The sequence below is a fragment of the Acomys minous genome (assembly GCF_964271855.1).
Source record: "Acomys minous genome assembly, chromosome: 13".
In the NCBI taxonomy this organism is placed as follows: Eukaryota; Metazoa; Chordata; class Mammalia; order Rodentia; family Muridae; genus Acomys; species Acomys minous.
The window spans coordinates 89,394,679-89,629,881 of NC_140495.1; the positions used below are offsets into that span (position 1 = coordinate 89,394,679).

At 47.1% G+C, this 235,203-nt stretch overlaps 6 protein-coding genes across 14 annotated transcripts; 5 read left to right on the plus strand and 1 right to left on the minus strand.

Moving 5' to 3' along the window:
* Nucleotides 1–9,289: 9,289 nt before the first annotated feature.
* On the plus strand, nucleotides 9,290–43,314 carry NPFFR1 (neuropeptide FF receptor 1). The gene is made up of 5 exons (XM_084754692.1): nucleotides 9,290–9,318; nucleotides 26,119–26,424; nucleotides 33,012–33,111; nucleotides 36,466–38,724; nucleotides 38,899–43,314. Exons 1-4 carry the CDS (start codon nucleotides 9,312–9,314, stop codon nucleotides 37,340–37,342), a joined length of 1,290 nt encoding a protein of 429 aa, XP_084610818.1. The 5' UTR covers nucleotides 9,290–9,311; the 3' UTR covers nucleotides 37,343–38,724; nucleotides 38,899–43,314.
* Nucleotides 43,315–57,697: 14,383 nt separating this feature from the next.
* On the plus strand, nucleotides 57,698–83,620 carry PPA1 (inorganic pyrophosphatase 1). The gene is made up of 11 exons (XM_084752307.1): nucleotides 57,698–57,896; nucleotides 60,816–60,874; nucleotides 69,088–69,141; nucleotides 70,948–71,067; nucleotides 75,116–75,202; nucleotides 76,483–76,609; nucleotides 78,143–78,270; nucleotides 78,651–78,736; nucleotides 79,910–79,979; nucleotides 81,739–81,781; nucleotides 83,273–83,620. Exons 1-11 carry the CDS (start codon nucleotides 57,833–57,835, stop codon nucleotides 83,302–83,304), a joined length of 870 nt encoding a protein of 289 aa, XP_084608433.1. The 5' UTR covers nucleotides 57,698–57,832; the 3' UTR covers nucleotides 83,305–83,620.
* Nucleotides 83,621–92,178: 8,558 nt separating this feature from the next.
* Nucleotides 92,179–111,023, plus strand: SAR1A (secretion associated Ras related GTPase 1A). Of its 2 annotated transcripts, XM_084752309.1 has the most exons (8): nucleotides 92,195–92,308; nucleotides 92,739–92,765; nucleotides 97,022–97,095; nucleotides 97,209–97,328; nucleotides 97,726–97,791; nucleotides 103,449–103,552; nucleotides 106,678–106,809; nucleotides 108,930–111,023. In XM_084752309.1, exons 3-8 carry the CDS (start codon nucleotides 97,038–97,040, stop codon nucleotides 109,044–109,046), a joined length of 597 nt encoding a protein of 198 aa, XP_084608435.1. In that variant the 5' UTR covers nucleotides 92,195–92,308; nucleotides 92,739–92,765; nucleotides 97,022–97,037; the 3' UTR covers nucleotides 109,047–111,023. The 2 variants fall into 2 exon arrangements, with proteins under 2 accessions (XP_084608434.1, XP_084608435.1); XM_084752308.1 differs by lacking the exon at nucleotides 92,739–92,765 and having other exon boundaries at nucleotides 92,179–92,308.
* Nucleotides 111,024–113,578: 2,555 nt separating this feature from the next.
* Nucleotides 113,579–120,966, plus strand: TYSND1 (trypsin like peroxisomal matrix peptidase 1). The gene is made up of 4 exons (XM_084753326.1): nucleotides 113,579–114,867; nucleotides 116,547–116,677; nucleotides 117,766–117,951; nucleotides 120,242–120,966. Exons 1-4 carry the CDS (start codon nucleotides 113,699–113,701, stop codon nucleotides 120,457–120,459), a joined length of 1,704 nt encoding a protein of 567 aa, XP_084609452.1. The 5' UTR covers nucleotides 113,579–113,698; the 3' UTR covers nucleotides 120,460–120,966.
* Nucleotides 120,967–125,686: 4,720 nt separating this feature from the next.
* AIFM2 (AIF family member 2) lies at nucleotides 125,687–151,438 on the plus strand. 8 transcript variants are annotated; one of them, XM_084752304.1, is made up of 10 exons: nucleotides 125,687–125,760; nucleotides 136,137–136,330; nucleotides 136,663–136,778; nucleotides 137,726–137,845; nucleotides 138,443–138,535; nucleotides 143,352–143,460; nucleotides 145,455–145,607; nucleotides 146,390–146,590; nucleotides 148,095–148,270; nucleotides 150,956–151,185. In XM_084752304.1, exons 2-9 carry the CDS (start codon nucleotides 136,153–136,155, stop codon nucleotides 148,244–148,246), a joined length of 1,122 nt encoding a protein of 373 aa, XP_084608430.1. In that variant the 5' UTR covers nucleotides 125,687–125,760; nucleotides 136,137–136,152; the 3' UTR covers nucleotides 148,247–148,270; nucleotides 150,956–151,185. The 8 variants fall into 8 exon arrangements, with proteins under 8 accessions (XP_084608430.1, XP_084608423.1, XP_084608429.1 ...); XM_084752301.1 differs by lacking the exons at nucleotides 125,687–125,760; nucleotides 148,095–148,270 and adding exons at nucleotides 125,904–126,576; nucleotides 130,512–130,665 and having other exon boundaries at nucleotides 150,956–151,438; XM_084752297.1 differs by lacking the exon at nucleotides 148,095–148,270 and having other exon boundaries at nucleotides 150,956–151,438.
* Nucleotides 151,161–191,549, minus strand: MACROH2A2 (macroH2A.2 histone). Its single transcript, XM_084752306.1, has 9 exons — nucleotides 190,805–191,549; nucleotides 173,143–173,373; nucleotides 169,743–169,849; nucleotides 168,299–168,496; nucleotides 166,688–166,798; nucleotides 164,934–165,033; nucleotides 160,106–160,195; nucleotides 154,182–154,356; nucleotides 151,161–151,390 (listed from the first exon to the last, which is right to left on the minus strand). Exons 2-9 carry the CDS (start codon nucleotides 173,312–173,314, stop codon nucleotides 151,225–151,227), a joined length of 1,119 nt encoding a protein of 372 aa, XP_084608432.1. The 5' UTR covers nucleotides 173,315–173,373; nucleotides 190,805–191,549; the 3' UTR covers nucleotides 151,161–151,224.
* Nucleotides 191,550–235,203: the final 43,654 nt, after the last annotated feature.

Sequence of the window (235,203 nt, forward strand, 5' to 3'; positions counted from 1 at the left end):
GTGGGCGTGAAGGAGGCTGTAGCGTGGGAAGGATGAACGGTTCACACCCCCAGGTGCCCCTACTAGTGCCAGACATCGCACCCTCTATCACTTGTTTTCCGGGTCCCTGGTGCTCTGAACAGAGCCATGGACTGGGAGGGCGGGATGCTGATTGAAAGCTCAACCACTCCTGCTCACCTGATGTGCATTATCAGGAGCTCAGCTCTAGCTGGTGCTGTCCAAACAAACCGTCCAATTGACTTTGATGTTCCAGTGAGATAACTGCTGTTCTGGGCTCTGGCTTTGATTTTTTGGTTTTGTTTTTTGTTTTGGTTTGTTTTTTGTTTGTTTGTTTGTTTTAAGTTGAATTGGCCTATCTGAATTTACACTGAACTGTAAAACCAGAAGCACCATGTTTTGTTGTGTTTTTTTGGTGGGGGAGGGGGGTTGTTTTTTATTGAGTAGACACAGAGAGTGCTCAGCAGGTACCAGGCACATTATGGCTGTTAACCTGTTTATCCCTTGGTGCAGTCTTAGCAGCTGTGTGATTTACAGAAATCCCTGCCCCTCTCCAAGCCTTGGTTCCCAGCCGCAAAGTGAGGGGGCTGTGCTAGGAGATCCCTGAGGAGCTCTCTAGAAGTCACACCATCCCTGTTTCTTGGACTCTTAAGGGTTCTGCTTTTAAATGTCCCCTGATAGTCTGGATCTCAGCCTGCAGCTGGACAGAAAAGCCTCAAATGTCCATCCTGTAGGGACTTTCCTGTGAGGGGGACTGAGATGTTGTGCCTGGTTTTTGTTGTTGCTGCTGCTGCTACTGCTGTTGATTTTTTGAGACTGGGTTTCTCTGTGTAGCCTTGGCTGTCCTGGACTCACTTTGTAGACCAGGCTGGCCTCGAACTCACAGCGATCCACAAGCCTCTGCCTCCCAAGTGCTGGGATTAAAGGCGTGCGCCACCATGCCCAGCTCGTGCCTGGTTTTTTTAGGCAGGCCTTTCCATGCAGACAGGAAGCCTTGGTCAAGACAGGATGATAACAGTGCAGTTTAAGATGGGTGGACTGTACATGCAATGGGCTGTGATGGCCCACATCTTTAATCCCAGCACTCAGGAGACAGAAGCAGGCAGATCTCTGTGAGTTCCAGGCCAGTGTGGTCTACAGAGTGAGTTCCAGGCCAGTCAGAGCTACACAGAGAAACCCTGTCTCAAAAAGCAAACAAAGAAGATGGCGGACATGGCGAAGGAGCATTTGGAGAGCAAAGGGTTTAGAGAGTTTTAGGATTTCTGCTGCTGTAAATACAGTTTGACACTTCCTCTAACTCGGAAGGCTCCTGAGCTGAATAAGAGGCTCCTTGCTTTTATTTCCCAGGCAAGAGGGTGTTGGAATGGAATGGCCGCAGTGAAGATAAAACAACAGTGGAGTAGACAAGAGTTATCGCAGTGTAGGCCCAGAGGGATGCATTGCTGGTTTTCCACAACGGAGAGTGTTGGGCTTCTAGAATCCTGCTTTGAAGCTACTCTTTGCCTGAGATGTGCTTGTTCCTTCTCAGAAAGCCAGTCAAGGGAGCCAGAGGGCTAGCGTTTACCTCAGTTAGAGTCCTGGGAGAGGGGCCAAGGCCAGAAAGGACAGACCTAGACTAAGAGGTAGGTTTGAGAAGGGAAACTCTCAAACAGCAAACCATGCTTTTATGTCCTAATTGGGCTCCTGATGCCAAGCAGGTCAGACCCACCCCTAAGAAAGGTGACACAGACCACCAGTGCTCAGGAAATTCTCAGCATCCACTTGTCCCAGGAAGGGACTTGCTTTAGATTTTTAAATTTCTTTTTTTGTTGTTGTTGTTTGTTTGTTTTTGGTTTTCTTGAGACAGGGTTTCTCTGTGTGGCCTTGACTGTCTTAGACTCACTTTGTAGACCAGGCTGGCCTCGAACTCACAGAAATCTGCCTGCTTCTGCCTCCCGAGTGGTAGGATTAAAGGTATGTGTCACCACGCCCAGCTGCAACAAGTGTTCTTTTTTTTTTTTTTAACAAGTGTTCTTAACCACTGAGCTCTCTCTCCAGCTTCCTGCCCCTAAGGAGGTTGTGTTTCTTCCTTAGCTGTAGCAGCACCCCTCTCCTACCAACAAACAGGGCTAGAGGGCCGAGCATGTGACCAGGAAGCATTGGAACCAGGCCTTTAGGATCTAGGCTCTTTGGCTGCTGCAGGTCCAGAGTGTTTGGTATGAGCCTGGGCCTCATAGGAGGCCTGCTTGCCCAATGGCTTTCCCCAGATAGCGCGATCCTGGGAAAAGACCTCTCTGAGCCTTTGCTTCCCCAGCTAATCATAGGACCAGTTCACACAACACGAGTGGGTACATCAGTGTTACACACCCGCCATGCCCTGAGACCTATCTATCACCATGAGCAAAGCCCTCGGGGTCCAGACAGGAGCACATAGCCTCTTGTTGCCATGAAGAGCTGTAGGACAAACATCCACAAGACACATCTGCAGGCTGATGGGAAACTTTCATAATTCAGAAGCCTACAAAGCTTTGAAACCGCAGCACCTGGGCAGCTGCAGCAGGGGCGGGGGGGGGGGGGCGGTTGTTGTGATGCAGATGGCCACAGCATCGGAACCATGCCTCAAAGAACAAAAAGCCGATTCATCTATGAACACCTGGGTCAGGCTTCTGAGGGCTGGGTAATGAGGCTGTGTGAGGAGGCCGTGGAGGCCGCTGCACAGTGAGCTGGCTGGAGGCTATGCTATTTCACGTGGGCAAAACTAGACTCCTACCAGGAGAGGCACCTTGTGCAGCCTATTTCCTGTCAGCGGAGACCATTAGGACAGGGTACCTTCCGGGGTGAGCTCCGAGGGCCTGGGTCACTGCACAGTTCAGGGGAGTGTTCACAGGGCCGGTGCGGTAACCAATACCTTTCACTGGGAACACAGTGAGATCAGGAGTTGTGCAAGGGGTGGTGTCAGCGCTCCAGAGTGATAATAAGACACGGGGGGCAGCCAGGCGTGGTGGCGCACGCCTTGAATCCCAGCACTCAGGAGGCAGAGGCAAAGCGGATCTCTGTGAGTTTGAGGCCAGCCTGGTCTACAGAGCGAGTTCCAGGACAGTCAGGGCTACACAGAGAAACCCTGTTTCAAAAAAACAAAACAAACAAACAAAAATCACATGTGGGCTTTGTACAAAGCAGGCTCCCAGGCCCATCTGAGCTGCCAAACAGAATCTGGAAGTTGGACCGATGCACCTTAAAGAGTACCTGCTAACCACCCACACAGTGCCCAGAGGATCCTTCTAGATCCTAGGTCACTCCTTGTCCAAATCCCAAATGACTCTCCATGTCCTTCAGAGTAAATTAAGGGCCCACAAGGGTGCTCTGGACCAAGCGTCATCTACTGCCTATCACTTCCCTAACCATTAGGATACACTCCCCCAGCCTCCATTTTTTTTTCTTTATCCATAGAGCTTATCACCTGCTACATAATGGTCATGTATTTATGCCCATTGTTTACAGTCAGTAGAATCTTGGTCTTGGTCTCCATGGCTTTCCATCCCTCCTGTCTCTTGAGCAATGCCTGGCGCATGGTAGCTATGCAGTGTCTATGTAGTGAGGGCTGAGCAGGTGGGTGGTCATGAATCTCAATGCTTAAGAATTGGGCTTTTGAGAAATTCGTCCTCAGAGAGGGCCATTGTGCACTCAAGGTCAGGTTCCACATTGTACTGGCCTTCCCAGACCCTCACAAGCCATAATATTGGAGCTGGGTTTTGTCCTCCGTAGAGTGGCCAAGAGTCCATATGCATAGCCCAAGAGAGGATGGGCGGCCCCACCCTCTGTGCTATCTGCCAACCAGACTTTTACTACTTAAAGTGTGGTCCTCAGCCAACAGCTTCAGTAGAAGGGTGTGTGTGTGTGTGTGTGTGTGTGTGTGTGTGTGTGTGTGTGTATGAGACAATTTGTGCTTAGCCTGGTCTACAACGTAAGTCAAGGAGCCAGGCGTGGTGGCGCACACCTGTAGTCCCAGCACTTGGGAGGCAGAGGCAGGCGGATCTCTATGAGTTCGAGGACAGCCTGGTCCACAAAGTGAGTCCAGGACAGCCAGGGCTGTTACACAGAGAAACTCTGTCTCGGAAAAACAAAACAAAACAAAACAAAATAAAACAAAGCGAGTCAAGGACAGCCAAGGCTACCCAGAGAAACCCTGTCTCAAAAAAGAAAAAATAATAATTTAAAAAGTCAGGTAATGGAAGCTGGAGAGGTGGCTCAGAGCTTAAGAGCACTGACTGCTCTTCCAGAGGTCCTGAGTTCAATTCCCAGCAACCACACGGTGGCTCACAACCATTTATAATATGATTTGATGCCCTCTTCTGGCCTGCAGGTGTACATGCAGACAGAGCATTGTATACATAATTGATAAATAAACAAAGTCAGGTAAAATAAAAACACTGTATATCTGTGACTAGTCAAGTTTCCAGTTACTGTCAAGTTTAGTTGCCATCACAACAGGGAAGAGAGATGGTTACAATTTGTGCTGCACTGTATAGAAGACACAAGCCAGTCACCGTAGTGCATCCCTCTGATGGTAGCACACAGGAGGCAGGAGGATAGCAATTAAGGTCAATCTGGCCTATAGAAATGAAGAGAGAGGCTTGGAGACAACAGGGCATGTGGACCAAGTCACATCATGGGGGTGCTCCCAGTGAAGAGGAGCTGGTTTTCTTTTTCTTTTTAAAGATTGATTTATTATTATGTATACAGTGTTCTGCCTGCATGCACACCCACAGGCCAGAAGAGGGAATCACATCACATTACAGATGGTCGTGAACCACCATGTGGCTGCTGAGAACTGAACTCAGGACCTTTGGAAGAACAGGTGGCGCTCTTAACCACTGAGCCATCTCTGCAGTCTGAGGAGCTGGTTTTCAAGCCCAGGTCTTTTAACCAGAGTGGTCGTTCTTAACCTGTGGGTCACGACCCTTTTGGCAAACCTCTATCCTCAAAATATTTAAATTATAATCCACGGGGCTGGAGAAATGGCTCAGATGTTAAGAGCACTCTTCCAAAGGTCCAAAGGCAGATATACTGTATACATAATAAATAGATCCGGGAGGCAGAGGCAGGCGGATCGCTGTGAGTTCGAGGCCAGCCTGGTCTACAAAGCGAGTCCAGGACAGCCAAGGCTAACACAAAGAGACCCTGTCTTGAAAAACCAAAAAAAAAAAAAGATCTTAAATTAGAATTCATTACTGTAGCAAAATTACAGTTACAAAATAGCAACAAAAATAATTTTATGGCTTGGGGTGTCAGCACCACATGAGGAATTGTATTAAAGGATGGCAGCATTAGCAAGGTTGAGAACCACTAGACTAGACAGAGTCTGTATTGTTTCAAATTAGTGTCCAGGTCCGCGGCTTATGGAAGACCCCAGCCTCCTAAAGCTCTAGGAGGCCCGTGGACTGTCCCTCCTCAGAGGGCTGTCCTGGTCCTCTAAAGCTTCTGACACCAGAACAATGTACCTGAGCCCTTCTTGGCCCAGTGCCCTCCCCAGAAGCCCTTATTGTCACAATCTAGAGTGAGCGCCCCAGCCTGAGAACAGGACTTCTCAGGGTGTCCCCAGTCTCTCAGAAGACTCCATGTTCCTAGGCTGGAGGATGAGGGCTGTGAGACACTCTCTGGATTTAGAGATGGGGAGCTGGAAAGAGGAGGAGGGTGAACACCCAGGTTTCTGGTTCCCTGTTCAGGCTCTGTGACGTCATGGACGTCTCCTTGATTCTGTCTCTGGATAGAGTCAGCCATCTGAGCCCTCTTTTGTCGTTTATAAATGCAGAGAGTGGCGCTAACCTGCCTCCTTGGGGAGAGCTCGCTAATAAGCATTTTAAGGCTTTTTAGAGTGAACTGCTCCTCTGAGACTGTTCCCAGGCTCTGGGAAGACATCCCACTCCTGCCTGGGTCTCAGCATCTCTGCAAAGGAAGCTTCCCTCTGCCATTAAACGTATCAGCTTCCCAGGGGCCACATCCTCACCCTCCAGGGAGATCCCCTTCCCCTACGCTAAGGATTCGGAGCCTTTTCAAAAAGGGCAGCTACCCCAGAGCCTCCTTTGTCCCAGAGGCCCCTGTGCATTTCCAGTCAAGGAAAGAGACTGAGTGTCCCACTGGAGATGCTTGGCATCCCCTCCACAGAAGAGCTGCCCCACAGGGCACTGTTTGGCTTCATGCCAACTTACTAACTCTGCTGGGCATCATCTCAGAACACATTGCCAACCCTGCCAGGAGTACACGTGCCAAGCCAGCCTAGAGCTTGTGTGGGCCATCAACACCAGTGAGGGGTCTTCCACTAGATGGATGTTGGGATAGCACACACTGTAGTAAGTGACAGGGGGTCCCCACCCTTAGAGGATGTGACATGCTGAATGAGGGTGGGCCTCTCCATCCTAACCCCAACTGGATATGTTTGGGGTTTTTTGTTTTTTTGTTTTTTTGTTTGTTTGTTTGGTTGTTTGGTTTTTCGAGACAGGGTCTCTCTGTGTTAGCCTTGGCTGTCCTGGACTCACTTTGTAGACCAGGCTGGCCTCGAACTCACAGCGATCTGCCTGCCTCTGCCTCCCGAGTGCTGGGATTAAAGGTGTGCACCACCATGCCCAGCTGGATATGTTTGAAGACAGCGCTCTGGAGTTTGATGAGGGATAGGGTCCTGATTCCCTAGGGATAAAAATCAGTATAGAAGACACTTTCTTTTCTTTTCTTTCTCTTTCTTTTTTGTTTTTTCTTTTTCCAAGACAGGGTTTCTTTTTGCAGGCTTCGCTGTTCTGGACTTGCTTTGTAGACCAGGCTGGCCTCGAACTCACAGTGATCCACTTGCCTCTGCCTCCCAAGTGCTAGGATTAAAGGCATGAGCCACCACCACCACTGCCTGGCCTTTCTTTCTTTCTTTCATTTGTTTTTAAGACAGAGTTTCTCTGTGTAGCCCTGGTTGTCTTGGAACTCCCTCTGTATGTAGACCAGGCTGGCCTTGAACTCACTCATAGAGATCCATCTGCTTCTGAAATCCTGGAACTAAAAGTGTGTGCCACAGCCGGCGGTGGTGGCACATGCCTTTAATCCCAGCACTCGGGAGGCAGAGGCAGGTGGATAGCTGTAAGTTCAAGGTCAGCCTGGTCTAAAAAAGTCCAGGACAGCCAAGGCTACTCAGAGAAACTCTGTCTCAAAAAAACCAAAAAATGAAAATAAAATAAAATAAAAGTGTGTGCTACCACTGCCTGGCCAGCTAAAAGACATATCTTTAATCCTAGTACTTGGAAGGCTGAGGCAAGAGGATCTTATATTTCAGGCTAGCCTGTGCTGCACAATGGTATTTTTGTCTCAAAAACAAAGAAGAAAAAGTTGGAAAAACAACCGCAGATGTGCTCAGTTGGGAGAGCACTGACCTTAACAGGACACCCTGGGTTCTGTCCCCGCAGAACATAAACCAGGTGTGGTAGCAAGTGCCTACAATCCCAGCACTGGGGAGATGGAGGAAGGATTGGAAACTCAACACTACATATTGAGGTCCAGGCCAACTGGGCTATGTGAGCCCTTGTCTCAAATTAATAAGTAAATAAATAAAATTAGAAACAAAGAAAACAGAGCTCGAGAGATGGCACAGTGGTTAAGAGCACTGACTGCTCTTCCAGAGGTCCTGAGTTCAATTCCCAGCAGCCACATGGTGGCAGGTGGAGAGCAGTGGATGGGGTAAGGGGTGGTGGATGGGCGCCGGAACACCAGGCAGATATTATAGGGTATTATATAGGTATTATATAGGGTCAGGCAGAGGAATGAAGAAAAACTGAGTGCTCAGCCAGAGGTGTGCTCAGTGGTGGGAGGGAGAAGCAGGATTAGAGTTGGAGAAGTGGACAGGATAGGGTCATAAAAAGGTTGTCAGGTTTATGTCAACTGGTACCCGGAAGCCTCAAGGAGATGTTAACAGGTATGGGGCACAGTGACAGTCACCATTTTGGAGAATCAAGGGTGTTCTTGTGGTGAGTGAAGTACAGGTCAGACCATCTTTTGTTTTCAGAGACAGGGTTTGCTTTGTAGCCCTGGATGGCCTAGAACTTGCTGTGTAGACCAGGCTGGCTTCGAACTTGGAGATCCTCCTGCCTCTGCCGATAAGTGCTGGGATTATATGTGCCACCACTGCAGGGCTGAGTGCTGGCATTTAAGAAGGTGTGTACCACTCAGGAGGCAGAGGCAGGCGGATCGCTGTGTGTTCGAGGCCAGCCTGGTCTACAAAGCCAGTCCAGGACAGCTAAGGCTACATAGAGAGACCCTGTCTCAAAAAACAAAAACAAAAACAAACAACAACAACAAAAGGTGTGTACCACCACTCCCAGTTTATTGCAGGTACTTCAAGTTCCCCCACGTGGTCCTAAGGTGAAAGTGCTGGTCTCTAGGTATTTCAGAAGTCACAAAAGAGAACAAAACCTGGACTGCTGATAAAGGAGGGAGTGGTCTGTCCACTGGCTCTCATTGGCTGAGAACGGGGAGGGGGGCACCAAGGGGAGGGATCTTCATTTGCACAGCAGATGTGAAGTGTTGTCTTCTGACTGTCTGATAGGGCCTGGGGATGGCCAGGGTGGCATTCTCCAGTCCAGCAAGGGGTACATTAATTAAGTATCTACTATATGCTGTGCAGAAATGTACAACCACTTCCCATAGGCACAAACTCAGGCTCATTGCAGATATGACACTTGCCAACACGCACATCTCTGGTGAGTGCCTGGTCTGCTTGATTCAGAAGCCTAGGTCATCCATCAGACATCTTGTCCTGTTCACTGTTTACAGGGGCGAGCTCATCGGCTTCTCTCTCTTGGGGAAGGGGGCGGGGGAAGTCCCTTGTATGTAGTGACAACGACCTCTTAGCCTCTTAATGAGGGACAGCCCTGGCTATCATGGTGTGTGAGTGCGGGCTAGGCTGGGTTAGAGCCACATGAAGAGTAGGGACGGAGGCTAGTGTGTGTCCTACAGGGCTGCAGCGGGCTCCGTCCGCACTTTGGAGGGTGCGAGGTCCTGGGGAGAGTTTGCGGGGGAGGTGTACGGGGCGCCCTCGCTCGGCCTCACAGGTGTGCCGGGTGCCATGGAGACGGCGCCGCGCCAGCCCCCTCCTTCCCTCCGGCCAGGGATGCGCGGGGCGGGCAGCCGAATCCGGCGGCGGACCACGGTGCTGCCAGGGCGCTGCACCCCAGACCCCAGGGACTGAGCGCCCCCTGCCCGAAGCGAGACGAGGATAGGCCACCCAGACCCGGTACTCCTCTCTGTCCCAGCCCACCCACCCTCAGCCTGCCTCCACTGAAGAGTGTCCCGGAGCAGACAGTATGGAAGGTGAGTACCATTAGGGTGGGAGGGAGGGGGTCAGGGTGAGGAGGGGGGTCAAGTTGAGGTGGGCTATAGAAGCGAGGGTGGGAGCAGGTAGGGAAAAGAAAGAGACACTGACCCTGTGTGTGTGTGAGAGAGAGACAGAGACAGAGAGACACACAAACACATACACACACAAAGATGCAAAGACCCTCAGAGAGGGACAGAGAGGGATCTGAGGGTGCTTCCATATTCATGGGCTTGGGATGGGGGAGTGACTTGTGTATGTGTGTGTGAGAGAGAGACACACAGAGAAAGAGACAGATAGAGAAACAGAGACACTGAGAGAGACACAGAAAGATAATGATAGAGGGGTGCCTCTGTGTTCAGGGACTGTGGGGTGTGTGAGTGATAGAGTGATGGGGGGGGCTGTGCCTCTGTGTCCAGGGGCTGTGGGTGTGTGTGTGTGTGAAGAGGTGTGGTGCACACCATCTCTAATCTGTACACGGAGGCTCTTTTGTGACCAGGTGAGGATACTTTAAGTGTTAGCAGCAAAGAACTGTTGCCAACTTAGCTGGCTTGCTGGGCCGGGAAGGACTGGAATCTGAGAGGGTGACTTCCATGATTCCTCTAAGAAGGGACCTACACTCAGACATGGAAGGAATGCTAGCCCAAGCGTTAGCCTTCAGCTTTCAGCAGTAACAGCTGAGGATCCAGACCCTTCTCCCATCCCTGTGAACAAAGGGGGCTAGATTTAGATTTAGAGGCTGGTGATCCACTGGCTTGCTGGGTGTCTCTGAGGTGATGTCTGAGCCTTTCTGTATCGATGGCTACCTAGCCGGGGAACAGAGGAACGTACGTGCAATAGGGCCTCGCAGGGGGGAAAATAAGACAAGTCGTATTGAACAGCTTCAGAGCAGTAAAGTGAGAGCTGTAGAAAGCCCTGGGATCCCAGCAAGTAATTGCAAGGGGCACCATCGGGAATACAAGAGGGGGGTTTAATAGGAACCCTTGTGAGGTGCATTGGCAACTTTCCAGTGAGCTAGGGTTTGAAAACCACACATGCACACACACACACACACACACACACACACACACACACACACACACAAGAGATGCGGGAGGAGTGTGCAGCATGGAATGAAACTGGGAGGTTGGTAGGGTCTGTATGAAGGATGCTTAGCAAAATGCTGAACCCCAGTGAGCAGAGACAGAGCGGAGAGCACTGGGAAGAGACTACCTCCTCAGGGTCAGGGGCTTCGGGGCAGGGGACAAATAATTTTACTTCTGAGTGAGCTGAACAGAAGACCTGAACCGCAGAGGGTACGGTGGACAGAAAGCCCTGGGCCACCTGCAGTGAGCTCCCCCTTCAAAACCTCCACATGGCATCTCAGGGACCTAGAGGCAGTTGCAGATCTGATCATTGCTGTAGAGGAAATTACAACGAACGAAAGAAAATAAAAGGGGAAGAAAAAAAAAAAAGTCCCAAAGATGGGCACATGTCCTGACTTTCAAAAACGACGAGAAGATAATTTCTGAAATCCACTAAACCGCTCAAATGAAATACTGGCCTCTTAGTATGCCAGAGAAAATCACCGAACGCGGAGTGAACGTTTGAGAGAACATGGCTCGGGTGCTTTGCAGAGGGAGCCATTCCACACCCCTCCAAAGACCCGAGTATGAGTGTGGTCACTTAGACACTGGAAAAACTAAATAAATTAAGTGAAAGATAAGGCACATCCGAAGTGACGTACATTAAAAAAGGCACTTAGGGGCTGGAAGTGGGGCTAGATGGAACAAGAGCAAGGCTGTGTGTGTGTGTGTGTGTGTGTGTGTGTGTGTGTGTGTGTGTGTGTGTGTGTGTTTTCAGTCCCTAGCACAGAGAGAGGGGAGCGGAAGGAAGACAGATCATGTTTAGGACTGTGTTTATTGACATGGAAATGTGCTCATCATCTCCAGCGGATTGATTACGTTCTGTGAGTCTATATTATGAACACGTTGAGTGAGTATTAAAAAGCAGATTGAATGCATGCAAAAGTGCATAGTTCTATTACCGACTATCTATCATCTAAAGGCATGTTCCATCAGTCACTAGCACTTCCTTTGGATTCTGTGGTTCCAGAGGCATCTCCTAAGACAAGGAGCTCATTTGGGAGTTGTCCCAGGGAAGCTGAGGTGAGGCATAGGGAGACAGCAAAAAGAAAAAGAGGGGTTGGGGGAGTCAGCAAGTTGATAGAGTGCATGTGCAGGAAGCCCTGGGTTCTGGCCTCAGCAGCTCACAGACTGGACTTACTATAATGAAGAGATGAAATCCCAGCACTGGCAAGGCAGAAGCTCCATAGCAAGTTGAAGGCCAGCCTGGGCTACAGGAGGAGGAGTTGTAGCTGCTGCTTGTCCCTCTCTACTGGCTGAAGGCTAGCTCATTCCATAAATCTTGGGTTGTTTCCGCTATGGCTTCAAAAAGCCAAGTGGAGAGACCTGGGTGCAGGCAGGATGGAACCCATTGCCCGTGCTGCTTCTCTGGCGTCAGGGGTCATGGCGTAGAGCAATCAAACACATCCCTGCACACAGGTGGATCCCAGGATGTTCCCATTGAGCGGCTTCCCCTCCATCTGTTGTGGTGCTCGGAGCTGTGCATGGTCTTTTAAGAACTAAAAACAGAATGACAAGAACAAGAAGAATGCGTTCAGAGCCGGGGCTGGAGCTCAGCAGGCAAGCAGCTGCCTGGCATGCCTCAGGCCCAGCAAAACACACACACATTTCTAGGAAAAAAAGAAAAAAGAAAAAAAGAAAAAGAAAAAGAAGGAGGAGGAAAGAAAAGAAAAGGAAAGGAAAAACTCTAGTATTCATCAGGAGCCTTTATAAGAGCAAAGCACACCAAATTTCCTGTCTCAGGCTGGGTTTCTGGGAGGTAAACAGATGAATTACAGCAGTTCTACATGAACTTTTCCAACAACACTTAGCATTGATAAAAGGACTAAAGGGCTGACAGCCAAGGTTGTCATTAAAGCTTGACAGCAATCTCCGGGTGCCCTGGTGCCCAAGGAGGGAAAAAATAGCTGCTTCTCACTTCTGTAGCTAGGAGCCCAAACAGCCATAAGGCAACAGACTCTGGATTTAAGGCTGGGGCCTGGAGAAATGGCTCAGTGGGTAAAGGCAAATGGCACAAGCCTGAGCTCCTGAGTTCAAACCCTCATCACCCACACAAAAGGGTTCTGTCTGTAAGCTCAGTGCCTGAAGGAAGGAAGGAGGCAGGGAGGGAGGGTGCAAGAGAGAGAGAGGGAAGGAGGGAGGATGACAGGGAGGGAAGGGAAGCCGTGGTGTGGTGATGCAAGCCTTTAATCATCACTCACGAAACAGAAGCAAGCAGATCTCTGAGTTCTATAAATTACGGTCCAGCCTGATCTACATACACAGCAAGTGTCAAACCAGCCAAGGCTACACAATGAGATTCTATCTCAAAAAGAAAAGAAAATTGGTAGATAGAGGAAGATACCCAAAACTGAACTCTGGCCTCCACATGTGTATGCACACGTGCACATACACACATACACACCACACACACAAAATAGGTAGGTCTGGCTCCTGCCTAGAGATTAGAGGGAACGTTTTTTTAAAAATGTGTTGTATGTGTATATACGTGTGTGCATGTCCCAGCTGTATGTGGAGGTCAGAGGACAGCGTTGTGGAGTCACTTCTCACTGTCCCCCTCCTTGTCCCCCCGCTCCCCTCTTCCTCTTCTTCCTCTTCCTCCTCTTCTTCCTCTTCCTCTTCCTGTTCTTCTTCTTCCTCTTTTTCTTCAACAGAGTCTCTCTACGTAGCCCTGGCTGTCCTAGAACTTGCTTTGTAGACCAGGCTGGCCTGGAACTCACAGAGATCTGCCTGCCTCTGTTCCCAAAGGGCTAGGATTAAAGGTGTGGCCTGTCACAGTCGGCTCTCACTGTCCACCTTTACCTGGGTTCTGGAGATGGACTCGGGTTGCCAGAGTTCTGTGCAAATGCCTTTACCTCCTGATCCCGCTTGCAAGCCCCAGGGGGGTGGACTTCTTGAGTAGGCAGATGAGAGCTATGACCCGGAAGGGGGTCTCTGGGGCCTCAGAACCCTGCTCCTAACCCGAGCACAGACACTCCGACCTGCAGCGTCCCTGCTTCCTCCCTGGTGGATGCGTGATGAGGCCTAATTTGGAAGAAAGATGCATCCCACCTTGACTCCACAGCAGTGGCTTTCTCCTAGGAGCCTCTGGCAGCCTTCACAGCGGGCCTGAGTGAGCTGAGGTACGGAGGGTAGGGCTGGGCATGCGGTTCAGTTGGTAGAGAACTCACATGGCATCCAGCAAGCTCTGGGTTCAGCCCCCAGCGCTGAATAAAACTGGGGTCCATGGCACACACCCACAATCCTAGATCAGAAGTTCCACGTCATTTCTTGGGTACGCATAAAGTTTGAAGCCAATCTGGGCAGCATCAGAGAGAGAGACAGAGACAGAGACAGAGACAGAGACAGAGACAGACAGACACTCCGAGAGACAGACAGACAGACAGACAGACAGACAGACAGACAGACAGACACACACACACACACACACACACACACACACACAGATACAGAGACACAGAGAATGAATATATTTCCACTCTGCCAGGTGTGTTGGCTCCAAAACAGACAACTCGGAGAGGTCTGGGCTCTAAGCGCCTAGGGGTCCTGGTCAGCAGCTGTTGTGTGCTGAGTGAGGAAACAGGAAACTGAGTGTGTGGTCAGTGGAACAGGGTTTGTCTCCATGGATCTTCTCTGACACAAATACGAAAGAGAAAAGTTCAGTCTCTGCTCCTCCAGAGTCCTTTGCTGCTCTCATTAGCAACAGAGATTGCGTCGGGAGTGCTGCACTTTCAGAGCGAAGGTCTGACATCTTTTGAAATGCAAATGGTTTAGAGACTCAGCCTTAAGAGCCATCCTGAGTCATTTCCTCAGCCAGGCAACAAGTTTATCGGTCTTCCCCTCCCCCCTCCTCTTCCTAAGACAGGGTTTCTCTGTGTAGCCCCTGGCTGTCCTGGAACTCATTTTGTAGACCAGGCTGGCCTCAAACTCAGGTGGAACCTCCTGCTTCTGCCTTCCCTGAGTGCTGGGACTAAAGGCGTGTGCCATCACAACCTGCTGTCTTTCTCTCTCTTTGTTAAGTGGGACTATGACACACTACAGTTTCTATGATAAGATGTCTTCTAGGCTTTGTTTTTTGTTTTTGATTGTTTGGTTTTTTATTGGGGATGATGGTAGCAAGGGCAAAGAGAGGATATGAAGGAACAGGGAGATGAGAGAGATGGGTGCATGATGTGAAACTCACAAAAAATCAATAAAAAGGTTTTTTTAAAAGATTTATTTATTTATGTATGTATATAGTGCTCTGCCTGCATGTACACCTGCAGGCCAGAAGAGGGCACCAGATCTCATTATAGATGGTTGTGCGCCACCATGTGGTTGCTGAGAATTGAACTCAGGACCTTTGGAAGAGCAGCCAATACTCTTAACCTCTGAGCCATCTCTCCAGCCCTAAAAAGTTTAAAAAAGATATTTACAGAGTTCCAGGGCAACCAAGGCTATACAGAAAAACCCCGTCTCAAACCCGTCCCTCCTAAACCTCAACTTAATTATGTGGGTCTGTGTGTGGGTATCTACGTATGAGGCGGATCCCCCCCACCCCCACCTGCCAGGCCAAAAGACAGAGTCTGACCCCTGCAACTGCAGTTCGAGACAGTTGTGAACCAGCCACTCCCGTCACCCCCCACCGCCACCCCCGAGACACACACACACACACTCACACACACACCACACCATGCAACCCCATGTTGGTGTTGGGAACCCTATGGGGATCCTCACGCTGCTGCCCTCTGCTGAGCCAGGGATGCCTTTTCTAAACAAGATCCTGCTGAGAAGTGAGAGGGAAGAAACCCACTTGAGATAGGGACACTGAAGCTCCGGGTCCTGACCTGTGCTTAGGAAGTATTACAGAAGAATATGGATCCCAAGAAACTAGGTTGTCTTCCTTAGTTCCTTAGCTGAGCCCAGGGTAGTTCTGGTCCAGCCTCTGACTTGTAGCCTCCTTCTTCAGGCAATGCTTTCTTTTGTTTGCTTTTTTTTTTTTAAAAGACAGGATTTCTCCTTTTGTTTGCTTTTCATGTGCAGCCTAGGCTAGCCTCAAACTCACTATGTAGCTGAGGATGACCTTGAACTCTGGATTCCCTTGCCTTCATCTCCTCAGTGAGATTACAGGTGTGCGCCATCACACCTGCCTTCCGGTGATATTTTAAATGATTCTTATGGTATTCTTGCTTTTCAGGCTGCTAATCTGGGTCTAACTGTAGCAGGTCTGGTTTAACAAGCACTTAGGAGATCAAAAGGCTTGTTTGGGGCTGAAGAGGAAGCCCAATGGTTAGGAGCACTGGCTGCCTGGCTTCCTACCGTCTGTAACAACAATTGTTGGGGGCGTGGCGCCCTCTTCTGGCCTCTGCAGGCACCAGGCACCCAAGTTATGTGCATGCAGATTCACAGGTAGGCAAAGTAGTTTATACGCATAAAATTAAGCAGGGGACCCGACACCCATTTGGAACTCCAGTCAGCTGCTCCGTGGATTCTGGATGGCTCACTTGCTGTCGCTTACCAAGATGGATGGTGAGGGGCCCAGATTGGAGTGGAGAGGGCTGGAGAAACGTGTGCTTTGCCTCTGTCCCTAGGAGAGCACGGGGGTTGTTGCACACCCACTCGCCACTCTCCTGAGCAGCCCTAGCCCTGGCTGACTTCCCTGGGAACAATTCCAAACAAACTGCCCATTACTGTGCCCTCTGTGCTTCCTGCTAGGCAGCGAATGCCATCAAGAAGTAAGCCATGGGGCTGGAGCGATGGTTAACAGCACTCACTGGCTGCTCTTCCAGACGACCCAGGTTCGATTCCAAGCACCCACAAGGCAGTTCACAACTATCTGTAACTCAAGTTCCAGTGGATCAGACTCCCTCACACAGACATACATGTAGGCCAAACACCAAGTGTATACACACACACACACACACACACACACACACACACACACACACACCATGATGTAGTAAGCCTTTGATTCCAGGACTCAAGAGGCAGACAGACCTCTGTGAGTTTGAGGCCTACCTGGTCTATACAGGTAGTTCCAGGCCAGCCAGAGCTACATAGTGAGGCCCTGTCTTCAACAACAAACAAACAATAATAACAACAAAATAAAGGAGAAAGCCTGGGGGCATAGTCAGGTTGGTAGAGAGCCTGTTTAGCATGCTTAGAGCCCTGGGTTTGGCATCAACCCCACCCCACTAAACTGGAGGCAGCAGGAAGGATTAGAAAGTTCAAGGTCATCCTTGACCACATTGGTGCACGCCTTGCCTGGCTACTTAAAAATGTCATAAAAGCAACTATGAGGGCCTGGAGAGATGGCTCAGAGGCTAAGAGTGCTTCTGCTGGCTCCTCTTCTGGAGGTCCTGAGTTCAATTCCCAACAACTACATGGTGGCTCATAACCATGTATAATGAGATCTGGGGCTCTCTTCTGGTGTGCAGGCAGAACACTGTATACATAATAAACAAACAAACAAACAAATCTTTTTTTAAAAAGCAACTATGAGCTGATGACTTAGGGTCTCTATTGCTTCGACAAAACAACATCACCAAAAAGCAGGTTGGGGAGGAGAGGGTTTACTTGGCTTATACTCCTGCACTGGAGGAAGTCAGAATAGGAACAGGGCAGGAACCTGGAGGCAGGAACTGATGCAGAGGCCATGGAGGGATGCTGCTTACTGGCTTGCTCCCTATGCTTGCTTGCTCAGCCTGCTTTCTTAGAATTGAGGACCACCAGGCCAGGGATGGCTTCCCACATCAATCACTAACTAAGAAAGTGCTTACCAGCTGGATCTTATAGAAGCATTTTCTCAGTTGAGGTTCCCTCCTTTCAGATAACTTTAGCTTGGACCAAGCTGACGTAAAACTATCTGGCACAGGTGGTGAAGGTCTTTGCTATGAGACCTAAGACTGTAGTCAACCTAAGCTGTAGTGGGTTTGATTCCCCCAAAACCTACATGGTGGGAAGAGAGAACTGACCCCTGCCAGTTGTTGTCTGACCTCCAGAATTACACAAGGCAAAGTAAATGTAGGAAGCTGTAAGTTGTAGTCCCAAGCCACCTTCAAACCAGATTACTCCTCTCCAGTCCTATTACAATGGATGAGTGACAGCTGCTGGCTACGGCTCTTGGGTCAAGTTCCCTGATCTCTAGTTAGTGTCCCTGCTTCTTTGGAATAGCACTGTCCCCGTGGAAGAGCAAATGACCTGTTAAGAGGCAGTGGGATGTGGGGACAGAAACCACAAAGGCCTACTGTGCTCTTCCTGCCTGCCCCTATCCTTGGGGTGCTGATCTTGGACTCTGCAGACCCCTCAAAGGCCCAGGCTGACCCACCTCAGTCCCCTTATATTAACCAAGATGCTGAGGTTACAAGCAACAGACACTGGTGTCAACTAAGGTGACCAACTGGAAACCTATAGGAAGGGGACTGGGCAGTCGGTCATCCAGTGGAACCCGGGAAAGCTGGGTCACTGGGACCCATAGTCAGATCCAAAAGCAGAAGAACTCTCATTGGCTGTCATTTTGCTAGAGATGGGTGCGCACTTATGATTGACAGTCCCTCAAATGCTGCATGACAGGAGAAGAAGGGTTGGTGCCTCCAGGGAGAACTCACTGTGTTCCAGGAAGTGTGTGGGTGGAGGCTGAAGGGGTTAATGAATACAGGCTGTGCTCGATGCTCCCCTGAACGTGTGTGCCCTGTTGAGAGAGCGTCCAACACATTCAAAGACCATAATTGCCTTCTGGACAGGAATCATTCCATTCCAGATCAAGAGAAAGCCCTAGAAAGCCTCTGTAAAAAAAAATGCATTAAAATACATCAAAGGCTGGAGTGAACCCCCGCCCCTTTCCAAGCGTCGAGCCTCACTAAAGTTTTGCACTGAAGGGCAAAGATGGCAGAAGTCAGTGGTTCAAGTCACAACAGACCCATCAGAGGAGCTTTTAAAAAGAGTATTCCAAAATGCCATCTCCATATCCTGACCCACCGCGGGTAGAGGGAAGGCGTCGGAGAGATTGTGTGTGAGTTGGAAAGCCACTGACATCGTCGGCACTTTGTCCCATGTTGCCACTTCCCTATGATCAGAAAAGTTCAAAATCAAAAGTTAGAATGAAAGAAACTAGGGGAAAAAAATCATCTGAGGAAATAATACTTCATATGGACAAATATTGTCATTAAAAAAGAAAGAAAGAGACACCATTAGCAATTGGCATAAACACATTGATTGACTGATCAATTAACTGATTGATTGTTTCTCCAGACAACATTTTTCTGTGTATCCTTGATTGTCCTGGACTTGCTTTGTAGACCAGGCTGGCCTCAAACTCACAGCAATCCACCTGCCTCTGTTTCCCTGAATTCTGGGATTATAAAGGTGTGTGCCATCACGCCTAGTTTCTTAACACGTTTTATATGAAATAGAGATAAATAGTGCATATTTATGCTGTTTTGTGACCACTAGAACCTGAGGACAGTATTTCCTCCATGCCACCAGACCTTCTAAACATCACAATAAAGCCCCCAAGTAGAGTAGCTGGTTCGGGGACCAGTCACTCATTGAGGCACAGGCCAGCTATGCAGCCTCCACCTGAAGGCTCCCTGAGCATGTTGCTCCTGCTGTGCGCAGCCCCACTCCAGCCTAACTGATGAAAGGTTACAGTGGGTTCTTTTTAAAGGGCATCTCTCACATCGCCAATGAGTTTGAACTTTTTGTTTGGTGCAGCTATTAACCATCTGTCTTGTGTTGTGTTCTGTGCCTTTGGCAGCCCCTAGTGTGGTGTTCTTCAGGGGTTCCAGGGTCGGGGTTCACCAATAGAATGGTGTCTGGGGCAGAGCTCCCATGTGTTTCCAGGACAAACCAGCAGGTGGCGCCAATGATCTCATAGGTGGTAAGAAAGCTGTAAACTCCCGAGCACACCTAGACTTGATCTGGGCGGGGCTCCTCCGTTTGGACTTTGCTTCTTGTTCACAGGTCTTTCAGGCTTTGGGGCGGGGCTCACTAAAAGTATTATTAAACACCACGGTTACAACTGATGTATGACCTAGTATTCTCCAAATTGCTGCTACTAGGCTCCCATCAGAATACCGTCTATTGTACTAAGAGGAGAATCTGGTTCCCAGAAGTGATGTGATCAACCCTAGGTCATAGCCAGGAAAAGCTTTTATTTTTATTTATTTATTTATTTTGTTTTATTTTCATTTTTTGCTTTGGCAGCACCAGGGATTGAACCCAGGGCCTCATGCATGATAGGCAAATATTCTACCACCAAGCCACACCCCAATCTGAGGCTTTACAGTTTAAAACAGATGGCTGTGAGCTGGGACTCCATAGAGCACTTGCCTAGCAAGCATGAGGCCCTGGGTTCAATGTCCCGCACTGCAAAAAAGTAAATAAAAATAGACACTGGGGAGATGGTTCAGCAGGTAAAGTGCTGGCTGCAAGCAGGAAGGAGACCTGAGTTTGGCCCCCCAAGAACCCACGTCAAAAAGTCAGGGGTTGTGACATGCGTCAGTAATTATCTCAGTGCTTGGAAGCCGAAGGCAGGAGGGTCCCCAGGGATTGCTGGCCAGCGGAGTCTAGCCAAATTGGCAAGTGCTGGGTGCAGTGCAGGCAGATAACAGTTGGTGAAGACACCTGGCCCTGCCCTCTGGCCTCCTGACTTATACATACATATGTGCACACCCACACACATGAACACCTAGATACAAAACATAACAAATGACAGAAGTGAAGACCAGACAGATGGCTCAGTGGTTAAGAGCACCTTAATATTCTTGCAGAGGACCCTGGTTCAGTTCCTAAACCCCACATGTTTAGGTGGGTCGCTACCACCTGGAAGTCCTGCTCCAGGGGATCTGGCACCCTCTTCTGGCCTCCTCAAGCATGCCACGGATTACAGAGGCATGCCACAGCCCCAGGCTTTTTGACATGAGTTCTGCGGGTGGGGGTCAGTCTCAGGCCCCCCCTCATGCGGGCAGCTTATCACTCTTACATATAAAAATAAAAACAAATCTATTCTTGAGTTATAAATAAAGAAATAAAACAGATTGTTGATCCCTCCCCCCCCCCCCTCCCCTCCACAGGGTTTCTGGTTCTGTGGATCAGAGATCAGGCTTGAGGCTGTCTGAGGAGTTCCATGCGAAGCCGGTGCCGGTAGCTAAGATCCACACTTTGAGAGACAGCCTGTCTGTGCCACAACCTCTCTAGCACCGCGTTTGCTGGTGCAAGTGTGCCCTCAGCTCATCACGGTACCCTGGAGGCAGCCGTGATTATACCTGAAGCCCCTGGGAAAGCCGTCCAGTTGGGGGGGATGTAATTGGGATGAGGTGTTCACAGGATGTAATAATCATAAGGGCAGCAGGCAGATGGCAGAAAGGCTGAGTGAAGGATGGTAATGAGGTTCCGGCTGCTGGCATGGGAGGCTGGTGGAGACGTGAGGGCGCCAGGTGAGGGGAAATTGATAGGAACAGGGACGTTTTCCTCTGGGGTTATGCGTGGCTGAGAGTTGGGCTAAATCTTGGGGTGGATGCTCAAGTGACGATTAGATGGTCAGAGATGGGAAAGGTCGCTCCAGACACCTTGCAGGGACAGACTTCGGATAATGAGCTTGCTTGAGATCTGAGTGAAGGGAGCAGGGCCGGTAGGCTAGGATCCAGGCTGAAAGATATCTGGCAATTTCCTCTACCTGTTTGTTTTACTCCATTATTACTGCCTGTTTATTGAAACATTTACTATGGCCAGGCACTGACCAGGGGAAAAACTGCCACAAATAAGATCGAAGTGTCCTACAATCCAGGAGATAACTCTTACTTTTTTTTTTTTGAGACAGGGTTTCTCTGTAGCCTTGGCTGTCCTGGACTCACTTTGTAGACCAGGCTGGTCTCGAACTCACAGAGATCCGCCTGCCTCTGCCTCCCGAGTGCTAGGATGAAGGGCGTGTGCCACCATGCCCAGTGCCAATGATTTGATTTGAAGTTTACTGTCTTTTCCACTTGAAAATACTTAAGAGTTATCTCCTGAAGCCGGGCGGTGGTGGCGCATGCCTTTGATCCCAGCACTCGGGAGGCAGAGGCAAGTGGATCTCTGAGAGTTCGAGGACAGCCTGGTTTACAAAGCCAGTCCAGGACAGCAAGGACTACAAGAGAAACCCTGTCTCCAAAAGCAAAAACAAAATTGGTGGATTCAAGAACACAAACAAGACCAAATGAGGTGTGGCTGGGACACCTACTTCAAATCCAGCCATCAGATTTGGCTTCTCCAGGAAGACTTTAGAGTTGAGAGGCACGGAGGGGAAGAGCAAAGGCCCTGGGGTTAGAAAAACACAAGAGGATGTATGAGCGGCCAGAGCTTAATGGGAAAAGGGGAAGTGGAAGCTGTTCAAGACCATGGAGAGGTCATCAGGGGTCAGAGGCCACTGTGTGTTGAAGGCTGGGTTAAGGAGACCTGAGTCTGGTGGTACAGGGACAGAAAGATCAAGAATTCAAGGCCAGGGGCTGGAGAGATGGCTCAGTGGTTAAGAGTACTGTCTGTCCTTGGGTTAGATTCCCAGCACCCACCCGCATGGCAGCTCCCAACCATCTGTGACTCCAGTTCCAGGTGGTTTGACACCCTCTTCTGGCTTTGTGGGGCACCGTATGCGCATGGCACACAGACATAAATGCAGTCAAAACACTCATATATGTAAAATAAAAATAACAAATCTTAGCCGGGCGTGGTGGCTCACGCCTTTAATCCCAGCACTCGGGAGGCAGAGGCAGGCAGATCTCTGTGAGTTCGAGGCCAGCCTGGTCTACAAAGGGAGTCCAGGATGGCCAAGGCTACACAGAGAAACCCTGCCTTGAAAAACCAAAACAAAAAAAAACAAAAAAACACAACAACAACAACAACAAAACCCCACAAATCTTAAAAAAAAAAAAAAAGAGAGAGTACAAGACCAGTCTCAGCTACATGGTGAGTTCATGTCATCATGGGTAATATGAGACACTTTTGGGGGTTGGGGGGGAGGGGGGTGCAGACAGAGGGCGATCCAACCAGGTGGTGGTGGCACACGGCTTTGGGAGGCAGAGGCAGGCAGACCTCTGAGTTTGAGGTTAGCCTGGTCTACATTGTGAGTTCCAGGACAGCCAAAGCTACACAGAGAAACCCTTGTCTCGAAAAACAAACAGAGCAGGGCTTGGTGGCACACGCCTCCTGCAATCCCAACACTTGAGGAAACAGAGGCAGGCAGATCTTTGTGAGTTAGAGGCCAGCCTGGTCTGCAAACTGAGTCTAGGAACAGTCAGGGCTACCCAGAGGAAAACCCTGTCAGAAAAAAAAAAAAGCTAAAACCAAAACCAAACCCACAAAAACCCAACCAAACAGCAGCAAAACAAAAAAAAGAAGAGATGAAGTCAGACCACCAAGCAATTCAGGCACAGCCTCTGATGACACCTTTAGCTTTAAGTGCAGATTGCAAGAACCTTTGGGACAGATGAGGTGCAGCCAGGGCTGTGAAGAGTGAAGTGGGTGGTGAAGAGACAGCAAAACCTGTGAGTTAAAAGACAGAAGAGGGACATCAAGTAAGTGTGGTCCCTTTAAAACAGCAGCAACAACAACAATACTTTTACTTGTTATGTGTATGTGTGACGTATGTGTGTGTGGAGCCATACATAATACAGCAGCATGTTTGTGGACAGCAGAGGACAGTGTGGGAGTTTCCCTTCTACCAGGTGGGATCCAGGCGTCAAACTCAGGTCATCAACGATGTTTGACGTCAGGCACCTTACCTGTTGAGCCGTCTCCGTGGCCTGGTTTTGTTTTGTGAAAAGGTCTCCACTCACGTAGCCCAGGTTGGCCTCAAACTGAGCATGGAGCCGAGGATGACCTTAAACCTCTCCTCCTGCTGCCTCTGGAGTTCTAGGTTGTGGGCGTACGCTACCACACATGGCTTGTGTGATGCTGGGGATGGAAAGTGGGGCTTTACAGATGCTAGTTAAGCTCTGTACAAACTAGGTAGCTCCTGGACCACACGTTTAAAAAAAAAATAAAGAAGTCTTTTATTTTAAACATATGAAATTAATTTCTCAGTGAAAGGTTATGTTGCTTCAGAGTAACTGAAAAGGAGAGTCAGTGGTTGTTAAAGGTGGACAGCATCCATGTGGAAGTCCTTTTTTACCGTTCAGTGACGGTTCATTGAACTTTATACTCTCGCGTATGTTTGCCATTATAGTTTCTTTTTTATGTGTCTGATTTAGATGAAAGGTGTTTGAGTGCTATTAGAGCTCTTGAAAGGCCCAAGTGTCGGGGAATGCACCCTCCTCAGTCCCTTCTCCATCAGCAGACCCTCACCCCTGCCTTACCCTCCTGTGGCCCCCACTAACCCCTGCAGCCCTGACGGTGGCAGTCCATGTCTCCAGCTGCCAGCTGCCTCCGTCCCTCCAGTGTGTCTCATAGCCAGTGGCTGAGCTCTGGGCGTCACAGGAAGGCTCCTCAGAGACACTCCATCCTCCAGAATGGGCCCCACTCTGTCCCAGAGGAAGACCTGAGGAGCATCTTTGAGACAACACCGTGACTCACCATGGCTAATGACTTCCCAGAAGAGCTATGGTTGGACACTGGGCTGCTCCCTCCAAAACAAGTCTAGGGAAACACATACTTAGCCTGATGCTAATGAGAGACACACAGAGCATCTCCGTGCATACCTATTGCAGGGTGGGCAAGCATAGAATGCTAATCCTGCTAGCAGGGCTGTCAGTGCAAAGAGAAAAAACAGATTGCTACCATTGCCTGGAAAGTGAGGACCAAGGAAAGGGGGTGTCTTAGTCCATATTTCTATTGGTATAAGAGAATATCCAAGATTGAGTCATTTATAAAGAATAGAATTTTTGTTTGTTTGTTTGTTTTTGTTTTTCAAGACAGAGTTTCTCTGTATATCCCTGCCTGTCCTGGACTCAGATCAGGCTGGCCTCAAACTCACAATGATCCACCTGCCTCTGCCTCCTAAGTGCTAGGATTAAAGGCATGCACCACCATGCCCAACTTCTTCTTCTTCTTCTTCTTCTTCTTCTTCTTCTTCTTCTTCTTCTTCTTCTTCTTCTTCTTCTTCTTCTTTTTCCGAGACAAGGTTTCTCTGAGTAGCCTTGGCTGTCCTGGTTACGTTGAAAGTGCAATAAGGAGTAGCCCTGCAGGACAAGAGCTGTGTCTGCTGACAGCATTGGGCCAGGCAGGCAGGAAGCCAGGAAGCAAATACTGGCTCCTCCCTTGCCTTCCCCTCTCCTTCAGGCCCTCCTGTTGGCTGAGTCGCCCCAGAAGCTGGTGGGCTGGGGTCCCTTGGAAGTGAGATTCATGGGGCTGGGAATGTAGCTCAGTCGGCAGCCTGCTTGCTTAACATGCATAAACCCCTGGGTTCTGCCACATAAACTGGGCATGAGGATCCACGTAGGAAGAGGCAGGAGGATGAGAGTATAGAGTCATCCGTGGCTACGTGATGAGTTCAAGGATAGCTCGATACATAAGACCTTGTCTCACACACACACACACACACACACACCACACACACACATACACACACACACAAAAAGAGGTCTTCTGATCCCAAAAAGATGATATGGGGGCAGGTGGAAGGTGTTGATGGAGAATAGCAGTTTGCATGTGAGTGCAGGGAAACCGAAAGTCCTTGATGAAGGATGGGAGGAAGGCTGAGTGATTGAGAGCACTCGCTGCTCTTGCAGAGGACCCCAGTACGGTTCCTAGCACCCACACTGTGACTCACAACCAACCTTAACTCTAGCTCTAGGGGATCCAATGCCATCTCTTCCTTCCTCTTCCTCTTCCCCCTCCTTCCCCTCTTCTTCTTCTGATTTTTCGAGACAGGATTTCTCTGTGTAACAGCCATGGCTGTCCTGGACCTCACTTAGTAGACCAGGCTGGCCTTGAACTCACAGAGATCCACCTGCCTCTGGCTCCAGGTTCAATTCCCAGCACCTGCATGGCAGTGCTGGGATTAAAGGTGTGCAACACTCCACCTGGCTCCAATGCCTTCTTCTGACTTCCACGGATACCAGGCATACACACGGCACATGTACATGTGTACAGGCAAAACCACTTATGAATCTAAAAATTAAAAAAAAAATCCTCAATCAGTGTGTCCAGTTGTCCTTGGAACAGTGGACAGTAATGAGTAACCTTAGGGTATGACACACCCAGGACACAAAGAAACACACACTTTCCCTTCATTTTCTTTGAAGGCTTCATTTGTCTGAAGGTGGTTTCAAACTCTCTTAAGTAGATGAGAATGGCTTTGAACTTCTGATCCTCTGGCCTCCATCTCCCAAATGCTGGGATTAAAGGCATGTACCCCTATACCCACTTCATGTGGTACGAGGGATCGGCCCACAGCTTCGCGCATGCCAGGCAAGCACTCTGAGCTACCTCCCCATCCAAGGGTCGAGTTTTCAGTGGTGAAAAGTCATTCACGGGACTGGCAAGATGGCTGAGAGGTTAAGAGCACTGTCTGCTCTTCCAGAGGTCTTGAGTTCAATTCCCAGCAACCACATGGTGGCTCACAACCATCCATAATGTGATATGATGCCCTCTTCTGGCCTGCAGGTGTACATGCAGGCAGAGCACTGTATACATTTACTGTAAGTAAATCTCAAAAAAAAGAAAAGAAAAGTCATTCACTTCTTCTTGGCTTAGGTCCTCAGTCTTCTGCTCCTTTCCTCCTAGGGGAGCCTCCCAATGGCAGCTGGCCCTTAAGTGAGAATGGGAGTGATACTGAGGCTACCCTGGCTGCCAGCCTCACCTTCTCCTCCTACTATCAGCACTCCTCACCCGTGGCAGCCATGTTCATTGTGGCCTATGTGCTCATCTTCCTCCTCTGCATGGTGGGCAACACCCTAGTCTGCTTCATTGTGCTCAAGAACCGGCACATGCGCACCGTCACCAACATGTTCATCCTCAACCTGGCTGTCAGCGACCTGCTGGTGGGCGTGTTCTGCATGCCCACCACCCTTGTGGACAACCTCATCACTGGTGAGTGCGGCCTAGGGGCAGCGGGAAGGCCCTCCCCTTCACTTCCACTTTCCGGCTGAAGGCCGAAGCAGAAGCTGGGAGGACGGAGATCACCGAGCAGGCTTTTTGGCTAAGGAGCCATTGCCTCAAACCCTGACGGAGTTGTGCATGAGACGCTGACCTGAGAATTTAACAAGTCTAAGGGGCTCATCATTTTCTTTCCGCCAGGCATGATGGGACATATGATTTGTATGTTATCGTAATTAATCCCAGAATTATCCAACCAGGCACGCTTTGTTATTATCCTCATTTTATGGGTGAGGAAACAAGCTCAGAGCAGTTAACGGACTGGTCTGTAATTACTTAGCTTGCCAGTGTCGAGGCCAGTGTTCTCACAGCCTCTGTCTAATCTTTAGTATTCCCCTGTGGCTGCACTCTTGGGCAGAGCTCTTGTGGGCAGAACTGGAGGGCGGGGAGGAGAGGGAGTCGGAAGGGTAGGAGGCAGGAGACGTTCTCCCGGAAGCTCACCCCTTTCGTCTCTTTCTTTCATCCCACAGAAGATGGTCTTGCCCTGTAGGTAATGAGCTCCCAGTGCCTGGGAGGATCAGGGTAGGGACTGGCTGGCCACTGAGTTGAGACTGGGTAGGTCTTTAAATCCCATTAGACCATCCGGCTTCTAAATTCCTGCAGCTATCAGATGTCGCACCAGCTCCTTTGATGATCAGCTTTTCTTTTTTTCTTTTTCTTTTCTTTTTTTTTTTTTTTTGAAACAGGGTCTCTCTGTGTAGTCTTTACTGTCTTGGACTCGCTTTGTAAACCAGGCTGGCCTCAAACTCACAGCGATCCACCTGCCTCTGCCTCCTGAGTGCTGGGATTAAAGGTGTGCGTCACCAAGCCCAGTTGAGCTTTTCTTGTCTTAATATCAGAGTTTTTGAGACCCCAGGCTGCGAGTGGCCAGTTTCCCTGAGCCATGGATTGCCCTAGAGGGCTGAGGGGTGAAGATTCCTCAGCTGTCAGGGGAGCGAGCCGTTCCAGGGGCTCCTCCTTGGTCTGCGTTCCCTCTTTATAGTGCCAGGACCAGGGAGGGGAAGCCCGAGGTTTTGCAGACTCATGAGCCATTGAGTGAAGGCGCACGGAGAGCCTGTTGTCTGGCTGTGTGCCTGTCAGAGCCCCCATTCACTGGTGAGTTCTGGTCCCTGCACAGATGCCACACCCGAACATCCTTCTTTTAGCTCCCACAGACAGCCTCGCCTACCCTACTCCATCCGTCTGAAAAGGGTATGAGTGGTTTAATGATTTATATGACATTTTCAAAGGCCAAACTGTATTTTCTGTCTCCAGAGAAAACAGCTTGACAGAATCAGGGAGTGGAGGGAGGGCCCAATAATGAAGGAACCAGTGGGAGCTTCCTGAGGTGACAGGATAGTTCTGTGTGACAGAAGATGCATGACTGCCCGCGCTTGTCACTGTGGACCTGCATGCTGGAGCCAGATGGTTTGTTTGTTTGTTTGTTTGTTTGTTTGTCTGTTTTTCAAGACAGGGTCTCTCTGTGTAGCTTTGGCTGTCCTGGATTCACTTTGTAGACCAGGCTGGCCTCGAACTCACAGCAATCCACCTGCCTCTGCCTCCTGAGTGCTGGGATTAAACACATGCACCACCACTGCCCGGCTAGGTACTTTTACATGTGAGTGTTTGCCTATTCTGGTAAACTTTTTGTTTGTTTGTTTGTTTTTTGAGACAGAGGTTTCCTGTGTAGCCCTGGCTGTTCTTGAACTCTGAGATCTTCCTGCCTCTGCCTCTGTAGTGCTGAGATTAAAGCGGTGAGCCACCACTGCGCAAAAATTTTTTAAAAATTATCTTACTTGATGTGTATGGGTATTTTGCTTGCATGTATATATGTGTACCACATGTGTCCCTTGGTGGCTGTAGAAGATAGAAGAGGCCATCAGGTCCCCCTTGAACTGGAGTCATAGATGCTTCTGAGCTATCATAAAGGAACTAGGAAGTGAATACAAATCCCCTGCAGGAAGTGCTCTTAGCCACAAGCCACCTCTCCAACCCCCTTGAAACTATATTAGACTTAAAGAAAAAGAGCAAAGCTTTTAATGTCCACCTTTGCTCTGAATAATGAGAAGGAGATTTATATTTATTTATTTCCTATAAGCCTTAGGTATAACAGCTGGGCAGATTATGATATATTCTAACCGGTCAGTACTGGCCTTGCTAGGTCCAGCCGCCTGCCTTATTAGTCTCACCGTGGTGCCTACTTCTTCATCTGTGTCCTGATGGCAACTCTGTCTGCCCTCACCTGAGACCCGCCCCACCCCCACCCCCACCTAGAAGCCACACCCTTTTCCTTTCCTGCCTGGCTATTGGCTGTTCAGCTCTTTACTCTACCAATCAGAAGGTGATGGAGAACAATGTTTACAAAGTTTTAAGACAGAGGATGCGCGGTCAGTACTCAGCTGTCTGGGGAACAGAAACCAGCATTTGAATATACAGTGCACAAAAACATCCTTCAGCAAAAGCTATGATTGGATCCTTGCACTTGCTCCAGTCACCTTCCCCAACAACCACAAAGAAAGGAGAAAGCTTCTCTATGCCATATGTTATCTGTGGCTTTTTTTTTTTTACTTTCACTAGTTTCTCATAAATATCATTTTCTAGGTGTTTGAACCCTAATTCCAAGAAACACAACCTGAATGCTCAAATCTCGAATCAGTGAACCAGGTGTGATGATCTCTATAACCCCAGAACTCAAGAGGCTGAATCACAATCAACAGTTTGAGGCCAGCCTGGGCTGCACAGTGAAATAGAAACCAACATCACAACAGAATCATTCTCAAGCAAACATTAAGCACAAGGTCATTGCAATAACAGCAACAACACGGACCACTCCAAAGGCCATTTCGGTGACAACACAGCAACAATAGCACACATTTTTGCAAGCATAGACACTCAGGTATACAAATGGCAGGATGACATCTGTGAGCCTATAACAGGTCTGAACGGTGGGTTCTATTCATAATGGGTCCAAAGTGAAGGCTGGTAATTGTATGCATCCCACTTTATAACTGTGGGCATCTGGAATACCATGGCTGTCTTAGTCACTGTTCTGTCGCTGTGAAGAGGCACTGGGAACAAGGCAACTCTTATGAGAGAAAGCATCTAACTGTGCCTGCCTACAGTGTCCATGGTACAGTGCATTATCATGGTGGCAGAGAGCATGGCGACAAACATGGTGCTAGAGAAGTAGCTAAGAGCCACGTCCTGACATAGGCAAAGAGAACTGAGCCTGACATGGCTTTTTTTTAAATCTTCAAAGCCGGGTGGCGGTGGTGGTGCACGCCTTTAATTTACCCAGCACTCCAGAGGCAGAGACAGGTGGATCGCTGTGAGTTCAAGGCTGGCCTGGTCTACAAAGTAAGTTCAGGACAGACAAGGCTACACGGAGAAACCCTGTCTCAGAAAAAAAGAAAAAGAAATGAAATCTTCAAAGCCCAGCTGGGCACAGTGGCACACCCCTTAAATCCCAGCATTCAGGAGGTAGAAGTAGGCATATCTCTGTGAGTTCGAGGCCAGCTTTGTCTGCAAAGAGAGTCCAGATCAAACCAAGGCTACACAGAGAGACCCTTTCTTGGAAACAAACAACAATAACAACAAAACTTCGAAGCCCAACCTGGGCGCAGTGACGCATGCATGTAATCCCAGCACTCAGGAGGCAGAGGCAGGTGGATCTCTGTGAGTTCAAGGCCAGCCTGGTCTACAAAGGGAGTCCAGGACAGACAAGGCTACACAGAGAAACCCTGTCTCAAAACAACAAAAAGAAAGAAAGAAAGAAAGAAAGAAAGAAAGAGAAAACTTCAAAGCCCGCCCCAGCAATGCACCCCCTCCAGTAAGGCCACACCTCCTAAACCTTCTAATCCTTCAAAGGGCTCCATGCCCTGATGACTAAACATTAAAAATATATATATAGAGAGAGCCTATATTGGGCTGTTCTTATTCAAACCACCAGATTGGGAGATAACCCTAGCCTTTTTTGGAGGGGGTTGCGGAGAAGGCTAGGGTGACTGTCAGATCTCACTCTGTAGTTCCAGCTAGTCTGGAACTGGCTATGCAGCCAGGCTGTGTGATTCTCTCAAATCTGAGCTCTGGGATGGCAGCTGTATGTTAAGACATCTGATGGACTCAGTCAAAACCTTTGACGGGCCACCTGTGAGAGAGTGATAGACAGTGGCTCTGAGAGGGCTGATCTTGAGAAATTTTATTTCTCACAAGTGCAGGCATAGTTAAAAAAAAAAAAGATATCTCGGGGCTAGAGAGATGGCTCAGAGGTTAAGAGCACTGTCTGCTCTTTCAGGGGTCCTGAGTTCAATTCTGAGCAACCACATGGTGGTTCACAACCATCTATAATGAGAGCTGGCGCCCTCTTCTGATGTGCAGGTGTATATGGAGGCAGAACACTGAATGTGTAACAAACAAATAAATACTTTAAAAAAAAAAAAGATATCTCTAGCTGGGCATGGTGGTGCATGCCTTTAATCCTAGGACTAGGGAGGGAGAGGCAGGCAGATCACTGTGAGTTCGAGGCCAGCCTGGTCTACAAAGTGAGTCCAGGACAGCCAAGGCTACATAGAGAAATCCTGTCTCAAAAAACAAAAAACAAAACAAAACAAAACAAAAAAAGATATCACTCTATTGATGGTATTTCAACATTTTTACAGGCACAGATAAAGTCAGTGTGGCAACAACGCACATTCTTGGAGCCAAATTTACAGAAGAAGATACATAAAATAATCAGAACTCTCTAAAAGTCTGTATAATGTGTGGTTCCAGTATCCAAGGTAGCGTGAAAGTGAAAATTGACGCATAGAAAATCTTAAAAAAGAAAAAAAGAAAGTCAGTCACCGTTGTCTCTCAGCTGTAAAGCAGCCACATCCCCCTTTTTAATTGAGAAGGACCCTAGGGTGCTCCTCCGAGACTATGCAAATGTCATGGCTCATTATATTTTTGCACTAACCACACAGTGCCTTGTCTGTTGCTGCCCACAGCACTGCCTCCCATCCTGTTTCCTCTCAATGACCGACCTTTACATCCTCTGTGCTTACTAATTGGATCTCGGCTTCTCGGCCTTTAATCCAACACTGTTGTTTATTTTGTTGCTTACACTACTCTAGGTCTGGCAATTGGAAGCTCACTGCAGCTGGCTTCCGTGTCCTTCCCATATGCTACCATGATGTTTGGAGTACTTCCCAGCCCCACAGAATGTTCTGGATCACCTCATGGTTTTTTTTTCTTTTTTTATTAAAGATTTATTTATTTATTATGTATACAGCATTTCACTTGCATGTGTGCCTGCACACCAGAAGAGGGCACCAGACTTCAGTATAGATAGTTGTGAGCCACCATGCGGTTGCTGGGAATTGAACTCAGGACCTGTGGAAGAGTAGCCAGGACTCTTAACCTCTGAGCCATCTCTCCAGCCCACCTCATGTTTTTCTTACGTCAGCCCTGGAATTAACTAGTGCTTTAAAAAGCCTTGTTTCCTTTTATTGGAGTGTAATTTTTATTTTATGCATATGAGTGTTTTGCTTGCATATATGCACATATAGGTGATGCCCACAGAGGTCAGAAGAGGGCATCAGATCTCCTGGAACTAGAGCATTATGGGGGGCCATGAGCTAACATATGGGTGCTGGGGACTGAACCAGAGTCCTCTGCAAGAGCAACAAGTGCCCTTAGCTGCTGAGCCGTAGCCACAGGCCAAGGAATATAATATTTACAAACAAAGGTCTAATTTCTAGGTATGCTTACCAATGTTGGGGTGTCCTGGCTCTAGACTCTCTGAAGGAACAGAGCTGGGAAGTGAATGCGTATTGTCTCAGAGTTCTTTGGCACATGTCTTTTTTGTTTGTTTTGAGACAGGGTCTCACTATGTAGCCCAGGCTGGCCTGGAACATAGAGATCTGTCTGCCTCTGTTTCCCAAGTGCTGAGATTAAAAGAGCGTGCCATCATACCCAGCTCTGTCTTTACTCCTATGTCTTAGCCATCTGCCTGCATTTCGGAAACTATGGTCCATACTAATATACGTCAGATTCCAATCCAAAAATCAGAAAATTTACGTTAACATGCCTCCTCCTTCCTTCTTTGTAGCTTTGTTCTCTTTTTTTTTTTTTGTAGCTTTGTTCTCAATGGGGAAGAAATATCTTTGTTTATCCATAGCCTATTGACTTTTTGTTGTTGTTGTTGTTCACTTCAGTATACACGTGTGTGATGATAATGTGTAGGCTGTGGGGATGTGATAAGAATAATAGAATAATGGTAGGGCTACTGTGAGGAAGGAACGGCCTCCCTCCTGGGCTGGACAATAGGATTCAGACACCAGCAGGGACAGAGGGACCTAAAGATAATCAGTTGTCAACTAAAGGCCATCTCCCTAAAAGGCAGAATGGTTGACTCCCCGGCCACAGACTCAGAGACCTAATGACCCCTCACAGCACAGGGAGAAATGAGCCATTTTTCGAGGGGACATCGGCTTACATGGCTGGTGCTCTCTACGTTTTGTTGGGTAGGCATCTTTCACCTGTGGGGACCTCTGTCATTACAGGTTGGCCTTTTGACAATGTCACATGCAAGATGAGCGGCTTGGTGCAGGGCATGTCAGTGTCTGCATCGGTTTTCACCCTGGTGGCCATCGCCGTGGAAAGGTGAGACACTTCCCTGGGTCACCGGGGGCTGGCACTGAGAGAGCTGATGCCTCTGACACTGGGCTAGCTGGAAGACATAAGGAAGGCCTATGAAGAATACCACTCTATCCACTTCCGGAAGGCAGAGGCCAGTCCTGAAAAGGTCTTGTAGCAATTTCTGGGGTCTGCTAGGGGCTCAAGGCAGTGTGCATCCTGGGCATCAGGAAGCCTACCTCTCCTCTGTTTGAGCCCTGGGAGCCAGAACTTGAGGAGACTGTCTGCAGATGATGGGTGGGCTTGGTAGAGCTGGAAAGAAAAGGTCCGTTTCTGTTCCCATCTCCTGCTTTCTGCTTCCTGGATGTCCTGGCCTTACTCAGTCCATCACTTCTGGTCATTCAGCCTCAGACTCCAGCAGAGTCTCAATTAAGCATGGTTCTGTATGTGTGGCCAAGGTGTAGCATGCAGCCTTGGCTGAGTGAGGCTTTGGCCCCAGTGCCTAAGCTTTCCATCCCAGAACAGGCAGTTGTGACCCCACCCCGGTTATGCATTAAGTATGGCCAGTGTGGTAAGGGCTCCTGGGTGGGCAGGGAGTCTTTCCCCCAAGGACTAGGAGGTAGGTAGACCAGATGGCTTTTGTCCTCATCACTGTCCCACTGTGTGATGATCTTGAGCCACTCATTCAGCTACTTTAGGAGGAATCGTATCTATAAATGCCAGAGGCTTCAAACAACTGTGTTTGAAAAGTTCACGGGCAATTCTTAGCCCACAGTCCAAGCCACCAACTGCTCACACAATTCCTTCCACATACCCATATCTTCTTCCCGGTCCCTCTCCCCAGCAGCAGCCCTTTTCAGCCCTGCCCTTTCTAGAATCTCAAATTTCCCTTTTCATTCCCCCTCTGCTGCCATCCAATTCCGGTTTTACTGGTTTTGTTAGGTTGGCCTTGAACTCATTGTGTACTTGAAGATGACGCTCAGCTTTTGATCCTCCTGACACTCCCTGCCTGATCCTAAGCTTACAGGCATCAGCCGCTGCGCCTCATTTTCCCTGGTGCTGAGGATTGAACTCGGGCCTTCGTGCATGCTAAGTAAGGGCCCTGCGTGCCCAGCCCAGACCCCACCTCTGTGAGGTAGGCAACTGGCACAATGGAGCTGGGTCCCCTCTCCACAAAACGTAGTTAGGTTATGTGACAAGTTCTTGATCCTCTAACTTTTTATTTTCCTTGTCTTTTTCAATTGTGAGTCTCGGGTTTTAATGGCTGAACCGTCTCTTCTGCCCTTAGCCTTTGTTTTCCTATCATTGTTGAGTGACATGAGAATGTAAAGCATCTATCTCCCTGTGGTACTTACAGTTTATCAAGCTCCGCCCCCTCAAGGAAGCCTTTCCAAAGGATCCCAGGAGTTTCCTCCACCTGGCACAGTACCAGGAGCTTCCGGGGGCCATCTGTTCTCTGGAGAGTTCCTTCTCCTGTGTCCAATGCTAGGAAGCCAGAAAGACAGGGTCATACAGGCTAAGGCAGTGAGGCTTAAATAGACCGTGGAAAAGGGGATAAGTGCTTTCAGGTTGTGGTGATAGAGTGGGCAGGAGGGCAGGACACAGGTGAGTGAAGAAGAAAGGGCCTTTGGCCAGCAGTCAGTGCCACACTTTGATTCCATTCAAACTAATGAGCCTGACTCCCACAGTTTTCAGGAGGAGTGTGTGTCTCTGTTTTCTGGCACAGGTGACAGGGAAGTCATTCTGAGAAGTAGGCAATCCTTTTTTTTTTTTTCCTTGCTGTATTTTTGTTTGTTTGAGATGAACTCCTGATCCTCCTGCCTCTGCTGCCCAAGTAGTTTCTGTTTTGTGTTTGTCTGTTTTCCTTCAGTCTTCAGCCTTCAGAATGCCTCCCAAGTGGGGTGACCTCAGTTGATCCACAATCACCCCACAGAGGAGGGTTGATAATGGGCCCCGTTTTGAAGACAAGGAAACCAAGAAAGGGCATTGAGCAGCTGGCTCTTCTAGATGGCCATGTATTGATCCAAACCCATTTAGGACATTCGTGTGACACCTGCCTTCAAGAGCGTGGCAGTTAAGCAATGATCTTTGACCCACTACAGGGGATAGGCTCCACCTCCTTCACCTCCACCAGCAGCTCCCAACCCTGGATGCTTAGAAGAGAAAGTGCTAAAAACAAAACAAAAAACAAAAAAAAAACCCCTTAATTCCTTCCCAGAATAATTACTGTGAAGAAGATTTTCTTTTTTTTTCTTTTACTGTTTCAGGAGCGCCTATACAAAGTGAGGCTTTGATAGCCTGGGTCTAAGTGGCCCAGGGGGATGGGCATCCCGGGTTTCCAAGGTGGTCCTTTCTACTTGATGGCTGTGTGTCTTGTACTAGTTGCTTCACACCTTGAGGAACCTTTCCTTCTGTGAATTAAGGGTGCAAGGCAGAAAGGTTAGCAGTTCAAGGTCATCCTCTGTATGCATAGGAAGTGTGAAGCCCGGTCCAGGCTAGAGACCCTATTTCAAAAATAATAACTAAATAAGGGTGAGAAGGAGTAAGTTCGGAAGTCACGCTGCACACTTGCTTTCCTACTGCGCGCGCGCGCATGTGTGTGTGTGTGTGTGTGTGTGTGTGTGTGTGTGTGTGTGTGTGTGTGTGTCTGTTCTCACCCAAGAGAAGGAAACCAGCATGAGCACTTAATGAATCCAAAGTTTTTAATTAAGCCACACAGGGCTCCAACTCTTGTGACTACAGCCTCCAGCTGAGTGAGCAGAGGGTTTATAGAGGTAAAAACCACAAGCTTGGTGCATCCTCTTAACAACGTAGCTGTAGCTGTGAGGGCTGTTAGGGAACACAGCAGGATATGAACTTTTAATAAGAATAGGGTACAGTTGTGTGACCCTGGTGTCTCTGTTTTTCGAGACAGGGTTTCTCTGTGTAACAGAGACCTGGCTGTCCTCCACTCTCTTTGTAGACCGGAATGGGCTCAAACTCACAGAGATCCTCTTGCCTCTGCCTCCCAAATGCTGGGATTAAAGGTGTGTGCCACTCGCTTTTTTTTGTTTTTATTTTTTGTTTGTTTGTTTCGAGACAGGGTTTCTCTGTGTCACCTTGGCTGTCCTGGACTCACTTTGTAGACCAGGCTAGCATCGCCTATCTTAAATCCAGGCTGGTCTCCAGTACAGTTTATCGGAGTGAGCTGCCTCCCTTGCAAATACCAAACCAATTTACTTGTAAATTACGCTGATTAGTGTCTGAGCTGTTCCGGGATGCTGCTTCAAGTGTAGTGATGAATGGCAGGCGTCTTCTTCTAGCAGACCCTAATCAGGTCAGCTCTGGCCCGCTGGGCCTCTCCCAGACCCCTCTGCCTCTCTTCCCGCCCCCGGGCTGCAGGTTCCGCTGCATCGTGCACCCTTTCCGGGAGAAGTTGACCCTCCGGAAGGCGCTATTCACCATCGCAGTGATCTGGGCGCTGGCGCTGCTCATCATGTGTCCCTCGGCTGTCACTCTGACCGTCACCCGAGAGGAGCATCACTTCATGTTGGACGCTCGCAACCGCTCTTATCCGCTCTACTCGTGCTGGGAGGCCTGGCCCGAAAAGAGCATGCGCAAGGTCTACACCGCCGTGCTCTTCGCGCACATCTACCTGGCGCCGCTGGCGCTCATCGTGGTGATGTACGCGCGCATCGCGCGCAAGCTGTGCCAAGCCCCTGGTCCAGCCCGCGAGGCGGAGGAGGCGGTGGCCGAGGGTGGCCGCGCGTCGCGCCGCAGGGCCCGCGTGGTGCACATGCTGGTCATGGTGGCGCTCTTCTTCACGTTGTCCTGGCTGCCGCTCTGGGCGTTGCTGTTGCTCATCGACTACGGACAGCTAAGCGAGCCGCAGCTGCACCTGCTGTCCGTCTATGCCTTCCCCTTGGCACACTGGCTGGCCTTCTTCCACAGCAGTGCCAATCCCATCATCTACGGCTACTTCAACGAGAACTTCCGCCGCGGCTTCCAGGCTGCCTTCCGTGCACAGCTCTGCCGGCCACCCTGGGCTGCCCACAAGCAAGCCTACTCCGAACGGCAGGGCCGTCTCCTGCGAAGGCGGATGGTGGTGGACGTGCAACCCAGCGACTCGGGCCTGCCGTCCGAGTCTGGCCCAAGCAGCGGGGGCCCAGGGCCTGGCCGTCTGCCGTTGCGCAATGGGCGAGTGGCCCACCGGGATGGGCCCCCGGAAGGGCCTGGCTGCAACCACGTGCCCCTCACCATCCCAGCTTGGAACATCTGAAGTAGTCCAGAGAAGGAAGGTGCAGTGGGTCTGTGGCCCTGGCCCTGAACTGTGATGTCCAGACGCAATAGCAGTATTAGAAGAGAGTGCCAAGATGCCCCCTTAAAAAACAAAACCCAAAAAATGAGACAGTGGGTAGCTCAGGTGACGGCCAATCGGGAAGCCTTCAACCTTACAAACCGCTCCTGCTCTGGAGCTGTATCTGGAGGGCCCTGTTTCCTCAAAATCTCTCAGAACCCTTCTCTACAGAGACACTGAGGCCCAGGGAGAGGGGACAAGGTCTCTCCGTTGGAAATCCCATTTGACCCTGACTCCAGCGAGTCTCTATGGCATCCACATTTCCAGTGGTTCTCTCCAAAGCCCTTTGGGATGGAGCTCGGGAAAATGTGTCACCCTAAGTAGCTGGGAAGAGGTGACCTCTGTGCTTATATACTGAGTCCCTGTGATGGAGTGCCCTGGGTTGTGTTGCTGGGACAGCTTCCCGTAGCCCTTTCCTGGGAAAAGTCCAAGATCTCCCGCTACCAGCTCTAGGGCGTTGGTTTGTTTGATTCCAAGAAGTGTCCCCGGGCCACACCCACTTCAGGATGTCTCAACTGAGCAGCAGCCAGAAGAGCCCTGGGGAGCCTGCTTAGATCGCAGGACAGGAGGCTGGCTCCCTTCCCCTACCTCCGGCAGGCAAGGGAGAAAGAAAGACAACACAGCGCCAACTCCTCTCTGGAAATCCTGGGCATGTGCGGACAACCTTCCTCGCTGCCTTTCTTCCTAGCCTCCTGGGAAGGAGAAGTTGGTCAGTCGGTGTGGGGGAAGTCCCTGAAGGACAAACACAAACCCTTCCACAGGGCGTGACTCATGAACCCTAAAAGCAAAGGAGAGCAGGAGACCCTGCATGCACCCCAACTCTCACTCAGAATATGGGCAAATTACCTTGACAGAGCGGAGCTTCTCCCCAGGAGGTGACAAAGTAGGCTGCCCCTGCTGATTTCTTCTATAGCATCAATAACCTGCACTTAAGTGGACATTTCCAACCCCACCCCCCACTCCGTTAATACAGTTGCTAGAAATTTAAGGAAATTTTAAAAAAGGAAACGTTTGCAGGATCCAGGACTCTGAGCTCTCCTGTTTCCTTAACACACACTGACCGCCTCTTTACTGTTCCCAGGGCCGTCATAAGCAGTGGCCACGGTGTCAGAAGAAACTGCCTCATAGCTGTACATGTCCAACCGCGTCTCAGAACACTCTCAGCCGATTCATAAAATGTTCTTGCTGTTTCACAAAGTGACTGAGGCCCAGTAGGGCCAGGGTCACAGGGCTACAGACAGCAGCATTCTGGGAGGTTTGTCTTTGGGCAGCTTGAACGGAATCCTGCGTTTCAAAGGAGATGGGTATGGCAGGGTGCGGGGGGCTGGAAACTCCCTGCCTAAAGATGAAAGGGACCGCCCACGGAATGAGTCGGAGTACCGACGTTGGGGCAGGAAAGCATGTTTTCATTGTGTTGGCCTTGAGACTTCCGGGCCAAGACATTCTAAACAAATATCTATAATTCTATGCTCAGGAAGCTACCAACCTCTGACCTGGCGCTGCCTGTCTGCTGCCTGGGTCCCAGCAGCCGGGAGTGATCCGTGTAGGCAAGCGAGCTGTTGCCTGAGATGGTGCTCTACAGAGTCCTCACTGCTGGTGTTGGATTAGTATGAGACCGTGGCCTGAGAATTGCTGGTTGTTTACTGGGAAGACTTATGACTCCAGGCTCTAAAAATAGACCACACCAAGAACCATGTCAACCCTGTCCCTGTGGCCCCTGGGAGCTGTGGGAGTTGCAGTCTGCTCTCTGCCCTGGCGTGTTAAAAATCACAGCTCTCTTCGGAAATCCCGAACACCAAGGCCACCAAGTTTCTCCAAACTCCCTGCTTTCAGAGTCCGTGACCGCCCAAGCACTGCACACTCAACACAGTGGCATTCCCTGTGTTTCCTTGTTCTTGTCGTTGCTTGAGGGCAAACCCTGTCTGCTCGAAGATTTGGTCTGAATGCCAACGGGCTATAGTAAAGCAGGCAGCGTGTGTTTGCAGGGAGCCTGTTTCTTTGTACACGTGTTAAAATACCCCCACTGTACAATTTGCCCCATTAGTCTTTTGGAAGTGTGCAATTTAGTGACACTGACCATCCATGCTGCCATGTAACTGTCCACTGACCCTTTCCAGCACTACATTATCCTAAACAGAAACTGTGGGCCCAACTCCCCATACCCCTGCCCCTCCCAGCTCCTAGTAGCTACCGTTCTTTCTCTCTGAACTTTGTGGCTCCTTACAAATGACACTACTCAGTATTTTTCCTTTTGCGACTTTTTAAAAAAGATTTATTTATTTATTTAGTATGCAGTGCTCTGCCTATATGTACATCTGCAGGCCAGAAAAGGGCATCATATCACATTATAGATGGTGGTGAGCCACCATGTGGTTGCTGGGAATTGAACTCAGGACCTCTGGAAGAACAGATGGTGAGCTTAACCTCTGAGCCACCTCTCCAGCCCCCTTTTGTGACTTTTATGTGACACTTTTCAAGGTTCACCCGTGTTGTTGCATGGGTCTGAATTCCCTTCCTCTTGTGGCTAAATACTATTCCATTGTATATCTATCTGACCCTTGCTCCTGCATTAGTGTGTTCTTGGTTCAGCTATAACAAGTCCTACGTATGCTTGGGGAGTGGGGTGTTCGTTAATGAACCTAAGTCTTGAAAATAGTGCTTGTGTAAACCCTGAGGTCAGAGACCCCCCACATGTCTGTCAATTTGGCATTTAGGGGTGACAGACGCTGTGCTCACCCCAATAGCTCTGAGCTTCCTTCCTCTGTGTTCCTTCTTGGCTAGAGAAAACAATTGTATGTTCTGCTCACAAGAGATTTGTATGATGCTGTTTTTCTTTTTATCATCGTAGCTTTATCAGCCCCATGAGATCTCTATCCTTACACTTGGGTCTGGGTGCACTGTGTGTGACTACAGCTCTCTGATACCATTAAGGAAGACCTCTCTGGAACAGCCATGTTCCATATCTGACCACTTAGGTCTCCTGAGGTGACTTGTCCTTTTGTGGATGGAAAGTTTGGAGATGAACCACGCCTGTGATGGGAAAGAGAGCCAGAGGCCTGTGGACACTGAGAACCCTACCCAGAGGGGTTCTCAGAGGGATGCTGTGTCCTTCCATGCCATGTGCCAAAAAGAGTGGTCATTCTCCAAATGGGTCCTTGCAGATGAATGGGCTCTTGACTTCCCCCAAGACTATGCGAACATGTCTGACCAATGTGAAGGAAGGTGGTACCCACCAGGGCCCACAAACCACAGACTGGCCAGCCTTGGACCGCCAACTTTCTCTAGGGGCCTGGAGGATTCATGGGTTGACTTGGGTTGGGATGGAAGGTGGAGCTGCCAAAGGGAGCTGGACCCCCCTATCATTAACCTACTGTGCATTCATCCCAAAGCCAAGTGCGAGCCAAGCCCAGGGCTGGGAGGACAAAGCATCGCTATTAGCCTCTGGACCTCTTTCTATCCTTTCCCTTAGCTCACCTCTCAGAAGTGCCACCAAGAAAAGATAGATGAGAAAGTCGTGACCAGCAGGCAACTTCATCACAAGCAAACAATGTTGAAGCAAAACAGAGTCCTTGGCGAATAACCCAGTTGTAGCTGGCTGCTTCTTTCTTCACGAGCGTGCCCCTGCAGGAACATGGTGGAAATGTCCCAAAATATAGATAAGCAGAGAAGAAAAGGCAAAAACACTTCAACTGTATGGGAGACACACGTTTGGTTTGTGAGCATAGATATGTATATATTTAATGTTTTGTAGCACCCTATGGAGAGATAGGGTATGCTAAGATTCACTGTCTACTGTGACCGTTCATGGGATCTTAGCAATTGGGTATTTGTTTCACCAAAGATATTTTCATCCTTTCAAAAATGTTTCCTCCCATCAGTGTATGCCCTTCTCCTCTGACCCCAGAAAACCACCCAGCTGGTTTCAGAATGTTGTAAATATGGACTCGGACCATGGGTAGCGTTTTGAGTCTGACTTCCTTCATTTGCTAGGCTAACTTGCAGGTTTGCTCGCATCATGGCATTTCTTAGTCTGTTCCTTTTTGTTGCTGAGTAGTACTCCATTGTGGTGTGGGCAATGACACAGTCTTGTCTGTTCTTCGGGTGGCCATCATTTGGGTTAACAATTTGATCATGACGAGTGATGCTGCTGTGGTCATTCCTACACAAGCCCTGCCATGTACCCATGTTTCAGTTCCCTAGGTGGTTAGGGTGCTGGGATGTGCAGTGGGTATATACTTCTGTCGTCTGGCAGTGACACGTTCTAGCAATATTTTTTGTTTTTACTAGCACTTGTAGGTGAGTTACAGTTCTGTGTTTTTGCCAACACTTAGGATGACTGTTCTTTTTTTTTTTTTTTTTTTTTTTAGATTTATTTATTTATTACATATACTGTGTTCTGCCTGCATGTGTGCCTGCATGACAGAAGAGGGCACCAGATCTTATTATAGATGGTTGTGAGCCACCATGTGGTTGCTGGGACTTGAACTCAGGACCTCTGGAAGAGCAGACAGTGCTCTTAACCTCTGACCCATCTCTCCAGCTCCGGATAATCCTTGTGTCTTTTTATTTTAACCAACTATGTATAAGTTACTTGTTGTGGTGGCAAAATATCTGACCAAGGCAACTGAAGGAGGGGAAAGGTTGCTCCGGCTCACGGTTTACAGGTGCAGTTCAGTGTGGTGGGAAGTTGCGGCGGCCAGATTGGCCCAGCTGTGGTGAACGGACTGTGAGGCTGATGGTCACATTCCATCTGCAGGCAGGAAGCAGAACAAGATGATTGCTATTGCTCCGTTCCCTCTCTCCTTTTTCTCTTTTTATTCAGTCGGAGATCCCAGGCTACTCACGGAGCTGCCTTCATTTGGGTTAGTTCCTCTCTCCTCAGCTAAGCCTCTGAGGAAGCACCCTGACAGATACTGTCTACCTGGTGATTCCAGACCCGATCAGGTTGACAAAGGATAACTCTCACAATTATTGTTTTTAATAATTTATTTAATTTATATTTTATGTGCATTGGTGTGAGGGTATCAGATCGCTTGGAACTGGAATTTACAGACAGTAGTGAGCTGCCATGTGGGTGCTGGGAATCGAACCAGGGTCCTTTGGAGGAACAGACAGTGCTCTTAACCACTGTGCCACCTCTCCAGCCCCACAATTATTGTTATCATGGTTTCTTTCTCTCTTTTTTTTTCTTTTCTTTTTTTCTTCGAGACAAGGTTTTTTCTGTGTAGCCCTGGCTGTGCTGGACTCACTTTTGTAGACAAAGGTGGCCTCGAACTCACAGCAATCCACCTGGTTATCTTGGTTTCTAGGATACCCATTTTACTAGGTAGCCCAGGCTGGCCTTGAACTCACCAAATTGCGCAGGCTGAGATTACAGGCCCACGATCAAGAATGGTTTATACAGCTTCAAATTCCAGTACTCAGGAGGCAGAGGCAGGTGGATCTCGACGAGTCTGAGGCCGGTCTGGTCTACATAGTGAGTTCTAGGCCAGCCAGGGCTACATGGTGAGACCATGGCTAAAATAAAATAAATGAGCTTCTGCAAAATAAAAGGCTGGTTTTGCAGAGGCAGGCGGATCTCTGTGAGTTCGAGGTCAGCCTGGTCTACAGAGCAAGTTCTAGGACAGCCAGAGCCGTTACACAGAGAAACCCTGTTTCAAAATAAAACAACCCCCAAACCGAAAAGGCTAGTTTTGGAGGGTTGAGAGGGGCCTCTCCAAAGAGGTAACATTTGATTTGGTTTGGTTTTTGAGACAGGGTTTCTCTGTGTAGCCTTGGCTGTCCTGGACTCACTTTGTAGACCAGGCTGGCCTCGAACTCACAGAGATTGGCCTGCCTCTGCCTCCCGAGTGCTGGGATTACAGATTTGTTCCACCTCGCCTTGCTTGAAAAGAGATCTTTTTTTTTTTTTTTTTTTTTTGGTTTTTCGAGACAGAGTCTCTCTGTGTAGCCTTGGCTGTCCTGGACTCACTTTGTCGACCAGGCTGGCCTCGAACTCACAGTGATCCGCCCGAGTGCTGGGATTAAAGGCGTGCGCCACCACGCCCGGCTGAAAAGAGATCTTAATAGAGAGATGCTACACGGCTAACTGGCCAGTGTGTGAAGACAGAGCCATGAGACAAGAGAGGGGGAGATGAATAAGGGGCTTACGTGTAGCAAAATGCTACAGATTTTTAGCAATTACATACAAAATATGTTATTCAGTGCCCATTAAATTGCAGGCGTGGGCCACTGTGAGGAGGCTTACTGGGTAAAAGTGCCTGTTACCAATGTCTAGTGACTTGAGTTCAAACCATGGAACCTGCCATAGAAGGAGATAAATGGTTCCACAGAGTTGGCCTCTGACCTCCACAAGTACATACATGCACCTAAACTCATAGACATACACACCAACACATGCATGCATGCACGGATGCAGGCACTCGTGCACACGCATGCATGCTTCCCAGGCGTGGTACCAAGAGCTTTCTGTCTGTTGCTAACCAGTGGAACACAAGCTGAGACTGAAGTCGTGGTCTCTGCACCCCCCCCCCTGCACCCCCCTTGCTGGCTGCAGTTATCTGCCTTTCCTACATTTGAGAAACTGAGGTTCAGAACTAAACCAAGAGGCTTGGTGGGGGCTTCCTCTGCTCCTAAAAATAAACCCAGCCAGCCACAGGCTCCATCCGGGCTGCTGCTTTGGTCTCAGGCCACCTTTCCATCACATTCAAAGGCTTCCAAAGATTTGAGATGGAAGAAACACCAGTGGCCCAAGGTACAAATACAGCCTGATCCAACACCACACCAAACCCTCTGGGAACCCCAGCTCCCTTGCCTTGTGGTCACAGAAGGAGAGAAGGCTCCTGGCCTGGTCGTCACACATCCTGCCCTGTTGTTTGTGTTCCCTTGCTAACTGCCATGGCTTGGTCTTCGAATCCGGCCACCAACAAATGTTGCTGTTGTCATGTACAAGCAACCAAATAAACATGGGTGGAAAAACCCAAGCTTAGTGATTGGGAGAAGCGAGTTTATCTGTGGCATGGCCAGTGGAGGTATTAAATCACCCTGTGTTTGAGGGATATTCACTCCCCCCCCCCCCAGTACCCTGCCACCTTTCCTTCTGTGCAGAGGTCAGAGTAACCAGACACTGGGAAGCCTTCATTGCTGTCCTGGCTCCCAGGGAAGGACCCCTTGTTTGTCCAGTGGTTCTCCAAGGCCCCCATCACTCGTCATAAACGCCTCCTTTATGTTCTCCTTTCCAGGACTTTGGAAATGATCCTGGTACGTCTGCCATAATTTGCAGAAAATAAACTTGTGAAAAAGCTTGAGTGTCTCGTTTTTAGTTCCGTTTTTCTCAGTAGTTTCTCTCCTTTTGTGTCTTCATCATGAAAAGAAAAGTTTTCAGGCCAAACAGCCAGCTCCTTCAGGAAGATGGGGAAATGGGTGATGAGGCCTCTAAGACAACGGTGGGAACACCATTTTGACGGAACCAAAGTAAGTGGTGCGGAGGTGAGGCTATTTCTGTGAAGCAGTGATCGGCCTGCCTCTGCCTCCCAAGTGCTGGGATTAAAGGCATGTGCCGCCGCACCTGGCTAGCCTCCAAGTTTTAAAGGTTAGGCTTCACCTTCCCTTGAAGTCCATCCTGTTTTTCATATATTGTACCATTTTCTGTCTAAGGCTTTCTCCCTCCCACCTCAAGGCCCAGTCGTAGCCTTGCCTTGGGTACTTTCCTCTCCATAAACTTCACTTCTGAAGGGAATTATTTGTCATCTTTCTTTTCCCAGAGTAACCTCTGCTGCTTTACTATTTGCTTGTCATCATATTGAACATCAGTAATGTCGGAGCAGCATACTTGCTTGTGCATGTGCATATGGAGAGAGGCAGACAGAGCAAATGAACAGAACTATGTCTCTCGTCATTGGCTCAATTGAGCTGGGTACCATTCTGGAGTGGACCTCTCACCATGGGAACGCCATGTTATATATGCCTGTTTAGAAGAGGCTCTTCCTCCTTTGCCTTTGCCTAGTAGTCAGTCAAGGATGGAAGAGGCTCATCCTGGGGTCCTGCATCACACTCAGCCTCTGGTCTAATCATCTGGGGAGGGGCGAATGCTGTGGGGAAAATGAACCCATGAGCATCATCAGGGTCAAGGTTCATCCCGCTGCTTCTTAGACGATATGACCCACGGGCCCCTCTTCTCCAGCAAGAAAGGTTGTGGTTAGTAAATTCCACAGCCATGCCCAAGTGAAGAAGGGAGGGAAGGCCTCTTCTGGCATGGCTCCACGGAAGCAACAGACCCTTTCCCAGAAGCCTTTCTCATAATTCCCCTTATACCGCTTTGAATCACCTAACCACAACCAAACCGGGCATTAGCAAGAGGAACAGAGACCCTGTGATTAGGTCAATCAGGACCCTCCCCTGGGTTTGGCACCGAGCTCCCTGAGCACAAAGATGTACAGGGGCGGGTGGATGCAGGTCTCAAGATCAAAAGCTCTGTTAGGAGTGGGGGGGACGACTAGTGAATGGATGCTGAATGGGACCACTAGGATGAACCCAAATAAAACCCAGGTCGGCTGCATGGGCAGGTACAGCCTTGCTGGGGCAGAAGATTTAAAGGAGAGATGGTGGGCATGCTCTTAGTCTTATTAACAATGAGATGCTCATGAGCCACCCGAGCAGAGAAGACAGCTGTGTGCAGGGGTGACTGTCCTCTTCTAAAGATGGCCGTGGCTTCTAAGATAGGAGCACTCCATGGACACCTCTTCTCGTAGATTTCCAGAATTCAGGGGCTCGTCGGGGTTCTGTCCCCTGCCTTTTGCCCTTCTCATCCACGTAGGGCCTCTAGGTCAGTGTTTCTCAACCTGTGGGTTGCAACCCCTTTGTGAGTTGAAAGACCCTTGTACAGGGGTCACCTAAGACCATCAGAAAACACAGATATTTACATTATGATTCATAAAAGGAGCAAAATAACAGTTATGGAGTAGCAATGAAAATAATTTTATGGTTGGCGGGGGGGGGGGGGGGGCGGGGATGTCAGTCCCCACAGTATGAAAAACTGTATTAAAGAGCTGAAAGGGCTAAGGAGTTAGGAAGGTTGAGAACCACTGCTCTAGGTGGCTTCACCTTCTTCAGCTCCCAGCTAGCCTTTCTCCTCTGAGTCCCAGGCCCATTTCTAACCGCCCAACTTGTGACCTCCGGCCCACCTCATGCCTTGCTCCCTATAAAATCCTGGTTATAGTCATTGGTAATTCTGGATAATTTTCTGTCTTATAATGACAGACTGTGAAAATGCAACTTCAAATTACCTTCTCCGACTCTATTGCTGTCCTAGGCCTGTTGTGTCTAGTTTATGTTTTCCTATATTTATATGAGTGTGTGTGTGTGTATGTGTGTGTGTGTGTGTGTGTGTGTGTGTGTGTGTGTGTGTGTATAAGAGAGAGAGACAGAAACAGAGACAGAGACAGAGACAGAGACAGGTTGGGAGAGCTACCCTGTAGAATAGCATTTTTTGGACCCAGTGTGGTATTAGGTGATCTTAAATTCCCTCAACTGAGAGGCAGAGGTGGGCAGATCTCTTAAGAGTTTGTGGCCAGCCCCATCTACATAGAGAATTTCAGGACAGCCTTGTCTTAACAACAACAACAACAACAACAACAACAACAACAACAACAACTAGCTTTCTCAATAGCCTGCCAAGAGTATTCAAGATTGTGTTGTTTCCCAGCATTCATGGTTGTTCCTGTAACAGCAGGGCGCACCCATCATTGTCCTACAGTGTCTCCTGCACATGAGTACACTTCCCTGCTGCCTTGACATTGGACTTGATTGCATGAATTCGCTTTGGTTAATGGAAAGTGGGCAGTTGTCAATATGGCTGGAAGCATTAAGAGCTCCCAGCCATATTGGTGGTGCATGCCTTTAATCCCAGCACTTGGAAGGCAGAGGCAGGTGGATCTCTATGAATTTGAGGCCAACTAAGGCTACATAGTGAGACCTGTTTAAAAAAAATATATATATATATATGTGCTCCACCACTTATCCACTCCTCATCCAAATATATATATATATTATATTTTTTTACTTGTTTCCTCTCCTCTTCCTACTATGAGACCAAGAAAGATAAAGTGCCCTCTTCTTTTTTTTTTTAGAGATTTATTATGTATACAATGTTCTGCCTGCATGTAAACCTTCACGCCAGAAGAGGGCATCAGATCACATTATAGATGGTTGTGAGCCACCATGTGGTTGCTGGGAATTGAACTCAGGAATAGCAGTCAGTGCTCTTAACTGCTGAGCCATCTCTCCAGCCTGTTAAACTGGGCATGGTGACTCATGCCTGCAATCCCATCACTCAGGAAGACAGAGACAGGTGAATTTCTGTGATTTCAAGGCTAGCCTGGTCTATAAAGCAAGTCTAGGACAGCCAAGGCTACATAGGGAAACCCTGTCTCGAGAAGCAAAACAAAACAAAAGAACAAAAATAAAAATAGACTACTTGAATAATAGTACCAAGAAGAAAACACTGTGTCATTCATTTTGGGACCTGCTGCCAGTTGGGACCTCCAGCCAGTTGGAAATCAGATTAATCACCTTACAGTCTGAGCCAAGGATATTTCACTTCTGTCTCTTGGCTGCTTTAGATACCTGTGACAGGATTGATTGATTATTTAATCTTGATGCAGTGTCTCTGTGTAGCCCTGGCTGGCCTGGAACTCACTTCATAGACCAAGTTGGCCTCTGACTACAGAGGTCCATGTGCCTCTCCCTCCCAAGGGCTGGGATGAGAGGCATGGGCCACGATGCCAGGAAGGATTCTTTCTTTAGGCAAGAAATGAGCTTGAATGGGAAGAAAGAGAATCCAAAAGTCTGTGGTCAAGAGACACAACTGTCGCTTGCCTATAATAAAGAAAGGCTGGAAATTGAGAAATGCATTGAGTAACAAGCATGATAAAAAGCCTTGCAACAGACCCATGGAAGAAGAAATTTAGATCTTCCCTTCATAATTATGCCTGGAGAGAACAGAATAACAGATCCAAGGGAGTGTGTGGGGCTGCCTTGGAACCACAGATGCTGTCCCTGCTCTCAAGAATGTTATGCAACCGACAAGCATCAGCCTGGGTGAAAGGGCACCATGGCTGTTGAAGAACAATCTTTGTTTTCTTAAGTCTTAAGTGGGCAGGAAAAGGGCTGACAACCACTCAGCTTCCAAGTGTGTTCCAGATATAGCCAGGGAGTGTGGGTGAAATAAAAGGACCATTCAGGATGAGAAAGCCAAGAGCCTTGAAAAATGATACTGGGTCGTCTGGTGTGGTGGCGCATGCCTTTAATCCCAGCACTCAGGAGATAGAGACAGGTGGATCACTGTGAGTTTGAGGCCAGCCTGGTCTACAAAGCAAGTCCAGGACAGCCATGGCTACACAGAGAAACTCTGTGTTGAAAAAAACAAACAAACAAACAAACAACAACAACGAAAGAAAGAAGACACCGGGGGCAGCTGAGAAAGATGGATTCAAGGGATGTTTTCTATACCCAGCCCAACTACTAGCCCAAGATTCAGGGGTGTTTGGGTGCCACCCACTCTTTAGTTTTTGCAGGTTAGTACTGTTTTGCTTTGTTTTATTTTTTAAATGCTTTGGTTTTTTGAGACAGGGTTTCTCTGTGTAGCCTTGGCTGTCCTGAACTCGCTTTGTAGACCAGGCTGGCCTCGAACTCATAGGGATCCACCTGTCTCTGCCTCCTGAGTGCAGGCTGGGTGTTGCCAGGAGTCAACCTGTCTCATTTTCAAAGAATCCTCAAAACAAACAAAATTTCATTAAATACCATATTCTGTAGGTCTCTGAGGTTTTTGAAGACTTTATCTAAATATTTTACCTTATCTATCTGTTAAACCTAGGATGTATAGTCTTGTGATAAAATTGAACAGTACAATGAATTACAAATAAACTTATTTTACATCAATATCAGGTATTGTATACCAATGAATTAAAAATAGCCTTGTGAGTAACCATTAAGGCCTTAAGTTGAAGAGTAGATTCAATAATCTACCTTTTGTCCTATCATTTCTATATATTTCTGTATTCACAGTGAAAAATCCCTGAGTCCAACCTTGTTCTCTTCTGAATAAAACCAATAATAACACAACCAATTCCCAACGAAGATAAACACCCATAGCCCAAAACCTTACCCAACCCCCCTTTAAGGGAAATTGGACAACACTCTCTTTTTAAGGCTTCTTCAGGCTGATTTGGGGTGAATAATACCTATACAGGGGCCCGCATAAAACTAGGAAAACGGTTTAACAAGCTGAGATAGCATTTGTGGTCCAGTCTCTAAATGTTGAGAAATTCAGGCTTAATAAAAGTCCTGTGTGGGACGGTCTGATATGCTGGACCAATTGGAATCAGGAGCTTTCTTCAAAGCTGTCCTGGGAGACGTTCTGTTCTGATGACAAACAGCAACCGAAGCACTTGTGGATGTAACATGAGGAATGCAGGATGTCAGCATATCAGCGTGCTGGAGGATGAATCCTGCCAGGTCTGATCCAGCATCAATGTCTGGTACTTTTGTTCTGAAAGTATATAATTTCTCACAAGCATTATACAATTCCAAAACTATAAATGCATAAGGTGTGCAGGATGCACAGAGTAATCCAGGCTAATTCTGTAGTTTGACTGACTTAAGTTAGTAGTCTCCTTTTCATCCAGGTCTGTTTTATTTTGACCTCTTTCAAAAAGGAAGTATAATATTACCATTACCAAAGAACATACAATCATTATTTAATTGAAATCAAAATAAGACCGTATAGTTCTAAATGTCCTTCTCTAGGCTCTGTGGTGCCTGGCCAGGTATGGCCAGGCCGCTACCTGCCTCCTGAGAAAATGTATCCCATTTTAGAGACAAGCTGGTTGCCCTGAACAAAAGAAGAGGCATTAAGCCTTAATTAAACTTATGCACACCCTAGGCATCTTGTACCTGGGTTTTTACATTTTTTGAAGGTGTTTTTGTCTCATTCCTTCTCTCCATTGAGGATGGACATCTTTACCTTTTAAACTTTATATAAACTCTCATTTTAGAGTTTATGCATACCCTTTTAAGTATATGAATTTTAGCCTTTGAGTTTTGGGGATCTAACTAGGCTGATGTGTACTTTGTCACTTGTAAGTCCCTGGTGTCTTTTTGCATCTGATATGACCACCACCTGTCCCCCGTGAAAGTAGCTCACGTTTAGAGGGATAAGCCGGCTGCCAGAGCAGTGACACTTTAACTCAGCATACAAAGGCTTTTCCAAGTGGGAGGCATGCAGTTTACATGTGTGCCACGGACCACTAGTTCAGTCAGGGATAGGTCCTTGGGATCGGAGGTTCTTGGAGCGTCAGTGAACAGAGATAAGGCGTTGACAAACAGGCGACTCAAGTTTGAGTTACCATCTGAGTGTAGTTCGCAGCACTAGCAGCCTAGCAGTCTATACATTTCTTCTTCTGAAATGGGGGTTTGTGGTGGTTACAGTTTCCACAGAGCAGTCTCACGGAAGTCAGTGAGCGATCAGGCATACACAGTACAGATACAGAATGCGAAGTTATTGTGTTGTCATTTTTTGAATTACAGCTTTGAATGAAATAATACAAAGTACATAGCAGAAAGACGTCATCACTCCTAAGTTACTGGCTTGATATCAATATGTATGTGCTTTCTTTGTCCAAGGCCAACGTCCTCTCCCTAACAAAACTTGTGCCCAGCACCTGTGTGCCAGGACGTTTCTCTACTCTTCTCGTTCCTTCTACCTGGGGTCTTTTGAAATACTCCATTTCTTTGTAGACCATAGTATGGCTTATTAACTAATGATTAATTTCGAGTCCTGTCTCTTTTAATAAGTGGAAGTGAAGCAGAACTACTTCCGCTATGGGCAGCCCCTGGCTGCAGTCCCGTGTTAGCAACGCTCCGTAGCAACGTGCATACCTGAAAAGGTTCCCGAACTGGGAATGAAGCTTGAGAAATGAAGTTTTTAGGAATAGAATAGAGGGAAATAGCTCCCAGCAATGAGAGTTTTGAAGCTGCAGTTTCTGCTGGCAGGAATATTGACCCCAGCCCAGGAGACTCTCCCCTCTTTGGGGGTCTTAGTTCTCAGGCTTGTGTCATACTTGTCACACAGACTCCACTGGAGCAGGGTGGGGATGGGGGTGAGTGGGGGTGGTGACACATGTCTGTTAAGGAAAAATTTGTCAATTTAAATCCTAGGCTGTTTTTGCAAGTAACTTATCAGCACAGGGGTCACACCCTGTGGAGACCAGGCTGGTCCAGAACTCACAGAGATGCACCTGTCTTTCTCTCCATTGTGTTAAGATTAAGGGTGTGTGCCATCACTGCCCTGCACAAATATTTTATCTCAATTCCAGTCAAAATCTACAAAATTTTCAAGTAATATTCAAGAATTAACCAAAAAATTCAAAGTCTTGGGTCAGTTGTGCCAATTTAGGCTTCAGTAAGAGAAGCCCTGCCCACCATTTTTTTGAACTTAGTTATTACTAATTCGCAAAAGTGGACCCTTTCCAGAGAGAGCTGACAAACACCTTGCAGCTAATAAGTTCTGAATTCCAGCTGCTATCAACTCTATGGAAAAGAGTTTGGTCCCTTCTTCTCTTCTCATTGTGGGTAACTTAGCCTGGCATCTCTCAGCTTTCCGCCTTTCTGTCTGAACAACAAAGCCAAAAAAGCCAAAAAAGCCAAAAAAAAAAATAAAATAAAATAAAAAGAAAGAGATGGCTCAGAGGTTAGGAGCGCTGACTGCTCTTCCAGAGGTCCTGAGTTCAATTCCCAGCAACCACATGATGGCTCACAACCATCTACTTAGTGATCTGATGCCCTCTTCTGGCCTGCAGGTGTACATACAAGCAGAGCATTGTATACATAATAAATAAACCTTAAAAAAAGAGAGAGAGCGAGCCAAAAAGGATCCAGGAGCCATCTACCATACAGACTTAGGTCTTAGGGAGCTATTCTCCCCACCCCCAAACCATAACAAAGTATCTCTTTAAAGGGTGCGGATACAATAAGTACATTGGGAGCAAATTTGTTACATTAAAAATGTATGAGTTTGGCCTAAGATTGCTAATAAAAGACAGAGTCTGAAGCTTACTTTAAAGTTGCCAACACTACCCTAGACAGAATCTAAACTAACACAAATCTCATCCTAAGCTATGGTAAACAAACTACTCTACACTGATACACAATACATATATCCCAAGCATTTGCCACTATGATGCTCGAGCTGTTCCTCTGCCCCGTCCAGTCCTCATCCACTGTCAACCCTCTCCCCTCTTCAACTGTCCATCCTCCCTCTGCCCTCTCTCCAGGAAGCCCCGCATTCCACTTCCTGTCCTTCTGCCCATCTTATTGGCTAAACAGGGCTTTATTGACAGTTGTTACATCCATTCAAGACATTCCTCCGCATGCTGTGGTGGTGCTGGTGGTAGCGGCGGCGGCGGGGGCGTTATTTCATAAATCTGATAAGCAACAGGCAGAACATAAACGTCTCCTTAGGGTGTCTTCATTCCTGCCAACACAGTTACATAACTACAAAGAAGAAATCATTGGCAACTATGACCCACTTAACTCATTTTCAACTCCTTTCTTGAAGGTGAAGTAGAGGCTGGCTGGGAGCAAAGACCTGCACAGAGACCATTCCCTCAGTGCAGGCTGTAGATGAGGCTTCTGGCATCCTCCATTTCTACCAGCCATCTAAGCTCTAAGCTACTTACAGCGTTTCTTCCTTTCTCGGTTGAGGCAGCATCTCACACTATAGCCCAGGCTGGTCTCAAACTTACTCTGTAGCGCAGGTTTGTCTTGAACTCCAGGAAATTATCCTGTCTTGGCTTCCTGAATGCTGGGACAGAATTTCTTTTGAAAGTAATTCAAGCCAGGTGTGGTGGTGCATGCCTTTAATCCCAGCACTCGGGAGGTAGAGGCAGGCAGATCACCGTGAGTTCAAGCTAGCCTGGTCTAGGGTCCAGGACAGCCAAGGCTACACAGAGAAACCTTGTCGCAAAAAACCAAAATAAATAAATAAATAAATAAAAAAAATAAAAAAAGAAAGAAAAGAAAGAGAGAAAGTAATTCAGAGCCAGGTTTGATGGAGCAGGCCAGCTATTCTGGAGCCTGAGGCCAGATGGTGGAAAGTTCAAGACCTACCTTGGCTACAGAATGAGTGGACCGTCAGCCTGGGTAACTCAGTAAGACCCCTGCCTCGAAATAAAAAGTAAGAAGAGGGCTAGGGATAAAACAGTCCTTAAAATCTTGCCTAGCACAAATGAAGACCTAAATTTGTCTGCCATAACTACTGAAAACAAACCAACTAACTAAACAACCCCAGTTTGGATCAGGTCACTTTCCCACTAAAAACCTTTCACAGACAACGATTCTTCCTTCTCTTGAGTGTGTGTGTGTGTGTGTGTGTGTGTGTGTGTGTGTGTGTGTGTGTGTGTTTGGAGGTCAGAGTTTGATGTCAAGTGCTTTCCTTAGTCGCTTTTCCATCTTATTTTTCGAGACAGGGTCTCTCGCGAAACCTGGATATCACAGATTGGCTGGCTGGGCTGACTGCCAAGCCTCAGGGAGCCCCTTGTCCCTCCCTCTGAGCTCCTGTGTTGCCGGTATACACCACCACACCTGACTTTTTCTGTGGCTCTGGGGACTGAGCCTTAGGCTTTGTTGTATTCTAGGCAAGCACCCTACTAATTGAATTCTATATACAGCATACATTTCTAAATTTTTTTTGGTCTTGGTTTTGTTTTTGTATTCTGAGACAGAGTTTCTTTATGTAGCCCTGGTTGTCAAAAGTTTTCTCCGTAGACCAGGCTGGCTTTGAACTTAGAGATCTGCCTGCCCCTGCCCCCTCAGTGCTTGAGATAAATGTGTTTGTCACCATGGCCAGCATTAAATTGTTTTTTAAAAAATCATTTAATGTGTATGGATGTTTTGTCTGCATGTATGTCTGTGAACCACATGTGTGCTCGATGTTTACAGAGGCTTTAAGAGTGAATTTGAGTGACAAATGTTATGAGCCATGAAGATGGAGGTGCTGGGAATTGAACCTGTGTCCTGTGGAAGAACTTAAGCTCTTAACCACTGAGCCATCCCCAGCCCTTAGCCCAGCTTCGTAAAAAAGTATATTTATATATTCACTCAGGAGGCAGAGGTAGGCAAATCTCTGAGTTACAGGCTAGCCTAATCTACAGAGCAAATTTTAGGATAGCCAGGGACACACAGGGAAACCCTGTTTGGAAAAAGCAAAAAACAAACAACAACAAAATCCCAAACCAAAAAAATTAGGTATATGAGTGATTTACCTGTATATATGTATGTATACATATATGTATATGGGTTCTGAGTGAATGAAAAAAATAAAATAAAAAGTAAAGTACATGACTGTTCTTAGGTATAGTGGAGGAGAAAGTGCATCGTAGATAAAAGTGAGAGCACAACCAGAGGCAGACACATCTGGAAGAGTTCAGAGTGGTCATGACCCTAAGTGACCCTAAGCCATGTGAGGAGACAGGGGTGGGGGTGGGGCCGGGAAAGGGAGAGAGGGGAACCATGTGCAGCAGCCAGGAGGCCCAAAGAGGCCCCCAAATACTTGCATTATATAGGCAAAGGCAGCCCAGCCCCTGGGCTTGCAGTTTAGGGTAGAGGGCGGGGCATGACAGCCAGCCCAGTAAATAGATAGGCCTGAGAAATACAGAGAGAACCTGGCCAGCATCAGCTTTGATATGTTAAATTGGCACCTCAGCCCCTTGTCCCAGAGTTTGTGGTTTAACACTGGTGACCCTAGAGGCCGAACAGGGCACTAGATTCCCTGGAACTGGAGTTACAGAGGGTTGTAAGCTGCCTTGGGAATGCTGGGAAGTGAACCCTGAGTCCTCTGGGAGAGCACAAAATGCTTTTAACTGCTGGGACATCTCCCAGGCCCCTCCAGCACAGTGTTTTCAGACAGGGGCTTAGTAAAATGGGGGAAGCTGGCCCAGAACTTGTGATCCTCCTGTCCCAGCCTCCTAAGCGCTAGGATTCTCTGAGCGTGCCACTAAGCCTGGCAGAACAAGGGCCTCAAGGCGTGTGAGGCTCATTACTGTTGACAGCTAGGGAAAAAGTTAGAGTGTACAGGGTGGGTGGTTTCTGTAGCGTGTACTGATTGGCTCTCTGAACGCACTCAGCGGATTAGAGACAGATTGTAAGTCCAAAGTTCAGGGAGACTTTATCACCTTACCTGGTTCTGAGGGAAAGTGCGCCGAGGCTGTTGTGTCATTTCTGTCCATTCAGACAAAGATGAGACTTGGGTTTTCCCCAAGGACTAAAAAAACTGGCTTTGTCTGCTCAAAGACCAAAAAAAACAAGAAAGGGCCTCCATCAGCGTTCCTAACATAGTCCCAGATCCCGCCCGAAGTGCTTCTGTGGCTACACTGTGTTACCCACCAGGCTATTACTCTACTATTTCTTTTTTTTTTTTTTCTGTCTTCATGTTCTGAAACAGTGCGGTGTTGTATTCAAAAGTTACTGAGTCACAGCCTTCAGAAAATTAATGGGTGTTGGCAGGGTGAGCAGTAGGGAGGAGGCACAGGGAGGAATACAAACTAATGAGAAATTTATCTTTACCCTTTTTTGTTTGTTTGTTTGTTTGTTTTTCAAGACAGGGTTTCTTTTGTAGTTCTGGCTATCCTGGGTTTGCTTTGTAAACCAGGCTGGCCTGAACTCACAGAGATCTGCCTCTCTCTGCCTCCCAAGTGCAGGGATTGAAGGCCTGTGCCACCACCCAGCTTAAACAATATTTTTAAAAAGACATTTTGCTTTCTTTTTTGTTTTGTTTTGTGTTTGAGACAGGGTTTCTCTGTCCTGGGCTCACAGTAATCCATCTGCCTCTGTCTCCCTGAGTGCTGGGATTAAAAAGGTGTGTACCACCATGCCTGTTGTAACTATGACTTTTTAAAAGTAAAATTAGCTATTTTTTTTTTTAAACAAATGTGGGGGGCTGGAGAGATGGCTCAGTGGTTAAGAGCACTGACTGTTCTTCCAGAGATCATGAGTTCAGTTCCCAGCAACCACATGGTGGCTCATAACTATCTTTAATGTGATCTGACTCCCTCCTCTGGCTTGCAGATGTACATGTAGGCAGAACACTGTATATATAATAATAAGTCTTTTAAAAAATAAATAAAATAAAAATAAAACAACAAATGTGGATAATTTCCTGGGTTATAGTTAGGTTTGTGTCATTTTGAGATAGTCTCGTACTATAGCATTGGGTGGCCTGGAACTCACTATATAGCTCAGGCTGGACTCAGAACTCAAGTCTCCGGTGCTCTGGGCTTACAGTTGTGAGCTACTATACCTGGCTTATAATTGAAAGTTGTGATAAATGTATGTATCTAATCGTGTGGGACTGGGAAAGTTAGCGATGTCCACGGCCTCACTCTTGGAGGGATGAAGTCTGAAGTAGTAAAACAAAAGTAGGAAAACAAGCTCCAAGAAGCTGCTCCTGAGAGGGATGTCCTTAAGGGGTTCTGAGCACACTCCTGGGCCTTCTCAGTGAGCGATTCAGTCTCAAGTCCCAGCGGATCCGGGGTGGGTTGGTAAGGAAATGGTTGGGGAGAGAAACCGGGGAAGGCTTGAGTAATCAGCTGCAGACCTGCTCCAATCCAACAACCTAGATGAGAAACTGAGTCAGAGAGATTATTAGTAAAAGCAAATTTGCCCACGTCAACCGCTGGAGAACTGAAGAGCAGGTTCTAAAGGCGTGCCAAGACACAGTCTGGTCAGGCAAACTCGAAGTTTTTAATAAGGACTGCCTAGGGCAGGCGGTGATAGCTGACACCTTTAATCCCAGCACTCCGGAGGCAGAGGCGGAGATCTATGAGTTCGAGGCCAGCCTAGTCTACAGAGTGAGTTCTAGGACAGCCAAAGCTATGCAGAGAAACCCTGTCTCAAAATACCAAAAAAGAAAAGAAAACAAAAAAAGACTATCTAGGAAGCAGGTAGTTTATCTAGACCTTCAGAGTTCAGACACAAGAAAATGCTCTGCAGGAAGTGAGTGGAGTCAAAGGTGCGCGCCCCGTGTGCATTTGGAGAATAATGACTTGTGCTCTGGCCCTGCAGTGACAGCCAACTCACTGACGGCTTCCAGAGGGCAGTTGGCACCGGCCACGTGGCCTAGGCTGTGAGCTAAGGGTGGCCCTGAGGGCGGGGCGTAAGGAGGCGCGACGGACAGACTGCGCCTGCGCGGTGGGCGGGGCGGGGGCAGGGAGCAAGGCGAGCCCTGCGCGTTAAAGGCACGGCGCTAGGCGACCAGCGAGTGAGCTCGCGGTGCGCAGGCGCAGGCTTTCTCCTCTTGTCCTGCCGCTCGGCATCTGGGCTGTGTGGTTGTGTAGCTGTGCGGCACCGGCGGCGGTCACCATGAGCAGCTTCAGCAGCGAGGAGCGCGCCGCGCCCTTCACCCTCGAGTACCGCGTCTTCCTCAGTGAGTAGTGGTGGCGTGCAGCCGGGCTGCCCATTCATTCCAGACTTCTTGGGACGAGTGGTCGGGCGTGTCCCCTTCCCTTGGGCGAGCGGGTAGGTGGGCCTGCGGGGCTAGCGAGGGCCGCCATCCCAGTGCCCACCGGGAGTGCTCTCCCTACACGTCCGAACTTGGGCCACGTGGAAAGGAAACCACTGAGTCACCCTCAGAAGGTTCCCGGAGGTGATACAGTCCCCGTAAGAGGATTGTCCTCAGAGCATCGCTGGCGGGAGGGCGGCGATTTCCTCAAGACCTTAATTCGGCGCCCGAGGGCTCCGAGGATCGAGCCCTCCCCGGTGTCTTAGAGATGGGAGACTGAGACCCAGGTCGTGCCGGATTTAGCATTGTGCACCTCGAGCCTTCTCGAAGCACTCAAGGCTGGGAGTGCTCCCTTGGCCATTGAAAGCTTTGCCTCCCCTGGCAGACAGGAGAAGCTGAGAAGCTGAAGGGAGAACAGCCAGGTTCTTAGCCCAGCGCAGGGAGCAGAGTCCCAAAGCACTGTTTACAACCCCCCACCCTCACCCCCGCCCTGCACTCCCGAAAGGTGGAGTCGCTCTGCCTTACACTTTCTTCCTTGTAGGTACTGACTAAACTACCTGGGGCTTTCCCTAGCCCAGCCCCCAGCTTCTTGGTATACGTTTATGCTGCTAACGGAGGCTTTCCATCCTGTCCCCTAAGGCCCTTCCAATTTGTAACCAACCTCTTTATGATTATTCGGAAGGGATGGACTGGGGTATCGAACGAAAGGGCCATAGACTATATTCCTGGAAGAATGAACAAAGTGCCTAGCAAATCTAAGCCTGGTTTGGAGCGAAAAGGACAGTGGACTGCTAAGCTTTTATACCTAATGAAGATAAAGCTACGAGTGGAAATCCTGGGAGAGTGGGCATCTTTTTAATTAATTGCAGGATTAAACACTGAGGGCAGTATGTTGGAACTTTGGCCTGGAAATTGTGTCGGCTCCAGAGCGTACCAGTGTCCTTTAGAGTGGACCTGGGTCACTGGGAATTATCTTCACGCTATATGTGCAAATTGCTTTTTAACTTAGTGTACTGGCGGTGTACATGGTGGTTGTTAGCGGAGAGCTAGGCTAAAGTTTATCAAGTGGACTGTCTGAACTTAAGAAATACTACCAGTGCGAGCCGGGCGAGGTGGCCCCACGCCTTTAATTCCAGCACTCGGGAGGCAGAGGCAGGCAGAGCTCTGAGTTCGAGGCCAGCCTGGTCTACAAAGCAAGTCCAGGACAGCCACGGCTGTTACACAGAGAAACCTTGTCTCAAAAAACCAAAAAAGAAAAAAAGGAAAATACTACCAGTGTGTAACTTAACTAGTCTTCATTCTTTCAGCTTTTTAAAAATGGTGAGTTTGTTAGTATATTTTCTATGTCCCCCCCTTTTTTTTGAGCGCCACAGGGTTTAGCTCAGCATGGTTTCACACGCCATCCTCCTGCTCCAACCTCCCAAGCACTAGGATATACGCCCAGGCGCCACAGCCGAGAGCATCCATTCATAATAGAATTTTTTTTTTCTTAATAATGTTACAGCCGGGAGTGGTGGCCTAGGCCTTTGATCCCAGCACTCGAGAGGCAGAGGCAGGTGGGTTGCTGTGAAACAAATAAACAGACAAACAAAAAAACAATGTTATATTTCACAGTCTCTTATTTCGAGATGGTGTTTCTCTATGTTATCTTGGCTGTCCTGGACTCACCTTGTAGACCAGGCTGGCCTCGAACTCAACAGCGATCCTCCTGCCTCTGCATCCCAAGTGCTGGGATTAAAGACGTGTGCCACCACTGCCCAGCTTCACAGTCTCTTTAAAACAGATAAAAGTCCCGTTTGAGATGAGGACAGCAGCCTCAGTCAGGGTCTGATGTAGCCCAAGCTGGCCTCAAACTCATAGCCAAAGGATGACCTTGAATTCCTGATTCCTCTACCTCTCTAAAGCTTAGATCAGGGTCACGTGCCACCAACTTGTGCTAAAATTACTTTTCAGGTGTGGTGTGATTGTTCTAGAATATAAAAATGGCTTGTGAAGATGCCACCGTGATTCTTAAGGAAAGTCATACTCTTTGAAGCAGCTCTGAAGTATCCCTTAAACCAGCATGGATTTCTAAGATAATAAGTTGGTTGGTCTCTTTCCTTTCCTGCAGGTATTTCTTACTCTCAGCCCCACCCACCCATCTGCAGGTCTATTCTCACCAAAGTTCCATAAGCAGCTAACTGTAATAAGATCAGTCAAAAGCAGTTTGACCACCTTTTATGTAGGAAACCCTGCAAGGCTGGAGGTGGGAGGAATACAGTTAAGTCCTTGCTCTCACAATAGGAAGTAGCACCTCGTGTAAGCAGAAGGAGCATGGAGGATGAGAACCTGGTTCTGGAGAGGGGTTGGGGAATGCAAAGTGTGCTCAAGCTGTTTGTTTTTTAAAGGGTCCCTCTCTGTAGCCCTGGCTGGTGTAGAACAGCTTGCTGTGTAGACCGAGCTGGCGTCAAAACCTCAGCTCCTTCTGCGTCTGCCTCTGCGGTGCTGTTTTTTGTTTGGTTGGTTTATTTATTTTGGAATTTTTGAGACAGAGTGGTACTGTGACAAGCGTGACCTTGAACTCCCAATTGTCCCAGTTGCTGGGTTTACAGGCACGCAGCTATCAGGCTCAGCTAAAAAGTGCTTTTCTGTTCTGTTTTTTTTTTCCCCTCCAGTATGAGGAGGATTAAACCTAGGGCTTTGCTAATGTTGGCAATGTTTTACCACTGACTGAGGTCCTCAGCCCCTTGTTTTTTGTTTTGTTCTGGTTTTATGCTATAGGAATAAAATTTTCTGTGAAGAAGTGGTATTTCATGCATTTGGGAATGTAACCTGTCCTAACAGCTTTTCTTACTTCTTTTGCAGAAAATGAGAAAGGACAGTATATTTCTCCATTTCATGATATTCCGATTTATGCAGATAAGGTAAGAATCCCTGAAGCCCTGTCATTCAAATACAGTCTTTCTCTAGCTGTTACTCTGTCTCTCTCTTTTTGGAGACAGAGTCTCTTTACATATTCCTGGCTGCCCTGTTACTCTCTAGACCAGGCAGGCCTTGAACTCAGAGATCTGTCTGCCTCTGCCTCTTGAGTGCTGGGATTAAAGGGGTCTCTTTAATTAGGTCCCTAGTTGCACATAATGAATTTTCTTACATCTCAATAAACTTGAAATGCCTCATGTGCTGCCAGCTAAAGGTTTATTGGGGAGGGAGTAGAAGCAGAAGTTTTAAGCTGCCTCTTTGTGTGTGTGTGTGTGTGTGTGTGTGTGTGTGTGTGTGTGTGTGTGTAAGAGAGAGAGACACACTGGTATATGTGATTTGGACTGATGCCTTCCTACTTTATTTTTTATTTTATTTTTCCTACTTTATTAATAGTTTAAAACAAACCAGGTAGCACAGAATTTTGATTGTGGGATGTTTATCAAACAGTAAAAGTAAACTCAGCAAGTACAAGAAAACTCAGTACTTTTAGTAGGTTACTGAGTTTGCAAAACAGTATTAAAAAAGGTAAGTACAGAGAGCTCTGAAAAGAAATCCCTGTTCTTTATGCACCAATGAGCTGTAGAAATCTAATTTAGCACTGATTCCTGTGGGTTTACCACAAATTAGAAATTCCTTACTTTCCTAGGAAGAAAGTACAGCTTTATATAAATATTTATTGCCCTTGTTAGTACATTACCAATTTTTTTCAGTGCTAAACACCACACTTGGGTATGAAGCTTAATACCTATGGGGCAAATTCTTTATTGCTCGACTTTATTCCCAGTCCATATTTCCAGTTTTTGCTGGGCATAATGGTTCATGCCTAGACTCTCAGCCTGACACAGGAGGATTGCCTCTAGTTCTAGACCAGCCAGGGTCCATTAGAAACAACCCATAGGGTTTAATGTTTATATGGCAGTGAGAGAAGTTTTTACTGTATAGGATCTTGACACATGAGAGAGCTCTGGTTGCTTTTATACCTTGTAGCTTTTCCTTTAGGAAGTTTGATTCACATTAAAAGTGGAGCTTTGTGAGTTGTAAAAGTTGCACGTACTGGTCTGGAGAGATGGCTCAGAGGTTAAGAGCACAGGCTGTTCTAAAAGTCCTGAGTTCATTTCCCAGCAACCACATAGTGAGATTTGGGACCCTCTTCTGGCAAGCGGGGCACGCACACATGCAGGCAGAACACTCTATAAATAATAAATAAATAAATCTTTTTTAAAAATATGCACATAGGCCAGGCATGGTGGCGCACGCCTTTAATCTCACCTCTCGGGAAGCAGAGGCAGGAGGATTGCTGTGAGTTCGAGGCCAGCCTCGTCTACAAAGCGAGTGCAGGACAGCGAAGATAACAGAGAAACCTGAGGCCAGCCTGGTCTACCGAGCGAGTCCAGGACAGCCAAGGCCAACACAGAGAGACCTGTCTAAAAAAAAAAAAAAAAAAAAAAGCATATACAGTTGAACTTCATTTTATTTGTTTGTTTGTTTATTTATTGGGAGCAGTCGTGTGTGTGTGTCAATCAGAAGACAGCATGCAGGAGCTGGTTCTTCTCCCGTGTATGTTTCAGGAGTCAAACCGAGATGGTGAGACTTGGCGACAAGTGCCTTTGCCCTCTGGTTCTCCTCACTGTTTCTGCATAATCCATGTGGGCTCTCTAGAAACCCATAATAACGTGTGGGATAATATTGTCAGGTTGAAATCTTTACCTCATGCTCATAGCGTTACTGTTCTCTAGCTAGAAACAGGCCCATAGGGCTGATAAGTTGGGTCAAAAAAAAAAACACCAAAAAACAAAAACACTTTCCCTGGAAGAAGAGTACTGACCTCCGACCTCTAAACATATGTTTACACATTACGTGCGTGCATGCGTGTGCTTGAGCACACACACATCATATATGCACAATAACTTATACAATAACTTTTTTTCAGAGTTAAAGAAAAATAGAAATATACATTAAATCACATTTCCTGTAGGAAGTGTGCTATAGTTCTCCTGATACCTGGACTCCAGCAGGAAATCCAGTTTGTAGGTAGCTTCAGAGGGTCCCGTCTGACCCAGCCCCCACTTTGGAGGCAGGGGAGCAAACAAAGTCAACCATGTACTGCACTCACAGGAAGGACCTCTGACTGGACGTGTCCTCCGATGGGACCCTCACAGTCGTTACCCGGTTCTCTGATTTGTTGCTGATGACTTCCTGCAAGTTGGCATGAATTGCTGAGTCCTCCCCCACTGAGCTGACTTGTTTGTGTGTCTTGAATTAGCCATGCACATCATCGTGTAGTGCACTTCACAGTAATACCTCAGGGCATCCTAAGTGTTGAAGACGTAGGAAACAGGGAGCCTGGGTTTACTGATGGTTTGTACAGTTTCACATGGGTGTGCTGAGGGGAAAGTATCCTGGTTTACACATTCACAAGTGGCTGGACAGTGCACTCACCCAGGCTTACCATACTTGTGGCCCCTGCCCTTAGAGCAGTTTCAAGGCACTCCTGAATAGGAAATGGAGATGACATTTTGGTGTCCTGTAAAGCGTCATTTCTCAGGTTTCTCTGAGACAGTGAAGTCTTGTGTACCTGTTGTGTCTGTAATGTAATCCCCCCAGCCCCCAGGGTTTCTCTGTGTAGCCCTGCCTGTCCTGGAGCTCACTCTGTAGACCAGGCTGGCCTTGAACTCAGAAATCCATCTGACTCTGCCTCCTGAGTGCTGGGATTAAAGGCATGAGCCCCACCATGCCTGGCTGTATTTCTTAAGATTCTTTTTCATAAGAGTACAGACTCTTGTGACCACTGGATTTCACCAGTGTTCAGACTATAAGCAGTCCAGTTTCGGATTATTGCCTAAGAAACCGGAAAAGCTTCTTTTGTTTTATAAGGAAGTTATTTCATTGAAATACAATTAAGGGTGTGGATGTCAGATCTTATTTTCGATTACAACAGAAAAGCAATCTGACCTATTACAGAAGAGAGTAATGTTTTTTGGTTTAAAAGTGTGTGTGTGTGTGTGTGTGTGTGTGTGTGTGTGTGTGTGTGTGTGTGTGTGTGTGTGACAGTGCACAGGTGGCAGTCGGAGAACACTTTGTGGTGACAGTTCTCATCTTCCACCTCTGCATGGGTTCCAGGGATCAGGGTGCCCGCTGGTGCAGCGAGTGCCCTTAGCTGATGCGGTGGCATCTCATTGCCTCTCCATGACCCCCAGACTCTTAAGTGTGGGTGAGTCCAGTTAACAAGTGCTGTTAACAAGTAAGAGGTGACTTTTAATGACTCAGAGACCCAGCTCCTCAACAGGAAAGTGCCCGAGGACTTAGAGATTTTATTCCACTTCAGAACCTTTCAGTCCGGACAATATTGAGTTCGCTTTTTGCATTAGCTAATCAGGCCAGCTAGATCAGGAAATTCCTGTGAATCAGATATCCTACTTGGATTCTTTTCAAATCTATTGGAGTAAAGGGGAGGGCGGGGACTTACTGGGTTTGCTGCTGTTGTTGCTGTTGTGAATTGCAGAAATGTTTTTGTAGTGTCAAGTGTAGTTTGGGGTCAAATATAAAAACAGTTGTCACAAGAATATCTTCCAAGACAGAACATCAGAGATAACAGAAAACAAACTCTGAACAGTGTAAAACTTAGCCGAGTAGAAACAGTGCAGAACACTGGCTAGATAAAGATTGCTTGGATGCTGGTTTTGGTTTTGAAATTTATTTCCCTTCATTACTGAGAGTCGAGCCTGGAGTGTCACACTGTGCTGGACACATGCTCTACCACTAAGTGATTTCCACAGCCCTCTTTTCATTTCTGAGACAGGATCATAGTAGCGTTAACTCATTCTGTATATGCCGCCAGGCAGGCTCACCGTCTTCCTGCAGCAGCCTTCCTGATAGCTAGGTGTAGGGGCAATTCGATAAGGCCCATTCTATACAGTGAAAGTTGACCTCAAACTGCTGACACCCCTGGCTCAGGTCCCCTGAGTTTCCATTTGCCCCCACCAGGAATGTAGGTACACCCCGCCAGGATGTAACCCTTAAACTGCTCAGCTCTCATGACTTGGTGTTTCTCTGGGCTTTGTCTTCAGTGCTCACGTTAAGTACTAGCACTGGCCATGTACTTCTCTGTTTTCCAGCTCCTGGTGGGGCATGCATCAATATGGAGCTGCCTCTTTTCTTCTGCTGTCAAAAAAAAAAAAGTTAAGTTTTTAATCAGATAGACCGATGCTTAAATGTTTAGGCGTTACAGATCACAGGCACATTTGACAACTGAAAACACAAAATCTTCCTAGATGTGTAAAAAAGAGAGACCATAAAAGGTATGGTTAGAGGTTTCCAATCATTCTGAAGATGAAATAGGAGCTTGTTAGGGCTGGAGAGATGGCTCAGAGTTTAAGAACACTGACTGCTCTTCTAAAGGTCCTGAGTTCAATTCCCAGCAGCCACGTGGTGGCTCACAACCATCTATAATGTGATCTGAAGCCCTCTCCTGGCCTTCAGGTGTACATACAGGCAGAGCACTGTATATATAATAATAAATAAATAAATCTTAAAAAAAAAAAAGAAACAGGAGCTTGTTCTTCATCAATGCTGCAGCTGAGGTCGCTTCTTCGCACAGGTGGCTGTGCTTGTTTCTGACTATAGGCGTGAGCCTGACTGGCCTAAGTGAAAACTTGAATCACAAGACAAAGGCACTCCATCGGGCATCCCTATACTGAATACTCCAAAGAGTCTCCGATTTCAGAGCATTATGAATTACTGGGTTAGATGTGCTCACCCGCTAAAGCCTTTGTGGATATATACAAGTCTAAGAACTTCTGAAATCTGAAACACTTACAGTCCTGACCATTTCTACAGTTATTTAAGTCGGTTTCTATGTGTAGGGAATGTTGTGTGGGTCAGAAGACAGTGTGTAGGAGTCAGTTCTCCTTTACCACATGGGTTCCACGGATGGAACTCAAGTTGTCATGTTTGCTGGAAAGCACTTCTACCCGATGAGCCATCTCGCTAGTCCTGCCACAAACATTTTGATAAGGGGACACTCAACTTACATTACTAGAAGTTTGGTTTGTGTGTTTAATTGTGTGTGTGTATGTGTTGTTGTTGTTGTTGTTAATTCTCTGACTCCTAATACAGTTTGTTGAGCAGCAGTCTTCCGGTTGGGATATATCACGTTTTCTTTGGTTGAATTAAGAAATTTGTTATTGAAGAAGACAAATCCATTTAGTATTCTACAAAACTAGCAGCAGGGAGGCAGTCACAGAAGAGTCACCTGCTGTAAGTTACAGTTGCAGATGAGAAAGCTGCACGACAGTGTCAACTTTGGGCATCATTTTTTTCTCAAGTCACTTGTCAGCAAAATAATTCAGAAGTGAATTATTTTATAATGTCTATGAGTATTTGCTTACATGTGTATCTGTGTGCCTGGTGTCTGAAAGTCTCCCGAGACTGGAGTTACAGAGGGTTGTGAGCCATCACGTGGGTACTGGGATTCTAGCCTGGATTCTTTGGAAGAGTGGCCAGTGCTCTTATGGAGCTCTCTCTCCAGTCTTCTTTCTTTTTTGAGACAGGGTTTCTCTGTGTAGCCTTGGCTGTCCTGGACTCGCTTTGTAGACCAGGCTGGCCTCAAACTCACAGATCTGCCTGCCCCTGCCTCTCTGAGTGCTGGGATCACAGGCATGTGCCACCGTGCCTGGCTTCTATTTACTTTTAACTGTTTAAAGCATATCCTTCTATACATAGTATCAGAGTCTGAAGAGAAAGGTTAAAGTCCCTTGTCACTCAGTGAACAGTCAGTAGTGCCATTAGCATGCCATTAGGTGGCTCGTTCCTGTATTTACACTTGGGAGGTTGAGGTTGAACATAAAGCTGGGACTACATAGCGAAACCCTTCCCCAAATCAAGACAAGTACCTTCATTGGGCGGGGCCATTTCCTTATCTGATAATTTTCAAGCCTTGGAAGTGAGGAGAGGCAGTGCTTATTTACTTTTGGAGCAGGGTCTCATGTAGTCCACTCTGCCCTTGAGTTTGCTGTGTCGCTGAGGATGACCTCAGCTGCTGGAGTTAAGGGGTGTGCCACCACAGCTGGTTTATGAGCTTCTCCGAGTCCCACCCAGGCCTTCAGCATTGCTAGGCAAGCACACTGCCAAGTCCCATGTGTCAGTTATCCTCATTTTTGCTTCTGAGACAAGGTCTCATGTAGCTCAGGCTGCCTTCAACCTATATAACCTAGGATGACTGTTAATTCCTGGTCCTCCTACCTCTATCTCCAAAGTTCAGGGATTATAGACATGTGTGCCGTGAGCCTGGTTTGTCCTGGGCTGGACTGGCTCCCAAGTTTCCATGTGCGTTGGCCCTCTAGCAGCTGGGATGCATTCAGCTTTTTAAAAATCTGTTGCAGCCGGGCGTGCACACCTTTAATCCCAGCACTCAGGAGGCAGAGGCAGGTGGCTAGCTGTGAGTTCGAGGCCAGCCTGGTCTACAAAGTGACTCCAGGACAGCCAAGGCTACACAGAGAAACCTTGTCTCAAAAAACCAAAAAATAAAAAAAATTTAAAAATAAAAATCTGTTGCGCACCAGACATGGTGGTACATGCCTTTAATCTCAGCACTCCCAGTGAATCCCAGAACAAATTCATTCCGTGGTTTTGCTCTTTGTTTTTTGTTTTTGAGTGTCTCATGCAGTCCAGACTAACCTTGAACTTGATAGGTAACAGAGACTGGTCTTCTGAACCTCCTATGTGCTGAGATTACAGGCGTTTGTGCTATTCAGGCATTAGGTGCCATTTCTTGGGGAGTGGGGGGAGAGGGAAAAAAAGCTTAACAAGATCCTTGATTTTGCTCATTTACTCTTTCGTGTTGCAACAGCGCCACCTTGTGAGCCTGTGGGATATTGCTGCTGGAAATTTAAATCCTTGGCTTTGACTTTCTTTCCTCTTTTGCTTTCTTTTTTCATTTTTCTTTTCTTTTCTTTTCTTTTCTTTTTTTTTTTTGAGACAAGGTTTCTCTGTGTAGCCTTGGCTGTCCTGGACTCGCTTTGTAGACCAGGCTGGCCTCGAACTCACAGCGATCCACCTGCCTCTGCCTCCCGAGTGCTGGGATTGCTTTCTTTTTTCAAACTGTCTTTTTTTGTGCTCAAATAGCTTCAGACTCACGATTATCCTGTTCCTGCCTCCCTCGTGCTGGAGTTGCACATGTGTACCCCACCTGGCTGAAAGATAAGCTTTTTATTAAAAAGCAATTGCAGATTGGTTTGTGCCCTTGTAAAGGCTGTAAACTGAAACACGTCGTGAAGTCTTACTTTCTCATAGAAATCACAGTTTTGACAACTTGACACTCAGTTTCAGTTAAAGAGCCGTCAAATCCATATTTGACTTTAAAATGTGCATGTGTAAGCTTTTGACATCTAGGGATTTTTGCTTGTGAATGTAAGAATGGGTTTAAAATATAATTACAGTAGAACCCCAACCAGTCAAAATATCAGAGTCCAATCCTATCATTAATGTCAAGCGTCTAGTTCTTTGGGGAAGGACTTTGGAAAACAGCCAAATGTGAAGAATCATATCAGTAATCCTGCTGGTTAGACTTGACACTGAGACTGGTTGGGGTTTGTCTTACACAGCACCTCTGAAAGCTCCTGAGGAATTAATTACAGGACACTGTTGGGGGGGGGGCCAGTAGGCTGGGGCGGGAGCTGACAGCAGCCTTTGGAGGGGACTTTCCTGAAGACAGCCTTTTCCAGAAAGAAATTCACTTACATTTGTTTAAAAAGTATCTCCTCCTTTATGGAAAGGTTCTTCTTTTTATTGGGGGGCGGGGGGTTTGAGACAGGGTTTCTTTGTGTAGCCCTGGCTGTCCTGGACCAGGCTGGCCTCGAACTCATATTGATTCACCTGCCTCTGCCTCTGCCTCTGCCTCCCTGAGTGCTGAGATTAAAGGTGTGTGCCACCAGACTGGGCTAGGCAAAGGTTCTTTTGAGAAATCCCAAATATTTTATCAAAACAGGAAAGTTCGGAGAAGTGCATGTAGTAAGTAACTGCGCTGTCTTCACCCACTTCTCTCTCTGTGTCTTGTTGACATGTTATGAACTTCAATCGGCTGGTAGACTTGACAGTTTAACTTTGGAAGACACAGTACAGACGCACTGCTCCGCTTGCCTCACCTTCTTTGTTTTTCCAGGATGTATTCCACATGGTGGTTGAGGTTCCGCGCTGGTCCAATGCAAAAATGGAGGTAAGAGAGATCATCAGACTTGGCACATTAGTCATCTTTATAAGATTTATGTTTATTTAATTTGTGTGTGTCTGTGAGTGTGTCATATATGTTGAGGTAACTGCAGGGGGCCTGTAGGATGTGGAATCTGCTGCAACCCAAGCCACAGGCAGTTGTGAGCATGCCTGTTGGAACTAACCTGAGTTCCTCTCCAAGAGCAGCAAGCTCTCTTACTGCAGAGCCGTCTGTCCAGCCCCCAACACATTAGTTTTTAATCTAGCCAAACTGATTTGCTAACAAAGAGAGGTATTCAGACTTCCGGTTTCCTTTGTCTAGTCTCCTGCCAGCCAGTCTTTTCTGTGCTCCAGCTAAACTTACCCATGTGCTGGCAGCAAATAAGCCCCAAGCTGCTTCCCAGGCCCCTTCTTCTGGTGGCCCCAAAGCAGCCTATTGCTGTTCACTCCTCTTTTTCTTTTCTCTTTCTATCTTCTTGAGATGAGATGTTGCTGTGTAGCCCAGGCTGGCTTTGAACTCCTTCTTTGTCATCCTCTTGCCTCAGCCTCCCAGGAGCTGGGACCTCAGGTGTGGGGCCACGCCATGCGGCCATGCCCTGCTGTCTTCTCCTCAGCATCTCAGCAGGAAGAGCTCACTGGGCTTTTGTTGAGTTTTGTTTCTTTCTGATAGCAAGTGGCCTGGCTGCCTTTCCTTGTTGATACTCATTTTATATCACTTGGATTTCTGTTGTTACTGTTTTTTGGGACAGGGCCTCTCTATGTAGTCCTGTTTTAGAACTCACTGTCTAAACCATGCTGGTCTCTACCTTACACGATCTTCCTGCCTCTGCCTCCTGATTGCTAGGATTAATTAAAAGTATCCACCATCATGCCTAGCTCCCTTATATTTATTTTAAAAAAGATTTTATTTATTTATTCTATATACGAGTGCTTCATTTGAATGTATATCTGCATGACACCATGTGTGTGCTGGGAATTGAACTCAGGACCTCTGGAAGAGCAGCCAGTGCTCTTAACTTCTGAGCCATCTCTCCAGCCCTAGATTTATTTTTGAAACAGTAACCATACACACATATAATAGACTCTCAGATGTTTGAATAATTTTATTTTATTTATTATTATTATTATTTTATTTATTTATTTATTTGGTTTTTCGAGACAGGGTTTCTCTGTGTTGCCTTGGCTGTCCTGGACTCGCTTTGTAGACCAGGCTGGCCTCGAACTCACAGCGACCCACCTGCCTCTGCCTCCCAAGTGCTGGGATTAAAGGCATGTGCCACCACGCCCGGCTTGAATAATTTTAAATAGAAAGGAAAACTGAAGTTGGATAATATTTATTTTGTTCTTTTCCTAAGACCCTTGTGTTTTTAAATGACAATGATTTATTTTTAATAATGTATAAAGTTTACCTTGTATACATGTGTGGTGTTCATATGCCACTGCACACATGTGGAGGGCAGAGGACAACTTGTAGTAGTGGTCCTGGGGAATCAAACTCAAGAGTCGGGCTTGGTGACAGTGTCTTTACCTGCTGAGCCATCTTGCCAGCACAATACTTTTTCACTATGATGCTGGCATTTATTTCAGCTCATATTACTTTTTGCTTTCTAGCATTATTAAATGTTTTTTCTCTTCTTGATTGTTGTAATACATAAGGAAGCTTCCTATACTAGCTGATGGTGGAGCCCTTAGTTCATATATAAACGTCCGGGATAAACAAATCTTCTGTGGTATGAGGGGCCATATATACAGAATTTGTTTCCTCAAGTCCTTCTTTCAGTAATATTTACAACCATTTAACATTTTATTTCAGATCGCTACAAAGGACCCTTTAAATCCAATTAAGCAAGATGTGAAAAAAGGAAAGCTCCGCTATGTTGCAAATTTGTTCCCTTATAAAGGATATATCTGGAACTATGGTGCCATCCCTCAGGTATGTCTCCAGGAGGTCACTGAAAATGTACATTTTTAGCTTAATAAAAATTAACTTACTTTTGAGCAAAAGTTTAAATGCAGAGAATGTTGGCTATCATAGAGCTGAAAAAGCGTTGGTCAGAATAACTTTATTTTAAATGTTTTTGTTATAGGATCTACTTAAATCTAACATAACTTAAACACCAGGTCAGTGCAGATGATACAGATTTATTGTAATCAAGCTACTGATGGATCACGGCTGCAGAACAGACTTTGGAGCTGAACTTTGGCAGGAGAGTTTTCACCAATCATGATAGGAAAGGGTCCCTGGGCCTGGGAACATGAACTTAGTTTGACCCTGCCAGCAAGATGGAGAAGTTGTCCTTGTTGGCTGGACTCAGACAACTATTTCCTTACAGCAGAAGCTGTTTAGTGGCTCGTGCCTTTAATCCCAGCACTTGGGAGGCAGAGGATCTCAGTGAGTTTGAGGCCATCCTGGTCTACAAAGAGAGTCCAGGACAGCCAAGGCTACACAGAGAAACCCTGTCTCCAAAACAAAACAAAACAGAAACTATTGAGCTATTGGGAAGTCCCCAGCTCCCAGGGGCCTAGGACCTTGAGCTTAGTTTTCCCCTGTGGTTAAATGGAATCTGAAAATGAAACAGTAGCACTTAGAATAAGTTTCTTTCATTTGTTCCCCAAAGTTTTAACGTCTCATTGAATAACTTATTTTCAAGATTAACTAAAAAGAATTTTTTTATGTTTAAACTCAGATTTAATGTTTCTTTTTCTGTGGACTCACTGTAAACTCCCTACTGTACACTTTTCTTAGATGTAGTAGCAAGTCTAGTGAGAGAGGATGCATTAGTGGTTAAAGCCTTGGTTTCTAGCCAGCCTTGGTGGCACACTCCTGTAATCCTAGTCTGCAGGAAGAGTGCCATAAATTTGAGGAAACCTTGGTCTATATAGCCAGTTCTAAGATAGCCACAGCAGGGGGGCTGGAGAGATGACTCAGGGGTTAAGAGGTCCTGAGTTCAATTCCCAGTAATCACGTGGTGGCTCACAACCATCCATAATGAGATCTGGTGCCCTCTTCTGGCTTCCTGGCACACATTGCAGGCAAATACTGCATACATAATAAATAAATAAATAAATAAATAAATAAATAAATAAATAAATAAGTAAATCTTTTTAAAAAAGAAAGAAAGAAAAAATAGCCACAGCTACATAGTGAGAGCTTATCTGAACAGCATAACTACAGCCAGAGAGATGACTCAGTGGTTGAGGCGCTTGAAAGAGCTTGTCAACCTGAGTTTGAAGCCCAGGTCCCATGGGAGAAGGAGAGAACACATTCTGGGTTGTCCTCTGACCTTCACACGTGTGCTGTGGCACATAGGCGCATACATGCCAACACACACACAAACACAATTTTAAAATGGAGTTAAACGACAAAAGCCTTGATTTCTAGCCAGGTATCACATACACCTGCAACCTCAGCATTCCAGAGGTGGAAGCAAGGCCAAGAGGTTAAGGCCAGCCTGAGCTTTAGAAAGATTCTTGTCACCAAAAATCCCCGCACCAAACTGTGGTGCCAGGTGCACTGCTCTCCCTTTGCTGCCCCGAGATGTAGATCAGACTCACCCTGGACAGCTGTACTGAGGAACGGAGCTTTTAGATCTGCCCATGCGCATCCCCGCTGCCACTTACCCGTAAGGTATTGACTCTTGTTGAGGTCAGACTGTGGCAAAATCAGTGATGAGCTCCTTTTTTCTTAAACAGCTACCGTTGTTTAGTAGGATCTTTCTTACTGTTCGGATGTCAATTAGACTCCAGGCACTGATGGTACAGGTAGGCGGATATCTGAGTTCAAGGACAGCCTGGGGTTACACACAGTAAAGGACAAACATTTGATCCTGTGACACTTAACGCTTGTCCAATTTAGTTTTTCCTGTGGGTAGTGGTTTGTTCCTCATTCATCATTAGGTGAAATTATTAAGTCATTGCGAAACTCTCTAAGATATTAAAATATAGGTCAAGCTCATGTAGTTTGTTGGGTAATCAACCACATCGTCATTTGTCTGGCCCAATTACAGCACTTAAGTTTGCACTTGCATTGATTTGGTGTTTAGCTTTGAAGTGTGGTCCCTGTGGGGAAACAGTGCTGAGCCTTCCTTCTTCAAGGAGCTGACTTTCACCTTCCAAGGAGTCGGAAGCAGTCTGCCTTTATCCCTTTTCACTTTGATCTTTCCTCTCCAGCTGAATAGGGGAGCAAATCCACATCATAAGTGTATTCTGATGAGGAATAAAAGAACCTAACAACAGCTGCAGCTTAAGCCCCACACCTGGCAGCGCACATCAGTTCTTTGTGAGCCGCTCTGCTGTGCCTCTAGCATGCAATTTAGCAAAGAGAGAAAGCCAGTAATTTAAGCTTTTTCAGCCTTGGCTCCCAGCCAGCAATCATGCTTTCAACATCAGAGGGAATCATTTCCATTCGAGGCTGACTGCCTCCTCGTCTGTGCTGTAGAAATATGTTATGAAGAGACTCCAGGAGATAGAGAGAGTGCCCACAGCAGTTAATTACCATGCTTCTCTTTCTGCGGTGCTGGAGCTCAGATCCACTTGTTCTTGCTAGGCAAGTGCTTTCCTATTGAATGGGATGCCCCGGCCCTTAGTGTTTCTGACATAAGGCCTTGCTGTGTAGCTCGGCAAGACCTCTGTGGCCTGGAACTTGAGATCCTCCTGCCTCAGTTTCCAAGTGCTGCGACTGCAGCCATGAGCCATCATACCTTCACCTATTTGTTCTAAGTCGGATCGTTTCCTGGTTTTGCTTTTTGTTTTGTTTTGTTTTTGTTTTTGGGTTTCTGAGACGGGATCTCACTGTGTAGCCTTGGCTAGCCTAGAACTCAGAGATCCACCTGCCTCTGTCTCCTGGGATCAAAGACATACATTGACACACCCAGCTTCATTCATTTTGAAGCTTAGATTTAGCTTACCATTATATGCATAATAGAAGTCCCAACATTTAGTTAAAATTCTTCTGTTTAGGCTGGGCATGGTAGCGCAGGCCTTTAATCCCAGCACTCAGGAGGCAGAGGCAGACGGATTGATGTGAGTGCAAAGACAGTCTGATGTACAAAGGGAGTCCAGGACAGCCAAGGCTACACAGAGAAACCCTGTCTCGAAAAAACAAACAAACAAACAAACAAAATTCTTCTCTATAATTAAAAGTTTCTTTGTCTTTTTTTTTTTTTTAAGATTTATTTATTTAGTATATAGTGTTCTGCCTGCATGCCAGAAGAGGGCACCAGATCTCACTATAGTGGTTGCTGGAAATTAAACTCAGGACCTTTGGAAGAACAGGCAGTGGCTCTTAACCTCTGAGACATCTCTCCAGCCCCCAAGTTAAAACTTCTTTTGTTGTTGTTTTTCAAGACAGGGTTTCTCTGTGTTAGCCTTGGCTGTCCTGGACTCGATTTGTAGATCAGGCTGGCCTCGAACTCAGTGCTCTGCCTGCCTCTGCCTCCCGAGTGCTGAATTAGAGGTGTGCGCTGCCATGCCCGGATAAGTTAAAAGTTCTTAAAAGGAAATTGTAATCCATCTTTCCTTCCTTCCTTTCTTTTTGGAGACAGAGTCTCTCTGTGTAGCTGTGGCTGTCCTGGAACTCATTCTGTAGACCAACTGACCTTGTACTCAGAGATCCAACTGCCACTGCCTCCCTGTGCTGGGATTAAAGGCATGGCTAGCACACCCACTTTTTATTTTTCTTATTTTTCTGAATGTTAATTTAATCATACAAATACTCATTTACATGATAAGGAACCCCTCATCTTCACCTCCTAGGCACCACGAGGCCCACCAGACACCCACCACTGTCCAGGTGTGAGGGGCAGCAGACTGCCCCCACATTCACCCAAGGAAACAAGGGGTAACAGCACACCCACTTTTTAAAACAGTTGGTTTATAAATTTGCAGCAAGACTTGAGGGTGTTGCTGGTCAGTGTCAGTCAACTCTGCTTGGTTAGCAGAGTGTATCAGGATGCTGAGCTCTAACTTTCACTTTGTTTTAGACATGGGAAGACCCAGGACACAGTGACAAACATACTGGCTGTTGTGGTGACAATGACCCAATTGATGTTTGTGAAATTGGAAGCAAGGTAATGAAATCAGTTTTTTTTTTTCCTGTGATTTTAAAATGAAATTAATGAATCATATCAAAGCTTATACTTTGAAATTTGTTATAGGGCTGAAGAGATGGCTCAGAGATTAAGAGCACTGGCTGCTCTTCCAGAGGTTCTGAGTTCAATTCCCAGCAACCACATGGTGGCTCACAACCATTTATCATGTGATCTGGTGCCCTTTTCTGGCCTGCTGGTGTTACATGTAGGCACATGTACACAGAATTCTGTGTACATAATAATAAATAAATCTTAAAAAGAAATTTGTTGTGAATAAAATATGGGCATTAGTGAAATGGTCAGGCCAGGTGATGCTGATCATCACTGGGATGATCAGTGAATGACTCCATCTGAACATCCCCTGAAGCTGGAGGTGTGGGTAGGGAGTCTGTCTCTAGTGGGATGCTGTTCTACAGTTCAAGGTCTCAAGCTCAGCATAGCAGTAAGCAACCCAAGCCAATGTTGTTGCTACATTTTTAAGTCATCATTTCTGTCTCTTTTTTTGTGGTTCTGGGGTTAAACTCAGAGCCTCAGAATGCTAGGAAAGTGACAGATTTAAAGATGCATGACTAGCATAATTCAGTGGCTTCTCTAAAGGTAAAGCATATTAAAGATTGTGTCTAAAACAAAGTATATAGGCCTTTTTTAGCACAAGCAAAGATGGTATAAAATTGGTTGGGTGCCCTGAACTGTGTTGCTGTTTTCTTACAGCTCATAAAGGATAATGGTCTGGAGCTAGAGAAATGGTTCAGCAGTTAAGAGCACTTGCAGAGGACCTGAGTTCAGTTCCTATAGCCCATGTGGCAGTTGACAGCTCTGTAATTTCAGTTCTAGTGGATCTGACTCCCTCTTTTAGCCTCTGCAGGCATGAGGTACACATATACACGCAGGTAAAACATGTAAAAATAAATAAATCTTTAAGTTTTTTATTTTTCAAAGAATACAGAGCAGAGTGTAATGGCACATGCCTTTAATCCCAACACTTGGGAAACAGAGGCAGCAGATCTCTGTGAATTCGAGGCCAGACTGACCTACAGAGTTAGTCTAGGACAGCCAGGATTATTTAGAGAGAAGTTGTCTCAAACAAACAAGCAAAAAATAATACAGCTCCTACATATCCTGTTTTCAACCTCATTAGGACTATTAGTATTTTTTTGTGTAGCTCTTGAAAATTTGACATTTTTCTTATTATCACCAAAATAAGACCTCCAGATTTCATTCTGTAGTGTTGTTTTGTTCTGACACTAGTTGTTTCTCAGGTGTGTGCAAGAGGTGAAATAATCAGGGTGAAGGTTCTGGGCATACTGGCTATGATTGATGAAGGAGAGACCGACTGGAAGGTCATTGCCATCAATGTGGACGATCCAGATGCCGCCAATTACAATGGTAAGGAAACTGTAAATGTAAGGTCATCTAGTCTTGCTGCTGTTGTCTCTGCAGCCCTCGCGGTCGTGGAGCTCCTTAGTAGACCAGGCTGGCTTGAATTTATAGAGACTGGATTGCCTCTGCCCTCCAATTACTGGGTAACGGTAGTACCAGTTATGATTCCTTAAAAAGGCAATGAGTGCAGGTCGGTGGTGGCACACTCTGGAGGCAGAGGCAGGCAGATCTCTATGAGTTCTAGGCCAGCTTGGTCTACAGCGTGAGTTCCAGGATAGCCAGGGCTACACAGAGAAGCCCTGTCTCGAAAAACCGACAAACCAATCAAGCAAAACACAGGCAATGAATGATGAGCATCCATCAAAGAGGCATGCTGAAATTTTAGATTGTAACCCAGAACAGATTAAAAACCTATGGAGCTACAGAAATAAATGAACAAATAAGCAACTGGGGAAGATAAAAAAAAAAAAACTCTCATGCAAACTTCCAAGTAACTTATGTGACTGTGCTATTCTCAAAGGGCAAAGCATAAGTCCCTTTCGTTGTAGGTTTTGTATTGCTTTGTTTTCTTTGTGTTGGGGGCTACATAGAGCCTTACTACGTAGCCTGGGCTAGCCTTGAACTCTACATCTGACTGCTTTAGCACCCTTTTATGCTGGAGTGACAGCTGCATGCCACCGTGCCCATCTTGACTCTTCAGTATTTCTCTTGCTTGTGTGGAGCAGGAAATTCGTGACTTAGAATGCCTGTAGTATTAAGTCATCCATTTGAATTCAAAATATAACTTCTTGATTAGGCAACTTGCTCTGTGGTGGAGTGCTTGCCTGGCTTGTACACTGTCCTAGGTTTGACCTCAGTACTGCAAAATAAGCTGTTTAATTAATTAATCATTGGTACTATTATGTTGTATTTTCGAGGCAGGATTTCTTTGTGTAGTCCAGGCTGGCTTTAAACTTACAGAGATTCACCTGCCTCTGCCTCCCAACTGCACCACCACTCGTGGCTTGTTTGTTTGCTGCTTTTGTTTTTGAGACAGGGTTTCTCTGTGCAGCCCTGGCTGTGATTATTCAGAATGTAGTAGTCCGTAAGTGGGTATCAGTTGAGGCTGCTTTCCTTGTCCTTTGATATACAATTGGAGTGCGAGCCTCTGACATACAGCCTTAGCCTGCCTTTTTTAGTATCTCATACCCTTCATATAGAAATTACACTACCTGCCAGACCGGTTTGATTGTATAGCCTCACTCATTTCTCTTCCTGGTTCTAATAGCAGTTAGTCATGCTAGGTCCACTCTCTGTTGGCTTTTGGTGTCGTGCGGGGGCGTGGGGGTGGAGTTGGATTGGGTTCTCAATGTCAAAGCTATTCAAAGGTTCTGGATGGTTTTCTTTTAATTTTTAAATGTTCTCTCCCCAGCTCTAATATCATCTTGGGCTTCTTTATAACTTTTCCATATCTATCTCAATATAAACACTTGATATTTTTGTTGAACACCTAAATAAGTACTTGTGCGTCATGTGATGCATTTATTTTTCTCTCCTTAGATGTTTCTGATGTTGAACGCCTGAAACCTGGCTACTTAGAAGCTACTGTTGACTGGTTTAAAAGGTATAAGGTTCCTGATGGAAAACCAGAAAATGAGTTTGCATTCAATGCAGAATTTAAAGACAAGGTAATGTATCTTTCAAAACTGTAGTTTTAGAGCATTTGTACTAAGGCTTATAATTTAACTGTTGCTCCCATCTAAAGATTCATGAAAGAAGGGGCCAGGGATTTCCTGCTGTGGTAGAGTGTTTGCCTAGTGTGCATAAGTCCCTGGGTTCAATCCCTAGTGGCACCCCAAAATATTACCCATGAAAACAATTTTAAAGCTGCAAGATAGTCTTGGTCTATTACTTATACAAAATAAATATATCTTTCCCTTTTAACAAAACTTCCTTTGGCTAAGTCACTTCCTGATTCAAAAAAGATAGTATCAAGTTTTGGGGAAATGTAAGTGATGAGAAAAGCCCTCCCTTTTTTACCATCCTAACTCCTGTCTTCAAATTACAGGACTTTGCAGTCGACATAATTAAAAGCACCCATGACTACTGGAAAGCGTTAGTGACGAAGAAGACAGATGGGAAAGGCATCAGTTGGTAAGTGTTAACTTTGCTCTGTGCCTTTAGCACACAGTGGACAGGTACCTATCTCTGAGTTTGAGATAGTTGTTCTACATAGCAAGTTCCAGACCAACCAAGGCTGCATAGCGAGGCTCTGTCTCAACAAATAAGTAAATAACATTGATTTTGCTAGTTTCTATTTAAGACAATACATCAGCAACTTAAAACTGCCCATAAGATCTCTTTAAGGGGGCTGGAGAGGGAGGGGTCAGTGTTTCTTGGTGCTCTTCCCAATTGGACCCAGGATTTTAGGCAGCTCACAACTGTCTGGCTCCAGTTTTGGGGTATCTTACACTTCTGGCCTCCTTAGGCACCTGCCCTCACATGCATATACCCACATGCAGTCACACATACCTGCACAAAGTTAAAAATAATGAAAATAAATCTTTCTAAAATCCTCTTTAAGCAAGTATGAACTCAATTCATAAAGGTGCGGGTGAGGTCAGAGGGTGTGAGCTTATAGCATCAGGTGCATTAGATCAAGGTGAGTGCGTGCATTGGTGTTGTCAGGTATGAGTATGTGATGTGTGAGCCGGGATGATGTAGAGTCTGGTAGCGTCTCTTCAGATTGCCTGGGGGACCATCAGCACTGCTTCATGCAGACTGTTTGAAAGCAAAGTTCCAGAGAAACAAAAGCTGTCTCAGGAGAACAGTGGAACCCTTGTGTCTGAAGAGTGGGTGGCTAGTGTCCTCTCCATCGTGGTCTTTACAATAGGTGGCGGTGGCTTTATTTCCCAGGAAGCAGGGTTGGCTTAACTCCAGTTTTGTTTTGTTCATCTCTCTGTGGACCAGTAAGCTGATGAGTTCCTGGGCTCTTTGGGGATCAATAGTTATTAAGTTGTATTAACCACCAGGAATAAAGCAGTCATTGCTACACCAGTATATCATACCCACTGAAGTTACTCCCACTCATAATGATAGCTCACGTTAACTGAGCAATTAATATTTGCCAAGCAGAGAAACCCTGCCTCAAAAAACCAAAACCATAAATAAATGAATGAATGCACGCACACATGCTATCTGGTCTAGGCATGGTGACGCACACCTTTAATGAAGACCATCTGGTCTACCTTATCCACTTAGTTTTTTTTTTGTTTATGAGATTTTCTTGTTCTTTTGTGTTTTGACTATGTTCATTTCATTCAACAGTGTTAACACCACAGTGTCGGAGAGCCCTTTCAAGTGTGACCCTGATGCTGCCAAAGCCATTGTGGATGCTGTACGTAATGCTTGCTTTGAAAAATCACTGGCTGAAAGATAGGGTGATCCATGGGAAGAAATACTTGTTGCAACAAGTATTTATTTGAGTGTCTTTGCTGTGCATATTATTGTGTGACATCTTAAGGTCAGAACTCTGAACACAGAAAACAGACATTTGCTGGGAAAGTTGGAGAGTGGTCCTGGTCAGCCCTAAGTTGGACAGACAACAAAGTAAGATAGTTTATGAAAGCCGGGCGTGGTGGTGCACGCCTTTAATCCCAGCACTCAGGGAGGCAGAGGCAGGCAGATCGCTGTGAGTTTGAGGCTAGCCTGGTCTACAAAGCAAGTCCAGGACAGTCAGGGCTACACAAAGAAACCCTGTCTCAAAAAACTTAATTTAAAAAAAAATGTAATTAATTAATTAATTTTGGACCGGAAGGATGGCTCAGAGGTTAAAAGCATCTTCCAAAGGTCCTGAGTTTAATTTCCAGCAACCACATGATGGCTCACAACCATCTATGATTTGATCTGGTGCCCTTTTCTAGTGGGCAGAACACTCACTGTATACATAATAAATAAATCTTTAAAGATAAAATAATATAAAAATTATTTTCATTTATGGGGCTGGATGAGATGGCTTAGTGGTTAAGACAACTTGCTTTTGCAGAGAACCCAGGTCCTGTTCCCAGCACCCAAATAGTGTTTACAACCACCTGTAACTCCAGCTCCAAAGGAATCCAGCCTGGGCACTTGCATGCTAGTGGTACACAGATATACATGCAGGCAAAGCATTTATAGACATAAAATAAAATAGATCCTTTCTTTCTTTCTTTTAACAAAAAATATTTCATTTATGCTGTTAAAACTGGCAAAAAATATAGCTGGGCGTAGTGGCATATACCTTTAGTCCCAGCACTCAAAGTCAGGGACAAGTGCATCACTGTGAGTTCAAGGGCAGCCTGGTCTACAAAGGGAGTCCAGGACAGCCAGGGCTACACACAGAGAAACCCTGTCTTGAAAAAAAAAAAAAAAAAAAACAACCTCGCAAACAAAAGCAAATGACCTGACTTTCCATGGCCTCATCAGTGGGGCACGACAAGGGAACATGACTTGATGAGCCCAGGGTGTTTAAGATCCTTCCTTGTTTACACGTGAATTCTGACAAAATGAGATCAACAGGAAAAACAAAACTGGGCATGGTGGCTCAGGAGTCTCAGTTGGATTGCTAAGAGTCTGTCCTAGCCTGGGCTACACTATAAAACCCTGTTTCAAAAAAGGTGGGAGGGCAGATGGGAAAATGGGATCATATATGCATGCTAGGTTTTATTTACTTCAGAAACATTCCTTCATGTGTGTCATTAAGAGACTTGTATATGGGGTCTGAAGAAATAGCTAATCGGTTAAGAGCACCTCTCGGTCTTCTAGGGGTGCAGAGTTCAGTTCCCAGCATCCTTATGGTGGCTTACAAGCGTTCATAACCCTAGTTCCAGGGCATCTGACTCCCTCTTCCAGCCTCCATGAGCACGGGGAATGCCTGTGGTGCATAGACATATGCAGGCAAATACCCATACACATGCAATTAACTTTTTAATTAAGCTTTTTTAAAAAATGAGACTTGTGTATATTGACCTCTTAGCAGGTCACATCTGCCTTGTTCCTGTAGAGCCTAAAAAATGGGATTGTCTCTTGTTTACATTATTTTCCAATTTTGACATTATGTATTTAGCTTTCCTTCTTGGAGTAGAGCTACATTTTAATATTTTAATGTTTCATTTTAGCTGCCACCACCATGTGAATCTGCCTGCTCACTACCGACAGATGGTAAGGCCTGAATATAATATGGTTATATTAGAATTATGTGTCTGTATGAAATTTTATTTATTTATTTATTTATTTATTTATTTATTTATTTATTTATTTGAAAAATAGTTATATGGGCTGGAGAGATGGCTCAGAGGTTAAGAGCACTGATTGTTCTTCCAGAGGTCCTGAGTTCAATTCCCAGCAACCACATGGTGGCTCACAATCATCTATAATGTGATCTGATGCCCTCTTCTGGCCTGCAGGTGTACATGCAGCCAGAGCCCTGTATACATAATAACAAATAAAATCTTAAAAAAAAAAAAAAAAGAAGAAAAGAAAAGAAAGAAAAGAAAAACAGTTATATACAGTTATAGGTATAGTAAGTTATTTTGATATATTTATAATATGGAAATCAAGTTAGGAAATCTGTCACCTCACATGCTTATTTGTGGGCAAACATTTAAAACCCATAGTTATAGCCATATTGGAATATATAATGGAACTGGGAGACTGAATCAGAGTGTGCTTATTGTGCTAGAAAACCCGCATTCACTCCCCAGTAGCAGGAAGAAGAGATTAATAGGCAGTGCACTTACCAGTCCCTTAAATAAGTGCATAAAGCTCATTGCTCTTGCCTGACAGTCGCTTGGTCAGCATGTTTCCCTTCCCATACAGCTGCCCTGCCTGCAGCCCCTGGCAACTCTCCACACACGGGCCTAGCCATGCTGCTTGTCTTCCCCTGCCTGCCTTTATTTCACTTGGCAGACTATGCTAAAGTTCACACTGCATATGTGAAGGATGGGACGCGGATACCTCCTTTTCTTTTTCTTCCTTTTCTTTCTTAGGGTACTTTCTATCACTCTATAGCCCCTGAATTCCCTGTGGACACGGTGGGGGGACTCAACATGGGATGTGTTCTACCTCCTCATCTCGACATCGCCTGTTGCATTCAGAAAAATAGCTCTGTGCCCTCTTTAAATCCTAGGAATTTTTAGCTGGGCGTAGTAATGCATACCTGTAATCCCAGCACTCTGGAGGATCACAGGCTGAAGGCCAGTCTGGGTTACATAGAAAGAACCTGTCTGAAAAAAACAAAGGGAAGAAAAAGGAATCTCTAAATTTCTTCTGGTGAGAAAAGGGCTCTGTCACTTAAAAATTCAAGTTGGGATGGTGGTATACACCTTTAATCTCTAGTGCCCAAGAGTTTGGAGATCACTGGGGCTCTATAATGAGTTTCAGATCAGCTGAGAACTCATCTCAAAACAGGAAGAGAAGGAGAGAAAGAAGGGGACAGGAAAGAGTGAGAAAGCCCCGTTGTAAGCCCCGTGCTAAGCACGTCTTTGCATGCCTGTTAAAGACGTCATCTATGGGGAAGCGTGCAGAGCCATCTAGTATTCCTTGGTAGGTGAGCATTCTCCTGCTGACTTACATCTTACTCTTTGTTATATGTTGATAATCTCAGTCTTTAACCAAGATTCTCATTTGTTTTTCTTTTTTTTCTGGATACAGTGGACAAATGGTTCCATCACCAGAAAAACTGATGTGATTCCTCTGGAGTACAAGCTGATACTGCTGCATCCTGTTCACCTGGAAACATTAGATGCAAAAGTATAGTAGCTCTTCAAAGCTTTACATTTCTGTAACTTACCTAATGAAGCAGATTCTGCTGTGACTGGTCTAGTATGTTCAGAGGGCCATCCATCCAGATGCTTCGCATCTCAGCCAAGATGGCTTTTACCATGTGTTAGCGCTCAAAGCCGTGGTGGCGTGGAAGTCATTTGTGCATAGATGTGCAAGGTGAACACCTGTTGGATGTATATGTTTACTGTGCTAGGAAATAAAATTATTTTACTGAAACTTGGCTTAGGATAATTTTTTATTCTGAAGTCAACATCCCCAAGCTGGTATGGGTACCTTAAGTGTTGGTTTCCTAGCAGTAGTCTTAGAATTCAGTTTTATATTATTAGATAGAAACTGCATAGTGATGCACTCCTTTAATCCTTGTACAGAGGCAGAGGTAGGCAGAACTCTTGAGTTCAGGGCCAGCCTGCTCTACATTACAAGTTCCAGGCTAACCTGAACCACATTTTGAGTACCTGTTTAAAACAAAACAAAACAAGCCAGATCTGGTGGCACACGCCTTTATCTCAGTACTCTGGAGGCAGAGGCAAGCAGAGCATTGTGAGTTCCACCCCTAGTCTACAAAGCAAGTCTAGGACAGCCAAGGCTACACAGAGAAACCTTGTCTTGAAAAACAAAACAAAACAAAAAATTAAAAAATAAATAAACAAGTTGGGCGTGGTGGTGCACGCCTTTAATCCCAGCACTCAGGAGGCAGAGGCAGATGGATAGCTGTGAATTTGGGGCCAGCCTGGTCTACAAAGTGGGTCCAGGACAGCCAAGGCTACACAGAGAAACCCTGTCTCAAAAAACAAAAACAAACAAACAAACAAACAAACCAAACCAAAAACAACAAAAAAACCCCCAACTGTTTTAAAGAATGGAATCTTGGGGTCTGGAGAGATGGCTCAGAGGTTAAGAGCACTGACTGCTCTTCCAGATGGCCTGAGTTCAATTCCCAGCAACCATGTGGTGGCTCACAGCCAGATCTGGTGCCCTCTTCTGGTGTGCAGACACGCATGCGAGCAGAGCACTCTATATATAATAAATAAATAAATCTTAAAAAAAAAAAAGAGTGGAATCTTTTGTTCATATGCAAGTCATGTTCTAAGTCTAGTTCCTAGAGCCCATTCTACTTTTTTGTTTGTTTTTTGGTTTTGAGACAGGGTCTCTCTGTGTAGCCTTGGCTGTCTTTGGACTTGCTTTGTAGACCAGGCTGGCCTCGAACTCAAATCCACCTGCCTCTACCTCCCAAGTGCTGGGATTAAAGGCGTGCGCCACCACTGCTTGGCTTTTTTTTCCATTCTATTTTTTAAGAAAATATTTATTATGTATACAATGTTCGGCCTGCATGTATACCTACAGACCAGAAAAGGAAACCAGATCCCATGTGGTTGCTGGGAATTGAACTCAGGACCTTCGGAAGATCTGCCAGTGCTCTTAACTTCTGAGCCATCTCTCCAACCACCAAATCCTTTTCTAAAGCACAAACTTTAAAATTAGGATGTTATCGAAAAGCCAAACCTTTATTGAAGGTTGAAGTAAACATGATATTTACGCCTTTAATAGATGAACTGAACCCTTAAGTCATTTGCATTGCACTGAAGCCCAAACAATTCTAGGTAAGTTCATGGCCTTTGAAGCTAGAAAGTCCTGAGTTTGAATTTAAGCCAATCTTACCAGTTCTTACTCAGAAAAGATACCACTAAACCACTATGAAAATGTCAGGTAATGGCTTATGGTAAACATACATATTTATTTAATCTAAACTTTAGTGTGTATGTGTGTTGGTGTGTGTAGGTGCTACTGAAGGCCAGAGGCTTAGCAACACCTAGAGTTGGAGTTACAGGCTGGTGGGAGCTGCCTGACGTGGATTCTGCAAACTGAACTCCAGCCCTTTGCAAGAGTAGTCAGAACACACGCCTACCTGCTGAGCCCAGCTGTCTCCGGTCTACCGTAATTTTTTGAGCAAGCCCTAGGAATTTTCTTGTCTCCATTAGGTGCACAATGATGTCACCTTGTTATTTTAATCTGCCTTTTTGTCGTGGCCAATGATGTTAAGCATCTTTCACATGCTTATTTCTCATCTGTGTCTCCTCTTTGATAAAATGTCTCTGTTAGTTTTATGCTATTGTGGCCAAATACCGGAGAGAAAGCCTATAGGAAGGGAAGGTTTAATTTGGCTCACAGATGTCAGGCCAAGCTTAGCTGGAGCCATTGCTTTGGGCCTGAGATAGGAAATGGTAAAATATAACGCCATATCAGTGCAACCCTATGGCAGTTAGGAAACAGAGGCAAGATGGGGCTGGGTACAAGGTATATTTTCCAAGGTAATACCTCGTGATCTACTCTCTCCCACCTCTTACATTACCATCTCCCAATAGGGCCCTCACAGGAATCCGTCCAGTGTGGAACCTGCTGGATAAGGTTGAAGTCTGACTTTTGGATACCCATTTGTGCTCAGTCTATGATGGGGGACTTCCTTCTCTCTCTCTCCTTTTTTTTTTCTTTCTTTCAGTTTTTTGAGACAGGGTTCTCTGTGTTATCTCTGCTGTCCTGAACTCAAATTTATAGACCAGGCTAGCCTCGAGTCAGCCTGCCTCTGCCTCCCAAGTGGACTCCTTTTTCTCAGGTTCTCTCTCCACCTGATCTGGTAACCCCAGGTCTTCTAAGGAGCATCACATAGCCCTCAGGGAAGGTCACAGGTCTGACCTTTTCTTGATAAGAAAACGAAGTTTAGCAAACCCCTGGGCATTCCCTATGCGAAGAAGTTCCTGGCCTCTGGCAAATGACCTTTAATTGTACCTAAAAGTTCTTCCCCCACCCATAAGATAATTCAGAACTGTTTTCTCCTTTGGGTAGGACTCCGTGTGCTACTGCATGTGAATGAGGTACTGTGTCACTGCATACAGTATCCCGGCCCCCCTTAGCCCTAGCAAATCAGACGCATTCATCCACAAACTCCTCCCCACGGCTTAAGGTTTGTAAATAAAGGCTGGCATGCTCTCTGCCATGCTCAAGCCATTCCTCCACCGTGACCTGCTTGCTAAGCGGAGGAGATCCACTACTGGACACCTGGTGGTCAGGCAGCAGGGCCGAACTGCTTTGGCAGCCACTGGAGCCTGCTCCATCTCTGCTGCTAACTCAGTACAGACCACTGGTGAAGCACCTGCCGGGCCTCAGGCCTCACCCTGAGCAAGATTGTGGATGCCTCTGGTCCTAGCAGTTTAAAAGGCTGTGAGACCAAGGCCTATATGGACTAAGAATGAGTTCAAGGACAGCTTGAGTAAGATAGTCCAATCCTGTCTCAGAAGTGATTTCTAAGCCTGAAGAAATGGCCCAGTGGATAAAAATGCTTACTCCTCTCCCAGAGGACCTGAGTCCTGTGTCCAGCACCCACATCAGATGGATTACAGTCACCTGTAACTCTACCTCTAGAGGATTAATGACACCCTCTTCCGGCCTCTGACAGCACCGAATTCAAGTGCACAAACATAAAACTAGAAAATAAAATCTTTACAAAAACAGATTCTAGTTGGGCATAGTGGCATACAGCTTTAATCTTAGCCCTTGGGAGACAGAGGCAAATGGATCTCTGAGTTCAAAGCCAGCCTGGTCTATATACCAAGTTCTAGACCAGCCAGGACTGCATCCTAAGACCTTACTTAAAAAAATATATACACACATATATACATACATACACACGCACTATATTTAACGATTCTTTAATTTCTAGCATTGTTTTTTGTTTTGTTTTGTTTTTAGCTCTATTGGGTTTTTCTTTTTGTTTTTCTTTTTTTTTTTTTTTTTCAGGCTGGCCTCAAACTCACAGTGATCCACCTGCCTGTGCCTCCCAAGTGCTAGGATTAAAAGCAGACGCCACCACGTCCGGCAAAGCAGTGGTTCTTAATCTGTAGGTCCTGACCCTGCTAAGGGTCAAACAACACTTCCATAGGGGTCACTAAGACCATCAGAAATATCAGATATTTGCATTGTGACTCAACAATAACAAAATTACAGTTATGAAGTAGCAACAAAATAACTTTATGTCAAAGTCCAACTTTGACAGGTCCAGGGGGGAAACTGAGGCAGGTAGATGCAACGTTGATGATTTTGGGTCAGTCAGACTGTTGGTGACTGATGTCTCTTTCTCTCTTTGGGGTCAGTCAGTGACTGTTTCTTTCTTATGTTCTATACCTAAATTCAAAACCCTTTTAAATTTGGAGACTGCAAGAGGCAGCCAGTAAGGACAGGGAAGAGGGGAAGAGACAGTTTTCTCTCTGAGGCTCAGGACAGGCTGTTCTGCCACTGAGGAGGAAAAGTTAGACTGACCACTTTTTTTCCTGTAGTCAGAGCTGTGGAAAGTGGCTTCTAGCCAAAACTGCCAGGAATTAGTAAAGGACACTCTTTGATCTGTACGTAGGCCTCTTTACAGAGATCTAGGGTAGGCTTAAGTATGGCTGCTGATGGCGGAGCCCTGAGTCTGTTAACTTATTTGTGAATTTACAGGGAATGAAAGTAAGAGAGAGGGGACTGGAGAGATGGCTCAGTGATTGAGAGCACTGACTGCTCTTCCAGAGGTCCTGAGTTCAATCCCAGCACCCACAGGGTGGCTCACAACCCTCTGATGCCCTCTTCTGGTGTGCATGGAAGACAGAGCACTCATGTACAGAAAATATATAAATAAATAAAATTTTAAAAAAAGAAATAAGAGGGATATAGAAACAAGACCACTCACACACACAAATAACCCAGAGAGAAAATGGATGAAGCAAATGCCTCCAGCAAACCTTATTATTCTGGTTACACCTCTTATACCCTAAGCAAAAAGCTTCTACATTTAGAGAAAGGCTTACATCATAGTCACAAGGATTTGTCAGAGGCAGACAAAACCATTAACATGGGAAGCTTTTAGTAATTACATGTTTCTGTACTAAGTAAACATTTCTTTACCTAGTCTCACATTCCAAGATACAAAGTATATTTAGGACCACAGTGTTTTATGCCATAAACCCACAAGGTATAAGGGATTACAATGAGACAATTTGTAATTTTTGACACTAAGGTTTGTATTTCATTTAGACATTTCTTGGTAGTTCAAGACCCAACTTGCCTATATGTATGGGGTATACCAGGATTCCTGGTGCCCTCTCTAGAGTGAAAGCTTATCTGAAGCCACAAACCTGTCTCAAGCCTGTCTCCTAATGGGGCATCTGGAGGTCCACAAAAGTATTTGTTGTAGCTGTAAACTTTCTTTTTTTTTCTTTTGTTTTTTTTTTGTTTTTTTTGTTTTTTGAGACAGGGTTTCTCTGTGTAGCCTTGGCTGTCCTGGACTTGCTTTGTAGACCAGGCTGGCCTTGAACTCACAGTGATCCGCCTGCTTCTGCCTCCCGAGTGCTGGGATTAAAGGCGTGCGCCACCATGCCCGGCTGTAGCTGTAAACTTTCTATTGACTAATGTTTTAACTTCTAAAATTGTTTGAATCAAACCAGGAATTCCACTGTCAGGAATTAATTCATCTGAACAGCAGTGCATCTTCATAAAGATCCTGTAGGTTTGTCCAATCAGAGTGGGTAAATACCCAGAAAGCGAGGGTTCACACTGTGCCAGATTTTTTTTGAGAGATGCATCAGCACAGAAAGGAAGGGGTATCAGGCTGGAAGCAATTCTGGGGGGTGCATCATGATACAGGCATTGCAAAATACCCGACTACTGTCCAGAAAGCCCACATGCCTTCTGGACGTCCTCAATTCAATGGCTCTTGGCAACTTTATGGTTGGGGGTCACCATGACATAAGGAACTGTATTAAAGGGCCAAAGCATTAGGAAGGTTGAGGCCCCTTCTTCTACAGCATGAACTGTTAGCGCTCTGCTTCAGTCCGCCTACCTATGATGTCATTGCTTACCTGACATGGGGGCGTGGCCCTGCCCAGGACAGTATAAAACAACAAACCATCCATGTGCCCCCCCCTTCTTCTCACTCTTCCTGTATCTGTATCTTTTTGGGGTACCCCTCCTCCCTTCCCTTCTCCCAACCCCCATGCTCATTTAATAAACTCCTCTACAACATAATATCTGTTGTCTGGCACTTTATTATCATCTTATTTTATTAATCATAACATTGGTGCTGAAACTCAGGTCTGTTTTATAAACTGGCTGACTTTGCTTCATTCTGATTCTTCTGAAATTCTTTTCTGCATTGTAGTCAAGTATCTGGCTTTAATCCAGTGTAATAGGGGAAAGGAACACCTCGGGCTACTCCTGCATGCTGCATCTCTCACCACACTAACAAGCCAGGCTGGCACCGTAGTTCAGAGCGTCTCTTGCCTCTGCCTCCTGAGTGCTAGCATGTAGCTCCATTCTGATACACCTTGCTGTACTGTTTTTAATTTTTACTTTTTCTGTTTGGGTTTTCCAGGACAGGGTTTCTCTGTGTAGCCCTGGCAGTCCTGGAACTCATTCTGTAGACCAGGCGGGCCTCGAACTCACAGAGATCACCTGCCTAAGAACAGAGATCACCTGCCTCTGCCTCCCGAGTGCCGGGATTAAAGGTGTGTGCCACTATCACCCAGCTTTATTTTTAATTTTTAAAATTACCTTAGTTATTTTGTGTCTGTGGGTGTTTTGCTTACATGTATTTGCATCACATGTTAAAAGTGGCTTTGGAGGTCAGAAAAGGATGCTGGATCTCTTGGGACTGGAGTTACAGACAGTTGTGAGCTGCTATGTGGATGCTGGGGATTGAACCCATCCTTAGGGGCGATGTCACGTGTACTTTATAGCTTGGTGACCTCTATGCTATCTGTATGACTGAGCCCACACCAGATCCTCTCCTAGGCCCTTTGCTTTGTAAGAGTCGTGCCTTAAGCTGGGTGTGGTGGCGCACGCCTTTAATCCCAGCACTCGGGAGGCAGAGGCGGGCGGATCACTGTGAGTTCGAGGCCAGCCTGGTCGACAAAGTGAGTCCAGGACAGCCAAGGCTACAGAGAGACCCTGTCTCGAAAAACCAAAAAAAAAAAAAAAAAAAAAAAAAGAGTCGTGCCTTAAGCTTTACTGTGCACATGGGATTGAGATAATTATTACCAGGGAACTTTCCCAAAATTGTAACTGTTCTTAAATATGCCTAAAAAAATAAACTGCCCCGGGTCAGGCTCTAGCAATTTGACTAAATCGTGTTAAACTGATCTCCTCCTTACCTCACATGGATCATTACTTTGCCAGCCCTGGTGTTTGCAGAACCTCTCCCCCTACATAACCCTTTATGTAGGTTCTAGAAGTTGAACTCAGATCATCAGTTTTGAATCTTTGGGCAGTGTGATGGCTAATCTCGGTTGTTAACTTGACTACGTCTGGAATTAACTACGACCCAAGCAGCTGGACCCACTTGTGAGGGATTTTTCTTGGTTGGATCATGTGAGGTAGGAAGACTTAACTCTGGCCTACACTTTGTAGTGGCAGCCCACTAGAAAACACGGAAGAAGCTTTTGTTTTTTGTGTGTTTACCCTCACTCTCACTCTCTCACTGGCAAGTTCATCTGTTCTGTTGCTGAGGCTTTTTTTTTTTTTTCCTGAGACAGGCTTTCTCTGTGTAGCCCTGGCTGTCCTGGAACTCACCCTGTAAACCAGGATGGCCTCTAACTCAACTCATAAAGATCTGCCTGCCTCTGCCTCCCTGAGTGCTGGGATTAAAGGTTTGCTCCACCATGCCCACCTTAGAGCCTACTTTGGGACTCCAACTTGGACTGAAAACTATTGGCTCTCTCACAGTTGACTGCTGAGGCACTCAGTCTGGTGGACTGAACAATTACCCAATTCTTGGTCTTTCCACTGGGAGACAGCCACTGTTGGGCTACTCAGAACAAAGCCTGTAAGCCTCTCCACTAAATCCTTTTAGTTACATAAGTATATCGGTGCCGGAGAGATGGCTCAGCGGTTAAGAGCATTGGATGATCTTCCAGAAGACCGGGGTTCAATTCCCAGCACCCCTAGGGTCACTCACCATGGTCTGTCACTCCTGTTCTAGGGGATCTGACACCCTTTTCTGGCCGCATGCACGTGGTACACAGTTATCCATGCAAACAAAACATCCATACGCATAAATAAAAAAGTTAAATTACATTATGTATATTAATTCTATCAGCTGTTTCTTTGAGACAGGGTATCACCGTGTAACTCTGGCTGGCCTGGAACTCAGAGATCCATATGCTAAGGGCTGGGACTAAAGGTGTGCACCACAATGCTAGCCCAGCTGTGTTCCTTTGAGAGCCCTGGCTAATATAGGTAACAAAACAGCGCCTTTACCCGCTGAGCCATTTGGCAGGCCCTCCTTAAACTGTTTTGTTCAGCGGGGCTATCAGTAAGTAATAAGGGTTAAATTCGACGAAGCATGCCAAGTACTCAGTGTAAAGTAAATAAAGAAAGCGCCTCTATTCCAAGGCAGGGGAAACAACTTAAACAGTGACTTGGTCCCATCCTCTTAGGCTGAAGTCACCAAGTCCTGTTGTCCTAGACTCCACCTATATCTGGCAGCCTGCGCTTCTGACGTCGCTGGTGCGTGTGAAAACGTAATGAGATTGGAAGCTGCGCGCTGATGTAGTTGCTTAACTTGGGGACAGAAACCCAGGCCACCTGACAGGCACTGCCACGTCTTTTGCGGCTTGAGAGCCTTGAGGGAGAGGGCGGAGCTATGCCCGGAGTGTACGTCACGCTTTGGGCCCGCCCCTCCGTGGCCTGAGTGGCTGTTAGGGCGGGACCCACAGGCCGAACGGCATGACGCTAGAAGGGCGGGACAAGTGCGTGCCCGGAAGTCTCGGGGAGGGGCGTGACGTACATCCGGCGCGTAGCTGGCGGTCCTGGGTACTGCTGGTCTGTGTGTTCTGAGGGAGGGTCGCGCCGCCAGCCACCGCCGGAGGAGCCCCTCGGGCCGTGAGTCGGGGCCGGAGCGGAGGAGGCGGCGGTCGGGCAGCGGGCCTGGGGCGGGCGGCAGCAAAGGTCGGGGCGGGGGCGGCCGCGGAGGGGCTGGGTGGGGGAGAAGTGACACGCAGGCGGTTCCGCGGGCCGGCTCTGGGCGGGGACGGGCCGCAGCTGTGGGGTGGCGTGGCGGCGTTCGGGTGTCTGGGACGCCTTCGTGGCAGAGGAGTCCCGTTCTTAGATGTGGGTAGCTGGAGCCCTGGGCGCCCATCCTTGGGTTCTGCAGTCCCGGGGGGCACGCTGGTAGCGAGTGGGCGCTCGAGCCTCACGTTCAGCCTCTGGGCATACAACACCCTGTCTGGAACCCAGTGTTCGCTCTTTTCACCAACACCCCCTCTCTTTTTTCCTGTGCATGGAAAAATTCCCTCCTGGGCGTTTATCGTAGATGAGTATTTTCTACATTTTTGCCCAGGTGAGGATGGTAACAAATACCCTTTCTCAGTATTCTCCCTTGTTCGGGTGTTTTCCCAGTACTCGGGCTCCATCTGCTCAGGTTCAAAAAAGAGGAGGTGTTCAGGGAGATTGGCAAGAAAGGTGATCGTTGACATTTACCCCTCAGCTACGTAGAACTTCTTAGCTAATTGTCAGCTGCTCTCTACCTCAGGTTCAGCTGGAGTGAAGATGTATAAGTAATGAGTACGTTTTTATTGGCTAATAGTAATTTTGGGACTTCTCTCTTGTTTGTTTCCATCAGTCTTGATATTTGATGGTTGCACGTTTTTGCTTTCGGTTCAGGAATAGTGGTGTTGGTTTTAATGTTTTTAACATTCCATAGATGATAGTGTAGATGAAGAAAAGAAAAAAAAGAGTGATCTTCAGTAAAAATACCATCTGAAAAGTGTGTTTTTAGGAAAACTGTCATTTGTGTAAGTGGTTGGTTAGGGAAGTTCCCTTTATCGGAAGTTGAATAGTTGGCATTTTAGATGAGCAGGAAAGGCTTTTGGTTTTGGGTGAGAGTTTTAAGTCCTTGGGACTGAGGCTTTCAGCTGCACAGTATAGAACAAGACAGGTAGCCTAAGAGTGACCACCACATCTTCATCTTGTTCAGAGATGTCTGCCTGTTGGTTAGTGAGAGGATAAAATGAGGTATATGTACAGGTGCTGTATAAATTCTAAGGTTGCTGGTGGGTGAATTGGTTCAGATCCTGAGATCTCAGGGACAGAGGAGCCAGCAAGGCCGCCTCCTCAACTTTGGGCAGCAGTCCTACCCAATTCCTGGCGTCTGGTAGGAGTTAGTCCTTTTTAACATCACTGAGTAATTAATTCTAATACTTTCCCTATCTCATTTTGGTGGGAAGAATACATAGGGCTTTAAAAACAAGGACTGACAAGGAAAAATAAGTCAGAAAATCAAAGTAATTCAGTTACCACTTTTTAAAAAAATCCCCTAAAGTGTCACTTGCTTTCCTTTTTTGTTTCCCTTTGCCTGTTAGTCAGGAGTGTTTGAGACAGAGTCTCTCAGTGTATTCCCTGGCTGTCCTGGAACTCACTCTGTAGACCACACTGGCCCGAACTTACAGAGATCTGCCTGCCTCTGCCTCCAGAATGCTGGGATTATAGGCATGCGCCACAACTGCCTGGCCTTTTTCTTTCTCTCTCTTGTCTCCCCCCCCCCCTTTGGCATGTGCCTGGCTCTTTATTTATTTTTATTTTTTATTTTTAAATAGACTCTCACTTATATAGCCCAGGCTGTCCTCAAACTTAATATATAGGTCAAGCTGCCAAAAACTAAAGCTCATCTTCCAAGTGCCATGGTTAAAGGTTGTACTCCCAAGCTCATTTTGGGAGTATGTCTAAAAAGTTGTGCTAATTTTTTTTTTTAAGTACCTATTGGCAGCAAATCAGTACACATGTATTTTGAAGTGTTGGGTTGAAAAGAATGGGCACAGTGGGAGTAACAGCCTATTAAAGATGAACTATGCTTGTCTAAGATAAAGGGGGGAAAAGGAGGCTGTCTGGTTTGGGGAACTGTAGAAGAAAGATACATTCTTTTATTGCAGAAAATTTATTATTGGCTTCTTAAAGTGCTAAGTTTCTAGATAAAGCTGTGTGTGTGTGTGTGTGTGTGTTAGTGCCAAGAATCAAACCAGGCCCATGCATGTTAGCTAAGGGTGCCTCCCTAGCACTGAGCTACATTCCCAGCCTCCTTTCTTTTAAATTTTTTTATTTTTTGGAGATAGAATCTCTCATGGTTCAGGCTTTCTTAAACTCACTGTATAGCTCAGGCTGCTCTTGAACTCCTAACACTCTGCTTTTGTTCCAAAGGGCAGGAATAACAGGCATGTGCCACCATGTCTGGCTCCAGCCTTCTTTCTTTTTTTTTGGAGAGAGGGTCTTGATGTGTAGCTTAAGCTGGCCTCTGACTCTCTGTGTAGCCTAGCTTGGCCTTGAATATGTCATCTTTCTTCTTGAGACTCTGAGTGCTGAGATTACAGGTGTGTACTACCCTCCCTGGCTATTACTTAACATGCTGAATGTGTTCTGTGTGCTGCAGTTTTCTGTCTTGTCTTTCCCCCCACTCAGACTTTGTTCTTCTTTTATAAAAGCTGAATGGAGTAAGCATGAGGTAGGCTCTAAGGTTTACAGGACAGACCATAGGCCTGAGAAACCCTCAGTAAATAGATAGTGCACTTCTCACCTAGTGTCTTTGAAGAGTGTAGGTGAGGCTGTGCATGGTAGTTCCTCGGGGTGCTGAAGCAGGAGGACAGCTCCAGCCCTGGAATTTGAAGGCAGCCTGGGCAACACAGCAGGATCTTAGCTCTTGAAGGTACAGAATACACACATGTATACCAATGTATATACATATATATACTTTCCTCCAGCTACTGTACCTGAAAGTTTTGTCTTATTGCTCTTGCTGTATCTTGTATACATTTTGTCTTGTTGAGAAAGTGGTGAGGTCTTTGTTTTTCTGTGCTAGACTGAGGTACTGATGCAGAAATTCAGTGTGACTGGGAAATAGGACTCTGAGTCTTTACCATTTCTCAGCATCTCTAGTTCTACCCTCTTAACTATGCTTAGAGCTGATGTGTATAGACCTGTCAGTGGCTTTGAGTCATACATTTTTTCCTAAGCCTATAGGAAATAGGAAAAGTGGTGGTGTCTGTGCTAATTAAGACAGACTTGTGCCAGCAGTCCAGTGCTACATAGTTGACCCTGTCTCAAAAGAACAAATAAGATATTTACTTGCTTTGAAGCCTCTTGCTATATTATAAATGAGTATTCTTAAGAAATTAAGAATTTGGCTAGACAATGATGGCATATGACTTTAATCCTAGCACTCAAGAGGCAGAAGCCTGTGAGTTTGAGGCCAGTCTGATCTACAAAGTGAGTCCTGTACAAGACTGTTACACAGAGAAACCTTGTTTCAAAAAACAAACAAACAAAAAGAAATTAAGAATTTGTAAAATGGATATGTACTTGATTGTATTACAGAAATTTTTTTTTATTCCTTCATGGTTCTATAAAATAGTATATCTTTTCGGAAGTTGAAACATATTAGCAAAAAAGTTAAGGGTAAATGGAGCCCAAAGAACTGGGCCAGTTTATAGATTTGGACTTTCTGGGACTGTGTAGAATAGCTTAATGAACCTTTAATTAGGCTGATGAACTTTTCCTTCTTGGCTTTGTTTTGATTCCTTTGTTGTTGTTTTGAGACAGAATTCCAGTGGCCTGGGGCTCACTGTGTGGACTAGGCTGACCAAATTGTTCTTGCCTCTGTCTCCCATGTGCTGGAGTTACGTGGACACGTCACCACATCTAGTTCTCATCATGTTTTCTACCTGGTGTTTGGCCTTTTGATTCAACTTTTTTTTTTTGTTTTGTTTTTGTTTTTTTTATTTTTTTGAGACAGGGTTTCTCTGTGTAGCCTTGGCTGTCCTGGACTCACTTTGTAGACCAGGCTGGCCTCGAATTCACAGCGATCTGCCTGCCTCTACCTCTTGAGTGCTGGGATTAAAGGCGTGCGCCACCATGCCCGGCTTGATTCAACTTTTTTGTTTTTTGGTTTTTTTCCCAAAGTTTCTCTGTGTGGCCCTGGCTGTCCTGGAACTCCCTCTGTAGACCAGGCTGGCCTCTGACTAAGAGATCCACCTGCCTCTGCCTCCCCAGTGTTAAGATTAAAGGCGTGTGCCACCACTGCCCAACTGGATTCTGATTATTAAGGACACTGAACTCCAAGGAATGTTGCCAACTAGTAGGCAGCAGCGGTTATCTAAGGATGTGAATGGGCAGCTGCCGGGAGGAGTGAATCTCCCAGTAAAAGAGGATAGTGTATCTCAGTATCTGAATATGCAGATGTGAGATTCCTAGAGGCTTCCTTTCAGACTGCAAAATCCTTGTCTCAAGAGAGATTAGTTGGTCTATGCAAGATTGACTTGAATTTTAAGTGTATGAGTGTGTTTCTTGCATGCATTTGTGTTAGCATGAGGGTAGAGGAGAGTGGTGGAACCCGTGGAACTAGTTAGCAGGCAGGTATGAACCACCATGTGGGTGCTGGGAATCAAAGCCGGGTCCTTTAGAAGAGCAGCAAATGTTCTGAACTTCTGAGTCACGTTTCCAGCCCCAGACTTTGCTTTCCTATTCTTGAGAACTCAGGTCTGTAAACATGTGTCATGGCTAGAGAACAAGACATGCAGAAAGTTAATGTTACTTTTGTATTTTACATAGGTTGTAAGCATCAACAATGTCTTTCATCTTTGAGTGGATCTACAATGGCTTCAGCAGTGTGCTCCAGTTCCTAGGTAAAGCCATTTTCATAAAACACATTACAGGTTGCAATTATCATTTCCTCAAGCAGTTTGTATCTAAGCTGCCTTTGGTGGGAAGAGCACTAAGAAGTTGTTTTCTCTTGTAGGACTCTACAAGAAATCGGGAAAGCTTGTATTCTTAGGTTTGGACAATGCAGGCAAAACCACTCTTCTTCACATGCTGAAAGATGACAGACTAGGCCAGCACGTACCGACACTACATCCCAGTAAGTTCCAGAGTGTCAGGTGACCTTTTGATAGTCAGTGCCACACATGGAGAGTGACTCCTCAGCTAATGTCGTTGTTTTACTAACTGACTTCCTGGAAGCCAGTTTATTTTGAAGTTACTACAGACAAATTCAGGTCACCTCACTCACTCTGCATCCCTGGGACCTTGTCACCTGACCTTTCTGACCAGTTCTGTAATGAAGCATAGCTCCCATATGTGATCTTAAGAAGAAAACTTGGAGGAAATTTTTTTTAGGTTAAGAATATTTTCATTCCCGTCCTCTTTGCTTTACACAGTGAAAGCTTGATTTGGTTTGCATTAGTATTGGTTTTCAGTACTAGCACTTGGGCCTTTGGTCAGAAGTTTATTTCTTTTCCCCTTTTTGACACTTTCAGCTTCAGAAGAACTGACAATTGCTGGAATGACTTTTACCACTTTTGATCTTGGTGGACATGAGCAAGGTAAGAGACTGAGTTAAGGTACTTTGTGAGCCACCTCTGCAATGCAGTGTGCCATTTTACCTTTTTAAAATTAAAAAATTGTGTGTGCACATGAATGATGTATGGGTGTGCATGCCATGTGGTGTGGAAGTTAGGTGACAACTCTGTGGCATTGGTTCCTCCTTCACATGGTTACTGGAGATCAGAGGTCAAGAGGCCTGTGAGACAAGAACCTTTATCCACTGAGCCGTCTCTCCAGTGCCCCACCTCCACTTTACCTTGTAAGGTACTTGTATTTAGGATTAGAGTTTATTACTTCGTGAAGTTATTTCACTATCACCTTTTTTTTTTAAGATTTATTTATTTATTTAATATGTGTACAGTGCTCTGGCTGCACATATACCTGCAGGCCAGAAGAGGGCACCAGATCACATTATAGATGGTTATGAGCCACCATGTGGTTGCTGGGAATTGAACTCAGGACCTCTGGAATAGCAGTCAGTGCTCTTAACCTCTGAGCTATCTCTCCAGCCCCCTCTATCGCCCCATTCCCTTTCCCCTTTTTCTTCTGTTTTCAGGACAGGGTTTCACTGTGTAGCATTAGCTGTCCTGGACTTGCGCTATAGACTAGCTAGCCCTGAATTTATAAGAGATCCTCGTGCCTTTGCCACAGTAGTACTGGGAATAAAGGTCTGTTGCCACCCACTGTCAGGGTTTTTTTTTAAGTATATGAGCACTCTGTCAGCATGTATATTCTGCATGCCAGAAAAGAGCAGTCGGTGGTGAACACCATGTGTTGCTGGGATTTGAACTCAGGACCTCTGGAAGAGTAGCTAGTACTTTTATGTGCTGAGCCATCTCTCCAGGCCACATCCACTTTTCTTTTAGAGACAGGTTTCATGTAGCCCAGGCTAGCCATGATCTCCTTCGTGCTTTACTTTCAACTCCCAGGAACTAGGATTACAGGCATGTACACTATGGCTGAGTTTTTCTAATTTCAGTAATTAAAAAAAACTAAAAAAGAAAAAGAAAAAAACAAAACAAAACCAGGCGAGACAGTGCATGCTTTTAATCCCAGCACTTGGGAGGCAGAGGCAGGTGGATCGCTGCGGGTTCAAGGCCAGCCTGGTCTACAAAGTGAGTCCAGGATAGCCAAGGCTACATAAAGAAACCCTGTCTTGAAAACCCAAACCAAACCAAACCAAAAAAATCCAAAAAAGTAAATAATATAGGGAATTCTCTGTTCTTATAGATCTTGTCCAGATTTGTTGGTCTCTTTAATACTACCAATAATTTATTTATGAATTATTTATGAGTACACCATGCCCCTAATTCCCTAATACTTGAGTATCTATTTCCCAAGAAAAAGAAAATTCTTTATAGCTCGCCATGGTGGTGCACACCTTTAATCCCAGCACTCAGAGGCAGAGGCAGAGGCAGGTGGATTCTGTGAGTTCGAGGCTGGCCTGGTCTACAAAGAGAGTCCAGGACAGCTAAGGCTACATAGAGAGATCATGTCTCGAAGAACCAAAAACAAACAAACAAAACAAAACAACAACAAAAGAATATTCTTTATGAGCTGTGTGTGGTGTGCATGCTTTTAATCCCAATACTTGGAAGCCAGATGCATGCAGATCTCTTGAGTTTGAGGCCAGCCTGGTCTACAGAGTGTTTTCTAGGACAGTTATAAAAAGAAACCCTGTCTCAAAAACAAAAACAAAACAAAAACACCTATTCCCTTATATAATCAAATTCGCTATTTAAGTTTTATCAATGGCATGTTTGTTTGTTTTTCAGTGGTCCACTTGCCTCTGCCTCCAGAGTGCTGGGATTAAAGGCATGCATCACCACACTCTGCAATGCATGTTTTTTATTGCTCAATAATGTCATTTTGCTGTAGCCTTGGCTGGCCTCAAAGTGTCATATTTCTATCTTTAGTTACTGAGTCTGTTTTGCATGCTTTATTCAGTGGGATATGAGTATTACAAGTAATTTTAAATTTCTCAAAAATTCCTAGAAGAACCCAATGGATATTTGTAACCGCATTGAACTGTGTTTTTATGTGTTCTGTTTATTTGGGGCTGTTGGGGCATTTTTAATAGCCTTTTTGTTCTGCTTCAGGTTCTTTTTGCCCTATTCAGCCTGTGTCTCTGGCTCTTAGGGACCCATAAGGTGCTTTCTATGGATACTTCTTTATTTGCTTTTAGTTTACACCTGATGTCTTTTGTTTGTTTTTGTTCTTCAGACAGGATTTCTCTGTTTAGCCTTGTCTGTCCTGGAACTTGCTCTGTAGTCCAGGCTGGCCTGAAACTCAGATTTCTGCCTGTTTCTGCCTCCAGAGTTCTAAGATTAAACTGCCTGGCCCACCTGTAAAATATTTTTTTAAAGATTTATTTATTATGCATACAATATTGTGTCTGCATGTACAACTGTACACCAGTAGAGGGCACCAGATATCATTATAGATGGTTGTGAGCCACCATGTGGTTACTGGGAATTGAACTCAGGACCTCTGGAAGAGCAGCCAGCGCTCTTGACCTTTGAGCCATTAACCAGCACTTTTTTTTTTAATAGACAGGATTTCTCTGTGTAGCCTTGGCTGTCCTAGACTCACTTGTAGACCAGGCTGGCCTCGAACTCACAAAAATCCACCTGCCTCTGCCTCCCAAGTGCTGGGATTAAAGGCGTGTGCCACTATGTCTGGCTCTAACCAGCGCTCTTAACCTCCAACCCCACCTGTAAATTTTTAAAATTCTTTTCTTTGTTTGATTGTTTTTCCTACATGTATGTCTGTATACCATTTATGTGCCTGGTGCCTACAGAGCCTAGAAGAGGGTATTGGATTCCCTAGAACTGGGGTTATAGACAGTCTTAATCTATCAAGTGGGTGCTGTGAACACAACCTGAGTTCTCTGGAAGATCATCTAGTGTTCTTAATTGATGAGCCATCTCTCCAGCCTTGTAAAAAAAATTTTTTTAAAGATTAATTTTATTTATAATTAATTGTGCAGGGGTGGGGCGTTATGCATGTGCATGTGAGTGTAGGTACAGGCAGAAGCCGAAGGCATTGAATTCTCTTGGAGCTGGAGTTATAGGTAGTTCTGAGCTACCAGACCTAGGTGCTGGGAACTGAACTTGAGTTGAGTAGTATATACTCTTAACCACTGAGTCATCTCTCTAGCCCCTATTGGCTTGGTGTTTTTTGTTTTGCTTTGTTTTTTTCTGTGCTGGGGATCAGACTCAGGTCCTAGTGCAGGTTAAGCAAGGGGTTTACCTTAGAGCCACATCCCCAGTCTCCCTTCTGTGTGTTTTAGAAATCTACAGAATGGATATTTTTGTCTGTGTATCCTCAGTTTATATTTGGCAAAACTCTAGTCACAGCAGTGAACTATTTAAGACCTGAAAATATTCTGGGAAGGCTAGAAAAAGAAACCATTACAATCTTATGAGACAGACTTGGGAGGCAGATCTCTGCCTAGTCTATAGAGCAAATTCCAGAACAGCAGAGCTATACAGAGACCCTGTCTAGACAAAAGCAAAAACAAAATGAAAGAAACCTTGTGAGAGTTTCTCATCTTTTACTGAGTTGACAAGTCACTCTTTAGAAACGTTTTGTTAGTTTAAATGGAATCGAGTTTTGAAGTATATTAAAACAGGATATTGACAATGTTTGTTTTGTTTATTAATTTTATAGTCTGATTATATTAGGATATTTTATTCATTTGATATTAAAAGCTGGGAAAATCATGTATAATATTATTAGAACCATAGAAAATACCCAGGAGTGAAAAGATTAGAGCACATGGCACCAGAAGTCTGTGACTAGGGAGTCTGTTTTGATGGATAGAATCTAGTCTAGTACGTTGCTTACTTTCTGTAATGGTTTGTGTTCTCTGCATTTGGATAGAGATGGGTGGATATTTGGTGCCTTTTCTGCTTCTTTCAGAAAGGCTTTGTAACTGCGAACAGCTTTAAATTCAGAGCAAGGGCATATGGAGAATGCTTGAAAGAACTGATAGCAAATGGGAATTGGAGTTTAGTCAGAGAGGAAATGTTGAGGAACAGATTTGTTTTGTTGACTGAGGAAAGTGTACTTAACAAGAACACATACCTAATAATCATGCATTAAACCTTTTTGTTGTTTTTATTTTGAGATACGGTCTTAGTATGCCCAGTCTGGTTTTGAACTCTATTTTCTTTTTTAAAACATCTATGTAGACAAGGCTGTCCTTGAACTCACAGAGATCCATTTGCATCTGCATCTCAAGTGCTGAGATTAAAAGGCTGTGCTTCCACATCCAGATAAAGATTTTTTTTATGTTTATGTGTGTGTATGTGTATGAGTGCCATATAAGTTTAGATGCCGTCAGAGGCCAGAGAGTATGTCAGATCCCTGAGCTGCAGTTGCAGGTGGTAGTGAGCTGCCAGTGGTGCTGGGAGCCAAACACGGGTCCTCTAGAAGAGCAGAAAATGGTCTTAACCACTGAACTTGTTCCCAAGCCCTGAACTGTTATTGTTTTACAAATAAAACAAACAAATTTAGAAAGCAGCACAGGCTTGTATTGAGAGGTTAGTATGGAAGTAAAAGTGAATGCTCCAGGTTCTCCCACTGTCAGAGGTGACCAGGTGACCATGCAAACATCTTTAGCCTCCTGAACCATCCTATCTGAGCACTGGAAATCACAATACGATCTGAGTGTGGGTACACAAGCATGCAATCTCAGCACTAGGGGGGTGAGTGTCAGCCTGGGTCCTTTCTCAAAAAGCAAATCCCTTAGGTCAGGCGTGGTTATGAATGCCTGTAATCCCAGCACTTGGGAGGCAGAGGTAGGTGGATCTCTGTGACTTCAAGGCCAGCCTGGTCTACAATGCAAGTCCAGGACAGCCAAGGCTACACAGAGAAACCCTGTCTCAAAGACCAAAGGGGAGGCGGGAGGAAATAAGCAAATCCCTTAAGTGTTGAGAATGTAGTTTACTATATTCAATCCCCACCCCTATGACCTCAAATTACTGCACTACTCTGAAACATTCACCATGTTTTATTGTAAAAACAGAAATAGACATTATTCATTGTTGGCATGTTGGCACAGATCTGTAATTTCAGCATCTGGGGGTGCTGAGGCAGAAATATGGAATAGTTCAAGGCCAGCCTAGGTTACACAACACTATGGGATGCTGTCTCAGAACAGTGACAAACAAAAAACAGTGGTTGAATTTTGGAGGCTGAATACCTGGCTGGAGAGTTTCAACTACCTGCCAGGCCCCAGCACTCTGTCAGCACACATACTAGCAATTACGGACTACCATGGGACTAAAACTAGATGAGCAACTAAATCATTATGTTTTAATTTGGAGGTTGCAAACAAAGTTAGCTTCAGGGTCAAAACTGGTCAGTTCATATTTTCTGCATTTACAGCATTAGGACTGGTGGGGATTTTGGCAAACTGTAGCAAATGGGACAACATTGTGTTGGGCATGGCATTGCTAGGTCTACACTCTGTCAAGGAAGGCATTAACTCTTGTTTTCAAGACTCAGGTTTGGCTCACAGGCCATCAGTGTGCAAAGTCTGTTGTACTGCTGGCCAGGACTTGGTGTGCTCACAACCCTCCTGTTATAAACCATTAGGTTATTTACTTGTCAACTGTAGTCTTGTTGATTTACACATTTTGTCTTTTAGCACGTCGAGTTTGGAAAAATTACCTCCCAGCAATTAATGGGATAGTTTTTCTGGTGGACTGTGCGGATCATTCTCGCCTCATGGAATCCAAAGTTGAGCTTAATGTAGGTTCATGTTTTTATATATCTTTTCTCCTGTCTTTCCCTTTGTTTTAAGAAATACATACTCAGCAGTTCCAATACTTAATGTGGTGAGAGTCTTAGAAGAAAGTATTTTAAAAGATCAGACATGTTTTTTTAAAGATGTATGTTATTTTTATGTTATGTGTGAATGTTTTGCCTGAATCTGTGTGGGTGCTCTGTGCCTTGTGCCTGCAGAGGCCACAGGAGGGCACTATACCCTGGAACTGGAGCTAAGAGATGATAAACAGTAGTGAACCATCATGTGGGTGTTGGGAATAGATTCCCTGGAAGAGCATCCAGTGCCCATAACCAACTGCTGAGCCACCTCGCTAGCCCAGTGAGATTTAGCCTTTTAGTGCCCTGAGACACCTCGGCTTAAACTTGCGTAAATTAGTGTTATAGTTCATATGACAGGCTTAACTGCATGGCCCAGCTTGCTCATAGCCTTCCTCAGTTCTGCCTGCTGTCCCAGTACTGTTCCCTCGTTGTGGTTGCTCTTTATGTAGTCTTAGCCTAGTGGAACTCTGAAAGAGTTGAGAGCTTTTAAAATTTATTTATTTGTATATTTTATATATATGGGTGTTTTGTTTGCATGGGAATTCAGTTAGAGATGGTAGTGTGCCAGGAATTGAACTCAGGACCTGCAAGAGCAGTCAGTGCTCTTAGCTGCTGAGCCCTATCTCCATCCGAGTTCTTAGGCTTTCAGCTTATTTCCCCTACAGAATCATGTGATAGGCTTTGATAGTCTGCTAGTACTCTTCAGTTTTTTACTCACTTTTTAATTTACTTTGAGTTTTCTCCTTTGTTAGTCTTTCTATAATGTTGCTTTATAATGCCTATTCTTTCGCCTTATATCTTGTCTTATTAATTTTTCTTTAAATTGCTTTTTGTGCATATGAATATTTGCACGCACGTATGTATGTACACCACATGTGTGCCTGGTGCTAATGGAGACCCACGGAACTGGAGTTACAGATGATTGTGAGGTGCCATGTGGGTGCTGAAAACTAAACCCCCATCCTTTATAAGAGCAAGTGCTCGCCGGGCGGTGGTGGCGCACGCCTTTAATCCCAGCACTCGGGAGGCAGAGGCAGGCGGATCGCTGTGAGTTCAAGGCCAGCCTGGTCTACAAAGTTAGTCCAGGACAGGCAAGGCTACACAGAGAAACCTTGTCTCGAAAAACAAAACAAAAAAACAAAACCAAAAAAAAAAAAAAAAGAGCAAGTGCTCTTGCTTAACTATCTCTCCAGCGCCTTTTTCTTTCATCTAGAAATGTTTCTTTCACTCTTTTTTGCAGTTTAAACCTGTCTCATTTTATTTTGTGTTTATTAGTGTGAGGGTGTCAGGTCCCCTGGAACTGGAGTTACAGATAGTTGTGAGTTGCCATGTGGGTGCTTGGAATTGAACCCAGGTCCTCTGGAAGAGCAGGCAGTGTTCTTAACCACTGAGCAATATTTTCAGCCCTACTTCCCCTTCTTAAGCTTTACTTCAACCTTTTTTTTTTTTTTTAATGTTGATTGGTATTTTGCCTGCATGTGTATCTGTGTGAGGGTGTCAGATCCCCTGGAACAGGTGTGAGCTGCCAGTTGGATGCTGGGAATTGAACTCAGTTCCTCTGGAAGAGCAAACAGTGCTTTTAAGCCCTGAGCCACCTCTCCAGCCTATACTTAATACTCTTGATTAATTTTTGTTTTATTAATTTGTTTGTTTTGTTTTGTTGAGACAGGGTCTCGTTATGTATCCCACCTGGCCTCTTAAGTCTCCCAAATGCTGGGATTACAAGAGTACACCACATTCCCAGCCAATGTGAGCTCTTGCACTTAGTCTTCTGCTTAATTCTAAATGGAGGTGCTCCTGAGGGTCTTCAGTTTCTCCATCCTCATCTGCATGGTACTGGCTCCAGGTGGATCTCTTGTGCACACCTGCTGAGCTCCAGCCTCACACAGTGCTGCCTACCATGTTGTCCTTCCCAGAATGGAGCTCTGGATTGATCCTCGCCACCATCCTGGACGCTCTGGAAACCTACAAATTGTAGATTCTCCCACCACCCTGTCTTGCACTGTACTACCAGAGGGAACTTGTCACTCCCCCCTGCTTTACTTCCTTTAATGGTTCTGTCATTTACAGGGGGAAAGCACGCACGGTCTCCCTTATTCTTCTAGCTCTGCTTTCTTGCTAGTGAGACTCAGGTGTCAGCCCTGAAATTGTACCAGTACTGCCTCCTCTTTTGCCTGCTTTGTTCTTTTAGACACTCATTCATTTCTTCGCAGAATCCTTCTTGCACAATCCATTTAGCAGACCATCTCTTAGGCCAGCACTGCAGACAGACACTGTTTATCAAATCACTGTCCTGGAAGTGTAGATCTGCTGACTTTGGATTCACATTCTTTTGGATCTAGTGCAGCTTAAAATTTTGGACTGGCACTGTAACATACGTGTCTGTGGCTATCGCATTTGCTTTGTTGCTGAACATCTGTGTGAATGCCTTAATCCAGTCAGGTGGTGCTATGTGTGGCTATTAGAATTCTTAAACTGGCCAGGCAGTGGTGGTGCACGCCTTTAATCCCAGCACTTAGGAGGCAGAAGCAGATGGATCTCTGTGAGTTCAAGGCCAGCCTGGTCTACAAAGCGAGTCCAGGACAGCCAAGGCTACACAGAGAAACCCTGTCTCGAAAAACAAAAACAACAACAACAACAAAAAGGATTCTTACACTGTTGCCCCGCCATTGTTCATATACTTCCCTTCCTCCACGTAACCATGTTCCACCTTCTCATGGAGCCCAGTCTCAGTTCCAAGTCTTGGCTAAGATTTTGTTCAAGCATGAGTTACCATGCTCCTCTGAAGGTGCCAGTGTTGACTGTCCTGGTTCATTGTAATACTCCTCACCTGCTGTGTTCTGTTTTCACCTGGGTTTGGTGACATGAACCCAAGGCCTTTCACTTCTGTGATCCTCTCAGCACCTAATGCCAAGATGAACTGTTGATCAGATGCAAAGACAACCACATGTTGCCATATGAAACCAGTAGAAGTTGGTTTTTATTATGTAATGAGCTTTCATTTCATAAGTTGCTCACTTGGGTTTGTTTGTTTTTAACCTTGTCTTTAGGCTTTAATGACTGATGAAACAATATCCAATGTGCCAATTCTTATCTTGGGAAACAAAATTGACAGGACAGATGCAATCAGTGAAGAAAAACTCCGTGAAATATTTGGGCTGTATGGGCAGACCACAGGAAAGGTAAGAGAAAAGCCTTCGGGAGTCATAAAGAGGACACCCACACTACTTAAACCTGGATGCTTTTTCTTTCTTGTTTTTTCAGACAGGGTCTCTTGGGTGTGAATGTTTTTTATCCATTATCCTCCCCTTATTCTCCCTGCTCCTTCCCTCCTTGGGCCTTGAATGCAGGGCTTTGCACATGCTAAGTAAGTGCTGTAACAATGAGCCATACTCCTACCCTCTTCTTTACCTGTCTTCTAATACCTAATAAATGAAGAAGTGAGGGAAAAGGCCGTCTTTCTTTAAATATTTAATTTCTATTTTGTGTATATGGGTATTTTGCCTGCATGTGTCTGTGTACTACACATAAGCAGTGCCCACGGATGTCAGCAGAGGTGCAGGAGACTCTGGAACTAGTGTTTCAGAGATGGTTGTTAGCCACTATTGGGCACTAATATTTACTTTTGGATTAAAAACTTAATTAGTACTATTTTGAGGCAAGGTCTGTGTATACCAGGCTGCTCTCAAACTCATAGAGATCTGCCTATCTCTGCCTCCCTAGTGCTGGGATTAAAGGTGCAAACCAGCACATCTGGCTTCAGTGTTTTTAAAGAATTTTCTGGGGCAAAGGAGACAGCTCAGCAGTTCAGAATATGTCTTGCTCTTGCAGAGAACCCGTTTGTTTTTTAGCACCTATGTTGGGCAGCTCACAACCCCTTGTAACTCCAGCTGCAGGGAATATGATGGCCATGGCCTGCGTGGGCACTGCATTTGCCTGCACACTGCCACGGGCATCCACATATACATAACTTAAAAGTAAAGAGACTCTTTAAAAAAGTATTACATATGCTTTTCAAGTATTAAAATCAAAGCACTTGATTATCCGTGCTTCTTGCTGATAGAAGCATAACTGTTACCCCATTTTGCAAGTGAGGAAACAGTAGTTTGTTCAGGTCTGCATAGAAAATGCATAGTAAAACCAGAGATAGAACTGAAATATCCTACAACGGTGTGCCCTGCTGTCTATACGATAATTTGAAGGGAGACTCTCGTATAGAAAAGTGGGCTGATGAGAAAATATAGAAATATAAGCTAGGTACTTTGTGTATGTGTACATACTTGTTCATGTATATAGAAACCTGAGGTCAACTTTGGCTTTCACTCTTAGTAAAAGTATTTGGCGCTCATTTATTGAGCTAGGGTGGGTGGCCAAGGAGCTTCAGGAATCTACTTGTGATCCACTTGGGTCACAGGTGTGTGCACCATGCTTAGCTGTTTATGTGGGTACTGGAGATCTGAATTTAGGTCTTTATACTTGCTCAGCAGGCACTTTGTCCACTGAGCTGTCTCCATAGTCCCCTTTTGTTTTAAAATTTTAATTGTGATCTATGGTAGCTTCTTTAAAAAAAACTTTTCATAGTTCCCACACCTTCAGAGTGCTGGGATAAATTTTTGTTTGTTTTGCAAAACAGACTTCTCCGTATAATAACCCTGGCTGACTTGGAACTCACTCTGTAGACCAGGCTGGCCTCAAACTCACAGAAATCTGCCTGCCTCTGCCTCCCAAGTGCTGGGATTAAAGGAGTGCTTCACCATGCCCGGCTTAATCCCATGGTCTTGACTCATTATGTATTTATTTCTAGAAATGCTCCCAGGCTAGGTGTGGTGGTGCACATTGAGGGCAGCCCCAGCCACACAATGAGAACCTGCCTTTATTGCATTTATTTCCGTGTGTGGTGTGAATGCTTCTTTTTTTAAGCTCATCTGGTTGCCCTGTTCTCTGTGATGTCACATACACATCAGTTTCTTTTGTGCAACCCGACATTGTCGTTTCTGAATGCTTATGTTAGTGAATATACTAGAACGTCCAGGCTTGCTTTGTCTGTCATAGAGTATGTGGGCCATGGGTCTCTCAAGTTTCCTCACAGTTCCTTGTCATGACTGTTGATGAATGTTGGGCATTCATAGCCAGTGCTTTTCAGAGGTACAGGATGAGGCAGTGTGTAGAAGCTGTTAATTTTTATTGTGATCCAGGCTCTGCAGAGCTCATCTGTGTGGCCGACATACTTTGCAGTTACGATCTGTGTGCGCTTTTGCATGTGGAGGTTCTAACAGGCCTTTCTGGGTTTTGCCTCCTTTAGGGGAATGTGACTCTGAAGGAGCTGAACGCCCGCCCAATGGAAGTATTCATGTGCAGTGTGCTCAAGAGGCAAGGCTACGGCGAGGGTTTCCGCTGGCTTTCCCAGTATATTGACTGATGTTTGGACAGTGAAAATAAAAGAGTTTTACTTCTGGACTGATCCTATTCACAGCTTCCTCATGGACTTTTCTAATAGAACAAGGAAAGCTCTCCAACCATGTCTGGCATTGAGAAGCCACGCATCTCTGTCTACGCCTATTGCCCAGTGGTGACATGTGCTCTTCTCCGCTCTTGGGAAGTAACACTGCCTGTCTGCTGGTGCAGGTCAGTGTGCGGGGACGTGGGCTGGCAGGATTTGCCAGGGAAAGCTGGGTGCCATCATGGGACACCTGAAAAGAAAAACACGTCTCACCACTGGTTGATTTCAAAAGAAAGTGATTCTATTTTTTAAAGAAAGTGTTGTTAATGTAATTGGTATCCCTTCTCTAACTTTTTGAGTTCACAATTTACTTGGTCCAGATTTTCTATCCTTTTTTTTTTTTTAAACTAGTAAACGAAATTTAGATACTTCATAAAATTATGAACAGACGGCGCTTCGGAGGCCAGAGCTATGCTGTGTAACTGCCTTGTTGAAGGTGGCACTTGAGCACAAGCGCCAGGAGAGGGCAGCCTTGTCCTTACCTGGGGCTTTGTCCACCATAGTAAGGCGAGTCCCTCATCTGGAGTGGGTAAAGTGTCATTGTCACATTGTCAACTTTACTTGCAGTTACCGGTTCCAGCAGGCTTTGCTTTTATACTGTTGTGGAATTTCATCCCTTTGTGTAGCACCTTCCTTTTTTCACTGTAGATATAAAAAGTAACTTTTGCCTCATGAGTTAAGAACATCTCTCATGTAGACCGCATGCTGCGGGTGTGTCCAGATGCTTTTGAAATATATTCTCGGGGGATAGTTCTGAACAGGAGGACACAGGTCAAAGTCGACACCCTGAGGCTGAATTCTGTGAGTAGAAGACCTGTCCATCTGCTCTGATAGCAACGTGTGAACCTAGGAAAGACTTTCAGGGGGCTTTGTGTTTGCCCTTCCAGAAGCAAGCAGAGAAAACACAAAATGGCCTTCCAGCAACAGCAAGTGCTGGTGTGAGAGCGGCAGCCAGCAGCGGCCCTGTGAGGATCATGAACAGCATTTTTAATAGTGTCCAGTTTTCTTGATGCCACATGTGAAATTGGGTTTTCATGATGTTAACTTTATATTCTCCCCTTGGAGGAGAGGAAAGGAGAGGAGCTGGTCTTCAGGTGGGAGGGTGTCTTGATCCCTACTTCTTTAGTGCCAGGTCAGAGGTGGGGTCTCAGTTACAATGCTGCTACATTGTGACAGACTTGGGTTGAGCAAGAGGGTAGGGAAGGTGGATCACACACTCCTGGGGGAGGGGGTTCTCACTTTTTAGTTTTGAGCACAGCTCGTGGGACAGTGTTCTGTTACACTGCCAGGTTTCCAAATCCAAGGCTTGGTGAGGTGTCTGTCTGCAACACGCATGCATTGTGTTCAGTCACAACCAGCTGCAGTGAGAACTGTCCGTGTGGAAAGGCCTGTTGGAGTCCTGAGTGAGGGAACCTAACTGGTGGAGAGTGAACTAGCTAGGTAACTGGTGTGCTTTTCTTTGCCTTTGGCTAAAGACTGCCCACACGTCTCTGTCCCCGCACATGACTGGTGTGATTGCCTCAGGCCTGGCTTCCTTACTTGTCTTTCTCATTTGTCCCTAATCGCTTGGTACCGAGCTAGAAGACTGGACTCTGCCCAGGGAGGCTCTCTGTGAAAGTGGCTTATTCTGGCCACTGGAGAAAGAGATGACTGGAAAGTGGCACCAGTCTGTTTCCTGCCCCTCAAAACACCGTCGTAAATAAGGTGGCCAAAAGAAGTTGCTGTAGTGAGTGCAACTCCACCCAGAGGGCCAGGCCATTGTCCAGGCGCTCCAATGAACGGAGACGCTTCATTCTGTTACCAGAGTGCACATGTGTCCTGTTTCAGCAAAAGTAAAACTGTCATTTACAAAGGTCAGTCTGTATCCTAAGCATTTTAATAAAAAGCTAAAATGAACTTGCTTCCTTTTTTTTTTTTTTTTGTCATTGATTCTGAGTGAACATGCAGTGTTACCTTTGTTGGGAGGAAAAGCAAAAGTTCTTTCTTACACACAGGAAAGGACATTTAAAGTGATCGTGAGTCTTGAATTGCTGACAAGATAAAAGACAAGATAAAAAAGGCTGGGCACTAGTAGTAACAAATGCAGCACTGTTTTTGTTTGTTTGGTTTTTGGTTTTTTTGAGACAGAGTTTCTATGAGTCGCCTTGGCTGTCCTGGCCTTGCTTTGTAGACCAGGCTGGCTTCAGACTCATTGACCCACCTGCCTCTGCATCCCGAGTACTGGGTGGGATTAAAGGTGTGCGCTACCACGTCTGGTTCCAAATGCAGTACTGTTGAGCATCTTGGGCCATGCTCTGGGCCAGAGGTTAGTAGAATGCTAATGACTGCCTGAACATCCCAACTAGCAGAGTCCTCAATCCGTAGCACTGGAGTGGATTGTTTCTGAGCCACACTTGGCAAAACAAGTTTGATTGTTCAATTTACAGTTGCTTATGGAAAGTACCAGAAGACAGAACAAAATCTAAAACAGGTTCTTTAAGACCAAGGATCATGCTGGATGTGTCATTTGGAGGTGAAGATTGCATAGCCCACAAAACCTGAACTATTTTTATTCTGGACTTTCAAAGTCAAAGTATTTGTTCCCTGATCTAACATAAACCCTCAGTGGTGGTTAGAAATGTCATAACAGCAGAGGGAGCCTGGCTCTGTGGGTGAAGTGTGTGTTTGCTGGGGGCAGAAAGGGACTTGAGTCACAGTGAGTGTAGGACTGAGCCTCAGTGCTAATTGCTGCTGGCTGACTTGGGACTTGTGTATGGGGATACTCCCTAAACAGGAAAACATGTTAAGAACAGTTGGGTTCTAGAGAGAAAGCTGTTTTGTTGTTTTCTTTTCAGAGACAGGGTTTTGCTGTGTAGTGTTGGCTGTCCTGGACTCGTTTTGTAGACCAGACTGGCCTGGAACCCACAGCGACCTGCCTGCCTCTGCTTCCCGAGTGCTGGGATTAGAGTTGTGTGCTGTCATACCCTGCAAGAGAAAGTCTTAATTGCCAGGAAGGTGGGAGAAGGTAGATCTGTGGTCATCTGTGTGTGCAAACCAGGACTGTGCTCTGGGCAGGCTGCTTCATTCCAGTTCTGACCTGGGCCATTCCCTTTTCACATTGGTTTGTGTCACCAGGAGCAGTGGGAGCAGTTGCTGTGCTGGCTGGGGAGGCAACACCACAGTGTAAATTTTATTCAGAGAAGTAATGCAACAAAACAGCACCTGGGTTATATTTCATTAATGCTCACAGGTATGCTATAAGTCTTACTAAGTATTAGTACTTATTTTAGTGATTCAAACATCCCTTTAAATGGGTGGGGGTGGTTCATGAAATCTTGCGAAATCTACCTGTTCACACTCACCTGTCCTCAAACACAGTTTGGAAAGTAGAGAAATGTTTTTATCTGTGTGTATATGTGTTTGCTTGCCTGAGTCATAAGTACAGAAGACAGCAGATGCCAGAAGAGGGTGTTGGACACCTTGGAACTGTAATTACAAGCAATTTTAAGGATCCATGTGGGTACTGGGACCCAGTCTAGCATCCGCGGTAAGAGCAGTAACGGCTCTTAACTGCTGAGCTCTGTCCAGTCTTTATTTTTACACTTGTAAATGGTGGGGGAGCACAATTTTGTGGTAGGAATTGTGTATGAAGTTGAAATGTATGAGACTGGGTTGTGTGCTGAGTATTTGGAGGTGAAGATTGCATAGCCCACAAAACCTGAACTATTTTTATTCTGGACTTTCAAAGTCAAAGTATTTGTTCCCTGACCTAACATAAACCCTCAGTGGTGGTTAGAAATGTCACGTGAAATATGCATGCAAGGATGGTTAAATAATTTAACCCATGGCTAGAGTAAAATTGTAATCCCCAGACTCTAGAGGGACTGTAGGCAGAAGAGTTGTTGAAGGTCGACGCCATTGTGGACCCAAAAAGCAGGACCCTGTCCCAAAACAATTCTAAAAACTAGATTGATGGTGTGTAAATTATTAACTGTCCTGGTAGTAATTTTGTGAGTCGTGTGCCCCCTAGTGGACTGTTGTAGGATTTACTTTAAATTTTCAAAGTGCCTTGCGTTCGGGAGATGGAGACTGGTGGATCCCTGAGTTCGAGGACAGCTGCTATACAGATCGAGTTACAGGACAGCTAGGGCTACACAGGAAAAAACCTATCTCGGGAAGAAAAAAAAAACCCACACCCCAAAGTAGATATTGAATCAACCAACGGTTCCTTTGGCCTATATTGTCCCAGGGTCAGGGTTAGGGGCGGTGGTTGCTTAATCTGCAGAGACTGTGGGGTCCAGTTATATGCCGGCCAGGGTCGAGATTCGACTGAGGAATGTCGTCCTCGTTGGTCTCCGTCGCCTAGGTGGTGCCTCCTGGTCCCCAGAACCCAAGGGCCCCAAGTTGGATACATTGGAGGGCGGGGAAAAGAGGATTACCATCAGTAGCCAATCCGGATTCGGCGTTATGCCCAGCCAATAGGGGCGGTCGCCTGTGGGTTAGCCAATCGGGCTCGGTGAGGAGACTTGAGTCAGCGCTTGCGCCAGTCGCCCTCAAGTGACAGCCGTTTTGTGCGACGTCTTGTGGAGGCCATGGGGCGGCAGTGGGGACCCTCCATGAGGGTGGCAGAGCAGGCGGGCTGCGTGGTGAGCGCCTCGCGGGCCGGGCAGCCGGAGACGGGCTCGTGGAGTTGCAGCGGGGTGATCCTGAGCCGCAGTCCAGGCCTGGTGCTGTGCCACGGGGGCATCTTCACCCCTTTCTTGCGGAAGGGCAGCGCGGCGCTCACTCAGACGGGTGCCGCCTTCCTGCCCGGCGACAGTTGCAGCGATGACCTGCGCCTGCACGTGCAGTGGGGACTCACGGCTGCCAGCCCCGCGGGCCGCGCGGAGCAGGAACTCCCGGGGCTGTGCACGCCTCAGTGCGCAAGCCTGGGCCTCGAACCCGGCGTCCCGAGTCAGGCTCGCTCGCGATCTCTGCAGCCTCCGCGGCCGGCGCAGCTGCTGTTGCTGCTCAGCTGCCCAGCCTTCCGCTCCCACTTCGCCCGGCTCTTCGGGGCCGAAGCGGCGGAACAATGGCACTTCGTGAGCTCGGCGCCCGACGACGTGGTGTCGGAGGAGGAGGAGGAGGACCAGCTGCGAGCGCTAGGCTGGTTCGCGCTGCTGCGGGTGCAGCGGGGCGCGGCGGAGGAGGAGAGGCGCGGGCCGCCGTTGACAGTGGCACCGCTGGGGGCCGTGGCCAAGGGCGCACCGCTGCTAGCCTGCGGCTCTCCATTTGGCGCCTTCTGCCCGGACATCTTCCTGAACACGCTGAGCCGCGGCGTGCTCAGCAACGCAGCCGGGCCGCTGCTGCTCACCGACGCGCGCTGCCTGCCAGGCACGGAAGGCGGCGGAGTGTTCGCGGCGCGACCTGCGGGCGCGCTGGTGGCGCTGGTGGCCGCGCCTCTCTGCTGGAAGGCCCGCGAGTGGGTGGGCCTCACGTTGCTTTGCGCTGCCGCCCCCCTGCTCCAAGTTGCCCGATCCGCGCTTGCCCGCCTGCACCAGGGCCCGGCCTCTTTGTCAGTGCTGCTGCCGCCCGAAGTGGGCGCGCCACGGGGCCCAGCCCTGCGAGACCTCGGACCCCCGTGGGCAGCCTCCGCCGTGCTGGTGGAGTGTGGTACTGTCTGGGGCTCTGGAGTGGCCGTGGCACCTCGCCTGGTGGTGACCTGCCGTCATGTGGCTCCCCGGGAAGCAGCCAGGGTCCTGATACACTCGGCTACCCCCAAGTAAGGCCCAGGGCTGCGTCCCCTCAGCGGGTCCCAGTGTCGAGGCTCTTTGGGGGGGGGTGGGCACTCTTAAGGCCTATAGAGACTGTTAAGGACCTTGGTTCATTTTTGACAACCAGGACCCCAGTGAGGGGATTTGGACCTCTTGGTAGGCCCAGTGAAACTTGAGCAAATTTTCCAGGCCCAAGCATGGGGACCCGTGGGACTATGGGCAGGTAGGACAGGGTGCCTTTGAGCCCTTCAGTTAGCCTGAAACTCTTTGGGCAGCGCCTCTGCCTCTTAGCTTTGCAGTTTAGGCCCCATTAAAGCCTTTTGGCCAGAGAAGGCCTACCCTTAAGACTTCAGATACATAACTAGCAAATGAAGGCCATGAGGTGATGAGATAGCCTACCCAGTGACGACCCCCTTAGCCTCACCACGGCTGCCTTGTCACCTGAAGATGAGTGAGTGGTTCAAGGTCTTCCTAATTAGACAGTAGTTCTGAACAGCAAGAGTGACCCCAGAGTGCAGCTAGGTAAGGGACTTTAGACAGTCAGTTTAGTCCCTCTGTGACGAGAAACACCTTTACCCTCTTTTTCTCGCTCTGGCAGTGGGCCAGTGGCCTTGGCTCCCTGGTATGGTTCATATGTGTCCTCTGTAGCCTCAGGTGCTTGAGTTAGGACAAAGTAGCACCTTGGCTTTAAGCCAGGCCCTTGCCTAACTATCAGCCCAGGCCTTCCTGAACTTCTAAGGTTAGCCCTTATGCTAGTCCAGCCCAGTGTTGTCAGAGGGCCCCAACGGCAGCAAACCGAACAGTTACACAGTGAAAACAAGGACTGCCTGAGGTGTGGCCCCCAACTCCTCCCGCACTCTCCCCTTGACTGCTGATCTTAAGGAAAATCACCAGACTTCCCGGAAGCGGCTGTACTGCAGAAGTAGGTGTAAGTAGGCACCCCTGTGTGTCTGGTCTACACAGGAAGTTCCCGTACATCTAGGCTATGGAGAGAGGCCCATCTCAAAACAAAACACCCTGCTCCATGCCTGCCCACGAGTGAAGCAGTAGACTGCCCTCGTAGGTCTGCCCTGGTGCCTTATTGTTGGCTCTGTGACCTTTGGCAGGGTCGCTCATCCCCTCAGCCTCAGATGCACCATCTGGTGCCTTGTTGGTAGGCTTAAGAGGAGGTGACACAGTATCCATAAGCATCAACAGGGCCTGGTCACAGCACTCACTAGATTATGATAAGGCATGTACCGCTTTGCACAGAAATGTGCTACAGACTGTAAAGCACATTTGTTAAGTGTTTCTGAGCTGACATTTACACCTATATATTCTGATTGATTGATATATATATATATATATATATATATATATATATATACACACACACATACATACATACATACATACATACATACATACACACACACACACACACATACATTTTTATTTTTCGGTTTTTTGAGACAGGGTTTCTCTATATAACAGCCCTGGCTATCCTGGACTCACTTTGTAGACTAGGCTGGCCTCAAACTCACAGAGATCTGCCTGCTTCTGCCTCCCAAGTGTTAGGATTAAAAAAAAAAAAGTGTGCACCATGATAACCAGCCTATTCCATGACTTTTACTGTCCCTTCCATTGGTCTCTCACCAGTGCCAAGGCATTAGAAGGCTAGTTTGTCACTTGTTTCCTGTGTCCCCAGGGATGTGGCAATCTGGGGACGAGTGGTGTTTGCCACTCAGGAGGCCTCTCCATATGACATAGCAGTGGTGAGCCTGGAAGAGGACCTGAACGGTGTCCCCCCGCCTGTGCCCGCTGAGCACTTCCATGAAGGTAAAGGACAAAGGGTCCGATGTGAGTGAGGGCCAGGCTGGACCCCAGGCAGGAGTCAGTGTTGACATTAACCATGCCAGGCCCACTAGCCAGCTCCTTTCCCCGTCCCTGCTTTGGTAGAGATTTTGGGTTCTTACTGGCAACTTCCCTGTCTATCAAGGCACCCCAAGTACTGAGCCAAGCGGATACCCTATTGAGGGCCTGCAGCAGCGTGCTGTGGGGAACTGTGGGCCTTGGGAGCTCCAGGGGCATGATTTGGGTGGAAATCCGATCCTGCTACATAAGTGCAGGTGGATGTTTTCCCGCCTGCTTCTATTTTTTTATGTTTTGAGACAGGGTCTTAAGTAGCCCGGCTAGCTGTAAACACCTCACATGGCCAAGGATCGCCATGGCTTCTGATCCTCCTGCCTCTTCCTCCTCAGTACTGGAATTCCAAGTGTGCTATCACACTCAATGTATGGCATGCTGGGGATTCAACTAAGGGTTTGTGCGTGCTAGGCAAGCACCCCACCAACTGAAATGCATCTCTAGCCCCAAATATTCCACTTCATATGGTGACAAAAAAGAGAGAGGCCCTATGGAGTAGCATCTCTCCCCTGCAGTTGGTGGCCTTAGATACTTAACTGCCCCCTTCCCCTGCCCCAGTTTGCAACTTAGTCACATGGGGCTGCTGGGCCCTCTGGCGTGAGGACTGGGTAAGATGTACCTTGTTCCTTCACAGCACTTGGAGAAGGAAGGTGGGGCTACCTCCAGCCAACCATCCCCACCCATGTCTTCACCAAGAAATTTGGTCCCAGAGAGAGATGAATATTAGTTACACATGTGAGCTAGGCGACAAGAAGCTAAAAAGTGACTACCCTGGTTAGCAAAGGAGTGAGGACGGGGACCTGCCTGATGCTCCTGGACAGTGGTTGGGCACCTGCAACTGGGATCACAAAAAGTTTAGCATCTCCCTGCAGGGTTCCTGAGGAAGATGCCAAGGAGAGCGGGAGGGGGTGAGCGGGAGCTGAAAAGGGAGAGCGCTAGACCTTTGGAAGTGAGTGCAGTAGAATGGAGGCCCCCAGCTTCTTCCCTTCCCTCTCTGGCAGGTGAGCCCGTCAGTGTGGTGGGCTTTGGCGTCTTTGGCCAGGCCTGTGGGCCCTCGGTGACCTCAGGCATCCTGTCAGCCGTGGTGCGTGTGGATGACACCCCAGTGATGCTGCAGACCACATGCGCCGTGCATGGTGGCTCCAGTGGAGGACCTCTCTTCTCCACACGCTCAGGGGACCTCTTGGGTAACTAGTTCCTCTCACTCCCAGTCTCCTTGCTGTTGAAAGCATGATCCTGCCAGTGGTACCCTGCATCCATCTCCTTGTGCCCTGAGCCTCTGAGAAGAGGGGAGGATGCTGAGCTGGGAGGGGGCAGAGCTAGGCCAGTTGGTTCTGGCCACTGCTGTGACCTTAGGTAAGTCACTAAATCTCATTCTGTCTATGAAATGTAGGAGGTGGGTTAGTCTGAGGGTCACAAACTCAGAAGTCTACAGAGCTGGACTTGTGAAGTCGTGACTGAGTGTGGAGACGGCATGGTGGAGGGCAAGGCAGGGGTCAGCGGGCAGACGCTGCTTAACAGGCTGTGACTGCAAAGCTGAGTGATGACCCAGATGTCTCATGAAGAGAGGGGCCTGTCCAATCTTTGTTTTATTTTGAGACTTTGAGGCAGGGTCTCATGCTGTCTGGGCTGGCTTTGAATTTTCTTGTTTCTACCTCCTATTAGGCTTACAGGCACCATCACTTTTGTTGTTGTTGTTGTTGTTTTTGTTTTTCAAGACAGAGTTTCTCTGTGTAGCCTTGGCTGTTTTGGATTCACTTTCTAGACCAGGCTGGCTTGGAACTCACAGAGATCTGTCTGCCTCTGTCTCCCAAGTGCTGGGATTACAAGTGTGTACCACCACACCCAGCTCCCACCACTAATTTTTAAGCTTTGGTGATGAATTCATGATTAAAAAACAAAACAAAACAACAACAACAACAAAACAGAGTTGGAAGAGCATTTGCCCTGGGTTTGATCTGTAGCACCAAAATAAATCAACGAAGGAACAGACCCACCAAACTGGAATCTTGTTTCATTAGCATGGTAAACAGCCTCCACAGGGAGCATCCCAGTTGTGTCTAGCACCGCTCCACCCTGGCTGGCCGCTGTTATTGCCACCTTTTGTCTTCTACAATGATAAACCTTACTCTTGGCAGTCCATATGCATTTATTTATTTATTTTATATTTAACTGGATTTCTCTGTATATAAGACCCCTGGCTGTCCCTGGACTCGCTCTGTAGGTCAGGCTGGCCTCAAACTCACAGAGGTCTGCCTGCCTCTGCCTCCCAAGTGCACCACCATTGTCTGGTTTTTTGTTTTTTTGAGACAGGGTCCCTCTGTCATGTACCTCTGCCTGTCCTAGAACTCCCTATGTAGAACTGATTGGCCTTGAACTCACAAAGATCTGCCCGCCTCTGCTTCCCCAGCACTGTGATTAAAGGCATGGGCCACCAAGCCCAGCTAGGTGTGCATTTATTTTAAGCTCTAGTATACAGTTAAAAATCAGCTTTAGAATTGCAAACCCACCACAACTCCAGCAAGTGTCTGAGCCCCTGTAGGCAGGTTCTTTTTCTTCCTTTAAGGCCCAGGTAGGTCTTGAACTCTGAGTAGTTCTCCTGACTTCGCCTTTTGAATACTGGCATTACAGAGACAAGCCATCACAGCTAGCTTTTTTTTTTCTTTAAGCTTAAAAAAATATTAAAGTGGGCAGTGGTGGTGCATACCTTTAATCCCAGCTCTAAGGAGGCAGAAGCAGGTGGAACTTTGAGTTACGAGTCCAGCCTGGACTACAGAGCATGTTCCGGGACAGACAGGGCTACACAGAGAAATCCTGTCTCAGAAAAAAAAGAACAGTATTGAAAAAAATTAGGATGCTTATCACCTGTGGAGGCAAGAAAAGGGGCATAAGAACCTCGAGTTAGAGTTACAAGTGGGTGTGAGCCACCATGTGGTTGCTGGGAGCCTGCTTTCCTACAGCATCCCACAACCACCAGCTCAGGGGAGACACCACCCACAGTGAGCTGAGCTGCCCTACATCCATCGTCAGTGAAGACAACCCACCACAGGCCCGTGTAACGAGGGCGTGGTTTCAGTTGTGGCTCACTTTTCCAAAATGACTGGTTTGCGCCAAGTTGACATAAAGCAGGCCAGCAAAGCAGTGGGGGCCTGGCTCACTTTTTCACCCTTTGGTTCGTTTGGTGGTTTTAAAGGCCTTTGCACAGGCCATGGGAACGCACACTGAATCCTGCGCCCTTTGGGATGAGAGAGGTGACCAAAGAAGAGAGCTAAGCTGTGTGCACGGTATGAAGGAGATAGGATGGCTGGGCAGTGGGTGAGGTCTGAGGAGCAGAAGCTATGGCAGGGAGCTCAGCACCTGTCACTGAGGGCTTCCAAACTCCCAGAGGGCCACCCAGGTCCCCCTCAAGGAAGGCCGTCCCTGGGCCACAGACAACCCATCTGCCGCTTCCTAGCCTTGTTTTTCTCACCCTAACAGGCATCGTTGCCAGCAACACTCGGGACAACAACACGGGGGCCACATACCCGCACCTGAACTTCAGCATTCCCATCACCGTGCTCCAATCAGCCCTGAAGCAGTATGGTCAGTCTGGCGACCTGTGTGGCCTTCGGGAGCTGGACCACGCCACTGACCCTGTCAGGGTAGTGTGGCGGCTGCAGCGGCCCCTGCCTGAAGCGCCACGAAGCAAGCTCTGAGCCTGTCTCCCTTCCAGGGGGGAAAAGGCAGACAACTCTACGACCGTGAGCAGTGTGTTGATGTGACAGCTGTGACACCTCAGTCACCTGCCAGGGCACAGCCCAAGCCACCTCTTCATCTTCACCCACTCACTGTCCAGGAACAAAGTCCTGTGCAACCCTGTGGGTCTACTTTGGGGTGCTTCCTTGAGCCTGTTTCATCTGTTTCCCAGAACTAGCTCAGCAGTATCATTGTTCCTTCTGGGAGCTCTGGTCCATTGGGCAGATGCTGCTGGAAAGAGTGGCCCGAGCCTGGTTTGGCATCTCTCCACCTGACAGCCTCTGGCCAGGGCTCTTCCCTGATATTCTCTGTACTGCCCTTGGAAGTCCAGAGCCCCAGCAGCCAATAACAGGAGTGGCTTCCCATTGTCACACTGATACACAGGCAAATCCCTGAGAGCCACCTGGGCCTTCACTCTGACACAGTGCCTTCATTTTCTAACCCAGAGCCTGGGACTCGGGGGTGGGGGGTGGGGTGCGGGTGCGAGTGGTGGGCGGGGGCTTGCAGGTGTTGTGTGAGATGGGAGCCGGGGAATAAACAGTCTGGCCTCACTTCTGTATATTAGCTGCTTTTCCTTAAAAGCACAGTGGCAAGGAAACACACTCTTTTGCTTTGCTTCCCAGCTTTTTGTCTGCCAGCCTGGCCCAAAGCTGCACTCATCATCCATGCTGCCCACACCCATGGGTCCTGGAAAGTGCTGGCCTGGCCTGGCCTGGCAGCGGGTGTGCACAGAATGTCCTCACAATGCAGAGGTCCAAAATAGGCCTCAGGTGTGGATAGATAGGGGGTCAAAAGCGAGTGAGGAGGACTGAGGGTGTCACCTGATGCTGAATCACTCAGTTTTTTTGGGTGGGGTGGGGTGAGGGTGGCGTGGCTGTTGGGTTTGGATCCCCTGTACTATAAAACAAAACAAAACAGCAAAGTAACATCAACAATGTGCCAGCTGCCAATGTGGCTCAGCTGGCAGAATGGCTTGCCTAAAATGTATAAAGCTGTGGGTTTGAATCTCAGCATTGATCCTGGAAGCTCATGCCTGCAATCACAACACTGTATTAAAGGGTCACAGCATTAGGGCTGTTTTAGCTTCCTGAATCTGGGCCCCAAATCCTGTCTTTTAACTCCCAGTAACCCCATCATATTAAGAACCCATTGAGGATTGAGCCCACAGATTAGGCCAGAGTCCACGGGAACCCTCTCTGGACTATAAAAGACACACCCAGAGGTGTGGCACACTAATCACCTGTCAGTCACAGCCAGCCCTTTGATAATATGACAGGAACCCTGCAAACGAGTTGCAAAATAAAGCCTCATGTTTTAAGTAGTTTATGGTTGATTTTGTGCTGGGCTACACTCATAGCTATCCTGGATCACATGCGCCTCAGGGCCACTAAATAATACACAGGGCGTCTTGCACCTGGCGGGTCCCATATTCATCCAGTCATTTCCCCAGACTTGCCTGTGAGGCAGGATTAAAGCAGGCACGACCCAAAGGCTCCCTGCTCCCGTACTTTGGCAGTGGTTTCTCTTTGGAGGCCCTGGAGGCTTGGAGAAGAAGGTATAGACGCCCACATCTCTGACTACGATTTATGCCCTGTGTGTGTAGAGAGAACAGGAAAGTGTCGCTGAGCTTGTGGGCAGAGAGGATCAGGGTGTATAATGGAGGACACCAAGTCTCTTACAGCTGGAGGTGGTTCCAGGCATCAGTGTCCTTTAGATGAAATTGGTCACAACATGTCCCCACATTAAGAGCACTGGACACAAAAGGGTTTTTTTTTCTTCCTGAGACAGGGTTTCTCTGTGTAGCCTTGGCTGTCCTGAACTCACTTTGTAGACCAGGCTGGCCTTGAACTCACAGAGATCCACCTGCTTCTGCCTCCCCGAGTACTGAGATTGTAGGTGTGTGTCACCATGATCAGCTGTTCTTTTCTTTCTTACTTTTCTTTCTTTCTTTTTTTTTTTTTTTGGTGTTTTCAAGACAGGATTTCTCTGTGTAGCCCTGGCTGTCCTGGACTTGCTTTGTAGACCAGGCTGGTCTTGAACTCACATCAATCCACCTGCCTCTGCCTCCCAAGTGCTGGGATTAAAGGCGTGCACCACCATGCCTGGTGGCTGTTCTTTTTTTTATTTATTAAAAATTATGTATTTGTATGTCTGCATGTATGTCTGTACACCACATTATGTGCCTGGTGCCCTCGGAGGCCAGAAAAGGGCATCAGATCCCCTGGAACTGGAGGATCAGAGGGTTCTGAGCTGCCATGTGGATGCTGGGAATCAAACTTGGGTCCTCTGGATCCAAAAGCCAGGGCCACTGATCCTGTTTATACACACTTACACACACACACACACACAGTAGTCTTGGGGAAGCTAGTATAAAATATTACAAGCAGCTGGGTGCTGGTCACAGTGTTGAAACACACTCTCTCTCTCTCTCTCTCTCTCTCTCTCTCTCTCTCTCTCTCTCTCTCTCATTTGCTTGTTTTCTTTTTGAGACAGGGTCTCACTATGTAGTTCAGGCTGTCCTAGAACTCAGTATGTAGACCTCGAATGCACAGAGATCTACCTGCTTCTGCCTCTTGAATGACTGGTGTAAGCCCAGGAATGATCTCCCTTGACTCCCCAAACAACATAGGCTATTGCTGTTGCCCTTGGTTGCCTCCCAGAACTTGAAGGAATGACTCTGTTGCTGAAGATACCACATGCTTTGAGCACAGAACTTGGAGGAATCAAGCTGGAGCTTACCCAGAAGCCTCTCTGAGGACTAGCTCTAAGGGCACGGAAAGGTGCCATGTGAACTGTCAGGGGAGAAAAGCAATCGGCAGTCCTGCCCATCTGTAAATCCTACAGATCACAACAGCAGCCAGCATGGCAAGACATTGCCCAGTGGTGCCATAGTGGTACTTTTGTCTTCAGAGTAACCAACATCTGTCTGATTGACTTAAGGTCTACTTAAAGGGAGGGACTTCTTTCCTGGTACAGTAGACCTATTCAAATAGCTGTGGCATGGACCCTAGAGGAGAACCTACTGTTGCCGTTTTCCTCAGCCATTATACTTTACTGTCTTCTAAACACTCATCCTTAGATGCACAGATAAAATGTAGCTCTCACTTCTCAACAAAGCAGTCTGGAGGCTATTACAGGGATTCACAACTGAGCAAAAGACAAAGAGAAACTAACCACGGGCTGCATCTACAACAGAATCTCAATACCTAAGGCTCAGGGAACATGGAGGAAGAAGGGGCGGGATGGTTGTAAGAGCCAGGGGACCAAGATGCAGTGAGACAGTGCCTTCTAGACGTGGTGCTGCCCTGAAATCTCAACAAAAAGGTTGTTTAAACAAGGCCTGCGTAATAACCACACCAGTCAACATGGCTTGGTGGGGGGTTGGGAGGGGGTGGAGGGTGTGGGGGGGGGAAGAGTAGGGTAGAGAATCAGGTTTCTCTAGGGAAAAGCCCCCTGCTAAGCTTTATCCATTCCCAGGTGGATACACACTCATAAGAGCAACACTAAATGGTGTTAGTGGTGGAGGAGGAGGAGCTTGGAGTCAGCTCAGAACACACCCTGACACCAACTGCTCAGCACAAAGGAGATTTACTACCCCAGAGGGATGAGCGAGGGTGGGGAGCTGCCTCTGGGTTGGACAAAGGTAACAGCTGGGTTTTTGTGGAGAAAAAGGGGAGGTCTGTGCTAGGATGAGTTGCTAAGTCCTGATTGGACAGGGTAGCCAGGTGAGCCAAATGATGAATTTTGAGGCTGGATTTCAATGTTAGGAATGTAATCTAATAGTTTAGCGTGGGAGAGGGAAAGGGAGAGGGCAAACCTGCTGGCGCCATGGTTGTCACATTCAGGCCAGTTAGAGAGCTTTTCAAGTAGGTTCCTGTCTGTCTGTGTATATGCAACAGTGTAATTATAGAGGATGTGGGGGGGGGCATTGGAGGAGGATTGGAAATGATGTAAATATTTGTATGTGTAAATGTGTCTGAAATTCTCATCAAGTGTTCAAAGCAAACAACAACAACAACAAGCAAACACACAAACAAAAAAGAAAATGGTATCTTTTCTCTATATATGCTTAAGACAAGGTCTCACTCTGTAGCCCAGGTTATCCTTAAGCTTGTGATCCTCCTGTCTCAGCCTCCCCAGTGGCTCCAAGTACAGGCATGAGCTAGCTCATCCAGCTCAGGCTCGTAAGTGATCTCACAGACATTTGCCTACTGCACAATGTCTGCATTGAGGCAGATGGCCTATCTTTTTCTTATGTAGCTTAGAAAGCTCTGGCTTTCATTTTTCTGCCATGCTTCTGTGGTGTTGAGCACATGCTCTCTCCTACCTCTCTGCTCAGCACTGACTTCAGCATGGGAGAGAGGCCTGGACACTTTTTTGGCCTCAAGCTTCCTCATCTCAGTAGGGTGACGAGAGATGTTTTTGGTGGTGGCACTGGTGTGTGTGTGTGTGTGTGTGTGTGTGTGTGTGTGTTGGTGTTTTTTTTTTCCTAGACAGGGTTTCTCAGACAGCCCTGGCTGTCCTGAACTCCCCCACCCCACCCCTGCCTCTCCTTCCTGAGTACTGGGATTAAGCGGTCAGTGGTGGTGGTGGTGGTGGTGGTGGTTTGATGGCTTCATTTTTAGACAGGATTTCGGGAACCTCAAACTGGCCTGAAATGGGATGTAGTAGCCAAGGATGGCCTTGAATTTCTAATCCTTCTGTCTCCACTTCCTAAATACTAAGATTGCAGGCACACACCAACATGCTCTGCTTTTGTGGTGCTAGGAAACAAATCCAAGGCTTCCAGGATAGGCACACACAGTCTACCTACCGAGCAACAGACATCTCAGCGCCTGAGTTTTGTGTTTAACTCTGTCTTTTCCCAGGCCATCACCTGACCAAAAGATAAACCTGTTTTGCTCTCCAAGTTAAAGCCCCCAGTGCCCAAGGAACCAGGAATACAGCATGTGCACATGTGTACAGGGGCACAGCTAGTGTGTGTGTGTGTGTGTGTGTGTGTGTGTGTGTGTGTGTGTGTAGGGCACACTACAGGTGTCTCCCAGAAACCTAGGCATAACTGGAGCGCAGGCGCTGGCAGGAGGAGAGGCTACGTGGGCTTCAGCGAGCTTTGTTGTCCAAGTTGAAAACGGTTCCAAGGCCAAGGTCAGTTCCAGACCAGCAGGGAGGGGCGGGGCTTGGGGCGTTGCCCCGGGTTAAGGACAGTGATGGGCACGCCCCGGCCAGGGCCTCGGCGCCGGAAAACGCACGGACAGCGGCTGGTGAGGTTGCTGGGCCGCCTGTTACCGGGCTCAGCTGCTGTGTGTGTGTGGGGGTGGGGGTGGGGGGATGGGATGGGAGAGCTTGGCGGTGTCGGGTGGTGTGTGGTAGGTGTTGGGGACGATAGGAGGATGACAAGAGCTGGGGCATTAGAGGGAGGGGGCGTTGCCTAGGATACCCAGCGCCGGTCTGTAGGACTCAGTTCCCCGGCATTCCCCGCCGCTAAATCCCCTTGTACTCTATCCCGGAACTTGGGGTTGTACGGGGAGCAGGAAGCGCAGGGGCAGCGGGACAGGAGTGGCCTTGATCTCGGGAGGCCCTTCAGCCTGAGCACAGCCGGGAGACCCTTAGGGATCTCAGGGAGAGTGAGTGGGGTTGCCTCAGAGCTCATCGGGCACTCAACACCGCGTCCCCCCTCCCCCCGTCCAATAGCCCCCTAAGATCTCTTTGACCCTGGGATTTAAGGGGAGCGTGAGAGAGAGCTCCGCTGTTTTAAGAGCTGAGGCGCCTGTGGGAGGACAGCGGCAGACAGTTTGGGAAGAAACTTCTAGGTCTCTCAGCACCTACGTTCCAAGGCTGGCATCAGCTTCTAACACAAGTCTGTCCGCTGCCAACACACACCAAGTGCTCAGGAGTTCCCCAGGGGGACTGCTTGTCAGCACTGACCCAGGTCACCTCGTAGATTAGGAGGACACTAAACCCCAGCCACTGTCAGGCAATTCTCAGGGATATAGAGCTGGGCCTATCAAGTACTGTACAGCCAGCGGGCCTTGTCTGGGAGTAGATGAAGGTGCACGTGCTGGCGGAGGACCCTTGGGGTACGTAGGGTTTGAGTACTGGAGTGTCTATGATGCCGTCCGCTTGCCCTAGAACTTTCCTCTTCATTCTTTCAGTCAGTCCCTTTTAGCACTGGATGTCTTCAGGGGTACATTTGGGGGTGCATTCCTCTGTAGCTGGCCGTAGAGTGCTCTGTTTACTCTCAGTCTGGTCACTGGTGTCTAAAGAGGGGGTGCATCACCTCCCCTGTCCTCCGGTTGAAGAAGGGATGTAGTAGCCTATTGAGTCACACCTTAGTGGCCTTCTGTCTCTTGGCCACTGTGGAGACATGGCTACCCTATGTCAGTGTTGAAGTTTCTTTCTTTTTTTTTTTGGTGTTTTTTGTTTTTTGTTTGTTTGTTTTTGCTTTTTGAGACAGGGTTTCTCTGTGTAGCCTTGGCTGTCCTGGACTTACTTTGTAGACCAGGCTGGCCTTGAACTCAGTGATCCACCTGCCTCTACCTCCCAAGTTCTGGGATTAAAGGTATGCGCCACCATGCCAGCTGAATTTTCCTTCTGTATAAGCCAGGATGACTCAAAAGGTTGTGTTGATTTTTTGTAATTTTTGTGGAGCAAGACCCTGTGATGGTCTCACTTCGGCCTGGGTGGGCAAAGCTCCTGTTGTGCGTTGTCTGAGGCTTGACCTCTCAACAAACGTGTTCTAGTAGATTCATGAAGGTCTCTTACCCTGGGGTCAGGCTGCGTGTCTGGCAGAGAGAACAGTTGATAGGCGCGTGCCAAGTATGAATCACATTTGTGTATGTGTGTTTATGTTTTGGGAGATGGAGCAATGGTACATTATTTAGGAATTGCTGTTGTTGGGTTTTTGTTGTTGTTTTTTGTTTGTTTTTGGTGGTGGGATGGGCAGGGGGACAGGGTCCCATATAGCCCTTGGTAGCTTCAAATTTACTCCCTATCCAAGGCTGGCCTTGAACTTCCAATTTGCCTGCCTCTACCTCCCTCTTTTTTTTTTTTTTTTGTTGTTGTTGTTTTTTGTTTTTCTGAGACAGAATTTCTCTATGTTATCTTGGTAGTCCTGGACTCACTTTGTAGACCAGGCTGGCCTGGAACTCACAGTGGTCCGCCTGCCTCTGCCTCCCGAGTGCTGGGATTAAAGGCGTGCGCCACCACACCCAGCTATCTCCCTCTTTTGTGTTGAGATTTCAGCCATGAATCACCACAACTGTTTTATGTCATACTATGTCTCAAACCCAGGACTTTGTACACTTTAGCGGGGCACTCTACCAAATGAGCCATGCTCCCTGCTCGAGCAATTAAGACTTCTTTTAAGCCAGCGGTTCTCATCCTATGGGTCGTGACCCATAATGGAGGGGTCTGAACGATCCTTTCACTAGGGTTGCCTAAGACCATCAGAAAACACAGATATTTGCATTACGATTCATAACAGTAGCAAAATTACAGTTATGAAGTCGCAATGAAAAGAATTTTATGGTCGGGGGTCACCACAACCTGTGTATTAAGGGGTTGTGGCATTAGGAAGGTTGAGGACCACGGTTTTAAGCTAACATTTCTGAACCGGGTAAGTTTTGGTTGAGGTTCTCGGTGCTTCCTTGCTAGGAGTGCCTGTGACAGTTAAACCTAGAGTTACCCATGACTAGGCGACTCTCCCCAGAGCCATAGGCTAAACTTGGAAACATAAAACCTCGTGCACAGATGCCCATCTGTGGTGGCACCGTTCACAGCAACCATGGAGTGAAAATTAAAATGATGGGCAATCTGTGAGAAGTCGGTGTAGTCACATGATAGTGGTGTTCAGCCACGTGAAGGGGGGCACTCGGGTACCATACAGGCCAGGGAAAGGAACCACACACAGGGGTTGTTTGTTGTATGATTCCGCTTGCGTAAAACATGTAGGGTAGGCAAATCTGGAGAGACGAGGTACATTAGTAGCCACCAAAGGATTTCTCCATGACAGGGTCTTGGAGAGCCTGTATTCCAGGCTGGCCTCTGTCCTTCCACCTCCGTGTCCCCTGAGTGCTGGGTTTACAGGCATGTACTGTCACACCCTGATGAGAGATTTCTGGATTGATAGTTGTGGTGGTTGTGTAACCTGGAAAGTATACAAAAGCCTGTCAGTTTACACTTTCAATGATGACTTGTCTATGTCAATTATATTTGATTAAATAAGTCACGGGGCTGGAAAGATGGGTTTTTGTTTTCAAGACAGGCTTTCTCTGTGTAACAGTCCTGGCTGTCCTGGACTCATTTTGTAGACCAGGCTGGCCTCAAACTCATAGAGATTTACCAGCCTCTGCCTCACGAGTGCTAGGACTAAAAGTGTGTGCCACTATGCCTGGCCACCTATTTTATTTTGTGAGGCAAGATCTCACTTTATAGCCCTAGCTAGTCTAGGACTCTATGTAGACCAGGCTGGCCTTGAACTCACAGAGATCTGCTTACCTCTGCCTTCAGAATGCTAGGATTAAGAACCTGTGCCTCCAGGCCTGCTCCTCCCTCTTTCATGAGACAAGGTCTCTCTGACTCAGACTCTCTTTGCTTTGGCTGGGCCGGCTGGCCGACCACCTTCTGGGATCTGTTTGTCTCTGCTTACCAGTGCTGGAGTCCCAGGCCCGAACCACAGAGAACGTAGGTTCTCAGTATCCAAACTCAGACCTTCACGCTTAGATGACACACACTTTACCAACTGAGCCATCGCCACAGGCCTGTGGAAGCTTAACTATTTTTGCAAAACCAGCACATACTTGTTAAGCAATTCAAGCAGGAGAAAGCTAAGGAAGGAAGTAGAAACCTCTTCTTAGCCCACTAATAAATGTCCTGGGTCAGGCAGGAAAACCTCACACCTATGAAATGCAAAACTGCAGGGAAAGGACAGGGAACACCAAACATTGCAGCGTGTGTGTGTGCGCGTGCGCGTGCGCGCAAACTTGTGTGCACCGAGGTGCCACATCTTACTGGTTGTACATGGGGTGAGGGTCTGCAGGCGATGATGATTCTGTTGCCTGCCTTTTCCATGCACGAGCCTTTCATGGAAAAATGTTTACTCTTTAAAAATGAATAGATTGGGCCAGGCAGTGGTGGTGTACACCTTTAATCCCAGCACTCGGGAGGCAGAGGCAGGCAGATCCCTGTGAGTTCGAGGATAGCCTGGTCTACAAAGTGACTCCAGGACAGCCAAGGCTAACACAGAGAGACCCTGTCTAGAATCTCCCTCCCCCCAAAACTGAACAGGTTGTATGGGTGTATGGGAGCTTCTCTTAGCGTCCCCCACCAATGGAGGTTTCTGTGAGTTATAGGAGTCTTCCAGTGACTACAGTTGGCCTAGCCTGGCTGCCATGTTTTTGTTTTTATTTGCTTTTCAAGACAGGGATTTTCAGTGTAGCCTTGGTAGTCCTGGACTTGTTTTGTAGACCAGGCTGGCCTCGAACTCACATCGGTCTGCTTCGATCTGCTTGCCTCTGCCTCCTGAGTGCTGGGATGGCTGCCATGTTAAGAACACACAAGTACACATTCACTCACTCCAGGCATGCATTTGGGTCTGCCACTGGAGGTGGAGGGCTGCAGCCTAAGTCCATGGTTTTCGGTGACTGGCCAAGTAGGTCATGGCCCAGCGAAGAGAAGCCTGCCCCCCTCTCCCTGCTCTGGGGAGGGCCAGGCAAGAATGGACAGAGAAGAGCCAAGGACAGTTAGTGGGTCCAAGTGTTAGGCAAGGAGCTGGAATGTTCTAGAGAGTTGCTGGCCTCTTCTCCCCCAAGTGAGGGTGGCAGAGGTCAGTAGAGGAGAGAGAGCAACAGGGAGTGAGAAACAGCTTCCCTTTTCTGGACCTGGTTCTGAGACCCTCAAGGCTGAAAGACCCAGAGCGCTGTTTGGCTTGACTGGGGGCTGGTTCAGTTGAGTGCAGCAAAGGACAGCCCTTGGGGGAAACAGGTAGGTACTCTTAACTCTTTCCTTTGGCCAGCTCCTCTCTCAGGGAAGGAGTTCTCAGAAGAGGCAAGGGCAGGTTTGTTGGCCCATCTGGCATGGTAGACTCTGAGTGACGTCTGTACTGGCGTGTCACCTGCTCTCCTCACATTTCTGCTACATGTGCCTTGAACTCCTCCTCACTTCTGACCGTAAGTACCACTGACTGTGGCCTTTAGGGGAGGACTGGGCCCACGCAGAGCGGGGTAAGTGGAGCATACCACACCGTGGTCCACCTTATGGCCACCCGTGTTTCCAGGCTCTGCTAACCCACTGATGTTCATGCCTGCCTCTGGCTGAGCACCTGTGTCCTCCCAAATATTCGCCTTCTATTCAGTTAGCATATTTAGCGTGCTGAGTACTCGGATTTAGCTCTGGGCAGCCCTCTGAGGAGTTAGAGGAGGAGAGCAGGAACATTGCCTCCTGGGGGATTTGTCCTGGTCTCAGTCCTGTCAGGAACTCCGTTTTCGAATCTGTCAGATGGGTGGCATGCTGAAGCCTTGCTGTATTAGAAACCACTTAGCCCTCTTAACCCCAAATGCAGAGCTCCCCGCCAAGCCTCAGCCCCAACAAAAAACAGTGTGGGGAGTTCTAATCATGAGCTATCCTGCAAGGGTCGGGTATTTGTGAACAGACCCCAGGGGTTTTTGTGTCTTGGGGTCAATCCCCTGTGTATAAGAGGCCATTTTGTGTGTGTTAATGCTGACTGGACGCTGAGTGCTTTAAAAAAGCTTAAACCGCGGGCACTAGGTTGATTGACGGCTCAGCGGTTAAGAGCACTGGCTGATCTTGGCTGAACTTGGCTTCCATTCCCAGCACCCCACAGCTCGGAACCATCTATAACTCCAGTTCCAGGGGACCTCTACATCCCCTTCTGGCCTTCCAGACACCAAGCATACATGTGGCGTACAGATATAAGTGCAGGCAAACAGGCATACACATAACGTAAAATAAATTCATTTAAAAGAGTAAGCCGAGGCCCAGAGAAGAGTGGGGTTCCCTCTCACCACACAGATAGTCAGATAGTAGGTGGCTCCTGAGACAGTCACAGATGGACTGGGACTTACTCCCTCACGATGCTGTTCAGCTGCTTGAGCCTGTCCTTCAAGGCTCACCTCTGAGTCGTCCACTTCTTTTCTTTCTTTCTTTTTTTCTTTTTCTTTCTTTCTTTCTTTTTTTTTTTTTGCGTGACTACACCGTGTGTGTGTGTGTGTGTGTGTGTGTGTGTGTGTGTGTGTGTGTGTGTGTACACGTGGAGGTTGGAGGTCGCTGGGTGTCATTTCTCAAGAGGTATCCACCTTGTGTTTTGAGACAAGGTGTCTCACTTGGACCTGGAGCTCACCTGTTCCACTAAGCTGGCTAGCCAGTGAGCTCCCGGAATCCCCGTCTGCAGCACCAGTAGTACAAGTGCACGCTATGGCACCTGGCTGTTTATGTAGATGCTGCGGATAGAGCTATGTTGTAGCTATTTTACCACTGTGGCCTAATAGTGTCTATTATTAGGCCTATAATTATTATTATGGCCAGTATTTTCTAGCCCGCTAGCAATCAATCAAGACACAGACACCTGCTATATTTTAAAATAGCCTTAGTTAGCCGGGCGTGGTGGCGCACACCTTTAATCCCAGCACACAGAAGGCAGAGGCAGGAGGATTGATAAGAGTTGAGGCCCAGGACAGCCAGGGCTACATAGAAGAACCCTGTCTCGGAAATATAAATAAATAAATAAATAAATAAATAAATAAGCCTTAGTTAACCTGGGGCAGGGCAGATATTAATCCCCTAAACTACTTCCCACAGTGGGGCAGGTATCCCATATCCCATGCCATCTGGTTCTAATGATTTCTATCAAGCTACCTCCCATCCATAATCCCAAATACTTGCTAGTTATCATCATCTGGGCCAAAATCCCCCTCCACGCCAGCCATGTGCTTCTCCTCCACCTCACCCATGGTGCAGCCTCCTCCTTCCTCTCCTCTCCTCCAGTCTCTCCTCCTCCCAAGATTCTCTCCAAGGCCTGGAACCTTAGCCAGGCCCTATCCCATTTGCCCTGCCCAGGTGTGATGGCCTTTTATTGGTCAAAGAGGTTAAGCTCTTAGGCAAAGTGCAGGTGGGGCACAGAGACAACAAACAATAATTCGCGTCCAAATACATCAGACCAACCTCCAACAGAGCTAGGTCATCATGGTCTCATAGCAGGCACTTTGCCCACAAAGCTGCCTCCCGAGACATCTTGTTCACTTGTCTTAGGTTTGGTTTGGTTGAGCCTGGGTTTCTCTGTGTAGCCCTAGCTGTCCTGGAGTTCACTCTGTAGACCAGGCTGGTCTTGAACTCACAAAGGTCCACCTGCCTCTGCCTCCCGATTTTTTAAAATAGCCTTTATATAGCCCAAACTGACTTTGAACTTGCTGTATATCTTAGGATGATCTTGAACTTGTGATCTCCTTGCCTCTACTTCCTGAGTGTAGGGATTGTAGGCATGGACCAACATGCCTGATTTACTCCTTTCTTATGTTCTTCAAATGTCCTCATTGGTGGCCTGCCCTGAAACCCACAGAGTAGCTGGGCCTCTCTGCCTGCTTTCTGTAGCTTCTCTGTTCTCAGAATTACTGTGCCCAGATAGTAAGAACTCCAAAGAAGACCACCAGGTCTCAATAACAATGCAATACACATGAGGGCGTTTAATTTTTTGACTGGCTTCAACCCAGTGGTATCCAGAAAGAGCCCTGATCTCTGAGCCGAGGGTAAATTTATAGGTTCCTATCTCTCCCAGTGCCTCAAAGGAGGGGAGTTCCAGCCTGGCAAGTGCCTATTGGTTGAATAACATAAGGAGGTCTAACGTCTAAAGGTGACAAGCTACAGAAAAAGTTGCCAACACCACCCGCTACCTTGTCCAGGGAAGTGTCTGGTTTCTTAGTAATCCTATCTCTGGTGGGCAAAGAGGAATGTAACCATAAAACTGGGTCTCTTATCAACTCTCTCCGGTGGGACCCTTCGGGCCAGTCACTAGGCAACGCTATCTCTGGTGGGACTCTTTGCAGCTGGCTGGATTATCTCCTGTAGGCCTATTTTGTAACCTTTGACCCAGTAACCCTGTTCTGGTATCCCAGTATCTCCCTGGAAGTCCCTTCCTGTGACATGGCCCAGGTTGGAGGAGGTCTAATGTCCTTTGGTCTGAGACAGTACTTCCCAGCAACCCTTCTCCTGTTGTCTGGATCTCAGCTGCAGGGACATGGCGCTTACATGGATGGGTGGCTCTTCCCATGCTGGCAAGCCCTCCGGCTGTCTCAAGGCCACATGGTATGTTCATCTCTGGGGTTGATTTGGGCTGGAGACAAGTCCCAGTCCCTCATAGGGCCAGACTCCAAAATACTCAAGTTGCTGTGATAGCCTCATGCAGATTCTGGGGGAGTCCGGGCAGCTTCCATCTGTTTTCACCTCTGGGCTCCGCAGTTCTGTGTCTAGTGACCTAGACTGCTGCTTTCCTCTGCTCTGCGTGCCTCAGTGTCCGGCTCTGGCACAAAAGTTTTGGAATTTTAGCTCTTAAAGTTCAACCAAGGTTTGCTTTCAGTTTGCTGGGAACTGGGTAAGCCTGCCCCAGTCCAGGGGAGAGCCCTGAGCTTGGCCCACACCCACCACAGGCACATTCCTCAGAGGACCACTCTCTTTTTTTTTCCTCCCCTCAGCCTCCTGCAGGGCCTTGCTTTCCCCTCTCACCACAGAGTCGACCTGATAGCGCCTTCTTGTCCTTCAATCCTCTCTCTGCAGTCACTGAGGTTTCCCCCACAGGCCTTTTCCCCTACTTTGATGTCTCAGGTCACATCCCCTCCATGCCCCTGGGTGTGTGGGTGGGTGGGGTGGGGTGGGGGAGTGCTGCTTTGGAGTGACCTACCCCACTGAGGGCTCCTCCCTATACCCTACTGTCATCATCTCAGTTCATGTCACATGATCTTAGTCTGCTTGTGGTGTTGCCACAGACCAGACCATTTATAATAAGCAGGAACTTATTGGTCATGGTTCTGAAGTCTGGGAAATTTGAGGTCAAGGTGCCAGGCTCCAAGGACCCTCCTGCTGCGCATTCCTGTGGGGTAAGCAGAAGGGAGCAAGTACTCAGCCTTGAACAGAGACCCTGTTTTTGTTTGTTTGGTTTGTTTGTTTGAGACAGGGTTTCTCTGTGTAGCCCTGGGTGTCCCAGAAATTCTGTAGACCAGGCTGGCCTCAAACTCACAGAGATCGGCTGCCTCTGCCTCCCAAGCACTGAGATTAAAGGCATGTGCCACCACACCCAGCAGGGCCCCGCTTTTTAAAATCAGTGTGTGTGTGTGTGTGTGTGTGTGTGTGTGTGTGTGTGTGTGTGAGAGAGAGAGAGAGAGAGAGAGAGAGAGAGAGAGAGAGAGAGAGGGATGTAGAGATCAGAGGACAGCTTTGAACAGTTGATTTTCATCATGAGAGAGCTGGAGGTTCAACTTGTGTTGGCAGGTTTGGCTGCAGACACCTTTACCACCTAAGCCATCTCACCAGCCCCTCAGCACCTTTTGTATTCAACATGAATCCACTCATAGGTGGGACTTTCATGGCCTAAACACCTGCCTGAGGGCCACCTTTACACTGTCTTGTTGGAGACTACGTTTCCAAGCCATAGTAACATCCTGTGTTTCAAGATGGTTATCATACGTCATCAATGGCTCCCTTCAATCTGGTGGCCTTGGCTCCTAGCACAGTGCCATTGCAGTGTTTGTAACAGGAGAGTTGAAGGATTTTTCTTTAGATGTGGTTACTTTGCTTCCGAGCAGGCAAGGCTACCATTTCTTGTTCACCTACCTGCCCAACTTCCTACGGGGCTTTTATTACCTGATCCTGTTTATTTAAGTAATAATTACTATTGTATGTATATGATATTGTTGTGAACCTCAGAGGATAACTTTTGGGAATCAGAGCTCTCCTTCCACTGGCTTCGGGGGATCTAACTCAGGTCATTAGACCTGTACACTTGCTGAGCCGTCTTGCTGATCTAGGCTCTGCCTCTGCAAGGCTAGGAGCCATGCTTGTCTGTCTGACTTCGTGATCCACAGCAAGAGTGTGCTATGTCCACGGGTGTTGAGTGGACACTGCTTCCACCTTGGAAACCTTTGATGATGTGTGCTTAGGGAAAACAAATTGAAGAACAGTTTGGTGGCCATGACCATAGGTCCGTAGAGCAGCTCTGGAGGGGGCTCAGATGCCCAGAGAAGGGAGCAGGTGTTTTTGATGGGGTCAGAGCAGGCTGCGCCCTCTTCTTTTAATTTAATTTAACTTAGCTTAATTCAGTGCCCATGGTGTTGGAATTCTGTGACTGAAAGACAAACTCTTGGGGCTGGGGAGATGGCCCAGTGGCTTACCATGTGAGTGTGATGACTGAATTTGGATCCCAATAAGATCCAACTCTGAAAGGGCAGAGAGACAGGGGACCCTGTCCTAGCTAGTCTAGCCAAATTGGCTAGCTCTGACTTCAACTGAGAGACCCTGTTTCAACAAATAAGGTGGAGGTGAGGGGTTGAGAGAGACCTCTGATGTTACGGTCTCTCACCATGGACACCCTTGCTCTCTCATTCCCCTGAATCTGATGCAGTATCTTCTCCTCCAGAAGTGCCAAGTTCAGGATGGGGTCCCAGGTCTCGGTGGATACAGGAGCCGTGCATGTGGTTATCGTGGGCGGGGGCTTTGGAGGGATAGCGGCCGCCAGCCAGCTGCAGACACTGAATGTCCCCTTCATGCTGGTGGACATGAAGGACTCCTTCCACCACAACGTGGCAGCCCTCCGGGCCAGCGTGGAGAGCGGTGAGTTGCTCCTCTGCTAGCGAGGTCTTGTCATTGTCATGGGGCATGATGTCAGGGCTGGGGCCAATTCTATTCATTTAGGGCAAGTTGCTCCAGGCATTGGATTCAGTGCTGCAGCAGCCCAAGCCACTGGTCATAAGCATCTCCCATAGTGAGGCCCCAGATTAAGAGCTTAGGTTCTCCTGAGGACCAGACGGGCATTTCAGGGCAGAGTGGACACCCGGCTATACCCATTGGCCCTGGCTGTGGCCAAGAGCACCCTTGTGTGTAATGTGGCTTGGGAAACCTTCAGCCCTGTTCTACCTCATGACATCTTCTGTGTCCATTCCCAGGGTTCGCCAAAAAGACATTCATTTCTTACTCAGTGACCTTCAAGGACAACTTCCGCCAGGGCAAAGTGATTGGCATAGACTTGAAGAACCGGACAGTGTTGCTACAGGGTGGTGAGGTGAGTGTGTGTGGGTGCTCTGGGGACCAGTGGGTCCTCTCAAGGCTCAAGAGGAGCCATCTATGGGCTCCAAGCTCCGCTTGCTGCTGCACAGCACATTCTTCGAGTTGGTCATAGCAGACACAAAACCGTGGTAGCTGGGGTTGCTTGAGCCTTTCCTATATGCAGGGCACTGTCCTAAGCTTTTACATACGTGCCATTCTCTCCCCTTTAGCATGATAGAGGGAAAGTTCTAAAATATCCGAGAGGGCCAGGCCTGGTGGCACACGCCTTTAATCCTAGCACTCGGGAGGCAGAGGCAGGTGGATCTCCGTGAGTTCGAGGGCCAGCCTGATCTACAAAGTGAGTCCAGGACAGCCAAGGGTATACAGTGAAACCCTGTCTCAAAAAAAAAAATCTGAGAGGAATTGGGGGTGTGGCTCCATTGGTAGAGTTCTTGCTTAGCGTGCACAAAGCCCTTGATTTGTCCCTCTGCACTGAGCACAGTGCATGCCATGTAATTCCAATTACCTGGGAGCTGGAGGCAGGAGGTTAGAAGTTCAAGGTCATCCTTAACTACATAGCCTGGGCTACACAAGACCCTGGTCTCAAAAACAAAATGTCCAGAAGATTCCAACTTGGGGGGGTATGAGTCCTGTTTATTGGCCTCCCCTGCCCAAGCAACTTCCTGTTTCAGGCTCTGCTGTGGAGAGGGAACTCTCTGCACCCTCCCCATGCTGTGCTGGTTAGTTATCCACCCAATGCTCTCCTGCTTTCTGAGGTGTTTCTTGGCTTCTGGTACCTTACGTGACCCCCATCAGTGTGGTACTTTCTCCTTCTCTACCTGGGATGCTCAAGAGCCTCTTCTCTGCAACACTTCATGGCCGCTGGTGTCCCGAGGCTGGAGGCAGAGGCCCAGCCCTTCCTCTCTGACTTACTCTCTTATTTCTTTTTCTTATGCCCTACAGGCCTTGCCCTTTTCACATCTAATTCTGGCCACAGGCAGCACTGGGCCCTTCCCTGGCAAGTTTACGGAGGTGTCCTGCCAGCAGGCAGCCATCCAGGCCTACGAGGACATGGTGAAGCAAGTATGCCACAGCGACGGATGTGGGACAGGGTGGGCAGGCCAGAGCACAGTGGGCCACAGCAACGGATGTGGGACAGGGTGGGCAGGCCAGAGCACAGTGGGCCACAGCAACGGATGTGGGACAGGGTGGGCAGGCCAGAGCACAGTGGGCCATAGCAACGGATGTGGGACAGGGTGGGCAGGCTAGAGCACAGTGGGCCACAGCCGGAGCTAAAATAGGGAGGCTATCTGGGAGGACCTCACAGCTGGAGAAACAGCCTTGGAGCAGCCAAGAGTTGCTACAGAGAGATTTTCCCCCAGAGGAGATCTCAGACCTGAGTTCCTGTGTGTGTTGTGCTAGGTATGTCTCTGGCTTGTCTTACTTGTCACCTCTTCATAAATGCATACTCACTTGCTAGGTGTGATAGCTCACACCTGGCTCCATGCCCACCCCCACTCCCCAGTTGCCCCAGTGATCTTATGAGGTGGGGAAGGGGGTCCCATCTGGAGCTCAGAAATGGACAGAGCTCTGTCCCTCTTTGGCAAGGGCCTCCCTCCCCCTTCCACAGGCCAGGCCACCATACAGGCATGTGGGTATGTTTCCCGGTCCCTTCTGCAGATCCAGCGCTCACAGTTCATCGTGGTGGTGGGAGGTGGCTCTGCAGGAGTGGAGATGGCAGCAGAGATCAAAACGGAGTACCCCGAGAAGGAGGTGAGGCGGGACCCCTCGGCTATGAACTCTCAGCAGGCAGCTTCTTTGCTTTCTTTCTCTTTTGGAAAAAAAAAAAAACCACAAACATCTATCTCGGATACATTTACTTAGTGTCTCTGTGTGTGTGTGTGTGTGCACGTGCACACATGCACACGTGCCCTGGTGTGACCGTGGAAGACAGAGGATAACCTGCGGAGGTCGGTTCTCTCCTGCCACTTTGTGTACCGTGGGGACTGAACTCATGTGGTCATGCTTGGAGGCAAGCCCCTCTACCCGACCAGCCATCTTGCCACCCCACCAACACCAGGACTTTGCTCAGGCCCTGGAAGGCTGGAGCACCACATGCATAAGCAGAGTGTGTCTTCTTGTATAAAGGCCAATTCCGCCTGCCATTTCCCCACACAGTGAGGAGAGCCTCTTATGTAGGCTCTTGGTCGTACAGAGCAGTGAATGTAGGGGGAGGAGGGGCAGGGAGTTGCCTCATAAACCCAGCCTCCCACGTCGCCTTTAGGGCAGGGCCTTTGGGATGAGACCTGCATGTTCTTTGATAACCTCTTTTTTTGCTGAGAAGTTTCTTGGTATGTGTGCTGGTCTGAAGAGAAACCCCCATAGACTCATGTGTTGGAATGCTTGGCCCATAGGGAGTGGCCCTATTAGGAGGTGTGGCCTAGTTGTAGTAAGTGTGACCTTGGAGGAAGTGTGTCACTGTTGGGGTGGGCTTTGAGGTCCCCTATGTCCAAGCTATGCATAGGGTGGCACACAGTCCCCTTCTGCTGCCTGGGGATCAAGATGTAGAGCTCTCAGCTCCTTCTCCAGCACCATGTCTGCCTGCACGCTGCCATGCTTCCCGCCATGATGATAATGCACTGAACCTCTGAACTGTGAGGCAGCCCCAGTGAAATGTTTTCCTTTATAAGAGTTGCCACAGCCATGGTGTCTCTTCACAGCAATAAACCCCTAACTAAGTAAGTATGTTTGATTGACAGCCCTTGCCCTGGACAGCCACATGATGGTCTATGTTCCTGGCATTGGGAGAGCTGCCCGCACTGGGGAAAGACTGATTCTCAGTTCCTGCTACCCATGGGAGGGCAGCCACAGCACACCCTCTTTTTTTAAAAATTAATTTATTTATTGTATATGAGTACCTTATCTGCAGAAGTAGGCATCAGATCACATTACAGATGGTTGTGAGCCACCATGCGGTTGCTGGGAATTGAACCCAGGACCTCTGGAAGAGCAGGCAGCGCTCTTAACCACTGATCCATCTCTCCAGCCCCCCTGCCCTGACTCTTAATGCTGGAGAGATAGGAGCCTGGCTGGCGCCTTACAGAGAGATGGGTCTAAGCCCCTGGAGTGGTGAGGGTGAATGACAGTTGTAGTGATGCGTTCTGCAGACCAGGGCTTCCTGGTACCTCATGTGGGTCGTCAGCCCCTCGGAGCCACGCAGGGCCTGTGAGCAGCGCTCGTCTCCCTAGGGAGAGATGGGTTAGCTTTCAAAAGGGAAATCAATCCGGGAAAATTTAATGATATGCTTGCTCTCTGACAAATGGTTGAGAATTATGGTGACGGGTGGATGTCGTTAAAGCGTTCACCTTGATTCATGAGTGTTGTGGAGGGAAGACCCATCCTCCTCTGCGTATGCTCAGTGCTCCTGTGATGAGACGAGTGGGTCTCTTCCAACACTGAACGGCCTCACTAACACCAGTGGAGTGTCCCATGATGCAGTTCAACTCCAAAGCTGCCTGGAATTGGCGGCACATACACCATAGATCAAGCCCCACAAGGTTGCTCGCGTCTCCGATGACAGGGGAACAGTAGGTCCCGAGCTTACCAGTCCTTCCGCCTGACCCAGCTTTAAACAGAAAGTTCCTCTCATTGGTTTTTTTTTAATGGCCTGAGTGGCTTATAGACCCCAGACACTACTGACTCAGTTAGGGCTTTATTGTTGCAAAGAGACACCATGACCACTATAATTTTTAAAAGATTTATTTCTTTTTTATTTTATGGGTATGGGTGTTTTGCCTACATGTATTATGTCTGTGTACTCTGTGCATGCAGTGCCTGTGGAAGTCAGAAGTGGGCCTAGGATCCCCTGGAATCCCCTGGCAGTTGTTAGCTGCCATGTGGGACATGGGGAATTGAACCCAGGTCCTCTATACGGACAACAAATGCTCTTAACCACTGAGCCATCCTCTCCAGACCTGGCTATAACAACTCTTATAAAGGAAAACATTTACGTGGGGCTAGCATACAGTTCAGGGGTTTAGTCCATTATCATCACGGCAGGAAGTGTGGTGGCAAGCAGGAGAAGAAGCTGAGAGTTCTACATCTGGATCCACAGACAGCAGGAAGAGACGGTGAGACATGCTGGGCCTGGCCTGAGCTTCTGATACCTCAGAGTCCACCCCCAGTAACACACTTCCTCTGACAAAGCCACACCCACTCCCGTGAGGCCACACCTCCTAATAGTGCCACTCCCTATAAGCCTATGGGGCCATTTTCATTCAAACTTCCACACTTCCCATTGCTGACTTACCTACTACAAAGGATGTTTTAAAGGACACAGATGGGGCTGAAGTGATATGTCAGTGGTTAAGAGCTCATATTGCTTTTTCAGGGGACCCAGGTTTGGTTCTCAACACCCACATCTGGGGCTCACACTGCCTGTACCTCCAGCTCCAGGGTATCTGATGCCCTCTTCTGCACTCAACAGGCACTGCAGTCATGTACACCTACCCACATATAGACACATATACACGTAACTAAAAATAAAGTAAACCTGGGGCCTGGAGAGATGGCTCAGTGGTTAAGAGCACTGCCTGCTCTTCCAAAGGACCCAGGTTCAATTCCCAGCACCCACATGGCAGCTCACAACTGTCTGTAACTCCAAGATCTGACACTCCCACAGGAATGGACATAAATTTAAAAAAAAAAAATCAAAAAATAAAGTTAAAAAATAAAGTAAACCTTTAAAGAACATAAATGAATAGCCAGATAAAGGGTCCCAAGCACCCTGGAGTTGGGGTGTGCCACCTGGCCATGCTCATGCATGCTCATGCATATAGAGGCCTGGGGATTTTTGAAGGCCTCATTGTTAAGCCGTGATGGACCATGGAACTCCATCTCTAGCTCCCCTCTGCTTCCTGAGGGATTGGGGCAGGGGCTGGAAGCTCAAATCATGGTTTGAGCCTGATGCCATTGTCTCATCAGAATGAATGATGTGCCTGTCACCCAGGAAATTCCAAGGCGTTCAGCAGTTTGGTCACTCAGAGAATTACAAAGATCTCAGAAGCTCCGGGCTAGGAATTGGAGCCAAAAAGGCAAAACAAATGATGCTCCCAGCACAAGAAGGGCTTGAGAGCTCTGCATCAGCAGTCAGGGATAGACTGGGTTATTCTTGTCCTGCCACGGGGGTAAAGAGTGTCTGAACATTTCAGTACATTTCCGCTCACTCAGTGTAAGATCTGTACTGCATTCGTAGGCATGGAAGAGCCATATAGCAGCTGCCCATTGTTGTGAGAGTGGCATGTGCATACTACTCTCCGTGTAGTAGCCTTGGCTGTCCTGGACTCACTTTGTAGACCAGGCTGGCCTCAAACTCACAGCGATCCGCCCGCCTCTGCCTCCCGAGTGCTGGGATTAAAGGTGTGCGCCACCACCGCCTGGCCTAGTTACCTCCTTTATCATATTTTTATTTAGGGCCAAGCGGAGTGGCACAAGCCTTTAATGCCAGCACTCGGGAGGCACAGAGGGAAGATCTCTGGGTTCTGAGGCCAGCCTGGTCTACAGAGCAAGTTTCAGGACAGCCAGGGCTACACAGAGCAGTGGTTCTCAGCCTTCCTAATGCTGCAACCCACTAATAAAGTTCCTCATGTTGTGGTGACCCCCAACCATAAAATCATTTTCATTGCTACTTCATAACTGTAATTTTGCTGCTGTTATGAATTATAAACATCTGATATTTCTGATAAACTTAGATGACCTCTGTGAAAGGGTTGTTCATCCCTCCAAAGAAGTTACCCACGGGTTGAGAACTAGTGACATCGAGAGATCTTGTGTCAAAGAATAAAATAAGGGTCTGGAGAGATGGCTTAGAGGTTAAGAGCACTGGCTATTCTTCCATAGGTCCTGAGTTCAATTCCCAGCAATCACATGGTGGCTCACAGCCATCTATAATGTGATCTGATGCCCTTTTCTGGCATGCTGGTGTACATGCAGGCAGGACACAGTATACATAATAAATAAATAAATCTTTGAAAAATACAAAATAAAATACGTTTGAAAGTTTTTGTTTTATTTTGTTTTTAGGTTGGTGGCAGTGGGCCATGCCTTTAATCCCAGCACTTGGGAGGCAGAGGCAGGCAGATCTCTGAGTTTGAGGCTAGGCTTGTGTACAGAGTGAGTTCCAGGCAGCCAGGGCTACAAAGAGAAATCCTGTCTCAGAAAACTAAAAATACATAAACAAACAAACAAACAAACAAACAAACAGATAGTTATATAAATAGAACTAGCATTAGTGTTACCATCAGCCTGGTAGTCAGGCTGGAAGGCCAGCAGCTTACATAGTGACGGTACAACTGTATATCCTGAAAGAATCATCCGTTTGCCTTAGGTGAGGTGTGAGCTTGTGCAATGGCACATGGATGGTCCTCTGGCTTAGGGGCACCAAGTACTGAGTACCGAGCGATGCGCTGGGTCCCTGAACACTGCAGGGTTCATCTCTGATGCTCAGTTTCCTTGATAATACATGGACAATAGGGGAGGAGACCCCGGGGCTTCCCTCCTAGGCCCTGTTTGTTTGTTTGTTTTGTACCAGGTCACTCTCATCCACTCCAGAGTACCCCTGGCTGACAAGGAGCTCCTACCCTGTGTGCGGCAGGAAGTGAAGGAGATTCTTCTCCGGAAGGGTGTGCAGCTACTGCTAAGTACGTGTGACATCACTCCTCCTGATGTGTGTGTGTGTGTGTGTGTGTGTGTGTGTGTGTGTGTGTGTGTATCTGTGTCTATGTGTGTGTGTGTGCATGTGTGTGTGTGTGTCTGTGTCTATGTGTGTGTGTGCGTGTCTGTGTGTGTGTCTGTGTGTCTGTGTCCCCGTCCCCATGCCTGTGGATATATTGTCCAGAGTCCCAGCCATGGCTTCCAATAATCCACATAGGCTCCCTCTTTCCCACTGTATCTGGAAAGCATCAGAAGTCTCGAACATCAGAGCTGCTGTGTCCATCTGGAGCTGAAAGTCACGAGGGTGGGGGTGGGGGTGGGGGTCGATGGACAGTGCCTGGCTGTAGCTTAGGACAAGGACAGACAGATGCAGTTTACCACGCTTCTAAAGGATCTGCGCCATGTTTTGATTTTTTAAAATGTCTATGTGGAAGAGGTATGCAATTTGAGTCATCAAGTGGGGCTTTCTTTTTTTTCATTTTTTGGAACAGGGTTTCTCTGTGTAGCCCTGGCTGTCCTAGAACTCACTCTGTAGACCAGGCTGGTTTTGAGCTTAGAGATCTGCCTGCCTCTGCTTCCCAAGTGCTGGGATTAAAGGTATGCACCACCACTGCTTTCTGAGTTTGGCTTTTGTCCAGAGCAGGAAGGGGGGGGGGAGAGAGAGAAAGCATCCCTGTATTTGGAATGGGATGACATCTGGGGGGGGGGTCACCTCCAAGTTCTGTGCAGAAGGTTGTGAGGCAGTTGCTAGGGTAGCCCGTCTCTGTTGTCACAGCCTTTGATGGTAACTGGCCATGGAGGTCTGGCAGCACTTTGCTTTCAGACTGGTTTCCTCACTGTCTCTGCCTTTTGCCATCCACTTACCCACCCACCCATCCATTCTTTAGAAACAGTTTTATGTGTGTGGATGTTTTGCCTGTGTAGATGTCTGTGTTTCATGTATGTGCCCAGTGCCAGAGGAAGAGTATCAGATCCCCTTGAACTGGAGTTACAGAGGGTTTGTAGCTTTTTGTTTGTTTGTTTGTTTTTTGAGAGAGAGAGAGAGATTCTCTGTGTGTAGCCTTGGCTGTCCTGGACTCACTTTGTAGGCTGGCCTCGAATTCACAGAGACCCACCTGCCTGTGCCTCCCAAGCACTGGGATTAAAGGCATGTGCCACCACCACCTGGCCTGGTTTGTAGCTTTTATTTGGATGCTAGGAGTCAAATCTGGGTTCTCTGAAAGAATGCCAGTGTTCTTTTTTTTTAAAATAAAGATTTATTTATTATTATATATATAGTGCTCTGCCTGCACGTACACCTGCAGGCCAGAAGAGAGAACCAGATCTCATTATAGATGGTTGTGAGCCACTTGGTGGGTGCTGGGAATTGAAGTCAGGACCTCTGGAAGAACAGCCAGTGCTCTTAACCTCTGAGCCATCTCTTCAGCTGCTGCTGTCTCCTACTCTTCTTGAAATTTGGAGAGAGGAGAGAGGACAGGGGAGGGAGGGAGGGAGGGGGGAGAGAGAGAGGGGGGCGGAGAGGGAATATCTCATGTAGATGACCAGGCTGGCCTTAAACTGTGTAGCCAAGGAAGGAGGACTTGAACTTCCTCCCACCTTCATTTTCAGAGCACTGGTATACACTCCATGAGGTGCTGGGTACAGAACACGAGGGTTCTCTGCATGCTCTGCACGCACCCTACAGGACTAAGTTCTCTGCTTTCTGGGAGGCCTTCTGCTTACACAGGATGGTCAAGCTGTCATTCAAAAGGAAGGGAGGGGCCTCCTAATAAGTAGTGGTTCCTGGGTCTCGGGAAGCTTGGCTTTGCTTCCCTCCATCGGCTTCCTGGAGCTTCTCTCCAGACGGTTCCCTCCGGGACAGATGTCCACATTCAGCTGCTTGAGGACGGGCCGTGGACTGAGGGAGAGTCGTGAGGGGAGTAACCACTCTCCTTGCGTGTGCCTGGCTTCTGCCAGCTCCCTGTCACGGAACCCTCCACAGGTGAGCGGGTGAGCAACCTGGGGGAACTGCCTCTCAACGAATACCGGGAGTACATCAAGGTGGAGACGGACAAGGGCACGGAGGTGGCCACCAACCTGGTGATCGTATGCAACGGGATCAAGATCAACAGCTCTGCCTACCGCAGCGCATTCGGTGAGTGCGTGGGTGGCCAAGCACATCTAAGCATCTACATCTGAGCATGAGACTCGGTGGCCAAGCTCCATGGTTGCTCTGCATCCCTGGGTTGGGTACCTGTGGTTCACTGCTGAGCACCTTCCCTGACCTGTCTCTGCCAGGTCCTTCAGGAAGTCAGTTTTCAATCTAGAAGGAAGCCGGTCCACAGGGGTAGCGGGCAGAGAACCCAGAATTTAACCTCTCATTATTCTAATGTGCTTTCAAAGAGACGTCCTTTTAAGTTCCTTATGGGCAACGTTATCGTCTAGGTAAGGCCTAAATCTCTGTAAAATTCTGATGTATGATTCCAAAGGTGGTTAAAGACTGGGAGGCTAAGGGACTTGCAGAAAACTCTGAGTGTTTTGTATGAGGAGGCGTTCCACTGCTCTGCCTCTGTTCTTTTTTTGTTTTTTGTTTTGTTTTGTTTTTGTTTTTCCAGACAGGGTTTCTCTGTGTAGCCTTGGCTGTCCTGGACTCACTTTGTAGACGAGGCTGGCCTAGAACTCACAGTGATCCACCTGCCTCTACCTCTCAAGTGCTGGGATTGAAGGCGTGTGCCACCACGCCTGGCTTGCCTCCGTTCTTGTGGGTCAGGTTTGCCTTGGCAGGAAGGGTCATCTTAGGTGGGGACTTAAGGCACAGGATGACAGCAGGTGGGGGTGTCACTTCTTAGCACACATCATGGAAGTGACTGGACCAACACCCTGGGCTCATCCCTCTGTTCCGGAGGCTACTTAATGTGCTGCCGTTTCACCTGGCAGAGAGTAGACTGGCCAGCGATGGTGCTCTGAAAGTGAATGAGTTCCTCCAGGTGGAAGGTTACAGCAATATCTATGCCATTGGTGATTGTGCGGACATCAAGGAGCCCAAGATGGCCTATCACGCTGGCCTGCACGCTAACGTTGTCGTGGCCAACATCGTCAACTCCATGAAGCAGAGGCCCCTCAAAGCCTACAAGCCAGGTAAGGAATGCTTGTTACAGTGGTTGAAGCTTGGGGTTGGGGGACACTGAAGACTTTGGGGGCTGTAAGATGAATGACCTGCAGGTCTCAGCACACAAAGTCTCTTTCAAACCAAACCTATCTGGAGCTGTAGGTCAGCGGTAGAATTCTTGCCTGGCATACTGAGACCCCAGGTTTCATTGCTAACAAAGGAGGCCGAGGAGCTGGCTCAGTCGCTAAAGTTCTTACAAGGAGGGCCCTAGTTTGATGTCTAGAACACAAGTTGAAAGGCCAGGTGGTGGTGGCGCACACTTTTAATCCCAGGACTCGGGAGGCAGAGGCAGGTGGATCTGTAGTGGATATAAACATCTTTTTTGTTTGATCCCAAGTGTGGGATAGGGAACAGACTTGTGAGAGACCAGGTGCTGTTTATCCACTAGGAGATGAACCACCTCGTGCGGGGGCTTGGGTTTTGCCAGCTGAAACACATCTTAGTACAGACTCTGAGAGAAGATTATATATATGAGGCCAAACCAGGAGGCTGGGCTTTTTGGGTCTTGGTATTGTTGGCTGTTCATCACTCCACGTTGAGACACTCTTAGAGAGACCGCTCTAGAGAACAGTTCGGGGCTCCAGGGTCCAGCAACAAATCCTGCCGACTATGCCAGGGGAATCACTCCCAGGAACTAAGTCCAAAAAGGTCTACTTCTCCTGTTCCCATTAACCTCTTTTCTCTCCTGTCAAGGGTAGGTAGGTTGGAAGGGAGGTGTAAGCCTTAAAGAACCTCAAATAAAGTAGGTTTGGAAAAAGTCGAAGCCTACATGGATCTCAAAGTTCAAGGCCAGCCTGGTATATAGAGTGAGTTCCAGAACAGCCAAGGCTACACAGAGAAACTCTTGTCTTCAATACCCAAAACAAAGGGCTGGAGAGATGGCTTAAAGGGTAAGAGCACTGGCTGCTCTTCCAGAGGTCCTGAGTTCAATTCCCAGCAACCACATGGTGGCTCAGAGCTATCTATCGTTGAGAGCTGGTGCTCTCTTCTGGCAGGCAGGCACACATGCAGGCAGAACACTGTATACATGGTGAATAAATAAGTTAAACAAACAAGCCAACCAAAACCTTAAAAAACCCCAAGCCCCCAAAACAACCCACCCCTCTGCAAAACCAAAACAAAATAAAACTAACCTGAGCCTTGTGGTCAGTATAGTCTTTTAAAAAAATGTGAATGTCACATGTAGAATGACAGCTCAGGTTGCCCTCTGGGCTTGACATATACCTCCCCACAACATACACCAGACACCTGATCTGCTTTATTTTTTCTGAGACAGGGTCTCTCTGTGTAGCCTTGGCTGTCCTGGACTCGCTTTGTAGACCAGCCTGGCCTTGAAGTCACAGCGATCCACCTGCCTCTTCCTCTCGAGTGCTGGGATTAAAGGAGAGTGTTACCACCGCCTGGCTTGAGCTGCTTTCTTAAAGCAGGCTGCACCCCTCAAGCCTCATCTTGCTTTGTGCGTTTGCCTCCCAGGTGCGCTGACATTCCTCCTGTCCATGGGCAGAAACGATGGCGTGGGCCAGATCAGTGGTTTCTATGTAGGCCGCCTCATGGTGCGGCTGGCCAAGAGCAGGGATCTTTTGATCTCCACGAGCTGGAAGACCATGAGGCAGTCTCCACCGTGACAGGGAGGCTGCGTGGGAGTCGAGGTACCGCGGCGGACTGCTTGACGGGGGGCACTCCTCTGACGGGTGCCAAGGGCAGGCTTCTTTGGATCATGGCATCAGTCATGCTCTGGCTGGAAAGTCAACTTGTGTAATGCCGGAAATGAGAGACGGAGAATAAAGGGGGTGGGATATTAAAAAAAAAAAAAGCCTAGATTTGTTTTGGGTTTGGAAGGTCTGCCTGCAGCTGTATGAGGTCTTGGGTGGATGGCAGCAGAGGCAGCTTCCCGGACTGTAGGCTTCTGTGTGTGTGTGCATGTGAATTCGCCTGGCTTTGGGGGTGACGTTCAGAGCTCTTGTTGGGTGGAGCTGGGCTCCTCTAGCTGGCACCTTGTCTGTGGTATAGTAAAGAGAACCCACGGCGTGAGAGCAAGGAAGGGGTGCTGGGGTGGGCAGATGGCCTGCGCCTTGAGCCTCCTCTCATATGGGGTGTGGAAAGCTTGTATATCCCACAGTAAGTCGGTTATTAATAGGAGCCTTGTTTTATTCTCCCTAACTTATGTTGTTGTTTTGTTTTTGTTTTTGTTTTTGGTTTTTCAAGACAGGGTTTCTCTGTGTAGCCTGGGCTGTCCTGGACTCGCTTTGTAGACCAGGCTGGCCTCGAACTCACAATGATCCACCTGCCTCTGCCTCCCGAATACTGGGATTAAAGGCATGCGCCACCACCACCCAGCTTCTAACTTATATTTTTTTAATCTGCTCTCTTTCTCTCCCTTCTTTCTTCTACCCCACCAACACACACCAACACACACACACGCACACACGCACAGGCACACATGCACACGCACATGCGCATGCACACACTCAGTCTCTTTTCTACCCACTTCATCCTAGACAGTATCTATCTGCATTATTCAGATTGGCCTGAACTCAATGCTCCTGCCTCAGCTTTTCTAGTGCCTCAGGACCTCTTTAACCTTCAGGAACCTTTCTCTCTATATTCAGTTGACTGTAGGTCATAGGTACATTTACTTAGTGTTAGACAGAGCTCCTCTTGAACTCGCCCAGCTGATGCTGGACTCTCTCCCGGGGGGCAGGGGTGGGGGGGATCCGCTAAAGTCTCGGTGACCAACGGAGGTACGATTCTGTCAAACTTAACTGGGACCCCATGAGATTATTGGGTTTCCTTACATAGTACCTGTGAGGGGTGTGAGCGTGTCTCCCACAACAGGCCAAACTGGAAAGCTTTAAGCAGCAGGGATGAGGGCTTCAGACATAGGAGACAGCAAGATGGAGCACCTCTCTCCTAGCCCTCCCTGGCCTGGATGCCCTAGCCCCCGCCTTCAAGCCACAGGCAGTGCAGTTAAGGCAGAGTTGTGTACAACAAACAGGTGGTAGGGAGCTTCTGGATACGCAGGCCTGGGCCTCCTGCTCCTCCCCACCACCCCATGAGCCAATAAAAGGTCAACAAGGCCAGCTGGGACAATCTTTTCAAAAGGGGGGGTACAGATGAAATCCCCAGGACGAAGGTTGCTTGGCTCTCAGGACAGCTGCTCAAATGCCATCCTAGCATGGTGAGTTTCACACGTTTGAAGCCTGGCTGGCCACAGCTGCAGGAATCCCAGGATAGGGACCTGTGACAGGGTCTCTGACGACCCTGTGGGGTGCCCAATAGGCTGCTGCTGGGGGGTGTGTGGGGGGCATGGGTTGGAGCCATGCTGCTGATTTGCTGGCTAGCTCCTGTCACTTGGGCCCTCCTCATTGGCTGTCATGCCTTGCCGTAGGTTGCTAAGGTATATGAACGGACCATTCCCTGTCCTGTGCATGGCCTAAGTTCATGGCAGAAGAGGCTATGAGTCCACCCCAGTAGGTTCAAGCATGAGTCTCCCCACCCTCTTTCTGCTTGCTTTTGGCCTCAGCCTCTGCTTACGGGTGGCAGAGTCCTTGAGATACCAGGCTTTCCCTGGTGCTTCTGGCCCATCCCCGTTTGGACTGTGGCTAAGGTGTGTTCCACTTAGTTGCTCAGGCAGGAGTTGAGACGTGAGTCTCTCTCCCAAAGGCTGATGACCCACCGGCAGATCTGCCCCCGGCTCTGCTGTTGTAGACGGGAGGCGGCAGGCTCACCCACTCTGGGGGGCAGAATCACCCATGCGCAGAAAGAGCCTGCCGTTGTCTAACCGTGAGTCTTAGAGATCACTGTGGGATTTGTCAGTGACAGGCCTTGTGCTACTTTTTTACAACACTCCAGAAGAATCTACCTGTGGGGACACAGTTTTCCAAGAGGAAGAAATATGCAATAAAGGGATATGTTATAAGAAAGACACTGGATCTTTTATTTTTTTTTCCTTTCATTTTTTTTCTTTTTCTTTAAAAAAACAAAACCGAACAAACAAAAACCCCCGAAGCAAAAACCCTTTTAGGTGTAATTACAAATATTTTAGGAGTCAGGGAGGGGACCCTATAACAGAAAAGCACCCCAAGACGTCTTTCCCATCTTCTCTCCACTGAGGGAGACAGCCATTGTACCCAGGTTTGGCTGTCACGCCCTCTTCACTTGGAAAAAGGAGGAACCAAAGACTCAAGAACTTTGAGAGGATGTGTGTGTGTGTGTGTGTGTGTGTGTGTGTGTGTGTATGTGTATGTATGTATGTGTGTGTGTGTGTAAAAGTCAATGCTATAAATCTAAACGAGGTCTATTTTTATGTCTGTCTGTTTTTTTTTTTAAAAAAGCTTTAAAACAACAGGAAGAAAACACATGGAAAGAAACCCTTGGTGGAGACCTGGTTAATTACGGAAGAGGCCCTCTGTTAAGAGAGTATAAAATGCACTGGGCCTCCTCCCCAGGCAGGCAGGCCTCGTGCCCACTGCCTTGGATACCCTCTCAGCCACCCTCTGCTCCCCTGCCATGTCACCCTTTCTCAATCCTTTTAAAAAATAAAACCCCTGCTCTTGTGACGTGACATTGATCCTCCTCCTCCTCCTCCGTCCCTGCTGGAGAGCTACTTGGTGTCCAGTTTGGCCATCTCCTGCACGTAGATGCCGATGCTCTCGCTGTCGAAGAGCAGGAAGTACACGTTCTTCAGCGAGGACGCACTCGAGTCATCGAAGTGGGCGGAGATGGCCTTGAGGGTCACCTGGGCGGCCGTCTGTTTGGGAAAGCAGTTTCTGTGCCCAAGCAAAAAGAAGAGAGCCCATGTCATTTTGGCCCCTGTATCCACGGGTGTAGTTCTTTCTTAGTTTGGGGAGAGGAACATTGGTTTCTCTTTGGTTTTGTTCTGATAGCATCTCACTAGGTAGCTGTTGGCTAGCCCGGAACTCACCGTGTAGACCAAGCTGGCCAGAAACTCAGAGCTCTGCCTGCCTCTGCCTTCCAGAGTACAGGGGTTAGAAACATACTCTGCTCTCAGTTTCTTTCTTTCTTTTTAAAAAAATACTTATTTATTATGTATATGAGTATGCTGTATTCATATACATCAGAAGAGGGCATCTGATCATAGTACAGATAGTTGTGAGCCACTATGTGGGTGCTGGGAATTGAACTCAGGATCTCAGGAAGAGCAGCCAGTGCTCTTAACCACTGAACCATCTCTCCAGCCCTCTCAATTTCTTTCTGTTCTGGCTCTGGACCCTTGTTTGTACAGTGTGGGGCTCACCGTGCACGGGCCCAGTCACAAGCCCCCTTCTCTGGCAATGGTCAAGGGGAAGATACAAATAGGTTGAAATGTCCCCCACTGACCCAGATGTGGTGACTTCAGCCAAGGTCACAGAGGCTGGTGTGTAAAGGATGTCCCAAATTTGAATCTCTGTCATCGGAATAAAAAAAACTTGGCTTTAAATTCTATCAATTCCACATTTATATGATCATTGTCTTCAAAACACAAACATGGATTTTTTTGTTTTTGTTTGTTTGAGTTCCTTCAAAATCAGTTTACATGCTAAGTAGATTATCCACCAAGGGCTTTTCAGAATTGCTGGGACTGGAACTCAGTTACTTAGTGGTGGCCTGGCACGGTGGTTCTCAGCCTGTGGGTCTCAACCCCTTTGGGGGTCCAATGATCCCTCCACAGGGTTGCATATTGGATGGCCTGCATATCAGATACTTACACTATGATTCAGAACAGTGGCAAAGTTACAGTTATGAAGTAGCAATGAAATAATGTTATGGTTGGGGGGGGGGAGGGTGCAGGTGGTCACCACGACATGAAGAATTGTGTTAAAGGGTCGCAGCGTTAGGAAGGTTGAGGACCAGGGAGTCTTAATCGTCCGTTCACTCACACGAACTTGTCATTGTGATCTCAGCAGCTACTCTGGGCAGGCTGGGCTGGAAAAAGTTTGCTGAGGGCTCTAACCAGCTTCCAGGGACACAGCCATCATGGTCATTTAGGGTCGGCTACCAAGACACCTGGGGAATAGGTCCAAGAGTCCAGGATATGCCTGCTTCCTGCATTCTCTTGAGTGTCTTTGTGTGGAACATACCACCCATGGTCCGACCATGGAGAATATATCCCATAGTATTCACTAGTTCACCCTCAGATTGCCTGTGCCTCTGAGTCCAGCCTCTTTCCACCGAGCTGCCGTGAGAGCCTGCCTCGGACTGCTCGGGGTGCAGTGATCAAGGTCCCAGCCTCCTCCCCTGCTGACCCCCTGAGCATTCCTGGGATCTCAAAGCAGGTCTGGGATGAGGTCTAGGGGCCCTAATTTATAACTGGGGGCTGCTGCTGCTGCTACTGCTGGTTCACAGACCACACTTTGATTAGCAAGACCCGTGAGCCTGGGGTTTTTTCTGATCATGTGTTCTAGGTGAGAACCAAGGGTAAGGATGTAGGGTTTGAACATAGGTTTTCAGAAACAAACAAGGGGTGTGGCATGCGATCGCTCAGTTGGGAACGTGCTTGCCACACCAGCATTTGTTCTCAGAACATGTAGAAAAGGCTGGGCATGGTGATAATGATTATAACCCCAGTGCTGGGAAGTAGAGATGCGGGGATCGCTGAGACTGCATGGCCGCTTGGCCTAACTTAATCTGTTAGTCAGAACCAATGAGAGAATCTCTCAAAAATCCAAGGTGGTAAGCCCAGCATGGCAGCACACACCTTTAATTCCAGCACAGGAGAGGCAGAGGCAACCAGACTTCCCTGAGTTTAAGACTAGCCTAATTCACATAATGAGTCTCCAGCTAGCCAAGGCGACACAGTGAGGCCTGTTCTCACAAACGAGGTGGCTAGCCAAGAGTCATCTGAGGGGAGATGCCGCAACTGAGGAATTTCCCAGATTAGATTGACCTGTGGCCATGCCTAGGAGACATTGTCTTGATGGAAGGGCCTAGCCCACTGTGGGCAATGCCATACCTTAGGAAGATGATCTTGGGTTGTATTAAAAACACTAGCTAAGTATGAGGCAGGGAGTGAGCCAGCAAGCAGCCTTTGTCCAAGGTCTCTCTGTCATGTTCCTGCCTTTGGTGTCTGCCTAACTTCCTTCAATGGTGGCCTGTGACCTGGAAGTATAAACCAACTAAACACTTTGCTCTCCTAAGTTACTTTAGGACAGAACGTTATATCGCAGCAATAGGAGAGCATTGCCCGAGGAAAGACACTGGCCTTCACACACGCCTGTGTATGTACACATGTGACACACACGTGCACTCACGAGCATATACAAAACTAAAATGCCACCTGGCCTCACCCATGGTGTCTACCTTTCTGTCCGGGCATTGATGTTAACGCGGCAGGAAAGTTGGCTCCGGCCATGGAGACCTGCCATCCCAGACCGGGGGCCCGTCTGTTTGGAAGGTGGGAAATCGGGTTTCTCCTCTGTTGCCTACCTAACCTTCTGGCTGTGCTGGCAGACCCTGGCTGTGTCTCCTAGAGTGGGCCAGTAGAACACGGGCATGCATGTTGGTGAGCAGCTGGTTCCCAAGAGAAAGGCCGGAGGCATCAACTCAGAAACTGTGTCCTACCTGCCACTGGGGAAAGGCGGGAAGGCGACGGACTTAAGCTTCTTGTCCTCAGCTGCGGACAGGCAGTTTTTGATGGTCTCTTCCAGCTGTTCTTCACACTTGTCGGAGCCCCACTGGGGGATGTGACAGTGGATGACAAACTTGGCTGCGAGTCCACTGGATTGGCTGACGGCAGCTGGGGCGCAGAAGAAAGAAGTGCAGTTCAAGTTATTTCCTTTTTTTAAAAAAAGATTTATTGATTGATTATTTATACAATATCCTGCCTGCATGTATGCCAGCAGGCCAGAAGAGGGACCAGATCTCATTACAGATGGTTGTGAGCCACCATGTGGTTGCTGGTAACTGAACTGAGGACCTCTGGAAGATCAGTCAGAGCTCCCAACCACTGAGTCATCTCTCCAACCCTCCAGTTATTTCCTAAAACTGGGTGCTCAGGCTGGGCCTCCCAGGTAACCCCGTGAGATCATCCCAGGTGGCTGGGACACATCCCTGTCGCTGTACGGAGAGTCTGGTAGGAAGCAGAGCTCTAACGTTAATGTGACTGACAGCTTATCGTTTTTGGTGACCTGCCGACAGGTCAGGAAGATACTCAAAATGGATCCTAGGGACAGGAACACATCAGAATCACATCTGGTACTGTGGAAGGTTGAATAATGGCCATCCCCAAACATCTGCATCCCTGTGGTCTTAACTGTTCCCTGCCATGGCCAAGGGGGCATTGTGACTGAGGTTAAGGAGACTGGAGATGGATTGTCAGAGTTGCCACAGTGGTTAGGTTTAATTAGTTGTTGACTTGCCATAATGCTGGAATTGAAGGTGTGTGTGCCACAGTGCCTGGCTTTTGTCTGCTTCTTGAGACAGGGTTTTTTTTCTGTACACAGATAGCCCTGGCTATCTTAGAACTTGCTTTGTAGATCAAGGTGGCTTCAAACCTGAAGCTCTGCCTGTCTCTGCCCTCTAAGTGCTGGGTTAAAAGCTTGTGCCACCGTCACCATCTGGCAAGGTTTAATTTAAAAAATTATTTTTTAGGGCTGGAGAGATGGCTCAAAGGTTAAGAGCACTGACTGCTCTTCCAGAAGTCCTGAGCTCAATTCCCAGCAACCACATGGTGGCTCACAATAGGGCTCACAGATAGGGATCTGATGCCCTCTTCTGGCTTGCAGGTGTATGTGCAGGCAGAGCACTGGATACAGATGTATTTATTTTATGTATATGAGTGTTCTTTTAAAAATCTTTAAAAGAATTATTTTTATAGTATGACTATTTTGCCGGCATGCATGTCTTTGTATTATATGCACGCAATGCCCAAGGAGACCAGAAGAGGGCAGATACCCTGGGACTGGAGTTAAATACGTCTGTGAGGCACCATGTGAACGCTGGGAATTGAACCCAGCTCCTCTGGTAGAGCAGCCAGTGCTCTTAACTGCTGAGCAATCTCTCTGAGGTCCTCACCTCTCCTCTCCTCTCCTCTCCTCTCCTCTCCTCTCCTCTCCTCGCCCCGCCCCTCCCCTCCCCTCCCCTCCCCCCCTTCAAGACTGTGTAGCCCTGGCTGTCCTGGAACTCATTCTGTAGACCAGGCTGGCCTTGAACTCACAGAGATCCACCTGTCTCTGCCTCCCGAGTGTTGGGATTAAAGCCATGCACCACCACTGCCCAGATTCATTCTTTCTTTCTTTCTTTCTTTCTTCTTTCTCTTTCTTAGAACTTTATTACCCTAAACATGGTCCCTGTCAGTGACAGGCCTGGTAAGAACATGGCTACTGAGGAGTTTGATGGAAGTCCCTGTGGCCATCAGTCATCAGAGGTGGCTCTTCCGTTGCCATGCTTGGTTATGTCATCCTTCACTCCACAGCTCCCTTGGCCTTCACCATGAAATTGGGCAGCCTGGTTAAGACATGCACCGTGTGACTCTGGGATCCTCATTTGGCTATTAATCTCTTCATTTAGGGCCACCCTGACATCCACAGCACAGTGCACATGGCAGAGGTTCAGCAAGGACTGGCCTGGCTTGGAAAACATGCACAGAAGCACATGGGCTCCCAGCAGGGTCTGGCAAGGACAGCTGTGTAAGGGCCTGGACTAAAATTGGTCCTTTTACTGATTCTAAGAGGTTGATATTTTTTCCCATGTTTCAGTATCTTTGAAAAGGCGTCTTGGGGGGCTGGAGAGGGCTCAGTGGTTAAGAGCAATGGAGGTTTTCCCAGAGAACCGGAGTTCAATTCTCAGCAGCCACTTGATAACACCACTGTCTACAAGCCCAGTTCTGAGGGACCTGCTGCCCCCTTCTGGCTTTGTGGGCACTAGATATGAAGGTGGTACATTTGCATACATGTAGGCAAAATAGCCATGCACATAAAATCAAAAATAATAAAAAAGAAAAGGCAGACATCTCATAATCGCTCTTCTCCAGCAGGAGACTGTAGCTTTTATAGAAATAAAACACATGCCCTTCTCTGTCTCTGGAGGTCAGGCCCCATGAGGCTCTCTGTGTAAGGATTTAGGCAGTGCTGAGCTGCCAGTTTTCAGAAGCACTGGCCTGCAACTCTTATCCACTAGCTTGGCATTTTCCCTCATACCCCCTGGGGTGGTTTGAATGAGAACGGCCCCCATAGGCTCTTATGTTTGAATACGTGGGCTCCAGGTGGTGGAACTGTTTGGGAAGGGGTAGGAGGTGTGGCCTTGGAGGAGGTGTGTCACTGGGGGGCGGGCTTTGAGGCTTTAGAAAGCCCATGCTATTCCTAGGTTAGCTTTCTCTCTGCCTCCTGCGTGTGGATCAAGGTATAAACTCTCAGCTACTGCTCTGGCGCCGTGCCTACCTGCCTGCTGCCATGTTCCCTGCCATGATGGTCACAGACTCACCCTCTTGAAATGGTAGGCCCCCAATAAGCTCCCTCTTCTATAAGATGCCTTGATTGCGGTGTTTTCTCACCACAATAGGAAAGTAACTTAGGTACCATCCAACTAATGCCAAGGCCAAGAGTAGAGCTTGCTGCCCTTCCGTGAGGCAAGGGCAGTTACCTACCGTGTGTGTGTGTGTGTGTGTGTGTGTGTGTGTGTGTGTGTGTGTGCATACACACGTGTGCTCACATGCTTGCACTATCAGAAGACAGCACAGCGGAGTCAGTTCTTCCACTGAGAGAATCCCAGGAGCTGAATTCAAATTTTTAACTCCATAGTAAGAACCTTCACTGGCTGGGCCATCTTGCTGGCTCTCACATGGCCATTTCATTACAGACAGCCCACCTCTCCTCTCCAGTGGCTTTCTGGATTCCTCTTGACTTCTGAACCCCTGACCAGTCACTGTGATGGGCCAGGTTCAGAATTTACCTTCATTTGTTTTGCCCAAAATTTTCAACCTGAACAAGTACTTAGTTCTGGAAAGTTCCCTGCTAAGAATGCTTTAACCAACACCTCAGCATTTGCTCACAACATCCAAATTCTGCTTAGAAACACGTCACGTTCTGCTTCTTGTCCTGTGTCCAGCTTGCTTTTCTCTCACTTTTCCAGGCACTTGCTGGGAGTCTCCTCCAGACCCCTAGGCCAGGTAAACTCTTCAACAGCTAACTCAGAACTCTGCCTGAGTCACGGTGACAGAGGAAGGCTGGCACTGTGACAAAATCCTGACAGAAGCAACTTAAGGGACGGAAGACTTATTTTGGCTCTTGGTTGGAAGGGATACATTCTGCAGTGGGAACCATTTAGCTTCCTGGGATTCCCAGCCAATGACTGTGAGGCGGTTGGTTAAACAGTATCAGAAGGAAGAATGTGAAGAATCCATTAGTCTATGCCCCCAGCCAGGCCTCAGCCCCAAAGCTTCCACAACCTTCCCAGATAGTGCTGCCAGCCGGGAGTCAAACAGGGAGCCAAGTATTCAGACACATGGGCCTTTGGGGGTACATTTCACATCTAATAAACATGGGCAGGGTGGTCACAGGCCTAGGTTAGGGCTCTCTGCTCTCTCTGTTCTAGAAGCACAGATTTTGCACCAATTATAGCCCTGGGTGAAGGGTTAGTCTATGCACCACAGGTGTGCAGTACCCACAGAGGCCAGAAGGAGGCATCAGATCTCTTAGAACTGGAGTTACAGACTGAGTTTCCGGGAGGGTGCTAGGAATTGAAACCTGATCCTCTGGAAGAGGAGCCAGTGCTCTTTTTGTTTGTTTGTTTGTTTGTTTTAAATATTTTTATTTTAATTTTAACTTATGTGCATTGGTGTGAGAGTGTCAGATCTTGGCGTTACAGACAGTTGTGAGCTGCCATGTGGGTGCTGGGAATTGAACATGGGTCCTTAACCACTGAACCATCTCTCCAGCCCCTTGTTTTTTTTTTTTTTTTTTTTAAGATTTATTTATTTATGTTATGTATATGAGTGCTCTATTTGCAGGTGTGCCTGCAGGCCAGAAGAGGGCATCAGATCACATTATAGATGGTCATAAGCCACCATGAGGTTCTTAACTGGTAAAGCCGGCTCTTCAGTCCTGGCAATGGGAGTTTTATTCTGGCCTTTCTCCCCTGCCCCTATCCAGTGGTGGGAATCGAACGCATGGCCTCACACATGTTAGGCGAGTGCTGTACCACTGTGCTGCAACCTAGTTCCTCATGGGGATTATCACAAGCGCCTTCGTCCACTGAGCCATCTTGCCAGCTCATGCTCCATGCTCCTCTACCTCGCCTCAAGCCACAGAACAATGAAGCCATCCGGTGAGACTGAACCCAAAGGAAATCTTTCCCTATTAAACTGATTTTTCTCCGGTATTTTGTCACAGTGATAGGATGCTGACACCAATATTATTCAGTCACAAAAAGGAGGGAGGATCATATATCCTACAACTTGTATAAAACTACAAAATACTATGTCAAGAATGAGACACCAGCCACAGAGGGCCAGTCCCTGCATTTATATGAAATGTCAAAGCAGGGTGTGGTGGCACATGCCTTTAATCCCAGCACTCGGGAGGTAGAGGCAGGCAGATGGCTGTGAGTTCGAGGCCAGCCTGATCTACAAAGCAAGTCCAGGACAGCTAAGGCTAACACAGAGAAACCTTGTCTCAAAAAACAAAAAACAAAAAACAAGAAGGAAATGTCTAGTACAAGTAAATCCTTAGGGACAGGAAGTAGACTAGTGGTTGCCAGGACCTGAACTTTTGGTCAGAGGTATTAAGAACGTTCTGGAAGTAGATAGTGGCTATGGTTGCACAACACTGTAGAAGTGTTTTATACCACTGAATCACATATTTTTGAAAGGCTTATGGGGTAAATTTTACATTCTGTGTATCTTAACACACACATGAAAATAAAAAAATAACCAAAGCCCCCCAAGATCACTTTAGTGCTCACCTTGGCTGCTTATGACCACAGGCAACCCAAGAGTCCCCAGAGCATACGAAATGACCTACGCCTGCCGCTTAAATGATCAGAGCGATGCTAAGCTGCTCCCTTTGTCTCTCTTCCTCCCTCTCATGTGTGCGTGCGTGTGAGTGTGTGGAGGCAAAGGGAAGTCTTGGTGTTATCCTCAGGAACACTGTCCACCTCCTTTGAGATGGACTCTTACTGGCCTAGACTGTCTCCTGTCTCCACCTCCCCACCACTGTAGTCGCAAGCCTATGACATTAAATGGGCCTGGCTTTTTAAAAATGTGGGTTCTAAGGATGGCATATCCTGTTGTTTTTGGTTTTTGGTTTTTCAAGACAAGATTTCTCTGTGTAGCTTTGGTTATCCTGGACTCACTTTGTAGACCAGGCTGGCCTCGAACTCACAAGGATCCGCCTGCCTCTGCCTCTGGAGTGCTGGGATTACAGGTGTGCGCCACCATACCCGGCAGCATATCCTGTTGTATACAGTGACCACGTATGGATGTGGGGGAGGCTGAGGGTTGAGAGGATGGGGTTGAGGCAGGCTGAGATGCAGCCCAGTTTCACACTTACCTTCAGCAACTTCCAAAGGGCCTTGGGATTTGCGAAGCTCCTTTACTGTTTCCAAAAACTCTTTACCCCCAGCCTTTTCCAAGGCTTTCCCTGCAAAGGAGAACATGGGGGCTGTGGTGAGCGGTCTTTCAATAGTCATACTGTTGGACACCTTAGGTCAGGAAAACCTCAGAAACTGCGAACAACATGTCCCACTTGCTACCCACTGGTTTGTCAGTGGTCACTGGTGGCACGGACGACACTGCAGAGTCTGGGTCTCTGTGCAGCGGACTAAAGGATGACAAGCCTTGCTAAAGGATTCCCACTCCCCAATCCCCACTCCTACTGCCTCTTTCTTCCTCTCTCTTATTGCTAAGATCTCTCACATGATAAATAAGATTCCGCACCCAGTCTTTTTTTTCCCCCCTAAGACAGGGTTCTCTGTGTAGCCTTGGCTGTCCTGGACTCACTTTGTAGACTAGGCTGGCCTCAAATTGATAGCGATCCGCCACCACGCCCAGCTCTGCACCCAGTCTCATGCGATGGGTGGGTCCCTGTGCTATGTGTGAGACACATGAGGGGACCCCATCTCCCTGGGAAGCACAGGGAAGGTGTCATGCATTGCTAAAGCACTGTTAAAATCACGATCAGTGTTAATAAGTCCTTCTAAAAAGCATTTACACAATTCATCTATCTTGTATGTGCATGGGTGTTTTGCCTGTGTGTATGTCTGTGCTCCTCATGCATGCATGGTGCTCATAAAAGGCTTCCCTCAAGTGCTCTTTTCTTGCCTACTTTTCACAATGCAGATAGAGGTGATAGCATGCAAACGGCAGCAGTGAAGGGGGAGTGACGGCGGCAGCTGCTGAGCAGTTGGCAGGCTGGGCTACGACGATGGCTAAGCACTGATTGACAGCTGGCCTGTTTAAAGGCAAGAAACCAGGGGCAACCCAGGGGTCCTAGACACCCCAGGTCCAGGAGCTGGAGTCCCTGCCATCTGCAAGTACTGAGGTATCCTGATGCTTAAGCCCTCCCAGAAGCTACAAGGCCACCAGCTGCCAAGGGCTAAAGAATTCTGACTTCCTAGGTATAGGGAAGAGCAGAAACACAGGGCTAAGAATGCCAATACTCAACCCCTGTGTGAGAGCTTTCAACACCAGGCGGGGCTGCTCTCGCCTGCCTGCTGCAGCCACTCGCCACTGTGTAAAGAGTCTACAGGAATCAGAAATAACCTTGCATTTGGACTTGGGTCCCATCCTGGGGACATCTCATTATGTATATGCAAATATCCCCCAATCCACCCACATCTGAATCACTTCTGGTCCCAGGCCCTTATGGTTATTATCTATTTATCATTATGATTACTCGTTTCCGAGGTCTCCCTGGGTGACACAGCTACACTCCACACTCAGGCAAGCACTCACGTGTCTTTGGACAGCCAGAACACATCGGTGAATTTATATGACTGGGGTTGGGGATGCTATGTCTTCATGAGGGAGTTTAGGTCTCAAGAGATACAACCCAGCAGTGGTAGTTGTGAGCTTTGTCACACATTTCTGAGGCTCATTTCTGGCTCCCAGAAGCCTGGGGACAGCTGGAGACTGAAGCTGGCACCCATGTCTAAACTGTTGTTGCACTCTGCCTTTGGGGTCGGGGGTCAGGGGTCAGGGGTCAGGGGTCAGGGGTCAGGGGTCAGGTGAAGTTGTGTGGGAGGCAAGGTGAGCCCCCTCTTCCCAAAGACTCAAGAAGGAAGCAGCTTCTGGGGGCTTCTGAGGCTGAGAGTGAAGGGGGTGGGTGCGGCTGTGGCTCAGTCTGTAAGGAGGCTTTGCCTGGAATGCAGGAAGCTTTGGGTTCGAGCCCCTGGATGGACCAGACGAGGAATGGCGGCTCACACCTGTGCTGGAACTACACCAATTCCCAACCGCTGAGGAGTGCACGAAGCTGCAGGCAGTTTACCCCTCCCAAAGGGAGATAGAAGGACGGTAGTGCACACCTTTAACCCCAGCACTTGAGAGGAAGAGGCAGGCGGATCTCTGTGAGCCTGAGGCCAGCCTTATGTATAGATCAAGTTCCAGGGACACAGAAACCCTGTCTTGAAAAACAAAAACAAACAAAAAAAAAAATCAGGGCCTTGGCTGGATAGGATGACTGGCGTGTCTCCTGATGCCGCAGCAACCATAAAGGCCTGTCTGTGAGGGGATGGATCTGAGCTGGTTTACCACATCCAGTCCCGTCCTGTACTATCTGGTCTGCAGAGGGCCTGTGAGTACAGCTGTGTCCTCACTTTTGATGAGGAAACCGAGGTTCAGGGAGGTTAGGGAACACACCCAAAGCCACGCAGCCAGGCAGCGATCTGTAAATGCCTGGAGAGAGACCAGGCCGAATCAGAAGTTGTTTCTCTTACCAATCCGCCTGCATTTCAGCCCATCTCGCTCCTCCACTGACCACCAAGAGGTCAGCCGTGGGATCCACCCCTGAAACCTAAACTTGATTTTTCATCCCGTAACAGTGCATGTCACTCTACCTTACTGTAAAGCAAGACAAGCATCTCTTTTTTGATGTTTTCGATATAAAAATGCTGAACTAGGAGGATGTCTGAAACAGGACCTTGCTTTATTTGCAAGCTAGGGGATTCCAACCAAGCAGAACAGAGCTGGAGATTATGCCACTAGGGGGAGCCCTTCCACAGTTGGGGAGACCCTTCCCCCTAGCCTCAGGAAGGCAATGCCAGGGTCTCTGTCACAAGGCAAGAAACCAGACTGCGTTTTTGCAGTTCTGTTATGGCCCAGTGCCACCCCAACTACTTTGCAGGACAGCAAGTGGCCTCTGTGCCAGACCCACAGTGAGCCCAACAGTCTGGGGCCACCACATGGCTGAGCGGCTAGCAATGGCTTCAAACCATTCACCCCAGGGCCAGCCCTGGACTCCAGGGCCAAGGCCTTTTCTCCACTCCACTTACCCTTTCAAGGGAGGGTTGAAAACAGTTTTGTCTTGTGAAAATGGGCAACGTGGCAACAAATGGACCAGATGGGGGCCATTAGGTTTGCTGTTCCTGCTCATGCCTATGACGGTGGGTCAGGCCCACGCCTTCTCAGCTCCTTGACCTCCTCGGCTATGACTCTGCTGTTAAGGCCGAAGGCTGGCATTTCTGGGTAGCCTCTGAACTCAGTACAAGGTGATGGACTCCCTTTCTCAGCTGGGTTCCCTTTCCGACTGCTCTGGGGAACCCCACAGCAGGGCTGTGTTTTTACATGCAAATGAAGTAGCCCTGGAACCCCGCCCCCAACCCCAGGGCCAAACACATTCACCCTCGAAGCTCCTCCCACAGCCCAAGGTTTATAATGTCCCTAATCACGAAATAAACGCTCTCTCACTCCATTCCTCCGCCATGACCACCAACTGAGACTTGTCATTTATTCTGGGCTCTCCTCCTCTGTGAACATTTGCCACTGAATTTCCTCAGCCACCACTGGAGCCTACCCACTGCAGAGGAGAGCTCAGTGCTGACCACCTGAGAAGCACCCACCAGACCTGCATCTCACCAGTTCTCCCTACACATCCTTTATCTTGTCTGTGGGGCGGGGATTGAGATAGGGTCTCCGTGTGCAGCTCAGAACCCTCCGTCTGCCTCTGAGTGCCAAAGTTACAGCGCTGTACCCCTTAGTTCCCACGTCTCCACCCCTTTCCTTTTCACCAACAGCATTCTTAATACGTGAGCTTAAAACACATGCAAAGTTCAATCCAGAGCTTGTGCAACGATGCTTATAACAGCAGCGCTCAGGACAACCCCAAGTGAAAACAGCCCGTGTGTCATCATCAGCTTACATGGTGGAGCTCACACTGTGGCTCGAAATACCACACAGCACCGAAAATGAACAAACATCCTCAGTAGCTCAGGCAGGTTTTGTAGACACTAAACTGAGCTTAAAAAGCCAGGCACAAAGAACATATGGGGCCATTTAAATAAACAGACGAGACCCCTCTAAAGGAAATAATGAGAAAGGGTGGGGCTGGTGAGAGTCTGCTTTCCAGTGTGCTGGTTGTACAGTGGTGCCCACTCTCTGCTTTGAGACAAGGTCTCATGTAGCTTAGGCTAGCCTCAAACTCCCCGTGTCATTAAGGACAACCTTGGATTTCTGATGCATCTGCCTCCGCCCTCTGACTGCTGCTGTTACACACATGATACAGGACACCCAGTCTAGGCACCCTGAGGATTGAGTGTAGGGCTTCCTGCATGAGTTCATGGTGTGTGAGGCTCCAGCCCAGGGCTTTGTGCACACTGGGCAAGTACTGTGCCTGTCAAGCCCCGTCACTTTGGGGAAATGTCAAGTTGTACACAAATGGGCTGTCTCCATCCGTATAGCATCTTAAGACAGACTTTACCAACTGTACAGAATCAAAGCAAACCTTATTACTCTGGAGTGAAACCATTTCATCTCATCAGAAGACATTCCCAGCACTCAGGAGGCAGAGGCAGGTGGATCTCTGTGAGTCTACAAAGTGAGTCCAGGACAGCCAGGGATACACAGAGAAACCCTGACTTGAAACAGAAGAAGAAGGAAGAAGAGGAGAAGGAGGAGAAGGAAGAAGAAGAGGAGGAAGAGAAGAAGAAGAAAAAAGAAGAAACAGTAGAAGGAGGAGAAGGAGGAGGAGGAGGAGGAGGAGGAGGAGGAGGAGGAGGAGGAGGAGGAGGAGAAGAAGAAGAAGAAGAAGAAGAAGAAGAAGAAGAAGAAGAAGAAGAAGATGATTTCCACCTGGGACCTCAGGCAGAGGACCACTGAGTCCATGAGAGCTTGTCTGGACAGTAGGCTCCGCCCACCATGACACGGCTCCAAACCCCAGGCCTTACCTATCTCTTCCTTGAGGTCGATTTCGGCTGTGGTTGGGTGGACAATGCCCTCCACCCTCATGGAGCCAATATGGCTGATGTCACTTTGGGTCAGGGATAGCTGTGGTTAGGGAGGAAAAAGATGGAGAAAGAAGATCAACTGCCACTGAACATCATTTCAATTTAACGGTCAGCATCATTTTTCTCAACTGTTCAGGTGCGAGGGGCAGCACAAAGGGCTCAAATCCCCAGGTATCTCTTTTGTCTTGAGATAGGGCCTCAGGTAGTTTACGCTGGTCTTGTGTTCACTGACGTAGGCAATGTTTACCCTCAACTCCTTGTGCCTCCCACCTCCTAATGCTGGGTGTTTAGGCCTGAGCCACTGTGCCAGGCTTCCAGGTGTTTGGTTTTGAGCAGCTCTTTGGAGACCAGCAGAGTGCAAACAGCCTGCCTTCCCTGCCCAGAACGGAAATGGACTCTCCCTTCCTCCTTCTTGCCTTCATTGTGTATGCATCCTTTGTTCCTAACCTTGGTGGCCTTGGTCGCCTCTGACACATCTCAGTAAGCTCTGTGTGGAAAACATCCCAAGGCTTGCTCTGAAGTGGTTCTCACTCCTGAAGTGGAACCAGGTGTGTGAGGAGGCCAATGGTCTTGCTGGGGAGGAAGAGTCGGCTCTGGGTCCCCACCCTGCCCTTACTTTGTGACAGCTGCCTCCTCCCCAACCCTTCTTCTGCGCTATGGATCTTGCGCATGCCAGGAGAGCGGTCTACCCATGAGCTACATCCTAACCCCCACTCCCAGCCCCCAGTACCACATTCTTGGGTCTGCCTTATGTGTTTTCAGCAGAGGAAGAGGAAGAGCATTTGCCAGGGTCTTCACAGCGCGAGGGAACTTTCTGATTCTCTAGATTAGTTTGGGAGAAATCTCATGGCGCCAGAGGGGACGTACATATTTTCATCCCACCTCTTTGAGTCTCAGGTTGTTTTTGTTGTTGTTTTAATTTGAAATGAATAAGAAACACGCCACATCTCTGCTCCCGGAGACCTTGTGATCCCCAGCCGTCTGGATGGAGGTCCATTTGTTCGGCAGGCTGAGAACAGGCAGCTACTGAGATCGGGCTCACTGACTCACCGGCTACCTCCCCGTGTGTCTTATTTCAGCCCGGGTTGATTCTGTAGATAATCTGTCTGCTCAGTGAACTTGACACACATAGAAACGAATTATTTGCGTGTCTGGCAGGATGCGGAGACACTGTTGGAATCTATCCTGGTAGGTTTTTAATCTTTTTTCTTTCTTTCTTTTTTTTTTTCCCCCTGCAGCTCAGGAAGGCAGGCAGACTGAATTATTGACAGATAATTCATTTCTAGCACCCATCCAACTCAAGCAACATATATTGCTGCTCTCTCCCTCTGTTGAATGACATTTAATCATGGAAGCTAGGCCTCTTCAAGCCTGGCTGGGAGTTAGCAGTAGGTTTTTCTCCGTGGGTGCAGACATGATTGAGGCTTGAGGTACTTCCCAGCAGAATTAGAAATGCCATCTTATCGACCAGATTCTCTAGAAAGACTGTAGGCTGACTTCGGGTTGACCAGCACAAGCCAGTCTCCACACCAAATAGCTTGCTCCGGGCATGCAAACATCACCCGGGGTTTTTCCTTTAAAAATGGATAATTCAAGAGCAGAGGGAAGGGGAGCAAGGGATGGAGGAGGCATCATGGCTTGAGAGTAGCCGGGGATGTAGGCGGCTTAACCGCAGCCCAGTCTGACTTTGTTACCTTCTGACCCAGAACAAGGCTCTTCGAAGACAGGATGGTGAAGCCATCCCCCGGTCCATCTTCAGAGGTGGAATTGGATGTTCCTTCTTTATCGCTGTCCTTTGGTTTGGACTGTGGGTGACAACCAGAGGGAAAGATGAGAAACAGTCCAGAGGGCACGCCCCCGTGTCTGTGACACAGTCCTGCCATGGCTACAGCCAACTAGGGCATGAAGGGAAGTGGTCAGGTGGTAAACTATGGGTGATTTGTTCTGCAGCGAATGTGGGTGCCATGTGCACCCTGCTACTGAGCTACACTCCCGGTCCCTCTCTGCTTCCTTCCTCTCTCCTGCCTTCTCTCTTTCCCTCTCTACCGTTCTTTCTTCCTTCCACTGCTTTCTCTGGCATTCAAAATATAAGGTTACAGTATGACACTTATACACACATGTGATTGTGTTTCGCTCACCCCGTCCGCTATCCCCTCTGCTGTTTTTCTTGGTGTTGGTGTTGGTGTTGGTGGAGGTGGTGTTGGTGTTGGTGGTATTGGTGGTGGTGGTGGAGGTGGTGTTGGTGTTGGTGTTGGTGGTGGTGTTGGTGTTGGTGTTGGTGTTGGTGTTGTGTCTATGGACTGAACTCAGGGTTTCCCATCAGCTAATCAAGTACAGTGCTTCTGAGCCCCATCCGAAGCCCTCCCATTGCTCCTTGATGGAGAGGAACAAGAGACAGCAATACAAGGAAAAGAAAAGGGTAACACAACATGGGGTCAGCGGTGCAGCTCAATTGGCAGAGTATCTGCCTCAGATGTAGGAAGCCCTGGGTTCGATCCCCAGCACACCATAAGTGAGGCGTAGTAGCACACAACTGAAACCTAAGTATTAGGTAGAAACTGCAGGATCAGAAGTTCAAGGCCATCCTTGGCTACATAGACAAGTGAGGCCAACCTGGACTACATGAGACACTGTCTCAAACAAAACAAAAAAGTCTCCCACGGGGCTGGAGAGATGGCTCAGAGGTTAAGAGCACTGTCTGCTCTTCCAGAGGTCCTGAGTTCAATTCCCAGCTACCACATGGTGGCTCACAACCATCAATGATGAGATCTGGTGCCCTCTTTTGGTGTGTAGATTTACATGCAGGCAGAACATTGTGTACATAATTATTATTGTTGTTGTGTATGTAGTGCTTGGTAGAAAAACCAAGGCCCCCTGCATCCTGGGCAGATGCTCTAACACTAAGCTACATCCCCAGTTTAATTTTTGTTTTCTAAGGTAGGGTTTCTCTGTCCTGGAACTCAATCTGTGGACCAGGCTGGCCTCAAACTCAGAGATCTCAGAACTCCGCCTCCCAAGTACTGAGATTAAAGGTGTGTGCCACCATGCTCAGCTCCAAACTCCTGCCACCTTGGTCCCTTAGATCCTTGAAACCCTCCTCCCTAAAGTTGCTTTTGTCAAGGTATTTTATTACAGCAGCAGAGAAAGGAAATGAAGACAGACACCAATCTTGCATGTGAAGAATGTGTCCCCATGATATCACCACTGCTCCAAGGGTCCCCCTCCTAAGCTCTAAGATGTCCATAGAAAAGCAGCATGCCTGTGGAAGCGGTGATGCCTGGCTCCTGAAATGCTCTGTGACTCACCTTCTTGGACGTCCGTGGCTTGGCGGCCTTGGATTTCTTGCCTCCCTTCTTGCCTGATGCGGCCTTTCTTCCTCTTTTCTCTGGGGGTGGGGAGAGGATCGTTTCTGACTTGCCTTTGGTCCCTCGCTTTTTGGCCAGCAGTTCAGGGTGAATTCTCGGCAGGACACCCCCGCTGGCGATGGTCACTCCTTTCAGCAGCTGAGGGAAAAACGTGAAGAGCTGGTCAGGCCTGCGCTGGCTAACACAAGTCTCAGCGCTGGCCAAACAAGGCTTGCGTCTTGGCTTCTGTTTAACTAACAAAACTGATTGGCATGCAGCTCCTGGCGCTCCTGGCCTACGCTTGCAAAGCCTTTCTCAGTAGGTATCAGGTCGTCTGTGGTCTTGCATAGAAAGCAAAACAAGGCAAAACCAAAGTATCAGAGGAGTTGAAACTGGGACCCTGGCCAGCACTCTGGAATTTCAGATGACAAAAGAGAGTCGAGGGCTTCGCATGTGGGGAAGCACAGCCACTCACACCTGGGTTCAAAGGTTAACCCAAGAGTGAGAGCCAATGGCTTGCACACTCTCAGACCCGTGTCTCATTAGGAACATATACCTGGCCAGGAACCTCCCATTGGATACATCTGGAATAATCAATCCACAGTTATATATTCTACATAGTCTAAACCAGAGGGTGGTCTGAACCCAGATCTTATCCACAAACTGTTAGCCACCATCTGTTGCCAGCGCAGCACAAACAAGTTGAGAGTCTAGAACCATCGACAGCAAATGGACAGTTATTACAGCACTGCCGACTCTGACAACAAGAGCTTATAGATTTTCAGTTGCATGCCTTTGTTTTTCATTTTTCTAGCAATCAATTTGTAATCCTTTTTTTTTTTAAATGACCAATCTATGATGGACCAGCAGCTTTGAAGATTCTTTAGCTTGAGAAGAATGAGATCAGAACATAAATATACATAAAAATCCTCATTCTACTTATGAGCACCCTCCCCGCACCCTGTGCCCCAGCTCGCTTACTGTTATCCAGGAAGACGTTTCCTTGACTGTGGAGTCAAGCGGTCCTAATGCATAAATAGGGAGTCATTGGGAGTCCTATCCTAATACATCATCCACAGGGTTTGAGTTAAGACATTGCCAGGAATAATATGTACATGCAATGACTTACATTTAATGAGGAGGCAAAGTCTTGAAAGCATGGAGGGGTCGGTTCTAAAGCGAATTTGATCTTGGCTCTGAACACAGAGCTATGAAGATGAGTGTGTGTGTGTGTGTGTGTGTGTGTGTGTGTGTGTGTGTGTGTGTGCGCGCGCATGCATGTGTGCATGTGTGTGTGTGTGTGTTTGAGAACCATCACAGGTATGAATGATGCCTCGCTGGGTCCACCCAGGAGTATGCCTGGCAAACCCATCCCCCACTAACTGAGCCTAGGGTGCAGAGCTACCTGGTTCAGCTCCTCGTCGTTGGCGACAGCGAGCAGGATGTGTCTGGGGGCTATCCGGGCCTTCTTGTTGTCCCTCGCAGCATTGCCAGCCAACTCTAGGATTTCCGCTGGAATATAAGGGGGAGGTTAATAGACAATCAAATGTTAAAGTTAATTTTTATAAAACTGTGTTTGTTTCTTAATTTCTCTCTTAACCTACCTATCACACAAATAATTGAAGCTCATATTTGTTTAATAATAAGCTTCACAACACTGAGCAGTTATTACTCTATTCTTTTTTGTTGTTGTTTGTTTTTTGAGATGAGGTTTCTTTGTGTAGCCTTGACTGTCCTGGACTTGCTTTGTAGACCAGCCTGACCTCGAACTCACAGGGATCTGCCTGCCTCTGCCTCCCAAGTGCTGGGACTAAAGGCATGTGCCACCACATCCAGCTCTATTACTTTATTCTTAACCCTCTAAACCAACCTGGTTTCCTCCCAGTGTAAATCCCAGAGATATTGCACTTTGTAGCTTTTCCTGTTCCAGCTTGCTCTCCTGATGTCTCCTAGACCTCTCCCATGGCTCAGTCCTCTACTTTTTCCTCTAACTCCTCCTTCCCCAGCTGGCAGGAAGTCCAGCCCTATTCTCTCTCCTGCTCAGCGATTGGCTGTAAGCTGCTTTATTGGCATATCAGGGCACACTTGGAGAGCAGTGTTTACATAGCATTGAGACAGGAGATTCTCAGAACAAGGATTGCAACTAGATATGGAGGATATAGAAGTCAGCATTTGAATTTCATAACTTTATGCCTATAACCAAATCATATTATTGGTACGTGCATGTGTTCGTGTGGAGGTCAGAAGACAACTCTGTGGAGTTGGTTCTCTCCTTTTATGTTGATGTGGGTTCTGTGGTTCATGTTGCCACATTTGTGCAGCAAGAGCCTTTACCATGTGAGCCATCTTGCACACTCTGAAACTTGTGAGTGTTGCTTTGGGCTGTATTCATAGTTATTTAGAGGCACAGGTGGCCCTAAGGCCACAGGTTGGATATAGCTGGTACTTTTATATTTTTCTGTCATTTCTTATTTCTTTTAATTTTGTGTTCTTTGTATGTGTAAGTATTTTGCCTGCGTGTATGTACATTCACCATGTGTGCCTGGAGACTGCAGAGTTCAGAATACGGTGTTGTATCACCTGGAGCCGGAGTTAGAGATGGCTGTGAGCCACTGTGTAGGTGCAAGGAGCCAAACCCAGGTCATCTGCAAGAGCAGCCAGTGTTCTTAACCACTGGGCCATCTTTAGCTCCTTTTTATTTCTCTAAAAATTTGTGTGTGTATGTGTGTGTGTGTGTGTGTGTGTGTGTGTGTGTGTGTGTGTGTATGTGGTGAGTGATCTATAGTCACTCGTGCAGGTCAGAGGACCACTTTGTGCAGTCAGTTGTAAAAGATGGGTCATAGGAACTGAACTCAGGTTGCCGGGCTGGTGTGGCGAGAGCCTATACCAATAAACCATTTCATTGGCCCTCTAATTTTTTCTTTTTCTTTTTGTTTGTTTTTCTGAGTCAGGGTCTCACTGTGCAGCCTTGGCTGGCTTAGAACTCACATTGTAGACTAGACTGGGTTTTGAACTCACAGAGCTCTGTCTGCCTCTGCCTCCTAGGTGCTGGGATTAAAGATGTATGCCATCAAATTGGACTTCCTGTCTTATTTTGCTACTTTTTCTCCTTTACTTTTATTGTTATAGTATTATTATTGTTGTTAAGTTTTGTTTTATTTTTAATTAAAGATTTATTTTACTTTCTCTTCAGTGTGGAAAGATGATTCGTTTGCTTTAAAAAGTATGAATGAGGAGCTAGAGAGATGGCTCAGTGGTTAGGAGCACTTCCTGCTCTTCCAGAGGACCAGAGTTCAGTTCCCTTGTAACTCTGGGATCCATCACCCTTTTCTGGCCTATACAGGTACCCACACATATGTGGGATATGCTCACACAGACACACATAAATAAAAATAAAAACAAATCTTTAAAAAAAGTGTGACTAAGTTTGATGTGGTGCTTGCTTACATATCCTAGCACTTGGGTGACTGAGGCAGAAGGAGCTCAAGTTCCAGGCCAGCCTAGAGTACATAGTGGGAGACACACACACACACACACACACACACACACACACACACAGAGAGAGAGAGAGAGAGAGAGAGAGAGAGAGAGAGAGAGAGAGAGAGAGAGAGAGAGAGAAAGAATATGAAAACAAAGAATGAGTTTTAAAGCAAAAGTTATTTACTAGAAAGCTGGAGGCAGTGGGCCAATGTGTGTCACTGAGGAGGGGGAAAGGGTGCATGTGTGTTTGCACAAATGTTCTGTGTATATGTGTGCAGACAGTCTCCGTGTTTTGAAGGTATCTGCTGGTACAATGGTATAAATACTCAGGCTGATTCTGCACGTGTCTTTTCAGTCAACCAAATTTCAAAGAGAAAAGCCGATAAAGTTGCCATCCTCCAGACAATCGACGGCAACAGTTGAAACTGGGCTTAAGTGTGCTGTATTAGCCAGGCAGATGTGATTAACAAAAACATTAGAATAAAACAAACATCAGAGTTAAATATTTATGTGGCATTTCTAGAGTGGAGAGCACTAATGAGCCACAGATTCTTTTCGTGCCTTTCCCGGAATACTCAGCAATGGTTAGCAAGCTTACAGTTCACTGACACAGTGACTATAGTGTGTGTGTGTGTGTGTGTGTGTGTGTGTGTGTGTGTGTGTGTGTGGTGTGGTGGAATCAAAGGTCAATTGCTGATGTCATTCCTCAGGGGCTAGCCATATCATTTTTGAGACAGGCTTTGAGACCAGGGCCAGCAAGCCTCAAGGATACACACATTTCCACCCCTCCAGGGTCAGGAGTCCAAGTGTGTGGCACGGTTTTTACATGAGTTCTGGGGAATCAAACCCAGGTTCTCATGATTGCACTGCAAGTGCTTTACCAACTGAACCATCTCCCCAGTCTTTCTGCTTTAAATATACCAAAACCAAACCAACCAGCCAAAACTCCTACAACTGCCCATAGGGATTTAAGGAGCAACTCAGACACAAAGCAAAGAGCATTCTCTCCTTTTACCGGAAGCTTCCCAGCACTTTCTGAGACCTTAAATATATGTATGTAGCACATTGGAAAGTCGGTCCATGTAAGCCACACTGTGCTGGGTAGGTCTAGAGGAACTGTTTAAATGTGGACTGTCTGTCCTACGAGGACTGACTTTCCAATGCGCCATCTCCTTCAGCTAGGGCCTTACTTCATCTAAGCAGGCTAGGAAAAGCCCTGTCATCAGCAGCAGTAACTTTGAGCCAGGCACTGGGAGATGCTTTGCATCCCACCCAACTGTGAAGGGTGGGATGTGTGTGTAGAGCCCCCTACATGCTGGAATTACCTGCCAGATATTCAATGACAGCGGCCATGTAGACGGGGGCACCGACGCTGATCCGGTACTTGAACGTCCCTTTTTTCAGGTAACGCATCAACCGTCCTACTGGAAAGATGACACCGGCCCTCGCTGACCGGGACAGCTTGGACATTTTCTTCTTCCCGCTCCGGCCTGACATCTTGCCTCAGTTTTCCTCTCAGCTTGCTGGCAGAGTGGCCTCTTGGTACTTATACAATGCTAGAAAGGAAAGAAGGCAGGATTTAAGGCTGGCTGGAAAGATCAGGGGCACACCAGTGTGGCATGTCCGGCTACCCTGTGGCAGCAGCTGAACCCTGGCTGCTAACACAAGAGCTGGGCATGGCCTCTGAATGGCATCTCCAGCCTCCCCAGAAACATCTCCCCTCAAGGGCATCTGCAGTCACAACTGTCCCTCCCCATGGGGCAACCCTGAGCAGAAGAAGCCAGATGAGACTGTCACTAGAGGGGAAAGTGACACTCCTGTGCTCAGCTGAGCAGTGATGGCCTCAAACTCACAGCGATCCACCTGCCTCTGCCTCCCAAGTGCTGGGATTAAAGGCCTGCACCACCATATCCCCGGCTGGAAGCTGTCTTCTGAGTGAAGAGCAACTACAGTACCCCGAACACAGTCTTGCTCTGGGTGTGGTTTTGAGGCACGTTCTCTCTACGTTGCTCTGGCTATCCTGAATTCACTATGTAGATCAGGTTGGCCCAGACACAGCTGGGTTGATCTCATGCTTTCAGGTATGGGAATATTGTGAGCCAAAAAAAAAAAAAAAAAAAAAAAAAATATATATATATATATATATATATATATATATATATATATATATGTAGTAACTTATAACTTCTATGTATTCATTACAATATGTATAACAAAGTAAAACAATTTATAATTATGGAGTAAGTAAATTGCATGGGACAAACAGGAGAAAAGTAAAGCCACAGACATTTCTAGGAAATGAGTCAAAGCTTTCTGCTCTAGGGTGACAGCATTCTCTTGTTGACAGAATGCGAAAGCCAAAATAACCCTGAATGCCCACCTGCTGGGGACACACAACTAAGGTTACCACATCTGGCCCAGGCCACTTCCTTTTATTTATTTTTTTGTGTATCTATGTGTGCAAATGTATGTATGTATGTATGTATGTATGTATGTATGTATGTATGTATATATGTATATATGTATGTATGTGTATGGTAGGGAGCTTGCGTGAATGTCACTCCACAGAGGACAATTGAACTCAGGTTATTAGGCTTAGTAGCACCTGCTTTTACACATTGTGTCGTCATCTTGCATGCTTTAATTTCCTGTAGGAGTCTGTTATGGCTGAGGTATTTTACTCATAAACTATGGAATTAAGAATGCTCAGTCCTAACTAGATATTTCCTTCCTTCCTTCTCTCTCTTCCTTTCTTTTCTTTTTATTCTTACTCTTATTTTAAGCGTAGAAGTGTTGCTTACTTATTTATCCATTTATTTTATGTGTAGGCATATTTAGACTTATACACAAGCATAACTGGTGCCCACAGAGACCAAAGAGAGTGCTGGGTCCCATGACTGGCTGTGAGCCGTCACGTGGGTGCTGTGAGCCGTCACGTGGGTGTGTATCCCTGGGTCAGTGGTTTGGGCCTCAGAGACTTCTCGTACAGCAGGGAAAGTGGCTCAGGAACCTATTGGTCTTCCTCTCTCACGCTCTGTCAAATAGTTTTGCTCAGGAAGCTTAGCTTCCAGATGAAGCCAGTTCTAAAGAGCTCAGTAAGCCTGATGATGGAGGGAGGGGTACACCTGTGATCCCAGCTGCCACCAGCAGGAGGGTTAGCAATTTAAGCCCAGGATTCATTCATAATAACTGGAGTTCAAAGTTGGCCTGAGCTACAAGAGACCCCGTCTCAAACCAACCAACCCTCCAAACAAACACATAAACCAAACGCCAAGCCAAACTACACCCCCTTAATCAGTTCAGGGTCAGTTCAGGTTTACAAAGACGCACTGAGAATCCACTAAGCCAATTTTCCGCTTTTCTAGTCACTGTTACATGAGCCCCCGTGTCCCGCCCCCAACGGTTAGTAAGTCTGGTTGCCAAGGAAACCACCTGAAAGGCCCACCACAGGGTAAAACATGTTTTGTGGATATGCTGTGTGCCAAATGGGCAGGAGCATCCCACACAAACACACCTACAACACACACACACACATACAGACACACACACAGACACACATTGACACACACACAGACACACACATACACACAGAGACACACACATTGACACACACACACCCACACCCACACCCACACACCCCTTTCTAACACAAACCAGAATAGTTAGGCTTGTAAGATAATGCTACCTGGGGACTCTTCAGGGTGAATCAAGACAAGTCTGACCCTGCCCTAAAATTAAAAATTAGGATCAGTAATAGCAGAAAAGCAAGTGACTTCAGGGGGGAACTTTAGGGATGCTTAAAATACTCAAGACAAATCAGCCGGGTAAGGAAAATGCAGGTGAGATGCCACAGCGAAGCTGGCTGTAGACTCCAAAAGGCTCCTCCATGGAAGACTTTTGCAGCTTCATGCTTCCTGTTAGCCCCAGCCTTGCACATTGCTGGGGAGGCAGGGCCAGGTGAGGTCTGTCTGTGAAGCCAGCCGGACCACTTCATAGGCTTTACCTAGGCCCAGAGGGTTCTTGTGCTAGGGAACATAACTTCTTAAGCTGCTGCCTTTAAGCAGCCAGGTGCCTACTTGCTGTTAGGATTTGCCAGGGCTGAGACCCTCTGCCCATTGCTAGAACCCATGGGTGACACAGGAGGGCTGCTAGGAGCTGGCCGGGTCCCAAATCCGCCAGGAAAGGAAGCCTCTCACCTTCTGACCACTGGACAACGAGTGCTCCCTGGGACCACCCCTCTCGAAGTTTGAGTGAGTGAGCATCCACAGCTTGTGAAGTTAAGTTCTTGGCGGGGCGGGGGGTGTCTACTGTCTAGAACAGTGGTTCTCAACCTGTGGGTTGCAGATCCCCAAAGACCATCGGAAAACACAGATGCTTACATTCTGTTTCACAATGGTAGCAAAATTAACAGTTACGAAGTAGCAAAGAAAATAATCTTATGGTCAGGGGTCACCGCAACATGAGGAGCTGTATTAAAGGTCCGTGGTGTTCGAAAGGTTGAGAACCCCTGAGCTAGAGCAAGCCATCAATGGGAAGATCCATTTCCAGCTGAGTAATAGTTCATGTTTACACTCAAACAACTTGGCTCCCATCAGGCATAGCTTAAGGATGACAGTCTATTCTGTTTTGTTTATATATTTGAAGAAAACAACTGGCTGGATAAAGCTCAATGTGAAATGATGTGGACTTCCCACTGTCCCCCTGGGGGGCGGGGTCTCACTCTCTAGGCTGCTGCACTGGATCCCTTAATGAACTTCAAGAAAGTCTTGACCTGCAACGCATCTGGTTGGTCCATAGCTGAAGGAGCAGGCATGGACTCTCACCATAATGGCCCTTTAACCAGGACAGCTGTAAGCACACCCATGGGGAGCCAGGAAGTACCTCACCAGACTGTAAAGAACATCACTGGGGGGGATGCTGGGAAGGGGAGCTGGGAGTCTCTTCTTCTGGAGTCTAGTTTTGGGTCCATAATGGTACTTTTCAGTCTGACTTTGTAGACAATTCAGGACAAATAATAAATTGAAACTCTCCCTCAAATAATAGACTCTCACTAGCCTAGTTCAGTAACTACTATATTTCAGGGACTTTATGGTACACCTTTGTTTTGGCATATTTTTTTGCTGTGTCTAGATTTGGCATGTACAATCTGTGCCATCATGACATTGATGAGATATGGTACTCATGGACTATTTGTTGCTATGCAGGAAGTTATAGATGTTGTGGAATTTGTGCCTCCTTATTTTTAATGTTTTCCAGGGTACCATAATAAAGGTAGTAACTACACCAAACGATGCCCCCTTCCCCTCCACAGACACATCGGCGAGCCCCTAGCAGCACTCTGGGGAAGCTGGGAGTTTCTGGTCTGTGTTGGGACAAACCACTACCAGCTCATGATGGCTCAAGTCTTCAGACGATCTTTTCTTCATCTTTCTCTTCCTTCCTTCCTTCCTTCCTTCCTTCCTTCCTTCGTCTTTCGTGTGTGTGTGTGTGTGTGTGTGTGTGTGTGTGTGTGTGTGTATGTGTGTGTGTGTGTGTATGTAAAGGCTCATTTGTGTAGAAGTGTGTGCATGAGGAGAACAGAGGTCACCATTGGGCATCTTCCTTGATTACGCTCCACCATATTTTTTGAGACAGGGTCTCTCACTGGACCTGGAGCTCAGTGATAAGACCGGCCTGGCTGGTGGATGAACCCTAGGGATCCTCCTGTCTTCACTTACCCAGTTCTGGGATTTCAAGCATTTACTACCGTGCCTGGCTCTTTACATGGGTGCGGGGTCATACCTCAGGTCCTCATGTTTGGGAGGCAAGGACGTTAGTGACTGAGCTATCTCCTGAGCCCCAGGTGCCTTCATTCTGATGATATTTGACTGTGGCAAAGTGAGGCTCTTGACTGTCAACTATAAATAAATGGTTCTTAACCTGTGGGCTGCGACCCCACTGCGGTGGCGTGTCAGATATCCTGCCTGTCAGATATTTACATTATGATTCATAACAGTAGCCAAAGTACAGTTATGAAGCAGCAATGAAAATAACTTTTATGATTGGGGGGTCACTGCAACATAAGGTACTGTATTATTGGGTCACAACATTGGGAAGGTTGAGAACCACTGCTATAAATAAAACTGCCAGGTGAAGGTAAATGCAGAAAGAAAATAAGGCTGGTGGTGTCCAGTCCTATTCCACCCCCTGAGAGCGTGCACAGTACCCAACAGATGCATCTGTCATAGCCATCCCTCATTGTGGTTAGGGCATACATGCTTACTAAATTTTTTGGACTCAACCAGTTACTAAATGGAGCAAACGGGCATTTCTTCTGGCATAGCGACCTCACTGGGGCCTCCGGGAGCTATGGAAGTCTCGGGCTCCTGTGTCAGGCTCATCACCAGCTTAAACATGTATAGACAGGCCTTGGCTTCCCGTGGCTCTTTATGAGTTTTGACTTGATGGAGGTATGACAGCTAGACGCATTTGGTAGACATTGTCCCTTCAATTGGGAATTTTAATCTTCCATGCAATAATGCAGTCTGATGCTCTCTTGTGTTACTGGCTGTGGCGAGCTACAGTTCCCAGCTTTCCGTGTGGTCACAGGGGTGAAGGAACCAGTACTGCACAGTGTCGTGTGCTGCTGAGCTGGGGCGCTGGGGAAATGCAGGTGGCTGCAGTGCTTTTCTACATAGGCTGTCTTCAGCTCACTAGAGGGCGATTGGAACACAACCCCATTGTAAGGTGACTGACACCTGTAGTTATGTCTTGCTCAAGGTGCTAAGTATGGAAGTCAGGGCCCCAGGTGTGCCGAGCAAGCACCGTACCACTGAGCAATACAGCAGCCCCGTGGCTTTGTGATGTGCGTGCTTCTGTTTTAAAGATGCCTTATTTAATACACATGATTATGTCATTAACACTGACCTCATTGTCTGTAGTTCTGTAACTTGTGCCTCAATAAGTATTGTGTAATCAGTGCGGAGAATCCTCCAAAAGCTCACCAAAGAGACTCCTCTTGGCACCAGACAGTGACCATTACAGGGAACAACAACCAATCAGAGTGCAGACTCTGGTTGCCACGGCCAACGGATGCATCTGTAATATGATTCCTGCACCTAAGGCTCAGGGATCATTGTGGAAGAGGGGGCGGAAAGACTGTACGAGGCAGAGACTCAGGGAGTTTGCTGTGGCACTGTGTGTCCTTCAGGAGCTACACCCAGGACATCTCATCAACATGACCACCTAACGGGACCTGAACAAGGACAACACCAACAGACATTCAAAGCAGAAGGAGGAGAGATCACGAGGCCTCAACCCTACATGAAGAACCACAGGCAAGTAAGGGATGCTGGGAGTGGAAGAAATGGTCTTCCCCAGGGGAGAGCCCAACAATTAGTTATCTAATACTAACTGAAAGCCCTGAAAACATGCATATAATAGACATTATGCAGACTGAGTAGACTGTATTTATGTATTTGGGACTACATATGCATGCACACGCTCATACACACACACACACACACACACACACACACACATTAACAAAGAAAAAAAAAAGGCCATGAATTTGAAAGAAAAAGTGAGGGGTAAATGGGAGGGCTTAGAGGGAGGAAAAGGAAGGGGGAAATAATGTAATTATGTTACAATAACATACCATAAAAATTAATAAAATTATCTTACTCCTGCGTTATAGTTCAGTTGGAAGACAGTTGAGTTCTCTTTCTTCACCAACACATTCATTTCTAAATGGATTTGCCAGTGAGATTTGCTACAGTCTTAAATGAAAACGACACTTTTAAGTTGGGTACACCAGCTTGGAATACCGGAATACCAAAGGTTGGAAGGTGGAGGCATGGGGGGGGGGCGGATCAGGTGTTCAACATCATCACTGGTTCCACAGGGAGTTCTGGGCCAACCTGGGCTTCCTGATAACTTGTTTCTTAAAAAAAAAAAAAACCTGGGGTCCTGTGAGATGGTTCAGTGGCTGGAGGTGCTTGCCACAAAGCTTGCCAGCCTGAGTTCCATCTCTCATTTCCAGCATACAAATCAACACCCATGTGATAAAACAGTTTCTAAAGCCAGAAAGAAAAAAAAAAGAAAAAAGAAAAAAGAAAAAGAAAGAAAGAAAGAAAGAAAGAAAGAAAGAAAGAAAGAAATCTCACCGGGCCGGGGTGGCACAGGCCTTTAATCCCAGCACTTGGGAGGCAGAGGTAGGCCGGTCTTTATAAATTTGAGGCCAGCCTGGTCTACAGAGCAAGTTCCATGACAGCCTAGGCTAACACAGAGAAACCCTGTCTTGAAAACCAAACCAAACCAAACCAAACCAAAAGGCCATATTTCAAAAACAGTTAGACTTCTTCCAAAAGTTCTTTATCTATCTTTCTATCTATGTTACTTCTTTAAACAACAAAAAAATTTTTTTTACGCCTATGGGTGCTTGGTCTACATGTGTGTCTGTGCACCATGTGTATGGCACTCACAGAGGCCAGAAGAGGGTGCTAGACCTCTTAGGATAGGAGTTACAGACAGTTTTGTAAGCTGTTGTGTGAGTGTTGCAAGAATAGTCAGTGTTCTTAACCATTGAGCAATCTCCCTTATTTTGCTTCTTTTTTTAGGCAGGATTTTGGTGTGTGTGCGTGCACGTGCATGCATCTGTCCAGAACCCAGGCACTTAGTGATGCTGGGCAAATGCTCCACCAATGAACTACATCCTCAGCCTCCTCTGCTGCAGATTTTTAAGACTGGAGGCAGGATTGAGAAAGGATGGGGGCTGGATGCAATCAGTGTAGCCATTGTGCCCCAGGTCATGCCTGTTCGTGTGTCTATACCATCTTGCAAAAGGACCTAAACTCCCAAGACTGTGTAAAATATTCTTTTGAGATCCTTTGCTTTAGAACTATACAAATAAACATTCACCTGTGTTATCCGAAAGCAAGAAATAAGAGGTCCTATTGCTTTTTAATGATGAAAATGAATTTTTAAAACCCTTTAAATACTGCTTTTTTTTTTAAAAAGACATTTTCAAACATGAAACTTCCAGCACTGTCCCCAGTCCCCAGTGGACTGTGCTAGCACCTGTGGCATTTCCCTCCTTTGTAGTATTGTGCTCCAGAATACTGTAAGTTGTAAACATCTATTTAAAAAAAAAAAAAAAAAAAAAGAAGCACAGCCACCATGAAGTAGCTTTCTCTGTCAGTTCATAACTGTCCTCTGGGAGAATCAAATGAGATAAAATAGAACTAAATAAGACATAAAGGAACTCAATATAAATATACTAGCTATGTGCAGAACTGTATTTTAGAGGGTATGGAATAGGAAGCAGCCATTTGACAGCTTCTCACTTAATAGAATTCTAACATATTTTGGTGCCCTACCCTGAGTACTGTATTAAGATAATAATAGTTTGTTAGCGTTATTCTGTATCGGTAAAACCCATTTTCAGTGATACTAGCTAAATCACTAGCTCTATTACACTTCCATTTAGGAACTCCGAGGGCAAGCCATTACTGCACAAGTAATACTTTCCACACCATTTTCTTTCAGGGCCATCTTTGAGTGACTGAGAACAGTCAATAATTTTACCATCACACACGTTGAAGCCCAGTCGCAATTTTTCATGTAAAGAGCAATGCCAAATGCAGTTTTACCAAAATGACTCAAGGACCAAATTAACCAAAATTAACCAAACATGAACATAAAAACCAAGCATTAATCCAATTGATTTAAATTATACTATTGGAAAATAAATCACAGCCTTTTTAAAAAATGCATTTCCATTCATACTGTGGGGTGGGATGCTCACGTGTTCTTTGTAACTAAAGAGGAAGAGAACACGGGCTACCTCACTTATTCCTGGGGATGTCAGCAGAGATGAGTCCCGTGTGAGTGAATTTAAGATTTCTTCAGGAGTTAAGAACACTGTGATGTGTGTGTGTGTGTGTGTGTGTGTGTGTGTGTGTGTGTAGGTACACAGATGCAGGCATGCATGTAAGTGTGTGGGTATGTGTGCACAGATACATGTGAAAGCCAGAAGTCACTTCAGAGTCTCTTGTTAGGAGGTGTGCGTCTTATGTTTTGAGACTCGTGGTCTCCTGGTTCGGGGCTCACCTTCCTGAGAAGGCTGGCTGGCCAGCACATCCCATGGGGTGTCTATGCAACATGTGCATGCGGTGCCCATGGAGGTCACAGGGAGGTGTCAGATCCCCTGGACTGGGAGTCACAGACAGTTGTGAGCTGCCGGGTGGGTGCTGGGAATCAAACCTCGGTCCTTTGGAAGAGAAACAAGTGCTCTTAACTGCTGAGCCATCTCTCCAGTCCCAAACCTCACTTTTTTTTTTTAATGTGGGTTTTGGAGATTAGACTCAGGTCCTTTTCCTTGCATAGTAAGTACTTTCCTGCCCGAGCCATCTCTCCACCTGCACACGGTGACTTTTTAATTTCTTGTTGTTGAACCCAATCTATGGTTTCTTTTGCCTTTTCTCTTTCTTTCTTTTCTACTTTCTTTCTTTTTTTGGGAGGTGTTTTTTTTTTTTTATTTCAAGACAGGGTTTCTCTGTGTAGCCTTGACTGTCCTGGACTCGCCTTGTAGATCAGGCTGGCCTCGAACTCACAGAGATCTGCCAGCCTCTGCCTCTCTGATTGCTGGGATTACAGGTGTGAGCCACCAGAGCTCAGTGCTATGGTTTTCTTAAACAAGAGAATGGCAAGCGTTGTTGTTGTTGTTTGTTTCTTCCCAGCTAGCCATATGCTGTTTTAATATAAATACATTTGGCCCCTAATGGTACTAGTTGGATGAAAGATGACTAATAAATTTATTCTTCTTAAAAATCTGAGCTAAAAATGCACCCCAGAAGAAAGCCAACCAGAAAAATAATCCAGTTTGCCTTTTGGATTTATTTACTTGGTGTGCACATGTCGGGGCATATGCCATGGTGTGTGTGGAAGTCAAGAGGGAAAGTCTACAGAGTCCTTTTTCTCCTACTTTCACATGGGTTCCTGAAGCTCAGGTCATCAGGCTTGCCTAGGGCTTTACTTGCCTTTATCCACCTTATTAACCCCCAATGTACTTATTGATGGAAAACCAAAACCAAAACCAAGAAAATAAAACAAGAAAAACAACAAAACCCAACCAAAAAACCAAACCAAAACAAAAAAAAAATCAAAACCAACCAACCAACCAACCAACCAACCAACAAACAAAACTCTTTGGTGTGTTCAGCCTAGAAATGTGTGTTAACTATCCCATTTTCTCTGAATCTGATAAATCCAACTAGTAATGGAGTTTCATGCAAGCAGCATCCTTTGGGCTTCTCTGGGAAGGGGACTGGTGTTGTCTGAGCTAACATGAGCTACTCAGGTGATTGGGGTGAGGGTCCCAGGCAGCTGGTGTAACCTGACCCACCAAGGGTTTCCATAGACACCTGATTGTCTGCTCTCACACCAACAGTCTGAACAGAACACAGGCACTCTGGAATCCTCCTCCTTAACTCCTTTCCTACTTACACCTCCCGACTCTCTTTCCCTTCCCTTGGGAGTGGCTGGGCCTTTTCCTTTCTATGGCAGCATTTTGTGCTGTTGGCAGGTAGTCTTTGTAGATTAGTATGTGTGGTCCCCCCCGCTCCCCAGCCCCTCAATGCTGGCATCACTACACAGCTCCCACTCTTCTTATCACACCACCCCCTCTGTGGCCTCAGGGAGACCCAATGGTGGTAGAACACTGGACTATTTCTCACTGACCATCTGTGGGTGGTCCTCAGGCAAATCAGTCTATAAAACTTCTCTTTGGCATGAACAAAAGCTTATGGGAACCCTCTTAATGGAGCCAGATGGGAGAGTGCTGTCCTGGCTGGCAGGGGAGCAAGGTGCCTGGAAACCCGCTCTGGGCTCTCTGGAGTTCTGCCTGAGAACACATTGCACCTACTGACCTCTGAGGCTTTCTCCAGAAAAGATGTTCCAGACCCTCACTTTTTATAATCGCTGACACCAGGAAAAGCCAGTCACAACCAAGAACTTTCTTTTGAAGTCACTGTAAGGTTGTTTTTTGATAATCGCAGAAAAGAAAAACTGACTTCACTGAGCAACGGAGTAGCTTGGTCTCCACCCACCAGGACGAGACACCGTGTCAATCTGTTCAGGGTGATGGCTCAATTTGCAAGCCTGAGGACCCAGTTTGTGTTCCCACTACCCATGTAAGAAGTTAGATACGGTGCTATGAGTCTATAATCCCAACACGGGGAGGTTCCAGGGTACATGAGAATCCTTGGGGCTCACTGGTTGGCCAGCATAGCCAAATTAGAGAGCTCCAAGTTCAGTGAGAGACCTCGTCTTAAAAAATCAGGGGGTGAGCCTGGCGGTTGTGGGGCACATCTTTAATCCCAGCACTCAGAAGGCAGAGGCAGGGTGGGTCACTGTGAGTCCGAGACCAGCCTGGTCTACAAAGTGAGTCCAGGACAGCCAAGGCTAACACAGAGAAACCTGTCTTGAAAAGAAAAACAACAAACAAACAAACAAACAAATCAGGTGGTGGTCTGGGCATGGCTACCCACATCTGCAGGGAAGCAGACACAATCAGAGCTCTCTGAGTTCAAGAACAGCCTGGTTTACAAAGAGAGTCCCAGGCCAGGCAGGACTACATAGAGAGGTCCTGTCCCAAAACCAAAACCGAACAAAACAAGAGCCGTGGGGCTGGGGCTGGTAACGGCACCTGATGGCAAACCTGATGGCCCAAGGCCTTTCCCTGGAGGCTACGGGGGTGGAAGGAGAGAAATCCTGAAAGTTGTCCTCTGACCTCTGACCTGTACACACACACACACACACACACACACACACTCACACACTAAAAAATAAAAAGGTGCTTCGGCCTCCACCTACAAACACGTATGTAATCACACATCACCTACATACATATGCGCCTACATACACAGAATCCAACTGAATTATCCTCAGACTTATAAGGCATCTATGTCATCTATTGCAGGAGCTGTTAGGCTTGACCTCTCTGTAGGCCACCACTACTACTTAATTGTATGCTTTATTGAGCAGCCAAGGGGTGTGGACAATGTCAGCCACATCACTGTATGCATGCATCACTCACAGGATTGTCCAGCAAGCACAGGCCTGGGGTGCAGGATTTGACCTCATCATGCCTCTGCCTAATTCTCATGGAAGCAAGCAAATTTAGGGCTTGTTCCCCTAAATTATCCCCTTGGAATAGCATCTCACATCCAGAAACAGCCCTCAACTCCTGAGGGCAGATGGGGTTTTGTTGTTTGGCTAAAGGCGGGCAAGATGGCTCAGTGGGTAAGGGTACTTGGTGTTAAGCTTTATCGAGCAGCAACAACCTGAGTGTGACCCCTGGGACACACACAGGAGAAGGAGGGAGCTGAGTCCTGCAAGCTGTCCCCTGTCCTCTGCAAACTCAGTGGGACACATGTGCAGTAGTAGTGTGTGCAAACTGGCATGTGCACGCCCCCACACACAAATACACACAGTAGATAAATGCTAAAATTAAAAAAAAAAAAAGAGCAATTTAGTGACTCTGGTAGCATCAGGGGATTAGCTGAAGTGGTGCCCCCGGGCTAGTGGTCCGTGTGTACGTCTGCTACCTATTTATGTCAAAGCATGGACATTCTGACTTGAATTACTTACTCCACTCAAGGTCCAAATTGGCAATGCCAGTCAAATAAATCGGGCAAAGTATGATGGATGCTGGGATGGATAAACGAACAGTGAGGGCTTCCGAGACACCACCAGATTTATCTCACTTAACACTCTGTGACACGACAGTTTAAAGCCCAGCGCTCCGTGGCTCCATCAGATTCTCTTTATCTTTCATTTGTCACAGTATGGGAGGGGGTTTCCTGGCAGCGATGCAAATAAGCTTTATAAATAAAAATTTTCATACTTCAAAACATCTTCACAAATCAACACAGAATAACTGGAATGCTGGCGACACCTTTTTTTTTTTCCTTTCTTTTTTCTTTTCTTCTTCTTCTTTTTTTTTTTTTTATTAATAGGTGGATAAAGAGAGCTGGCAGGCTTCCTGGGCTAGAGTCCCTTGGCACCTCCTCAGCCTATGCTTTCTTCTCTGAAGGGTAAGGATAGTAACACCAGCTATCTGTGGCCCGAGGTCAGAAGTAAACAAGTTTGTTCATTTCAAGTGTTCAGAATAGAGCCTGGGAGCCAGTGCCTATGTAACCAACATGAACTTTCAAATTACTGCATTTAAATTATTATACTGTGTTTGTACGTATGTATGTATGTATGTATGTATGTATGTATGTATGTATGTAATTATTTGTGCGTTTGTGTGTGTGCATGTGGAGTACAGAGGATAGCCTGCAGGACCTGGGTTCCTCTTCCACCATGGGGTCAGTCAGGTCATCAGATTTGGTAGGAAGTTTCTTTACCACTGAGCCAACTCACAGGCCCTCAACATGAACCCTCATTTGTTTCTTCAAAAGAAGCCATTACAAAACATAAAAAAAAAAAAAATTACATTTGATCTCCCCCCCCCTCTCTGTGTGTGTGTGTGTGTGTGCGTGTGTTAGTGCATGCCACAGTCTTTGTGTGGCGGTCAGGTGACAGCTTTCAGGAGTCAGGAAAAGACTTGCCACAGTGACACTGTCTGTGTGAAACCTCACCTGGAACTCCCCACCCTCCAGTTCCCGGATTCCTTCCTTCTTCGCCTCTTACAACACTTTGTACAGTGTTACGGACACAGCTGACATTCAAGAGATAGTCCTTAAATGAGCAAACAATTTAAAAGAAACCACTTAAATATTTTTTGCTTCAAAAGCCTTTTCAAAGCCAGCAAGATGGCTAGGTGGGGACGGGTGACTGCTGCGAAGCCTGAAGACCCGAGTTCTAGCCCCAGCACCCGCATGGAGGAGGACGCTCAGGAGGCTCCTAAAAATGGTCTTCTAACCACCCCCACCCCCACACACAGTACGACTGTTTTAAAACCTTTTACAAAAGCATGTTTAGGTTTCCTCTGTATCTTGTGAAATAAACTATCTTTTCAAATACCCATCTTCCCCTCTAATTTAATTCTCCAGAGAAAATCCCTGCCTCCCCTACGGTTGCTGGAAATGCCACTCTTCAGTGCTGTTACTGGATTTCCAGGCAGGGTACGACTTGGCTCAGCAGGTCGTGCGCTTTCCTAGCGTCATGGAGATCTGGGGCTAAGTGTCAACACTGCATAAACTAAGTGTAGGGGTGTATGCTTGCGGCTCGGGGGCTAGGAGGCAGAGGCAGGAGGATCAGAGGTTCAAGGTCATTCTTGGCTCTAGGAGAGTTCAAGGAGCCTGGCCGAAACAAAACAAAACAAACGCCTCCTCTTGCTCCTACATTTCCCATGGACCTGTGGGCAGAATCAGTGTGATGCAAACAGCTGGGAGTGTTCTTTTAGTTCATCCTTCAAGGGGAGGAAGCTGGTAGGTCAGGCCTGAATCATCCTCTCTGGGACAGTCACATAAAATCCTGCCTGAGATGGAGAAGGTGAGGGAACACTTCTTGCCTCCTCACTCCCTCCATCTTCTCTACCCAATTCCCTGGCTTCCCCCTCTCTAGAAAGCAGATCCCTGTTCTTCCCTTCCAGTCTGAAATCCTCTCCCTTCCCCGCCCCCAGCATTTTGTGGTCTTTCGTATTCGTTATTTTGTATCACTTCCAAATGAATTGTTGCATCTACCTGAGCAAGCAATGCACAGATTGATCCAGTGTATACAGTGCCGAAGGTCTCAACAGCCGCAGTAGTTGTGAACCAGAGCTCTTCACAGCCCTTTGAAGAGCTTACTTACACTTTCTACCCATTTACAAGGCATTTCAATTTATAGAGAGCTACACTTTCTTTTTACATGTCTGCGATTTGCCATCCCCCCCGCCCCGCCCTTTTAAATTAATAGCCTGCCTTGTTCATCTTTCTCTGCATATGTACATGGATTTATTCTTTTTGACTGTGGTGGGTGTGTGAGGGACTATGTAGTGTTCCTTACTATGGCTGCTAAGGTGTTTCCACTGTTGAAATGACCAAAACTCTGCCGTGAATATTCTCACACACAGAGCACACATATTTGCTTCAGTAGGATATATGCCAAGAAATGAAGATGGCTTAGAGGTAAAGGTGTTTGCTGTCAAGCCTGAGGACATGAGTTCGAGCCCCAGGGCCCGCATGGGCTGGAAGGATAGAACCAACTCCAGCAAGTTGCCCCTGACCTCCACATACATGCCACTCACACACAATAAACAAATAATACCAGAAAAAGAAATGAGCTGCTATTTTACAGCGTGGGCATATTTTATATTTAATAGTGCCAAGCTCAGGGCTAGAGAGGTGGCTTCTTGGGTGAAAGCTCCTGCTACGCAAGCATAAGGACATGAGTTCAAATCCCTGAACCCACATCAAAGCCTGATGAGTAAGAAAAGTATCTGCAATCCCAGCAGTCCTTCAGAGAAATGGGAGACACAGTCAGAATTGCCAGGCCTTGGCACTGATTTAAAAAGCAAGGAGACCCTTTCTCAAACAAGGTCTGGACTGACCCCTGGGACTGTCCTCTACCTCTGTGTGGGCACTGTGGCACAGGCATGCTCGGTCACACACATGAATGTAAACACACACACGTAAATGTAATAAAATAAAATAACACCACTCCTGACTGCCATCCACATGGTAGCTATCGACACACACACCTCTAGGCAGTAGAAGGTACCCAATTTCCCAGGAGCGTAAGGGATAACCCTTTTTTCCTGCCATCGCCTGCATTTTTATTTTAGCATCTCCCAGGCCTGTGGTAGGATGCTCACTTGAGAATGGGACCCCGGCTTCCTCAAATCTGTGTTGCTCTCTCGGCCTGGATTTAAGAATCCAGGCTCAGTGAACACTGGCTGGCTGATCCCTAGCCATCTGCCTTTTGCTCATCTCTACAATGCACACTTTTCAAAGGCACCAACCCAGAAACTAACTCTGAGGCTATTCCTTATGAATAAAAAAACATTCTTAAGAGAACTCAGTTTTTGCACGGGCCTCCTGTGGGTATTGAGATCTTCCATTTAAAGCTGTCTGCTACAGAATTCACCTCCTCCCGCTTTCCTGGCAGGAGGTAGGGAAAACAGGGCTTGGTTGTCTCAGGCTATAGTCTGCAGGGGGCCCCAACCGCGGAGGCAAGGCAGACTATAGGCACCCCACAAGCCATCAAGGCAGAAGATGGAATAAGGTCAGAGTCTTTCTGGATCCACCGAGGAGAGTAAGTTCTCTTTATGAGTTCTGAAATAGCAGAAACTATAAATCACGTCCTGAGGCTGAGAATAAGTGGAGGGAAAACGACCATTAGGGTGGGACAAACTGGAGGAGAGGAAGACTGTTTTACGAGGGAATTAGGATGTAGGAAAGAAGAGATTTTGCTGATGTGAATTATTTTACTAAAATACAATTTCCTACAGAGGAATTCCAATATTTCGGTTCCTTCATTTCAATATTTCGGGAAACCCAAAGGCACAGTGGGCGGGTCCCGAAGCGCTGAGCACTGACTTGTGAGAGTTCGCTATGGTAGGGGACAACTTTTCAGTCTAGCAGACAGAGCTGACGGGGGATGGCTTAATTTGTTTTGAGACGACATAATCGAAGACATTTTGCTCTGAAGCTCTGAAGACATTTTCTCCCTAGCCAACTGAACAGTTTTAAGTATCGACTGCATAGCCCAGTGAAGAGGCAACTATATCCGACATAAACACACAGCCAAGGTCGCTGTTCAACACAGGATTGACCGCCCTGGGGCCCCTGGAGTGTGTGGCCTCTTGCTGTGAATTCCCTTGAAGCTAGGATTGCCAGCTCACCTAGGGAGTTAGGCAGTCTGGGCTGCCTAGCCTGGTTCTCACTGAGTCCCCCAGCAGGCAGGGGATCCACACTTCAGTTTTTCAGTCCCTTTCCCTGGCTCCTTTCAGTGTCACTCACCCTAGAGAACGATGACACAAATGCTGCAGCAATGACCAGGCCTAAATGAGGCTCACCCACCAGTGGTCCATTTCACTCCCAGGCACAATGGAGTAATACTTAGCTCCTGGAGAAGGAGGCGCAATTGGCGTTTTGTGGTTCGATGCCCCTTTAGCCATTGTTGAGAGGAACAAAGAGGGCAGGAGCTGAGGGCGCCCCCATGAGGAAAGGCGTGGAAAGACACTCTGGGGAGCGATCCCTAGGATAGTGGGGTTGGGATGCGGTGCACCTGGATGGCGCTCTGGCAGCGAGGAGACTGGGCTGACTCCTACCCGCGGCGGCAGTGCAGCCTTTTCCTGATTTGACTTTTATTTCCCTCTTCTTGATATTATTAATATTATTGTTATTTTCCCGCGCAAATTAAGCAGCTGAACCGGGTAGGGCGAGCTGCGCAGAGGCCGCCATTTGCGGGTGGAAACACCGAGCGCCCCGGAAAGGGAACCCGAGGGGAGTGCTCGGTCCCTCGTCCACCTCCGCTACGGCGCCCGCAGCATCCTGTCTTCTCGCCCGCGCCGCCCCGGCGCCTCCGCGTCCTCCTCCATTGTCAGCCCGCGCCCAGCTCTGTGCCCCGGAGGCCCCGGTCGCGCGTCCTCGGCCCTAGCGAGCCTGCGTCCCCCGCCCGGTCCCCTCGGCGTCCCGGCGCCTCCCTCCTCCCTCCCCCGCTCCCCAAGCTCCGCATCCTCGAAGCCCTGGGCTCCCCGCACCGCCAGCCCGGCCGTTGGACCCGGTATTTCTACATCCTCCCTGCCTGGCCCAGGGTGCCCCGGCCCCTCGCCAGCTGCGGGCATCTCGCGGCGTCTTCAGCAAACCCCCCTTTTATCTCCCGAGGAAGCAAGTTGGGTAGATCGATTTATTAATTTCTGTGGCGGAGGTGGGTCGGTGACCCGGGTGCGCCCGCAGGATTGCAAGGGGAGGCGCCGTGGTTCCCTTCGGCCCCTGCACTGCCCAGGCAGAGGGTTTTGTTTCCAGACCCCTGGCGCCCCCCGAAACAATGATGCCACGGGCATGGCGGGCTCACCTGGTGCTGCGCCGCGGGCTCCGGGCGCCCGGTGGCCTAGTGCGCGCCAATCCCGACCGCAGGTTCGGCCCGCGTGCCGCCGATGTCGGGCAGGATCCTGCCTTTCTTGGGGTTGTATCTGTGCGTGTCAATGGCGGCAAGCGGCAGTTCTCCGGGCCGCGGATAGTAGCGGGGGGAGGAGGAGGAGGGAGAAGGGATTGCTCCTTCTCCACATAACCACCTCTAGGAGGAGTCGCTCAGCCTCATCCCCCGCCAGCCCAGGCTCCGCGACGGGTCCGGGGGCTTTCGTGGGGCTTGATGAGCTATTGTCCTTCAGCAGTGGAACCACCGGGCCTGCGCCTCGCGGAGCTGTTGGCTGCGAGGACCCCCGCTTCCCTAGAGCCCTGCACCGAGGCCTTGTGGTCACCAGCCACAGGCTCCCGTTAGCTCGACCCACCTTTGCTGGGAGAAAGAGGTGTGGGCGTTCATCTGCTGGTTATGGGGTGGGAAGGTGAACGCAAAAAGGCCGCCTTAGATGCACCCCTGACCTGAAAATATTACCAACCACCTTACTGTGTCGCGGACGGCGGCCACAGGGACAGAGAATTTATACCCGTGTGTGTCTGCTGTTTATAGACGAAGACCCACTGCGAATCACTAACCCACTGCGAATCTGCTATGTCGTGGTGGAGGCACAGATACGCGTCTTGGTGAATGAAGACCCGTGTGCCCCGGCATCATTTTAAAATTGGGTTGCTTTAATTTGCGGTCTCCCAACGGGTATTGAGGTTAGCACAAAGACAGTGGTGAAAGGGCAGTTTTTTTTTTTTTATTAGTTTCCAGAAAATTCATTGTGATGGCGGTGTGGTGGACAATATCAGGTGACATTGGGCATGTGTAGTTAGTTGCTTGGTCCCTGGTGAAAACCATGCTGCCTTTTATACTGTGAAGCTTGTCAAGGGCACATGGATGCAGGGCCAGTCACCAGGAGCGTTAGCTTGACTGGGCCATCCGTGTTTCCTCAGATTTCTCCTGGATGAATCAGAGGAGTTTGAGAGGAAACCTTTTGATCTCTGCGAAAGTATGTGAAGCGAAACCTTCAGCCCCGACCAGATGGACGTTTCCCAACCCCGTGAGATTTTTGTGTGTGCTTGCTGCCACAAACTACACTTGCATCTGTGTGCACAGCGGGAGATTTGGGAGTGACCAAAGGCTTGTGATTGCCTGGGTGGGGAGAAGCAAGCCACCTACCACCCTAGCTCAGCGCCATTCCACTGAGTTGGCAGCTGGCATTTTACACAGTGCTTTCCGTTCAGAATGTGCACTTCAAGCTTGAGTCTTTGCTGAGAACCAGCCATCTCTCTGCTCTCTCCCCAAACCATGCATATTTCATTCTGCTGTAAACACATCTCCTGTGGTCCAGACCCCATAGTCTGAGAGAGAGGGAGAAGGAGAGGGAGAGGGAGAGGGAGAGGGAGAGGGGGAGAGAGAGAGAGAGAGAGAGAGAGAGAGAGAGAGAGAGAGAGAGAGAGAGAGAGAGAGAGAGAGCCCTTTATACTTTTCTGTGGATGACCTTCCTGTCTTTTGTTTTGGAAATCCTTGCCAAGGCAGAACACTGCCCCACACACACACCCTTCCACACACAGGGCACTTCCGAGAGATGTGTATTTAAAGAATTCCAACTTCTCCTGGTGGCATCTCTGCACATTGCTAGAGGGAGTGCCCATTTTTCTTATTAAAAGTTAAAAAACAAACAAACAAACAAACAAACAAAAAAACTTCAGGCTATCATTCAAGACAATTCCAGCACCTTGTAGAAGAAGTTGACAGTCACTCCCTACCTCCCAGCCAGACTCACAGAAATGGAATGAATTATTAATTGGTGAATAATAGTCATGTTCTCTGTAATTTCTTCTAAAAAATGGTATATGTGGCTAGGCACAGTGGCACATGCCTTTAATCCTAGCACTCAGGATGTAGAGGCAAGTGGACCTCTGTAAGTTCAAGGCCAGCCTAGACCATAGCATCATAGAGAGCAAGCCTGTCTCAAAAAAGAAAAAAAAAAAGAAGTCATTATAATGTGATTTTTATTTCACTAATTTTTTCCTTCTCCTTTCTTCCTTGTTTCCTTCCTTCCTTTTATACTTGAGAGAAGAGCTATGTAACCCTGGCTGGTTTGGAAATTGATATGTAGACCAAACTGGCTTCAAACCCATAGAGGTCTGCTTTTTGTTGCCTCCTGAGTGCTGGGGTTAAAGTCTGTGTCACCACGCCTGACTCGCTTTTCTCTCTTTCCTTTCTTTTGACATAGTTTCAAGTAGCTCAGGCTGGCCTTGTACTTGCTATGTAGCCAGGGAAGACCTTGAAGTTTGGCTCCTTCTGCCCCCAAATTCAGGGGTTACAGGCTGGATTTGTATGAATCCTCTGCAACTTGTTTCCTCTAGTATTTGGTGATGTACTGATCCTGAGAAAGTATGCAGCTGAGAAATGTTACTCAAGAACACTTGGTGGGGCAGTGGTGGCACATACCTCTAATCCCAGCACTTGGGAGGCAGAGGAAGGTGGATCTTGGTGAGTTTGAGGCCAGCCTGGTGTACAGAGTGAGTCCAGGACAGCCAAGGCCACACAGAGAAACCCTCGAAAAACAAAACAAAACAAAACAAAAAAACAACAACAAAACCCTCTGTAGCTGGACTTTGCTACTTTGTGTGTTCTTCTTTTTCCCTTTCTTTATCCCCTCCTCCCACGTGCTTTTTTGTTTTTGTTTTTAAGATTTATTTATTACTTATTCAATATCCTGCCTGCACTTATGTCAGCAAGCCAGAAGAGGGCACCAGATCACATTATAGATGGTTGTAAGCCACCATGTGGTGGCTGGAAATTGAACTCAGGATCTTTGGGAGAACAACCAGTGCTCTTAACCACTGAGCCATCTCTCCAGCCCTCTGTTTTTTGTTTTGTTTTGTTTTTCGAGATAGGGTTTCTCTGTGTAGCCTTGGCTTTCTTGGACTTGCTTTGTAGATCAGGTGGGCCTCGAACTCTGCCTCCCAAGCGCTGGGATTAAAGGCATGCGCCACCACGCCGGCCTCCTCCCACTGTCACCCCGTAAAACTAGATAGTAGAGAAACAAGGATAGAGAGGAAAGGAAAGAGAGCCCTGAGTAAAGTCGGGGTCAGAAAGGGGGCGGCATTATTGTTAGACTACTTCCTGCTGATTAGGGCCTTCCAGTTCCTTGGGGGTGAGTTTGATCTTTGCTGTCAGGACACTTAATTTCTTCTTCTTGTCTCTTCTTTGTCCATGACTACTTAACAAACGGTGGCCAACAGCAACTCACTATGCTGTCTCTCAGGGCCACAGCATGTATAGACCCTCTAAAAAGTCCCCGTCACACAACTGTAGAAGCTATCTGCAGCTGGCAAAACCACACCCCTGCCAGAGCACGAGGCAAATCATAGTCAGCTGCTTCGAAGCAGCCCCATATCCCTATACCTGGGATTGAAACAAAGGCACGGTTGTATCAGCATTCTGTGTGTGTGTGTGTGTGTGTGTGTTTTAAAGAAACCAAAATTCTCAAATCTCATTACAAGCCTCTCATTTCATTCAGGCAGTTTCTTCAAATACAGGCACTCCTTCCATTTAAGATGGGCGTACACCCTTGTACACATAGTGCAAGCTGAATGAGACCTAAAGGTGGTGCACCTAACCTTCTGATCCCAGTGCACTGTGGCACGTTGGTAATCTTTCCTGCCCTGCTCACCTGGGAGCAGTGGCTCCCCACCCCTCCCAACATCCCAAGAGATGTGCACCGCTGCGCATCATTAGTACGGAAGAGGAAATCCAAAACTCCAGGAATGGCTTCTACCGAATGTTATTGCTCTCAGGCCATGGTGAAGCTGAGAAACTGTAAGTTGGGGAGTAGCTGTAAATGAAAACAATCACTCGATATCAAGGTGTTGGGGGTGTGGGGTGTGCGGTCATCAACTCCACAAAACTCTGTGTTTTGCAGAAGAATCAAAACTGCATGACTCAACACTTGAGTAGATGCACTGGCCCAGCCAAGGCCACCCAGCAAACCATAGGCAAAGCTTCCACAGCATTTGGTGATACCCAGCCAATATAGACACTACCAGCTCCAAAATTTCTAGGAGATACCGGGGACAGATCTACAACTTCTAATGTGCAGATGGAGTTGTTCATGTGGCTCAGAGTTGATCAGGGGCTTTTTAACATATAACCAGAAATCTACCACTGAGATGGAGGTATATACGCTTACTGTTTATAGTGGTTTCCTGCCAACGGAAACATTCTCTCTTAAAGGCGGAGGCCGGGGAAGCTGGGAAGGGGGCTCACCAGACTCAGCTGGAAAACAAATGGGACGTGTCTGGGAGAGTTGAAATTTCAAGATTCAGCAAGGCCTCTCCCCAAGGTTATAGAAACAGTGAGCAGCTTTGGGGGAGGAGACACTGGCCAGCTGCATTGCTGAGCTAGTTCTCTGACCTATTGGCGCTGCCTGGAAGTTGGGCAGAGTGTTCCAGTACAGTAGTTCCATGGCTCTCCTTTTCACGATGGAGAAACTGAGTCAAAGTGCAGGCGAGAGTTAGCCTCTGATTCATACTTAGTTACCATCTTAATTGGATGGCAGGGAAGTACATTTACTTTGAGCAAAGGAAGTTTTGCACTCGATCATTTGATTGAAAGCCTCTTGCTCCCCACCCCTACCCCTCCTCGCCCCTCAAGGAGTAGGCAGTTAGCCTAGTGATAGCAGGTGGGTTTTCAACAGTCTTCACTGGGAATGTTTTCTTAATCCTTGACCTGTGTGTGTATAATGGGATGAATTCATGTATTGATTCTGAGTTGACACCATTAGCCGCTGGGATGTGTAGGGTAAAATTGCCAAGCGGAAAAACACCCTGTCCCTGGTTTGACCTGGGGCTCCGAGACTTGGTGTTGGCTGTTCACGCTGACTCCAACTACTATGGTGGCCAGACCTGATCCCTTGAAGCATATGAGTGACCAGCCACCAACTGCTGGCCTGCTTCCCCAATACTGGTCATTCCTTGTCCTACCCCAGGAGAGTGGCCAAACCTGGCCCTACCAATCCCTGAGCCTGCCCCAAGAGCAGGCCACATAATCCCGCCTATTCCAGGCCACCTTGGAAAGCTCTTCCCCTGCCCCCAGGAAACCATATATAAATCCTGTCTTCTGTTCAGTTCCCTGCTCTTTCTCACCTGAGCAGAGGCAGTCACCTTCCTGGGTTTTTCCCTCCCAATAAATCTCTTGGGCGTGGTTTATTGTGCAGTGTGGCTTTGTGATACTCCTTGGCTCCCAGCTGCCAGGATACCTTTCCCATCTGAGCTGTACCGCTTACATTTGGAAATCCCTAGTTAACAGCCAAACAATGTTTCATAGTTAACTGCCAAGTGATACTTTCAGTCAAGCTGTACTTACCCAGTAGCTCACTGCCCATACTCCAAAGACCCTAATAAAACCCTCTGCCCAACCCTCTGCCGGCTCTCTTCCCATTCAGAGACAGCTGCCGTTCTGTTCTTCTCCCCAATAAGTCTCTTGTGTGAGGTCTGTTGCATAGCGCAACTTTGTGATATTGCTTGGCTCCTGATTGCCAAGATACCCTTGTGCCAGAAAAACCCTTACATGAATGTTTTGACTCAGGTGCTCCATGCCTGTGCTCTCTCCTGTGGTCTGAGTTGCATTGGGACCCTACTCCTCATCTCGAGTCCACCTGTGACAGACTCACCTTCCAGCTCCCCAACAGCCCGGCACTCTATCCACCAGCTGAATCTGTAAGTTTCCCCCTCGGTCAGTGTAAACGCTTCCCTGAGTCCAAGCAAGTGACCACTGAGCTTCTGGCACCCCTCTGGTCCTCTTGGAGGTGGCCCTCTTAGCCACTCCATCACTCTGCACCCTCACAGCCACAATCCTGCATCTTCCTTTGGGCTATCGGGAGACTTTCCTCCTCATTGTTTTTTCTGATTGCCCCTTGGAGCTGCTTATAATTCCATAGCTTTGTGTCTGTTTGTTTGATTTTCAAGACAGGGTTTCTCTGTACAGCTTTGACTATCCTGGACTCACTTTGTAGACCAGGCTGGTCTTGAACTCACAGCAATCCGCCTGCCTCTCCCTCCCCAGTGCTGGGAGTACAGGCGTGTGCCACCATGCCTGGCTGCTCTTGTGGCTTTTATGATACTATTTGACCTCATTCCTCATTCTTTTCCTGTGGATGAGACTTCTTTCCTGAGCTAGGTTTTTCATCACCTTCAGGCAAGCCTTTGGGATTGGGCCTCATCGAAAGCCCTGGTGCCAGGCACCGAGTCTTTGAACTTCACTGAGTGCTATGACCACCCATTAAAGGGCTTGGTCTTTGGTCCTTCCTGAATCCTGGGGACACCCTTGACTACAGGTTTCTTTGACCTCCCCATCTCCTTGCCCTTCTCATCCATGGGATGATGTCATCTATACACCCTTTCATTTCCTCTTAGGGAAACCTCTAGCGTTTCTACCTGGCACCTGAATAGAAGAGCCCCAAACTGATCCACTTTTTTTTTTTTGCCATACAATTTGGCCTTAATATCTCTTAGATAACCAATCCAAATGGCTGCATAATGTACTAGATTCCAGTACTATTCAGGACCTTTATAATAACTATTGTGGGCAACCGGGGACATGGAAAGAGATACCGTATGTCTAAGCTTTTTCTTTCCTCTGCTCTAAGCCTTCCCCCTGCTCCCCCACCTAGCTCCAACTAGCTAGGAAGCCTGAAGGTGATGAAACCTTCACTACTTTTGATCCAGCTAATGAGCCTTGGCCCATCCCCCATATGGCCCTCAATCCACAGCTCTTTCTCTTCCTCCAGCTCCTTCGGTTCATTTCCTTTTCTTCCTGCCCAGCAACAGGATGCCCAAATCAACTCTCCCTGGCACCCACTTTCACCCCACTGGTGGCCCTTAGTCCTCTTGCTATTTGCTCCCACTCTGCCATAGGACCCCCACCCCCACCCCCACCTCCCTCTCCCAGCCAAACCTGGCATGCACAGTTCTCCCCTTGCTGGAAGTTGCCAGGGTAGGCAGCTTGAGGAACACGTGGCTTCCCATTAAGTGAACTCTCAAATAGAAAAGTGGCTGGGGTCTTAAAGGGCTAATTCCTCTACCTTCATTGGCTGGAATTCTGCCATCTCTGCCAAGGAGCCCTGTGCATAGTCATCACAGTATCAGGGCGACCCATCATCTATTTCCTTCTGGACACCGGGCTCACCTTCTTGGTCCTGATAAGAGTTTTGAGGACAGCCATACCAACCTCATCAAACCCAACCACTTAGTTGTTGTCTTTAGGGGTATCCCCCTTGCCCACTCCTTCCTAGTGGTACCAACTTGGGAAGTACTTCCTAGCCAAAGTGAGAGTCTCTATTTCCTTTGCTCCTCCCATCCACTTGGCTCTAGGCTCATTGGTTGTTCCCTTCCTCCCTCTCCTCCAAATGACACAGTGCGACACACTTCTTCCCTTGCTTGGCTCCCAGTGCATCCCCAAGTATGGGACACCTAGAACCCTTCTATAGCCAAACAGTATCTCCCCCCCATCATCCAATTACAGAACCCTCTCACTTATGTCCAGGTTAAAGAGGGAGACGTCACCTACCCACCTGACTCTAGTTGTTCAGAAAGTTTCGTCTATCTGTTTTGCGTGTGCAGGGTCTGTGTTTTCTGCTGTGTCTGTAAATCTTGTGGTAGACGTGGGAGCTTGAGACAGAAACGGATCAGGCTCAGTTGAATGTATGAGTGATGGTGGCCATTTGCAAGTTTGGTTTCTGATTGGTCTTTGAGAACGTGAGCTTCCTGTGTTCTGTGTTTATTGGTATTGTTTTTTTTTTTCCTTCTCTGCTGCCGCCACTACAGCTAATGCTGCTTACCATGGATGCTTTGGTGGGCCAGGATATGTAGAATTTAAAATGTGATAGCTTAAGTAAGTTCTGAGGGTCTAAGAAAATGTCTGAGGTTGTAAAAGCTAGTGTTTTAAGGCGTGCAAATGCAAGTTGTAAAGGTATGAGACAGTAATCTAAGGTAACAAAAATGCTTTCCTCTCCATTTTGAAGGTTCAGGGTTTTAACAGTGAGCAATGGAGTTCTGATAAGCTGGTAAAGCACTGACTACAGTTATAAGCTGTAAGTGCAATACTTTAACTTTGGTTGTCTTCTAAGTGTAGACTCAAATGTTCTTCTCAACATGCTAAAAACATCTCTGCCCCATCTATATGTCCTGCTCTTTGGGCAGGGGAAAATTGCTCCTTCCTTCCTTCTTCCTTCCTTCCTTCCTTCCTTCCTTCCTTTCTTTCTTTCTTTGTTCTTTTTGAGACAGGGTTTCTTTGTGTAGCCTTGGCTGCCCTAGACTCATTATGTAGACCGGGCTGGCCTCGAACTCACAGAGATCTGCTTTCCTCTGCTTCCCCTAGTACTGGGGTTACAGGCGTGTGCCATCATGCCAGACTACATTAGCTGCGTTTCTCTACAGTGTGGGTTTCAGTACAGATTTCAAACAGTGGTAATGATAATATGTCCAAAACTTTTATCTCCTCTTGAAAACGAAAGATTCGTGTAAGCTTTGGGGATTCCAGGGAATCACAGGGCTTGGCTCCACCTCTCACAGATCAGACAGACTCCAGATAGGTACAGCCTAAGTCTCCCCACCTGCCTGTTCTGAGGGTGTGAGATCTCTCTCTCTCTCTCTCTCTCTCTCTCTCTCTCTCTCTCTCTCTCTCTCTCTCTCTCTCTCTCCCCTTGTATTGGGATTCATCCTCTTCCCCAAACACCAGGACTATGGGCCTTAAGATTCCAAGTGGATGGTTTTCCTGTAAGTTCCTAAACTTTTGCTTACTTCTGTCCCTAGTCTGTATCTGTTTCAACAGATTTCCACTCGGCTGACAGACACCATCTAGGAATAAGCTGTGTACTACAAACTTCTCCAAATGGCTTCGAGCCCTGGACTTGCTGAAAGCTGATGTGGACCAGTCCAGCCCACGTGATTACTCCCTGTGTCTTCAGCTGGGTCATTGAACCAGGTGCTTTTGATCAATGTCCCATTGTCTGAAATCCCTCCTGGCCTTTAGCTATCATTTCAGCCTTCCTGGGCCCTGAGAACAATGCAACGTCCTAATTTCAGCAGGAAATAGTCACAGAATAACGCATGTCAACCCTTATAGTCTACAAAATTTTAGAGTATTAGGTCAAAAGGAAACACCCCTGACATGGGGACAAAATGACTACCTACAGTGCCTATTAGCATACCAGGAAAGGTATCTGTTAAAATGAAATGAACCCAATTTTATTAAGGTAGAGTCATTAGCTGGAATAGCTCTACAGTGTGAAAGGGTTCTTTACCTGCTTTCTGCAGGAAAGGGAGGTTATGGTGTGGCGAGACTCCTGTTGGATCTCCTGGAAATTTATCCACAAGTCATTTGTTTTATTTCATTTAACTTGTATATCTGGTATATGTGTACATATGTGTGGGTACATATTCCATGGTTCTCATATGGAGGTCTGAGGACAATTTGAGGTCATCAGGTTTGGTGGCAAGCCCCTTTACCCACCGAGCTACCTACTGGCCCCAAGTCATCTATTTAAAAAATAACTTCATCAATTTTGTCCTTTAAAAATCTTCTTTGTGTTGCCAGGTATGGTGGAGCATGCCTTTAATCTCAGCACTCGGGAGGCAGAGGCAGGCGGATGGCTGTGAGTTCAAGGCCAGCCTGGTGTACAAAGTGAGTCTAGGACAGCCAAGGCTACACAGAGAAATCCTGTCTTGAAAAACAAACAAACAAACAAACAAACAAACAATCTTCTTTGTGGAGGCTGGTGAGATGGCTCAGAGGTTAAGTGCACTGTCTGCTCTTCCAAAGGTCCTGAGTTCAATTCCCAGCAACCACATGGTGGCTCACGACCATCTGTAATGAGATCCAGTGCCTTCCTGTGGTGGGCAGACATATATGTAGGCAGAATATTGTATAACTAATAAATAAATTTTAAAAAATCTTCTTTGTTTTCTGTCTGAAAAAGTAGCTTTTATTCTCCTCGTTCAATTGTTGTCTGGGAGGCTTACTGCCTTCTCCTGCTAACCTAGGCCTAGACCTGGAAGATTCTAGCCCCTGTACAATCTAACCTAGATCTAGAATATTTTCAGCCTCTTAGACATTCTGCTTACTAAGCTCACCCTTACTTGTTCTTTCTGAGCTCTGGGTGGCTGGTTCAACTCAGGTGTTGTGGCGTAAACTCTTCTCCCAGCTAATTTATTTAATCTGGTTTCTCTCTCAGGCCAGAATTGCTCTGTTTGACCTTAAACTAATTTAGCACTCTGTGCTTGCCTAGCATACAGGAAGCCCTGGGTTTGATGTTGACCTGGAGAAAATTAACTGGGCATGATGGTGCACACCTGTAATCACAGAACTTAGGAGGTAGAGGAAGGAGGATCAAAAGTTCAAAGTTGTCCTTGGCTCCAAATCGAGTTTAAGGCTAGCCTGGGCTACATGAGCAACCAAGGAAACAAACAATTACGTAACAGTTTCCTCCAAATGTAAAGATTTCCCTCGAGGAGGGGAGCGGGAGGCCGAGGGAAGTCACGTGTCTGGGAAGCTGACGCTTACAAGCCTAATGGGGGTGGGGGTTAGAAATAGTCAAGGACTGCGCCTGCGCCATTGGGGAGGAGACACTGACCAGGTGAGTTGCAGAGGAGAGATTTCTCTGGCTGGTGGAGCTGTGTGGAGAAGCTCAGGGGCTGCAGCTTTTCTGAGCTGTCACGGGTGTTGGTTGGAGTCACCCCGTAAGTAATCTATCACCCAACAAAAATCTCAATAATTCACCAAGTTGGACGTAGGCACAGTCCTAACTTTGCTTTGTGGAGAGCTCTCTCTTCCTGGAGTGAGTGCACTTAATGTGTCTCACACAAACAGACAGGCGTACACATGGGTGGAAGCCACTGCATGGAAGTGGACTGGCCCGGCTGCTATGTTAATTCCATTAACATATCAACAACCATAACTCTTAGGGGCCAGTCTAGGGGTCTCAGGTTATGAATGAAGCGCCCGGCTCAGCAATCACTTTAAAGAATAAATACAGTGCTTATAGCCGGGGAACTACTTGCCATAGATCAATCTTGATACTCTTTCTTGTTTTTAAAGCTGGAAACATGCAAAGTCTCCCAGGTTGTTACATTTTGAGTGGTGGACATGATTAATGTTACATTTTTATTTTCTTTCTCAGAGCTGAGGACTTTAGGTTTAATCATTCATGGAGGGGATAATACCCTTAAAAAAATAAAAATAAAAAGGAACAGGCGATCATTGTGCTGTCAAACCTTTTTCCATCTGTGGCTGGAATTCATGTCTTGGTCTCCTAACAAGAGAAACATTTTTTACCAGTCCTGATTCTGGAAAACATTAATAAAAACCCATCCTTTCCCACCAGCTCTAACTGATGCAACCCCAACATCTAGGCTCGCAGAAAATGGGGGCAGCAACGATTAAGATTGTTAGAGGCAGAGGGCAGGACACCCGCTCCTAGAAGTGTCTTCTAGACACATCGGGGAGGCGGCACCCACAATATGCTCAACGACACGCCAGGATAGATGGGGGACTTTTACAAGGCTCTACTCATACACGAAGAACTACTTGCTGAACGGACTCTGGCCAGCTTGAGCAGGCGAGCATGGCTCTGGCCGGCCTTGCCCTTCCATCCTGTCCCCTCTGCCTTGCTAAAAACCATTAGATTACACTCCTAAAGCTAACCGCCAAAGTCTGCCCCCTTATTTGGCCACTTCCTCCCCGTGAGGCTGACCACCAAAGTCCAGCTAGCAAAGTGTGAAGTCCAGCCAGCATTAGCCCCCTTTGGTTCACCTAATTAACCCGTCCAATCAAACCGGAACACCTCATCCTAACACACAGTTTCCCCTTGTACCGCTATAAACCGCCATTTTCCCATGTGCCACGTGGGTCTCCCCTCTATACGGAAGTAGTCCTTTGTCCTCTGGGACAAATATCCCTGACCCTTCTCCCTTGTTCGTCCTCCTGTCTTTATCTCTTATTCCCTGCCCTCTATCCCTCTGGGGCAAATAAGTCTCCCTTGTGCTGAGGACTTGGTCTTAGGGGTCCTGAGTGGATACCGTTCCTTACACATGCAATGGCTGGAGAGAGAATCGGTTTTCTGCAGGGACAAAGCCCCTAAGAGGCTATCTGTCGCCAAACTGTCAGCCCTAAACACACTTACATACGGGCAGCATCTGTAGACTCAATATGTTTTCATATATATATATATATGTATATATATACATATATATATATACACACATGTATGTATACATACACATGTATATAACAATAATAATTAAAGAAGAGGACATGACTCTGAGAGGGAGTGGAGGGACACAGGAAGAGTTGGCGAGGGGAGAGGGAGGATGGAAGTGATAGAACTTCTTCATCCGTAAGGCTCTCAAAAAAGAGTAAATTAAAAAATACACTAAGTTTTAATCCCAGCGCTCAGGAGGCAGAGGTAGGCGAATCACTGTGAGTTCAAGGCCAGCCTGGTTCTACAAAGTGAGTCCAGGACAGCCAAGGCTACACAGGGAAGCCCTGTCTCGAAAAACTAAAAAAAAAAAACAAAAAACAAAAAACAAAAAACAAGAAACCCCCTAAGTATTGGCAGCTGGAGAGATGGCTCAGTGGTTGAAAATGCTTGCTCGCTGCTGTTGCAGAGGACTCAGTGGTGGCTTGCAGCCACTTGTAACTTCAGTTTTAGGAGATCCAACCCCCTCTTCTGGTCTCCTCGGTCACAGCATGCATGCGGTGCGCAGACATACACATAAATAAAATCTTTAAAAAAACAAAACAAAACAAAAAAAAACCAAACCAAAACTATGCATGAAAATGCCAAAAGGAAACCTTTTTTCTATCTATGGTAATTTTAAAATGAAAAGAAAATCCAAGAGCAGGATATTTACAGTTAGTAAGTGCACAGATGCATATGTATAAAGACGTATTATGCATATTCGTACATGAACGTGTAAATATTTAATGTGTATGCTTCATGAGCACAGCTCCAACGTACACGACTGAGACAGCACTAGGCTCGGAGTCAAGGCTGGTCAGGATTTTGAAGGAATCCACCAGATACTTAGCGTTTAAGAGATGAGCTGTGTGTGAAGCAAAGGGAGACAGTCCAGGCCGTTTAGACAAATGCGCCATCAGTCCCAATTATGCAAAGCCGTGGCTAGGAAAACCGACGCACATGGTATCGGGAGGTTTTAATGGGAAGAGGATTAGGGCCTGCGGAGCGTGCCAGCTGATAGCTCGCTCTGTTCTCGCTGAGTGGGAGATCACCCTGCTACCTCTCGGCAGGGCTTGTGATGGCGAAGCGGCAGCAGGCATCTAGAGGGTTGGACCTCAGCATCTGTCTTGGCAGATTAGTGCAGCATGGCACCACTCACACGCAGAATTGTCTTTCCAGTTCAGGCCCATTCTAAAGAATGGGGGCATTGTTTTTTTTTTCTCTAAAACTACAACCATGCCGTAGTTTAAAAAAAAAAAAAAAATATATATATATATATATATATATATAAATAATTTATTTATACAAATGGTGTGTTTTTACAAAGGCCATCTGTCAGTTGACTCTGTGATCTACAACAAATCTGTTTGTTCCCCCCTAAGAAATAACATGTCTGTTGAAAAGGATTTACAACCGACAGGCTGCCCCACGCACAACATTGCTATAATGGTAACTATTGATGATCTATTTATTTCTGCTCTAGTGCTGTTGAGTGGCAACTATTACTTCTAAAATATGGAAATTAATTTTTCATCGCCTCAAACCCAGGAAAATGGAGCCCAGTTGCATCTATTAAGATTACTGCAAGGGAAGTGTATTCCCCCCCTGGGTAAAAAAAAAAATCTGCTCAGTGAGCAGTGTTTATTAAGCTAAGTTCACACAACATTGCTTCCTGCCTGATGTAGTAGGAAGAGCACTGGGAGGGTGAACTTAGGCCCTTAGTTCTTTTCTGGAGACAAAAGGACACTTTCAACCTTTATTATTATTATTATTTATGTTATATGCGTGTGTGCGTACCACAGCATATATGTGGAGGTTAGAAGACAAGCTTTTGGGGGTTGGTTTTCTTCTGCTGGGGTCCAGATGTAGGACAGAGGCCATCAGCCTTGTATGGCAAGCACTTTAGCCACTGAACCATCTCGCTGGCCAGACTATTTTTGTTTGATTGGTTTTGGTTTTTCGAGATAGGGTTTGGTTTCTCCGTGTAGCCTTGGCTGTCTTGGACTCACTTTGCAGACCAGGGTGGCCTCGAACTCACAGAGATCTCCCTCCTTCTCCCTCCCTGAGTGCTGAGATTACAGGCATGGGCCATCACACCTGGCTCTGGGCTACCAACACAATTTTTAAAAAATATTTATTTATTTATTTATTTATTTATTTATTTATTTATTTATTATTTATATAGTGCTCTACCTGCATGTACACCTGCAGCCCAGAAGAGGGCACCAGATCACACTATAGGTGGTTGTGAGCTACCATGTGGTTGCTGAGAATTGAACTCAGGACCTCTGGAAGCGCAAACGGCTGAGCCATCTCTCCAGCCCCCTCTGAACTATTTTTAAATGATTATGGCCACTGGATGCCAAGGAATCTCTGATAGCCCTCACTGGAAAGTAAATTTTCTTTTCCTTCCTTCTTTTCTTCCTTTCTTCCTTCCTTTCCTTCTTTCTTTCTTTTTTCTCTTTTTCATTTTTATTTTATTTTTTTATTTAAAGATTTATTTATTATTATGCATACAGTGCTCTGTCTGTATGTATACCTACATGTTAGAAGAAGGTATCAGGTCTTATTATAGATGGTTGTGAGCCACCATATGGTTGCTGGGAATTGAACTCAGGAGCCCTGGAAGAGCATTCAGTGCTCCTGTGAACCATCTCTCTAGCCCTCTTTTTTTTTTTTTTTAATATTTTAATTTTAATTTTTGGTTTTTTGAGACAGGGTTTCTTTATGTAGTCCTGAATGTCCTGGAACTCATTCTGAAGACAAGGCTGGCCTTGAACTCGGAGATCCATGTTAGTTAGAATAATGTTTTTGTATGCTGTGTAAAGATTATCTCTGTAATACATAAATGATGGTTTCTGTTTTGACAGAGATCTGATTCCAGGCAGGACCTTGATATTGGTTTTAATAAAAAGCTAATGGCCTATAACTGAGGCAGATTTAGGAGACAGAACTTCTGAGCCCAGAGAGAAGGTCTCGGGTAGGGATATGAGAGAACATGGCAAGGGAGTCGCCATAAGGACATGGATGAACGAGGAGGTGCCAGAGGGAGACTAAGATGGCAGATAACAGGCCATGTGGCTGTGAAGTAGGCCCGGCCAGCATAGTCAGGTTAGAAGAGCTCAGCTATAAGGTCTCAAGCTATTATAAAGAAATATAATTGGTCTCTGTGACATAATTTGGGTCTAGGGCAGTTATAGAAAAGCCTGAATGTTTTAGATGCACCTGCCTCTGCCTCCCAAGTGCTGGGATGAAAGATGTGCTCCACCACCGCCCAGTGGTGACTAAATTTTCTGTTAAAATGAAGGAGGAGGACATGGGGCTTTTACTGAAGGTATCTACTCACCCCAGGTAGAGAGCTCAGGACAGACCAAAGTATGGATGCCATTGAAGTCCAACCTTGTGAACCAATACATTTTATTGGGGTTACTTAAAGGACTAGAAATGACTCAAAGACAGTTGTGTCATAAACACCCACCCCAGCAATGGTGCCAACTCACAAAATCTGGGAACCAGGAGCACACTGTACAGCCTGCAGGCAGCTCAGTGGGTTGAAGAGTGTCGCCTCCAGGTGACTCCGTTGGGCTAAACTTCCTCCATGTAGCTCTACTGATTTCTCTCTGATGCAGGTAGCTGGCCTGGCCTTGGAATCTTTACAGCTTGGCTTGTCTGAGAATAGAGCACTCAGTCTTTGTTGTTTATTCTAGGGAGGGAGGGACATAGTGAATCTGCTTAGATTCAGGAACTTCCTGAAGCTATTTTGAGTTGTTTGCCTTCTGTCTTAAGGAGCTTTTCTGCAGGTATGCGTAGATGGCAGATCCTATATTTTTAAAAAACAGATTTCAAGCACACAAGCCAGCATTGTCAGCTATGGTCACCATGCTGTACAATAGCACAATATTCGAATATTGTGAGCAAATACATATTTAATTAATATGCACGTGCCACCTGGTACCACTCTGTGAGACATACTTGAGTTGACCTTTTGTTCTAATTTCCTTTCCGTTATGACGACAAAAACACTTCCTGAAAGCAAGTCAGGGGAGGAAACGGTTTGTTTGGCTTATGCTTCCAGGTCATAGTCGATCGCTAAGAAATCAGGGCAGCAACTTAAGCAGGAGCTTTAAGCAGAACCATGGAGGAAGACTTCTCACTGGCTCACACTTAGACTCACACTTACTTAGCTCACCCTGTCCTAGGGATGGTATCAATTAACGGTTAAGCCAACTTGGCCCCATACCTGCCTCTAGGTCGGTAAATCCTCAGTAAAGCTTCCCCTCTCAGACGACTCTGGTCTGTATCAGGTTGACCATCTAACTAGGACACCTTTCCCGCCCCTTCAACAGTCTGTCCCGTTTCTTTGTATTAGACTCTTCATCTTTTTTCTTGACGGACTTCCTTGCCTAGGTGTCACATTGGTGGTAGTTCTTAGCTGTCCCTCAAAAGTTCTTTTGTTAAAGGTTTAGCTCCCAACTTGGAGTTTACAGGAAATGATAGAAATTCCCTCTATGGAGGAAGCTAATGACCGAACAGACCAAAGTAATAATATCACCAAAGTACAACATGCTGAGCCAAAGAGTTTACTGGGGTTTCCTATAGACACATGGGTGAGTGGTTACTTAAAGGCACACGGCTGTCCCCCAAGACAGCTACATCACCAAACCCCTACCCCTACCCCACCCCCACCCTGAGTGTGACAACTCACACTGGAAGCCTGGAGCTCTCTGCAGGGCTTGCAGACAGCTGGGCAAGCTAGAAAGTCTCTTTTCAGCACTCTGCTGCTTATGTAATCTTGTGAATCTGGTAAATCTCAGATTCTCCTGAGACTTGTGAATTGTCTATTCCCCCTCCCCCCCTTTTTTTAAGGGTCTCACATGTAGCTCTAGCTGCCCTGGGATTTACTATGTAGACAAGTCTGGCCTCACAGAGACCCACCTGCCTCTGTCTGCAGTGCTGGGATTAAACATGTGCACCCACCAGGAGCAGGCTGCTTCCTAAGTTTTAATGAAGCTCTCTTTAGAGCTTCCTGAGTCTTTAGGAGCTGCCTTTCAGGATGGAATGTTTTAATTTAAAGGACAATGTTATATAACATAGGTCATTAGAGGTGTGCTGTCAATGGGAATTATGGGACCTTGGCCTCTTTTGCTTCTGGGCTATGTTACGAGTTGCTGGCTTCACTGCCTGCACCTTTCCAGACTGCGTGATATTGCCACATGCCTAAAAGTAGTAGCCAACCAATTATGGACTAGAGTCTCTAAAATTGTCAAGCAGAACCTTTTCTCTTTATAGCTTACCTCATGTATTTTATTGCAGTAATATAACATGACTCATCTAGTAGGACATACTTTCCAGGAACTGCTTGGGAAAAGGTGCCAGCCAGAAAATATGATTTGCTTGTGTTTCTTTCATCTGTAGCCATTTCTCCCATTTTGTCTGTCCTTGAAGATTTATGTCTTTTAACACTTTTACTGTTGTTTTAGTGGAGTATTGCCGAGAGTGTAAGTAAACACGGAGTGTAGAGTTTGTTGATGTTTACCTACCTTTTAATGTCTTTTTCCTTTTTTTTTTTTTTGGCCAGGGTCTCATTTATTCCTGGCTGGCTTCTCTCAGGTATCCCAGGCTAGCCCCAAGGATGTCCTTAACTTCTGATCCTTCATCTACCTGCCAACTTCTGGGAGTATCGCGGCACCATCATGCCCAACTAATGCTGGGAATCAAATCTAGGTGAGTGCTCTGTCAATGGACTCACGGCTCCAGCCCTTGTCTTTTTCCTTTAGCAGTGGAAGTCTTTGAGTTAAGCTGGACAGTTAGACTGTACTTCCCACGTTCTCTTGCAGCTGTGTATAATTGTGATATTGTGCTCTGGCTTGCTCTGCACATATTATGTGTGTAACTTTTTCTTTCTGGTTTGGTTTGGTTTGGTTTTTGGTTTTTTGTGACAGGGTTTCTCTGTGTAGCCTTGGCTGTCCTGGACTCACTTTGTAGACCAGATTGGCCTCGAACTCACAGTGACCCGCCTGCCTCTGCCTCCCAAGTGCTGGGATTAAAGGCGTGTGCCACCGCCACCGGCTTATGTGTGTAACTTTTAAATCAAGCTCTTAAAGGCAAGCAGCACATTTCCTTGCCCCTGTCATCTGGTCATGGGTGAACTGTACAGGAGAGGGTGGGGCCTAGGAAGACTGAACAATAGGGAAGAAGGAATATGAGTCCATAGCATCATAGGGAATTTGTTCCTTTAATACTCTTTATTATGGGGGAAAGGATGACAAGTCAACCTTATTTAAGGATCTCTTAATACCACCTGCATTCTGTATGCCCCGTGGCTTATAGTTGATTTGCCATGCCTCTTTAGACTAGTTTGTATTTATTCTTTGCATATATGTACAAACTATGTCTTGATCACATCCTCCTTCAACCTCTTGTCCCCCCCCCCCACTTCCCAAATGTTTTCCTCCCACCTTCAAGCCCTTTTTTTGTAAACCACTGAGTCCAATTATTGCTGCCTGATAGACTCTTGACTGATCTTGTTGCTTTGACCTTGTGCAGAATCTCATGCAGGTGACCACAGCTGCAGGAGGTCATGGGTGCTACAGCAAGGTCATTTCCGAAAGACAGCATTTCATAGCACAGCACTCTTCCTTATCTGTTGGCTCTAACACCCTTTCTGCACCCTCATCTGCTGGCTCTAACATCCCTCCTGTACCCTCATCTGCTGGCTCTAAAATCCCTCCAGAACCCACGTCTCCTGGCTCTGACATCCCATCTGCACCCAGCTCTGATATCTCTCCTGCATCCTCATCCATTGGCTCTAACATCCCTCCTACACCTCATCTGCTGGCTCTAACATCTCTCCTGCATCCTTATCTACTGTCTCTAATACCCCTCCTGCACCTTCATCTACCAGCTCTAACATCCCTCCTGCATCCTCATCTGATGGCTCTAACAACTCTCCTGCATCCTCATTTGCTGGCTCTAATACCCCTCCTGCACCTTCATCTGCTGCCTCTAACATCCCTCCTGTAACCTCATTCTGCTGCCTCTAACATCTCTCTTGCATCTTCATCTGCTGGCTCTGACACTGGTCATGTTCCCTGAGCCTTAGGGTAAGGGTTGGTACAGATGCCCCATTTTGGGCTGAGCATCAACAATAATTTATTTTCAGCACTTTGAGAAGTTATGAGTCTCTGCATTAACCACTGCCCACTGCAGAAAGAGGCTGCTATGGCCAAGGTTAAGAGCAGCACTAGCCTACATATCTAAACGTAAATATCTGGTAGCAGTTTGGCCAATGTTTATTTAGCAAGACAAAAGTAGCAGGCTCCACCTAGGGCCTATGCTGGTCAGCCATAGGGCTCACTGAGGATGAACAGTAGAGGGGGAACATGCCTCCTAGTTGGATGAATGAAGTGTGGACACTCCTTCAATTTATTCCATTCTTATCTGCTTCATTCAAAGGAAGAAGGAATTACTTAGCAATTAGAGACTTGGTTTTAGTCCCAGCGTGTGCACATGGGGCCTTGGACAAGCAGTAGACTGTCTATGTGGCTGTTTATTCATCTCAGAGTGGTAAGGTAAGGGTCGAGGAGGGGGCAGGCCACCAAGTTCTGCTTTTGCGATTATGTCTTCAAATATTTGCCTTTTGAATCTGAAATGAATCTTTATTATGAATGCTACTTACTATGAGAATGTACAGCGTTGTGGTAATACAAATAGCTGTTATTTATTAGGCATTACCCGCACATCAGCAGCTGCAGGACACTTTAATAATGATGCTGATGTTGACAATAAACCCTTTCGGCATCTGCACCATAAATGCCATTGTGCCTATTTATTCCTGCACTGTCCACAGCACCTGTCCTTCCTTCTTTCCTTCTTCCCTCCCCCTCCCTTTCTTTTTGAGACAGGGTATCACTATGTTAGATGCAGGTAAGGAATCATTTCATGAAGGGAACATGAGCATCCTTGCTTTTGCTATCTTCAGAGGGGTCCTGGATGTCCCAGAGATAACTGTACACATAAGGTGTATATATGTATACAGACAAGATTATAATGTGTGCCTCATATAGCAGCATAGGATCAAATAGGCATCAAAATCATTGGACATAATTTTGTAGCTGTATTTTCCATGTCCTGCTCTGTGAATGCTATAACCAGATCTCTGTGGTATGTGCTTATTTTGATGAAGAAATTTGCTGTGGTCTTACCGTGTGAAGCTGAGCCCCTAACTACATAGTCTCAGGTATTATGTCATAGCAGCCCCCTCAAAGACTAAGCCTCTCAAGAGGGTATTACGTATAAATAAGATCTGCCCAGACACTTATGATGTATTCACAATTTTCTCCTCCCTCCCTTCCCCTCTTCCCCCTTCTCTTTTCTTTGCAGTCCTAGTAGACTCTATTTACTGTATAGCACAGACTGGCCTCAAACTCACAGCAATCCTCCTGCCTTAGTCTTCTGGGTCTGCCCCATTGAAGTTGGTTTTATTCTCTCTTTTGTTTTCACATCGAATTGAGAAACCCTGATCTAACAGTTGCTGCTTTGCTTGCTTTTAAAGGGAGGACTGGTTTATTTGGGATATGGTCCATCACAGGCTCCTGTTGATGGTGGGTGCAGGGAGGGGTAGATGTGGGTTTGCAGGGGATAGAGCCTGTTCACATCTTGGTGGGTCAGAAAGCAGAGGAAGGAGAAAGCAGGCATTCAAACTGAAGTGCACTGCAGTCCCACTGCTGATCTTTGCAGAATGTGAGGTACTTTCTTGGGAAAATGCAAGAGCACTGCTGCTGCTGCTGCTGCGTGCAGCTGATCTTAATGTGGCCAACCCTCCTTGTTCACAAACAACAGATGTTCGACAGTGTATTTTTCACTTTTCTCCTGGCTCCATGAGCAATTAATTTCATAGCAGGCGGTGCTTTATCAGACTTTTGGATTTCAGGTCTAGTATCTGGACTGTGATGACTTTCCCTGATGTGGTCTTTTGGTGAAGTTAAAGGTTTGTGGCCCGTCTTCCATCTTCACTGGGGCTTGTTCTTGTCTGGGGTCCAGCCAACGCAGGTTTTTGACAGATGAAATTGAGAGGCACTCTAATGTTCTGTTTAGAATATTAGAAACATGAGCATCTTTCAGCAGCACATATAACTGTAGCCCCACAGCCTCTTTGATTACAAGACAACTGTAAAATCCTCCAAAGTATACCAGACTCCCCAAGTGACACCCCAAGGGTCCCGAGGCTTGCCAGATCTGACTGCAGGTTCATTGCTGCTCGCCTCCCATTGCCCTGCCAAACATTATCACTAACCAGGACGGGACGTTCCACATGGGAAGCATAGTATTGTCTGTGTCTAATTTAGACCCATATAGATACATCTTTTCTTTTAGAATGCTTACTAATTTTGTTAAAGTCTGGTTGTCAGCAAGCGTCACAAATTGATCCTGACAGGAACATCCAGGAAACAGGTCGTCAAAGAAACTAAGATAATGAATTGGGTCCAGAAGTATGGATTTTGTTCCCTAGGAATACATGACTTGTGAGTGGAGTATTTTCACTCAAGGTATTTGCTGACATATGGTACAAGAGTGAATGGGGAAAAAAAAAGTTTTCAACACACACAAAATGGCCGCTGCTAAATCTTTGTTTCATGCCCTTCCTGTCTCTCCACAAAATAGAACTAGGTGGTTGATACTGGTTTAGAATTTAGAGTTGAACCCCTGGGCATATCTTTGCCTGGGCTGTGGTCTCCCCTTGATGGGTTGATATAATCATATTAGTTGAACACACAAGATGCTCAGACTGGACCAAGTCTGTGTGGCTGGTCTCTGATAAACTGGGTGGGTGAGTGGATGGATGGATGGATGGATGGATGAGAGACCGTTTTCTTGCCAAGTCTGCAGCATGCCATTGGGGACAGGGTGGGTGGCTGGGAAAGGGAACCCTTGTGATTGGTCTTTGATGGAGATCCTGTCTTTCCTTTTGTACTTCGTGACATAAGAATCAGAAGCAGGGCGTGGGGGACGTGGCTCAGGTGGTAAAGTGCTTGGTGAGCAAGTGTGAGGACCTGAGCTAGACCCCAGAACCCAGGTTAAAAACAGGACAGAAACTGGCTATAGTGGCAATACTTGCACTCACAGACAGCACTGGGGTGACAGAGACAGGACGATCCTGGGGTGCACTTGTTAAGTCAAGCCAGTGAGAGACCTTGTCTCAAAACAAGGTGAATGGTAACCAGGTCATTGTCTGGCCTTTGCATGTATGCATGCACACACACACACATACACACACACATGTTGGCACACGCACACACATGTACACACATGTTGGCACACGCGCGCACACACACACACATGTACACACATGCATGCGCAAACATGAGTTAAAGGAAAGATCAAGACCAGACATCTTGCCCTCTGGCTGAGTCTAGTTTCCTAAGTACCCCGTGATTGATTAAATGATCAGAATGAGCTAATGGTGATGAGGCTATAATATATAAATGCAGGTTTATTGGAAGCAGCATGGGAGGGGGAGGGGAAGGGGGAGTGCACTCTGGGGGGTGGGGAGAGGGCATAGGTGAGAAAAGGGCAACGGGGTGGGGGGGCAAAGGGGGCAGTGGAACCAAAATGTCTGGTTTATATAGTGATTCTCTGGGAGAGGGGAAGCCCCACCCCTAGGTAGAGGGCAGGCCATGCAGCCACACCCTGCAGCGGGACCTAACACATACATGCAAGCAAAACATTCATACAATACAATACTTTTTTTTTTTTAAAGTGTGACTCCGTTGTCTTCTGGCTTGCACTGGTTATATCAATAAGTCAGGTGTAAAACTGGGTGTGCTTGTGCATGCCCGTAAACCCAAGATTTCAAGAGGTGGAGCCAGGAGGAATAGAATCCAGGTCATCTCTGGGGACATGCTACCAGCCAGGGATCCAGACATGTGCCTTGCTCAGCCATCATCAGAGGAACTTCCTGCTGCAGTAGATGGGCACAAATACAGAGACCCACCCATAGCCAGACAGTGTACAGAGAGTGGGAGACCTCGGAACACTAAGCCTTAAGAGGGATGCCTCCATCAGAGCCCTCCCCTCAGGGCCCAGGGAACTCTCCAGAAGAGGAGGCAGAAAGTGTGTAAGAGCCAGAGGGCATGGAGGACACTAAGGGATCAAAGCTTTCTAGACACAACAGGGCTGGTGCACATACGAACTCACAGAGACTGTGGCGGCGTGCACAGGACTTGCACACAACTGTACCAGATAGGGTCCTAGAGCGGAGAGGAGAAATAGACACCCCCAACCCTAACCTAGAAGCTATCTCCAATTAACAACCACTTGCAGATGAAAATTTCATTTTTACCAAGGGAGTCTCACTGTGGAAACAAAGCGCTCTTAAGAGTGGGCTCCATGCCCAGCAGTAGGTGGCAAAAAAAAAAAAAAAAAAAAAAAAAAAGAACTCCGGTAATCATTGGACGTTCTTTGTCTCAGAATGTTAAGTCACGGCATTTCCCTCCTCGCCCACCTTACAGGTCTTTTGCATATATATTCTGGTTTGAGGTTTTTATGGGATTCCTATGTGTGAGCTAATGTGTGTATCATTACATCTGTGTTTGTTTCTTATGTTTTTTTGTTTGCTTTTTCCCTCTTGCTTGGCTGTTTTGTCATATTTGAATTTGTTTGTTTTTATTTATCTTAACATTATTCCTAAAATGTCTGTTAGTTTTCTACCAAGCGACAGAAAGAACGTGGATCAGGAAGGGGCTGTTGGTTGGGAGGAACTAGGAGGAGTAGGGGGAGGGGAAACCATAACTGGAATATATTTTATATTAAAAAAACATTTCCAGTAAAGGAAAAATAATAAAAATAAAAAAGAATCTAGGCTATCTCCAGCTACATAACAGGTTCCCAAAACAAAAAAAAAAAGTCAGTTGTAGTTTTGCCTTCTGATTATTGTTGACTTTAGAAAGTTTTATTTTGATTGTTTCTTGTAGGTTGGGCTCATTGGATTTCCTGAATCCAGGGTCTAATAATTTTGATTAGATGTGGAAGGATCCCTTTTCCCTCCCTCCCTCCCTTCTTTTCTTCCTTCCTCCCTTCCTTTCTTCTTCTTTCTCTAGAGCCCTTCCTTTTGTGTTTTTTTGTTTGTTGGTTGGTTTGTTTGAGACTGGGCCTTGCCGTGTAGCCCGGGCTGACCTCAATCTCCAGATTCTCCGACTTCAGTCCATGAACACGGGGATTACAGGCATATGTCAGTCCATGAACACGGGGATTACAGGCATATGTCAGTCCATGAACACAGGGATTACAGGCATATGTCAGTCCATGAACATGGGGATTACAGGCATATGTCAGTCCATGAACTCGGGGGTTACAGGCATATGTCAGTCCATGAACTCGGGGGTTACAGGCACATGTCAGTCCCATGAATGCGGGGATTACAGGCATATGGCACCAAACATCTGGCTTCAGCCACTGTTTCTTTTTTTTATAAAAACTTCCTTATTGTGGGTAATTTTGGTTGTCAACTTGGGAAGAAGGAACCTCAGCTGAGGGACTGCCTCCTGTCACATTGGACTGTCTTTGGGGAGTTTTCTTGATTGCTGCTTGGTATAGGAGAGCCTCTGTGGGTGGCGCCACCCCTACTCAGGGGCACCTGGGATATATGGGAAAGATAGCTGAGCAGGCCAGAAGCAGAGTCTCTCTGTCTGTCTGTCTGTCTGTCTGTCTGTCTGTCTCTGTCTCTCTCTTTCTTTTCCTTTCTTCTATTCTCTCTGTCTCTCTCTTTCCCTCTCTTTCCTCTTCCTCCTTAATCATCATTGTCATCCTTCTCCTCCTCTTCCTCTTCCTCCTTCTGTTTTTTTTTTTTTTTTTTTTTTTTTTTTTTAGGCAGGGTTTCTCTGTGTAACAGCTCTGACTGTCCTGGAATCTTTTCTTTTTTTTCTTTTTGTTTTGTTGTTGTTGTTGTTTGTTTTTTTGAGACAGATTTTTCTCTACATAACACTATCTGTCCTGGAATGGCTGACGTCTAATTCAGAGATGCTCCTGCCTTTGCCTCCCAGGTGCTGTACCACCGGGCCAGGCTGGTGTCTGCTTCCAGTTCCTGTCTTGAGATCTTGCCTTGAGTGCCTCAGTGATGGGATGTGACCTCCTCTCCAATTACTTTCAGTCGTGGTGTCTCTCACAGCACCAGAGAAACTAACTAGGGCCCTTTCTCCTTTGGGTACCCAGTGACGCCTTCTGCAAGGCTCACCAATCTGCTTTTCTCCTGTCTTTTGTCTCAGCTTCATTTTGAATAATTCCCATTTCTGTATTTTCAAGTTAATGAACCTTTCCTTACGTGTGTGTGTGTGTGTGTGTGTGTTAAGTTTTCAATTGTTTTTAGTTTTAATCTCTCAAAATGCATTTGCATCTTTCTCCTGTGTTCAGCCCTTTACTCTGTCAGCTGTGTGGACTACAGTTGGCACAATCGCTTCACGTGGCTGCCTGTGGGTCCTATTATTTCATGTCACTTCCTCACTCTCAGTTACAGTTGCTGTTCATTTGCATACTGGGTTGATTTCTCCTCTCCCCACCAACACACACACACACACACACACACACACACACACACACACACACACTCATTCTCTCTCTCTCTCTCTCTCTCTCTCTCTCTCTCTCTCAGTGATTTTCGTCTTGTTACTCCTGGATGTTTCACATTCCTGCAACACATTCTTGAGGGTTTTTTTTTCCTTTTTCTTCTGGAATGCGAGTTGCTTAGAAACTGCTGGGGCCTTTTGAGGCCTGTGGTTTAAGCATTGCTGGGTTGGGGCTGAGCTGCTTTGGGTCTGACCTTATGACTTGAACCCCAGAATCCTCCTGCCGTCCTAGTAACTTACTTCCTCGTAACTTACTTCCTCTAGTGCATGAGACCCCAGGATTTACTGGATCAGTGTGGGCTCCTGGAAATGCTTGCTTTGTCCCTAGGGGTGACTCATTCCCAGGCTTCTAGCAATTTCCATCCACATGTGCGCTGGTGAGCGCCTCAGAAGCGCCTTCTCTATGCACCCATCTCTCCCTGGCACAAGCCACCTCAGCCCGAACTGTCTCCTCAGCTTGGGGAGACCGTCAGGGGCTCCTTTCCCTGACCAACCTCTCAGTCTAGTCAGGATAGGCTATGTAGGCTAAGCTGCGGTTATTCTGGAGCCCACCTCAGCGGCCACCTCTCTCAGTGGCCACTGCTCTCTGGAGCTGGATGTTCAGTGTCTGGAGACAAGTGTTCCCCGCCCCGTGCTCTGTATATCGGCCCAGTATCTTACCGATTTTGGACAGGAGGACAAATCTGGCTCTTGTTGTTCTGCCTTCATTAGAGCAGAAGTCCTCATGAACCCCGTACCACTCCCTTCCTCACGGTGTTTAGCAATTTTATCACCTTAATGTCTATTTCTAGACACTAACGGCTCAGTCGGCCCCATTACAAAGTATGATTCCACTGTTCAGCCTTTTGGCCAGGACCAAGTCTGAAAATCACCGTACACTGCCGCTGTCTCCTTTAATCTGTTGGACTCCTTCATCCCTCTCTTTTCATTTTATCTAAAAGGGCTCGACTTGCAGGAATAGTTCCTGCGATATGATGTCTCCTGAAGACCTGTAACATCTGGGCTTTGCTGATGCCTATGTGAGGCTCACATGCAGCTCCAGCTTTAATTCAGGCACCGAACGCCAAACTGAGAGATCTGATCAGCTGGCCTCCGTAGACCCAGCCGCACGGCAGCGCCGTGTTCGCTTCCTAGGATGTCTGCTTGGTTTTTTTTGTGTGTGTGTGTGTGACATTCTCAGCCATTACTGCTAAGCGCCTAAATTTATTAATTCATCGGGGATGCAAAAATGGTTATATTCTAATTCTTTAATTTCTTTTTCATTTATTAGACAGAGAACCTTTATAAAGACACACGTGTGCTCATTTATTATTTGACTGTCACGGCATGGTTGATGTGGGAAGGCAGAATGAATGCCTCGTTTGAGATAATGAATTGGTTTCCTGCCATTCTGTCAAAGTTACCCATCAGTTTCTTTAAAACAAATTTCAGTGTAACGATGTTTGATCTCATTGATTGATGGGTTTTAATAAATTGCAGTGATGGTCCCATCGCTGGCTGGTGTGTGTGTGTGGGATCTTCAAATCAGCTCTGAGCCCCTTTTATATCTTAATAGCTCAACCCCCCCCCCCTTTCAATTTTCTTTTTACATTTATTTATTGTGTGTGGGAGGTTTGTGTGAATGTATGTGCTGCGGATGTCATGTAGATGTCTGAGGGCCACCTCTGGGCTCGGTTCTCTCTCTTCCTTGGACCACGAGGGATCTAGGTATTGAACTCAGGTCATCGGGCTTGGCAGGCCAGCAAGCATCTTTTGCGGCCTCTGAGCGTTTCATGGGCCCTCAGCTTCCTCTTGTCCAGACTGACAGGGACACTCCAGGCCCAGCTTCTGCATTTTCATTGTCAACTTCTTCAAGAAGACTTTATCTTGTGCGGTAGCTTGAATAAGGATGGTCGTCATAGCCTCTGTCTTAGTTAGGGTTTCATTGCTGTGAAGAGACATCGTGACCATGGCAACGCTTATAAAGGAAAACATTTCATTGGGGCTGGCTTACAGTTCAGAGGTTTAGTCCATGGTCATCATGGTGGGAAGGATGGCAGCGTGCAGGCAGACAGGGTGCTGGAGGAGGAGCTGAGAGTTCTACATCTTTTTGTTTTATAAGACAGGGTCTCTCTGTGTAGACTTGGCTGTCCTGGATTTGCTTGGTAGACCAGGCTGGCCTCGGATTCATAGAAATCCACCTGCCTCTGCCTTCCTGAGTGCTGGGATTACAGGCATGCGCCACCACGTCCGGCTTGAGTTCTGTGTCTTGATCTGAAGGGGACCGTGTGTCACACTGGGCAGAGCTTGGATATAGGAGACCTCAAAGTGACACAGTGACACACTTCCTCCAACAAGGTCACACCTACTCCAATTAGGCCACACCTCCCAATAGTGCCCATGGGCCAAGCATTCAAACACAAGAGTCTGGGGATGTGGGGTAGGCATACCTATTTAAACCACCACAGGCAAGGTTGCAAACGTTTCGGAGTATGTGAGTCTGTTCATTTGGGCGGCAACCACGCCAACCCCCAGCAGTCTCTTCACAGCCCTAGAACAGTAAGCTAACCCAATTTGTTTGGAGGAAAATTGTTCTTTCAAGCCATGTGTGTGCTGGGGACAGTCAGTGTGAACAGTCTGGCTGTTGCATTCCTCCTCCTTTAGTGAACAGACCTAAGATGACATGTTTGTGTATATATTTATTTACTTTTATTTTATGTATCTGGGTGTTTTGTTTGCCTGTAGGTATGTGTACTACATGTGTGCCTAGTGCCCTCAGAGTGCAAAAGAGGACATTGTATCTCCTACAACTGGAGGAGGTACAGACAGTTGTGAGCCACCATGCAGGTGCTGGGGTCCTATATAAGGGCAGCAGGGGCTCCTACCCCTGAGCCTTTTCTGCAGCCCCACATTTCCCCTTTTAGAAGACTAAGTCACCGAGTTCACACAGATACATTTAATCACACAGCTATTAACCCAAACTCTTCCACATTGCACCTGGACCTTCTCTTTTTTCAACCAGAAAAAAAAAAATCTTGTTTCTCAAGGAAGCAAAACAGACCAAGCAGTGACCTCGCTCTCCTTATGCCCACCACAGGACGCATTTCTATTTCAAAACCTCCCTCATTTCCTTTGAAGAATTATGCGGTGTGATGGCTTACTCTCGTGTTTCTTCCAAGTGTCTATTCCCAAAATAATTTTCCTTTCATTTTACCTTAAAAAAAAAAAAAGAAAGAAAACTCTTCACGTCCTTCTTCTTCTTTCTCTTTCATGTGTATGTATGTGTGTATGTATGTGTGTGTGAGTGTATGTATGTGTGTGAGTGTGTGCATGTGTGTATGTGTGTGAGAGTGTATGTGTGTATATGTGTGAGTGTATGTATATGTGTGTGTAGTATGTGAGTGTATGTGTGTGTATATTGTGTGTGAATTGTGTGTGTATATATGTGTGTATGTGTGTGAGTGTATGTGTGTATGTATGTGTGTGAGTGTATGTGTGTATGTATGTGTGTGAGTGTATGTGTGTATGTATGTGTGTGAATGTATGAATATATGTGTGTGAGTGTGTGTGTGTGTGTATGTGTGTGTGAGTGTATGAATATATGTGTGTATGTGTGTGTGTATGTATGTGTGTGTGTGTATGTGTGTGTGTGTATGTATGTGTGTATGTATGTGTGTGTGTGTAGGTATAGGTCAGAAGTTCATGTCAGATGTCTTCCTCAATTACTCTCTACTTTATTTATTATTATAATGTTTTTCAAACAGGGTTTCTCTGTGTAGCCTTGGTGTCCTGAACTCACTCACTCTGTAGACTAGGCTGGCCTCGAACTCATAGTGATCCATCTGCCTCTGCTTCCTGAGTGCTGGGATTAAAGACTTGTGCCACCAATGCCCAGCTCCACTTAATTTTTGAGACAGGGTCTCTCAGTGACCCTGGATCTTGCTGCTTCTCTTGGGCTAGTGAGCCCAAGGCTCCTCTGTCTTCACTGCCCCCAGTTCTGGGATCCCACAGTTCTGGGATCGCACCTCAGCACCTTGCCTGGCAGGCGCTTTATCAATTGAGCCACATCTCCAGCTCTTCCTCCTTCCCCTCCTCCTGCTCCCTCTGCCATCTCTACCTCCCCTGCTTGTGTAAAATTCTTTCCCCAAGAAGGACATGCTGTGGTCCTGACAGCAGCCGCTCTTGAAGGACCCACCCTCAGCCCCTCTAGCATTGGCCCTGCTCAGCACCATGTCAAATGAGGTGTGTGTGTGTGTGTGTGTGTGTGTGCATGCACGCATGCGTGTTTTAGTGAGTCATGTACACGGGAGTTGAGTGGCTTTGGATGACTTTATAAAATGAACAAGTTGAGGCAAATGTGCCCAGCACAGCAGACCCAGCCTGGCTTTGAACATGAGGGGACAGTGATAATATGTGGGGAAAGAGAAGGAAAAGCAGGCGAGGGATATAGGGCTTGGGTGCGGGACTGATGGTAAAGACTCAGGATTGCAGGGTTCTGCTGGCCAATGCCTGTAACCCTGACCACTTGGGAGGCTGAAGTTGGAGGATTACAAGTTCAAGGCCAGCCCGAGCAACTTATCAAGCTTCTGTTTCAAAGTAAAAAGTAAAAAAAAAAAAAAAAAAAAAAAAAAGGTCTGATGATCCAGCTGAGTGACAAAGGCTGAGGAATTGTGAAGTTGGGTTCAACCACAGACATGAATAAAGAAAGAAAAGAGAGACAAAGCCTAAGTGGGCAAACAATAATGCAAACTGGTAAGAAGTGAGGTCTGGGTGTGGTTATAAAGTGAGCAGCAGAAAGCTGCCCATCAGTAACAAGAGCTCTCCAGTGAAGTCGCCCCCTTCTGGACGGTGCTGGGTGCTGCAGGGCAGCTCACGTGACATGTGAGGGCTGTCTTCCCTTTGTGCCTTAGTGGATGGGTGTGGAGCTTAGAACCCGGAGCCCACGTGGCTGTCACAAGCTGATGGTGACTCTGAGGTGACTCGTCCTGGCCCTTATGCTTATGTGTGTCGTCTAAGCCAGCTCTAGAGGAACCAGAGAAGCAGGCAGCCACGGTGTCATGGTCCAGTATTACTTCCTTTATTTGGCTGAGTATACACCATTATATGCACTTATAAGGCACACATATGCGCTGCCACTTTGTTTTTTCCATTTGCTATTTATTTTTACATTTAACTTTTGAGCTTATAATTATTTCTGAGTTTCATACATGGGGATACTATATTTACATCCTTTCCGCCCCCCCCCCCCCCCCACTATCACCTACTATTTCTGAGGTCCTGGCTCCTATGGTTCTTTCTGACCTTCCTGGCTTCTCCATTTTTTTTTTCTAGGCTATATACTCAAACCTAAAGATTCAGAACCAGGATCCACAAAGATGTTAGAACGTGTGGCACTTGCTTTTCTGGGTCTGGGTCACCTTGCTCTCTAATAGTTTTCAGGTCCATCTACTCCCTGGGAATCTCATGAGTGCGTTTTTCTTAGAGCTGGATAGAATTTCATATATATGGAATTTCATTCTATGTAGACACATAGTCACATTCTATATATACTACATTTTCATTATCCATTCACATTTTGAATGATGTCTAGGCTGCTTGCCTCTTGCCTTGAGTTTTTTTAAATTTTATTTTAAGTTTTAAGTGTGTGTGTGTGTGTGTGTGTGTGTGTGTGTGTGTGTGTGTGTGTGCTTTGCCTGCATGTATGTCTGTGTACCACATGAATGCCTGGTGCCCTCAGAGGCCAGAAGAGAGTGACGGGTCAGGTGGGACTGATTTACGGCTGGTTGTGAGCTGCTGCGTGGGTGCTGGGAATGGAACTCAGGTCCTCTGCAAGAACAGCCAGCCATCTCTCCAGGCCCCAGGCCTTGACCTTGAGATCCTCTGTCTCCCAGGCTCTGGAATAGTTGTGATGAAGACTGCACCACAGGAAATGGCCATTTTATGTTGCGCCAGCAGGTCCTGGGCCCGCTCTCGGGGAAGTGCTTCTCTCGGAGTGACCCCTGGCTTCCTACTCTGAGCGTTGTAGAGGCCTGTCTATGTTGGAACCCTGAGTTCTGACTCAGCGTGAGTGACCCGTCCACAGTCGTGCGAGGCTTTGCGTATAAAAGAGGACCGTGTATGCCCGTCCTTAGGTTTACCACTGCATGTCTGTGCGGCTTTGACATCCTCTTATTGCACTGTTTTCCCAGTGACCAGGAACAATATGGTTCTGTCGCTCGGAGCCCTGTGCCTTATGTTTTCTGATCTCCCCCAAAGGAGGGGAAAGGTCTCTGAAAGTTCCTTTGGGAACCCAAGCATCATGAGATCCCAATGCCCCTTTAGAACTCATGTCTTCAGATCTGATTCCAAGAAGTGACTCTACATTCCCAGTAGAAAAGAGATGCCGTAACGCGTACAAGCAAGTGAGTGTGTACACTGCCCCCTCCACCTCTTCCCACCCTCACCACTCATAAAGCACAGGAACCACACCCCTCATGCCCTCCTCCCATAGCCCCCCACCTCCCCACCTCCCCACCTTCCTGTCCACCAGCCTTTCTCAGGCTGTGGGTCACAATTTGGAGGGATCAAAACGCCCCTTTTATGGGGATCACGTATCAGGTATTCTGCACATTAGATATTTTCATTACAGTAGCAGAATTACAGTTATGAAGTAGCAATGAAATAATTTTGTGGCTGGGGGGTCACCGCAACATGAGGAACTGTAGTAAAGGGTGGCAGCACTAGGAAGGCTGAGAACCACTGTTCTAACCCGCTACATACCACACACACTGCACACGTCTCCCTGTACCCCCCACATTCCTCCCAGACCTTACACACACATACACACATGCGCGCGCGCACACACACACACACACACACACACACACACACACGCTATACAAAGATACAATAGACAAAACTATTTTAAAGAAAATAATTTCTGCAACTATTGATCAGAATGCTTTTTGGGAATTTATTTGCTTGTAAGTTTTATATCTGCATACAACATATCTTGATCAACCTCCCTTACAGTTTCCTTCCCCCAAATTCCTCTCTCCGAACTTCAACTTCATATCCTTTTTCCTTGTTTTGTTTTTTGTTTTTTTTGTTTTTGTTTTTGAGACAGGGTCTCTCTGTGTAGCCTTGGCGGTCCTGGACTCGCTTTATAGACCAGGCTGGCCTCGAACCCACAGCGATCCACCTGTCTCTGCCTCCCGAGCGCTGGGATTAGAAGGATGCCCACAGAGGCCAGAAGTGGGTATTAGATCCCCGGGGACCGGAGTGACAGGCAGTTATGAGCACACTATGTGCATGCAGTGCTCCTGGAGGCCAGAAGAGGGCATCAGATCCTCTGGAATGGGAGTTACAGACCGTTGTGAGCTGCCAAGTCGGTGCTGGGAGCACAACCTCTGCGGAGCAACAATTGCTCTTGACTGCTGAGCCATCTCTGCAGCCCCCAACTTTGCTATGCTTTTTTTTTTTTAACATGGGTTCTCATCCTTGAGGACACGCGCTTTACCCACTGAGCCATCTCCCCGTCTCTGCACTTGTGTTTATTAGCATATCTCCTCAATTCCATTGCTTTTCTTTGTCATTTGTTCTTTAAAAAAAAACAAAACAAAACACTCTTACTCAAACTTAAGTCAGTTTACAATTTACTTTACTGCTAGTGTCATGTTAGTGCAATATCATTTTCTTCCTAATATAATTTGTTTGTTTCTTTGTTTAGAGATAGTGTCTTGCTAGGTAGGCTGGCCACAGACTGACCATCCTCTTGCCCCCACCACCTGCCTCCTAGGAGTAGAGGGGTACGCGTCACCTCCTCATCTCTTACGTTAATTTCTTTTCCAGTCATTTTAGTGCACTGTAGGTGGGGGCACGTCAGAATTTGAAGGTGTGTCTGTGACTTTAGACTGAATACTTGCTATTCTCTCTCTAGCAGACAATTCTGGGTAAATACTTTTGTTCACTCTATTTCAGAACAAGTGAAAGAATTCCTCTGTGGTGTTTGATAGAATTTCAAGTTCACAAAGTAGATATATTAAGTTTGACAGATGTCACACTGTCTTGAATTCATACCTTTTCCAGGCGTGTACAGGGCGCCTGTTTCCCTTTGTTATCAAATTTTATACTATATAAAACTTCACAGTTTTGACAATATGGCTGTCAATGCTTTCTTATTATTTTCATTTTTATTTCTGGGAAAAAGAAATAAAGTCCAGGATGGCCTTTAACTCAGGAACCCCTTTGGGCCTCTGAAGTACTGGGGTTACAGATGTACACCTCCACATCTAGCTGATGCATACCAAGCTGACTTCATTACAATTTAAAACTAAACCCCAGAAAAGTGTCTCTGACAATGCACAATGCAGATGAGAGCCTACCTCCCCCTCCCCATCCCAGACAGGGTTTCTCTGTGTAGCCTTGGCTGTCCTGGACTGGCTCTGTAGACCAGACTGGCCTCAAACTCAGAGATCCACCTGCCTCTGCCTCCTGAGTTCTGGGATTAGAGGGATGCACCACCATGCCCAGGATAAGAAATACGTCTTTTAAAAGAAATTCAAAATTCTGTTTTCCATAGAACTCAAAGAATAGCTTTTACTTGGCCATTATGCTTTTTGTACAGTGTAAGACAATATGCCAATAATTTTTTTTTATAATGGCTTCTAAGAATTTTGTTTGTTCTGGATTCTATACAAAACAAAACAAACAAAAACCAAACAAAAGACTCCCTAAAAACAATAACCAGCCAAACCAAACCAGAACCACCACCACCACCAACAACAACAACAAAATCCTAAGGACAGTAATTTAGCCATACATTTGACTATGTCCACAGTAGGTTTTGGGTCATTGTTTTCCTTTCCATGTGAATATAATTCCTTTTACTACTTCAGTGAGAATTTAATGGTTGAAGAAAATGTTCTGGGTTCTCCAATCTTGAACATATGTTTATTTTAATAATTTGATAATTGCTTAGACATAGAATGAAAGTTCAAAATTATTACTTTTTTCTTTGTTTATTTGCATATGTATAGCTATCAGAAGATAGTGAGCTGGCTCTCTCGCTCCACCATGTGGGTCTCAGGAATCAAACTCAGGTTGTCAGGCTTGGTGGCAAGTCCCTTTACTTGATGAGCCATTTCACTGGCCCCAAATTACTTTATTTTAAAACACTAAAATTATTTTGAAACTGTTTTCTTTTAAATATATTTTTGACTTAATATCACACATTAGGAAAAGCTACAATATGAAAACTAGTCTATCCTTTTACTTAGACTTATACTCATTTTACTATTTTATTTTAATTTTTTTATTTTTTGGTTTTTCGAGACGAGGCTCTGTGTAGCCTTGACTGTCCTGGACTCACTTTGTAGACCAGGCTGGCTTTAAACACACAGTGATCTGCCTGCCTCAGCCTCTCGAGTGCTGGGATTAAAGGCGTGCGCTACCACTGCCAAGCCTTGTATTTCAGTTTTAAAACAATGTTTCTTTCATCACATTTTTTATGTATTTCATGTGTCTGTGTGAGGGCAAGCATGTGTGGAATGTGTGGAGGTCAGAGGTCTACCTGCTGGAGTTGGTTCTCCCACCAAGTGGGTACTGGGGATTGAACTCAGGATGCTAGGCTTGTAGGCAGGCACCTTTACCTTTGAGCCATCTCTGTACACCTCTTCCTTCCTTCCCCCCTCCCCCCTCCTTTCATTCTCCATGAAGCCCTGGTTCTCCTGTAACTCTGTATATACACCAGACTAGAATTAAACTCACATTGATCCACCAGCCTCTGCCTCCTGAGGGCTGGGATTAAAGCTGTGTGCCACCATACCAGTCCCTCTGTGTCATTTCTAAGAGCAGCAATATTCACCTTGCTGACTTTGGGTGTGTTCAGAGGTTGCCAGCTCCACTTGCCCCGTCTCAGGTCCATTCCATTTTCCTTCCTCTTTATTGGTTTCATTGTTTTGGGTCAGTTCTTCAGCCTTTGATGACATTGATTATTAGAAAGAACAGGAGAACCTTCTATGGAACGCCCTCCAGGACATGGCCTTCGGATGTCTATCGTCACCAGCATGGGTTTGGAGGTGGCAGGGCTGCGCATCAGTGGGCTTAACTCAGCTTCTTCCATCTTTGCTCCCTCAAAGCTGGAGCAATGATCAGTCTTCTTTGGGAGTGTCTGATGCCCAACACTTTGTGGCCTGCCCAAGCTTGGAATCCCTGGAAATGCCATACAGCCGGTCCTGAAGTGGGGCAGGGGGAATCTTGTTGCATGCTCCAATGATACATGAGCTGGGGAAGTGATCTCAATCCAGGCCTGTTCCCCACATCACAAACCAGATGTCTGAGGGACTGTGTACACTGCCTTTTTTTCTCCCCCAACCACACTCACAACTGTCAGCAGCAACTACAGTCACATCATAGTAAAATGACAATGGCCATACTGTGTGTTCAGCCATCACTGTAGCTAACAGAAGAGATTTAGAGTTCAGCCTTGGGAGGTAAAGGGCTGCGGGGAAGGTACGTTGCTTGTTAATGCTGTGGCCACATCTTGAGTTAATATTCTGATTTATTATTTAAACCGCGAAGGAAACCACTGTTTAGGTATGGCAAGAATACAATGGCCACATTAACTGATAACTAGGGAAGGAGGCGTGGGGGAGCCGTGGCACTGAGATGCCGCCATCCCTCGCCAGACTAACGACAAACCCAGGAGAGTGAGCTACAGGACATAGGATCGGACGAGGTTCTAGGGGGTTAAAAGAGAAAGACTGCAATCTGTTATTCTCAGAGCTATCCTAACTGTCAACATGCTGAAGCAAGGGGTCAGAGGCAAAGAGGCTCTCTTTCCCAGTTAACAGCCCCCGCCATGTGAAGGGTCAGTGGTGTTTAATTCAGAGGAACCACTCCGGCGGTATAAACCCGGAGATTTACTGCTCATAGAGACGAACGTAGTGGAATCTAGGGCCAGTGTCCTTTACCACATCTGCTTCTGATCAGCCCTGCAGATCTAGTTATTTATGTCAAGAGTCTTTAGCCTTAAGCTCAGTGGGGGTGAGGATGGGGGGAGTGGGCTCAGAAAACAATGAACAGAGAGAGGGGAAGGGCTTAGAGGTCAGAGATCAGAAGGTTAACATTCATACAGGGCTCCATCAACATCTACTCAGGAATTTTTTTTTCCCTGATTGCTCATTTACCGGCATAATGTAAGAGTTGAACATGGTGTATCTTTTTTAAAAAAAAAGATTTATTTATTATTATATATACAATGCTCTGTCTGCATGTAACCTTCAGGCCAAAAGAGGGCATTAGATCACATTACAGAGGGTTGTGAGCCACCATGTAGGTGCTGGGAATTGAACTCAGGACCTCTGGAAGAGCAGTCAGTGCTCTTAACCTCTGAGCCATCTCTCCAGCCCAAACATGGTGTATCTTAACATCTATGGAATAAGGCTGGGCCGTCATTAAAGCAGGGAGAGCTTTACAATAGCAGAAAGAAAAAGAAAAACCCAGTTTTTGGGTTTCAGTGGAAAGCTATGCCTCGCCTATAGCACAGCTTCTTGGGTTACCAACTTCTAGACCTGCTAATGGCCTACGAGTGCTTCCACAGCACTTTATAAAGTGCAGACAACTGGTAGACCTCTCCATCCAGTCCTGGCCAATAGTAATGATCAACGTTGTTTCCATTTGCGGTTCATCTCAATGTTCCATGACTCCATATAAATTGTGTTTTTTGATCGTTCTCTGAATGGGGCTTTAAAACATGTGTCTGGTTCTCTTGTCATATAATTCAGATAAAATCTTAAACATGTGTTCACTTTTAAATTTGTATGACCTTACTTCTTCCTGAACATTCTTGTTGAATATTAAATTCTTTCAGAGCCTGCTGACTCTCACGGAAGGCCTCAACAACCCCTTTTTTTTTTTTCTTGTCTTCTGAGATATAGGTATCAAGTATCAATTTTCTAGAGACTTCTTTTTTTTTTTTTAGACAAGGTCTCATATAGTTCAGGCTGGTCTCAAACTTGCTATGGGGCTGAATTCCTGATTTTCCTGCCTCTGTCTCATGAGTGTTGGGATTGTAGGCACCGGTCAGACATTGTCAGTTTCTCCTCTGCAAGATGTGAGGGGTGCTGACATCTTTGGAGGCTTTATCCACTCTGAAATGGCAACCATCCAGGCCTGAGTTGATGTGGGAAGTGCCTTGGATTGCTTTTGAATTGTATGGCTTCAGTTTGATCATTTGACCGGGCTGAGGAACTTGTTGGTTCTGTTTGCCTGGGCTCGTCTGTGAGATTCCCACTCAATGTTGGTCAGATTGTCAGTTTCAGACCATTTGGTTTTATTTCTTTTGGCTCAAACTGTTCTTCAAGGTACATTGGAAATGGATAAGTTTTTGTTTAAACCAAGAACATATTCAAATCCTAAGTATTGTTAAATTTATTAAAACTTATTTCATTTTTTAAAAGATATGTATTTATTTATTACATATACAGTGTTCTGCCTGCATGTGCACCTGCACATCAGAGGAGGGCATTAGATCACGTTATAGATGGTTGTGAGCCACCATGTGGTTGCTGGGAATTGAACTCAGGATCTCTGGAAGAGCAGCCAGTGGTCTTAACTTTTGAGCCATCTCTGCAGCCCCTTAAGATGTATTTCTTGGGCTAGATTGATGGCTCATCAGTTAAGAGCACTAGATGCTCTTCCAGAGGACACAGGTTCTATCCTTGCCCCTACAAGGCAGCCACACCCATCTTCAACTCCTGTTCCAGAGGATCCAACTGCATGTGGTACACAGACATATATGTTGGCTAACTGGCAGCGCGCACACACACACACACACACACACACACACACACACACACACACACACAGAAAAAGCCCCATTTCTTCTCCAAGTGCTTTTAAAGCTCATCAAACAATTTTGACTGGTAACTATGGGTCCTTAAAAGTTGTAGTAGAAATTAATTGTACACTCAGTTTCTTATTGGTTTTGTCCCAAAATAAAGTTCAAGTTAAAACATAACACAAAATAGGCGGAGACTTCCCATCTCTGAACTGTCTTTCTCCCAAACAATAGAGACCCTGACGGTTAAAACTTAGCAGTTTTTTGCCTTTGAATATAATTTTTAACTTGCAAAGTATTTTGCATTTGCCACTCTGTTGTGTTTTAAGAGCCCAGCAGCTGTTTTCACTTTTAGACGAAGCCCCAAGAATTAAGGGGCTCAGTCAGGATCCCACACCTGTTAATGAAAGACTCAGAGCTCATCTGTGCTCCAGCCTCCTAATCCCCCTCTCCTTAGCTGGCGCCATCTTCCTTCCATTAGTCAGGAATGAAGGACCTCTTTAATCAGCCTTTGCCTCCTGAAAGATATTAAAGTACATGATTTCTAAGGAACAAAACAAAACAAAACAGAAAAGGAACAAGATGTAGATGATTTGTGATTTATTACCCAGATCAACTTCCACTTTAGAAAAGACAAGAACAAAATATACAATCAGTATTTACACTTTTTTTTTTTACAGTGGAAAATATTTACACCAGAGAGGATATAAAATGGCAACATGAAACTGTAGGACTACACAGACATCCAGGAGCAAGCACGGCTGCAGCGAGGCGCTCTCGGGGTTGCCTTTTTTTTTTTCTTTTTCTTTTTCTTTCTTTCTTTCTTTTCTTTTTTCTTTTTATTTTTCTTTTTCTTTTTTATTTATTTTTATTTTTTGCCTCTTCAAGAGTCTACACTGAGACTCCTGCTTGCCTGTGTTGTGGATTTGGGCTGTTACTATTTCCTCTGGGGGTAGGGGTGGGAAAGGGGCTTCTAGGCCTTTCCCAGGTGACTTTGGTTGGTATACTTACTTACTGATCTCCCCACAGTTCTCTAGAGAGCTGCGACCCTTGAATACAGCTCCTCATGTCATGGTGATCCTTCCCCCCAACAATAAACTTATTTTTTATGTTACTTCATACTTGTAATGTTGCTACCATTATCAATCATAATGGAAATATGGGGGTCACGACCCACAGGTTGAGAACCATAGCTCTGCCGTTCCCCTTTGACATAGTTGGAGTCACTGCCCTCCTGTGAGTTTTCCCTACCCTGGAGTAGGGTAGATCTCTCTCTTTCTGTCTCTTATCTTTTGGCAGGGTTGGGGCTTGAACCCAGGTCCTTGAGCAGGGTAGGCAAGCTCTCAACCACTGAGTTATATACTCACCCTAAATACAGTTAATTGTCTTTTTTTCTTCTTTTCTTTCAGGGTCCCCTGAAAGCATGGTACGTTTATCTGGGCAGCATGCCAAGTTATATTTCAAAGAACAATTTAGTTTTCATGGCAAGGGATTTTTTTTTTTCTCTTTTCCCCATTTGGAACATTCCAGTTGCAGCGAACTTTGATTCCTGTATTTTATAAAACTGAGGGTTGGAACAGGGTCAGAGACTCAGACCTCTGTTCTCTGGGGGAGACTTTAGACCCGTAGCACACTTCTAGGACTGGGGAGAGACCACACAGTGTGTGGCCTGCAGTGTGGCAGGCGAGAGAGTTCTGAGTTGAAGGCCTCCTCCCTCCATTGGCTGGAGGAGAGAGGGAGCAAGGCGTTTTAAACAGGTGGGGACACAGTGTCCCCTGACCCTGGACACTTGGGGGTGTTTTTCCCTATGACCACTTACCCAGGAAGATATTGAACAGAGGGAAGGGAAGTGTCTGCCTCAGACCTGGAGCATTCATGCATGGGCCAAATGAACCAGTGATAACCGTAAATCAAGTCAGGCTCCGAGAGGGAAAACCCAGCAGAGAATGCAGGTTTTTGAAATAGCACCTTATAGTGGTGAGTAACATGAGGGTGGCCTTGAAAAGGGCCAATCCTGGAAGTCAGGACCTAGCAGCAAAGCCCTTTCCTGGGTCAACACACACGCATGCACGCACACACGCAAAAAAGTGAACAAATGTTCAATGCATCCAAGGGGGGTGAAAAACAAGATGAGTGCACCAGAAGAAAAAAAAAATCAAAAATGAAAAATATAACAAATCCATACTGAAGATGATCAGAATAAAATGAAATAAAAGAAAGAGATGGAACTTAAATTAAAGCAAGTTGGCAAGTGGGAAAATGCCAGCAAGCAGCGCAACAGATGTAAGATTGAGTATTTCTTATACTCACCAAATCCGTGAGAAACAATAGAAAGTTCTGTTTCACAGTCAAGTTCGCCAAGGGTGAAACCCTGCCTTAAATACTGTACCAAATGTGCCAAATAGGAAAATGACCGTTTAGGCAAGAAGGTTGAGGGAAGATACTGTCTGACCCCCCCCCCACCCCCCATGCTTCAGTAGCACCGCCTGGGGCAGGGAGGGACCACTAGGAACGTCACCTTTCTCTGGCTCCATTTGCCTGGTGGAATGACATTTCGCTAATTCACTGAAGTAGGATGGGAAGCTCCATGCCCTTCGTAGAAAGCAAGCTCTCAGACACATAGAATCACGAAAAAGTCCTTTCCCACTGGTAACCAGAGAGGTCAAGGGTGACTTTGTGTAGACCCGAGTTGGTGGAGAAAAGCCTTTGTGGGAAGCACAGGACTTCTGCCCGGAAGGGCCACGCTTTTAGTATTGTGAGGCTGAGGCTGAGCCCAGGGCCCTGGCATGCCAACAAAAGCCACAAGGCTTTTCCCAGTCAGTCACTAATGCACCTGGGCCAGGGCTCCCTCACAGGACTGCTGTTTTAACCTGGTCTACTTCCAGGCATATTCCCAGACACAGCACCCATGGATAGCCCCACTCAGACTGGCAGCAACACCTCTCCTTGGCGCAGAAAGCACAATTAAGCATCTCAGCAATTTTATCCAGCCGCTTATAAACACATCTCTCACCGTAGATGGCATTCGCTGAGCGGTGGTGCCAGAGCTCTGCAGCATCCCGGCGGTTCAAGAGAGCCGCTGGGGTCCCTTCATTGGGGAGCCACGGAGCTCACTTGTTTATTTTTAGCCGAGTTATAAGTAAAAGAACCATTGTTCCTTTAGTCTCTTCTTTATTAGAGGCCTAATCCCGGATCCCAGCAGCTCATGCATCGAAGGGAAACTAGATGCTTTCCCAAAGAAAAACAAAGAACGGGTCTGGAAGCGGGTCTGCGAGGCTTTTCCACCACCGGGGATAGTCGTCCTTTGTTTGCAGTTCCCATCGTGCTTTGTGGGGCAAGCGGGCTGCTATCAGGTAGGCCTGAGGCAGCACTGCTTTTAATTAGAAGGCGCGGCTGATTGCGCGGTTCCGAACAGTGGAACTCACAGGCACAAGGACAAATATGAATGAAACCAACAGAAAAGTTCCTGAATCTCACATCCGGTGTTACTTTTTCACTGACGCTCTGCTTGAAGTTGGCCACTGTGGCCTCTGTGGAGATAGTGTCTCAGGCCTGGAGTCTGTTTCCGTGACAACTGATTTTAAAAAAAAAATCTACCGGAAAAAGATAAGGCGGGGCACCTCTGCCTCTTCACCAATCACAATAGATCAGACTTAGAATGGACGCCCAACGCGAAGCAAATACTGACCTCTAGTTTTTCTCTGCCATGCAGAAAATGGCAACAGACCTGTCAAGAGTCTGTCTAAGGGCGAGGAACCAGGAAAAAAGTCAAGGTCAAAGAACTTTCAGAGGTTGTAGCTTCTTCCTCTGCAGGGGAACCGTGCAGGACCATCTTCACAGAGGGTGAACTGAGCTGCGTTGGAAGGAGGATGGGGGTAGAGGCCCACCCAGAGTGATGAGGATGGAGACAGAGGGTAGGGCCAAATGATCTGGGGGTGAGATGAAATAATTCGAAAAATGGAAAAAAAAAAAAAAGCAATGGAGGTGCTAGGATGAGTCGAGAAACCATCAGGGGCTGCTGGTAGGAACAGAGGCAGAGCTGATGAGAACAAGGGCTGAGGGAACTGAGGGCCTGGGGGCGGGTGGGTCATCTTCCTTGGGGTGTGTGGAGGGGTAAGGACTGCTGAGGTTTTTGGAAACCATTCGGTGAAGGCCCAGAGCAGTGCAGGAAGGCACAAGCTCTCTCACTGTTCAAGAAGCAAGCAACAGGGCCCAGGGATGTCTAAACACACTGTGGTGTCCAGGTGCCTGTCAGCCCCAGGGTGTTGGCAAGTGAACTCTTTTGTGGTAAAGCACTGGAGGTGGCCACTCAGTTCTGTGAGGGACAGCAGTTCAGGCTCTGGGATGCCATCTGTGAGGCAGTACCATGTCACACTTCAGGGGGCCTAGTACCAAGTGGCCTCAAAGGTGGTTAGGCAGATGAAAGCGGGGTTCAGAGGAGAACCCACTCAAAGCACAAATGAAAAGAGATTTTGCTTGGATGTCAACATAGAAAGCACAGAAACACAGACGGTGCCAGCAAACTGGGTTCAGGTGAATGTTTTCTTCATTTACATAAGAGATTCACTGTGTGCAGCGTGGGTGGGTGCACAGGAAAAACAAGAACAATGAATAATTCATCTTCTATCTGGGTCCAACCTGCAGCTTTTGGGTAGCTTGTGGCCCAGAACAGTTATGAGTTCTGCCCAACACAAAATCAAAATTGTAAACTTAAAGTATTATGACAATTTTTTCCCTTTCCCCCCCCCCCTTTTTTTTTAGAACAGACAGCATGGTTCTCGAGTTTGAATTTTATAATCAATAACATGTCACAATGTCAGAAGTTTGGATCTGCCTGTGACTTCCTCAAAACCTTTTTTATTCCTATGAGCTGACTTGTGGAGCCAGCCAGAGAAGCTTCTTGTTTTCACGATGTCATTCTAAAAATTAGTTCCTGATCCTTAGAAAATACGCCCAATCTTCAGTGACCGCACTGCGTGCGAGACTCAGCAGGATGAGACCTGCTCCGCTGACACTCTGTGGTGAGGGTTCTTAGGCTTTAGGCATTAGGTCGGCCAGATGGAGGGTGTGCCCAGGTGTATAAGGGGGTACAGATGGGGAGGGCTGCTGGGGAGAAGGAAGCAGCATCCTCATTCTCACCAGGGAACAGCTTGGGGAGCGGGGGTGGGATGGAGTGGGTGAGTGTGAGGGGGCGTGGGGGTACCCAGAGGAGGAGAAGACCCCATTTAATTGGGTAACTGGGATCTTAAAGCAAGAGTTTTTGTCTTTTAGTTACTTTTCTCTTTCAGGTAAAAACCCTATGGACATTTATGGGTGGGATTTTAGTTTTAGAAAGCAACTTCATGGGGTCCATTCCATCCTCACGTCCCACCGAGAGCTGGCCCTGTTATTTCTGTAGCCCACGTACTCACCATCCAAATGGCTCATCCCTTAAGCTTCTATGCAGGCGTGAGGCGGGGGTGGGGGGCTGGGGGGGTTGGGGGGGAACTCTTTGAATCTAATTTCACCAGAAAATGTAATGGCCTTTCCTTGATCATTCTTGTTAAGTCAAGTTTGTCTCCAAAAAGGAAGCTATTGCTGCTGTTCTCTTCTGAACACAAGTACGCAAAATTTACTGCCCAGCCCTCCCACCCTCACCCCCCCCCCGCCCCCGCCTCTGCACAGCTCTTTTCATCTTCCACAT

Bases quoted from the DNA above. Each gene is read 5' to 3' on its own strand.
- NPFFR1 (XM_084754692.1), top strand. The intron at 26,425-33,011 runs GTGAGTGCGGCC...CTGTCATTACAG, and splicing joins TGTGGACAACCTCATCACTG to GTTGGCCTTTTGACAATGTC. The intron at 33,112-36,465 runs GTGAGACACTTC...CCCGGGCTGCAG, and splicing joins GTGGCCATCGCCGTGGAAAG to GTTCCGCTGCATCGTGCACC.
- PPA1 (XM_084752307.1), top strand. From the start codon at position 57,833: ATGAGCAGCTTCAGCAGCGAGGAGCGCGCCGCGCCCTTCACCCTCGAG. The intron at 57,897-60,815 runs GTGAGTAGTGGT...CTTCTTTTGCAG, and splicing joins CGAGTACCGCGTCTTCCTCA to AAAATGAGAAAGGACAGTAT. The intron at 78,737-79,909 runs GTAAGTGTTAAC...TTCATTCAACAG, and splicing joins GATGGGAAAGGCATCAGTTG to TGTTAACACCACAGTGTCGG.
- SAR1A (XM_084752308.1), top strand. From the start codon at position 97,038: ATGTCTTTCATCTTTGAGTGGATCTACAATGGCTTCAGCAGTGTGCTC. The intron at 97,792-103,448 runs GTAAGAGACTGA...TTTGTCTTTTAG, and splicing joins TCTTGGTGGACATGAGCAAG to CACGTCGAGTTTGGAAAAAT. The intron at 106,810-108,929 runs GTAAGAGAAAAG...TGCCTCCTTTAG, and splicing joins ATGGGCAGACCACAGGAAAG to GGGAATGTGACTCTGAAGGA.
- TYSND1 (XM_084753326.1), top strand. From the start codon at position 113,699: ATGGGGCGGCAGTGGGGACCCTCCATGAGGGTGGCAGAGCAGGCGGGC. The intron at 114,868-116,546 runs GTAAGGCCCAGG...CTGTGTCCCCAG, and splicing joins ATACACTCGGCTACCCCCAA to GGATGTGGCAATCTGGGGAC. The intron at 116,678-117,765 runs GTAAAGGACAAA...CCTCTCTGGCAG, and splicing joins CGCTGAGCACTTCCATGAAG to GTGAGCCCGTCAGTGTGGTG.
- AIFM2 (XM_084752297.1), top strand. From the start codon at position 136,153: ATGGGGTCCCAGGTCTCGGTGGATACAGGAGCCGTGCATGTGGTTATC. The intron at 136,779-137,725 runs GTGAGTGTGTGT...TATGCCCTACAG, and splicing joins TGTTGCTACAGGGTGGTGAG to GCCTTGCCCTTTTCACATCT. The intron at 138,536-143,351 runs GTGAGGCGGGAC...GTTTTGTACCAG, and splicing joins CGGAGTACCCCGAGAAGGAG to GTCACTCTCATCCACTCCAG.
- MACROH2A2 (XM_084752306.1), bottom strand. From the start codon at position 173,314: ATGTCAGGCCGGAGCGGGAAGAAGAAAATGTCCAAGCTGTCCCGGTCA. The intron at 169,850-173,142 runs GTAATTCCAGCA...CTTATATTCCAG, and splicing joins TGTCATTGAATATCTGGCAG to CGGAAATCCTAGAGTTGGCT. The intron at 166,799-168,298 runs GTGAGTCACAGA...TGTCACCCACAG, and splicing joins AGCCACGGACGTCCAAGAAG to TCCAAACCAAAGGACAGCGA.